This window comes from Mobula hypostoma, chromosome 24, assembly GCF_963921235.1.
Source record: "Mobula hypostoma chromosome 24, sMobHyp1.1, whole genome shotgun sequence".
NCBI classification, from domain to species: domain Eukaryota; kingdom Metazoa; phylum Chordata; class Chondrichthyes; order Myliobatiformes; family Myliobatidae; genus Mobula; species Mobula hypostoma.
Genome location: NC_086120.1, coordinates 43,465,066 through 43,753,423, shown reverse-complemented (window position 1 = coordinate 43,753,423; position 288,358 = coordinate 43,465,066). Strand labels below are relative to the sequence as shown.

At 41.7% G+C, this 288,358-nt stretch overlaps 3 protein-coding genes and 1 long non-coding RNA gene across 12 annotated transcripts in view; 1 reads left to right on the top strand and 3 right to left on the bottom strand.

The window, feature by feature from the left end:
• The window catches only part of mfsd12a (major facilitator superfamily domain containing 12a), a 55,752-nt gene extending 29,975 nt beyond the window's left edge, over positions 1 to 25,777 (bottom strand). Inside the window, exon 1 of one of the 3 annotated variants that reach the window (XM_063032128.1) lies at positions 24,827 to 25,777. In XM_063032128.1, coding sequence (XP_062888198.1) covers positions 24,827 to 25,085 — 259 coding nt within the window. In that variant the 5' untranslated portion in view covers positions 25,086 to 25,777. The remainder of the gene's footprint in view (positions 1 to 24,826) is intronic. The other 2 variants (XM_063032126.1, XM_063032127.1) reach the window with 2 other exon arrangements.
• Positions 25,778 to 45,544: 19,767 nt separating this feature from the next.
• Positions 45,545 to 202,745, bottom strand: LOC134337478 (casein kinase I). 4 transcript variants are annotated; one of them, XM_063032526.1, is made up of 13 exons: positions 202,604 to 202,699; positions 181,340 to 181,390; positions 118,404 to 118,829; positions 110,602 to 110,642; positions 102,627 to 102,696; positions 89,475 to 89,623; positions 87,479 to 87,713; positions 76,225 to 76,310; positions 70,533 to 70,617; positions 66,994 to 67,142; positions 64,300 to 64,380; positions 54,776 to 54,882; positions 45,545 to 48,709 (listed from the first exon to the last, which is right to left on the bottom strand). In XM_063032526.1, exons 3-13 carry the CDS (start codon positions 118,585 to 118,587, stop codon positions 48,655 to 48,657), a joined length of 1,242 nt encoding a protein of 413 aa, XP_062888596.1. In that variant the 5' UTR covers positions 118,588 to 118,829; positions 181,340 to 181,390; positions 202,604 to 202,699; the 3' UTR covers positions 45,545 to 48,654. The 4 variants fall into 4 exon arrangements, with proteins under 4 accessions (XP_062888596.1, XP_062888597.1, XP_062888595.1 ...); XM_063032527.1 differs by lacking the exon at positions 181,340 to 181,390 and adding an exon at positions 189,549 to 189,598 and having other exon boundaries at positions 202,604 to 202,673; XM_063032525.1 differs by lacking the exon at positions 181,340 to 181,390 and having other exon boundaries at positions 202,604 to 202,745.
• A 1,165-nt stretch (positions 202,746 to 203,910) lies between these two features.
• LOC134337479 (uncharacterized) lies at positions 203,911 to 208,602 on the top strand. Its single transcript, XR_010016008.1, has 3 exons — positions 203,911 to 204,112; positions 206,993 to 207,104; positions 207,909 to 208,602. It is a non-coding gene; the product is annotated as an uncharacterized LOC134337479 (long non-coding RNA).
• Positions 208,603 to 221,241: 12,639 nt separating this feature from the next.
• scamp4 (secretory carrier membrane protein 4) lies at positions 221,242 to 269,917 on the bottom strand. Of its 4 annotated transcripts, none has more exons than XM_063032635.1 (7): positions 269,814 to 269,917; positions 255,814 to 255,888; positions 253,284 to 253,412; positions 234,193 to 234,349; positions 233,998 to 234,099; positions 232,178 to 232,295; positions 221,242 to 224,444 (listed from the first exon to the last, which is right to left on the bottom strand). In XM_063032635.1, the coding sequence occupies exons 2-7, from the start codon at positions 255,818 to 255,820 to the stop codon at positions 224,268 to 224,270; spliced, it is 690 nt and encodes a 229-aa protein (XP_062888705.1). In that variant the 5' UTR covers positions 255,821 to 255,888; positions 269,814 to 269,917; the 3' UTR covers positions 221,242 to 224,267. The 4 variants fall into 4 exon arrangements, with proteins under 4 accessions (XP_062888705.1, XP_062888706.1, XP_062888707.1 ...); XM_063032636.1 differs by having other exon boundaries at positions 269,808 to 269,881; XM_063032637.1 differs by lacking the exon at positions 255,814 to 255,888 and having other exon boundaries at positions 269,814 to 269,898.
• Positions 269,918 to 288,358: the final 18,441 nt, after the last annotated feature.

The following is a 288,358-nucleotide window of genomic DNA, read 5'->3' as shown; positions in this document are numbered from 1 at the left end:
GACAAAACCAAAGAGCTATTATTGTGTTTACTTGTAGATACCATTTTATAAATATTGGCAGTCTGCTTTTCTTTATTTTCACTAATTTGTTGGTAAGTTGATTTCTGATGCATCTAATAAACACCTGTGCACTAAAGTGCTAAAGCAACTCCAGCCAATTTTTTTCCCCTTTGATCATAAACCCACGTATCTAACAACTAGGACTGGAGGAACCCAATATTCAGCTTGATATTGTTGAAGATTTGAGACATAAAGTAATACCTTCATGACACACACACTCCAACACCTGGACAGCTATTTATTCACTTAGAGTTAGGGCCTGATCACAGGCCCTTCCAACACAACGAGCCCTGTCACACTATTCCACCCATGCGGCCAATTACCCTACTAACCCGTATGTCTTTCGAATGTGGGAGGAAACTGGAGTGCCCGGAGGCAACTCACACGGGCACAGTGTGAACATACAAGCACCTTACAGTGGCAGAACTGAACCTGGGTCTCTGGCACTGTAACAGTGTTACCCCAACCGCTGTGGGATATTGCAATGGTAACGTTGCTGGGTGTAGGTGAGAAATTCTGTCCATCCATGTATCCATGAACAGCAAACCTTGTCTCCAGAGAATTTTTCATCACCTGCAGAGACCCCAGGGAATTTTGGACCTGGGAACGTTGAGACACGAAATACTGGAAATCTTGAGTAACACCTACAAAATACTCAGCAAGTCAGGCAGCATCTATGGAGGGACGTTTTAGGCTGAAACAGCATCGAGGATGCCTCCCCAGCATCAAGGACACCTTCAAAAGGCAATGCCTCCTAAAGGCTGCATCTATCATGAAGGACCTCTATCACCCAGGACATGACCTCTTCTCATTGCTACCATCAGGGAGGAGGTACAGGAGCCTGAAGGTACACACCCAACGATTCAGGAACAGCTACTTCCCCTCCGCCATCAGATTTCTGAATGGACCCGTAAGCACTACCTCACTACACCCAGCGTCTGGGTGTCAACATCTCTGAAGATGTATCCCGGGCCCAACAAGTTGATACAATTATACCAAGGAGACACACCAGTGGCTATATGTTATTAGGAGTTTCAGAAGATTTGGTAAATCATGAAAGACTCCAGCAAATTGCTACAGATGTCCGAGGAGAGTATTCTGACTGGCTGCATCACCGTCTGGTATTTAGGCGCCAATGTGCAGGACTGGGAAAATCTGCAGAGGGTTGCAAACTCAGCCAGCTGCGTCGTGAGCACTTCCCTACCCGCTACCAAGGGCATCTTCAACACGTGGTGCCTCAGGACGACGGCATCCGCCATGAATGGCCCGCAGCATCCAGCACGTGCCCTCTTCTCATCACTACCATCAATGAGTGGAACAGGAGCCCGAAGACACACTTCCAGCACTGTCAGATTTCTGTACAGTCCATGATAGTAATTTTTATGTATTACACCCTCATGCTGTAGCAGAGCAAGTTTCACAACATATGTCAGTGCTAATAAACCTGAATCCAGTAGCCAATTTGCCTGCATTGCAGTAGGTTGTATCACAATAGATATTTCTGTGAAAACCCCATGTTTGGCACTGTGTGGCCAAACCCATCACTCTGTTGGCAAATGCAAAGCATACGAAGGAGCTCTGCTGTGCTGACAAGGGGACTCAGTTTTAGTCGAGAATTGATGCCAAGTTCTACAATTTACATAAAATACAATAAAATACTATCAAGATTCAAAATTGCTTAATGACATTTCCAGTACACAAGTGTAAAGGAAAACGAAATAATTGTTACTCCAGATCTGATGCAGCACAAAAGTCGCCAAGATAAAGAATAAAGAATACAATAGACATAGACATAGATTGTATATCCACAGCAGGAGAGTCTGTACAGAAAGGTGTCTGTACAGCAAATGATAAAGTAGTGCTGGTTGGGGGTGTGGAGGGGTGGGTTCGTGGGTGGAGGTGTTGATCAGCCTTACTGCTTGTTGAGAGTAACTGAGTCAAGTGGTCCTGGTGTGGATGCTACATAGTCTCCTCCCCAATGGCAGTGGGACGAACAGTCCACGAGCAGGGTGGGTGGGATCCTTCATGATGTTACTGGCCCTTTTCCAGCACCTTGGTGGCAGGTAGGCTAGAGCTGGTGATATGTTGGGCAGTTTTGACGACCCGTTGTAGAGTCCTCGTCAGAGCCTTTGAATAGCCATTATCGTTGTACAAATAGCAATAGGTACAAACAGCAATATGACATCTTCTGTACAGAATACAGCAAGTAGAATTTGCAAGAACATAGCTGACACGATAATGTTGAGAAACTAACAACAGGAAGAGATGTGAATGTCCACACAAATAGAGATGGGATTGAAAGAATAGAAAAAGTTCGCACTGCGATGGAGATGACAGAAGTGTGGCGAGACACAAGTCTCTGGTGAGATCAGCAGCACCAAGTTAGAGTTTTGTTCTACCAAAGGAGAACAGCAGGAAATGTGAGGAGTGAACACTGAAAAGCGTATTACCTGCCTGATGCAATATTTGACATGTGGTTAGGAAATTTAAGAAAATGGGGAACGCATCATTCTTCAAGGCCCTCCAAAAGAGGAAGCTTCTACAGCAACCAACACTACTACGTCTGTGACTCAATCAACTTTAAACAGTTTGGAGAACAGCTTTTCTTTTCCAAAGTACACTAATATAATACACTTCTGCTGTCAAAGGCTAAAGCAAGTGAAAACAAGAGAAACTTTTAAGATGCTTCCGTTTTAGCAAATGGGGTAGTGGGTTGGAGACACTTCACTACCAAAGGAGGCGTAAGACACTCCTTCCCTCCGCTAGCCTGCAGGTCACCCTTCGGAAAGGTGAGATACCTGCTTAGCCCCCCGATCGTGCTCACATGAAGCCATCGGAACAGGTGGTGGATGGTCGTACGAGCAGCCGGTGCAGACAGAATCTGAATAGTACTAGTAACGGCCGGGGTCACCCAATACATAAAGACACTGCCCAGAAGGCAATGGCAAACCACCTCTGCAGAAAAATCTTCCAAGAGCAATCATGGTTATGGAAAGACGGTGATCGACCACCTACGTCATACCATGTGGCACATAAACATTACACTTGAGAAGGTGTGTTTTTACAATACTATTGGCAGATAACACTAAATACCCATTCTCAATTTTTAAGAGAAACAGCTGGTCCACAATAAAACACAGAACACCATAGCACAGTACAGACCCTTCAGCTCATGATGCTGTGTCGATCTTTTAAGCCACTTCAAGACCAACCTAACTCTTTCTTACTACATAGTTCTCCATTTTCTACCATCCATCTGCCTAAGAATCTCTTAAAATGTCCCTAATGTATCTGCCCCTACCATCACCCTGGCACTGCAGGTACCCAGCACTGTGTAAATAAATCTATCTCTGACATCAATGATTTCAGTAATCATAGCCAACGCTATAAACATCAAAGTTGCTGGTGAACGCAGCAGGCCAGGCAGCATCTTTAGGAAGAGGTACAGTCGACGTTTCGGGCCGAGACCCTTCGTCAGGACTAACTGAAGGAAGCGCTAGTAAAAGATTTGGAAGTGGGAGGGGGAGGAGGAGATCCAAAATGATAGGACAAGACAGGAGCGGGAGGGATGGAGCCAAGAGCTGGACAGGTGATTGGCAAAAGGGATACGTGAGGATCATGGGACAGGAGGCCCAGGGAGAAGGAAAAGGGGGGGGGGAAAACCCAGAGGATGGGCAAGGGGTATAGTCAGAGAGACAGAGGGAGAAAAAGGAGAGAGAGAGAAAGAATGTGTGTATATAAATAAATAACGGATGGGGTACGAGGGGGAGGTGGGGCATTAGCGGAAGTTAGAGAAGTCAATGTTCGTGCCACCAGGTTGGAGGCTACCCAGACGGAATATAAGGTGTTGTTCCTCCAACCTGAGTGTGGTTTCATCTTTACAGTAGAGGAGGCTGTGGATAGACATATCAGAATGGGAATGGGATGTGGAATTAAAATGTGTGGCCACTGGGAGATCCTGCTTTCTCTGGCGGACAACGCTATAAACTAGCAGGTTTCAGAGAGCGAGGGTGTTGGAGAGGGTCACCTCACCTTTGGTTTGTTGAGAGGAATCAGGATCAGGTTTTACGTCGGAGGCATATGTCCTGAAATTTGTCTTAATCGCCGTTGTACGTTGCAACATATAATTATAGAGAAAAATGATGAATTAAAGTATATCAGTTAAATAGTTTAATAAGTAATGCAAAAATAGAAATAAAAAAGTAGAGAGGTAGTGTTCATGGGTTGATTGTCTGTTCAGAAAAGGAGGGGAAGAAGCTGTTCCAGAATTGTGGCGTGTGTACCATCAGGCTCCTGTACTGCTTCCCTGAGGGTAGCGGTGAGAAGCGGCAAGGTCCTGGGTGGTGGGGTCCTTGATGATGGATGCCACCTTTTTGATGCATCATTTTTGAGGTTTAGTTCTTCTCTACAGACAAGGTCAGAGGGGAATTTCCTGCTGCAGCAGAGGGTAGGAGTCACATTGTAAAGGCTGAGGTAGCGAACGCTGAGATTAGACAGAGGGTTGATATGTGTCCTCGTCCTGGCAGCGAAGAGTTTTTTTTAAAATTATTAATTAGTGATACGGTGCAGAGTAGGCCCTTCAAGCCACATTGCCGTAGCAACCCCACAACCCCGATTTTACCCTAACATAACCAATGACCGATTGAGCTACCCGGTACCCCTTTGGGCTGTGGGAGGAAAGCAGAGCACCTAGAGAAAACCCACACATTCCCTGGGAAGGACATAAAGGGACTCCTTACAGAGGCCACTGTAACCGAACTCCGAAACCCAGAATGCCCCAAGCTGTAACAGAATGATCCTAACCACTACACTGCTGAGCCCCCACCTCCCCGTGGACTGTGGAACCAGGAAATGACCCCTAACGATGCCAAGGCCACAAGTTATCACGTGCTCCGTCAAATGACGTTGGCAATCATGGTCCCGTGACGGCGACTGTTCTTGGAAAAATTTTTTTCTACAGAAGTGGTTTGCCATTGCCTTCTTATGGGAAGTCTGCCTAACAGACAGCAAGCAGCAGGAAAATGCATTACCGCAAGGTTCCTGTTTAACACATTAACAATAGTCCTGCAATAAACTGTAAGACCCAGACAGAATGATAATCAGATTGATTATTACTGGCAAATGCCATGAAATTTGTTAATTTTATGGCAGCAGTTCAAATAAAATACGTGATAAATAAATAGAGAAAAAAACTGAGTTACATCAAGTATATATATGTCTATTAAATAGTTATGATAAAATGAATAGTGCAAGATAACAAATAAGTGGTGAGGTAGTGTTCACGGGTTCAATGTCCATTTAGAAATCGGATGGAAAAGGGGAAGAATCATGAGTTTCTGAGTGCATATCTTCAGGCTTCTGTACCTCCTCCCCAGCAGTGACTTGGTGAAGACAGCACGTCCTGCATGGTGGGGAGCCTGAATGATGGACGCCACCTTCCGAAGGAATCACTCCTTGAAGATGTCTTGGATACTTATGGAGACTGCTACCCATGATCGAGCTGACTCATTTTACAAGTTTCTGCAACTTATTTCGATCTTGTGCAGATAGAGGGTGCCTGGAGAGGACCTTTCTAACAGGGGAAGAGTCTAGGATCAGAGGGCAGAGCCTGAGAAAAGGACATCCCTTTAGAACAGAGAGGAAGAGGAATTTCTTTAGCCAGAGGGTAGTGAATCTGTGGAATTCTGTTCTACAGGCAGCTGTGGAGACCAGGTGTAATTAAGGCAGAGGTTTATAGGTCCTTGATTAGAAGGTTACTGAAAGAAGAAGAGAAAGAGGTTGGGAGGGCAAATAGCTATGATCTAATTGTATATCAGACTCGATGGGCTGAATGGTCTAACTCTGCCCCTATGCCTTACGGTTCATGGGATGTCAGGGAGGGGTAGCACCTGTGGTGGGGGAACATGTTGCGTCCTTTTCAGGGCCGTTAGTCCACCTTTGGTCCCCACCTGGCACTCAGCTCTCACCTGTGGCTCCCCGTAGCTGTTTGCATGCGACAGCGGCCACACCCCGGGCAACGGCTTCGACAAGCCGGCTAAACCAGGTGAGGGTAGCCGACGGGTCTCAAACCCTCGGTGAGATAGGGAGTTGTCTATCCCAGCATGTGAAGACAGACTCCGGCGGATTGAGCAGACGAGACCAATGGAAGGTCCAACGGTCAAGAAGGCGGTCTCTGCAAGCGTCGTGGAACGTGTAGAGCAGGACAAGACACAGAAGACGTCCTGGTCATCCACTGCGCCTAGTCCCATCTCCAGCCGTCTAGACTCTGTCTTGCCACTGGACCCAGATGGGAATTGGGAAGAGAGAGTGAGGCTGACGCTGCGCAACTCTCCCTCACTTAAATCCAAATCACGCACTAGTCTCGACACCATCATAATGGTGTCGAGGCCCTCATCGACGTCAATGATGGACGAACAACAAATGGTTCAATATGGGGGCATAAACTTAAGGTGATTGGAGGACAGTACAGGGGGTAATATCAGAGGCATCTCTTTTTTTTAAAAAAAAGAGTGGTGGGTGCGTAGAACAAGCTGCCAGAGATGAAGGCCAAGGCTGACATATGAGGAGATTTAAGAGACTCTTAGACAGGCATATGGTTGGAAGGAAAACGGAGGACTATGTAGGTTAAAGGTCAGTAGAATATTGGCGTGTAGTCTGCTGTAGCGTTCTATATTCAAAACTGCCTTAAAAATTTGTGAAGGCAAGAGAGTCTGCAGATGCTGGAAACTCAGAGTGACACACACACACACGAAATGCTGGAGGAACTCAGCAGGTCGGGCAGCATCTATGAAATGGAGTAAACAGTCAACGTTTTAGGCCGAGGCCCTTCATCAAGATAAAAGTTTGTGACATTCACATTTTCACAAGAGGACCCATTTCAAGTGATGTTTGTACAATGCCACTTAGGTCCTAATTTTGGACTGGTTGTAATAGGGAGCAATAATTTATCAGCCAGACTGGGAGAAAACCTTCCACAACAATCCACGAACATCAACTGGATGTAAAGCACCGTGGCCAACTCTCCCCAGTCTCTACCCACGAAGTTCCAGAGGCGCACAAATTCAACTGGGTATCAGTGAAAGTCAAGCCACTAGCAAACACGTGGCATGCAAGAGAATTCCTAGTAGCATGGTTTTCCACGAACAAGCACATAAGATCCTATTTATGAGCCGACTTGAACAAAATTCCAGACCACGACGCACAAAGTTCACCACACAGCCAATCAGCAATGAGATTTCCTCCCCACGTCACAACTGAGTGTCTGAAATAACGTCCAATCAGGTGACTTAAAAGCATCTAGAGGCCAAGTATTTGGACACACTGCAATCAACAGAGCACTGACAATGGCTCCTCGTATGGTGACAAAACATTTGAAACTAAATTGTCAAGATCGGAGAAAAACTCAACCCAAGCAGAAAACAATTTCTGTTTCATGTAAAGGATCCAAGTTATGAAGTTGAGACAAAAGGACAATATGGTTTGGTGTAGGGAAATGATGACATCTCTGATGACAAAGTAAACGGTTCATGGAGCTGATTAACACTCCATTAGAACTGATAACAAAGCTCTCACTGAAATTTTCTGCCCAGGGTCATCGTTCTTGGTGTAGGGGAAAGAACAATGAGAGCTAATGATTAATAACACACATAAGAATTGCTGGTGAACGCAGCAGGCCAAGCAGCATCTATAGGAAGAGGTACAGACGATGTTTAGGGCCGAGACCCTTCCGCAGGACAAACTGAAAGAAGAGCTAGTAAGAGATTTGAAAGTGGGAGGGGGAAGGGGAGGGATGGAGCTAAGATCTAGAAAGTTGATTGGCAAAAGGGATATGAAAGGATCATTGGACGGGAGGCCTAGGAAGAAAGAAAGGGGGAGGGGGGAATCCCAGAGGATGGGCAAGGAGTATAGTGGGAGGGACACAGGGAGAAAATGATTAGTAAATAGGGACGTGGATTGTGCCAACGTGGTGACGGCAAACTGCAAAGCCTACGAGTAGAGACGTGGAATACAGCAGCGACGACACCCAACTTTAAGGAACTTGATTAATTGTGTGTACCCATTGTAACAGAAAACTAGGTTTGCTGTTAGACCTGGAGATAATCATTTCGTTCTGTTGTCAGGACGTGGACTGCTACTTAATTAAATCTTCCTGTAGCCAACATTCTGTTATCAAAATGTAGCTTTACTTATAATCTCATCAACTGAAAATGAAGCAGCTATACCAAATTCACGCCCAGGTAGATCAGCTTTGATTGGTCTCCCAGTGCGCACCATTTTTCAATAAAGCTTCCAGGAGACCAATCAAAGGTGATCTACTTCAAACAACAATTCCATGTGGCTTTCAGTTTCCTCGCCCAGCTCATGAACATGAGATTCTGCGGGTGCTCGAGATTCAGAGGAACACACACACAATGTTGGGGGGGGTGGGGTAGGGGGGAGGAATGCTGGAGCATTGATGGAAGAGAATAAAGGGTCAACGTTTCGGGCCAAGACTCTTTATCAGGACTCATGAGGGGGTCCTTCATTAGCACTCATGATAGTCTGATGAAGGGTCTCAGCCTGAAACATCGACCCTTTCTTCCTTTCCACAGACTCTGCCTGACCTGCTAAGTTCCTCCAACACTCTGCGTGTGCTGCTCTCTTGCCGATGGATGCCCCCAAGCGAGGGAAGAGTGAGATCACATCCAAACTCCTCCAGAACCACTCAAGATACAATTCAAAGCTTTGTCTCCACTTGCTTCCTTGTAATGGACAATTACTTGAGATGTGGAAAAACCTGGTTGCATATGTCAGAGAACTATAATCGAAAAAAAAAACCTGCACTTGTTATACCAAGCAGAATGAGGCTATTCAGCCCATTAAGCTGGATCTGTCATTCCATCATGGCTGATTTATTATCCCTTTCAATAACATTCCTCTGCCTTCTCCCTGTGCCTTTTGAGATCCTGATTAATCAAGAACCCATCAACCTCTGCCTTAAATATACCCATTGACTGGACCTCCATAGTCATCTGAGGTAATGAATTCCACAGATTCACCACCCTCTGGCTTAAGAAATTCCACATCTCCGATCTAAATGGATGTCCCTCAATTCTGAGATGTGTCCTCTGATCCTATACTCCCTCACCACATGAAACATCCACTCTATCCAGATCTTTCAACATTCGACAGTTTCAATGAGATTCCACCCCCCCCCCCACCCAATTCTTCTAAACTCCAGCAAGCACAGGCCCAGAGCCATCAAATACTCCTCACAGGTTAACCCTTCGGTCCTTGTTAGTACTGCCAGGATACTGCATTGATCACAGTGTACTACACAAGGGTGAGGCTGAGCAAACACAGACTATTTTCTCTGCAGCACTGGACCTTATACAAGAATATAAAAACAGAGGGGCAGAGAAAGGGTAGATAAAAGCCCTCCCCCCACCTCCCAAAGTGGAAATGAAAAGCAGTACAAAGGTAAAACTTTAAGGAGAGAGAGGGAAAGCTTCAAGAAGATTTAGCTGGCAATTTTTAAGCTATTATATACAGGGAGTGTATAGGTGTTAGGAATGGAGGTGATAGCAACATTTAAGAGAGTTAAGACAGGAACAATAGAAGGCAGTGATTTGAGAAATTATTTTTATGCCTCACAGATAACCCCTCTGTTATATTGGTGTAATAGGGAATATAAGGCTAGATGGAAGGAAATAGAATTTGGATTAGTTGACGGTTTTCCTCTTCAGGCCTCAATAGCTGACAAAGGATTGATGGCCCAGTTGGAAAAATTTAATAACGCTTGGATAAATCTTACATTAAAAGTATGGCAGAAGGTGGTTAATTCATGTGGAATTAATAACATGTTGAAACTCTTTAGATGGTGTGCATATGATACCGAATTCCTTCCCAACAGAGGAGATAAAAGATTTGAGCTATGGATAAAGAAAGGTCTTACAACCTACCTCTCATTTATAGATAAAAGAGTATTACAAAGTTTCCAAATCCTGCAGGACAAACATGGCCTAGAACATGATGACTTTTTTAGGTACCTTCAAATACGAAACTATGTTAACCAGAGTTGTAGATATACAGACCTATCAACAGTAGAATTAGAATTTTTCAAGATTCTGAATTCGGCTTGCAGTTCAATACCTAGTAAATCAGTTTCTCGCCTATATAATGCACTCTCCCATGCTAAAAATGTAAATACACTGTATATTAAAGAGAAGTGGGAGAAAGAAGCGGGGTTGGTACTTTCAGAGGAGGCTTGGGGGAAAATCTGCAGCTTTCAATGGTCCTCGACTAATTCTTTGACTTGGAGAGAACATTGTTGGAAAAACATTATAAGATACTTCAAGACCCCATATCAGGAAAAATATAAAGATACAAATGTGATGTGTTGGAGAAGGTGCGGCTCCAAGGAGGCAAATCATTTTCATATTTTCTGGGATTGCCCTAAATTAAGTCTATTTTGGGAAGGTATTCATAGAACATTAGTTAAGGTACTTAGGTCCCAGATACCTCTGAACTTTGAGACGCTCTATTTGGGGCATGTATTGTTCCCTGAACAGAAGGAAGAAGTTGCTGCAGGCCCTCTTAGCGGCAAGTAAGAAATCAATCACTAGAAAATGGCTAAATCCAATACCACCTACATTAGAAGATTGGTACGAAATTATCTTGGAAATATTTAAAATGGAAAAGTTGACTTACTCCCTGAGAACTCAAAAAGAAAAATTTTATCAAATCTGGAATAAATGGATTGAATATATAACCCCAATGCGAGCAGACTTTAGATGACTCTCCTAATGATTTATATTGCTCTTCTCAACAACACAGTAATATTGCTAACGTAAGCACCCCTAGTCTAAATGTTTGTTTTTTTTTGTTTTTTTTTGGAAAATAGAGAATTAACACAAGTAAAGGGAAAGATTTGGGAAAGGGATAAAAAAAATGAAAAAATTAAGTAAATAAGTACATAGGGATTGGATAATTATGTCTGCGGGCAGGAACAAGCACGAACAAATTGGGATATAAACACCTACAATGGTTGGTATATAGGCTTGTATGCAACATTTTGGACCAGTGGAAATGGTCCAGAAGGGTTGTATGGAAACTATTATTACCATTTTTCTTAACAACTAATTTCATTACTTAGCCTAATAGGTTAGATTTACCACAGTACATAATTATCTATTTAAATGTTTATTTTCCTTTTATATCATCTCAATGTGTACTTAAGAATGTATAAATAATTGTAGTTTTATACATATAAAAAAATGGAAAAGGTTATATGTGTGAAAAAAGTACATGATATTTGTGAATTCCTTATCCAAATAAAAATAAAATTAAAAAAAAAAGAAGGCAGCGATTTGAGGGCAGCCAGAGGTGCAGTTTATACTGGCGCCGTGTCAGCACAAATATTGTGGACTGAAAGGCGTATTCCTGTACGTATGTACGCACGCGCACACACACACAATACTGAAGGAAAACTTCAGGCAGAGATCCTTCATCGAGAAGGAAAGATTGACTGTTTATTCATTTACATAGATGCTGCCTGACCTGCTGAGTGTGCGTGTCTGTCTGTCTCCGCATTTCCAACATCTGCAGAATCTCATGTGTTTTTGTTTCTGTGTGGTCCTGTTCCATGTTCTATGTGTTTATATACTGGAGATCTCAAGCTTCTGCCCTTAACATTAAAGTCAACAAAAGAAACAAAAAAAAATCAAAAAAAGTTACAAGTGCTGGAAATCCAATGTATAAATAGAAATTGTTAGAAGCACTCAACAAATCAGATAGAAAATGAAACAGAGTTAACACTAACCCTTCCACTTTCCATTGATGCTGTCTGACTTCCTAAACATTTCATGTAATTTGCTTCAAACACAAGGTACTTTTAAACTTCTAATTGACCAGTGCAAACCCCATGACAGTGAGATTCTGTGGGATTCCAATCAATATTCTCAAAGTATTGAACAAAAGCAAGTCTTGATATAGGTGACTGCCTAATTATATTATCTAGTAATCTGCCACATTCCTCTCAAGATTATTGCTTTTCCTGTTAGGAAAGATTTTACAATGCCAGACCTTTGTGAAATTTCAGTTTCGTTTTACACAGAAATCTTGGCAAGAGCATCAGCACTCCTGCCCTCTAGAGAGGATTGAATTGTCAAAGAGTGGGAGCAGGAGCTCTGGCTGTTTTTCTTTCACTTGTCTCAAGCCAAGTCCGATCGACATACTCCCATCATATTGTGAGCAATCAATCGCCTTTCAACTCAAGGCCAACACCAAGTATTGCCACCAACAGCCAGACTCTCCTAATGACTAATATCCCAAGCAAGCAACAAGACCAACCAACAAAGCACAGCAGAATCTGCTGCCTTAGCAGCAACAAAGTTTCACAACTCTTCATAATAAAAAAAAGAGAAGCGGCAAATGCTGGCAGGATCCTCTTTCGACTGAACATCTGCCCCATCTTCACTTTCTACAAGACACACAGATGTTTCTAGAAGTTTTTATACCAAGAAAACCAAAACAAAAAACCCCCACAGGAGATAGATTATATCTCCAGATCATCTATGCCATAAGCTTCTTGTCAGAAATCTGTATGTGTGTGAACTGAAACCAGTTTATTAACCATAGTGACAACAGGTTTTGGCCCGAAATGTCATATGTTATTCCCCTCCATGGAGTGAGTAAGTGTGTATGTCTCTCTCTCTCTCTCGCTCTCAACAGACTCTGATCTGCAGTCCATCATAATTGAATTTCAGTCAATATTTTTCAGCTCCTTGATTGGTATTGGGTCATATTCTGGAGTTGCAGTTCATGGCAAATACTAACTTCAACAGCAGCCAGTCTTCAGACCCAAATATGGATGGTAGATCAAATTTAAAATGCAACTCTGAACAATGGTCACCCTGAAGCTGCATTTTGGGGTTGATTACAAAGAAACACTTCATTTAAACCACAGATGCTTGCATACGCATGAATGTGACCCAGAGTCAGGGGATTGACATTCATTTTGGGTGTCTGGAGTGCGGGTGTGAAGATGGAGGTATTTGAAAACTACATGTAACTCAAAGGAAGCACTGTAGATACATTGTAACTATAGAGTTACCCTGCTATAATCCCTGCTTTGATCTTTAGCATATAAAAATGTTAGGTAGTATTAGGTCAAGCAGGCCGCTTCTTCCAAGAACGTCTCGAATATGATGCCTGTTGCTCGCTTTGCCGAATAAAGACTTTGATACCCACCAGCTTCAGCGTCTCTCTGGTGACTTCGCTCAGTCACAATAGTTACTATTCTTCCGTCTCGAAAGACAGCCAGTAGCACACCAAGAAAAGCCAGCTCGTGGTGGTGCACTTCCTCGAGAGACTGAGGAGTCCCACTCTGGAGTGACAATCTCCTCCACACTGGCTACAGGCTGGAGCGGCCCTCTCCCTCCATCGAACTCCCTCAGCAGCCAGCTCGTTGATGCAGGCTCTTTCTGCTGACTGCACGCCCTTTCGATCTGCCAGACTCCAGGCGGCCCAGTCATCTGCCACGTCTACACAGTCGTTCAGGTCGTCATTGGCCGGCTTCAGATCATCCCAACGGGTGTTAAAAGAGCGAGCGAGGTAAATTACCGCTCAGCTTAATTGCTCCGCCCCAGTCACCCCCATCTTGGTCTCAATGCCTCATTCCTGAGGACGGTTAAACATTGAGGCCTTTTGCTCAGAGCTGACTACACCTTGAACTGGAGCACAGTGATTTCCCCACAGGAGAGAGATTATATATTATATCATCTATGCCATAAGCTTCTTTTCAGAAACCTGTATGTGCATGAACTGAAACCAGTTTATTAACCATAGCGACGACAGGTTTTGGTTACACTCCTCTTTTCGTCTTTTGAGGGAAAAAGTAGAGAAGCGGCCACCACGTCCACCGTGATCCGCATGCTGGGACCTAGGCCGTGCGATTACTGTACAGAAACAGACCTTTTGCCACAACACATTCAACCGGCTCTTCAGACACCACCCAAAACCTCCTGTCAACCTCCACCAGCATCGTCTTCCAGTCAATGTTCCGTCCTCGTATCTTCCTTTGCCTCTACAACTATTGCTTATTGCTAAATCGAGGAGGCACAATTTTAAGATGTGTGGAGGAAAATACAAGTGGGGAGGGTGTGAGAGGGAAGTTTGTTTCTAATACACACAGCAAGTGGTGGGTGCATGGAACGTGCTACCAGGGATGGTGATAGAAGCAGATACATTAAGGACTTCTAAGAGACTGAGAAAGGCATATGGATGAAAGAAATGTGGAGGGCTAAGTAGAGGGGAAAGGTTAGATTTATTTTAGAGAAGGTTAAAAGGTTGGCACAACATTATGAGCCAAAGGATCAGCACTGTTCTATGTTGATAGGTTGAACAAACTGGGGCTTTTCTCTTTGAAGCAAAGGAGGATCAGAGGTGACGATAAAGGTGTACAAGATTAAAAAAGGCGTAGATCAAGTGTCCAGTTTGAGACTTGCCCCCCACCACCGCCCCCCCCGGGTGGAAATGTCTAATATGAGGGCGCATAATGTGATTGGAGGAAAATATGGGGGAGAATGTCAGAGGTAAGTTTTTTTTTAAAACTCTATATTCTTACAGGGTGGTGGTTGTCCATCATGTCCGACAATGACGGTAAACCTCTGTGAGAAAGTTTTTAAAGTGGAAAAGCCACCGCACTGGGGCATTTCCACTCCCCCAACCCCAGAAGTCCGGGTCCAGTGGTTGTAGTGGATGACCATGACGTCTTCTGTGCCTTGCCATGCCCTTCACTCTCCACGGAGCGTTGCAGCAGTGCCCTACTGCCCAGTCCGCCAGAGTTGACTTCACATGCTGGAACAGACGTGTCCCCATCTCACCAGTTATGAGGCCCCCCGGCTACTCTCATCTGGTTTGACCTGCTTGTTGAAGTGGTGTACCAGGGTATGGCCGCTGTCACATGCAAACAGCTAAATTCATAAAAATAAAATTTATCTCACAGTAACTCCCAGTGGACATCCAACAAAGCAGCCCCATTTATAGAAAGCAGAACTGAGAGTACACATTGCCTTTCCACAAATCAATATCTGAAAAAAAATGTTACAGAGATCTGCTGCTTCACATCCAGCCACCAGACAACTGATCTTGTTCAGTATTTTCTCTGTCCATAATTGTTCAGCAAGTAGCCACAGAAAACCTAGAAATACTCAGAAGGCCAAGCAGCGCTCATGGAACAAGAAACTGGTTCAGTTCACTGTTTCTTTTCTACTTGCTTAGTGTTCCCATGTTTGTTTCAGATTTCCAGCAGCAAAGTAAATAATGGGCAGGGGTCAAGTCTGGCACACAATTCTCCAAAACTTTCGCCACCTCCAACGGGATCCCACCACCAAGCACATCTTTCTCTCCTCCCCACTTTCCGCTATCTGCAGGGATCACTCCCTACGCGACTCCCTTGTCCATTCATCCCTCCCCACTGATCTCCCTTCCAGCACTTATCCTTGCAAGTGGAGCAAGTGCTACACCACTCCCTCATCACCATTCAGGGCCCCAACCAGTCCTTCATCTGTGAGTCTACTGGGGCCATTTACAATGTTTGGTGCTCCCAGTGTGGCTTCCTGTATATTGGTGAGACCCAACATAGATTGGGAGACCACTTCACCAAGCATCTACACTCCATTGGTCAGAACATGCAGGATCTCCCAGTGGCCACCTATTTTAATTCCACTTCCCATTACCATTCCAATATGTCCATTCATGGCCTCCTCCACTGTTGTGATGAGGCCACACTAAGGTTGGAGGAACAACACCTCATTTTCCGTTTGGGTAGCCTCCAACCTGATGGCATGAACATTGATTTCTCAAACTTCCAGTAATTCCCCCCCCCACACCATTTTCCATCCCCCTTTCCCTCCCTAGAACCACAGAACACTACAGCACAGAAAACAGGCCATTCAGCCCTTCTAGTCTGTGTCAAAACATTATTCCACTAGTCCCATTGATCTGCACCCAGTCCATAACCCTCCAGACCTCTCCCATCCATATATCTATCCAATTTATTCTTAAGACTTAAGAATGAGCCTGCATTTACCAGGTCAGATGGCAGCTCGTTCCACACTCCCACCACTCTCTGAGTGAAGAAGTTCCCCCTAATGTTCCCCCTAAAACTTTCCCTTTTCACCCTAAAGCCATGTCCTCTCGTATTTATCTCTCCTAATCTAAGTGGAAAGAGCCTACTCGCAGTTACTCTGTCTATACCCGTCATAATTTTGTAAACCTCTATCAAATCTCCCCTCATTCTTCTACGCTCCAAGGAATAAGGTCCTAACCTGTTCAATCTTTCCCTGTAACTCAACTCCTGAAGACCCGGCAACGTCCTAGTAAATCTTCTCTGCACTCTTTCAATCTTACTGATATCCTTCCTATAGTTAGGTGACCAGAACTGCACACAATATCCCTCACCTTATTTCCTTGCCTGCCCATTGCCTCCCTCTGGTGCTCCTTCCCCCCTTTTTCCTTTCTTCCATGGCCTTCTGTCTCTTTCATCCGAGCTCTTTACTTCATCCCTGCCCCTCCCATTTTCACCCATCACCTAGTGTTTCTCTCTCCCCTCCCCCACCTTTTAAATCTACTCCTTAGCTTTTTTTCTCCAGTCCTGCTGAAGGGTTTCAGCCTGAAACATCCACTGTACCGTTCCCCCCCCCCCCGCCCCAACAGATGCTTCCTGGCCTGCTGAGTTCCTCCAGGTGTGTGTGTGTGTGTGTGTGTGTGTTACAGCAGTCAAAGAGGTTTAGTCAGAATGAACTATGCCAATTGAATCCGCCCAGCAGAGAAACACGAGATTCACACTCCAGTCATTAAAGAGTTTGTGCTGGTGTCAGTGGTGCATGCTGATGCCTAAATAACAATATCACTAAAAACACGGATTTCAATGACCTCAGGGATCCTGCAGATACTGGAAATCCAGACCAACACTAACACAAAATGCTGAAGGAATGTAGGAGGCCAGGTAACACCTACGGAAAGAATCGAGGTTTACGGCTAAAGCTCTTCATTGGGACTCCTTAATTCAATAATCAAGGTTAACCAAGTGATGAAGCTTACCACTGGAAACAGTGGAAAATAAACAAGAGTAGGTTGCAAAAGTATCAAAACCAGAAACAGACAAACATCCCTGATGAAGATGGCAGAGTTTGTCATCGAAACATCGGTTATAATCGATACTTGTACCCAGCTGGAAGCCCAGAAAGAGTTTATTAGACAAATACATAACCCAGCCTCCGAGAGGACCACAATTTTGTTGTGGTTTGGAGGCTTTCATGCCAAAATGACCTGGAGAGCTGTATTGGCTGGAGTCCAGGACTTTATACTTTGGCTCTTTGTACTGTTAGCCATGCCAAACAGGTCAAAGGGTAGAGGACAGACTAAGAGTGATCCACCGATCCCCCGGGTTCAGCTCAGAGCTAACAACCCTGACTGGTAGAACAAAACTGTTATGGAAACAGCAATGAAGAATCCTCCTACATCTGAGTGTGACTGTATTCCTGAGTCTCCACCTACAGCTTGCATGGCTGACAGTAGCGAAAACCAAAAGGAAGCTACTGAAACGATGAAGGAAGCCCTGAACACTGCCAGAAATGGAGGAGCTTCATCAGGACATCAGGATGGAGGGTCAGTATTGGGACCGCTACTTTTCACTTTGTTCGTCAATGATTTGGATAATGAAATTGATAGCTTTGTGGCAAAGTTTGCGGATGATACGAAGATAGGTGGAGGGGTAGGTTACGCTAAGGAAGCAATGCGATTGCAGCAGGACAAGACAAATTGGAAGAATGGGCAAAAATGTGGGAAATGGAATGCAGTATAGGGAAATGTATGATATTGGTAAAAGGAACAATAGTGCGGACCATTATCTAAATGGAGAGAAGGTTCAAACATTAGAGCTGCAAAGGGACTTGGAAGTCCTCGTACAAGAGTCCCAGAAGGTTAATTTTCACTGTGACTTTATGGTAAAGGCGGTAAATTGAATGTTGGCATTTATTTCTAGGGGAATAGAATATAAAAGATCGCTGGGTAATAAAATGGATGAGTTGACGGCGCTAGCCAGGAGTCAGAGAACATTTCGGGAGAGCAGTGTTATATGTGTTTTACTGAAACGTGGCTGCACGTGGACATATCCGATCAAAGTGTTTCCATGGAGGGCTTCCAGACCATTTGGGCTGACCGGAAGTGCACTGAGAGCGGTAAGCGTAAAGGAGGGGGGCTTGCTATTCTGGTTAGATGGTGCAATCCTGCTCATATCACGATCAAGGAACGTGTTTGTAGCCCAGATATTGAACTTTTTGCTGTTGGACTCTGGCCATATTCCACCGAGATGCAACACTGGGCATCATGGGAGGATGTTCCTGCCCGTGGCCATCGAACTTCGCAGCTCCTCCCGTGGAGGGTCAGACACCCTGAGCCAATAGGCTGTTCCTGGACTGTTTTCCATCTGGCATAGTTTGCATATTGTTGTTTGATTGTTTGTGGTTCTGTATTGCTATATTTATGCTCTATTCTTGGTTGGTGCAGCTGTAACAAAACCCAGTTTCCCTCAGGATCAATAAAGTATGTCTAAAAGCAAGGAGATAATACTGAGGCTTTATAAGACACTAGCTAGGTTGCACTTAGAGTATTCTCAACTGTTTTGGGCCCCATTTCTCAGAAGGGATGTGTTGTCTTTGGAGAAAGTCCAGGGGAGGTTCACGGGGATGATGCCGGGAATGAGGGGTTAACATATGAGGCGCGCTTGGCAGCTTTAGGCCTGTACTCACTGGAATTTTAGAAGAATGCGTGGGGGGAATCTCATTGAAATCTACCGAATGTTGAAAGGACTAGATAGGATGGATGTGGAAAGGATATTTCTTAAGGTGGAGGTATCCAGAACTAGCAGGCACAGCCTCAAGATTGACAGAGGTAGGGAGCAATTTTTTTTAAAACCAGAGTGGTGAATCTGTGGAACGCTCTGCCACAGACTGTGGTGGAGACCAAGTCTGTGGGTATAGTTAAGGCGGAAGTTGACAGCTTCATGATTGGTCAGGGCATAAAAAGATACGGCGTGAAGGCAGGTACATGAGGTTGAGTGGAATCTGGGATCAGCCATGATGGAATGGTGGAGCAGACTCAATGGGCTGAATGGCCCAATTCTGCTCTCACGGACCTTCTTTGCTGCCTTAAACACCAGTGGCATTATGGGCAGTGAACTAATATAGCCCGAGTTTCAGATATCAGTATGAAAACTACCAGAAGCAGGCAACATCTGCGTTTGTAGAAAGTGGGCTGTATCGCAATTTTCCATTAACTAAAACGCCATATGCATGTGCAGCAACAAAATGACACTGGGGAAATAACATTGTGGGTTGATTTATTTACTTTATTCTTCCACATCCACTTCAAAGTTTAGTCCTGATGAAGGGCCTGGGCCCGAAACGGTGACTCTTTATTCTTCTCCACAGATGCTGCCTGACCTACTCAGCTCCCCCAGCATTTTGCGCGTGTTACTCAAAATTCTGGGTGGTGATATGAATTTGGTAAGGGCGAATTTCCTTAACCTGAACAGCTGTAACACAGGGATATCATTTAAAATGGGAATGAAGACTGTTACTTAAAAAAAAATTAAGGTATATGAAATTATACAAGTTGCAGTGTCACTTCCAGTTCCAGGTGAACCGCCCACATTGCAGCCTGGGAACTGAAGTTCTTTTAATGTACACACACAACAACAGTGACCACTGTCCAAGCCCAGCTTTGCTGTTTTCCAAAAACATTTGGGCGACACGCTAACTTAGCGATTTAGTCTCTGAGATACAGCTCAGAACAGGCCCTTCGAGCCACACTGCCCAAAGCCACCTATTTAACCCTGGCCTAATGACAGTCCACCTCCCCAACCACTGAGCACATCTACACGGAGCACCGTCGCTGGAAAGCAGCATCCAAAGACCCCATCATCCAGACCACGCTCTCTTCTCGCTGCAGGCATCAGGGAGGAGGTACAGGAGCCTCAGGACCCGCACCATCAGGTTCAGGAACAATTATTACCCCCCGACCATCAGGCTCTTGAATCAGATGAGATAACTGCGTTCGGTGTCACTCAACCCAACAATGAACTGATTCCACAACCAATGGACTCCCTTTCAAGGACTCTACAATTCATGTTCTCAATATTTATTGCTTATTTATTATTATTACTATTTTTGTCTTTTTCTATTTGCACAGTTCGTTGTCTCTTGCACACTGGTTGTCTGTCTGTCTTCATGTGCAGCTTTCCTTTCATTCTATTGTGAATCTACTGCAAATTCCCTCAAGAAAGTAAATCTCAGAGCACATATGATATATGTACGCTGGTTATAAATACATTAACTTTGAATGCTTTGAACTTTGAAAGTGAGTACAGAAGTGAGTGCGCGAGGGCAGTGCGCGCGGCCTCTCCAGTGATGAATATCTGTTACCTGTCAAGTAGGGGACCGTGCACAATCCTGATTTGATAGAGACAGACGTGAGAGTACAGAGGAACATCTGGAGAAACTTCTGAAATGCCCACTTCGCTGCCGCTGCTACTGTGTGGTAACCGGAATCTCCGGAGCAGAAGGTGCCGAAATCCTCGGCTTTGCGTGTTTCAGCGGCCGGGGAGAGGTCGAAGGCGCTCGGGAGGCTGTATCGGAGTGGCTGGTCAGAAGCTCGGAGTTTTCAGATGGACGGACTCAGTGACGGCTGTGGTCGGCTGCTTCCAAGGCATCGGCAAGTTGACGGTGCCTGGAGGTTTATGGCAGGGAGTTTCTCCCTTTTGCCGCCTGCTATCAGGGACTCGGGAGTCGATCAACTCGGGGACTTTGAGACTTTTTTTTTTACTGTGCCCATGGTCAGTTCTTCATCAAATTATGGTCTTGCTTTGCACTGCTGTAACTATATGTTATAATTATGTGGTTCTGTCAGTGTTAGTCTTTGGTCTGTACTGTTTTCTGTGATATCACTCTGGAGAAACATTGTATCATTTCTTAATGCATGTATGCATTTCTAAATGACAATAAAAGAGGACTGAGTGCTCTCATAATCTAAAAAAAAGTTGTGTTCAGTGATGTGATGAGTTATGTTATCCCCGCTGATTGAGGGTTACTAACTGTTCCTGAACCTGCTGGTGTGGGACCCGAGACTCCTGTATCTCCTTCCTGATGGCACAGGGAGCATGGCCTAGATGCTGCTTTCTTGTGGCAGGGCTCTCCCTAGATGTGCCCAACGGTGGGGAGGGCTTTTCCTGTGATGGACCGGGCCATACCCACTACTTATTGTCGGCTTTTCCGCTCTCCGGCATTGGCGTTTCAGTACAAGGCTGTGATGCAACCAGCCAGGATACTCTCCACTGTAGCACCCATAGAAGTTTGTCAAAGCTTTAGATGACATGCCAAATCCGGGCAAACTTCTAAGAAAGCAGAGGCACTGCCGTGCTTTCTTTGAAATGGCATTAATGCACTGGACCCAGCGTGCTGCTGCCAACACCCCACCAGGCACCTACCAATCTAAAATAAAGGGCGCCTTGCACATCTCCTTTAAACTTTAAAGCCGGGGTTCCCAAACTGGGGTCCACAGCCGCCTTGCCCAGTGGGATCGGTCCATTGTGTTTCCGCCTGCGGCGTTGTAGGAGATGGAGCGGCAGGATCTCGCAGCGGCGGATATAGGGATGGAGGTCCCTGTGGTCAAGCAATCGCACTCTCTCAGTGGTGGAGAGTGTTTGCTGCCAATTCTCCAGTCGCGGATTCTCCAAATAAAAAGCGACACGGCAGACCGTATCACCGCACCAGCGACTGCCCTTTCGCTGTGAAACCGGTGACATCGCTATCTTTTGTTAGTGAGAGAGACAGCCTGTGACATATCAAACTGTCAGGTAAACAACAGTCTTTGTTGACTGCAGATCATGGTCTCTCGTTGGGTGATTTGCTGTTGCTTGCTGGGTGGTGGGCACTGATGCTTTTTGCTGAAATGAGTGGGGGGGGATGGTCTGCTGCTGCTTGCATGACGGAGGGGGGCTTTATGGTTCTAACTTTTTTCTGTCATTCACTCTTTTGGGATTCTTCTGTTTTTTGTGGACGCCTGAGAAGACAAGAACTTCAGGTTGCCTACTGTATACATTCCGATAATACAAACGTTTGTAAATGGAACCATTTGAAAAAAGGTTGGGAACCTCTGCCTAAAAGCTAAACCTCTAGCATTTGCACATTTACACCGGGAAAAAGGCTACCTATCCTATCGCCATCTTTAATAATTTAATATTTTTCTGTCAGATCTCATCAACTTACAGTTACAACAATGCAAGTTAATCCACTCTCTCCTTATAAGTAATGCTCTCAAATCCAGGCAAAACCCTGTCAAATAAGATTGGCTTACTCTTAAATGACTCTTCACCTAATACCTCAACTTAAAACCATACAAGCAACACATTTTACAAAGTGAACAACTCCACCCACTAGTTCAGGGGACCCCAACCCTTTTTTTATGGCATGGACCAATACATTTAAGCAAGGGGTCTGTGGAACCCCTGCTATTTGAAAGACTCACTGAGACACTTTATCAACTCAGTCATTCCCTGTACATGCTGAGGACTTTGGGCCTTCAAAGGGTAGGATGTCATGTGAGTTTGTTTTGTTCCCAGTTCAAGCACTGGTCAGTAAGTAACACAGCTCAGAAGCAGGCCATTCAACCCATCTCATCCGTGCCCACCTCATTAGGCCCATTTGCCTATGTTTGTCCCATATGCTTCCAAACAATTTCCATCATCTCTTCTAACACATGTATTTAAGGTGGGAGGGGGTCATTTCAAAGAAGATGGGAAGGGCAAGCTTTTTTTTATATATATATATATACACACACACACAATGATGGGTGTCTGGAATGTGCTGCCTGGTGGTGGTGGTAGAGGCAGATACACTAGAGACTTCGAACAGACAATTAGATAGGTACATGAATGAAAGGAAAATGGAAGGATATAGATATTGTGCAGGTAGAAGGAATTAGTTTAATTGGCCATTTGATTACTAATTTAATTGGGCAGCATGGTAGTGTAGTCGTTAGCACAATGCTTTACAGTACAAGCGACCTGGGTTCAATTCCCACCGCTGCCTTTAAAGAGTTAGTACGCTCTCCTCGTGACTGCGTGGGTTTCCTCCCACAGTCCAAAGATTAATTGGTTATTGGTTATTGTAAATTGCCCCGTGATTAGGCTAGGATTAAATCAGGGGATTGCTGGGCGGTGTGACTCAAAGGGCTAGAAGAGGTTATTCTGCGCTGTATCTCAATAATAAATAAATTGTGGGCTTGTTCCTGTGCAGTACCATCCTACGTTCTCTATGCACTCATCCCGATGTCTTTAAATATCGTTATTGTACCCGCCTCATCTACTTTCTCTGCCTTCCGGTTCCGTAGGGATACCAGCCCTGCATGAAAAAGTTCACATGGAGGGCGGTGGTCCATGGAACCAGAAGAGAGCACCATAGCATAGTGTAAAGCACAGTACTGGCAACCAGGTCCAACTCCCCTGCTGTCTGTAAGGAGTTTGTACGCTCTCCCTGTGAACACGTGGGTTTCCTCCCACAGTCCAAAGACCTACCAGTTGGTAAATTAATCGGTCATTGTAAATTGGCCAGTGATTAGGTTAAGGTTGCCGGGTGCCACCACTTGGAGTGCCTATTCAGCCTGTATCTCATTTCAGGAAGAATTTTTCAATAAATAAAATTGCCCCACAGGCCTTTTTGTAATAAATCATTACCCTCTTCTCACTTTCAATCATTGCCCTCTACTTCCTGATTCAAGGATCAAGTTTATTCGACATACATCATAAATATTGGGAATGTGCTATGGTGTGCTGGCACAACATACCCGTCAACACAAGAGATTCTGCAAATATCAATGTAGTTACAAAGAAGGCAAGACAGCAGCTATACTTCATTAGGAGTTTGAAGAGATTTGGCATGTCAACAAATACACTCAAAAACTTCTACAGATGCGCCATGGAGAGCATTCTGATGGGCTGCATCACTGTCTGATATGGGGGGGGGGGGCTACTGCACAGGACCAAAAGAAGCTGCAGAAGGTTGTAAATTTAGTCAGCTCCATCTTGGGCACTAGCCTACAAAGTACCCAGCACATCTTCAGGGAGCGGTCTCTCAGAAAGGCAGCGTCCATTATTAAGGACCTCCAGCACCCAGGGCATGCCCTTTTCGCACTGTTACCATCAGGCAGGAGGTACAGAAGCCTGAAAGCTCACACTCAGTGATTCAGGAACAGCTTCTTCCCCTCTGCCATCCGATTCCTAAATGGACTTTGAAACCTTGGACACTACCTCACTTCTTTTAAATACACAGTATTTCTGGGGTTTTTTTTGCACGTTTTTATATCTATTCAATATACGTATACTGTAACTGATTTATTTTTTTTTCTCTGCTAGATTATGTATTGCATTGGACTGCTGCTGCTGCTAAATCAACAAATTTCACGTCACATGCCGGTGATAATTCTGATTCTGATTCCACAGTAACACACAGAAAATACTGGAGGAACTCATCAGATCGGGTAACATCTATGGGGAGGAATAAAGAGCCAACAATTCGGATTTCTATATTTCTATGAGTTTACACATCTCCAGAAGGTCACCCCACACGCTCCAACGAATAAGTTCTACTATGCCCAACCTCTCCGTTAACCTCTCGAGTCCCGGTATCCAGGTTAATCATTCACCCCCCTTTTCCAACTTACTCACCCACAAGATGCCACGTCTTCCTCTTGCCGTAGTGCCCGCAGCCCCGAGTGCGGTCGGACTCGTAGCCGATGAGCGGGGTACAGAAGCCGTCCGCTATCTGCCCGATCAGCAGGAGGATGCCCGCGTTGTAGTTGTTGATGGCCAGCACCGAGTGGTAGAACACCAGCAGGTAGGTGAACCACATGGACGCGCACAGGTCATTGAGAAAGTGCCCGACCGCGTAGGACAGGCGGGCGCAGAGGGGTAACGATTCGGCCATGGTACTACCGTACAGCGCTCCGGCAAATACAGTCAGCCCCGCAGCGCCGAAGCCGGGGATCCGCCGCCCTTCACTGCCCCACCGACCGGCTCACAAAGAGTCCCGAAGCCGACCAGCCCCGGACCTGTCACACGCCGCCACGCCGAGACATTCCCCGTGGGCAGCCGCACGCCCCGTGGCATCAACCCGCAATGGGCCGCGTCCCTCTTTTCCTCTTCGCACGGACCGGCCGGCTGGATTATGTGAGTCGCTGAGGCACTGGAGAGGAACACGGGGGTGGGTTCCTCCTTTCCCGCAGCCCAATGGGTGAGAAACCGGGGCGGAGCCTCCGCCGGCTTCCCGGCTTTCGGGCCGACGGGGGCAGGAGCTGCTGCAGTCTGCCTTACCCAGACCGTAGGAGAGAGAGAGGGCCCGCTACTGATGAATGAAATTGTCCATCTCACACGTTCACTCTTTATTCCCCTCCATAGGTGCTGCCCGACTTGCTGAGTTTCTGCAGCATATTGTTCTGGATTTCCGGCGTCTGCAGATTCCCTTGTGTAGGAGAGGGTGTGGGGTGGTTGAAACCTGGTTGCCCGTCACCAAACCACACCGTTCCACCTCAGGAGAGATCCAGGAAGTAGATTCATAGTATTTTCACTTGCATTTTACATTTTGACACAATTTTGCAAAACGCGGTCATACAGGCTGTTCCCGGGTAACGCCTCTGACCAGAAAAAAAACACAAGAAAAATCACTTCATGTGGGCAAAAGTAGAATCCTGGTCCACTACTGACGCTTCCCTCACCCGCATCTCCCTCCATTTCCTAGACATCCACCCTCACGCCATTTTCCCACTCTCTTAATTCCTCTTGTCCTTCTATTGACTGCCTGTGGTAGCCACGCTTCCACAGTGTTGCAATTATTGGCATCAAGGCTGATAAGAAAGTAATTGTAATAACAATGTGTTAACGGGCCACACGCAGCTGAGAAGCTGGCGACCAGGGGTGGATTTATGTGGGGCACATGATTCCAGAAATGGTGCAAGGGCAAGCAGGTAGCCTTCTATAAGTATCTCTGGCAGAGACCCTCATCCTTGACGATACCTTCAGAAGGTGGTGCAAAGGAAGGCGGCAACCATTGCCAAGGACTCTCACCATCCGAGACAAACCCACCTCGGGGAGGAGGTACAGAAGCCTGAAGTCCCAAACTCAATGATTTGGACCAGCTTCTTCCCCTCTGCCATCAAATTTCTGAATACTATCTCATTACTCTATTTTTACACTATTTTAGAACCATAGAAAATAGGTGCAGGAGTAGGCCATTCGGCCCTTCAAGCCTGCACCGCCATTCAGTATGATCATGGCTGATCATCCAACTCAGAACCCTGTACCAGCCTTCCCTCCATACCCCCTGATCCCTTTAGCCACAAGGGCCATATCTAACTCCCTCTTAAATATAGCTAATGAACTGGCCTCAACTCTTTCCTGTGGCAGAGAATTCCACAGATTCACCACTCTCTGTGTGAAGAAGTTTTTCCTAATCTCGGTCCTAAAAGGCTTCCCTTTTATCCTCAAACTGTGACCCCTCGTTCTGGACTTCCCCAACATCGGGAACAATCTTCCTGCATCTAGCCTGTCCAATCCCTTTAGGATTTTATACATTTCAATAAGATCCCCCCTCAATCTTTTAAATTCCAATGAGTATAAGTCTAGTCGATCCAGTCTTTAATCATATGAAAGTCCTGCCATCCCAGGAATCAATCTGGTGAACCTTCTTTGTACTCCCTCTATGGCAAGAATGTCTTTCCTCAGATTAGGGGACCAAAACTGCACACAATTTTGTAATTTATAGTAATTTTATGTCTTTATGCGGCAACGCCACAAATTTCATGTCATATAAATCAGTAATAAACCTATTTCTGGGGATGTTCCAGAAGAAATTGCGTGGAATGATACATCACAATTGTAATGTAGACTCACAGTTTGCTTACAATGAACCCCTACGAACACTGCTGTCAAAACAATCAATTAATCAGCAATCTTAATTAGTGCTGAATATTGGCCGGGAGTTTATTGATTAGCCCTATCAGTCACATGTACATCGAAATGCGCTTTTTGCGTTAATGACCAACACGGTCGGCAAATGGGTTGGGCACCCACAAGCCAAGTCTTTGGGTATCTTTAAAGCGGAGGTTGATACGTTCTTGATTAGTATGGACATCAAAGGTTACGAGGAGAAGGCAGGAGAATGGGGTTGAGAGGGATAATAAATCAGCCATGATGGAATGGTGAAGGAGACTTGACAGGGCAAATGGCCTAATTTTGCTCCTATGTCTTATGGTCTATGTGTTGCCACTCTTCCAGCGCCAACAATACATGCCCACTACTAACTGTAACTTGTACATCTTTGGAATGTGGGAGGACACCGGAGTACCAGGAGGAAACCCATACAGTCAAGGGGTGAATGTACAAACTCCTTACAAACTGGGGGCAGGGTGGGGGGAGTTTAATCCCAATCACCGGCGCTCTACCGATATCTTCAACTTTTCGCTCTGGCAGTGCGGTACCCACCTGCTTCAAGCAGGCTTCACTCGTACCAGAGCCCAAGAAGAGCATGGTAACCTGCCCCAATGACTATCGCCCAGTGGCACTTCCATCCACAGTGATGAAGTGTTTTGAGAGGCTGGTGTTGAAGCATATCAGCTCCTGTCTGAATGGCGACTTGGATCCGCTCCAGTTTGCCAACCGAAGCAACAGGTTCACAGCGGACGCCATCTCATTGGCTCTTCACACAACCCTGGATTACAGCTCAGCTTTTAATACAATCATCCTCTCAAAACTGATCAGTAAACTCCAGGACCTGGGCCTCAATACCCTCCTATGCAATTGGATCCTGGATTTCCATACTTGCAGACCCCAGTCAGTCTGGATTGGCAAAAACATCTCCTCCACGATCTCCATCAGCTCAGGAGCCCCACAGGGATGTGCTTAGCCCCTGCTCTACCCACTTTACACCTATGACTGTGTGGTTAAGTGCAGTGCCAACATCATATACAAGTTTGCTGATAACACCACTGTTGTGGGTGTGATGAATCAGCATACAGGAGGGAGATTGAAAATTGGTCTGTGTGGTGTAATAACAACAGCTTCTCACTCAATGACAATAAACAAGGAACTGATTGTAGACTTCAGGAGAAGGAAACTAGAGATCCATGAGCCAGTAATCATCGGAGGGTCTGAGGTGTTGAGGATCAGTAACTTTAAATCCTTGGAGGGTCACTATCTCAGAGGACCTGTCTTTGACCTATCATATAAATATAATTCTGAAGAAACCACGACAGTGCCTCTATTTCCTCAGGAGTATGCGGAGGTTCGGCATGTCATCACAAACCTCGGCAAAGTTCTATAGATGTGTGGTGGAAAGACTGCTGACTGGCTGCATTTTGGCCTGGAATGGGAACACCAATACCTTTTAGCAGAAAGTCCTACAAAAAGTAGTGGACAAATCACAAACAAGAGAAAATCTGCAGGTGCCGGAAATCCGAGCAACACACACAAAGAGCTGGAGGAACTCAGCAGGCCAGGCAGCATCTATGGAAAAAAGTGCAGTTGGCGTTTTGGGCTGAAACCCCGCAGCAGGACTGGAGAAAAAATGCTGAGGAGTAGATTTGAAAGATGGGGGGAGGGCAGAGAGAAACACCAGGTGATAGGTGAAACTTGGAGGGGGACGGAGGAAACAAAGAGCTGGGAAGATGATCGATGAAAGTGACATAAGGGCATGGAGGAAAGTAAAAAAGAGGGGAGGGGAGGAGCACACCAGTGGGAGGTGATGGGCAGGCATGAAAACTAACAGGCCCTCTGCTCACTTCATCTGTCCTGACCATCAAGTACCCACATGTTCTAATCCTATGGGCCAAAACCAGCTTAGTCTCTTCCTATTCCTGGGTTGAAGAGCTTCTCCAGATACTTTCTAAATGCTAGTTCACTGCAAGGGTCACTGATCAGAAACATTAACTGGTTTCTCTCTCCACGAATGCTGGTTGACTGATTGTGTCAGATTCCAGCATCTGCAATTCTATTACTAGATATTGTTGGCTTTGTGGCAAAGACGCTGCCTGGGTAAATTGTCCTTTGAGCATGGTGTGATTTTATGTTGGTCACCCAGTCACCACACACCTACATAACTTTTATCAGCAGTTCCTTTGCAAGCTGCTAACCATATCAGGATGGTGCACAATCAACCCCGAATCCAACCAAGAAATGGTTATGCCGAGGATGAGTTTTGCTTAAGCGTTTAAGCATTTTGCTTTATGTACGTGTGATAAATAAACTAGAAGCTTGTCATCCTTCTCTCCCCCCACCCCTGCACTGGCCTTCTTATTCTAGCATCTTCTTGCTTTCCTTTCCAGTCCTGGTGAAGGGTAATGGACTGAAATGTTGGTTGTTTATTTCCCTAGATGCTGTCTGATCTGCTCAGTCCCTCCAGCATTTTGTGTGCTTCTCTTAAAGTCACAGAATCACAGAAAAGTACAGCACAGAAACAGGCCATTCGGACCATCTAGTGCATGGTAACCATTCAAACTGCACAGGGACCATAGCTCTCCATACCCCCACCATCCATGTACCTATCCAAACTTCTCTTCAACGTTGAAATTGAGTTCACATGCACCACTTGTGCTGGCAGCTCGTTCCACACCCTCACGATCCTCAGAGTGAAGATGTTCCCCCACCCCCATGTTCCCCTTGAACTTTTCACCTTTCACCCTTGACCCATGATCTCTGGTTGTAGTCCCACACAACCTCAGTGGAAAAAGCCTATTTGCATCTACCCTATCTATACCCCTCATAATTTTGTATACCTCATTCAAATCTCTCAATCTTCTACGTTCTAAAGAATACAGTCCTAACCAATTCAATCTTTCCTTATAACTCAGGTCCTCCAGACCCGGCAACATCCTTGTAAATTTTCTCTGCACTCTTTCAACCTTATTTACATCTTTCATGTAGGTAGGCGACCAAAACTGCACAGAATACTCCAAATTAGGCCTCACCAACTCTTATACAACTTCAACATACCATCCCATCTCCGGTACTCAATACATTGATTTATGAAATGGAATGCTTGAAATCAGAAATGAATGCACGTCAAATGGGAAGAAAATTTAAAAAGTTATGTAAGCAACTTAATTGAAAAAGGCTTCACGTGAATTTTCTTTGAACTGCATATTTATGGGTCAAGGGGTTCTGCTGTTGGAATTGTTACACAAGTAAATTCCACAATGGCAAAGTTACGTTGTCCAGGTTCCTTATTCTTAAAATAAGCACCCAACAACAATAAAATGCTTGAGAATCTCAGCAGGTCAGGCTACAGCTGTTTAGATGTTCACACCGAGTTAAGTTTGATTATTAACATTCGTGCATGTGACCTTTCCGCTAATTGTTGATTGCTCATGGCTGTTGGCATTATTACACTCTAAATGATTACTTCAATCTAACTTTCCTTCGAAGATATTGCATGACACTGGCTCCATCAGCTTGAGGGGTCTGTTATCAGTATCAGCCACTTTACTCCACTGTCAAAGTTGAATCTCTATCCCAAAAGATCTCTAGATTTCCTCTGGAAAACTCAAGAGATGCTGGAAATCCAGAACAAAGCACACAAGATGCTGGAGGAACTCAGCATATCAGGCAGCGTCTATGAAGAGGAATAAACAGTCAACATTTTGGACCAAGAAACTTCATCAGGACCGGAAAGGAAGGGGGAGGAGAGGGAGGACAAGCTAGAAGGTGATAGGTGAAGCCAGGTGGGTGGGGGGAGTAGGGGACAAAGTAAGAAGCTGGGAGGTGATAGGTGGGAAAGGTGAAGGGCTGGAAAAGAAGGACTCAGATAGGAGAGGAGAGTGGACCATGGGAGAAAGGGAAGGAGGATGGGCACCAGGGGAGGTGATACACATGTGAGGAGAAGAGGTAGGAGACCAGAGTGGGGAATAGAAGAAGAGGGAAGGGAAAGGGGAAAAATTACCGGAAGGAGACGGATGTTCATGGCCTCAGGTTGAAGGCTACCTAAACAGAAAGTGAGGTCTAACTCCTCCAGCCTGAGAGTGGCTTCATCATGGTAGAAGAATCTGCATTACCCTCTATGAAGGAAAACAATCTGGGGCATTTAATTGTGGTATAAATTGACAGAAATCCACAACAAACTAGTTAGAACTGACAAGTATATTGTTCAAGGAGGGAGTTTAATGCCAAAGAGGACAGCCACCATGTGCAGTATTTATCACCACTGGCTCAGAGCTCTGAAGAAATGGATTCAGTCCTGACCTCTAATGCTGTCTGTGTGGGGTTTGCACGTTCTCTTTCTGACTGTGCGGATTTCCCCCGTGTGATTTCTTCCACATACCGAAGACATGCTGTTTGGTTCGTTTCTATATCAGGTCACGATCTGACCAAGGTTCAAAGGAAATTTATTATCAAAGCACATGTATGTCACCATATACATCCCTGAGATTCATTTTATTGTGGGCATACTCAATAAATCTGTAGAATAATAACCATAACAGAATCAGTGAAAGACCACCCCAACTTGGGCATTCAATCAGTGTACAAAAAACAACAAATTGTCCAATACCAAAAGAAAGAAATAATAATAGTAAATAAATACGCAATAAATACTGAGAATATGAGATGAAGAGTCCTTGAGAGCGAGTCCACAGGTTATGGGAACATTTCAGTGAAGGGGTAAGTGAAGTTATTCCCTCTGGTTCAGGAGCCTGATGATTGAGGGGTAATAACTATTCCTGAACCTGGTGGTGTGGGTCCTGAGGCTCCTGTACCACCTTCCTGATGGCAGCAGTGAGAAGAGAGCATGTCCTGGGTAGTGGGGGTCCTTGATGATGGAGGCTGCTTTCCTGTGACAGCGCTCCATGTAGATGTGCTCAATGGTGGGGAGGCCTTTACCTGTGATGGACTGGGTCGTATCCACTACTTTTTGTAGGCTTTTCTGTACAAGGGCCTTTGTGTTTCCATACCAGGTTGTGATGCAACAGGTCAATATACTCTCCACCACACATCTACAGAAGCTTGTTAAAGTTTTAGATGTCATGTCGAATCTTCACAAATTTCTAAGGAAGTAGAGGTGCTGCCATGCTTTCTTATGTGCTGGGCCCAGGGCAGATCCTCTGAAATGAATACATCGAGGAATTTAAATTTGCTGACCCTCTCCACCTCTGATCCCCCAGTGAGGACTGGCTCCTGGACTTCCGGTTTCCTTCTCCTGAAGTCAATAATCATCTTGGTCTTGCTGATATTGAGTGAGAGGTTGTTATTGTGGCTCCACTCAGTCAGATTTTCAATCTCTCTCCTGTATATTGATTCATCACCACCTTTAATTTGGCAAACGGCAATGGTGTCATCGGCCAATGTAAACATGGTATTGGAGCCTTGCTTAGCCTCACAGTCATCAGTATAAAGTGGTATACTTGACACCAGGACCTACTGATCATGGGTTCGACCCTTGGGCCTAATTCCCAAGACCTGCTGATCATGGGCTCGACCTTTGGGCCTAATTCCCAGGACCTGCTGATCCTTGGTTTGATCTTTGGACCTTGTTCCCAGGACTCGCTGGTGATTCCCGGTGCCAATTCCATCAATAACCACAGGCACAGTCTAAAACCAGCAGCACGGTTTCTGAGTTCTGTCACAGGATGTGGTGCTCAGCTCTGCAGTTCCCTTCCGCAGTATACCCTGTCCCACAGCTCATGAGGTGACCGCAGCTTTCACTGCTAGTTAATCCTAGGAAGCCACAGAAGCCTCTTGACAAATGAATTTACTTAGATAGTGCACCAGAGCAGGTTATTAGGATATAGAACACAGAATGATACAGCACAGGAGTAGGCCCATTGACCCACAACATTGTGCTGAATTTATCACATGAGTAATCAAGTGCTCAACTAATTATAAACACAAAAGAATTCTGCAGATGCTTGAAATCCAGAGCAACACACACACACACACACACACACACACACACACACACACAAAATGTTGGAGCAACTCAACTGGTCCGGCAGCATCTATGGGGAGGAATTAAGTTGACATTATTCAAAAAGTATTTTAAAAAGTTCTAAAGTAAAGTTATTATCATAGTACATATATGTCACCATATGCAACCCTGAGATTCATTTCCTTGTGGGCATACTCAATAAGTCTTCCATGGTCTTCTGTCCTCTCCTATCAGCTACCCCCTTCTCCAGTACTTTACCTCCTTCACCAACTACCCAGCTCCTTACTTCACCTCCTGCACCCAGTGTCACCCATCACGTGCCACCTTCTACCTCTTCCTGCCCTCCCCCACCTTCTTCCCTTCCTCCCCAGTCCGGATGAAGGGTCTGAAACATCGACCGTTCACTTTCCGCAGATGCTACCTGGCCTGCTCAGTTCCACCAGCATTTTGTGAATGTTGACTCCCCTCTCCCTTCCCCTTTTCCCCAGATGACTCCCCTCTCCCTGCCCCCTTCCCACTCTCAGTCCACAATAGAGACCCAGATCAGAATCAGGTTTATCATCACTCACATATGTCATGAAATTTGTTTTTTTGCAGCATGAGTGCCATGTAATACATAAAATTACTACAGTAACTGTGCAAAAGTCTTAAGCACCCGTGCTATCTATCTATATATATGTGTAGATCATGAAATTTCTTTTTGAGTGGCAACAGTACAGTGCAAGGCATCAAAAATACCAAATTACAATTAAAAAAAAGCAAATAAATAATGCAAAAGAGAAATAGTGAGATAGTGGTCATAGGTTCATAGACCTTTCAGAAATGTGGTGGCAGAGGAGAAGATGCTGTTCCTAACCTCCTCCCTAATGGCAGCAATGAGAACAGGGCATCTCCTGGATGGTGAGGGTCCTTAATAATGGATACCACCTTTTTGAGCCAAGCCTTTTCAAGTCGTCCTCAATGGTGGTGAGGCTTGTGCCTTGATGGAGCTGACTGAGCCTGCAGTGACTACAGACTCTTTACAATGCAGCCAGTCAGAATGCCCTCCATGGTGCATCTGTAGAAACTTGCCAGAGTCTCCTCAAACTCCTGATGAAGTTTAGCCACTGGAGTGCCTTCTTCGTGATTGCAAAGGATCATAAGATATAGGAGCAGAATTAGGCCATTTGGCCCATTGAGTCTGCTCCACCATTTCATCATGGATGATCCAATTTTCCTCTCAGCCCCAGTCTCCTGCCTTCTCCCCGTATCCCTTCATGCCCTGACCAGTCAAGAATCTATCAACCTCTGCCTTACATGTACGTAAAGACTTGGCCTCTGCAGCTGCCTGTGGCAAAGAATTCCACAGATTCACCACTCTCTACCCAAGGGAATTCTAACTCATCTCCATTCTAAGAGGACGTCCCTCTATTCTGAGACTCTGTCCTCCGGTCTTAAGCTCTCCCACAACAGGAAACATCCTCTCCACATCCACTCTATCAAAACCTTTCATCATTCGATAAATTTCAATGAGGTCACCCCTCATTCTGAATTCTAGTGAATACAGGCCCAGAGCCATCAAATGCTTTTCATACGACAAACCATTCATTTTTGTGAACCTCATTTGAACCCTCTCCAATGTCAACACATCCTTTCTAAGGGGCCCAAAACTGCTCACAATAGTCCAAGTGAAGCCTCACCAGTGCTTTATAAAGTCTCAACATTATATCCTTGCTTTTATATTCTAGTCACCTTGAAATGAATGCTAATATAGCATTTAACTTCCTCACCACAGACTCTACCGGCTAATTAACCTTTAGGGAATCCTGCACAAGGATACCCAAGTCCCTTTATGCCTCAGTTTTTTTTTGTATTTTCTCTCCATTTAGGAAGTAGTCAACCTTTTCATTTATTCTACTAGAGTGCATGACCATACACCTCCCGACACTGTATTCCATCTGCTATTTCTTTGTCCATTCTCCGAATCTAAGCCCTTCTGTGGCCTCTATACTTCCTCAAAACTACCTGCCCCTCCACCTATCCTCATATCATCTGCAAACTTTGCAACAAAGCCATCAATTCCATCATTCAAATCATTGACATATACAGACCCCCGTGGAACATCACTAGTCACTGGCAGCCAACCAGAAAAGGCTCCCTTTATTCCCACTCTTTGCCTCCTGCCAATCAGCTACTGTTTTATCCATGCTAGAATCTTTTCTGCAATACCATGGGCTTGTAGTTTGTTAAACAGCCTCATGCATGTCATCTTGTCAAAGGCCTTGTGCAAATTCAAGTACACAACATCAACCAATTCTCCCTTGTCTATCCCGCTTGTTATTTCTTCTAAGAATTCCAACAGAAATGTTAGGCAAGATTTTCTTTGAGGAAATCATGCTGACTATGGCCTATTTTATCATGTGCCTCCAATTACCCTGAGACCTCCTCCTTAATAATTGACTCCAACATCTTGCCATCCATTGAGGTCTGACTACCTGGCCTACAGTTTCCTTTCTTCTGCTCTCTCCCTTCTTGTAATTTTCCACACTTCCAGAACCATTCCAGAATCTAGTGATTCTTGAAAGATCACTACTAATGCTTCCACAATCTCTTCAACCACCTCTTTCAGAACCTTGGGGTGTGCACCATCTTGTCCAGGTGACTTATTCTGCTTCAGACCTTTCAGTTTCCCAAGAACCTTCTCTCTATTTATGGTAACTTCACACACTTCATGACCCCGACACTTGAAACTTCTACCATACTGCTAGAGTCTTCCACAGTGATGACTGATGCAAAATACTTACTCGGTTCATCTACCATTTCATTATCCCCCATTACTACCCCTCCAGCATTGTTTTTCAGTGGTCCAATATCCACTCTCGCCTCTCTTTACACTTTTCGTATCTGAAGAAACTTTTAATATCTTTTTTAATATTATTGGCTAGCTTACTTTCATATTCCATCTTTATCTTCTTAGTGACTTTTTCAGTTGCCTTCTGTTGGCTTTTAGAGGTTTCCCAATCCTCTAACTTCCCATTAATTACTGCTCTATTATATGCTCTCTCTTTGACTTTTATGTTGGCTTTGACTTACCTTGTTAGCCACGGTTGTGTCATCTTTCCTTTAGAATGCTTCTTCCTCTTTGGGATGTATATATCCTGTGCCTTCTGAATTGCTTCCAGAAATTCCAGTCATTGCTGCTGTGCCGTCAGCCCTGCCAGTGGTCACTTCCAATCAATTCTGGCCAACTCCTCTGTCATGCCCCTGTAATACCCTTTACTCCACTATAATACTGATACATCTGACTTTAGCTTCTCAAATTTCAGTGTGAACTTAATCACATTATGATCACTTTCCTTGCTCTAGGGGTTTACACCTTGAGCTTTTCTTTCCTTTGCTTTCTCTGAGTCAAACCTCTCTTTGCAGAAGCCTCAAAGAGCTAAAGGCTTGAGATCACCATCCTGACTGTCCACTCAGACGACGGCTGCTACGACAATTACCTCTGCCTTCCTTTAATTTGCTCTTACTAATCAATCCCAACCGCCGAGTGTTTGCTGGTTAAAGTTAACGTACCGGCAGCAAGAGATGACAAATTGAGTCGGGTTTTCTTTCTTTTTCTTTTTCCAGTATTTCTTTTATTGATTTCTATATCATTATGAAGACACGTAGTCCTCTCTTATTGTCATTTAGTAATGCATGCATTAAGAAATGATACAATATTTCCTCCGGTGTGATATCACAAAACACAGGACAATCCAAGACTGAAAAAAACTGACAAAACCACAGAATTATAACATATAGTTACAACAGTGCAACAATACCATAACTTGATGAAGAAGTCCGTGAGCACAGTAAAGTTCAAAGTTTCTCAAATGTCCCACATCTCACGCAGACGGGAGAGGGAAGAAAAACTCTCCCTGCCATACCGACCACAATCCGACTCTGAGTCATCTGAAAACTTCGAGCCTCTGATCAGCTCTCTGACACCGAGTACTGAGCGCCATCTCTGTCCGAATGATTCGACCTCCTTCTCGGTCGCCAAAAGCAGGCAAGGCCGGGGATTTTGAGGCCTACCCTCCGAAAGATTCACGACCCACACAGTAACGACAGCAGCGAACGGGCGTTTCAGAAATTTCTCCAGATGTTCCTCTGTGCTTTCACGTCCATTCTCCATCAAATCAGAATTATATAGAAGAATACAGAGTTCAAGAGAATACATATTATAAAACAAAAGGAAAAAGTAACAATACCAGATATAGTATATTGAATCACATTAACAAACTCCTTACTCTATATTCATATGGATTAGAAATTATTCTTATATTAGAATATAAATAATTTTTAAAAAAAGGATCTACACCCACTACCAAAGTCGAAGCTGTTTGGGGAGAAAAAAGAAAAAAAAACTTAACAGATAATAAAATATACTATTAATCAACTTCTGTACTTTAACAAGAAGTCAAAGATTATGAAAATAATTTTAAAATGGCCTCCACAAATTTTGAAAATCTTGGTTAGGTTCAGAAATTGAACAACGAATCTTTTCTAAATTAAGGCATGCCATAACATCCCATAACCACTGAGCATTATTAGGCGGAACAGCATCCTTCCATTTAAACAAAAACGTCCTTCTAGCCGTAAGAGAGATAAAAGCCAGGATGTGCAGATCAGATGTCTTCAAAATGATATCTTTCCTTTCAACAATACCAGATAGGGCAGTCAAAGGATTAGGCTTAACATTTACTTTAAAGGGTACAGAAAAAGTTTGGAATACTTCCTTCCAATATTTTCCAAGACTTGGGCACGTCCAAAACATATGAATAAGTATAAATAAATATCCGGACCTGCCTCTTGGTTTTTTTGTACTGCCTTACTTTCCCTTTTCTATTGTCTATTTATGATTTATAATTTAAATTTTTAATACTTACTATAGATTTGTACTCCAGGGAGCACGAAGAGCAGAATCAAATATCGCTGTGATGCCTGTACGCTCCAGTATCAATTGTTTGGCGACAATAAAGTATAAAGTATAAGTGAAGCTTCTCCATTGATACACCTATCACAGTAGGGAGATGTATCCCTATAAAAACGAGATAACTTATCCTTGGTCACATAAGCCCTATGAACCACTTTAAATTGTAGGAGGGAATGACGAGCACATAGCAATGAAGTATTAACCAATTTAAAAATCTCATTCCAAGTTTCTGCTGAAATTGAGGTCTGTAGATCTTGTTCCCAAAGATTTTTAATCTTGTCTAAAGAATCATTTCTCATTCCCAACAACATATCTTAAATATTAGATATTGAACCATTATAGAATGGTTTCATATTAAGAATTTCATCTAATATGTTCTTATCAGGTCTATTAGGAAATGTATATAATTGAGATCGCAGAAAATCTAATTTGTAAGTACCAAAAAAAAATGGGTTTTTGGTAAACTATATTTAGTTGACAATTGTTCAAACAAAGAAAGTCTTTACTATTAAAATTAATATTTATTTACATCTACTCAAAAATATAGAAAATTAAACTACTTTCTTAAACAGAAGTTAACAGTGTTATGCGTCTATAGCTCCCTTACAGTCAGACTTAAAACCTGTTCTTAACAGATCTTACTCAAGCACAGTCTTAACGTGGCAGTGCAGAGCATCCCAGTAATTCACAAAATAGGTGAGAGGAGAGACTTGTGGATTCACAATGCAGTGACAAGGCAATCACGACAAATTCCAAAGATTCCACTGCTTGCGAAGAAACGGTTACCAAAGATCCCAGCCGAGAAATACTGTTCCGAAGTCCACGAAGAGTTTTTTCACAAAGTGACCGTCACAAAATCCACACCCATGGATCATATGAAGGACAGACACATCTCCACAATGCACGGTGTGCCACTGATTACGCCAATCCTCTGGGTATAGGTAAGCATTAGACTTTACCCTTCTCGATCGTGAGCTGTTCCCGGATAGCTCGAAGTCTGCAATCTTCACTCTCTCTCTCTTTCCTTCGACTCCTCAGCAAGTATGTCCACATTTCTTTTACACGTCAGCATACGTCATAAGGTAATGCTCCCAGTAAAACGAAACTGTGGACACATAACATGCCATAGTGACCTGCTGCTGTCTTTTATACTCTGGCAGAGGACCTGACTGAAGTCCCCTCCTCTCAAAACTTCTGATGTCCGGGATGGCCGCTGGAAAAAGCCCTTTTTTGTTGGGCCCAGCATAGATCCTTTGAGATGCTGATACCCAGGAACTTACAGCTGCTCACCCTTTCCACAGCTGACCCCTCGACCAGGACTGGTGTGTGCTTACCCGACCTTCTCTTAAACGGCCCTATTGTAATTGCCTCTATCATCACCCCAGGCAGCGCATTCCAAGCATACTCACCACTCTGGGAGACAAAAACCTGCCCTGCAAATCTCTACAACACACACAAGATACTGGAGGAACTCAGCAGGCCAGGCAGCACCCATGGAAAAGAGTACAGTCCACATTTTGGGCCAAGACCTCTTGGCAGGACTACACTGCAAATCTCTTTTGAACTTATCCCCTCTCAACATAAATCCCATGATTGTGATGATCACCAGTGGCAGCAACTTTACAAAGGCTCTCTCGGTTAGTGATCACATTATTGTACAACTCAAATTCCCCCAAACCATTTCAATCCACACAGAGCCACAGGCCATGCTTCAGACACCCTGGCTCAATTCTGACCTTTAGTGCCAACTGTGTGCAGTTTGTTCATTCTTCCTGTAACCAGACGAGTTTCTGAGGTTTCCTCACACATGCCAAAGATGTGCTGGTTGGGAGGTTTAACTGACGACTGCCACTGCTTGGGGAGCAGGGTGAAGTCAATGGGTATGCAAGAAAAATTGGTGGGAAAGAAGCATGTGGGTGGGTTTGTTCTGAGGGCTGGCATAGACCGAGTGAAACGTGAAGTCTTTGGGGTAACTGCAAGTCTGTGTCTTCTCTGAAGGAAACCATGCTGACTTTGGCTTATTTTACCATGTGTCTCTAAATACCATGAAACCTCATTATTAGCAATCGACTCTAGCATCTTCCCAACCACTGAGGTCAGACTAACTGGCCTATAACTTCCTTTCTTCTGCTTCCCTCCCTTCTTGAATTGTGGAGTGACATTTGCAAATTGTCGGTACTCCAGAACCATGCCGGAATCAATTGATTCTTGAAAGATCATTGTTAATGCCTTTACAATCTCTTCAGCCACCTCTTTCAGAACCCTGGAGTGTAGTCCACCTGGTCTAGGTGACTGATCCACCTTCAGCTTCCCAAGCACCTTCTCCCTAGTAATAGAAACTACATTCTGAAACACTCCAACACTCTCAAACTTCCGGTATACTGCTCGCATTTTCCACAATGAAGACTGACGCAAAATGCTTGTTCTGCTCATCTGCCATTTCCTTGTCCACCATTACTACCTCTCCAGCATTATTTTCCAGGGGTCTTATATCTACACTCGTCTCTCTTACTCTTTATATATCTGAAAAAAATCTTTTGGTATCCTCCTTGATATTATTGGCTAGCTTACCTCCATATTTCATCTTTTCCCTCTTTGTAGCTTTTTTAATTGTCTTCTGTTAGTTATTATAAGTTCCCCAATCCTGTAACTTCCTACTAATCTTCCCTTATTTCATGCCCTCTCTTCAGCTTTTATATTGGCTTTGACTTCTCTTGTCAGCCACGGTTCTGTCATGCTGCTTTTAGACTACCACTTCTTTGGATGTATCTATCTTACATCTTCTAAGTTGCTCCCAGAAACTCCAGCCATTGCTGCTCTGTCATCATTCCTGCTACTTCCCTTCTTGTCAACTTTGGCCAGCTCCTCTCTTATGCCTCTGTAATCCCCTTTACTCCACTGTAATACTGATACATTTGTCTTTAGCTTCTCCCTCTCAAATTGCAGGGTGAATTCTATCATATAATGATCACTGCCTCCTGAGGATTCCTTTACCTTAAGCTCCCTAATCACTTCTGGTTCATTGCACAGCACCTAATCCAGAATAGTTGATCTCCTAGTTGGCTTAACCACAACCTGCTCTAAAAAGCCATCTCATAGGCATTCTACAAATTTTCTGTTTTGTAATCCAAAGTCAGCACCAACCCGATTTTCCCAACCTACTTGCATATTGAAATCCCCCATAACTATTGTAACATTGCCTTTTGATATGCATTTTCTATTTCCACATCTAGGCTACTGTTCTTTGGCTGTACACAACTCCCATCAGGGTCCTTTTACCCTTGCAGTTTCTCAACTCTACCCACAATGATTCTACATCTTCCAATCCTATGATTTCCATCTGCCACTTCTTTGCCCGTTCTCCTCACCTGTCTAAGCCCCACTTCAGACTCCCTGCTACTTCACTTATCTTTGCATCATCTGCAAACTCGACCACAAAGCCATCAATTCTGCCATCCAGTTCATTAACATAAAATGCAGAAAAAAAGCGGTCCTTGCACTGACCCCTGCAGAACACCACTTGTCAACAGGCCCACTCTTTGCCTTCTGCTAGTCAGTCCATGCTGGTGGTTTTCCTGTAATACCATGGGCTCTTATCTTGGTTGGCAGCCTTATGTGCGATATCAATTGTCTTCAATTTCCCAATTTTAGCCTAGACTGAGGAACAGAGTCAGAGCACGATAGCACTGAAGCAGGCACTTCAGTCATGTAGTTCATACTGACCCTGATCTTCTTGCCTGGTCCCATCTTTCTGTGACCAGTCTATAGCTCTCCATACCCTTTTCATCCTTGTATCTATCCAAACTTTTCATAAATGTTACTATTGAACTGCATCTACCACTCACGCTGGCAGGTTGTTCCACACTCACTCAGGTACCCCTTACATATTTCACTTTTCACCCTAAACCTTTGACCTCTAGTTCTAGTCTCACTCAACCGGAGTCAAAAGCATGCTTGCATATCTAGAACTCTGATAATTTTATATATCGCTACAAGATGTCTCCTCATTTTCCTGTACTTTAGGTAATGATGTCCTAACCTATTCAAACTGTCCCTCTAACTCTGGTCCACTTCTTTGCCCATTAAAGGAGGGAGACAGAAAGAAGGAAATTTTAGGCCAGTTAGTCTGACCTCAGTGGTTGGGAAGATGTTGGGGTCCATTATCAAGGATAAGGTTTCAGGGTGCTTGCAGATGTATGATAAAGTAGGCCAAAATCAGCATAGTTTCCTTAAGGAGAAATCTTGCCTGATAAATCTGTTGGGATTCTTTGAGGAATTAACAGACAGGATTGACAAAGGAGAGTCAGTAGATGTTGTTTATTTGGATTTTCAGAACACCTTTAACAAGGTGCCACACATGAAACTGCTTAACGAGAGCCCGTGGTGTTACAGGAAAGATATTCGCATGGATAGAAGACTGGCTGATTAGCAGGAGGCCAAGAGTGGGAATAAATGGGACGTCTTCTGGTTGGCTGCCAGTGACTAGTGGTGTTCTGCAGGGGTTGGTGTTGACCCTAGCTTTTAATGTTATACGTCAATGATTTGGATGATGGAATTGATGGCTTTACAGCCAGGCTTGTGGACGATATGAAGATGGGTGGATGAGCAGGTAGTGTTGTGGAAGCAACAAGTCTGCAGAAGGACTTTGACAGATTGGGGGAATGGGCAATGAAGTGGCAGATGGAATATAGTGTAGTGAAGTGTATGGTCATGCACTTTGCTAGAAATAAAGGTATAGACTATTTTCTAAATGGCAAGAAAACTCAAAAGTTTTCTTGGGAGCCCTCATGCAGGATTCCCTAAAGGCTAACTTGCAGGTTATGTAGTGGTAAGGCACATAAATGCAATGAAGCACCCATTTCAAGAGGACTAGACTATAAAAGCAAGGATGTAATGCTTAGGCTTAATAAGGCACTGGTCAGACCACTCTTAGAATATTGAGAGCCATTTTGGGCCCTTTATTCAAAAAAGATGTGCTAGCATTGGAAAAAGTCCAGAGCAGGTTCATGAGAATGATTCCGGGAACAAAAGGGTTAATGTACGAGGAGTGTTTGACGGCTCTGGGCCTGTACTCGCTGCAGTTTAGCAGAATAAATATGGTGGGGGGGGGGGATCTCATTGAAACCTATTAGATATTGAAAGACCTAGATAGAGTGAATGTGGAAAGGATGTTTCATACAGTGGAGGAGGTTAGGACCAGAGGGCACAGCATCAGAATAGAGGGACATTCATTTAGATCAGAGATGACAAGGAATTTCTTTAACCAGAGGATGGTGAATCTGTGGAATTAATTGCCACCAACAGCCGTGGAAGCCAAGTCACTTGGTACACTTAAAGCAGAGGCTGATAGGTTATGGGGAGAAGGCAGGAGAACAGAGTTGATAGGGATAATAAATCAGCCATGAGAGAATGGCAGAGCAGACTTAATGGCCCAAACGGCCCAATTCTGTTCTTATGTCTTGTGGTCCTCTTGTCCTGGCAACATCCTTGCAAATTTTCTCAGTACTCTTTCAACCTTACTGATACCCTTCCTGTAGATACAATACTGTGCAAGTCTTAGGCAGATATATATACGCAAACATGAGGAAATCTGCAGATGCTGGAATTTCAAGCAACACACATAATTCGTCAGGATTAGTCCTGACAAAGAGCCTCGGCCCGAAACATCGACTGTACCTCTTCCTAGAGATGCTGCCTGGCCTGCTGCATTCACCAGCAACTTTTATGTGTGTTGGCAGATATATATAGCTAGGGTGCCGTGCCCAAGACTTTTGCACAGTACTGCAGTGATTTTATGTATTGCACTGTACTCCTGCCGCATAAAAAACTAATTTCATGACATAGGAGAGTGATGATAAAGCTGATTCTGATATGGGTCTCTATTGTGGACTGAGAGTGGGAAAAGGGCAGGGTGAGGGGAATTATGGTTGGAAAAAGGGGAGGGGAGAGGGTGGGGAGTGGAAAGCACCAGAGAGACATTCTGTAATGATCAACAAACCTATTGTTTGGAATGAAATTACCCTGCCTGGTGTCTCAGAGCTGGGTGTGTCTGCACCCGCACATGCCACCCCCCCCCCATCCTGGCACACTTTCTCTGCCATGTCCCAGGCCCCTCCTGTGGCACTCCACCCTTGTCATTCCCAGCATTCTTTGCTCCCGCCAGATTTTCAAACTTGCTCTCCACTTCACGTTGATAAATACAGTACTGTTTAAAAGTCTTAGGCATCCTAGCTATATGTGCCTAAGACTTTTGCACAGTAGTGTTGGTGACCAGAACTGCACATAATACTCTTAAACTTGGCCTCACCAATGTTTTTTGTAACTTTAACATGACACCCCAACTCCTGATTTCTTCCTCAAGGATTTCCTGCCTTTTACAGATGTAAGGCCTTTATCTTTAGTTACAAACTCTAGCAACTTATGCAGTTACTGGAGTTCAGAATAACTGAAGACAATTCCTTCCTCCCCCCTACCCCATCTCATTGCCAGTTTGGATATTCAATACACTCCTGGTTCATTTTGTCCCTCATCCCCTCAGTCCCACTAGCCTCCAACTCCTACAATGCTCAGAAACCTATTAATCTCGGCCTTGGGTTCAGCATTTAACTGCCATTGCAGCGCCTCTAATTTCTTAGAAATTTGTGCAGACTCGGCATGTCATCTATAACTTTGACAACTTTTTATAGATGCACAGTGGAGAGTGTACTGACCGGTTGCATCACAGCCTGGTATAGAAACACCAATGCCTTTGATTGGAAGATTGTACAAAAAGTATTGGAGTCAGCCCAGTCTATCATGGGTAAAGTCCTCACCACCACTGAGCACACTAAGAAATACTATTACAGGAAAACAGCATCCATCAGCAAGGACTCCCACCATCCAGGCAGCGCTCTCTTCTCACTGCTGCCATCAGGGAGGTGGTACGGGAGCCTCAAGTCCCACACCAGCAGGTTGAGGAATAGTTATTACTCCTTAATCATCAAGCTCTTCAACCAGATGGAATAACTTCACTCACTCCAACACTGAACTGATTCCACAACCTATGGATTCACCTTTAACGACTCTACAACTCGTGTTCTTGATATTTAATGTTTATTTCTTATTGATTTCTTTTCTTTTCCTATTTGCATAGTTTGTCTTTTGCACATAAAGGTATCTGTCCATCTCTATCGCGTGTGGTTTTTCATTGATTCTATCTTTCTACTTACTATGAATGCCCACAAGAAAATGACTCCCAGGTTAGTGTATGGTGACACACATGTACTTTGATAATAAATTTATTTGAACTTTGAATACAGTCAGTGCTGTTATCCATAGCCTTTCACTGGAAGGAGCTACAACCGTTTACCTACTGAGGCATTCCCTTCTTCTCCATCCCTGAGGCCGGACTCTGGTTCAGGCCGTCCAGCTGCTGCTTCTGTCCTTCTCCTAAGTTTGCTTCAATGAGATCACCCCTCATTTTTCTAGACTCCAGGGGATCCAGGTGACGTCAGAAGGAATTTAAAAACAATAATAATAAAACTGCAAGGAGAGAAAAAAATGAATTGCTTGTACTCCCTTTATTTGGTTCTTTTCACTTATTACAGTCACCAAAATTAATGACAGCAAAATAAAATTGCTCATGTGCTTGTTGTGGATAGGGGCCATTTTGTGTCAAGTGTTAAGTTGCTGGGCAGGTTACAGAATGCATAGTTCAACATTTTCATTTACAGTGTCATTCTTAGTGAACATTTAGCACAGAACGGTAATAAAAATCAGAACCTAAACATCAATATACATTTTAATCATCTCATTTCTCATGATCATTGCTTTCCAGCCAAGGACAGACCCATCCTATCAGAAAAGGCAGCAGACGAAGTTTGCAAAGCGTTGCTCAGCATGTTGGTATTTTACCGTTACGCTACTGTGACAACTCATTCCATGATTCACAGTCAAACTATCAGTCATTTCCAGCAGTTTAATCTGCTCGCATAATTTTCTGAAAGTCTATTTACAGCAATAAGTATTAAAATAAGGTATGACTGTCAACAGCCCACCAAACATTAGGGTTTTTCTAAAGATAGTTTCGATTCAGCACTTGACTCTGTTCTCTGCTTAAGGGAAATTAAAACTTTGGCCATGCTGAACCACAATCACCAATATGAAAAGTGCATGTTTCAGGCAGTTGCAAAATCAGTTCTACCTTCTCTCAGGACAGGTCTAAAAATCCATCTGTGAAATTAGTTTTTTTTTTAAACAATTCAGGAGTGATAACTTATCGAAAGTACAAATGTGCAATACTAACCTCACCTTGGGCATTCCCACATTCGCTGATGTGTTGAATTTGCAATTCTCAGGAAACAAAAAACGTCACAGTCCACAAGATTTGTGAACAAAAGCCTAACATTTAAAGTACAATAACCATGATTTACACACAAATGCCTTTGTGTTATTATACATGTAAAAGATTACACACTCCTATAAAATAAGCTTCAGGAGTGCTGTAACCACATTGGCCAAATTAATCCTCTGAAGTCAAAAGATACCTCAAAAATTTTTAATGTGAAAAAAAATCACTTTAGTCTTTTAATCCATACATAAACCATAACAAACAGTACTGACATTCCCAATTAATATATATTGAAGCATGTGTATCAAAACGTTACCTTAGAGATCTGGTAACTAAGGCTCAGGGGAAACGTTTTCATCTTTCTTTTCTCATGTTCCCCTCCTGCTAGCTCATAGGCAAATGGACACTATCCACAGCAACACTTAAGCATTCAAAAAAATTATTAAACAACTAATAATTGAAGGCTACACAAAGAAAATGTTGAACATGGTTGTGGATCAGTGGTTCTCTGCATCAGAAGTGGACCTCTTGCTAGGTACTGCACCAACAGAAACAGCATCTATAAAAACAACTCACAGTAAAGGACGTAACCTATAAGCTTAGTTACGTGCAGGGTACAAGTGTTTTGCTCTAGGTAGAAGTTTATAATCCAAGCTTTCCTTACGGTTGCCAAGAATCTATTGAGATGGATAATTGGTAACAACTCAATCTTATCAGGGGTCCAATTTAAGTTCCCTAATTTCCTGAGAAAAACCTGCAGCCAGAAAATAAAATGAGAGAAATAGGCTTCTAAAATGATGAAAGATTTAAATGAAATGTACTTCCAAGTAAAAACAATTGATTTTCTAAATAAAATTGTGCATAAAATCATTGTGGTTCAAAACCAACAAAAAAATTGTAGCTACATGAATAGCTTAGAGCACAATAGAAGCAATTGATAAAGCTAGGAGATTCCTCCAAAATCAAAACTTACTTCTAATTAAATTCCGTTCCAAATGAGCTGTGCCTTCTAATCCAGAAATTGAGGTACTTTCTCATTGATAATAGCATTGGCTTTCTAACACACGCTATGAAATCTTGAGGATTCTCCTTTGTGTCCAAACAGCCTGATTGAATAATGGCTCCCAGAAAACTTCTCTTCTGCATTGCTGCTGTCCCAAGTTCACTGTTTAAAACCAATTCTCAGCAGCTTTTCCCTATTGCTTGCTTAATAGTCTGAACTAGCTTGACATTTTGTCAAGAAGCCTATGTTAGCGAAGACTTGTAAATGCCAAATAATTTGAAATGAGAGATTTTTCCAAAACTTCACTAAATAATGAAACATTTTTATGACAGGAAATGAAAAGCCTTTAATTGTATAAAAATTGCCCAAACCCAACATAGATGATGCCTTTTCAACAATGTCTGCTCATTCACAAGCCTTGTGTGGCATTTCCTCCCATGTTTTTTTAAGATAGTTTGGCTGCTGAAATTCAACCACTGACCACCTCATGTTCATTAACAGCTCTCCTGCTACCTGGATCATAAACTAACCAGATCTGAATCTGAACAACATTTTGCTTCCGTGAATTACTAGGTCCTATTTTTACCCAGTTTTCTAATGTAATTGCCTCATTTACATTTTGCAAACATTATACTGTCATTACTATAATTAAAAACATGCTACGTTTCCTACTGGTTTTGTATTCCCTTAAAAAAAGGTATGTAGAAACAGTTTTTGCACAATCAGACCCAAAAGCTCTTACATACTGATATCGAAAGTGCAATTAAGGATGTGGGAAGCTCTGTGCATTTCCTCATCCCAACAGTACCCAACAACAGTGACTACACCACGCATTCACGCTGAACAAAAAAAAGAGGAAAGTAAAGGGAAAAAAACTGTATGACTTGCAATTATATAACACTGGAGATGAATAGTGGATGTCTTGAGCCAAGTTTCAGAGTATATCAACAGACTCACAAGACTAGAAGTAACCGCTATCATTTTTTTCTGAAACTTTAAAACTTCAACTGATTTGCCTTGTTCCCACAGAGAAATAATCCTACTTAATGCAGATTTGTTTCAAAGACAACATTTTTGTGGATTTCCACAGAAAAGGAAGTTAAAAACTCTGCATGGTGCATTTGTAAGTCCACCAGTATGAATTTCACAGCAGAAGAGTGCCAATGTCAGAAGCCCAAAATGCTGGACAGAAAATGTCAAGATCTTCGAGAACAGCCTGCCACGAAAGGATGGAATTCTGAATCTATCGTGATTGGAAGGTTGCAGAGCACATGTGTAAATATCACAGCAGTTTCCACAGTCACTTATGGCGTTGAATGGTTTTCCTCTTCCGTCTCTTGAAGAAACAACAGCACCTTTATATAAAAAAAAGCAAGTATTACAGATTTGAAAAAAATCTGCTCTCTTTTTGTAACAGTCTTGAATGAAGATGAAATGAAGATAATTGGGCAATTACAAAGGAAGAGAAAATATTCACAAAATAGTTTTTTTCCAACAAGCAAAAATATCGTCAGGTGGTTAAATATTTATGGATGATAAATGTAGTGCCACACAAGTAAAGGGAAAGTTTATGAATCTAAAATATATTCAATTTATTTTGTATTTGCGTATGTGCTATATAAGAGATGGAACATATCTCTTCTTGGAACCTGAATATGAACATCAAATGGCCTTAATCTGAATTCCCAACCTTTGTTATGCCATGGACCAATACTATTAAGCAAGCAGTCCATGGATCCATAGTTGGGAATCTCTTAATGATTATCTCTCAGATTGATAGAGGTCACAATTATTCAAGTTTAATCATCATTCATCCATAAACAGGAATAACAGTCCCCAGGGCCAAGATGCAAAGCACAGTCCCAACCATCACACACAGCACATAAAATTAAAATAGCAGAAAAACAAAGTTACAAAAAAAATTAGTAACATGTCCTGTCCCTGAGTGCCATGGCCTGTAAATTGATGGTGCATGGATCTTGTCCTGCAGTCACGTTTCTACAAAACAAGTCCGCAGCGATTCCTCATCTCATGCAAGTGCAGCCACAGATTTAAGCAATCCAGCTTTTTGAGAAGGCATATGGTGTGTTGGCCTCTGATAGTCAGGGAATTGAGTTCAAGAGCTGTGAAGAAATTCAGCAGCTCTGTAAAGCCCTAGTTAAGACTATACTTGGAACATAGTGTTCAGTTCTGGTCACCTCATTGTATTAAGGATGTGGAAGCTTTAGAAACAGTGCAGAAATTTACCAGGAGGCTGCCTGGATTAGCATGGATGTGAAAGTCTTAATAAAGGTGTACAAGATGATAAAAGGCATAGATTAAGTGGATAGCAACAGACTTTATAGAATAGATTAAAAGGTTGGTACAATATCCTCGTGGGCTGAAGGGCCTGTACTGTGCTGTAATGTTCTATTATCTATGAAACTCTTTTTTAATAGTAGTAGGTGTCTGGAATGAGCCATCTTTGTGGTGATGAACGCTGATACCAGAGGGACATTTAAGAGGCTTTTAGGCAACTGGATGTGCAGAGAATTGAGGGATATGGACGTTGTGTAGGCAGAAAGGATTAGTTCAGTTAGGTATCTAATTATCAGTTTAGCTTGGCATAAGGTCGTATGCTGTTCTATGTTCTACAAGTCAGATGCAACGCAACTTCTCTGCTGTTAAAATGTGCATTCATTATGACCTCAATATCACTCACTGCCTGTAACGATGTGACAGCAATTCGTAGGTGATATTAATTTGGCAAGAGATTTTATCATGAATACCTTCTGCCTGTATTTACAGTGGAGAAAGTCATGGAAGCCAAGGAAAATAATAATGCCTGGAAACATACTGATATCAAGAGGAGATGTAGCCTATCATGAGACATGTTAATCCCAGGACCTGACCATGGGTATCCAAGGACACTGGGGGAATAAGACAAGAAACTGCTGGGATCCAGGCAGAGATACTTGAATCCCAGCCAAGGGTGGGGTACAGGAAAGAATACAGGGTGACTATTGTGCCTTTATTTAAGAAGGGCTGCAAGAACAAGTCAGTGAGCCTAACATCAGTGGTGGGAAATTACTGGAGGGGATTCTGATAGATGGGATTGATTTGCAATTGGAAAGGACTGATTAGGTATGGTCAGCATGGTTCTGCACATAGGAAATGGTGTCTCACAAATTTGACTAAGATTGCTATTGAAGAAGTGACCAAGAGGAATAACAAGGATGGTACACCTTGTCTACAAAGACATTAGCAAGGATTTTCATAAAGTCTTGCATGTCAGTCTGGTCCAGAAAAATAGAAACCATGGGACCCAGGTGAACACATCCTACACAGACTTTCTGAGGAGGCTGAGAGGAGTCAGACTTTGCACACATCATTCTACAGAGTATCCTGACAAGCTGCCTCACCGCCCGATATGGAAACAGCACTGTGGTGAACAGGAAGGCTCTTCAACATGTGGCCAGGACTGCCCAATGCATCACCGGCACCAGCCTACCCACTATCAAGGGCAGAAAGGTGCCGGGAAAGGGCCAGTAACATCATGAAGGATCCCACCCACCGTGCTCATGGACTGTTTGTCCCACTCCCATCAGGGAGGAGGCTACGTAGCATCCATGCCAGGATCACCAGACCCAAAAACAGTTGCTTTCCCCAAGCAGCAAGGTTGATCAACACCTCCACCACTAATTTAATATTTTCTATCAGTCACTTTACGTACAGTTTAGTGTCACTTTATGGACATATGTATACCAGCTATCTTATATACTCTAAACACAAAATAATCTGCAGATGCTGGGGTCAAAGCAACACGAGCACCTCCGCTCTGTCCGCCACAACAGACAGGATCTCCCAGTTGCCACCCACTTCAACTCTGCTTCCCATTCCCATTCAGATATGTCCATACATGGCCTCCTCTACTGCCATGATGAAGCTAAACTCAGGTTGGAGGAGCAACACCTCATATACCGTCTGGGTAGTCTCCAGCCCCTTGGTATGAACATTGAATTCTCCAGCTTCCAGTAATTCCCTCCCCCTCCTTTGCCCTATCCCTATTTCACTCTGCCCCCTCCCCCAGCTGCCTACTACCTCCCTCATGGTTCCATCTCCTTCTTCTACTACCCAATGTTTTCCTGCCTATGACATCCTTGCTTCCCCTCCCCCACTCCTTTATCTTTCCCCTTACTGGTTTTTCACCTGGAACCTACCAGCCTTCTCCTTCCCACCCTCCCCCCACCTTCTTTATAGGGCCTCTGCCCCTTCCCTCTACAGTCCTGATGAAGGGTTCCAGCCCAAAACGTCGACCCATCTTTTCTACGGATGCTGCCCGACCTGCTGAGTTCCTCCAGCGTGTTGTGAATCTTATGTATTTATTAGGGTGACGGGGTGGAGATAAGTCTCTCCCAAAGGAGGAGCTAGCCTGAAGGTCACCCTTGGGTAAGTTATAGCACCTGCTTAGCCCCCTGATCAGGGTCATGTGAAGCCATGGGAGCAGGTGGTGGATGGTCATACGAGCAGCTGATGCATATCACCAGTCCTGGTTATGTGACCACTGACACCAGCCAGACAATCTCTGTGGAGTATTGATAATGACTGGGGTCACCCATCTTGTAAAGACACTGCCCAGAAGAAGACAATGGCAAACCACTTCTGTAAAAAGATTAGCCAAGAACAATCATGGTCACGGAAAGACCATGATCACCCACGTCATACGACACATCACATAATGAATGAACGATGTATTTGTATTTATTGTGTTTTTTTAGTGCTGCGTCAATCGGGAATAACAATTATTTTGTTTTCCTTACACTTGTGTACAGGAAATGAGATTAAACAATCTTGAACCTTGAACCAGACAGGTGATACACACTGGAGCAATGGAAATAGCCAACTGGATCAGCATTGTGCTGCACTGATCAGTGATGGGTCCACTAGCATTTGTCATCGATATTAATAATTTGCAGGACATTGCAGGCAGCGTAGTTAGTAAATTTGTGGATGAGACTAAGGTGTCAAGAGGATCTGGATCAACTGGAAAAAGTGGTGAAAGGAAAGACACGTGGAATTTAACTCAAACCAGTGTGCAGAGATAGATCTTGGTAAGTTAAACCAGGATAGGAAATAGACAGTGAATGACAGGGCTCTGGGGCTTGTTTTAGAACAAGGAGGCAGAGGTGTACAAGTATATAAATTCCTGTAAGTAGTGACACAGGTAGACAAGGGTGATGAAGCTGGAACTATGACATGCTGATCTTCATTGGATAGGGTAATGTCTACAGGAATTAAATTGCCGCGTTACATTGCATGCACCAGGAGTATTTTATCAGATATGTTTGCCGTACGACGGGCAAGGTATGATTAAGCTCAAGGGGATGCAGAACAGATTCACAACCATATTGCCGGGATTGGAAGGCTCAAGTTATGAGGGAAGATTGGATCGTCTTGGACTGTTTTCCCTGCAGACGCAGTGACTGAGGGTTGACAGGTTTAAAAAAATCATCAGTATTGATCAGATGGATGATCATAAAGTGCAGCAGAAAGATGGACTGAACTTTGCTCCTTTGTCTTATGGCCTTTTTACAAGGTAGGAGACCCTTAAAACTGCCAGAAGTAATAGAAGCAGCTACAATCACAATGTTTAAAAGAGTAGGCAGGTACACGGATAAAAAAAAAGTTCTTTTTTTTGGGTGGGGGTGGGGGGAGGAATATGAGCCTAGATCTGGAAAGCAGCTCGGTAACTGGACCAGTTGGGCCTGATGTACAACTGTAGATCTCGAAATAAGACCAATGGCTATGCTTAAAAACTCACTGTTCAATTTACACAGGATTCACACAACACTGGAAAGTGTCAACATTTTAGTGGTTAAAAAAAGAATGTACTACCTAGATGGAGTTACAAAACTGTTCTGCACCAGCGGTAATAATAACAACAAATACACTCAGTAGCCACTTTTAGGTACAAAAAAAAAATACCCAGTGAAGTGGCCAGAGTGTATTTCTGTATGGTGCTGTAACCTTTCCACTTCAAGCATGCAGACATGGTCAAGAGGTTCAGTTATTGTTCAGATCAAACATGAGAATGAGGAAAAAATGTGATCCAAGTGATTTACTATTTGCATGATTTGATTGGGGCACTTCAGCACTAAATTAATCCTGCAGCTATGCCCATCAGCACAGCGTTGAGGACTCACTTTTGGGGACTCTGCAGTTTGCTGTCTTTTTTTCGTACATTCGGTGTTTGCCAGTCTTGTTGCATGGGTTTTTCTTTGAACGGGTTCTATTGTGGTTCTTTGGTTGTGGCTGCCTGCAGAAGATGAATCCCAAGGTTTTATACGTATTCTAATAATAAATGTACTTTGAGCTTTAACCACAGAGTGATTGTTGGTGCCAGACAGGGGGGTCTGAGTATCTCAGAAACTGCTGCGAGAACTGAAAACATCCAGTGAATGGTGGTTCTGTGGGTGAAATTGCTTTGTTAATGACAGGGGTCAGGAGAATGGCCAGACCGGTTCAAGCTGACAGGAAAAGGCGACAGTAACTCAAATAACAGTGGTGTGCAGAAAAGCACCTTTGAACGCACAACACGTTGAACCTTGAAGTGGCAGGGCTACAGCAGCAGGAGTCCATGAACATTCAATCAGTAGCCACTACAGGAGGTACCTAATAGAGTGGCCACTGAGTGCAGAATTGTAATTTTACATTTCCAATATCACTTGACTAGCAAAATGCAGAATGACAAGATACTTTGCTTTTAAGCTACTTATAGCATAACATTCTGGAAAAATGCACATCTTTTGGTTTTCCCCATCCTCTCCCACCACCATCCCTCCTTGAATTCACCAAATCTGAACGCAACAAATCACTTGCAAAACACCATCTTACACTATGTTCTTGTGCAGACTATCAAGTGACGTTATACTATATCACACTTTATGTCAGCCTGTCAATCTTCAAGCTATGACACTCAGGGACTTGTGCTACTATTATTTTGTGACTGTATGTGCTGGTTCGTAACGGTATGTGCAGTGTGTGACTGTGTCTGCTGTGTTTTGCATCTTGGTCCCACAGGAACAGTATTTTGTTAAGCAGTATACACGTATGGTTGAATGACAATTAAACTTGAACTCGAACAGAATAATTGTTAGTAGAGTACTCACAAAACAAATAAATTAAAGGCCATGAAATGTACACTGCAGCATTCAAGTCCTACCTGTTGTAATCTTCTATTTAAAGATAATCACTTTATCATTCAATATTATAACCAAGTAGTCACTGGTGCATTAATCAACCCACAAAATTTGCATTAGATTACGATCTTTAGCTAATATTGCACTTGCGTTATTGAAAAGTAACTTGTTATTTATGACTTATAAATTTTTAATTCCACACTATGCAAAGGTGCTATATTCAGATTTAAGATAAGTTCCTACTTGGTATCATCTGCCACTTCAATCTCTGCTGGAGCTGTGATGGGTGCATTGGAGTGTCCTGCTGTGGGGTCGTCCGTGTTCAGCTCTCCATTTGTTGAACTCACAACCTTTAAAAACAAATCCAGAAAATGAGTAGGTTTCTTGTTGGACAACTAAGAAAAATAATTGCAAATAACAATTTTATAAAAGTCTGTTTCTTCCAAGAAACCAGGACAAAGAAAAACAAAAGGATTTTAATTCTAATGGTTAAACACAAGAGATTCTGCACATGCTGGTAATTCAGGGCAATATACACAAAACGCTGGAGGAACTCTGTGGATCGGGCAGCATCTATGATAGGAATAAAGAGTTGATGTTTTGGGCCAAAGGTTTCAGATGAAAATGCCGACTCTCTATTCCTTTCCATAGACACTGCCTTTCACACACGCCTGTCATCATCCCATCAGGGATAGGGATCCTTTAGCCCTCACCTACCACCCAACAGCCTCCACGTCCAGTACATAATTCCGCGTAACTTCTGCCATCTCCAACAGGATCCCACCACCAAGCACATCATTCCCTCCCCACAACTTTCTGCAGGGATCGCTCCCTATCCATTCATCCCTCCCCACTGATCTCCCTCCTTACACTTACCCTTGCAAGTGGAACAAGGGCTACACCTCCTCCCTCACTACCATTCAGGGCCTCAAATAGTCCTTCCAGGTGAAGTGGCACTTCACCTGTAAGTCTGTTAGGGTCATATACTGCATCCAGTGCTCCTGGTGTGGCTTCCTGTATTTCAGTGAAACTTGTCATAGATTGGGAGACCGCTTCGCCAAGCACCCATGCTCCGCGAAAAAGCCGGATCTCCCAGTGGCCACCCATTTTAATTCTACTTCCCATTCCCAGTCTGACACATCAGCCCATGGCCTCCTCTACTGCCACAATGAGGCCACACTCAGATTGGAGGAGCAACACCTTGTATTCTGCTGGGTAGCCTCTAGCCTGATGGTATGAATATAGATTTCTCAGACTCAGGTAATGCCCCCACCCCTCTCCTTCACCATTCCCAATTCCCATTTCCCCCTCTCACTGTATCTCCTCACCTGCCCATCACCTCCCCCTGGTACTCCTCCCCCTTCCTTTCCTTCATGGCCTTCTGTCCTCTCCTATCAGATTCCCCCTTCCTCAGCCCTTTATCTTTCACCAATCGACTTGCCTGGTCTTTACTTTTGTGGCTGGGGTGACTTGGGTCCCCAAAGATCCTTTTGGCCCTTTTTATGCACCTGTCTCTGTAAGTGTCCTGAATAGTGGGAAGTTCACATCTACAGATGCGCTGGTCTGTCCGCACCACTCTCTGCAGAGTCCTGCGATGGAGGGAAGTACGGGTTTTACTAGAATCTGGTCACTTTTGGTCACCCATCATTTCAAAGATTGATTGTCATTTCTCTTTCCAAATTTGGGACTGTTAATCAAATTAAAATTTCAGATGGTCACAGAAGTACCTCACCTAGGTTGAGACTCCATGCCAGAACTAAAACATTGCCTCACTGCTGATAAGTTTACTTCCACATGTTATGTGTGCATAGAGCAAAAACAACAGAGTAGTATAATTAAGTGTTTTTATTGAGTCATGTTAGTAATGATACACTCTGGGCAACTTAGTGTGGGAGTGACAAACCGGGCCGGCCGAAACAAAAACGTGCAGTTGAAAGAAAGAGACAGGCAGAGAGACAGAGAGAGACTTTTGCACATGAGGCCCAATCAATTTACCATGCGATCGATCAGCCACATATGCTCTCACCCCACTTTTGCAATCGATTAGATACGGTACACCACAGATAAAATTTAATTCTTATATTTGGATAAATGCAGAAAATCCTCCCTATGACTGACTCAATCAATATCACCTAAAGGTAATTTAACTCCCTGTTTATCTACTTACAAATCATTGATTTCACTTTTCTTTTGTGGATGTTTTTCTTCCTCCAAATACCTTACAAATTGCTTACAATATGAGAATAGACCTACCCTAAAATATTTCTTGGTCAATCTTAAACTGATAAAATTCTGTGCTAGATTGGAGAAATGCAGCACAATGTTTCCTGGGTTTTTTTTTAGCCCTGCTGTGAAAAAAAGAGCACGTGATTCACAAATAAAAATTCTCAGTTAAATTGATCAAAATCCCTGGTTGTAATACTCATATAAGAGAACAAAGGGTTGGGGGCTGAATACTTTTACAAGGCACTGTACATAAACTATCTTATGCATTTATATTTATTGTGTTCTTTATTTTATTGTATTTACTGTTTTTCTTTAGTATTTGTACAGTTTGCTGCCTTTTGCACATTGGTTGGTTGTCCGTCCTGTTGGGTGTGATCTTATATTGATTCTATTGTTCCTTGTATTTATTGCGATTGCCCACAAGAAAATGAATTTCACTGTTGTATATGATGACATATGCAAATGATAATAAATTTACTTTGAACTTTTTCTGTGCGGCATGGGATCTGGAGGAACAATTATTTTGTTCTCCTTTACACCTGCATATTGAAAATAACATTAATTAATCTTGAATGTTGAAAATTGTTGCTGTTGCTCCTCTCCTCACCTTGCGGTGCACTGGGTGGCAACCTTGTCATTTCTTCAGCACTTGTCTGTTTTTTTTAACCATGCTGAGTAGCTAGCTCGACGCTCAACCCAGCATGGATGGAAAGCGTGGAAGTAGCCGGTTGGGTTTGAATCTGGGAGCGCTCACCTCAAAGACCGGTGCAGGTGCCACTACACCACAGGCTAGCGGATTGAACATTTTGGAAGTCTATAAATTGGTAATAGTTAAGCACCAATTTCTGGTTGCACTTAGCATTAGAGTAATTACCATCTACGAGTACCACAAGAAAATTTCTCATTAACTGTGTACGTGGGCTTGTTTTGCTGTTGTTGGTTTGTCATTTGTTGTGTTCTGTATTGTTCTGCTGAGCATGGGCCAGCATGCTATGTTTGCACTGAAATGGTGTGGCGACACTTGCGGCTTGCACTCAGTGCATCCTGAGGTGCGTTGGCTGTTAATGCAAGACACATTTCACTGTATGTTTCCATATACACGTGACAAGTAAATCTGAATCTGAACTGAACTGTATCATGAACATCACTTGAAATCCAGTTACAGTGTTAAAAAAACAAGGTTGAGAACATAGGTGTTAATTACTGGAGATATTAGCTTGTGGAAATGGCATGTCAGCTTTGTAAGGGATGCAGGAAGGTACCTGAACAGAACCAGCAAGCCTGTCTGATGCTAGATGTGTTCCCAAATGATGAGCACTGGGCTGGCAGCGGGTATGTGGTTCCCATGCTCCATTGCGATCTGCCAACTGCCAACATTTACGGTGGGTTGGGGGCCGGGGGTGGGGGGTGGGGGGGGAGGAAGAGAAACAAAAGAAAAAAACCAAAAAACAGAAAAAGTGAGGGAAAAGTCATGCTAAAAGCAAGCAGATACAGCAATTACAAACAGAGCAAATTAGTAAATCAGCCAAATTAAAATCACAGAATGCATTAAAAACAAATGGCAATGAAGAGGTAATTTCTATAAGCAAGCAGAAACAAAACAGTAAAGGTGCAAGAGCATTCGATGAAAAAATGGCTGCTTCCAAAAAGCAATGCATACTTTTATTTGTAATCCATTTTAGGATTTTGAAGTTTCCAATTTTAATTTTTAAAAAGTATTTCAAATTATGTTTGTGTGATTATTCTTTATACAAATCGGTAAATAAGTCCATCAGAGCAGGCAGCTAAGCAAGACAGGTGAAGATTGTGAAGGTGCAGGGTACAAACTGGAGAGCTGTCATTTGATTAGTACTCATTCTTACAGGGCAATGGAGAAATAAACTTTGATAGTAATAGTCACTTAGGGTTGACAGCAACAGAAGCGGTTCAGCAGGAATTGGCAATTCTTTATATCAAGTTGTACGTCTGCAGAATGCGTTTTTATCTGTTAATATTATTGTGCTATTACTTTGTGTGTTGTATGTTGGTCCTTGAGGAACATTATTTTGTTGAGCCGTACACTTGTGGAGGCTTGAATGACAGTAAGTTTGAACTTGAACATGGCGTTTTTGAATGAATTCAGAAAAGTTAAGACAGTACATAGACAGTACAGCACAGGCCTTTCAGCCCACGATGTTGTACCGGCTCAAAACACCGACTGTTTCTTTCTCTCCATAGATGTTGCCTGACGTGTGTATTGTTCTGGTTTTCCAGCATCTGCAGAACCTCTTCTGTATATGACGCAGTGACAACACTAATTCTCTTGGAAAACAGATGGTTAGAAACTTTGCAATTAGGAGCTGGTGTAGGTCATTCAGCCCTTCAAACCTGCTCTGCTATTCAATACAAGAACGGCTGATCCTGTCTCATTATCATATTTCCACCCACTCCATTTCCATTGGTGCCTTTTGTATATAGTGCGTTATCCATCTCTCCTGTAAACATAGTTAGTCATTTCGCCTCCAATGCATTGGTTTGAAAGTAAGCAAGGTTCATAACAGAGTGAAGAAACATCTCCCCATCTTAGTCTTAAGTGTCTTAATTCCACAACTGAGATTGTGACACCTCATCTAGACCCCAACATCTTTCTGTATTCCAGTCTGTCCATCATGTCAGAATTCTGTAGGCTTCAACAAACCATGCAGCACAGGGCGCCCAGCCCACTGAGTTGTCACTGCCCTTCAAACACCTATCATATTTTATTCTCCCAAAGTTCCCATGGGCTCCACCTAAATACTCAGCTACACACTAGGGGCAACTGACTTGCGTGTTGTGAGGTGCAAAGAACCACAGCACCCAGAGGAAACTTGTGTGATCACAGGCAAAACATGTAAGCTCCAAGAGAGAGCAGGAGACCGGACAGAACCTGGGTGTCTGGCAGTGTGAGGAAGCAGCTCCACCCTACTCCTGCATTGTAGGGTAGAACTACTTTCTCATCTGGGATTGAAGGGCTTATCATTACAGGAGTGTTTGATGGCTCTGGGCCTATACTCACTGGAGAATGAGGGTGGATTTCATTGAAACCTATTGAATGTTGAAAGGCAACGATAGAGTGGATGTGACGAGTGTGTTTCCTATGGAAGGGGAGTCTAAGACCAGAGGACACAGCCTCAGAATAGAGGACGTCCATTTAGAATGATGAGCCAATGAGTGGTGTGTCTGTGGAATTTGTTGCCAAGGCAGCTGCAGAGGCCAAGTCATTGGGTATAATTAAGGCAGAGGTTGATACATTCTTGGTTACTCAGGGCATGAAGAGATATGGAGAGAAGGGAGGTAATTGGGGTTGAGAGGGAAATAGATCAGCCATGATGAAATGGTGGAGCAGACTTGAGCCAAATCCTTCTGAGCTCTCGTGTGGCATCTCACCACCTCAGGATTCATTCAGCAAGCATGGAGCTGAACTCCTTGAGAAAATTTGTATTTGCGGACTAAAAGACTGGAAAGGAGATGCTTGTGTTGAAATATTTAAAAGAAAAAAGTATTTTCAATTATTTTGCACCATTATTGTTCCTTCCAAGACATCACAAAGCACGGAGTTTGATGTTATCCCCATGACCACGTGGGTTTCCCCTAGATGCTCTGGTTTCCTCTCACATTTCAAAGACACACAGGTTACGGTTGGCAAGTTGTGAGCATGCTATGTTGGTCACGGAAGCGTGTCGACACTTGTGGGCTTCCCAGTATAATCCTTGCTGATTTGAGTTGATGTAAATCAAATGTATATTTTGATGAATGTGACAAATGAAGCTAATTTTTATCTTTAAATATATTCATTGTTTATATTACAGTAACCAAGATTAATGTTGGAGTTGTGTACAAGCCATTATTTTTGCTCATCTCTATCTACAATTAGAAGTAGTTTTAGTTCAGGGTGCAGCTTATTTTCTCATCCTGATGCGTTCTGCAATAAAGTTCACACAGAGTAACTCAGTATCAACAAGGTAAAATGAGGCTTTTGTCCTGATGCTGTCATTTGATTTTAAAATCACTTTGAATTAAGTTAAAACCACAGCAACGCTCAAATTCAAACACTATGCACGGAATTGCTCATGAATGAGTGAAGCATTATCGGACGCATGTCACAGACCTGTGTAATAATTAAGTGATCCAATGAAAACTTTAACAAATGCAAAGCTCATTTTAATATTCCATTACATGTTCAATAGTTTCTCTTCACAAACTTTTCATCATCTAAACCAAACATACAGATACACTAAGAGAGAAAGAAGGTTGCAGCAAATACCACTGTTCAAAACAAAGCAGCCTGCAAACATTATGAACTAGTATTAAAAGAAAAAGATGATGTCATGGTCATGCAATAACCAATTCTTCTTTTCCTTCCTGAATTTCAACTTCTCTATTTCAGAGGATGCGATAACTACCAACATTAATCTAAACCCTCCAATGATGAGTTACCATAAAATTACCTTTCTCTTTGATTTCAACAGACAACCTGACCATTGTGCCACCCTGGTTTATTCATCAGCCATTCTAAAACTGCTTTATACACAACTTCCCAGGAACAGGCTCTGATTCCGGTCTCTGTGGCACCATTTTTCCCTCATAGCTTTGATGACCATCAACACTATTTTCTGTTCCTGCACAGAATATAAAGTTTTCAGCTCTGCATTTTCACCTGGTGGAACTCGGAATCTTTCTCTCCCTTTTTCAAATCCTGCAACGTGATACAGATTAGTGACAAGTATTCAATAAAACTAATGACTCCAACAATCGTTGGGATGGCACCTCCTGTTACTTTGATTCCTGTACAAACTGTACTCTATTCTCTATTTCTTCAGCTCTATTATATTTGTTCTGATGACATCAGTATTACCAAGATATTTTTGTTTTTCCTTCATCGTGGTCTTCCCTCCATCATGATCAACAGAGCCCTGAGTTCTCCCTTTTGTTGATAATATACAAATATTTAATCTCTCTTGCCTTCCACCCTATCAGAAATTCCTTTATACCACTTTCTTCCCTTTCATAGTCCCTGCATCTGTACTTGACAAAACTTGTCTCACAAGTGATTCTGCAGATACTGGAAATTTAGAGAAACACACACAAAAAGGTAGAGGAACTCAGCAGGTCAGGCAGCATCTATTGGGGGGGGGGGGATTAAGTACTTAACATTATGGGCCAAGATGTCAACTGTTTATTCCTCTCTATAGATGCTGCCCGACCTGCTGATTTCTTCCAGCATTTTGTGTGTTATCTCACACATTTTCCAGTTCCAATACAAGATTTTCAACTTGAAACACTAGTGTTTCTCTCTCCACAGATGTCACCAGACCCCATTATTTCAAGTGCTTTTGCACTTCTGATTTTCAGTATCAACAAATATTTTAATTTGCTCCTTGTGTAGGCAACACTGCTTTAATATTACCCACTACACTATGGCAGAGTCTCACTACAGCTGTGAGGATTCAAGTTATCTCATTTCTACATCTTTTAACAAAGATAATTTCATGCACATAAGTTTTCTATTAACGTACTAGTATTTTGCCAGAAATCTAGATCACCTTGGTCGGCTCACTGCTAGAACACAGTAGAGAATTGTACTTCTTGCATTGTACTGCACATGTAATGGAACAAAAGGAGATTCAAGAGAATGTTCGCAAAGCTAGAAAGGGTTGGCTAAAATGAGGTGGTGTTTCCTTTAAAACTTAACTGATTTTTATAAAATTAAAAAAAAATTATGACAGGTTTCCTTTACCAGACTTGTTAATATCTACAGGTGATAGATTTAAGTTAAAGAAACAGAGGGAAAACTGAAGATGGTTTTCCTCCACCCTAATGACAATAGGGATCTGGAACTCTGTCTGATCAAACCATTTACAGCAAGGGATTGCAGCCTTTCTTTGTGCCACGTACCTCTACTATTAACAGAGGGTCCATGGAGCCCAGGCTGGGAACCTCCAATTTAGAGGAGCCTTGATATGCAATAACAAGGACAGGAAAGGAATAGCTTTGGGGGATGAAGTTCACACAAAGTGGGCCGGATGGCTTCCTTCTGCTTTTAAAAGTATTGTGATTCTGTACCATTAAGCTACAATTATAACAGAGTAACATATAGCACTGTGCAAAAAGTCTTAGGCACACTTGCACAGTACAGCAGTAATTTTATGCATCGCACTGTACCGCTGCAATAAAAAGAAAAATAATAAATTCATGTCACACACACAAACTGCTGGAAGAACTCGGAGCGGGCCAGGCAGCATCTATGCAAAAGAGCAAACAGTCAAGGTTTCATGCCGAGTCCAAGTTGCTTTGAATTCCAGCATCTGTAGATCTTGCTTGAAACTTCATGTCAATTGTGAGTGATGATAAACCTGATTCTGATCTGGGTCTCTATTGTGGACTGAGAGTGGGAAGGGGGGCAGGGAGAGGGAATCATGGTTGCAAAAAGGGGAAGAGAGAAGGGAGGGAGTGGGAAGCACCAGAGAGACATCCTATACATAAGAACATAAGAAATAGAAGCAGGAGTAAGCCATCAGGCCCGTTGAGCCTGCTCTGTCATTCAATAAGATCATGGCTGATCTGACCATGGACTCATTTGTAATGACCAATAAACCAATTGTCTGGAATCAAGTGACCTTGCCTGGTGTTTCAAGGTTGTGTGTGCTCCCACCCATGCCACCCCGCCCAGCCCTGGCACTTCTTCTCTGCCACCTGACCCACACCCTTCCCATGACACTCCATCCTCAGCATACACATCACTGAGGATCTCACGTGGTCTGTACATAGCGGCTATGTGATGAAAAAAGCACAACAGTGCCTCTTTCACCTCAGACAGTTGAAGTAGTTTGGTATGGGCCCCCAAATCCCAAGAACTTTCTACAGGGGCACAATTGAGAGCATCCTGACTGGCTGCATCACTGCCTGGTATGGGAACTGTACTCCCCTCGATCGCAAGACTCTGCAGGGAGTGGTGCGGACAGACCAGAACATCTGTAGATGTGAACTTCCCACTATTCAGGACACTTACAGAGACAGGTGTATAAAAAGGGCCTGAAGGATCGGGAACCAGTCGCCCCAACCACAAACTGTTCCAGCTGCTCCCATCTGGAAAACAGCACCGTTGCATTAAAGCCAGGACCAACCAGCTTCAGGACAGCTTCTTCCACTAGGCCATCAAACTGATTAATTCACGCTGATACAATTGTATTTCTGGGTTATATTGACTGCCTCGTTGTGCATACTACCTATTACAAATTATTATAAATTGCACATTTAGACGGAGATGTAACGTAAAGATTTTTACTCCTCACGTTTGTGATGGATGTAAGAAATAAAGTCAATTCAATTATTTTAGACGTATTTTATTTTATTGTGCACAAGGTTGTCAAAGGGTGCAGATTTTAAACTGCTGTCTTGAGATTATACCAAAACATTTGCTGGCAGTTATTTGAATAATACCTACTTGGTCATTTTCACATTTCCTAAACATTACAGTTATTTCACAGAATTCCCGTTTCTGATTAAATCATTCAAGTGCGTACCTGTTTGGTTAGTTGTGGTGCTTTGTCTCGGTTGGGTGGTGACAGTGGTATGTCAGCGTGGATTGAACCGATTGGAGTTGGCTGAAGTCAATGGGGTTGGGGGTAGGGAAAACAAAAAGTCACATTACAAAACGTTTCTGTTGTTTCCTTGAGCCGCATTGAAACAGCTTTTTCTCATTAGAGTATATTAAACAACTGGAGATCCAGCTAGCTTGTATTAATCAGCATCATGCCTGGGGTGAAAACACCCTTGAAACAGGAAAATGAAAGAATAAATTAATAGACACACAAAATATGAAGCACAGAAAGAACAATATAATAGTACCAAACTAAGACAGAGAATGCCAATAACACCTAGTAAGGAATAAAAGTACATTCTAGACTGCTTATGCCCACTCACTGCAGGACAACAGCACTGAGCTACACTAGTCTATAACACAATAGATGCTGGAAATCCAGAGTAACACACACAAAATGCTGGAGGAACTCAGCAGGTCAGACAGTATCTATGGAAATGAATAAACAGTCGACGTTTTAAGCTGCGATCGTTTGTCAGGTCATCAAGTCCAGCTTCCATGCCAAAGAGTAGATCGCTGATGGGATAGACCTGCTGTACTTGAAGTTCTTAATGTCCAGCATTGTCTTGTGAGCGTAAAAAAGACATTAAAAAAAAAAGACAAGAACACCTTTGGTTGGCTTCTGAGAGGTGGCTGCATCTGAACGTGTCGTCATCTTACCAGAAATTTACAAAATATGCCTGTGATATTAAGCCTGTCTCTGGTCAGGCCACACCAAGAATACTACACTGACCCCCACGACCAAAGCATGAACAGTAGATCCCAAGAATCTCACAGGAAGCAAGATTTAGAGGCCATGAGGAAGGTCTAAAAAACCTTGGATGAAGCCTTCAAAGGGATGGTGCAGGACTGGATCCAGAAAGAGAATACATTGAACTAGGTTGAATAATGGTTTAAATTCACTTCAGGTTACAGTAAAGTATGTTTATAAATACATGCAGAAATGCTATGCAGGAACTTGAGAGGAAGGCAGTAATCTTGCCAAAGATTCAAAGAAAAGTTACATGAATGGATTGCAGCTTGAAAGAACCTCAGGGGAACTGAATGACCTCAGTTTATGTACTCAAGTAATCTACAAGAGGTAGACAGAATTCTGATTAAAATATGAAATGGGGGGAGGGGCGGGGTGTAATCAGCAACAATTACAGACATGCTGCTGGAATGACCTGCAGTGCATTTTGCAGGTAGTGCTCACTGCAACCACCAACACACTGGTGAAAAAAAATAATTGTTTTGGGTGATTCTTCCACTGACACGGGCGGCTCTGGGCTGCATGGTAGCAAAGTGGTTAGTGCATTGCTTCACAATGCTAGCGAGCTTGGTTCAATTCCTGCCGCTGTCTGTAAGGAGTTTGTACGCTCTCCCTGTGACCACATGGGTTTCCTCCAACTGCTCTGGTTTCCTCACCCATTCCAATGACATACAGGTTAGTAGGTTAATTGGTCACATGATTGTGACTGGATGATACAGGCTCACTGGACCAAAAGGGCCTCTTACCATGCTGTGTCTCTAAGTAAAATTAACAGGCAATACTGTTAGGGCTGTAATTCCTGCCTCTCAGGAAACCTACAGGTCAACTGTTAATCTGGATTGACAACACCAATCTAGTTTTCACTTTGTTCAGGGGGGTGGTGTACATCAGACTTAACATCCCTTATGTGGTAGGCCGGGGTACAGCATCCATATTTGTTAAAATCCTTGAATGCACCAACCTTCCAACCGTTCCTTGATGGCATTCCCATGTACATCGATTCTTCTCTGTACATTGCCAAAGTAGCAATAATACGTGAATCTTGACAACAGGATGATGCATTATTCAACTACAAACATGAAACTCAATTTAAACTTCATGTGGACAATCTCATTAGCAATGAGGGTTGTTCCACAAGGATCGAAGACTGGTGTTTAATCATCAAGTAATCAATTCAGAACAAACTTCAGAAGGAGGAAGAAATGTGATCTAAGTGACTTCAATGGTGGAATGATCGTTGGTGCCAGGCGGGGTGGTTTGAGTATCTCAGAAACTGCAAATCTCCTGGGGTTCTCACACACAAGTCTCTAGAGTTTACAGACAATAGTGCGAGAAACAAAAAAACATCCAGTGAGTGATAGTTCTGTGGATGAAAACACCTCGTTAATGAGAGACATCAAAAGAGAATGGCCAGACTGGTTCAAGCCGACAGGAAGGTAACAGTGAGTCAAATAACCACGTGTTACAGGTGGTGTACAGAACAGCATAACAAGTCGCACTTTGAAGTGGACGGGCTGCAGTAGCAGAAAACAACAAACATTCGGGAGGTACCTATTAGTGAGGTCACCGTGTACATTCAAATGCAAATCCATTCGCATGCTAAAATTCATCATCTCAACAAATAACAGGTGTTATTTTTGGTGACTTCCTACTCTGTACATCTTGGTTTCTTCCCATTTAATTAGTTGAGCCCCAAGTATACAGCTCAAATCAATTAAGGATTGAAACTCGTGGTCATGATTTTCTTCTCCCCAAGGAACACCAACATTAAATGACTGGATTTTTCTTTGCTGCTTTTAAAAGATTCAGAGCACAAGAGATGGTTTAAAAATTTGATAGGCCATTCAAAATTTGTAATATACTTACTAATGGTTTGCCAACCCAATCATATTCATAATCAAACACAAAGCCATTCCTATCGAACAAGTCTGTGAAGAGTTTTCTCAGATATTCATAGTCTGGTTTTTCAAAAAAATCAAGTCTTCGTACATAGCGGAGGTACGTTGCCATTTCTTCTGTAAAAAAAGGGAAATAAAATCAAATTTTGTACTTCAAAATATTTACAAATAACCTTAGTAATATGTACAAGTATTTGTTATGTATGCACAGAGCAAGAATGAAAACAGAGTAGGAAAATTAAATGTCCCCCCCACCCCCGAGTTACAGATGCAGGAAGTAGTTTGTGAACCTTTTGCAGTTACCTGGTTTTCTGCATTAATTACTCAAAATATAGTCTGATCTTCATCTAAGTCACAATAACAAATACAATCTGCTTAAACTAATAACACACAAACTATTGGACTTTTGGAAAAGTATGTGAACCCTTGTCTTTAATAACCGGTAGAACCACCTTTAGCAGCAATAATCACCATCAAACATTTCCTGTAGCTGCTGATCAGACTTGCACAATGGCTAGAAGGAATTTTAGATCATTCCTCCATACAAAAATGTTTCAGTTCATCAATATTTCTGGGATACCTTGCATGCACAGCACTCTTCAGGTCATGCCACAGCATCTCAATTGGGTTAATGTTCAGACTCTGACTTGGCCATTCCAAAACATAAATTTTCTTCCTTTTAAACCATTCTGTTGTTGATTTACTCTTGTGTTTCGGATCATTGTTTTATTGCGTCATCCAACTTCTATTACGCTTCAGGTGACGGACCTCTACCCTGACATTCTCCTGTAAAATGTCTCGATACAATTTTGAATTTATCGTTCTCTCAATGAGTGCAAACTGTCCAGGCCCTGAGGCAGCAAACAGCCCCAAACCATGATGCTCCTTCCACCGTGCTTCACAGTTGGGATGAGGTTTTGGTGTTGGTGTGCAGTGCCCTTTTTCCTCTTAACATAGTGGTGGGCAGTTCTGTCAAAAAGTTCAACTTTTGTCTCATCTGTCCACGGAACATTGTCCCCGAAGTGTTGTGCAACATCCAGCTGGTCGTTGCAAACTTGAGATGTACAGCAAGGTTTTTCTTGGAGAGCAGTGGTTTCCTCTGTGGTGTCCTTCCATGAACGTCATTCTTGTTCAGTGTTTTTCTTATAGTGGACACATGAACAGAGACTTTAGCAAGTTCTAGAGATTTCTGCAGGTATTTTGCTGTTACCCTTGGGTTCTTTCTCACCTCCCTCAGCATGCACACTACGTGTGATTTTTGCAGGACTTCCTTTCCTAGGGAGAGCTGTTCTGGTGTTATTAATTTAGGCAGATTGTGTGTCTAGTATTGTGACTTAGATGAAGAGCAGACCAGATTTTAAGAGTAATTAATGCAGAAAACCAGATAATTGCAAAGGGATCACAAACCTTTTCTTGCAACCGTACTCTATTATCAGTGCACGCTGGGTAACTTACAGTGTGGAGCGACAATCCGAGCCTGCTGAGATGAAAACATGCACATTCAAAAGCTCGCCCCAGAAGAGAGTGCCACCTGCACATAACAGCCCCACTCGATTCAACTGCGATCAATCAGCTGCATGCACACTTGCCAATTCTCACAATCGATCCAATATCATTTAAGTATATGCAACAAATAGATCATACTGGCTCATGATGCATCTTAGATGCTTTTTATTTGTCCCTATGCATAATTATTTTAATACGTTAATTGTGAAGAAGATGCATATGGATCCCTTTCGGTGCATGTCCTAATTCAGGAGTTAATATAACCGAGCCTTCCTGGATATAATTGCAACCCATTGTTTTCTTTTCAGATTCTTCAAAGCAGGTATTCAATTTGCATCTTAAGTTATACCCAACAGGATTTATGTTTCATGTTTAGTTAGAACTGAAACTGTAATGGGGAAAAAATATTTCTTAAGAAAATCAAATGAACAGACCTGACAAAATCTGATCTTTACAATGTCGCATTGGTTCACAGTAATTACCTTCTGCTGACAGTCTGAACTTAACTGCCTAACCTTTGACCAATACCATTACTCTTTGCTGGTGGCGCAGTGGCATCCTCACCCAGAGGGTGCCAGAGGTTCTGGGCTCGAGTCTGGCTGGCTCCTTGCACGACTTTCACCTGGGCTGTGTTGAGCGTCAAGCTAGCAACTCGGTCTTGTAAAACAGACAAAACACTAAAGAAACGGCAAGGTTGCCACCTGATGTGCCAAAAAGGCAGGGGGAGGAACTTTACCTTTACCTTTTACCAATATCACTAAGCAAGAGGTCCACAGACCACAGGTTGGGAACCGCTGTTCTAGACAGACCACTCAGACATGTACAATTTGCTCACAGAGAGAGAACGTGGATTTGTAATGGACAAAGCCAGTTTTAACCAACTTAGCTGGACCTCATTTTTGAGAATGTACCTTAGATAGTAGGAAATGGCATTTTTACATGAACTGTCTTTTAGGCTTTCAACATAATTCAAAATGAGAAATTGTTAGCAAAAATCAAAATATGCAATTGGAAACAATATACTGACTGAATTGGGAAATTTATTAGAAGGTGGATGTTAGAAAAAAGGGATAATAAATAAATACCCTATTTGGCAGGACGGTACCAATTGAGATATCTGGAGACTTTTCACTGCATAATAAACAGACAAGGGATTGCCCTGGCAAGTTATGTAGTTGGGAACATAATCCAGAGAGGGACACAAGACAGACTTCAAAACTGTTTAATGTAATTTCCAAGTCACAAGTGTAAAGGAAAATTAAATAATAGTTAATTCAGATCTGATGCAGCACAAAAAAACTCTAAGACAATGAATACAATAATAAAAAACAATAAATAATATATAAATACATAAGGAGGTTATATACATAGATTGATTGTAGATTATGTACATAAAGTGATGTTAGACACAAGAATGTTGTACATACATAAAGTGACTCTGACAGGAAATGATAAAGATGGTGGGGGGTGTGGAGGGGTGGGTTAGTGGGTAGAAGGGTTGATCAGCTTTACTGCTTGGGAAATTAAACAAACAAAGCTGTAACTGGTCATTCACTTTGTGACAATATCTTCCTGAAATGCCTCTGAGACCAAATCAAAACACAGAGGCTTACAAAAGTAAAGTAGATGCAGATGAAGTACAAATCATTTGTGATTTAACCGGAGTGGGCTATAAAGTTCCAGTGACCCCTGCAATTGAATTATAAACATTTGAAAGATAAGAAACTGAAAATGTACTGTATCTACCATTGGGTGGATTGTAAAGTTGCCGTGGGACTATATAAAGAACTTTCTCATATAATCTCTTAGCCAAAATAAAATGAATTAAGCAGTCTTTATCTAATCATGTCTGTCAGATTTTACTTTGCACAATATAACAACATCAGGACTCTAAAGTAGCTAATTGTCTGTGAATCACTGGGAGAGACACAGTAAAAAGTGCCATGTTAACATAAAGCTGCCTTCTGGTCAAATTAGATTCAAAGAAGAAAGGTTTCATACCTGGGAAATTGTCACACAAGACTTCAATTGGGGTAGCTCGTTTGGTGTCACCTATTTTCTGATATCTTTCTTTTAATGTGTCAGCCTATAACAGAGAAAAAATAGGAGCACTAAATTAAAAACAAAAACAATATGACACTTGACAAATACGTTATAATACACACGATTATATAAGGTTTCCTACGGCATGTTCCACAGAAATGTGCTAAAAGATTACCTGGGCTTTGTGATGGCTAAAGTGTAACTGAAACGAAAATGGAACTCATCGTTAAACAAGACTTTACTCATTGCAGATATGCAGAATATTAGATGCATCTTTATTTTCTTGTGTAATAGAAACATAGAAAACCTACAGCACAATACAGGCCTTTCGGCCCACAAAGCTGTGCCGAACATGTCCTAGGCTTACCCATGGCCCTCTGTTTTTCTAAGCTCCATGTACCTATCCAGGAGTCTCTTAAAAGACCCTATCATTTCCGCCTCCACCACCATTGCCGGCAGCTCATTCCACACACTCTTCACTCTCTGCGTAAAAAACTTACCCTTGACATCTCCTCTGTACCTACTTCCAAGCACCTTAAAACTGTGCCCTCATGCTAGCCACTTTAGCTCCGGGGAAAGGCCTCTGACTATCTACACGATCAATGCCCCTCATTATCTTGTACACCTCTATCTGGTCACCTCTCATCCTCTATTGCTCCAAGGAGAAAAGACTGTGTTCACTCAACCTATTCTCATAAGGCTGCTCCCCAATCCAGGCAACATCCTTGTAAATCTCCCTTCCTATGGTTTCCATGTCCTTCCTGTAGTGAGGTGACCAGAATGGAGCACAGTACTCCAAGCAGGGTCTGACCAGGGTCCTATGTAGCTGCAACATTACCTCTCGGCTCTTAAATTCAATTCCATGATTGATGAAGGCCAATGCACCGTATGCCTTCTTAACCACAGAGTCAACCTGCGTAGCAGCTTTGAGTGTCCTATGGACTCGGACCCCAAGATCCCTCTGATCCTCCACACTGCCAAGAGTCTTACCATTAATACTATATTCTGCCATCATATTTGACCTACCAAAATGAACCACCTCACACTTACCTGGGTTGAACTCCATCTGCCACTTCTCAGCCCAGTTTTGCATCTTATAAATGTCCCACTATAACCTCTGACAGCCCTCCACACTATCCACAACACCCCAAACCTTTGTGTCATCAGCAAATTTACTAACCCATCCCTCCACTTTCTCATCCAGGTCATTTATAAAAATCACAAAGAGTAGGGGTCCCAGAACAGAACCCTGAGGCACACCACTGATCACCGATCTCCATGCAGAATAAGATCAGAGATTATTTTTGGTATTAAAGGAGGGGGGGAGGAATATTACATATTTGCGAAGGTGAGCACTAACTTGTGTAATATAAATGCATTAGCTCTAAGGAGAGAGAATGAAATGAGGAGATTCACTCAATTCACTTCAGAAACCTGTGAGAAATGATAATTGGTCAGTGCCCAAAAAACAAAAGTGAAATTATTTTGGGCATAATTGCAGGTGCAGTAGGGAAAACAAACTCCTACTCACTCAACACAACTGCAGAGAATGTCAAATTATCTTGTCTTTTAAGTACTGCTAAGGCTGAAATAATTTTCGACTGGGTTTTCTTGAAGAGTTTGATGGATAGTACGCTTGAAAGTCCCTATAGCACAGGGTGATAATACAGCCACGGACAGTAGGGAATACCAAGATCAAGCACAAGTTTAATGTCATCTGACTGTATATTTTTACAACCGAATGAATCCCAATCCAGTCACTTGAACACACAAATGATGAGATCGAATCTCCAGTGCTACATTATTGAAGATGTCATTTTAAAGGACATTTTAAGCTAAAACTCCATCTGTCGCAGACCTGCAGAGAGTTGACAACTCAGCCAACTCCATCACAGGCACAACCCTCTCCATCAGAGGGTGACTGAAGGCGGTACCCATCATTAAAGACCCTCATCATCGAAAAGGTGCCATCTTCTCATTACTACCACCAGGGAGGAGGAATAGGAACTGAAAATGCACACTCAACATTTCAGGAACACCTTCCCCTCTGCCGTCAGATTCCTGAACTGACTATGAACACTACCCCTTTACTTCGCTCTCTTTTTGCATTGAGTTTTAAAAAATATTTCTTACTGTAACTTACAGCATATTTTAGGTATTACAGTGCACTGTTGCTGTACAAATTTCACAGTACATGCCAGTAATAATAAACCTGATCCTGTTTTTTTTTTACAAATGGAAAAGAATATTTCCATTTTGAGCAGTTTGTAGAAAACATATCTCTGTCCTGACCAATATATTTTTCATTTAAACCTCATCACTAATGACAAGTTGTGGTTATTCTGATCTTGGTAACTGCAGTTTGTGTTTAACCTAGTGGCTGCAATTCCAACAATGTATAAATGAATAAAAAGTAATTCAGTTCCATAAAGTGCTTTGGGATACTCTGAAATGAAGGTGAAAGAGCTGCACAAATATGAGTACTGGATTCATTGAGTAAAAACGAGGAAGAAAGAGCAAGGAAGGGGTGTAATCAGGATAAACATACAACCTCTACACAATCATACTACAGTAACAGTTGCCTTATTAAATTAATGAATACAGCTCTTTTCCTTTCCTGTAGCTGAGATTTCAGAACTAGAGGGCAAATTACTGTAATGACTCCCAAGTGGCTATAATAACAATTTTAAACTCAATTGACAAACAAGAGAAAATGTGCAGATGCTGGAAATCCAAGCCACACACACAAAATGCTGGAGGAACTTGGCAGGCCAGGAGAAAAAAAGCTGAGGAGTGGATTTAAAAGATGGAGGAGGAGAGAGAGAAACACTGGGTGACAGGTAGAACCTGAAGGGGGAGGGGTGGAGTAAAGAGCTGGGAAGTTGATTGGTGAAAGAAACACAGGGCTGGAGAAGGAGGCTCCTGCTGAGTTCCTCCAGCATTTTGTGTGTGTTGCTTGGACTGAATAGATAATGGAACAAGTGGATTGCCAGTTAAATTGGCCGCAATCTCACACCCACCTTACTTCATCCTGCCTTTCCCAACCAGGTGGCTTCATCTATCACTTTCTAACTTGTACTCCTTACCCTCTTTATCCCCACTCCCATCTCCTTTTCCTGGCTTCTTCCACCTTTCCTTCCAGTCCTGATGAAGGGTCTGATTGTTTATTCATTTCCATGGATGGGGCCTGATCTGCTGAGCTCCTCCAGCATTTTGCATGTGTTGCTTCCTGATACTGATGATTTACCGTATTTAGAAGTACTAAAGATTAAACACCCAGACTACGCAAGCATTCTACTGCAATCTTTGAAAATTCAGAGCATCAGCTGTAAGCAGCTTCAAAGCTTTTCTCATAGCTACAGCATTTGTGTGGTTGGTCCAGTTAAACTACTGGCAAACAGAAACCCCTCAGAACCTTCACGAGAGACCGGTAATGCTTGGAATTTAGAATCTCAGGTAGGTATGCTCTTTTATACAGGAGAATGCCTTACAACTATGCTGCAGAAATGTTACTTGCCACTTGGGGCCAAATTGCACAAAGGCTTTGTCACATGGTATTGAATGAGTAGGACAGGGGACCTTAATTGATAGGAGCAGGAATTACTCATGTACAAAGACGACATGGGCAATCTCATGAGGCAGAAAATGTGATAATAATAATTAAGCACAGCTGCAATAATTATATATAACAAAATTAACAAATTCATTATAGACTGTACCTTCAAAAATAGTTAAATTCAAAAACACAAAACTGACAACGTAGGTGCCATCAATTATTCAAGTAGTTCCAGGATATTATTCATACTTTGAAAATAAATTGTTCACTAGCCTGCTCGGTAGAATCTTATAAATAGCGATTTAGCAATATGTAAATCGGATTAAAGGATTTATAACTCATTTTGGCAGAATCAATCATTCAATACAAAAAAGACAATAATTTAATGCAAAGGCTAATAGGATCAGAGAAAAACAGAACTGACGTTAGCTTACCCAGTGAAATAATAGCTGCACTCAGTGGCCACTTTATTAAGCACACCTGTTCACTGGCTCGTTAATGCAAATATCTAATCAGCCAAACATGCAACAGCACCTCAATACATCAAAGCATGCAGACATGGTCAGGAGGTTCAGTTGTTCAGAAAAAAAACATCAGAATGGGGAAGAAATATGATCTAAGTGTCTTTGACCATGGAATGATTGTTGGTGATAAATGGGATGGTTTGGGTATCTTAGAGACTGCTGATCTCCTGGTATTTTCACACACAACAGTCTCTAGAGTTTACAAAGAATGATGTGAAAAACAAAAACATCCAATGAGTGGCAATTCTGTGGGTCCAAACACCTTGTTAAAGAGAGAGATTAGAGTATGGCCAGACTGGTTCAAGCTGACAGGAAGGTAACAGCAGCTGAAGTAATCATGCATTACATTGGGGGTGTGCAGAAGTGCAATTCTGAATGCACAGCACATCAAACCTTGAAATGGATGGGCTCCAGCAGCAGAAGAGTTATTTATTTATTTAGAAATGCAGTGTGGAACAGGCCCTCCCAGCCCAATGAGCCATGGGCTGAGACTCCGCCCGAGGCGTCAACTGTACTCTTTTCCATAGGTGCTGCCTGGCCTGCTGAGTTCCTCCAGCATTTAGGTGTGTTACTTGGATTTCCAGCATCTGCAGATTTCCTTGTGTTTGTGAATGAACTGCGCTACTCAGCAATTCACCATCTTTAAGCACAGGATAATTTATAATGACCAATTAATCTACTAAACAGGGTTCTACTCTTGTACCTAACAAAATGGCCAGTGAGTATATATTTAATGCTAGATTTTAAAGTTCAAAATTACAAAGTCTAATTCACACAATAAAACAAATGAACTGTGATAAAAAAGCAAGATAATACAATTTTATTAGAGTAAATAGAATCCAGTTTTATTCTTGGAACTGCCCCAGAGTGAGGCTTCATTCTAGATTGCTACTGCTAGGGGATACCAGGAAGTGAAAGTAATGTGATGGCAATTTAAAAAGATCATGGGATGAAAAGAAATGTGAAAAATTGAGTATTCTTTAAAACTTCTCATCACTATTTAATTTTTTCCAATGGAGGTTGAAAGCCTGATAGCTTACTGATATTTCAAATGTCCCCTTTATTATTCTATTACAATGATTGGGTGGCAGGGTGAAGGCAGGGCTCCATCATATGAGGTGTACGATGCTCCTTCCCTCTGCTAGCCGGCAGGTCACCCTTGGGCAAGATGTAGCACGTACTTCAACCCCTGATCATGGTCACATGAAGCCACCGGAGCTGGTGGTAGATTGTCGTATGAGCAGCTGGTGTATATCACAAGTCCTGGTTATGCAATCCACTGATGTCAGGCACACAATCTTTGAAGTGTAATGATAATGACTGAGGACACGCATCTTTGTAGACACTGCCTAGAAGGCGGTAACGAAAAACCACTTCTGTAGAAAAATTTTGCTAGAACAATCATGATCATGAGACCATGATCTCCTACATCATATGATATGGCACAAAATGATGATGATTACAACGATATCATAAAGAAAGTGGGTTTAACAAAATCCAGTATAGAAATAATGCAAAGATGATCAAGAATCATGGAAGCCACAATCTGCTATGATGGAGTATTGCTCACCTTTAGACCTTGCCAAGGTAAACTACCACGCAGGAAGTACATAAACATGTGACCTAGTGCTTCAAGGTCATCTCTTCGACTTTGTTCTGTAAAGAAAATAGTACATTTACTTAATTTGATATAATTCAATTACTTCAATAAAGTTTGCTTCTGTATTGGCAAATTATTGAATTGTTGGAACTTGGTCACTTTAGCAGTTGTTGCATTTTTTGCACATTACCTAATTTTTTTTTGGATGGGATTAGGAGAAAATAAAGAGGGTAACCAGGTACAAGTTTTCAGCAAAGTTTCACTTATTGAAATATAAGGAATTTGAGCATAAAAATGCTCAATCTGTTGTGTGTAAAGGACAGTTTGCTCATTTGTCTTTTCCAACCAATAGTTTCCTTAAAGTTGTTATAGGTGGGGTGGTAATGTGGATAAACTCCCATTCCCTCCTAAATGCTCTCAATGTCGTGTGTCTCAAATAGCCTCTGACAACCATGTCCAGCTCCTGGCCTTCATGTGTGACTTAGCTACTGAGCCCTACAGAACCATTTCTGCTGACAGAAGAGGCAAAAGCCAGTTACTGGTGCCTTAAAAACCAGTCGCATCATGCAGATGGGGCTTATCAGCCATGGCTGGCAGCTCATCTTAGGAGAAGAAACAATCTCAAGTCAAGTCAAGACACTTTTTATTGTCATTTCAACCATAACTGCTGGTACAGAACATAGAAAAATGAGACAATGTTTTCCAGGACCATGGTGCTACATGAAACAATACAAAAACTACACTGAACTACGTAAGAAAAAACACAAAAACGACACTAGACTACAGACCTATCCAGGGCTGCATAAAGTGCACAAAACAGTGCAGGCACTACAATAAACAATAATAAATAAACAAGCAACATACATCAAATTTGCTGGTGAACGCAGCAGGCCAGGCAGCATCTATAGGAAGAAGCGCAGTCAACGTTTCAGGCCGAGACCCTTCGTCAGGACTAACTGAAGGAAGAGTGAGTAAGGGATTTGAAAGCTGGAGGGGGAGGGGGAGATGCAAAATGATAGGAGAAGACAGGAGGGGGAGGGATGGAGCCGAGAGCTGGACAGGTGATAGGCAGAAGGGATACGAGAGGATCATGGGACAGGAGGTCCGGGAAGAAAGACGGGGGGGGGGGTGACCCAGAGGATGGGCAAGAGGTATATTCAGAGGGACAGAGGGAGAAAAAGGAGAGTGAGAGAAAGAATGTGTGCATTAAAAAGAGTAACAGATGGGGTACGAGGGGGAGGTGGGGCCTAGCGGAAGTTAGAGAAGTCAATGTTCATGCCATCAGGTTGGAGGCTACCCAGACGGAATATAAGGTGTTGTTCCTCCAACCTGAGTGTGGCTTCATCTTTACAGTAGAGGAGGCCGTGGATAGACATGTCAGAATGGGAATGGGATGTGGAATTAAAATGTGTGGCCACTGGGAGATCCTGCTTTCTCTGGCGGACAGAGCGTAGATGTTCAGCAAAGCGGTCTCCCAGTCTGCATCGGGTCTCACCAATATATAAAAGGCCACATCGGGAGCACCGGACGCAGTATATCACCCCAGTCGACTCACAGGTGAAGTGATGCCTCACCTGGAAGGACTGTTTGGGGCCCTGAATGGTGGTAAGGGAGGAAGTGTAAGGGCATGTGTAACACTTGTTCCGCTTACACGGATAAGTGCCAGGAGGGAGATCAGTGGGGAGGGATGGGGGGGACGAATGGACAAGGGAGTTGTGTAGGGAGCGATCCCTGCGGAATGCAGAGAGAGGGGGGGAGGGAAAGATATGCTTAGTGGTGGGATCCCGTTGGAGGTGGCGGAAGTTATAGAGAATAATATGTTGGACCCGGAGGCTGGTGGGGTGGTAGGTGAGGACCAGGGGAACCCTATTCCTAGTGGGGTGGTGGGAGGATGGAGTGAGAGCAGATGTACGTGAAATTGGGGAGATGCGTGTAAGAGCAGAGTTGATAGTGGAGGAAGGGAAGCCCCTTTCTTTAAAAAATGAAGACATCTCCCTCGTCCTAGAATGAAAAGCCTCATCCTGAGAGCAGATGCGGCGGAGACGGAGGAATTGCGAGAAGGGGATGGCGTTTTTGCAAGAGACAGGGTGAGAAGAGGAATAGTCCAGATAGTTGTGAGAGTCAGTAGGCTTATAGTAGACATCAGTGGATAAGCTGTCTCCAGAGACAGAGACAGAAAGATCTAGAAAGGGGAGGGAGGTGTCAGAAATGGACCAGGTAAACTTGAGGGCAGGGTAAAAGTTGGAGGCAAAGTTAATAAAGTCAACGAGTTCTGCATGCGTGCAGGAAGCAGCGCCAATGCAGTCGTCGATGTAGCGAAGGAAAAGTGGGGGACAGATACCAGAATAGGCACGGAACATAGATTGTTCCACAAACCCAACAAAAAGGCAGGCATAGCTAGGACCCATACGGGTGCCCATAGCTACACCTTTAGTTTGGAGGAAATGGGAGGAGCAAAAGGAGAAATTATTAAGAGTAAGGACTAATTCTGCTAGACGGAGCAGAGTGGTGGTAGAGGGGAACTGATTAGGTCTGGAATCCAAAAAGAAGCGTAGAGCTTTGAGACCTTCCTGATGGGGGATGGAAGTATATAGGGACTGGACATCCAAGGTGAAAATAAAGCGGTGGGGGCCAGGGAACTTAAAATCATCGAAAAGTTTAAGAGCGTGAGAAGTGTCACAAACATAGGTCGGAAGGGATTGAACAAGGGGTGATAAAACAGTGTCGAGCTATGCAGAAACGAGTTCGGTGGGGCAGGAGCAAGCTGAGACAATAGGTCGGCCAGGACAGGCAGGTTTGTGGATCTTGGGTAGGAGGTAGAAACGGGAAGTGCGGGGTGTGGGAACTATAAGGTTGGTAGCAGTGGATGGGAGATCCCCTGAGCGGATAAAGTCGTTGATAGTGTGGGAGACAATGGCCTGGTGCTCCTTAGTGGGGTCACGATCGAGGGGTAAATAAATAAACAAGACAGTAGGCACAGTAGAGGGCAGTAGGTTGGGTGTCAAGCCAGGCTCTGGGTATTGAGGAGTCTGATGGCTTGGGGGAAGAAACTGTTTCATAGTCTGGTCGTGAGAGCCCGAATGCTTCGGTGCCTTTTTCCAGATGGCAGGAGGGAGAAGTGTTTATATGAGGAGTGCGTGGGGTCCTTCATAATGCTGTTTGCTTTACAGATGCAGTGTGTGGTGTAAATGTCTGTAATGGTGGGAAGAGAGACCCCGATGATCTTCTCAGCTGACCTCACTATCCACTGCAGGGTCTTGCGATCCGAGATGGTGCAATTTCCAAACCAGGCCATGATGCAGCTGCTCAGGATGCTCTCAATACAACCTCTGTAGAATGTGGTGAGGATGGGTCTGATCTCAAACCCAAAGAAAAATTGCAGAGTTGCAGTCCCTAAGGCAGTCTGTCTGACTGACAACTCCTGCGATGCCTTTTGTGCTAAACTCTATTGGTCTCTGCCATTCCTTTGGATTCATCAGCTGTGTGGAGAGGAGGAACCTGCTACATTGGCAACAGCTTTCTTTCCAAGTTTGCAACATTTCAGAGAAATTTGAATAAGTGCACGGAGGGCTGTGGGAGTAGGTACAGTAACAGTTAATCAATGACTAAATGGGCCAAAGGGCCTGTTTCTATACTGTAGGCACCTTGGACTGTAACCATACGGGTCTCTTTGGACATCAACAATTTAGTCTTACACCAAAAAAATACAGCTTTTCTATTTTCTCATCCAGAAAGGATGACCTTTCAAATTTCCACATTCCATTCCTCATACCATATCTTTATCCATTCAGTTCATATCAAAGTTTCTGTGCATTCCCAGCCAGGCTTGACTGCCAATCAGCTTTCTCATCACTAGCTTGAATATATTAAATATGATCCTCTCATCTATATCATTGATCTAGATTGTGAGTAGCCAAAGCCCCGTCACCAACCTTTACCACAACTGACTTTTCACAACCTCCCAAAGCAAAAATGACCCATTTGGTCCTATTCAACATTTTCTGTACATTAACCAATGCACAGTCCATAACAACCCATATATTAACCAACACCCATGCACAGATTTTGTTTCATCATCTTTTGTTTAAAATCTTGCTTAACAATCTCTTGTTATGGAAAGAAGCTACAAAAATTGAGAGTTCAAGATTCAACCACTTCTGTACCAGTTGTGAAACTTCTGCTAAAATGTAAACAGAAGGTACAGTTGCCAATGGCCAAACTTGTTTATAGAACTAAACATACTTTAAATTATAATTCTACAATAAACATTTATTTCAACTGACTCAAGGCCACAAATCAGTTATGATGATCAATTAAATCAAAGTTAGTTGAGATTACTTCTGCATCATAGGTTGCCATTCTAGAAGCCACACCCTGCCCAATTTATGCTAATTACCTTTCTAAAGATTAAGAAAACATAATGACGACGAAATAATTTTGTAGACTTTCATTCCTAGAAAGCTACAAAGTATTCAAATCAACTAATACTACACTTTGAGGGAATCTGCTAAAATATTTTCTCACAATTTTCACAGGTGATTATGGACTAACATGTCACACTATGCAAAATGTTCTAGAGGATGCAAGAATAAATTATTGACATCAGTGTGGGCACTGACAGTAAAACCCTCTCTTAAAAACTCCTATCTAGACTCCAAAGATGTAATATCTAAACTGAAGAGGGTGTTTAGCTCTGTGCTTTAGCTTAAGTGCATATTATTGGGTTGTGGGGTATCGTAAGAGGTGTTAGGTGTTCCTTTCCTCTGCTAGTCTGTGTGTCACCCTTGCAAGGTGTAGCACCTGCTTAGCCCCCCGATCAGGGTCACATGAATCCATAGGAGTAGGTTGTGGATGATCATATGAGCAGCTAGTGCATATCATAAGTCCTGGTTATCCGACCGCTGATGCCAGGCAGACAATCTCTGAAAAGTATTGATGATGGGTGGGGTCATCCATCTTGTAAAGACACTGCCTAGAAGACGACAATGGCAAACCACTTCTATAGAAAAATTTGTCAAGAACAATTATGGTCATGGAAAGACCACGATCGCCCATGTCATATGACATGGCACATAACAAATGAATGAACGAGCATATTATTGCAACTGGATTGATATATCAGTAGAACAAAAGATTTTACAGCGGCATTTTGTACCATTATCACCCAATCTCTATGATTGTGAATCATGGCTAGACGGCAAAGAAAGCAGGGCAAGTCATCCAGTTTCTGCCGCCCATCTTTTCTGGAACATTTTGTTTCTTTTTCCTGTTTGCACTTCAAATCTAACTATAGAACAAATCATAAATAATCCAATTAAGTCTGGTAGTAACTTTAACTGTTTGTATGGCAGACGTGTACCGATTGTCACTAAAAAGTGGGAAAATATGGAGACAAAAATTTTTGAGCTCTATTTAAAAAAATCGATTTATTGGTGAGGAAATTGTATCCCAAGTGCATTTAGGATTTAGTATTTAGGGTCAAGTGAAAGGTTTGACAGTCTTTTATTGTCTGGAGGTCTTGTAAGCATATCTTTTTTTAAATGTTCTCAAAGTTCAGCTAACTGAATTTTCAGCTCAAGACCTTTAGTTCATGGTGAAGGGAGATGATGATAACAACAACAACATACCAGTCATAATAAAATTAAACTCATTGCCAGGAGTGGAAATACTATAGAAGGGCTTTCAAAAACAATGTTAAAACAAACAATGGAGAACTGAGAATATAGTATTGATCCTGCAGAACACAGACCAGCAAACAGTCAATTCAAAAATATGAGGTGCAAAGGGACTTAGCAGTCCTTGTGCAGGATTCCCTACAGGTTAATTTGCAGGTTGAGTTTGTGATGAGGAAGTCAAATGCGATGTAAGCATTCACTTCAAGAGGACCAGAAAGCAAGGATGTAATGTTGAGGCTTTATGAAGCACAGGTGAGGCCTCACTTGGCGTATTTTGAGCAGTTTTGGGCCCTCATCTCAGAAAGGATACGTTGACACTGGAGAGGGTTCAAAGGAGGACCACGAAAATGATTCCAGGATTGAATGGCTTGTCTTATGAAGAGCATTTGATGTTTCCTATGGTGGGAGAGTCGAAGATCAGAGGACACATATAAGATTATTAAGGGATTGGACACGCTAGAGGCAGGAAACATGTTCCCAATGTTGGGGGAGTCCAGAACCAGACGCTACAGTTTAAGAATAAGGGGTAGACTATTTAGAACTGAGTTGAGGAAAAACTTTTTCACACAGAGGGTCGTGGATCTGTGGAATGCTCTGCCTCAGAAGGCAGTGGAGGCCAATTCTCTGGATTCTTTCAAGGAAGAGTTAGATAGAGCTCTTAAAGATAGCGGAGTCAAGGGATATGGGGAGAAGGCAGGAACAGGGTACTGACTGTGGATGATCAGCCATGATCACAGTGAATGGCGGTGCTGGCTCAAAGGGTCGAATGGCCTACTCCTGCACCTATTGTCTATTGACACAGCCTCAGAATAGAGGGGCATCCTTTTAGAATGGAGATGAGGAGGAATTTCTTTAGCCAGAGATGGTGAATCTGCAGAATTCTTTGTCACAGGCAGTTGTGGAGGCCAAGACTTTATGTATATTTAAGGCAGAGATTGATAGATTCTTGATTGGTCAGGACATGAAGGGATATGGGAAAAAGGCAGGAGATTGGGGCTGAGAATAAAAATGGATCAGCCATGATGAAATGGCAGAGCAGAATTGATGGGCCAAATGGCCTAATTCTCCATCTATATCTTGTGTTTTTTTTGTTAGAACAGTACAGCACAGGCCATTCAGTCCATAATGTTGTGCCAATCCTTTAAATTACTTCGAGATCAATCTAACAGTTCCCTCCCACATTGCCCTCAATCTTTCCTTCCTCCAAAAGCCTATCTAAGGGTTCCTTAAATGTTCCTAATGTATCTGCCTCTACTACCATCCCTGGCAGCGCATTCCACACAACTACAACTCTGCAAAAATCATGCCTGACACCCTCCTGATACTTTCCTTCCAACAGCTTAAAGTTGTAACTCTTTGTATTAGCCATTTCCACTTGGAAAAATCTCTGGCTGTACAATATCACACATCTCACCATCTTCTACATCTCTATCAAGTCACCTCTCATCATCCTCCTCTCCAAAGAGAAAAGCAAGCCCTCGTTTGCTCAACCTATCTTCATAGTACATGCTCTCGAATCTAGGTAGCATCCTGGTACATTGCCTCTGCACCCTCTCTAAAGCTTCTACATTCTTCCTGCAATGAGGTATCCAGAAATGAACAGACTGAACAACAAGTTATAACTTCTTATGCTATCTGATCAAGATGAGATGGAAGTATAGTAGCTGGGTCTCTGAACTGAAACAAATGATGATGAAAGCTGCTTTTAAGATCAAGGTGACTTTTACCTGTTTAGCTTGCATAAATTAAACCGGGGTAACTTGGGGAATCAAAATCTGAAAATGACATGGGCAATCAGACAAGGGCCATTCACAGAGTCAGTGCTAAACTTAACATGATATTTCCGCAGTATTACTTCATTCTTTGAAAATTTCCAATGAACTGTTTCTGGACTGGATAAAAACTTGTGTGGAAAATACAAATGTTTCTTCCAGTGAAAATGGGTGAACGCGACTTAATTGATGTTGTTAAAAAGGTATGAGGTAGGTGCTGGCATGGTGCGGAGGGGTGGGGGAAGAAAGGAAGGCCAAAAGAGAAGATGATTTCAATTATAGTTAGCACGTTTCACAGTACAGGCGACCAGGGTTCAATTCCCGCCGCTGCATGTAAGGAGTTTGTACGTTCTCCTGTGACCGTGTGGGTTTCTTCCGGATGCTCCGGTTTCCTCCCACAGTCCAAAGGTGCACTGGTTGATAGGTTAACTGGTCGTTGTAAATTGTCCTGTGATTAGTCTGGGATTAAACTGGGGTATTGCTGGATGGCACGGCTTAAAGGGCCAGAAGGGTCTGTTCCACATTGTATCTCAATTGATAAATAATTAGAATTAAGTCTCTAAATACAACGTAGCATAATCAACCAGATCAAGTGAGTGAACAAGGCAAAGTTATAGGGGTAGTGTTCATTACCCCATTATACTATTCCATTCATGAAACAATGAATTGGAATACTCTGCTTGCAAGAAAACACATGATGATCAATTGACCTTTTCTTCCCTGGTAATGCAAGTAAATGCTAGTTAGGGATAAACACTATATGCCTGTCCAAAGAAAGATTTTAGTACAAATCAAACAATAAAATATACAAACACAAGAGAGTTCCTCCAGCATTTTGTGAGTGCTGAACAAAAATATGCAAACTAGGTGCCATTGTGGTCCATCACAACAAAAAATGTGCGGTAGTTATTTTCATTCCCAAGGTCCAATTACCTTCTGTCTTTAAGATGTTACCAGAATATGTCTTGATGTCTCTATTCCAAGTGTAGCCGGCCACAACCAGGATAATAAAACATTGAGAGAATGTTAACAAGCTTGATCTGGCTATCATTTAACCTTCAACACAATAATGAGAGTAATAAGATAGAAATCCATTATGTTCCTTCACAGGAAAAGCCCTCCCCACCACATCTACAAGGAGTGTTGCCATTAGAAAGCAGTGCCCATCATCAGGAACACAAGAGATTCTACAGATCCGCAGGAAATCAAGTGCAACACACACAAAATGCTGGCGGAACTCAACAGGTCAGACAGCATCCAACAGTCAACATTACGGACCAAAACCTTTCATCAGGGTCTCTACCATTCAGGTCACCCTCTCTTCTCACTGCTGCCGTCGTGAAGGAGGTACAAGAGCCTTAGGACAGTAAAGAAGGTCCTCTATTTCCGGCGGTGTTCAGGGCTTCCTTCACTGTGTCAGTAAATTCCTTTCGGTTTTCACTACTGTCAGTCATGCAAGTTCCAGATGGAGACTCAGGATATCACCGTACTCAGATGTCGAAGGATTCTTCATTGCTGTTTCTGTAATAATTCTGTTTGACCAGTCAGGGTGTTAGCCCTGAGCTGAACCCCTGAACCTGGGTGACAGATGGACCACTCTTAGTCCGGTCTCTATCCTTTGACCTGTTTGCCATGGGTCACCCCACCAAGAGCCAAAGCATAAAGCTTGCACTTCAGCCAACAAAGCTCTCTAGGTCATTGAGGCACACACAAACTTCCAAACCACAAGGTTATGGTCCTCTTGGAGCACCACCAGGTTCAGGAACATTTACTACCCTTCATCCATTAGCATTCTGAACCAGCATGGATAACTTCATTCACCTCAACACTGAACTGATTCCACAACCTACAGAATCACTTTCAAGGACTCATGTTCTCAATTTTATTTACTTATTATTATTATTATTATTATTATTATTACTAGTTTTTCTTATTTGCAGTTTGTCTTCTTTTGAACGCTAGTTGTTTCTCAGTCTTTGTAGGGATAGAACATAGAATAGTACAGCACAGTACAGGCCCTTCGGCCCACAATGTTGTGCCGACCCTCAAACTCTGCATCCCATATAAGCCCCCACCTTAGATTCCTCCATATACCTGTCCAGTAGTCTCTTAAACTTCACTAGTGTATCTGCCTCCACCACTGACTCAGGCAGTGCATTCCACGCACCAACCACTCTGAGTAAAAAGCCTTCCTCTAATATGCCCCTTGAACTTCCCACCCCTTACCTTAAAGCCATGTCCTCTTGTATTGAGCAGTGGTGCCCTGGGGAAGAGGCGCTGGCTATCCACTCTATCTATTCCTCTTATTATCTTGTACACCTCTATCATGTCTCCTCTCATTCTCCTTCTCTCCAAAGAGTAAAGCCCTAGCTCCCTTAATCTCTGATCATAATCCATACTTTCTAAACCAGGCAGCATCCTGGTAAATCTCCTCTGTACCCTTTCCAATGCTTCCACATCCTTCCTATAGTGAGGTGACCAGAACGGGACACAGTACTCCAAGTGTGGCCTAACCAGAGTTTTATAGAGCTGCATCATTACATCGCGACTCTTAAAACTCTATCCCTCGATTTATGAAAGCTAACAACCCATAAGCTTTCTTAACTACCCTATCCACCTGTGAGGCAACTTTCAGGGATCTGTGGACACATACCCCGAGATCCCTCTGCTCCTCCACACTACCAAGTATTCTGCCATTTACTTTGTACTCTGCCTTGGAGTTTGTCCTTCCAAAGTGTACCACCTCACACTTCTCCGGGTTGAACTCCATCTGCCACTTCTCAGCCCACTTCTGCATCCTATCAATGTCTCTCTGCAATCTTTGACAATCCTCTACACTATCTACAACACTACCAACCTTTGTGTCGTCTGCAAACTTGTTTACTTTTTCTTTGATTCTACTGCATTTCTTTGTTGTACTGTGAATACCCACAAGAAAATGAATCTTAGGTGACATATGGTAATAAATTTACTTTGAACTTTGAAATTAACAGCTGGAATCTGAGATGAGTTTCCGAACCAGAGACTGAGCTGGGGTAACTGGACCTGTTCAACAGCATACGAAAGAAAATAAATTTGATTTCAGGTCTGTGTTTCACCACAAGCTGCAAAAAGGAACTTTACCAAGGATTTGATTCTCAGTTCCTTTTTAAAAATTATTTTCATCTTCTATTTTTCTAGTACTAAATTTTAAGAGTCTGGTGCAACCCTTTGTTACCATCAGACAAGTTAGCTGCAAACATTAATGTAGAATTAGCAAGAGTTCCGATGTAAGAGGGTGCGATAATAGCTAACAGATTTTGATTCTGAATTTACTTAAAAATATTTGAATCCATTAAACACACTTTAATTAGAATGCAACTGCCAAGTTGCTTAAAATAATCACCAGAACATACAAGAGAAGCACAGAAACAACTAATGATGTGAGTAATTTAAGTTCTGACAGTGTTAAGTAGGGCCTTCAGGACAAAATGTTGTTTCACTTGTAAACTTCATCACTTAAGCAGGCACACAGAACAAAGCTCCTTCAAAAGAAAATATACAAAATGGTGGAGGAACTCAGCGATCAGATAGCATTTATGGAAAGGAATAAAGAGTTAATGTTTTGGGCCGAGACATTTATTCCGGATCTGAAGAGGCTTAGTCCGAAAAAGTGACTCTTTATTCCTTTCTGTAGATGCTGCCTGACCTGCTGAGTTCCTCCAGCATTCCAGCATCCACAGAATCTCACAATCAAAAATACACATCATCCTTCCAATCCCACCAGTAAGAAATTACCTTTGCCTAGATGTGTGTTAATGCTCATATATCGTGCTGTCCCAGTTAAACTCTTGTGCTCTCGATAAGGGATGTGCTTTTTGGTCTCTGGGTCTATGTATTCTTTGGCGAGGCCAAAGTCTATAATGTGAATGGTATGTTGTCGCTTGCTCCCTGGTCGGCCCACTAAGAAATTCTCTGGTTTAACATCTCTGTATATCAAACTTTTGCTGTGTACAAATTCCATTCGTGTAATCTGAAAAGAGAAAATAACGATCTAGATTAATGTTGTTTCAAAATTACAGGTTTATTCAAAACTATCAATTTCAATTCCAACTATTCCATCATGACCTTAATCAGAATAGCATAGCAAATAAAAAATCCTCATCTTTTACTTTCTCACCACTCTCTTTTGAGAATTGGGACGTTTGTATTAACCTCGAATTCCTTCCCATTCTCAAGATTTCATTTCAGATGCAGAATAAACCTCCCACTAGCAGGTCCAACATTAAAGAACCATTCACTGAAACTTGATTAAGATTGTCCAATCTATTTTAGATTAGATCTTTCAACATAACAGATGGATTATTTTACTCGCTGAGTTAGACTGGAATATTGGCCTTCTAAGGTTAAACCCAATGTCTGAGCAACTTTGTTGCCCCATTTCCCACAATACATGTCAGAGTCACAGAGAGATACAACATGATAACAGGCCCTTTGGTTCATGGCGTCTGCATTAACCACTTCTTTAAGGAGAATGCCTTCTGAGCATAGGTTGAGCAAGCCAGGCCTTTTCTACTTGAAGCAAAGTAGGATTAGGGATGACTTCACAGAGGTGTACAAGACAATAAGTGGCATAGATCAAATGAACAGCCAAAGATTATTTCCCAGGGTAGAAATAGCTAATAAAAAGGGGTATAATTTTATGGGTGACTGGAAGAAAGTATTGGGGGGGGGGGGGAATGTCAGAAGTAAGGTTTTTATTTTTAAAAAGTGATGGGTGCATGGTACCCTGCTAGGGGTGGTGATAAACTCTTAGAGAGGCAAATGGATTTTTAAAAAAATGGAGAGCTATGTAGAAGGGAGAGTTAGATTGATCTTAGAGTAGAATAGAGGAATGTCTCTTTAGAACAGAGATAAGGAGAAATTTCTTTAGCCAGAAGGTGGTAAATATGTGGAATTCATTGCCACAGATAGCTGTGGAGGCCGTCTTTGGGAATATTTAAAGCATAGGTTAATTGGCTCTTGATTCCTCAGGGCATCAAAGGTTACAGGTAGAAGGCAGGGAATAATGGCATAGAGAGGGATAATACGTCACTATTCTGCTCTTATGTCTTATGGTCTAATGATCCAAAGAGTTGGCACAACATTGTAGGCTAGAGTGCTGTGCTACAGTGTTCTATGAAACCTGAGTATTTGAGGCAAACAAACGCAGTCAGAGACAGAGTGTGCAAGTTCCACTCAGGTCAGGATCCAAGCCATGTCTCTGGTGCTGTGAAGCAGCAGTACCTCAAGCTGCACCACTGCGCCACCCAAGTTTAAACATGTCCCCACAGGCTACAGACTGGAGCCTGAAGTTGTTGGTCACATGCTCTCAGATGACACCACAGAGCAGCTTTGCCTAATTTATAGCTGTATCTGAAATAACATCAGATAATAAGCTTCCTTCCAAAAGCTACCTTGTTTAAAATCACATTAGCTGCTAGAATTCCATCACCCAAGTCATAGCTACTTCTCATTGCTACCATCAGGAAGGAGGTACCGGAGCCTGAAGGCACACACACAATTCTATATGGAGATTGAACCCATTGACACTAGCTCACTACTTTTTTTTTCCTCTTGTTGTACTACTTATTTAATTTTTTAAAATAGTCATTACAATTTATAGTTATTTATTATGTATTGCTATGTACTGCTGCTGCAAAACTACAAATTTTATACATATGCTAGTGATGTTAAACCTGATTCTGGTTTTAGATTCCATGCAACCAATGCCCATTTGGTTCACTCCACTTACCAACTGTATAGCTATCATTAATACAGTTTTAATGGAAAACGTTCGATCACAAAGATCAAATAAATCCTCCAAGCTAGGTCCCAGCAACTCTAGTACCATGGCATTGTACTTTCCACAAGGCCCAAAGTAGTAAACCTGAGGTATTCCCTCTGTAAAAAGGAAAAAAAAACATGCTTTAATGAACAATTTAAAAATAAATCTACTAGGCATTATTAGAATCTGTGATCTCATTACAGTAGCAGACAGGAAACAATTGACCAAGAACTTGAATGATTTGAGAAGTACAGTGCCTATAAAAAGTACTCCCCCCCCCACAAATTTTCAAGTTTTATTGTTTTACAACATTGAATCACAGTGGATTTATTTTAGCTTTTTTTAAAACACTAATCAACAGAAAAGACTCTTTTGTGTTAAATTTGAAAACATTTCTACAAATTGGTCTAAATTTATTACAATTATTAAACACAAAATAATTAATTGTATTAGTATTCACCCCTATCAAGTCAGTATTTAGTTGTTGCACCTTTGGCAGCAAGTACAGCCTTGAGTGTGTGGATAGGTGTCTATCAGCTTTGCACATCTGGACACTGCAACTTTTCCCCATTTTTCTTTACAGAACTGCTCAAGCTCCGTCGGATTACATGGGGATCATGAGTGAACAGCCCTTTAAGTCCAGCCACAAATTCTCAATTGGATTGAGGTCCAGTCCCTGACTTGGACACTCCAAGGCATTAAATTTATTGTTTTTAAGTTATTCCTGTGTATCTTTGGCTTTAAGCTGGAAAACAAATTTCTCCAAGTCACAGTTCCCTTGCAGATTGCATCAGGTTTTCCTCCAAGATTTCCCTTTATTTTGCTGCATTCATTTTACCCTCTACCTTCACAAACCTTCCAGGGCCTGGTGCAGTGAAGCATCCCTACAGTATGATGCAGCCAACATCATCCTTCATGGCAGCAGATGATGGTGTGTTTTTGGTGATATGCGATGTTTGGTTTACACTGAACAAAGTATTTAGTCTGATGGCCAAAAAGCTCAATTTTGGTTTCATCAGGTCACAGAACCTTCTTCCAGCTGACTTCAGTCTCCCACATGCCTTCTGGCATACTCTAGCCGAGATTTCATGTGAGTGTTTCAACAGTGGCTTTCTCTTTGTCACTCTCCAATAAAGCTGCAATTGAAACAATTGTATGCATAGTCTCCCAATCTCAGCCACTGAAGCTTGTAACTCTTCTAGAGTCATCTTAGGTCTCTTAGTGGCTATCCTCACTAGTCCCCTTCTTGCATGGTCGCTCAGTTTTTGAGGACGGCCTGCTCTAGGCAGTTTTACAGCTGTGCCATATTCTTTCCATTTCTTAATGATTAACTTAGCTTTACTCCAAGTGATATTCAGTGACTTGACAATTTTCTTGTATCCATCTCCTGACTTAGGCTTTCCAAAACCCTTTCACGGAGGGAGTTGCTTGGAGTGTTCTTTTGTCTTCATGGTATAGTTTTTGTCAGGAGACTGACTCACTAGCAGTTGAACTTTCCAGATACAGGGCGTATTTTTACTACAATCAATTGAAACACCTTGACTGCACACAGGTGATCCCCGTTTAACTAATTATGTGACTTCTAAAACCAACTGGCTGCACCAGAGATGATTTGGTGTGTCATATTAAAGCAGATGATTACTTATGCAAAGAATTATTGTGTGTTTTATATTTGTAACTAATTTAGATCATTTTGTGGAGATCCGCTTTCACTTTGACATGAACACATCTTTTTCTGTTGATCAGTGTCAAAAAAAAAGCCAAATTCAATCATTGTGATTCTACGTTGTAAAACAATAAAACATGAAAACTTTTTTGGGGGGGGGTGGTGAAAACATTTCATGGGCACTGTATACTACATTCTGTGCGGATGGTGGGGTCTCTGCCAAAGGAAGTGCAAGGGGCTCCTTCCCTCCGCTAGCCTGTAGGTCATCCTAGGGCGAGGTGTAGCACTTGATCAAACCCAGAATCAGGGTCATATGAAGCCTTGAGAACAGCTGGTTCACATCACAAATCCTGGTTATGCGACCACTTACGCCAGGCAGACAATTTCTGAAGAGTATTGATAGTGGCTGAGGTCACCCAAGTTGTAGAGACACTGCCCAGAAGGCAGCAATGGCAAACCACTTCTGTAGAAAAATTTGCCAAGAACAAATCATGGTCAAGGAAAGACCACAATCACCCACTTCATATGACACAACACATGATGATGATGATGACAACAATGACTATATTCAGTATTAAGAAAGTAAGCATCAACTTCTGGGAAACTTTTTAAAATAAAAATTTCCTTTTGATCTCACTGCAAACGTAACACAATAAAATGCAGATTATTTCCAGTTCATTTTACTAGATTTATTAACACTCAGCTAGGCACAGAATCATAAAGCGTAGTTAAAAATGGGTTGCAACTCAATTTCAGTCAAATTTTAAATCTTACAATTTGATTTTTTTTTAAAACAGAGGTCTGTGGGTATGTGTGTATGCACAGGTTCAACAGACATTTTCCATACTCTTTATCCCTTTGGAAAAGAGAGGGTGTTGGGACAGGCAAGAGTAGATTTTGCTTGTTCTCTGCGGTGGTCATTTCCCTCTCCATGGCCGTGAGGCTATGAAGACTGCCGGCTGCTGTACTCTGTGCCCGCTAATCAGTTGAACCAATAAGTGAACTTTTGGACCTACTTCGGGGTACACCAGGGTTTAGATCTGAGGACTCACTTTTGGTTCAGATTGTTGTTGTTACATTGTTGCATGACTTGTGTTTTTACCCCTCTTTCTCTTACATATCAGGTGTTGGTCTTTTATTTTTATTCTTTAAGAGAGTTCTTTCAGGTTTCTTACATTGTGGCTACCCAAGAGCAAACAGATCTGAAGATTGTATAATTTATACATTCTTTGATAATAAATGTACTTTGAATCTCTGAAATATGAAGCAATATTTAAGAGAAGTTGGGACAGGTATATGGATGAGAGCGATGTGGAAAGCTATGGTCCAGAACGTGTAGGTGAGGCTGGGCAGAAAAGCAGGTTGGCACAGACTAGATGGGCCAAAGGGCACAACAGCACAGAAACAGGCCCTATAACTAAGACAGGACAAGATTCTTTTGAAAGCCTGGCAAATTAAACTTTTGAGGGAAAAGAAACCAATGATGTGCCCGATAAGGTTCACTTGTTATACTGGGAGAAATAATGAAAAGGTCAAATCACCATTCATCAGAATAGATTTTCCGAACACCACAGTGACATGATACTGCTCTAACAATGCATTGCAGCTTGGGGATTTACTACTGATGCAGCCTCACAGCACGAGTGGGTTGCTTGGTGAGTGTCGCAGGAAAGCAACATCTATCAAGAACCTCCATCATCTAGGCCGTTGCTGCCATCAGGAAGAAGATTAGGGAGTCTCTGATTCTACATCACCAGGTTCAGGTACAGTTATTACCCCTCAGCCATTAGGCTCCTGAATGAGAGGATAACTTCACACACCTCAACAGTGTATTGATTGCACAACCTATGGGCTCACTTTCAAGGTCTCCACCACTCATGTTCTCAATATTTATTTATTGTATTTGCAGAATTTGTCTTTTGCACATTGGATGTTTGTCCATCTTGTTGTGTGCGGTTTTTCATTAATTCTATTGTGATTTACTGTGAATGCCCGCAAGAAAATGAATCTCAAGGTACTCCATGGTGACATATATAGTTTACTTTGAAATTTGAACCCTGCAGTTCAGAAAGTTGTCACTATTCTGGCACACCACATTGAAGGATCAGAATCCATAAAGCCCTTGTTTGAAGTTTCCATATGCTTAGAATGCTTTCATGATGATTAGAGTAATAAAAGAATGAATTTGGCACAAATAATCCTTCTAAGTGCCAGCCGGTGTAGTGGCTTCAGCAAGTGGTCACGCGTTCAAATCCAGCTGGCTCCTTGCACTCTTTCTGTCCGTGCAGGGCTGAACGTCAAGCTAGCAACTCAGCATTGTTAAAAAAAACTGTCAAATGCTATGGAAACAGCAAAAATACTACTCGATGTGCCACAAAGGGCAAAAATGAACATCAACAATCCTTCTAAGATAAAGATTTGAAAGATCATCTTTATTTGTCACATATACAACAGAACACCAAAAAAATGCAAGTTCTATGTCAAATCCTCAAGGATTGTACTGGGCAGCCAGCAAGTGTTGCAGCACTTCCAGTGCCAACATAACATGCCTCTAACTTACTAACCCTAACCCGCATATCTTTGGCATGTGGGAGGAAAGTGGCACACCCTGAGGGAAAAAGGAATTGAATCCTAACTGGTGATTGTTGGCGCTAACCACTACATTACCATGATATCCAAAAACTAATGTAAGCAAAAACTCATGGGCATCGCAGAATTTCCTACCTTGGAGTATCAGTGAGGCATGCTGCCTTTCTTTCATTGTCACATTTAAGAACCAAATTATCAACCTAGCTGTTCAAACTCTAACAGACCAGAAACAAAAAAAAAATAATCACAGTCAGTTCTCAGGAGAAGCGAACTTTTCAACAAAACAGAATTTCTTTACTCAGTGAGCAAAGAAGCACTCATTTGAGAAGTATCTCCTTATTAGGCAGTTCACGACAGCCAAGGATGACTTACTTCCAGTTGAATTCTGTGGAAGGAGTGAGTGAGATCAGTGTGGTGGGAGTGGATGGTATGGGAGATGGTAGAGGTACAGGATAGACTATAAATGCATATTGTGCTTGAACTATGTATTGCATAAAGAAAATGGACATGAAGATGAAGTGAGATCAGTGTGATAGGAGAGTGAATGATACAGGAAATGATATTGGAGGTACAGGTAAATACATGCTGTGGCACATGGTATTAAAAAAATGTATATGAAGTTTCACTATGAGTGTGGTTTGCAGGATCAACCTAGAGCAATTTTCCTGACCCACTTTGAATGTAATTATATTCCTCCTTTAATGAGGGACAACTTAATTCCAGATGTGGCCTCACCAAAGCTTCATAACTTTGGAAACAAGGCTTGCCTGCTTTCATGCTCCACCTCACTTGCAAAAGAAAAAGGCCTAATCGAAGACACAGGCAACCTCCGGACCACACCACTAGGTTCAGGAACAGTTACTACCCTCAACCATCAGGCTCTTGAACCAGAGGGGTAACTTCACCCGCCCCATCAATGAAATGTTCCCACAACCAATGGACTGACTCTCTTTCAAGGACTCTTCATCTCATATTCTCATTATTTATTATTTTTTATTTCTAAGTTGTATTTGCACATTGGCAGTCCATCCTTTTGGTGCAATTTTTCATAGATTCAATTATGGTTATTGGATTTATTGAGTATGCCCTCAAGAAAATGAATCTTTGGGTGACATATATGAACTTTGATTAAGAACTTTGAACTTTAATTATTTGCCTTATTTTGATGTTAGCCCTGTGCTTCATGGATAAGGACACCCAAATCCCACTGTACTATAGTCTCAAAAAAAATACTTTTCTATTCTTTCAACTGAAGTGGATAACTTCACTTTTCCCCATGATAGTCCAACAAACATATTTGCCCGTCTTACAACTTGCTTTCCTATCCATCTTTCTGGATTCCTAGACAAATATAAACAGGGAAGATAAAATCAGTGTACTAGATTCCACGCACCATCACTCAAATCCAACCTCCTCAGCAGCCATTTGACTTCCAGCATCTCTTGTGTTTACGGCCAGCTGCCATAGCCATTGTTATATGTAAGAAATATTTTTATCTCACCCCAGTGGGTGACATGGTAGCATAGTGGTACATGACAGCTGTTAGAAAGGGGATCAATTTCTGCCACTTTCTGTAAGGAGTTTGCACATTCTCTCCATGACTGCGCAAGTGCTCTGGCTTCCTCTCACATTCCAAAAAGATGTATGGGTAGGATTAGGAAATTATGCGCAAGATACATTGGTGACACCTGCAAGCTGCCCAGCACAATTTTTGCTGATTTGATATGTTGCAAACAAAGCATTTCACTATGTTTTGGTATAATCTGACAAGCTAACCTTAATCTTCTTATATAAATGCTCTGCACAACAGAATTTATGTCTCTAATAACAGATCAATATTTTTTTAAAAAATAGACTATGCTGAGAGCTTTACTGACAAACCAATGACCAGATGAAGGTCTTTAAAATTCTGAAGGTACAACAGCAGAACAGAGAAGATGCTTTCACCATAGGAGGTGACTAGAAATGGCATAAATGCCAGACTGTCACTTACAGGTGACTCCTTAAGGTTGCTATAGCTGGGGGTGGTGGTGGGGACAAGCTCCCTCTACCTATTAAATGCTCCCAATGGTGTGCATCTTAAATAGCTTCTCCTGACCCTCATGTATGGCTTAGCTGGAACTGTTTCTACTGACAGGAGAAGGAGCAAAGGCAGGTTACTAGTGCCTTAAAACGAGTCATTTCAGGCGACGGGGCTCATCAGCTCTGGTTAGCAGCCCATGCAGAAGGAAAACTCTGATCTCAAACCTCTGTGGCCTTGCAGCTATACCTACTCATGGGAAAGGCTTTGGGAGTAAACCCCAAGAAAAAGTCGGAGCTGGAGTCCCTGAGGCAGTCCTACTTTGAGTTCAATGTGACTGGCAACCCTTGCAACACTACCCGTGCCAATCTGTATCAGCCTCTGCCTCTCCTTTGGATTCATCAGCTGCGTGGAGAGAGGGAGCCTTCTAGCTCTCCAATTCATACTGCCCTGGCTTGTGTATCACGTAGACAGCAAAATCCACGGTCGACCCTGACCAACCGAGGGCCTCACTAACAGACCCAATTGAGCCAAAAGTTATCAAAACGTGGAAGACACACCACAAAGCACAGCAGAGGTGTCTAAAGGAGAAGCTAGGTGAACAATAAGGAATGGAATAATATAACATTAGGGTTAGATGAAATATGGGTGAAGGCACATGTAGAGCATATACACATATGTGGACTTTTTGGGCCAAAAGACAATCTTTATTGCTGCAAATGTTTGATAAAAAAAGAAATTTAGTTCGGAAGGTATCAAATGTTTTGATTTAACTATATAAATAAACAAGTTAAAAACATCTGAAACATTCAAAAGGATTATCTTTGATTAAATCTAATTGCCCAAAGTACATAGCAACACACATCAAAGTTGCTGGTGAACGCAGCAGGCCAAGCAGCATCTATAGGAAGAGGTGCAGTCGACGTTTCAGGCCGAGACCCTTCGTCAGGACTAACTGAAGGAAGAGTGAGTAAGGGATTTGAAAGCTGGAGGGGGAGGGGGAGATGCAAAATGATAGGAGAAGACAGGAGGGGGAGGGATAGAGCCGAGAGCTGGACAGGTGATAGGCAAAAGGGGATACGAGAGGATCATGGGACAGGAGGTCCGGGAAGAAAGACGGGGGGGGGGGGACCCAGAGGATGGGCAAGAGGTATATTCAGAGGGACAGAGGGAGAAAAAGGAGAGTGAGAGAAAGAATGTGTGCATAAAAATGAGTAACAGATGGGGTACGAGGGGGAGGTGGGGCCTAGCGGAAGTTAGAGAAGTCAATGTTCATGCCATCAGGTTGGAGGCTACCCAGACGGAATATAAGGTGTTGTTCCTCCAACCTGAGTGTGGCTTCATCTTTACAGTAGAGGAGGCCGTGGATAGACATGTCAGAATGGGAATGGGATGTGGAATTAAAATGTGTGGCCACTGGGAGATCCTGCTTTCTCTGGCGGACAGAGCGTAGATGTTCAGCAAAGCGGTCTCCCAGTCTGCGTCGGGTCTCACCAATATATAAAAGGCCACATCGGGAGCACCGGACGCAGTATATCACCCCAGTCGACTCACAGGTGAAGTGATGCCTCACCTGGAAGGACTGTTTGGGGCCCTGAATGGTGGTAAGGGAGGAAGTGTAAGGGCATGTGTAGCACTTGTTCTGCTTACACGGATAAGTGCCAGGGTCCAGTCCTTATATACTTCCATCCCCCATCAGGAAGGTCTCAAAGCTCTACGCTTCTTTTTGGATTCCAGACCTAATCAGTTCCCCTCTACCACCACTCTGCTCCGTCTAGCGGAATTAGTCCTTACTCTTAATAATTTCTCCTTTTGCTCCTCCCATTTCCTCCAAACTAAAGGTGTAGCTATGGGCACCCGTATGGGTCCTAGCTATGCCTGCCTTTTTGTTGGGTTTGTGGAACAATCTATGTTCCGTGCCTATTCTGGTATCTGTCCCCCACTTTTCCTTCGCTACATCGACGACTGCATTGGCGCTGCTTCCTGCACGCATGCAGAACTCGTTGACTTTATTAACTTTGCCTCCAACTTTCACCCTGCCCTCAAGTTTACCTGGTCAATTTCCAACACTTCCCTCCCCTTTCTAGATCTTTCTGTCTCTGTCTCTGGAGACAGCTTATCCACTGATGTCTACTATAAGCCTACTGACTCTCACAGCTATCTGGACTATTCCTCTTCTCACCCTGTCTCTTGCAAAAACGCCATCCCCTTCTCGCAATTCCTCCGTCTCCGCCGCATCTGCTCTCAGGATGAGGCTTTTCATTCTAGGACGAGGGAGATGTCTTCATTTTTTAAAGAAAGGGGCTTCCCTTCCTCCACTATCAACTCTGCTCTTAAACGCATCTCCCCCATTTCACGTACATCTGCTCTCACTCCATCCTCCCACCACCCCACTAGGAATAGGGTTCCCCTGGTCCTCACCTACCACCCCACCAGCCTCCGGGTCCAACATATTATTCTCCGTAACTTCCGCCACCTCCAACGGGATCCCACCACTAAGCACATCTTTCCCTCCCCCCCTCTCTCTGCATTCCGCAGGGATCGCTCCCTGCACAACTCCCTTGTCCATTCGTCCCCCACATCCCTCCCCACTGATCTCCCTCCTGGCACTTATCCGTGTAAGCGGAACAAGTGCTACACATGCCCTTACACTTCCTCCCTTACCACCATTCAGGGCCCCAAACAGTCCTTCCAGGTGAGGCATCACTTCACCTGTGAGTCGACTGGGGTGATATACTGCGTCCGGTGCTCCCGATGTGGCCTTTTATATATTGGTGAGACCCGACGCAGACTGGGAGACCGCTTTGCTGAACATCTACGCTCTGTCCGCCAGAGAAAGCAGGATCTCCCAGTGGCCACACATTTTAATTCCACATCCCATTCCCATTCTGACATGTCTATCCACGGCCTCCTCTACTGTAAAGATGAAGCCACACTCAGGTTGGAGGAACAACACCTTATATTCCGTCTGGGTAGCCTCCAACCTGATGGCATGAACATTGACTTCTCTAACTTCCGCTAGGCCCCACCTCCCCCTCGTACCCCATCTGTTACTCATTTTTATGCACACATTCTTTCTCTCACTCTCCTTTTTCTCCCTCTGTCCCTCTGAATATACCTCTTGCCCATCCTCTGGGTCACCCCCCCCCCGTCTTTCTTCCCGGACCTCCTGTCCCATGATCCTCTCGTATCCCCTTTTGCCTATCACCTGTCCAGCTCTCGGCTCTATCCCTCCCCCTCCTGTCTTCTCCTATCATTTTGCATCTCCCCCTCCCCCTCCAGCTTTCAAATCCCTTACTCACTCTTCCTTCAGTTAGTCCTGACGAAGGGTCTCGGCCTGAAACGTCGACTGCACCTCTTCCTATAGATGCTGCTTGGCCTGCTGCGTTCACCAGCAACTTTGATGTGTGTTGCTTGAATTTCCAGCATCTGCAGAATTCCTGTTGTTTGCCCAAAGTACATAAATAGCTTTCCAACCACAGAATCATCAGGATGCAACTTCAAAACATTTCAACATATCAAGCTGATTAGTAATGTAGAGACTCAATTCTTAAAGTGTGAAAATTAATGATTCATACATTTTTATACTCAATCTTCTAACCCATGTGACAAGTGATTAAGTAAAGCTCCATATGGGGAGACCGAGGCTTCCTGTGGGTTACCAGCAATGAAACATTTGTCATAAGCTCATGCTTATATCTTTGGAGCATGTGGAACCATATTTCACCAGAAGCAATGGTGTCTACATCAAAAGGAAGAAAAGGGTAGCTTCTAATGAAACAAATTTCCACTGATGTTCCAATGAAGTTTTGCACATGTCAAACAAGTGTTTGATGTTTATCTGCTTCATCAAAATATAATGCAACAGAAGGGCTTTTATCCTTAGCTCATGATGTTGTGCCCACTTTTTAACCCACTCTGAGATCAATCCAACTATTCTCTCCCACACTGCCCTCCATTTTTTTTTTAATCATCCATGTACCTATCTAAGAGTTTCTTAAATATCCCTAGTGCATCTGCCTCCAAGACCACCCCTGGCAGTACATTCTATGCATTCCCCCTCCAGTGTTTGCATGGGAGAAAACGAGATGTGTTCATGGACTCAAGGATTTGGACTACATTGTTTTGTATGATTGTATTTTACAGCTGTCTTATATGTGCTAGGTACAACTGTTGGTACTATGATTTGCACTTTGGTCCCAGAGTAACACTGTTTCATTCCGCTGTATTCATGCATGTTCATATCTTGTTGAATCACAATCAAACTTGAACTTAAAGTCCTGAACTTCAAAGTATATAAATGTCACTATATACAACCGATTCATTTTCTTGTGGGAATACTCAATATATCTATAGAATAATAACCATAACAGAATCAATGTACTGCACCAACTTGGGCATTCAACTTGTGTGCAAGAGACAATAAACCATGCAAATATTAAAAGAAAGACACAATAAAAATAAATAAACAAACAAACAATGCATATCAAGAGCATGAGATGAAGTCCTTGAAAGTGAGTCCATTGGTTGTGGGAACAGTTCAATGATGGGGCAAGTGAAGTTAAGTACAGTTATCCCCTTTGGTTCAAGAGCCTGATGGTTGAGGGGTATTAACTGTTCTTGAACCTGGTGGCTGGAGTGCTGAAGAAGAGCAGGAAGACAGCACATCCTGGCTGGTGAGGGTCTCTGATAATGGATGCTGCTTTCCTGTGATAACACTTTGTGTAGATGTGCTCAATGGTGGGGAAGGTTTTACCTGTGATGGACTGAGCCGTCTCCACTTTTTACAGTATTTCCCAATCAAGGGCATTGGTGTTTCCATACCAGATGGTGATGCAGTCAGTCAATATACTCCCCAACACACATCCATAGAAGTTTGTCAAAGTTTTAGACATGATGCCGAATCTTCTTGAACTCGTAAGTATAGCGTTGCTGTGCTTTCTTCATAATTGCACTTATGAGCTGGGGCCCAGTTCAGGCCCTCTGAAATAATAACACTTGAGGAACTTAAAGCTGCTGTGCCTCTCCACCTCTCATGAGGACTGGTTCAAGGACCTCTGGTCTCCCCCTGAAGTTAAGAATTAGCTCCACGGTTTTGCTGACATTAAGTAAGACGTTGTTGCTGTGGCACCACTCAGCCAAATTACCAATCTCCATCCTATTTGCTGATTCTTCACCACCTTTGATTTGGCCTGCAAAAGTGGTGTGGTCAGCAAGCTTGTATATGGCATTGGAGATGTGCTTAGCCAGACAGTCATAAGTGTAAAGTGAGTAGAGCAGGGGGTAATCACACAGCCTTGTGGTGCACCTATGCTGACAGAGATCGTGGAGGAGAATCTGAACTGACTGGGGTCTGAAGTGTGCAAATCGAGGATCCAATTGCACAAGGTGGTTTTGAGGCCAATGTCTTGAGACTTATTGATTAGTTTTGAGGGTATTATGGTACTGAATGCTCAGCTTTCCACCTTTCATTACTGTGCTTTCTGGCTTCAACAAGTATCCTAGTTGGATAACAATTTTCACGTTTTCCAATATGTGCTTAGCTCTGCCCTTACCCATCTCCATAACGTCCTCTAACCCCATAATCCTACAAAGTTTCAGGATCTGGTTCCTGAGAAGCCCCCATATTCATTCATCACTCCTTCTAGAGCTTCAGCTGCAAGTCCCAAGATCTGGAATTTTAATACTAAGCCTCTCAGTCACCAAATGCCTTTCAGGAGTCAAAAAAACAAAGTCAGAACTGGAATTCTATGAAACAGGAAGCCTGTTTATTCCTGAATATTCAGTTTTCAAACTCTTAGTATAGATATTAAAAATCATTTTTAAATTTAAAAATTAAAGCCAATTTTAATAATCCTTAATAAAACCCTTACATCACAAAAGCATTGCCATCTAAGCCCTAGATAATGAATTCTGTCAAATCACACTTTCACTAAACTGTGGGAACATTTCACAACACCAAGAAGACAGCTTAAAATTACAAAAAAAAATCATGCCAGGCAATATGAGATAGCACAAATAAGAGAGTATTAACAATGGAGATAAACTTGTGAAGTACTTTTATTTTCAAATCATTGCGGCTTGCCTGTAGGTAATGTCTTAACCTTATTTTACATTAATAACCAAAGAGAATGAATGAAAATTCCAAGGATAGAAAAGACTGTTCTGCAATTATTTCAAATTAATTGGAAGACTCTTAAAACATTAAAGCGTGCCACAGAGCTGATCAATAATATCTGAGTGAATAATAATTTAGGTTGAAGAAAGGCAACATTAAGATTCAGTAAACTTGTTAATTTTAATGTTAAAACATGGTATAAACAGTTATGAACTTAAGATTTCTGGAAATAGGTTTGTAGGAAAGGCAAAATGAGATCACGATTAAAATGGAAAGAAGGAGAGGCAATAGATGAGCACTGAACAGATTTCCACCCTCCTTCCCCCACAGTGCTGACAGAGTATCATAAAATAATCAAATGAAAACTCCGATGCAAACAGAAAATAGAGTACACAGGTCCACAAACTTTTGATGCAAAGCAGGATTACAACAGGAATTACCATGAGATGGTGTGTTTTCTACTCAAAGAATGAAACTAACCTCTTGAATTAAACAAATTTTCACAATGAACATCTTCTAACAGATAAAAATATTTAATTTTACAAACCAATCATCAAAACACTCCCAAGCAACCTCTGTGTTAGGCAATGTAATTATACCAAATTTTACAATTATTTAGTTTTTTCTGTTTTTAAAGGGCAGTGAGAACATGCAGAGAGAGGCAACTAGTGAAGACATTGCATCTGATTTTAATTATTAAACAAATATTTTTATATTATTTCCTACCTGCATTGCCCAGTTGTTTGTAGAATCTGTACTCCAAATGAAGCTGTGGAGCCCTGGATTTTACAGGTTCCTACGACAAGTACAGAATGATATTAGTACTACCAACATTTTTTAAATAAACCATGAACATAAAAATAAGTGATGACAAGAAATTCTTCTGGTAGTCAAGTTTGGCTTGATAACACAACTCATTCAACGGCAACTTGTACAAGCTTCATATTTAGTCTTTTCCAGTAAGATAAGAGTTGCAGTTCTCCACCAAAGTGCTGGAACTCATTGATTCTGGGGAATAGACCAAGTTGACAGATTCGAGAATCAGGATACAATACTGCTGTTCTTCATGCCAATTAAAAATACAAACAGCCAAACTATTAGCTGTAAGAGAACCTGAATTAAAATTGAATGCAAAATCCCCCATCAATTTGTTTTTCAGAAAGCAGGGCACCAGAGAGTTCTGTTCTTCGGTCAGAACCAACATTGAGTTTGAACATTAAAAAAAACTGCAGATGCTGGAAATTGGGAACAACCACAAAATGCTGGAAACACTCTATAGACATGCAACACCTGGAAAATACGGAGTTAATCTTTCAGGTAGAAGATCAGTTCTAACCTGAAATAGTAATTATTTCTCTTGCCAAATATGCTAGGCTGAATGTCAAATAATTATGGATCGGAATGGCTGAGAAGCACTTGAAGATTTCCTTTGCCATCCTGAGTCTCCATTTATCTATCACCTCTGTCACTGCACTGCAAATACTTTAAATCACTTCTTTATAATGTTGATTACATTGGAAATACATACTGGTATTTATGTACATTTTATTCCATATCTGTAGACAGGCAGCATCTATGGAGAGGAAGAGAGAGTCAACATTTTGGGCCAAGACCCTTCATCAGGTTCCTTCATAGCCTTGAAGGGGTCAGCCCGAAATGTCAGCTGCCCATTCCTCTCCATCAGTGCTGCCTGACCTACTGAGTTCCTCTGGCATTTTGCATGTACTACTGTGGATTTCCAGCATCTGCAAAACCTCCTGATTATTCTATATCTGTAATTTAATCTATAACTATTTTTAAATAATTCTTTATTTTTAAACTTTTTTCAATCCTTTATGTAACACCCTGGGAAAGGTTTCGCTGTTAATGTAATGGTTTTTCTGTAGCTGCAGTGTTTGGGTTATGGCTAGGGATAACGGGGGCTTTGGAATGTGCACTGTCCAATGAAGAGAGTGTTTTTTTTTTCTTGTGTGCCTGAGAACGAGGTGATCTGGGTCTTTTGTATGGCGTGTGATGAAGACAGAAGGTGCCGGAAAGAAGAGGTCGGGGACAGCAGGATAGAGTGGACTTGGAGTGGGGCCGGGAGTCGACAAAGCCAGGGGAAATCGATGGAGGACCAACAGAAGGGAAATCATGAGCTCCCACTTGTGCACATTGGACTGTTTCATTGAAATGGGCCCTTTTCTTTTTTGTTTTACTTTACTAACCCTTTAGTCAAATTAAGAATTATAAAGCTAAATCGTTTAATTGCATATGGTGTACTGTTTGTTATTTCGTGGTACTGGTTTGTAACAAAGGTACAGATCACACAGCATCCACACAAACAAGAGGTTTTGAGGCTCAGACTCCACACGTTTGGCAGGGCCACAGACGGTCTTCCCTAGACTAACGGCACCAGCCAAACCTGAGGGTTACATCTATAATTGTTAAATGTCTCTTATTCCACACTGTGCCCTGAACCAACACACAACACCAAATGTAAATGTAGATGGTGAATAAAGATTGTGACTTTATTCTTGATCCTTGACATCAGGCCTCTACAGTCTTCTAATGACATCTTTCCAATCTCACAATTTGAGTTGCTTCATCCCTAACTCACTAAGATTCAGTCTTCTTTTGACCGCAGCTTATTCCAGTTCTTTTGAAGTGATATCATCCTGAAATTTTTAATCATAAATTTCTCACTATTGACGTCTCATGAATTACCGAAACATTTTACGGATGGTAGCTTGATGGAATGGTGTGGGCGGAAAAATAGAAGGCATGATAGCTGTTGGCCAACAATTAACTCAACAGCTGAAGTCACAGACTATTGTTAACCAAATACACGCTAATATGGATTTTACATGTGATCATAACTAATGTGATAGGTCCTCCTTTTACAGTAAATTTAACAAAGTAATGCAGGAAGGACTGAAAAAAAAGTAATTCAAAAGCAATTCTACATAGCATCGACATCAGGACCACAAGACTCAAAAACAGTAACTTTCCCCAAACAGTAAGGCTGATCAACACCCCCACCCACTAAACACCCCTCCACCACTACTTTATCATTCCTGCCAGTCACCTTTATGTACAGACACTCCTGTGCCAGGCATCACTTTCTGGATATACACAAGATAGTTTATATACATTTACAGTATTAATATTTATTTTATTATTGTGTTATCTTTTGTGTTTTTCTTTGTGCTGCATTAGTTCCAAAATAACAATAATATCAGTTTCTTTTACACTTGTGTACTAGAAATGACATTAAACAATCTTGAACCTTGAATGAATTAAGTGAACTCAGCAATAAATGAACTGCTGTTTTTATACCCAGTATAGCCATGGTTACCACACACTTGAAATTACACAGGAATCTGCAATTTTACTCGTCCTACAGCTTTTAACTTTACTGTTTGTATTTTCAAAAGTGAATCCAAATTGGGATCATACCGCTAACTCTCAGGCTACCTACATTTGATTAGGCAGCTGAGAAAATCAGAGCTCTCAGTTGTTTTCACAGATCATTGTTATCGGAATCAAAGGTCTATTCAGCCATTTAGGCTATAATAATCTGCCATCAGCATTCATTTTAAAACAGCAAAAGCACTTTTCCTTAGCCATCTACTGAACAATTTCTAAAATGAGCCAATTTCTAAAATGATTCAGCACTTATATTACTTGTAACAAAACTGCAAGTAAACACGTAATATATTTTTTTCTATATTTATGTAGGGACAATGTTATAGTTATGCTTACCAAAGATCAAAGTAACCATTTTGTAATCCATAACCAACATTTACAATGTTAAACCAGAACTATTAAAGTTTTGCAGTCAGTTATGCAAGTCTCCAGAATCAGGACATTCAGTTTATAAAGTCACAAATGGACAAAACTTTAGACCAGATGGCTCTCAATCCAGCCCGCCACCTGGGCTCATTTCTCAGGCTGACACCACAACCACACCAACCATTCACAAGGGGAATCCATTGAAACATACATACTGGCACTAGGTTAGGAACTGGATATGAAATACACCCAACTTCTCGGCCCACCGAATACAGGAGGATCTTTGTACTCCATGGTGGATTCAGGTGCTGAGTAAGAAGTCATACAACGTTGATTGACCATTAGCAGGGTCCACTCAATAGTACTTAATCAACACGAGCTCATCTAATGTACAGGTCCTGTGCAATTATGAACACCTCCGATCTACAGATATCCTGTACATATGAATGAGTGTTTGGAAGACCAGGGAGGTGAATTTACCAGCTGCTGTGGGGGCTGCAGGCATTTTCTGCTGGGTGGGGATATGGCATTTCTGCTTGCCTTTCTCTTTACTGTAACCACTCCCTCCAGCAGCAATCGGGAGGTGGTTTGGGGGGGTGGGGGGAGAGACAGGAGGTGAGACAGGCAGAGCTGGGGGAGCACTGAGCAAACACTCTCGATCACTGATTCAGTGAGGTTGGCTGGCGGCTGCTCTTGCATCACTACAATTTCTACGAATATTTCCCACACACTGTTCTCCATTTACGAATAGTCTGGATTACAGATGGCTCTCAGGAATTGTCGTAACCTGGTGACAGCTTGCTAGGAAGCCAGATCTAAGAGACTGCAGGTGCTGGAATCTGGAGACGATTGCACTTGGAGAGCTATGAGCAGTTTTGGACCCCTTATCTAAGAAAGGATGTGCTGGCATTGGAGAGGGTCTAGAGGAGGTTCATGACAATGATCCCTGGAATAATCAGGTTAACCTACGAGTGCTTGATGCCTCCGGGCCTAAAATCACTGGGGTTTAGAAGAATGAGAGGAGATCCTTTTGAAACCTATTGAAAATTGAAAGGCCTAGATAGAATCAGTGTGGAGAGGATGTTTCCTATAGTGGGGGAGTCTAGGGCCAGAGGGTATAGCTTCAGAATAGAAGGGCGTGATGAGGATGAATTTCTTTAGCCAGACGGTGACGAAACTGTAGAATTCATCGCGACAGATGGTTATGGAGGCCAAGTCATTAAGTATTTTTAATCAGGGGTTAATAGGCTCTTGATTAGCAAGGGTATCAAAAGTTAAGAGGAGAAGGCAAAAGAATGGGGTTGAGGGAGATAAATCAGCCATAATGGAATGGTGGAGGAGACTCGATGGGCCAGATAGCCTAATTTTACTCCTACATTTTATGGTCTAAGAAAATCTGATGGAGGAAGTGTCGAGCAACATCTGTGGGTGGGATTTTGAACCAAAATGTTAACTGATCCTTCTCAGTCAGTCAATACCCTAGCACATCCTTAGGTTGTGTTGGCTGTTAACACAAACAATGCATTTCACCAACACAAGAGATGCTGCGAATGCTGGAAATCTGGAGTGACACACACAAAATACATCTCTTGTATGTTTTGACATGCATGTGCAGACATCCCACCCTGCAAAAACTCATTTCAGGGAGGTAGCACCATCAATTTGTGGGAGACTCTGGGACAGGTGGGATGTCTGCAATAGAGTAGCTCCTTAGCAGCTAGCCAGCTAGTTTAAATAATGTTAACTATGCTAATGAACGAATGAAACCTGTTAAACTTACCTCAACATGGCTTTGACAGTCTTAACCCACCATGGGCAATAGAAAAGTCACTGTTGCGAGCAACACTGTCATTATTTTGACCCCTATTAGGTAGGGGTACACTTTAGTGTAGTCTGGGGTGACATATGTTTTATATTTTCATTTTTTGGAATACTCTGCCATGGTGTTTTTTCTCTCTCTCTCTCTCGGTCGCTCTTGTGCTCTCTCTCTTGCCTTCTCTCGCTCGCTCTCAAAAAAATTGATTTCCATGATATTGTATATAATTTGCGGGCATCAGGGAGCCACTATTAATATGCAGGAGACTCCTGGAACTTCCAGGAGAGGTGGGATGTCTGCATGTGCGAAGTAAATAAATAAAATAGTGAATCTCAATAGATTGTTGTTCGAAAGACAGTTGTCACTGGCCTGTAACATGGATCGTTCATTCCTCTCCACAGATGTTCTGACTTGCTGAATTCCTCTAGCACTTTGTATGCGTTGCTCTAGATTTCCAGCATCTGCAGAATCTCTGGTGTTTGCAATCGCAAAAAGTGGGTTCCCCAAAGTCTATACAGCTTCCTAACCAGTTTTGCTGAACTATCAATTCAAGCAAGGTCTGAAACTTAGATCCCAGGATCTGTTCTTAAAAAGGTCAACAATTTACCTTCAAAAGTTAAAAACCAATTTTAAAATTAGATGGAAATTGCATCTATTGACCACCAGGAGGCAACATTCAAACTCAAATATTTTTTGTCCCATCAAGGAGGCAAAACACCCAGTCTCCAGACTTCTATATAGTATTTCACTCCAGTGTTGAGCACTTAACTTTAAATAATGTGCAGTCTACTGCACAAATCAATACAATGTTTTAATGACTCAGTAAAAGAACACAATCATTAAATGCATTTTGATGTTTTGTGGAAGTTGCTGAGAGAGTGAAAAAGAAGTCTTGGGCAGTGGGTAGACAGGACAAATGCTGCAGGTGGAAGAGTATCCTTGAAAGTCCCACAGAGAGCTTGCATAGCAGTTTTTATTTTATCTTATTGAGATACACAGTGTGGTACCTTCAAGCCTCACTGCCCAGCAATCCTGATTTAATCCTAGCCTAAACACAGGACAATTTACAATGACCAACTAACCTACCAACTGGAAAGTCTTTGGACTGTGGGAGAAAATTGGAACACTGAGAGGAAACCCGCATGGTCACAGGAGAAACATACAAAACCCTTACAGGCAGCGACAGAATTGAACCTGAGTCATCTGTACTGTAAAGTGTTGCTCTGTCCACTACACTACTCTGCCGCCTGAAACAGTCCAAACATTGTGCTGAGGCAGCTCACAAGTGCCAACAGTATGCCCACAGTTCATTAATCCTAACCGGTACATCTTTGGAATGTGGATGGAAACAAAAACACTTGGAGGAAACCCACATGGTGATGGGGAGAATGTGCAGACTTCTTACAGACAGTGGTGGGAATTGAGCTTGGGTTGCTGGCACCGTAAAGCATTACGCTAGGCTCCCATGTCACCTGAGGGAGTAAGGGATTAGAATAATAACTGATGAACAAAATCAGTGCTAGATTTCTTTCCCTGAAGTAGTCAGGCTTTTCAATTATGACCACTTTTATGATTGATTGTTTTTCCTTTGTCACTAACAAATTACCACATTTATTGAATTCATATTGACTAGACAAACTGGCGACACGGGTAGATTTTAATTTTTATGCTTTGGATAATTTATTACTGAACAAATCACAATTTTGAAAATTGTAAGTGCATCATCTCCTAAAATTAAAACTGGGCATATCCACAATTTTAAAAAAAACTTCAATTTTATTACTTTGCAGAATACATTTTCCCAGTGGGTAGAATTTCTTGGCTGCATTTCAACCTAGTGATTAAAAAAGTTGGCAGAAATATAACTTTGGCATTAAAACACTGTTTTTCCAAACAAAGAGTAATACTGAAGTTAAAGTGTGATATAATACATTCAGGTAATAAAGTTCACCCTAAACCTATACCCTCCATGGTTTTGGATTCCCACGACCTGGGAGGAAAGAGTTGTTATACAGCATGTTGCTATACTAAATTATATTTTGTTGAAGAGGCCGGTCAGTATTGTCCTAAAGATGAGAGACAGTGGCATAATAAAAGGCTAAGATATAAAAGCAAGGATGTAATGTTGAAGCTTTAAGGCACTGGTCAAACCACATTTGGAGTATCGTGAGCAGCTTTGGGCCTCATTTCGAAGAAAGAATACAGCAACATTGGAGAAGGTTCAGAGGTTTGGAAGAATGATCCTGGGAATAAAAGGATTAATGTAGGAGGAGCATTTGATGGTTTAGGGCCTGTACTCACTGAAGTTCAGAAGAATACTGAAAGACCTAGATAGGCGTGGAGAGGATGTTTCCAGTAGTGGGTGGTGGGGGTCAAGGAACAGAGGGCGCAGCCTCAGAATATTCTAAGGACGTCCTTTAGAACAGAGGTGTGTAGGAATTTCTTTAGCCAGATGGTAGTGAATCAGTGTGGAATTCATTGCCAGATGACTTGGAGGCCAAGTCATTGGGTACTTTTAAAGCTGTGGTTGATAGGTTCCTGATTAGTAACAGTGTCAAAGGTCACAGGGAGAAGGCAGGTGAATGGGGTTGAGTGGGATAATAAATCAGTCAAGATAGGATAGCAGAGCACACGTGATGGACCAAATAGCCTAATTTTGCATCTAGGTCTTATGGTTCAAGGTTAGCAATGTAAAGATTAACAAGTGTAATTTTGGTAATTAACAGATCCAAATTTGGGAGTGCTAGGCTTAAGATATTCTCACCAAAAGTGCTTCTTTTAAACAAGCAAAACCTATGAGAATGTTTAATTTGTTTTTGGAAATAGCAGAAGCAAACAATCAATTTGTGCATTTTAACATAATCACGGATAGTACTTTGTTTGATGACATTAACTGCTCAGAACGCTTGGCTTTGCTTCTAAATGTCAGCACATTTTAACTTCTTCCTTGGTGCCTTACGCTGGTGAACAATTTTCCAGGTACAGTGGTATACTGCATATATTTACGTATGAAATTGCTGGAGGAGATTCAGGATTATTTCTACTACATGTAAACAGCAAGCTAGCTATATCTGTACTACATCTATTTATGGAAAAATAAATATAACTTACCAGTTTGATGGCCACATATTCATTCGTGTACAAATTCTTTCCTGCATGCAAAAGAAAGTACAAGCTCTTAAAAAGACCAAATAACGCAGCACTAAGGCATTACTATTGTAAACTCACATGGATGTATGCTCTCTCAAATTAAACCACAAGTTGCAGAAAAGTCAGGAATTAATCAAATAAGGATAAGGATTCTTACCACAGTTCCTGCATAACTCAGAAATTGGCCAAATAGTGATTTTTTTTAATGCAATGTGGTTCAGTACAAAATAGAGTTTCTATACTTGTTTGTGTTAGTTTAAAAGTATTGCACTGGAAGATGACATTAGCACAGAACTAGTCACACCCTCAAATTAAATTCACTGCTGTTGTAAGTTAGAGTCAATTGCTCTAGTTTGCAGAGTTTTATAGAGCAGCTCAAAATTCCTTCACATTCACAAGAAAAATAATTAAATTGAATAATAATTGTGTATAACTGAGGCGTTTTTATCTTTGCTCAATGAAGGGGTGTAAAGGTTGTCTGGTTACCACATGCTACAGTTTTTGATTTATTAAAATGAATTAGAGTTTGAACATTTTGAAAGCTCTGATATAGAATTCTTTACTCCACTCAGAAACTTCAAGCAAAATATTATGCCCCTTTGGTTTAAAAGATTTTAATTTATTTAAAATTGTTATTCAAATATTGCAGACTAGGTTTGCAGTCCATTGGCCCATAGTTGATTCCCCCATGGGTGACATGCAAATAGTTTCGTCAAGTCATGTAGAAACAAATGTCACTATTAAAAGGGCATGGGAATTCCTTTAGTGCCTAGGTTAACACATCAGCAGTTCTGACTTGCAAAATGAACTTCGTTGCAGTACCTGCAAAATCTATATCGTAGATCTAATCATTCAGAAAGCTAACAATGTTAGAACATAAACATGAGAAATTCTGCAGAAGCTGAAAATCCAAAGCAACACATACTGTACACACACAAAATGCTGGAGCAACTCAGCAGGTCAGACACATCCATGGAAATGAATAAATAGTCAACGTTTTGGACTACACTATTCTTCAGGACAGTTGTTACGCATGTCAGAGGTGCACAGATATGGTATGCAAAGGAGTAAAATGTTACCACAATTAAGGATTTAGATGTTAATGAGGTAAAAGGACCAGATTACCTGATTGTAATCTCAACTCTATGGTACCTTGCAATCTTCAACTTCAGAATCAGGTTTAATAACATTGGCATCTGCCAAGAAATTTGTTGTTTTGTGGCAGCAATATATTGCAATACATAATAAAAAAATATAAATTACAATAATGTACAGTTTATAAAATTTAGTGCAAAAAGAGCAAAAATATTGTTTATTGTCCATTCAGAAATCTGATGGGAGAGAAGGATTGATCTAAAAGGTTGGTCTGTGTAGGCTCCTGTACCTCCTTCTTGAATGTAGCAATGAGAAGAGGGCACATTCTGAGTGACGGGGGTCTTCTTGAGGCATCACCTTTTGAAGGTGTCCTAGATGCTGGGGAGGCTGGTGCCCATGATGGAGCTGGCTGAGTTTACAGCTTCTGTAGCCTTTTCTGATCCTGTGATGAGGCTCCTCCATGCATTACAGATGGACCAGACAGTGATGCAATTAGTTAGAATGCATTTCACTGTACATCTATAGAAATTTGCGAGAGTCTTTGGTGACATACAAAGTCCCTTCAAACTCCTCATGAAATATAGCTGCTGTTGTGCCTTCTTAGTAATTGCATCAATATCCATGATAGATCTTCAGAGATGTTGACACCCAGGAACTTGAAACTGCTCACCCTTTCCACTGCTGATACCTTGACGAGGATTAGTGTGTTTCCTCAACTCCTCCCTCAAGTCCACAGTCAATTCCTTGGTCTTGCTGACTTTCAGGACAAGATTGTTATTGCGACACCACTCAACCAGCTGATCTACCTCGCTCCTGTACGCCTCCTCACCACCATGTGAAGATCTGCCAATAGCTGTGTAGTTGGCAAATTAATAGATGGCGTTTGAACTGTGCCCAACAGGGTTAGGGTTAGAGAGTAAAGCAGTGGGCTAAGTAGGCATCCTTGAGTCAGATCAGCCATGATAATGAAATGGCACAGCAGGTATCAACAGATGGTCTGCTGCTGCTCCTGACTTCACCTTAACATTAGCACATCATCAGTTCACAATTACATGTAACCTTTCAGTGAAAGGTTCAAGAGGCTTACAGTTTCCAACTAATTAGTATACAGTGGTGGAAAAGCAATGAATACTTACACCCAATGTTGAAATTCTGTATTTGAGTTCGAGTCCAAATAATTCTTTTTTTTAAAACATTCAAAAAGTTAATTACCAACTGAAACTTTAATTGGTTTATCACAACTGATGAAAGATAGAATATTTGAATACTGGCACTGTGCTTCCATTCAGTTGTGGATAAAACCTCTTCAGATGGTGCAAGACATTCTCAGGGGTTGTACTTGGCATAGATGGGGCCTGTACTCACAACTGAGCTCTAACAATTATCCAAGATCTTTTCTATTTCACCTGAAGCTCAAAGAGCTTGCACAACCTTCACAGTCACAGAACACTACAGTACAGAAACAGGCCCTTCGGCCAATCTAGTCCATACCAGACTGTTTTTCTGCAAAGAGCCATCAGTCCGCACCTGAACATAACCCTCCATACCTGGCCCATCCATGTGCTTGTCCAAGCTTCTTTTAAATGTTGCAATTGGACCCGCATCCACTGGCAGCTCGTTCCACACTTTATACCACCCTGAGTGAAGTTCTTCCTAGGTTCCCCTTAAATATTTCACCCTTCAACCTAAACCCAAGTCCTGTAGTTCTAGTCCCCACAAACCTCAGGGGAAAAAGTCTGCATGTATTTACCCTATCTACTAATTTTCTATACTCTATAAGATCTCCTCTCATTCTTCTACAGACCAGAGAATAATTCCTGTTCATTCTTTCCCTATAACTCAGGCCACTAACATTTTTGCAAATTTTCTCTATGTATAAGCCTCTAGAAATGGGTGGAAAAATAAACTATATTCGGCCATGGCTACAAGTTGTATCCCGCCCCCGAGTATATAGTGTCCATCCAACTCCAGTATAGTAATGGATGGGACTGGTCTGTATGCTTTGTTCCCAGCTCCAGAGGAACACCCTTCACTGGTCTGAACAAACTGTCAGAGCCCTGCTTGAAAGTGATATGGCACATTTTATTATTGTCAAAGTTATTTGGCCGAATTCCTCATCAACAAAGCCTTCAAGATATACCAAGACCTTGTTGGCTAGTGGCAAGGAAAATAATCCCTGCCAGATCTTTAAAGCAAGGCTGGAGTAATGGGTCTTGCCACATGCCGCCCTTGTGACAGATGTACTCTAACTGAGACCACTGCCCAACTCCTTTGCTAGGAAAGTCTAATACAAGATACTTGTTGAGCCTTATCATGAACAAATGCATAACACAGGATGCACTATGTGGGCAGTTTCAATGCCACCCAACAAGTATCAACTGGTGCTAGAAAGCCAATAATGTCCACATCAAGGACCTTCACCATCCAGGCCATGTTCTCTTCTCGCTACTACCTTTGAGCAGAGGGTACAGGAGTCTTAGGTCCCACACCTCCAGGTTCAGGCACAGTTATTACCCTACAGTCAGGCTCCTGAAGCAGGGTGGAGAAATTTTACTGATTCCACAACCTACAGACTCACTTTCAAGGTCTCTAAAACTCATGTTCTCAGTGTTATATTTTTTACTTGTACAATTTGTCTTCTTTTGTACATTGGTGGTTTATCAGACTTTGTGTATAGTCTTCATAAATTCTATTCTATCACTTTATTTTCCTGTAAAAACACAAATCTCAAGGTAGTATATTGCAACATATACATACTTTGTTAATAAATTTATTTTTAACTTTAAAAGACATTCAGTTCTGTTCCCAAATTTAACTGGCATTCTAGAACAAGGAATTCTAGGGAAGATATTGATGCAAACTGGCAGCTTCTTGAGGTCCAGGAGTGTGTTGAGGAAGCACACCAAAACTTTGTACAGCCACTCAATTTGCTCAGGAGCTGTACAGAAATAGTAACTGACAACATGTTAATGTTTGCAATGGGAACAATACTTAATGAAAATGACAACTTGAATGCTCTGTGCTAGACACACATTTACTATTCAGTACTGTGCAAATATCTTTGGCACATACAGTGGCATGCAAAAGTTTGAGCACCCCTGGTCAAAATTTCTGTTACTGTGAATAGCTAAGCGAGTAAAAAATGAACTGATTTCCAAAAGACAAAGTTAAAGATGACACATTTCTTTCATATTTTAAGCAAGAAAACCTTTTTATTTCCACCTTTTACAGTTTCAAAATAACAGAAAAGGAAAAGGGCCCAAAGCAAAAGTTTGGGCATCCTGCATGGCAGTACTTAGTAACACCTTCTTTGGCAAGTATCAAGCTTGTAAACGCTTTTTGTAGCCAACTAAGAGTCTTTCAATTATTGTTTGGGGGATCTCCACCCATTCTTCCTTGCAAAAGCTTCTAGTTCTGAGAGATTCTTGGGCCGTCTTGCACGCACTGCTCTTTTGAGGTCTATCCACAGATGACGTTTAGGTCAGGGCCATGTTAGGTGAGGGCCATGGCAAAACTTTCAGCTTGTGCCTCTTGAGGTAGTCCATTGTGGATTTTGAGGTGTGTTTCGTTAGGTTCATTATCCTGTTGTAGAAGCCATCCTCTTTTCATCTTCGGCTTTTTTACAGATGGTGTGATGTCTGCTTCCAGAATTTGCTGGTATTTAATTGAATTCATTCTTCCCTCTACCAGTAAATGTTCCCTGTGCCACTGGCTGCAACACAAGCCCAAAGCATGATCGATCCATCCCCATGCTTAACAGTTGGAGAGGGGTTCTTTTCATGAAATTCTGCACCCTTTTTTCTCCAAACATACCTTTGCTCATTGCAGCCAAAAAGTCCTATTCAAAAGGTTCAAAGGAACATCGAAATAAGCCTGATGCATTTTGGAAACAAGTCCTGTGGACTGATGAAGTTAAAATAGAATTTTTAAATAGAACAAGAAGCCTTTTATAAGGAAGAATGGGCGAAAATCCCCCAAACAGCCACAAAAAGCGTTTACAAGCTGTGATATTTGCCAAAGGGGGTGTTACCAAGTACTGACCATGCAGGGTGCCCAACTTTTTGCTTCAGGCCCTTTTCTTTTTTTGTTATTTTGAAATGGTAAATGATGGAAATAGAAAAGTTTTCTTGCTTAAAATATGAAAGAAATGTGTCATCTTTAACTTTGTGCCTAAGACTTTTGCACAGTACAGAATTTGTCAATGTGGAATGAAGAGAGGTTTGCAAAATTTGGCAGGAACAAAGGATGCTGGGAAGAGCGAGGGTGTAGCATTGCACGAGGGGGTGAGACAGGTGGCAGAGGAGCGCCAGGAGTGGGGGGTGGGGGTGGCTCAGGTGCAGACACACTCAGCCTGAGACAACAGGCAATATCAATAAACCAACTGTTTGGAATCAAATGACCTTGCCTGATGTCTCAGGGCTGGATGTGTCCGCACCTGCACCACCCAACCTCCGCCCTGACACTCATTCTTTGCCCCCGTCCTACAACCCTCCTGTGGCACTCCACTCTTGCCATTTCCAAGATCCTTTGCTCCTGCCAGATTTACAAACTCGCTCTCTACTCCATGTTGACAAATACAGCACTGTGCAAAGGTCTTAAAGACGCCCTAGCTATGTACATGTGCCTAAGATTTTTGCACAGTACTGTATAGTTTCAGGGGACAAAATGGGGTGGCTGCAAGAGGACAGCATTTCCAATCACCCACAATTGCCAACAATTTTGGGGAAAGCAGGGTCCGGGTCTTTATAAGGAGCTGAGGCAGCATCTTTCACACAGGATCAAAGACTTGGTGAGTAAATGTTTTTTTAAGTAAACGGAATTTAAAACACCAACAACATAGATCAAGTCAGATATTTAACCAAAGTGTGCACTGAAGTTCATTTCAGAGTCTGGCTTTGAACATGCCTATTTAGTGCCGGGCAATCTTCCTTTTCCTAAACACTTAACCTTGGATATTAAGATTATTTGGGATAAGGTGTACCAGAATGTTTAAAAACTTTAGGAAGCGACTACAAGCTACCCCAATATCAGAAAACCACCAACTACATGTTATATCGAACGAGTGAATGCAGAAGGATGAATAGAGGTCCAAAGATCACGGTTAATTTGGTAAGCATGGCATTCGATGAAGATTGTTTCAACACTAACAATGGAACACACCTGCAGCAGCTTTAACAGTCTTTATGTTAGTGCTATTCGTTTAAAAACAAAATGCACATTAACTAAGAGTTTTCCCACATCAATACCATTCAAGCAATCATTCTTCACATAATCCTCACTGAAGACACTTGGTCATTTCTGTACTCAGTGAGCGTAGAACAATGCTTACATGACTGCACGTTACATGAGCATTAGATGTTAACACAGAATCCAACAAATATCCAAATGTATATCTGGACAGCAGCCTATTTAATTGTTCATTATTCCTTTTTTTGTTAAATCTGTTATATACTTCTATTTCACTGACAGGTTAATCAATTGTTTCATTTCAATTATTTTTTTTATTAGAAGATGAACCATAGCATTTAAGTAATTAGGAATCACTCTATCCATGTACAGGAAAGCTAACTCCCTTTTCCTCAAACGTACTCCTAGAAATACCAAACATATTGTCTACAGAGCAAATTGTTCAAATGTTATATATTTCAGTTAAAATATATTTTAAAAACTTAAGCCTCAAATTAAATCTTTGCCTTAATCTAGTTCATTTTCCGTAAGAGCAATGGTTTGCTTATTTTACTTCAGTAAGAAGTTAGTTCTGTAGTAACTAGGGCAAGAAACCTTAGCTTCAGTTGACAAGTTCCCTTTTATACATTTTAAAAGACACAAGCAATAAGGAGAGACCTGTGCAATAAGTAGGAATATCAGAGGCATTTTATACCTTTCTCCAAGCTGCATACTTAAAAGGAGGAACTCAGCAGTTTGTTTTTCAGTCCTCATTCCATCAACTGCAGTCCTTTGTGTCTGTATATTTAATAAGTGTTTGCAAAGAGGAACCAAATTCATACCTTCAATGAAGTCAAAAGACTGCTTACCAAAGCTTTCTTGGAAAAAAAAATGTTAGGTAAACTGCATAGAGGTTAGAAATGTGCTGAATGGGTTTCAATTTGCTGAAGAGATTTGACATGATAACTAAAGTCCCTCATCAACAGTATATTATGAGGAAAGATTAGAGAATGAGGTTCTTTAGAAAAGTGGTTAGAGGAATTATTATTACCCAATAGGTTTGAAAAAACATTTCAAGGAAATTTGAAGGATTTAATGTCAATACGGATCTGATTAGGACAAGTGAATGGTTTCCCTGGTTATAATAGTCAACTATAAAGATAACTTCACTAAATTGATGCAAGATATAGCACAAGCATTGTGTTCGACAAATGCCAAGATATAACAGGTGGGCCAGAGAGAAGATAAACATAAGGAACCGAAGAACATGTTATATGATGCATGATGTGTTCAGCCAGAAAATCAATGAAGTTAATAGGGATAAAACACTGCAGAGAGTGAATTTATATCCTGTATACCATGTTTTCCTTAATCATCTAAATGACAGATGTTTGTAAGCCTACAGCTAGGCAGACAGCTTGTAAAAGTTAACCATGTCATTTAAATTCACTTGATTACAAATATAAAAAAATGGTAAATAGAGCAATTCTTACAACTCTCACCTAAACGAAGCTCTCCAAAATTTCCACATCCAATCTTCTTTCCCACTCGGAAGTTGGGACCCACCATTAAGACTCCAGAGCTGCTCCCTGTACTCCGGCCACAGTTGGTTCCCCGTCCACCAGACTTTGACATTCTCTTTGTTTCTTCCACCTCCCCCCTCCCCCCTCTCTTATCAAAATCCATAAGTTTGTGATAGCCTGGCTTCTCCACGGTTACTTTGCCATGCAAACCCACAATGCCAAAACTTGCAATTTTAGTATATCATCACGGTTAAAACAATGGGCTACTGCACGTTCAGCACCACCAAAGGTCTCGACAAATCTTCCATTTCTGTCTTCTCTTGTACATTTTTTAAGAGACAAAGCATCCTCAGGTCAAATCGGAGTTAGTGATGGAACAATCACCTTCCTTTCTCTGGTGTAGACCTACAAAATAAAACAAATTAATGACTTGATATTTGTTTCCAGTAGCACAGAATTAAGAATAAATTGCAGCATTACTAAGCGAAAAGACCAGTCTTTCCTGCTCCTTGCTGTACAGGAAAGTTAAATGTTACAGGAGATTTTGATAATAGAAGGGTGAATGAAATTATTTAAATCAATACCAAGCCTACAATTTACTACATATTCTGGTACTTGAGAAGAGGGATTATTTAAATCCTGCAAATTCCTGCAATACGAAACCTTAAAAGCCTCATTATCATTTTTCAATGTTTCTTATAAGTCTGCGAAGACTACTGTAAATTTAGGCAGAAATGACCAATAGTTCCTTCTGCGGAAACACAGCCTTTAAGAATTATTGGGTCCTATCATGAACAATTTACGTTTTTTTAACTATTTCCTCTCTGGGGAGACATGGGTACTCCTGATGTCTTTTTTCTTGGCATGTACAAGACAGAAAATGGGATTAGCTCTATTTGTACTACATATCTCTAAGTATTACTATTGCGATGCTTATAAGATACAATATGCTTCTTGTAATCCAAAGCTGCTCTATTCTCCAATTTATTTTTGGCAAGAAATTCCCATTTTCATGGGTGATTTATGTTGATTCATTTAATTTACTGGATATATATTTTTTTCCCAGCACAAAGGGATTTGAATTATCAGCAGAATGAATCCACAAGGGCTGTGTAACATTACCTTCCCCAGTTTTTACCTTATATTGATGTCAGAGCTGGATTGCCGGGTAAACCCATAATTGAAAATGACAAACAGCAGAAAGCTTTGCATTAAGATGGATACCGCACATCACCGGAGTCGAAATTCAGTGCAAGGCAGATTGGTTAAATGACACTGCTGGCAGTGAGGAAAATGTTCAGGCATACAGAAAAGATATTTCAGTAACTTGCTCGGAAAGAGTATTTCATAAGCAGAGTCAGAGTCAATTAAAGATCCCCTAAAGAACAAGGCTGCACACAACAGATTGAAATTTAGAGTGTTAGAGGCTGTTAACATTCTTCACACTAGCCCTATTAATTCCCAGCAAATCCTGTTTAGGAAGTTCTTAAGTCAAGTCTATGACTCAAACCGGTTTTTCTGTTTTTAGAGTAGATTTTAATGAAATCTTCATGGGTTAGAATTCTTTTTGTCACTAGGTAACGTTAGTGAACATGGCCGTTCCATAAATCTGCTTTAATGGATTCACAAGAGAAAAATTCAGTGGAGTTTATGGAGGGTATCTTCGAAAGGCAACACCTCAAAAAGGCAGCATTCATCATCATGGACCCTCACCATCCAAGGGCATGCCCTCTTCTCATTACTACTACAGGACACACGCTCAATGTCTTAGGAAGAGCTTCCCCTCTGCTATCGCATTTCCGAATGGTCCATGAAACCATGAACACCACCTCACTATCTTTGCTCTCTTGTTGCACTTTTTTAAAAAATATTTTTATGTAAAATAAGTTTTTTTGGTATTATTGCAAAACAAACGAAACATGACAATACAGTATGTCAGTGACAATAAACCTGATTCTGATTCTAATGCTTGGAGCAGGATTCACAACAGCAATAAAAAAGTTAAAGGAATGCAGATTTTGGAAATCAGCAAAACAACTGAAAATGATGGAGAAATACAGAAGGTCAGGCACCTGGTGACAGAAACAGAGTTAATAGTTCATGTTAATGACCTTTCCTAATGACAGGCAGTGCAAATAAATTACTGTGGGAAGAGACTGAACACTTGACACTGATAAAGAACCATCCTTTACCTTGTCTTATCAGAATTAAATGTGCATTATAGCTCACATAATTGAGCATGTTGCACTTGCCACTGATGAGCTAGATGAACTTGGGATTTAAATGAAAATTTTACAGAACTTTTAAAAGTTTAACATTTCAACAGGACTCATCCAGTGCTTTTTACAAATTAATTAAGGTTTCTTGTAAGAGAAAATATAAAGTTTCATATATTGTGCAGATTGTTTTCCCGTCTGTGTGCATGCCATGTGCAAGTCTGGGACAAGCAGACTGAAAAAAAATCAGTGTGCAGAGTGGAGAAGGAATGGTCAAACTGGTAGTTCAGTGATGTGGTAGAACCACTTTATAGTGAGAATCCTTTGAGAATATTGCCAAGATAAAAGGGTATGCTTTAACATGATTGAATAATGTGTACAATTCTAAAATCATACACATTTAAATTGGGCGAAACAAGATTCTGTGACTGATGCTGAGATACATCATCAGGGATGTAACCTGGGGTCATTGGATGTTTCGGGTCTTTCAACATCAGATACTGTCACCCAAACGACCCCAGCCAGGGTTGATCAGGCCTTGGCTTGTGTCCCAGCAGCATTGGTCCACGGGCCATACCTTTTGATCCATAGCCATGTGGAGGTTCACTCAGCTGGCTCTATTCTTTGCAGCCCCCATAATGCCAAGGAGAGAGAAGGGTCTGCACAGCGCATGGCCAGAAAAATCTCTACACCACAACTCAGCTCAAAAGTACTCTACTCAGAAGTATTTTCTCACAAAGTAAACTGCTGACATAAGATAGCTGGGCATGCTGGCTATCCTATATCAGCACTCAACTTGCCCATCCATTGAGATGTTCCCACAGCCAATGATCTCACTTTAAGGACTCTATCTTGCTATCTCATGTTCTCCTTATTTATTACTATTTACTTATATTTGCATTTGCATAGTTTGTTGTCTTCTGCAGTCTGGTTGATCTTTCATTGATCAAATTATATTTACTATTTTATAGATTTGATGAGTACTACAGTAAAGCCCACAATCGGGTGATGTATATGCACTTTGATAATAAAATTACTTTGAACTTTGAATCTTGATTAAGCTATTAAGTGACACTTCAGAACAGTGAAAAGGTTTACACTCAGTGGCCACCTGATTATGTACAGAAGTGGAATCTGCCATGGTCTTCTGCTGCTGCAGCCCACTCACTTCAAGCTTCAACATGTTGTACATTCAGAGATGCTCTTCTGCACACCACTGTTGTAATGCATGGTTACTTGAGTTACTCTTGCCTTCCTGTCGGCTTGAACCAGTCTGGCCATTCTCCTCTGACCACTCTCATTATTAACAAAATGCTTTTGCCCACAGAACTGCCACCAACTGGATGATTTTGTTTTTTTGCACCATTCTCCATAAACTCCAAAGACTGTTGTGTGAAAATCCCAGGAGATCAGCAGTTTTTGAGATACTCAAACCACTCCGCCCAGCACCAAATTGTTTCATGGTCAAAGTAACATTTTTTTCTCCCAATTCTGATGACTGGTCTGAACTGAACCTCTTGACCATGCCTGCATGCTTTTATGCATTGAGTTGCCATCAAATGATTGACTGCTTAGATATTTGCAGTAATGAGGTGTACAGGCGTGCCTAACAAAGTGGCTACTGAATGTAATAATGAAAAATACATCACCTAACAGTAAATCTGGATTGATAAATTAAACCACTGGACCTGAGTGCATCTAAGATTATAGGTACGGCATTAAAGATTCTGTAGCATCATCAGAACAGATTAAAACTTGCACAATCCCTCTTCAATACTTATCCTTCCAATCGTAGCTGCTAGTTTAAGAGGTTCGTGAATCATCCCTGATTGAGTATTCAAGATCAATTCTTGATTAAAATTACCATGATCAGAAGTAGTGCAATTCTAAACTAAAATTTTCCAGACTGACAACAAAATTGGGCATTTTAATTCCAAGGATTGTCCTGCGTGAGCAATACAGCACTACTGTGAGCATCAGAAGATAGGGTCAGACTGTCAAAGAGTTCTAGCTACTGTAATTGCTACTCACGGTATGGTCTGCTCTGTGGGAGGGATGCCAAATGAGGATGGTTTGGCTGTTTGGCAGAGATCTCCATTTAACCCATGAGTGTGGTCTGGGGTTTCGGTCACCTGTCATTTCATTCTTTGTTCTGCTCTCACTGATCTTGGTCCTTAGCTCCCCGCACTGTGGCAATAAGCCACAATAGCACTGCGGTAAGCGTGAAACTATTATAGCTCGGAGCATTGGAGTTCAGAGTTCCTTCCAGATGTCATCTGCAAGAAGTTTGTATATCCTCCAGGTGCTCCAGTTTCCTTCCACAATCCAAAGATGTGTCAGTTAGCAGGTGACTAGATAATTTTAAACTGTCCTGTGATTAGGCTAGGGTTAAATTGGATTGCTGGGCATTGCGGATCAAAGGGCCGAAAGGGCCTATTCCGCTGTATCTCTAAATAAATAAACACCCGAGTCTCCAAACCAATAACCTTACCACCTCCGGAACTGACACTTCAATTTTAGATCATAACAACCAATCCCAAGTCTTCCAGCAGGAAAATACAGATAAGGATTCATTTGTACTCAGTTGCACCTATTGTGCTTGTGAGTTATGCATCATTCAATTTTTTTCCCCTTGTGTCAATGCATCTGGCTCTTGAAACTCTCATTTCTCTCAACCCCACCAAATAAACTGACCCTGAATCACATGGCATGCCTCTCAACTTACTTGAAAACTGTTACAAGACTAACTGATGAAAATTTACTGACTCAAGCATGAACTCAGCTTCTCTGTCCACTCCTGAAGTCCAACCTGCTAAGGTGCCCTACCATTTTCATTTCCCATAATGACAGATCCTGTGATCAATAGTCGGTCAAGATGGGGAATGAAAGTTGTTTCCAAAAAGGAAAAGACCTCTCTTCTAGAGTTTCATAATTTATTTTACTACCAAATAATTTGAACCAGGACTTAACATTTCTTACAAATGCCACTATCTTTATTTTTATTTATAAAGTGATACTTCCTGAGAAAACTAAAGAAATCTGGCCTGTCCCCTAAAACCCTCACTAATTTTTATAAATTCACCGTAGAAAGCATTCTTCTAGGGTGCATCACAACCTGGTATGGAAGTTGTCCTGTCCAAGATCGAAAGAAGCTGCAGAAGATCGTGAACACAGCGCAGCACATCACACAAACCAATCTTCTGTCCTTGGACTCACTTTACACTGCACGCTGTCAGAGCAGTGCTGCCAGGATAATCAAGGACATGACCCATCCAGCCAACACACCTTTCGTCCCTCTTCCCTCCGGGAGAAGACTCAGGAGCTCGAAGACTCGTACGGCCAGATTTGGGAACAGCTTTTTTCCGACTGTGATAAGACTGCTGAACGGATCCTGACCTGGATCTGGGCCGTACCCTCCAAATATAAGGACCTGCCTCTCGGTTTTTTTGCACTATCTTACTTCCCATTTTTCTATTTTCTATTTATGATTTATAATTTAAATTTTTAATATTTACTAATGTTTACTATTTTTAATATTTAATATTTGTAATCCAGGGAGCGGGAAGCATAGAATCAAATATCGCTGTGATGATTGTACGTTCTAGTATCAATTGTTTGGCCACAATAAAGTATAAAGTACAATGTGGAGTAGGTCCTTTTGGCCCTTTGAGTCACGTCACCCATAGCAACCCTGACAAACCTGATTAACTCTACTCTAATCGTGGGACAATTTACAATGACCCTACCTAGTACATCTTTGAACTGAGGGAAGAAACCAGAGCACCCGCAGAAAAAAAAACACGCTCCATGGGGAGAATGTACAGAGACTCCTGTACAGAACTGAACTCCAAGCTCTGGAACGCCCTGAGCTGTAACAGTATCATACGAACCACTGTGGGCAGAATTTAATCAAATCAATACTAATTCTCAAAACCAGGAAATGGTAATGGGATTGGTGTTGGTGAATGGATCAGTTTATCTTCAATCTCTGTTTGTGAGGTTAATATCAGGTCACTGCCATTTTTTTTTATTGCTGATGTAATAGGCATAATTGGTTGTACGCTCACTTGGAATATTGTGAGCAGTTTTAGGTCCCTTATGTTGAAAAAAAGGACATGCTGACTTTGAAGAAGGTCTGGAGGAGGTCACAAGAATGATTCTGGGAACTAAAAGGTTACTGTATTGGGAGCTCTGGGCTTGGACTCACTGGAGTTTAGAAGAATGAAGGGGAATTTCATTGAAACCAACAGAATATTTTAAGGCCTAGGTAGAGTGGGTGTGGAGAATATGTTTCCTATAATGGGTGAATCCATGACCAGAGGGCACAGCCTCAGAATAGAGGGATGTCCATTTAGAAAAGAGATGAGGAGGAATTGCTTTAGCCAGAGGGTAGTGAGTCTGTGGAATTTATTTCCAGACTACTGTGGAGGCCAAGTTCAATGGGTATATTCAAAGTGGAGTTGATAGGCTCTTGATTAGTAAGGGTGTCCAAAGGTAATGGGGAGAAGGCAGGAGCATGGGGTTCAGAGGAATAATAAATCAGCCACGATGGAATGGTGGAGCAGTCTCGATAGGCTGAATGGCCTGATTCTGCTATGTCTTATGGTCTAAATGTCAGAGGCCAAGCAAGAAGACTACTTCAAGTCCTTAGTAAGCTCTGTAGCTTGTAAACCCTGGAATATGTACTAATTCCATGGTCAGTACTACAGGATTTTATTGCCCGTCCACAAGAATAAGAACCCAGATCTGTGGCAAGCCTTTTAACTCAGTGCTTAACCTCGCAGGATCCTAGGGGACCCTCACAGGACACAACGCATTGCAGTTTGGAGGCAAGAGTAGATTGAAACCATGCTCTTGGGAAAAACAATCTAAGCTACACAAAATAGTAGAGGAACTCAGCAAGCAAGACAGCACCTATGGAGGGAACTAACGATTTGGGCCAAGACCCTTCATCAGGACTGGAAAGAAAAGGGGCAGAAGCCAGAATAAGGTGCTGTGGGGAGGGGAAGGAATACAAGCTGGCAGGTGAAAGGTGTGGGGGGTAGTGGGTAGGTTGGGGGGGGGAATCAATAAGACGCTGGGAAGCAATAGGAGGAAGAGAAGAAGAGTTAGAAAAAAAAAATCTGATTTCTAATCTAAAGGTAAAGGATCCAGGTTTTTTGACCCAAGTAAAATTAGATTAGATTAGATTCAACTTTATTGTCATTGTGCCAAGTACAGATACAAAGCTAATGAAATGCATTTAGCATCTGACCAGAACTACAAAGAATAGTGTTATTTACAAAATAACCGCGAATTAAAAAAGTGCTACAGCACACAAATATAAAAGTACTGAGACAGTACAATACTGATGCAATACTGCTTAGCGCTGTGATGAGAGGTTCAGCAGTGTCACAGCCTCAGGGAAGAAGCTCTTCCTGTGCCTGTTGGTGAGGGAGCAGAGGCTCCTGTAGCGCCTACCGGATGGGAGGAGAGTAAAAAGTCCATGGTTAGGGCGAGATGCATCCCTGATAATGCTTTTCGCCCTGCCCAGGCAGCATTTCTGGTAGATGTTCTCAATGGTGGGCAATTGGGTGCCGATAATCCGCTGGGCAGTTTTCACCACACGCTGGAGTACTTTGCGGTCCGATACGGGACAATCGCCATACAACACTGAGATGCAGTTGGTGAGTATGCTCTCAATGGTACAGCATTAAGAGCAGCCCCAAATTTGATTTGAACTGTGATGAGAATACACATAGATTAAGATGCTAGCTGGCCTGTGCTGGCACCAGTGGGATCAGCAGTTGGTCTGCCACCTGTCTTCAGGAGAAAGAGAGATAAGGAAAACAATGAAGCAGCATTTGGAGATGTTAATGAAGGGACGGGAGAGAGTAACAGAAGGAGAGCTGTCAAGATCGGCTCCCCCTTTGAACCCTGAACTGGTTGAAGTGATGGACAGGCGATACCCCAGCAGGGGGATAAAAAGGGACAGGTTTGCTAAGGCGACACACACGACACCCCGAAGTAACGAGACCCTGGAAGCGGTGCGTCTCCCACCAGTCGGTGGGAAGTTTTGGACGGCTGTTCGCGGGATCAAGCCATAGACGCACAGGGTGGAAAGGCACGATCGGCGGGAACCTGGTGTGTGTCCACCCTTGCCTGGGTGCCAGGTTCACCGCAGAGAAATGATCGTATCTGGAAACGGAGGGGTCACGGTCGGTGACCTCAGGTGACATCACAAAGGACTGGCCCGAAAGCTGACTACGAAGGTCTGTGTGGAAGCCGTTTGAATATTCATTCGTTTTGCTCTCTCTCTCCTTCCCCCCCACACTGTCCATCTCCCACGGCAGCGATTACTGCGAACTGAACTGAACTAAATTGAACTGAACTTTGCGTCACTTTGAAACTGGTCATTTACCCCTAGACAACGATAGAGCTTGATTGATCCTGTTATCTTAATTCTGTGTACATGTGTGTTTATCATTGCTGAACTGTTGCATTTATTATCCTTTTGATTAGAGTACTGTGTTGCTTGTTTCTTTAATAAAACTTTCTTAGTTCTAGTAACCCAGACTCCAACTGAGTGATCCATTTCTGCTGGTTTGGCAACCCAGTTACGGGGTACGTAACAGAATTCAATGGTAATTACTCGAATCACATGCTGTATTTTACGAGTTCTACAGAATGTGACCATGCCAATCCTGATAACACTGGACAGTGCCCTTTCCTTCTCACAAAAAATTGATAGTGCCATTAAAGGCGTACTTGCTAATCTTATAAAGTGGATTAGTTAATCAACTTTGAACTGGATTTATAATTGCAGATATACCAACCACACAAAAGTTTACTTTTTAAACTAGAAGATGGCATTAGGTGCCAAAGAAATGACATGGTGTTATGGCAATTAATGTTGCTGCCAGCTCACAGTTCTAGAAGGCCAAGTTCAATTCTGACCTCTGATCATTCTGGAATTTATACATTCTTCTGTGACTCACATGGGTTTCCTCCCCCATTGTAAAGATGTAGGGTTGGCAGATTAATTGGTTGCTATAAACTAATCCTCGCATAGGTGGGTGGAAATGAAATCAGAGGAACGTTAATAAGACAACAGATTCTATGGGGAAATGGAATTGCTCTGAAAGCTAACATGAACTCAATGGGCCAAATGGTCTCTTTCAAGGTCATAAAGACACGGAAACATCACATTGTTTTCACACACTGGAGGATCTGTCATGCCCTGACCAACACGCTACAGCTAATTCCTACTGCTTGTAAATATTTATGGTGAAAGAAGTTGATCCTTGATTAACAGTCCCCAAAGGACACATCACCAGCACCAGCCTCCCCGCCATCAAGGATGTATATATAGAAAAGTGCCGGAAAAGAGCCAGCAATATCATGAAGGATCCCAACCACCCTGCTCAAGGACTGTTTGTCTCACACTCATCAGGGTGGTAGCTATGTAGCACCCACACCAGACTCAAAAACAGTTATTTTCCCCAAGCAGTAAGTAAGGTGCAGCACCATGGGAGGCGTATGGGACAGGATTGCACAAGAGGAGTGCCAGGCACAGGAAGAGGTTTGGGGGCAGATTACGCCCAGTCCTGAGACACCAGGGAAGGTCATTTGATTCCAAACAATTGGTCTACTGATCATTTCAGAATGTCTCTGGTGCTTCCTGCTCCCTCCCCTCTTCCTGCCCCCTTTTCCCATCCATGATTCCCCTCTCCCATCGCCCCAAGAAGCAGATTCCAGGCACCCGCCACTCTCCATGTAGAAAATTTTCCCCTCTCATCTTCTTTGCAATGATCCCCTCTCACTTTAGAAGCATGCCCTCTGACATTAGACATTTCAGCTCTGGGAAAAGGATACTCCATCTATGCCTCTCAATCTTACAATCTTCCCTCAGGCTCTGCTGCTCCAGAGAAAACAACCCAAGTTTGTCCACCTCTTGTTCTAACACATGCTCTCTAATCCAGGCAGCAACCTGGTAAACCTCTTCTGCAGCCTCTCCAAAGACTTGAATTCCTTCCCATAATGGGGCAACCAGAACTGCTTGCAATACTCCAGATACGGCCTAACTGGAATTTTATAAAGTTGCAACATAACTTTCTGACTTTTGAACTCACTGCTTCAACTAATAGATGCAAGCATGCCATATGCCTTCTTAACCACCCTATCAACCTGTGTAGTCAGTATCAGTGATTGTAGTGCAATGGTCACCTTTGGAATATGGTCACTGGAGTGAACCATAAATATCAAACCAAATGCTGAGTCACGCTTTTTCTTTACACGAGTAGTTCTGCTAGACAACGGTGGTTATGTTCCTAAGAGAACTCATTATAGCACAACTGACTGCAGTTGCTTTTAAACCTCAGATTGAAATAGGTTTTCCCCACTCAGAATATAACCACTGAGGTTTGGGTAATGCAAATGTCGTTTCCTTATCTATTAATCACTTTTGAACCCAAGTGCACTGATGGAAGCACATGTACAGCTATTTGTATGGGAAGTTCTTGATTGTGGAATATGTCTAAGAGGAAGAAACGAGTTTAGAGGAAATCATCAGAACTGCTCATTCTTCTTTGTGGCAGATCTTCGACATTTTTTGCTGCTGGTAAGTGCTGCTGAAAGGGTAGATGACAATGTCACCAATCATCACAATCTGATAACAATGAAGGAACACTGTCAGTGATCTAAGGAAGTTTAGAAAGAAAATACAAAGAACAGGTTTTAAAGATAAACCAGAAAATACTGGAAACACTCAAGGCCTGACATAAGAACATAAGACCATAAGACAAAGGAGCAGAAGTCGGCCATTCGGCCCTTCGAGTCTGCTCCGCCATTTTATCATGAGCTGATCCATTCTCCCATTAGTCCCACTCCCCTGCCTTCTCACCATAACCTTTGATGCCCTGGCTACTCAGATACCTATCAATCTCTGCCTTAAATACACCCAATGACTTGGCCTCCACTGCTGCCCATGGCAACAAATTCCATAGATTCACCACCCTCTGGCTGAAAAAATTTCTTTGCATCTCTGTTCTGAATGGGCGCCCTTCAATCCTTAAGTCATGCCCTCTCGTACTAGACTGCCCCATCATGGGAAACAACTTTGCCACATCCACTCTGTCCATGCTTTTCAACATTTAAAATGTTTCTATGAGGTCCCCCCTCATTCTTCCAAACTCCAGGGAATACAGTCCAAGAGCGGACAAACGTTCCTCATATGTTAACCCTCTCATTCCCGGAATCATTCTAGTAAACCTTCTCTGAACCCTCTCCAGCGACAGCACATCCTTTCTTAAATAAGGAGACCAAAACTGCACACAGTACTCTAAGTGAGGACTTAGCAGTGCCTTATAGAGCCTCAACATCACATCCCTGCTCCTATACTCTATTCTTCTAGAAATGAATGCCAACATTGCATTCGCCTTCTTCACCACCGACTCAACCTGGAGGTTAACCTTAAGGGCATCCTGCACGAGGACTCCCAAGTCCCGTTGCATCTCAGAACTTCGAATTCTCTCCCCATTTAAATAATAGTCTGCCCGTTTATTTCTTCTGCCAAAGTGCATAACCATACAGTTTCCAACATTGTATTTCATTTGCCACTTCTTTGCCCATTTGCCCATTCTTCCAATCTATCCAAGTCTCTCTGCAGACTCTCTGTTTCCTCAGCACTACTAGCCCCTCCACCTATCTTTGTATCATCAGCAAACTTAGCCACAAAGCCATCTCTTCCATAATCCAAATCGTTGATGTACAAAGTAAAAAGAAGCAGCCCCAACACAGACCCCTGTGGAACACCACTGGTAACCGGCGGCCAACCAGAACGGGATCCCTTTATTTCCACTCTCTGTTTCCTGCCAATCAGCCAACACTCTATCCACCTATGTAACTTTCCCGTAATTCCATGGGCTCTTATCATGTTTACCTACCTCATGTGTGGCACCTCGTCAAAGGCCTTCTGAAAATCCAAATACACAACATCCACTGCATCTCCCTTGTCTAGCCTACGTGTAATTTCCTCAAAAAATTGCAATAGGTTTGGCAGGCAGGATGTTCCTTTAAGGAAATCATGCTGAGTTCTGCCTATCTTGTCATATGCCTCCAGGTACTCCGTAACCTCATCCTTGACAATCGACTCCAACAACTTCCTAACCACCAATGTCAAGCTTACAGGTCTATAATTTCCTTTTTGCTTCCTTGCCCCCTTCTTAAATAGCGGAGTGACATTTGCAATCTTCCAGTCCTCCGGAACCATGCCAGGATCTATTGACTTTTGAAAGATCATTGTTAATGCCTCTGCAATCTCCACAGCTGCTTCCTTCAGAACACAAGGGTGCATTCCATCTGGTCCGGGAGATTTACTTACCCTCAAGACTATTCAGCTTCTTGAGTACTTTCTCTGTTGTAATTGTGACTGTGCACACTTCTCTTCCCTGACACCCTTGAGTGTCCGGTATACTACAGATGTCTTCCTCAGAGAAGAATGATGTAAAATACTCGTTCAGTTCCTCCGCCATCTCCTTATCTCCCATTACAATTTCTCCAGCATCATTTTCTATTGGTCCTATATCTACTCTGAGCTGTTTTTTTTACTCTTTATATACTTGAAAAAGCTTTCAGTATCCTCTTTGATATTATTTGCTAGCTTCCTTTCATAGTTCATCTTTTCCCTCTTAATGACATTCTTAGTTTCATTTTGCAAGCTTTTAAAAACTTCCCAATCCTCTGTCTTCTTGATAAAGTTTGAAGGAATGGGGGATTCTCAAGATTCCTGTAAACAATGGATTCAGTACTGACTATGTCTGTGACTGCAGTGTGTTTGAATAATGTCTCACAGCTGCTTTCTTTGGAGCAAGATAAGGGTTAAAGTTCGCCAGATCTACATAGGTGTCTCTGGGCTTTTCACATCTTTTGATTTTGACAAAAAGCAGTACCTGATGGAAATTAGACAGAACATTCCTTCCTTAATTAAAGCATAAATTTGACGGATGTTCTTATCTTTGTAATTAAGTTGTGGCTCCAGCAAACCAGGTAGGACATTCTTTTCTTTAATTAAGGTGGCTGGAGTGTAACAAATTGATTGTACTTTTGTATCAATAGTCTATTAACTTGACTGGAATAGTTATCAAACTGATTGTTTTCTGTATCAATAGTCCATTGACTTGACCGGAATGGCTATCAAACTGATTATACTTCCGTATCGGTGGCCTTATAACTTCTGACAATTCTAACATCGGGCAGTGAACTTGTAGAACCGCCGGGGAGATGAGAAAGGGTCTCTCCCTGATGTCGGGTCCAAGTTCACTCGCCGGCCGAGCTCGAAGAAATAAATGGGTGAAAGGATAAGTAACGATCCTTTTGTGCTGTCGTTATTTGATCTAGCACAGTTACATTTACATTCCCACTAATTTTTGCTTCCTTGTATGCCCTCTCCTTTGCTTTAACTTTGGCTTTGACTTCTCTTGTCAGCCACGGTTGTATCCTTTTTCCATTAGAAAATGTCTTCTTTTTTGGAATACATCTGTCTTGCACCTGCTTCACATCTCGCATAAACTCCAGCCACTGCTGCTCTGCCGTCCTTTCCGCTAGTGTCCCTTTCCAGTCAACTTTGGCCAGTTCCTCTCTCATGCCAGTGTAATTTCCTTCACTCTACAGAAATACCGACACATCGGATTTCGGCTTCTTATTTTCAAATTTCACAGTGAACTCAATCACGTTATGATCACTGCCTCCTAAGGGTTCCTTCACCTCAATCTCTCTAATCATCTCTGGTTCATTACACAATACCCAATCCAGTACAGCCAATCCCCTAGAGGGCTCAAAAACAAGCTGTTCTAAAAAGCCATCTCGTAGGCATTCTACAAATTCTCTCTCCTGAGATCCAGTGCTGACCTGATTTTCCCAATCCACTCGCATGTTAAAATCCCCCACAATTATCATAACACTGCCCTTCTGACAAGCCTTTTCTATTTCCTGTTGTAATTTGTAGTCTACATCACGGCAGTTGTTAGGAGGCCTGTATATAACTGCCATCAGGGTCCTTTTACCCCTGCGATTTCTTAGCTCAACCCATAAAGATTCTGCATCTTCCGATCCTATGTCATCTCTTTCTAATGATTTGATATCATTTCTTACCAATAAAACCACGCCACCCGCTCTGCCTACCTGCCTATCCTTCCAATACACCGTGTATCCTGGGACGTTCAGCTCCCAGAGACGTGCATCCTTTAGCCACGTCTCAGTGATGGCCACAATATCATACCTGCCAATCTGTAGCTGTACGACAAGATCATCCACCTTATTCCTTATGCTGCATGCATTTAAGTATAACACCTGAAGACCAGTATTTGGTACTTTTCACTTTGATTGCACTGCAACTCGTCCCAATGGCTGCAAATTTGCCTCATCCCCTGCCTGTCCTTCCTGACATCTCTACTGCTCATTATCTGAGATTTATCTCTGTTTACCCCCTCCTCCGCTTATCATTTCAGTTCTCATCCCCCTGCCAAATTAGTTTAAACCCTCCCTAACAGCTCTGTTAAACCTTCCCACCAGGATATTGGTCCCCTTCAGGTTCAGGTGTAACCCGTCCTTTTTGAACAAGTCATACTTCCCCCTAAAGAATCCCAATGATCCAAGAATCTGAAACCCTGCCCCCTGCACCAGTCTCTCAGCCACGCATTCATCTGCCTGATCCTACTATTCTTGCCCTCGCTAGCACGTGGCACAGGTAGCAATCCCGAGATTACTACCCTGGAGATCCTGCTTCTCAGCTTCCTTTCTAACTCCTGGAAATCTCTCTTCAGGACCTCCTCCCTTTTCCTATCTATGTCATTGGTACCAACATGTACCAAGATAGCTGGCTGCTCGCCCTCTCCCTTCAGAATATTCTGGACCCGATCTGAGACATCCCGTACCCTGGCACCTGGGAGGCAACACACCATGCGGGTATCTCCGTCAGGCTCACAGAATCTCCCGTCTGTTTCCCTGACTATGGAATCCCCTCTGACTACTGCATTCCTCTTCTCCCTCCTTCCCTCCTGCACAACAGTGCCAGGCTCAGTGCCAGAGACTCGGTGACTGTGGCCGTCCCCTGTCAGGTCATCCTCCTCAACAGCAACGAAAACGAGATACTTGTTGCTGAGGGGGGCAGCCACAGGGGTGCTCTCCACTATCCGGGCATTTTCCTTCCCTCTCGTGACAGTCACCCAGTTTTCTGACCCCTGTAGCCTCGGGATGACTACCTCCCTGTAACTCCTGTCTATCACCTCTTCACTTTCCCTAATAAGCAGTAGGTCATCAAGCTGCAGCTCCAGATCCCTAACACGGTCTCTGAGGAGCTGCATCTCAGTGTACCTGGGGCAGATGTGGCCATCGGGGAAGTTGGAGGTCTCCCAGGATTCCCACATCTGATACCCTGAACAAAGCACCAACCCTGCAGACATGCTACCTAATTCTACAGGAATGAAACAAGGAAAAATAAGTCTACTCACTCACTTACCTCGCCAAACACACAAACTTTTTAAACCGTTAGCTCGTACCATTAGCTGTGTGAGCCCTGCTGTTCCTCTGTCTGTCTAGGCCGATTCGCCAAGGGGAGGAAAAAAAGAGTTGGGCCTCGCTCTTCCCTCTTCCTGTTACCGCCTAAGCCCGTTGAGCCAAAGTCCTACACTCTGCTGCCCGCTGTATAGGGTGGTCTCCCTTTTAAACTCTCCGCACTGTCCTGTCTACGTCACGTGCCTGCGCAGTCTCGTCCATCTTGTACTCGAAGAAGTTTTTTAAAAAACTGCCTTCCTTCCGAATTTAGCTCTAATACCACTCTTCTTATCCCGATCCAAAAAAAAATCACCGATAACCAAAACTTATTAATTAATTTTGAGATATAGCACGGTAACAGGCCCTTCCGGCATAATGAGTCTACACTGCGAGATTCCATCATGTGACTAATTAACCTATTAATCACAAACACAAGTAAATCTGCAGATGTTGGAAATCCAAGACAACACACAGGAGATGCTGGAGGAACTCAGCAGGCCAAGCAGCATCATTGGAGATGAAAAAACAGTCGTAGTTTCAGGCCAAAGTCCTTCATAAGGACTGATAAAGGGTCTGGGCCCAAAATTTCAACTGCTCATTCATTTCCACAGCTGCTGCCTGACCTGCTGAGCTCCTGCAGCATTTTGTGTGTTTGAATGTGGGAAGAAACTGGAGCAAACCTACTCGGTCACGGGGAGAACATACAAACTTGTTACGGACAGTGGCTGGAATTGAACCCGGGTCGGTGGCGCTGTAAAGCAATACACTAGTCACTAAGCTACCGTGCTGTTGCCCTTGACTAAACCAACTATATCTAGTATCTTTTAACTTACTTCAAAATTACATCATCTTTCTAAAAGACAATCAGCAAAATAGCAATCTGCTATTTATAATCCCCAAAACTTAGGTAGTAAGCCAATGTATGCAATGAAGTTTATAGAACAATGACAAATCACTACAGAATATTGCTAAAAGCGTTGCACTACAATATTTTTAAGGCGGTGTCGACCATTTTTGTTCCAATCTACATTTTACAAACATTGGGTTAGTTGATTTTACAGAAAACTAACTTGATATTTGTATATTTTCTCCTCCAATAAATTCAAAAGATGGTATGAACATAAAACAACAAATCATTTCATCAGGAATGTATTGAAGTTGCTTGTTGCTTGGTTTTGCTTTTCTTAAATGCACAATGCCTGCAGTTTCTCAAGTAATTCCACTCCACTTTCCACAACTACAGTATTCACATTAAATCCTGCCTTTAAGAAAACAATTTAACAAATTCCAATGATCAAGAATCACAAACTTTTGTTTTTACAAAAAAGGTACCAGCAGAGATAAATAATCCTCAAACAGCAAATTTAAGGAAACTCCCACTTCTCTGGCTAACCGGTTGTACCAGTTTTTAAGTTTGTAATCCTGACTTCAATTATTTAAGATTCAAACTACATTTATTACCTAAGTATACAATACACAACCCTCAGATTCGTCCTCCCACAGACAGCCATAAAACAAAGTAACACCATGGAACCTGTTCCAAGACAACAAACACCCAATGCATGAAAAAAAAGCAAATTGATCAAATATATTTAAAAAATGAGCAAAGAATACTCAAACTGCAGAGTTCTCGAAATGGTCTAGTTTAGTTCAGTTCAGTCCAGTGCTGTTGGTCGATGATCGCAGGCCGCAGAGCTAGTCCGTGCCAAAGCACCCCAATCAAATCATTCAAAATAGCAAAAAAAAGTAACCAGAAACACATATAACACAAACCACAAAGTCCTCCAAAAGCAGTCCATAGACATGCTGATCAAACCTTGCAGCATGGGACCCAAGTCTTCCGCACCTTTCTCCAGCAGCAAGCGAGAGAGGGTAGGAGACTGGTCAAGTGCAGGCAGGCAGCGCTGAACACTTGTTCACCTCCCGCTCTTGTCAATTGTCCAAACTGACTATCCATTGTAGAGTCTTCCTGTTGGCCACAGTGCAGTTTCCATACCAAGCTGTGATGCAGATTGTCAAGATGCTCTCTATTGCACATCTCTAGAAAGGCGTGAGCATGGATGTGTAAAGTTCTGCTCTCTTTAGCCTCAAAGTAGAGGAGCTGATGAGTTTTCTTGACTATGTAGCACGTGCTCTAAGTTCACGACAGGTTGTGTTTGGTGTGCACTCCTGGGAGTTTGAAACTACTTGCAGTTTTCACTGCTATACTGCCAATGTAAAGGGGAGGGAGTTGTGAGTGGTGCGAATTCTCCTGAAGTCAATAACCATCTCCTTTGTCTTGTTGACATTAAGACACCAGGCCTCAAGCTCTTCCATCTCCTCTCTGTGGGCAGTCTCATTGTTATTGATGAGTCCCACCACAGTTGTGTCATTGGTGAACTTGACAATGGGATTACTCAGGTATATGGCCATGCAGTCATGTGCAAGTAGAGTTTGCAGCATTGGGCTCAGCACACAGCCTGGGGGGGGGGGGGGGGAATCTGTGTTGAGAATGATAGGGAGGGAGGAAAAGTTGTGCAGAAAGGTAACACCCAGTTGCAGAGTGATGTATTTTGACCAAGTAGGAATTTGTTCACCAAGGTCTGTAGGACAATAGTGTTGAATGCCGAACTGAAATCCAGAAACAGCAATCTAATGTATGTGCCCTTGTTTTCTAGGTGTGTCAGGGAGAGATGCATGACAGATGATATGGCATTTGTCGTAGAGCAGTTCTGTCAGTAAGCATATTGGTGAGTGTTCAAGGTGAATTTAAATGCCTATCTAAATAAAATGCTTGAAACTGGCAGACATTTATGGACAAAGTAAAATTAAAATGCACAGTGTTTGTTATGGGAATAAGGGTGGCAGCACAGCAGCTGGCACAACGCTGTTACAGTGACAGTGATCATAAGATACTGGTTCAATTTCTGCTGCTGTGTCAAAGGAGCTTCTACAGTCTCCCTGTGACCATGTGGGTTTCCTCAAGATGCTCTGGATTCCTCCCACATTCCCAAGACATTGGGTAGGGTTTGTAAGTAGTGGACATGCTACGTTGTGGCACTGGAAGCATGGTGACACTTGCAGGCTGCGCCCAGCACATCCTTGAACTGTGTTAGTTGCTGATGCAAACAAAGCATTTCACTATATGTTAAGATGTACATGTGACAAATAAAGATTATCTACTCTCTAGAAACTCCTGGTCTGGATATAATAGTTATATCCAAAGTAATGCCTTACCTTCTTTCTAAATCACCTCTACGATATCAATGTGATGTTTCAAAATCTCAAACCATTTCATTTCTAATAGTAGAATCCTGGTAAGATCATTAATGTGAATTAGAGAGGTGGGAATTCACTGAGGTTTCCAAAAGTCTTTACTTTAAGGAGGATCATAATTCCTCAGCAACCAGATAATTTCAATCCAGATCCTGTTTTCAAAAAAAAAATAATGCTAGAAAAACTCAATTCAGCCAGCACTGGTGGTATAACATTTCAAATCCAGCACTGTATGTGCTGATGAAGGGTCCGGAACCTGGTACATTAAGTGTTTCTCTTTCCAGATGTGCTTTCATCTGCCAAGCATTTCCAGCATTGTTATTTAAAAAATATTAGATTTCTAGTGTCTGTAGCTTATGATTTCAAATTCAGTTTTGGTCATTTCTAAACTCTGAATTCTAGATTTCCAATATGCACTGTGCAAATGGAAGCATCACTTTGAAAATGCATTTCACTGAATTAAAAGTTGTTTTAAAGTGTGTATTCTCCAATCGGGGGGCTAATTTTAGCAATTCAAACTAGTTGACTGGAGTCAACCTTTAAGAAAAATGGAGATAAAATAGCAAATAGACCATAACTGTTGGTACAAATACATTTTTAAAAAATCAGCATCCGTTTTTCTTAAATGTACATTCTGAATAATCAACATCCTGGTTCTCAGATACATCAGAATCGGAATCAGATTTAATATCACTGGCAGATGTAAAATTTGTTGTTCTGCTGCAGCAGATTATCACAATACATAGTAAAATTTATTAAATAAACTATAAATCACAATAAGGAATATATATTAAAAATTAAATAAGCAGTGAAAAAGAGCAATAAAAAACTAAATTGTGAAGCAGCGTTTAAGGGTTCATTGTCCATTCAGAATCGTGATGGCAGAGGGGAAGAAGCTGTTCCTGAAACATTGAGTGTGTGCCTTGATGCTCCTGTACCTCCTCTCTGATAGTAGCAATAAGAATAGGGCACACCTTAGGTGCTGGAGGTTCCTTAATGATGGTTGCTGCCTTTTTAAGATATCGTCTTTTCAAGATGTCCTCGATACTGGGGAGGCTAGTGCTCAGGGAGTCAGATGTTATTTCATCATATTAGAGAGGGAGAGTAATCTTCTGTCAAGTAGACCCGAAAGACTTCATAGCAAAATTTCAAAGACGACAGCAGGAGAGCTGGGCAATATTTCTTCCCTCAATTAACACTAAATTTTAACTGTCATTTCATGATTAATTGTGGAATTATGTGTCATGTAAATGGGGAGTACTTCAATGAGTGCAAGAGCCTTTCAGTTAGGTACTATGTACATTAAAATCTTTTCTATTTTAGGATCTACAATCATTCAGACAGACAACATGACAAGTCCTAAGCATAAGGGTCATTTTAGGAATTTGCAACATGGTTCTATAACTGCCTTAGAAAAACTATAGTATTTTATTAACATTAAAACAAACCTACAAACATGACCAAAACCCAGTATTGCAAATTTCTACCTGTAAAGTTTTTTTTTGTTAAAAACTATAAAATAGTATTTCCTGCTGGTGGACAAAATAAAAAAAGGATGTCAACCAGGTGAGGACTAAACTGCCAAAGTACCCACATAGGAACTAATCGCTCTGGTACAGGAAATAAGAGAAAGTGTCAAAATATTTCTTATGCTACAACTTTCAGTCACCTGCATGTAGAAGTATTGATAGACAGAATCAGGATTCTTCAATTTCATTTTGGAGAAGAAATATCTTACAAAAATATCAATACACTACATTTCTTGAAGTACTTAAAAGTGCCAACAGACTTCCAACTTTAACATGACGGTGGACTCCTACCACCCAGGACATGCCTCTTGTTACTACCATCAGAAAGGAGGTACAGGAGTGGGAAGACACACAGTCATTGTTTTAGGAACAGCTTTATCCTTTTGCCATCAGATTTCTAAAAGGTCAGTGGTCGCATAACCAGGACTTACGATGTGCACCAGCTGCTCGTACGACCATCCACCGCCTTCTCCAATGGATTCACGTCACCCTGATCGGGTGCTAAGCAGGCGCTACACCTTGCCCAAGGATGACCTGCAGGCCAGCAGAAGGAAGGAACACCCCACACCTCCTTTGGTAGAGATGCATCTCCACCCTGTCACCCAAACTACTTGATTATTCCTTTTATAAATATTCCTTTTTGTAGTTTATAGTATATTTTACATTCTGTGCTGTACTGCTGTTGCATTTCAGGACATATGCCCGTGATAATAAATGTGATTCTGATGAATTGCCCCAGTACAGTACGCAGTGGACAGAACAACACAGCCACAAGAGCTATTTTTGTGTAGAAGTTATTAATACAGTTTGCATAAAGCTTAAACCTAACTGAATCATTTACTTGTTTGAGAACTTGTGATGAACTGAAAATGACCAGAGTCCACCAAGTCAAGCACCCATTGTCAATGCACCTCCAGAGCAAGTGATTTTTCAAATAAAGTCTCAAACTGCAAAGCTGAGTGACATTCTAACAAAAATTGATGGATCATACAATGAACTTTAAAAAGGAGAAGCATTACAACTAAAAGCCACAACAAATTAAAAGCCATTGAATTTTACAAGTGTGTGCCAGTTTTGAGACAGGAGCAAAACAAACTGGACAAAAAACAGCAGTATGCTAAATGCTAATAGATTTCATTTGCCAAGCCACATGCGTCAAACAAAATATCAAAAGTTGAACAATGGTTCCTTCAAAACTTCTGCAAGCTTTAGCCCTAGCTGGAGAAGTACACTCAGTGGCCACTCTATTAGGTACAACTGTTTGTTAATGCAAATATCTAATCAGCCAATCATGTGGCAGCACTCAATGTACAAAAGCATGTAGACATGGACAAGAAGTTCAGTCGTTGTTCAGGCCAATGTCAGAATGGGAAGAAATGTGATCTAAGTGAATTTGACCATGAAATGATTGCTGGTGCCATATAGGGAGGTTTGATTACCTCAGAAACTACTGATCTCCTGGGATTTTCATGCATAGGCTATTAAAAGGCCTGAACAAATTAGATATGGCAAAGTTATTTCCTGTTGTAGGGGAGTCTAGGACAAGAGGGCACGACTTCAGGATTGAAGGATGACCATTTAGACAGAGATGCAGAGAAATTACTTTAGTCAGAGGGTGGTAAATCTGTGGAATCTGTTGCCACGAGCAGCTGTGGAGGTTGTCATTGGGTGCATTTAAGGCAAAGATACATAGGTTCTTGATTAGCCAGGGCATCAAAGGGTATGGGGAGAAAGCAGAGAAGGGATGACTGGAAGAACTGGATCAGCCCAAGATTGAATGGTGGAGCAGACTTGATGGGCCAAATAGCCTACTTCTGTTCCTATATCTTATGGTCTTATAGTCTCTCGAGCAAGGGTTTTCAACCTGGGGTCCATGGATCCCTTGGTTAATGGTAGGGGTCCATGGCATTAAAAAAAAAAGGCTGGGAACCCTGCTCTAGAGTTTACAGAGAGCGGTGCGATAAACAAAAAAAAAATCCAGTGAGCGGCAGTTCTCTGGGCAAAAATGCTTTGTTAATGAGAGAAGTTAGAGGAAAATGTCCACATTGGTTCAAGCTGACAGGAAAGCAACAACTCAGATAACCATGTGTTACAACAGTGGTGTGCAGAAGAGCATCTCTGAATGCACAAAACATGTCAAACCTTGAAGTGGATGGGCTACAGCAGCAAATGACCACACTGTCTTCCACTTCTGTGCCTATTCAAAGTGAAAACCGAGTCTACATCTGGGAATCACATTTTGAGAATTACTATGGAGAAGGTATTAGAGACGAAAGAGTGACTAGAGAAGGGTTTTCTTAAAGCGCAAAAAGTTAAGAGATTTGAAAATGCATTTAAAATCATGAAGGATTTAATAAAAGAAAATCTGCAGATGCTGGAAATCCGAGCAACCCCCCCACACACAAAATGCTGGAGGAATTCAGCAGGCCAGTCAGCATCTATGGAAAAAAGTAGTCGACTCTACTTTTTTTCCCATTGATACTGCCTGGCCTGTTGAGTTCCTCCAGCATTTTCTGTGCTTTGCAACAATACTCCTATATCTAAAGCATTAATACCTCCAGAGGACATATGGAATAAGTAGGAAATGAACCTGAGGTGTCAACGAAAACTCATAAAAGTTCTGTTTTAAGTGTTCAAAAGGATGGCGAAAATGCATTCATAATTCAGCACACATTTTGGAAGTGGGTGGTGAGAACCTCAAGAAAATAATTTGACAATTTTTTTTATTATCATGGCAGGGGCAGACAGCTTGTTGAAAAGAAAATATTGTGAAATTGGTGTATGGAGTTAAGAAGTATCAATGGACAAGACTGGAGTAGCCACAAGTTTCCCATTAGCACCTACACTGTGAAAACACTAGAAAAAAAAGAGTGGAGTGTGACAAACTAGATTACTCTTCACAAGAAATGCTTTCCAAAATAATGAAAAGTTTCTAAATATCAGAAAAACTACAAACAGCAATAAATAAAAAAAAATAAATCAAATCAATATATGGTGTGACCACCCTTTGTCTTTAAAACTGCACCAGTTCTCTTAGATATGCTGTTGTGTAGTTTCATAAGAGATTGTGATGGTAGGTTGTTCCAAGCATCTTGGAGAACTTGCCACGGGTCTTCTGCAGATTTTGACTGCCTTGCTTGCTTCAGTGTTTCCAGGTTATCCCAGACAGCCTCGAAGATGTTGAGATCAGGACTCTGTGGAAGCTATACCACCTGCTGCAGAACCTCTTGTTTTAAGTTTCGCTGAAGGTAGTTCCTTATGACCTTGGCCATGTGTTTGGGGTCATTGTCCTGCTGCAGAATGAAATTGGGACCGGATCAGATGACTCCCTGATGTTTTTGCATGATAGATAAGAATCTGATTGTACTACTCAGTATTGAGGATTCCATTTATTCTGACCAGATCACCAACTCCATTTGCATAAAGCAGCCTCAAACCTGCAGGGAACCAGCACCGTTGGCTGCCAACACTCACCTAGCACTCTCCAGCTCTTCTACAGGCAAACTACCTCCTGTTTGAGCCAAAAATTTCAAATTTTGACTTTTCATTCCAGAACACTTGCTGCAATTTTTCAGCTCCCCATGTGCGAGTCTTTTGGCTTTGTTTCAAATTCAGAGGAGTGGCTTTTTGGCAGCAGCTCTTCAATGAGGACCACAGTCAGACAAGACTGTAGAAGGGTATACTTGGGTTTCAGTGGCTTTTGTGAGTTGAGAGCTGATAGCAGTACTGGATTTCTTCCTATTTAGTAGGGACGTTAGTTTGACGTTATCTCTTGTCTGCTGCACTTAGTTTCCGTGGTCAACCACTGTGTTTCTGGTCCTCAATCTTGCCTGCTTCTTTCTGCTTCTTCAGAAGAGCTTGGACAGCACATCTTAAGACTCCTGTTTGCTGCAAAATTTCTGCTTGGAAGAGCCCTTGTTGATGCAGGATGACCACCTTGTGTCTTGTTATGCTCACTCTTGCCATGGTGTAAGAATTGGTGATTTGAAGGTTAAACTGCCAAATACTCACCTTTCAATTTGTCTGCCCTCTACCCAGTTTGATTCCTTTTACACCCGTTTCTATTTCAGTTAATCAGTTTAATCATGCACGGGACATTATCTACAAAGCAATCAAGTTTTTATTTAAAAAGTGGTCTGTTACATAATGTTACTTTCTTTAACAAAATATAAAAAATTATTTTTGGAATATATATGTCTGGAAATCTAAAATTTGCTCTTTACTACTGAGACACTAATCCAGAAATTCTAGAGTGCTTCAGACTTAAGCATAGTACTGTAGATATTAAAACATCACAGAAGAGAGCAAACTTAGCGAGCTGATGCTCATGTGTTCAACGTCCTTCCAGAAATCTGATGGCAAATGGGAAGAAGCTGCTCCTAAATCATTGAGTGTGTCCTCAGACTCCTGTACTCTGATGGTAGTAATAAGTACCAGAGAACGGGTGATATAACAAGCAATCTAATGGAGGAAATCTCAATGCCAAGCAGCATCCAGGGGGGTGGGAAAATTGTTGATATGTCAACCCGAAACATCCTTCCGGGCTACAGATCACGCTCAACCCCCTAAGTTCCTCCAGCAGGCTGTCTGTTGCTCCAGACTATAGCATATGCACTTTCCTGTCTACTAACTAGGTGATTGCTTTGTGGAGCAGCTGCACCTTTGTGTGCAGGAGTGAGCCTGAACTTCTGGTTACTTTCCCCTTCTGACACAGTCTGTGGTTTCCTGCACTGTTACAAGGAGAACCAACATATGCTTAAAGAACACCACACCTCTCATCTGGACAAACTGTAGCCTGCAGGATTTGGCACCAATTAGTATCAATTGCCAAAGGAATTAGTTTTACAAAAAAATTCTGTATGAAACTAATTTTCTTTACAGAATCCATTGCATTTATGGAATCTGCTCAAACATTACGCACATGGGAATAAATTAGTAATACTATGGGAGTCAGAAGACATAACAATAAAATCCTTTTCATTTTAGGCTAGAAAGTACTGATTCACAAGAGGTATAGCCAGGTATTGCAACAGTACTATTGTATTTTTAACCAAAGTAATTTTTAACTTTTAAGTGAATGCATTTAACTGTAGTGTTACAAACATCTGCACCTCACCATGATTCAAAAGCTGCCTTCAGTATTATAAATTACATGCGGGTTAATTTTTTGTTCCTTCGTACCCAAAACCCTTGATAATGTAACTCAGTATTTTACTACAGAACTCAATTTTGTAGTTGCCTCTTTTTTAAAAAAAAAGTAGGATAGAACTATCATGACGAGCTTTAGCAAAGTAGAGATTCTGCATACATGCTCCTCCAAGAAACTTTAAACATTTGTTCTCATTATAAAATAGTACTGGATAGGCTATTTGACCCAGGATGTTGTGTTAATATGCATGCCTATTAATATTAAATGTCTTCTTCCTGTATTTCAATCCTTTGCATTCATGTCTCTATCATAAAGACTCTTTGAACTTCATCAAATAGCCTGCTTCCGCGACCATGTCTGGTAACCCATTCCAGGTACCTGCCACTCACTTGCTCCTCACGTTTCCATGTGCCACGGTAGCACAGTGGTTAGCAAGACACTATTACAGCTCTGGGCATTCCAGAATTTGGAGCTCAATTCTAGTACTGTCTATCAGGAGTTTTTATATTCTCCCTGTAAACCATGCGAGTTTCCTCTGGGTGCTCTGGTTTCCTCCCACGGTCCAAAGTAGGTTATTTGTCATTGTATTCTGTTCCATAATTAGGCTAGTGTTAAATAGTTTGGCTGCTGGGCAGTGCGGATCATTGAGCTGGAAGGGCCTACTCTGTGCTGTATCTCTAAATAAATCACCTTTAGCCCTTCCCCCACTAATCTTAAAGACATGTCCTCTGGTTTTTGACATTTCCATCAATGGGGAAAAGATTGTGACTGTCCACCCTAGCTAGGCCTTGCAAATTTTTAAAAAAATACCTCTATCAGATTTACTCTCAACCTCACTCACTCTTGGGAGAGCATTCAAATTTGTCCAGCCTTTTATTAAAGTATTTACCCTGTAATCCAGGCAGCATCCTCTTCTGCATTCTTTCCACAGTCTCCACATCCTTCTTACACTGGGCCAACCACAACTGCACACAACACTCCACGTGCAGTCTGACCAAAAAGTTTTATATACCTGCAAAATGACTTCTTTATTCTTACACTCAAATACCCCTATCACTAAAAGCAGCATGTTATACATGTTTTTTATCAACTTGCATAGCCACCTTCAGTGAACTTTAGTGAATCTTGGACCCCAAGATTTCTCTGTACTTCAATGCTATTAAAGTTCAAATTAAATTTATCAAAGTACATACAGTTGCAAGAAAAAATTTGTGATCCCTATCCAACTACCTGGTTTTCTGCATTAATTGTTCATAAAATGTGTCTGATTTTCACCCAAGTCACAATTATAGACAAAAACAATCTACCAAAACTAACAGCAAACAATTGTAGTTCTCAGCAATACCGAGTACACCATTTAACAATCACCGTCTGGGTTCAAAAAAGTTTGTGAACCTCTGGGGAAATGCCTTCTACAAAAGCTATCTGGAGTCAGGTGTTCCAACCAATGAGATGACATTGGAGGTGTGGGTTGTAGGGGTGCCCGGCCCTATAATAAAAAGACACACGAAGTCAGGTTACTGACAGAGGCTGCTCTTCAAGAAAGATCTATTTATGTGCACCATGCCTCAATGAAAACAACTTTCAGAGGACCTCAGAAGATGGTAGAGATATACATGAAACTGGAAAAGGCTACAAAAGCACTTCTAAAGACCTGAGTGTTCATCAGTGCACAGTAAGGTAAGTTGTCTACAAATGGAGGAAACTCAATACTGTTGCTACTCTCCCTAGGACTGGGTGTCCTGCAAAGGTCACACCAAGAGCATAATGTGCAATGCTGAAGGAGATGAAAAAGAACCCAAGGGTAACAGCAAAAGACCTGTAGAAATCTCTAGAACTTGCAAAAGTCTTTGTTCATGTGTCCACTATCAGAAAAACACTGAACAAGAATGGTGTTCATGGAAGGACACCACGAGGAAACCACTGCTTTCCAAAACAAAAAAACAACAACGCTGCACATCTCAAGTCTGCAAAAGACCACTAGGGTGTTCCACACTTCTGGGACAATATTCTGTGGACAGATAAGTCAAAAATTGAACTTTTCCGCAGAAATACACACTGTTTGGAGGGAAAAGGGCACTGCACACCAACACTAAAACCTTGTCCCAACTGTGAAGCATGGTGGAAGGAGTATTATGGTATAGGCTGCTTTACTACCTCAGGGTCTGGACAGCTCGCAATCGTTGAGGGAACAATTAATTCAAAATAGTATCAAGACATTTTACAAGAGAATGTCAGGCTAGCAGTCCCTCACCTGAAACTTAATAGAAGTTGGATGATGCAACAAGACAATGATCTGAAAGACAAATCAACTACAGAATGATTTAAAAAGAAGAAAATTCATGTTTTGGAACAACCTAGTCAGAGTCCAGACCCTAACCCAATTGAGATACGGTGGCATGACCCGAAGAGGGCTGTTCATGCAAGGTATCAAAGTATTGGTGGAGGAATGGTTGAAAATTCCTCCTTGCTGTTGTGCAAGTCTGATCAGCAGCTACACGAAGTGTTTGGAGGAGGCTATTGCTGCTAAAGAGGTTTATTGAATACAAGGGTTCACATACCTTTTCCAACCTGCACTGTGAATGATTCAACCAAGTGTTCAATAAAGACATGAAAAGTACAATTGTTTGTGTGTTATTAGTTCAAGCAGATTGTGTTTGTCTATCATTGTGACTTAGATGAAGATCAGACAATTTATGAGTAACTAATGCAGGTAATTGCAAAGGGTTCACAAACTTTTTCCTGTAATTGTATGTGTCATCATATACAACCCTGAAACTATTTTTAGAGACATACTCAATAAATCCCTAACAGAACAATAACCATAATAGTATCAATGAAAGACTTGGGTATTCAACTAGTGTGTAAAAGTCACAAACTGTGCAAATACAAAAAGAAATAATAAAATAAGCAATAAATATCAAGAACATAAGATAAAGAATTCTTGAAAGGGAGTCTACAAGTTGTGGAAACATCTCAATGATAGGGCAAATGAAGTTAAGTCTTTGAGCCTGATGATTGAGGGGTAATAACTGTTCCTGAAACTAGTGGTATGAGTCCTGAGGCTCCTATCCCTCTGCCTGTTAGCAGCAATGAAAACAGAACATGACCTGGATGGTAGGGGTCCCTGATGATGGATGCTGCTTTCTTCCAACAGTGTTTCATGTAGATGTGCTCAATGGTGGGGTTTTACGCTTGATGGATTGGGCCGTGTCCACTATTTTTGGTAGGATTTTCCATTCAAGTGCATTGGCGTTTCCATACCACGATGTGATGCAGCCAGTCAATATACTCCCCACTACATATCGACAGAAGTTTGTCAAAGTTTTAGATGTCATGCCTAATCTTCACTAACTCCTAAGGAAAGGGGCCTACACTTTCTTTCTTTTGACCTTCAAAAGTGCAACACCTCATACTTGCCCAAACTAAATTCCATCTATAATTTCTCTGTCCATTCTCTTCTCCAACATTTAATAGATTTAAAAAAAAGCTTTGTTTGTCACATGTACATCAAAACGTAGTGAAATGCGTCATTTGCATCAAATCAAATTATGCTGAGCAGCCGCAAATTCACCTTTCATTTTCATTAAATGTTCACTGTTTGGCTCCGCGGAATGTTCTTTACAGGCGTTGGCTAATGCTAAGTTGATATCATCACTAAAATGTTAACATATCCAAGAAATTTTATGCTTAGATGAAAAATTAGATAAACTGCAGCTTAAAGTTGACTTACAAAATATTCCTTTCCCAAACTTAGAAGTGCTGCTGAAAACCAACTTTACCCACTGTTCATGCATGAGGGTTAAATTCCTGCTGAAAGCAAACTCCTCTGGAAGCAACAACTGTAGAATCTAGAGTTACAACTAAAACAAATCACTTTGCTAAATTTCCATTGGGTTTCATATGCACTACTTGAAAATGCTGATGAAAAGCATTCAGTTTGTTCCTTGGTCTCAAAAGCTCAAGAAATATTCTGACAGATTGCTGCAATGATTTTACTGGTAAAGTAAGATGCATTACCAGCAAATGCCAAGCTACAAAAATTGTATATAACCCACAAATCCCTATAAAAAGGGACAGAGTCAGGAGACTACATGTTCCTAATGGCTCAGAAGCTGATGTACTTGATCGCAGAGAAGGAAAAGGTCACATCAACTTGTACTGCAAATTAAATGTCTGCAAGTGAAGCAACAAAACCTTGCAGATGCCAATAGTCTGAACCATAAACAGGAAGTCTTAGAAATATTTAAATGAGTCATCATCTCTATAAAGAGAGAAACAAAGCCAATGCTACAGGTCCTGAAATGTTAACTCTGTTCCTCTCCCACAGACGATAAGGTTAAGGGGGAAGTTCTAGACAACAAATTCAACTAAGACGTCAACGGTGGAACTGCTGGAAGATGATGACATTAAAACGGCAGTGAAGGTGAAGGAAGTCTGCAGCAGTGAAGGGATCCAAGTTGTCTTGCGTTCCAATCTGTCAAGGACCTTGTGGTGGCTGCCCGTGCACCAGCTTACATTAAGTGAAGTCACGCAAAGCAGTCTCCATTTATGTGGATCCTGGATCAATCTCTACAGCCACTTGAAGATCCATCAATAGACAACCCTTAGGAAAACTTACTTGGACTTGAGTGATCACACTTCTACTACTACTGGTAGAGGTTATGGAACTGGGATTTCTTCTTCAGGAGGGTCTCTAAAACACACTATTCAGAGACTGGGCTTTTACACATAAAACTTCAATACAAATAAGCATTCAAAAGTTACTCAATGATTAAGAGGCTGTTAAGAAGGTATTAGACTTCCCACTCTGATGATGTTAATTTATCCAAGCAAACTGAAATCAAACTGAAACAGTCCATTTTTCTAATGCTTAGCAAAAAGACCATAAAACATAATTGGGTTACTTGACAAAAACTGCATTGTAAGCTAAGCAACGGGTTTAAATATCTGCAAAAACAGCCACATGTACAGTTAACCTATTCAACACCGCAAATTGGGTTTCTTAATGCTAGATACTAACCCCATTGTTGAATTGGTTGAACGTCATTAATTTTCTTTTAAAAAAGAAAAGCAGCTTGCTGTACTCAATAGTATTTAACCAAGGCCTGCTATTACTGCAAATTTACTCTTTATGGAATGCTGTTAAATTTTTTTTTTAGAAAGTACAAACTTTACTGGAGCTAAAACTTTATTGGAACGTTTGTGCTCTAATGATCGCCAGGATAGTTTAATAACAAATTACTTTCATGAATTCAGTTAATAACTCTTAAAATGTTTGCAATACTTACCTATTCCAAAAGTCAGCTGCACTATTTGAATAGCTTAAAACTACCACCTAGAAAATTGCAGCTTTATGAAGAATTATGATCCAGTCCACCTACTCTACTTATGACAAGGCAGAGAGAACTTTATTACAGGCAAAACACTACTAAGAATCAATGACACAAACACGAGGAAATCTGCAGATGCTGGAAATTCAAGCAACACACACAAAATACTGGTGGAACGCAGCAGACCAGGCAGCATCTATAGAAAAAGGTACAGTGGACGTTTTGGGCCGAGACCCTTCGTCAGGACTTTCCGCCCGAAACGTCGACTGTACCTCTTCCTATAGATGCTGCCTGGCCTGCTGCGTTCACCAGCAACTTGTGTGTGTTGTAAGGATCAATGACATCAATTAAGGGAAGTCTAGAGCTGGAGAGAGTTTCTTACCAGTTCCTTCTCAGAACAAGTTTTCTTCTCTCCGGTATTGTAATGTAATCTATCTTTGCATCTGGTGATATATCAATCCTTTTTTAAAAAAAAATCAAAAATGATGTATTTTTATCTGCATGCAGATACAATTGCAGGATGCTTGTAGCCTTTTTACAAAAAAAAGTTTTACATCAGATTAGTATGTCCAAGGTAGACATAAAAAATCTCATGCCTAATTATTCTCTTTCATACTCACACGTTTTACAATACCTTCAATTTACACATTTCTTACAAAAATATTTAAGTAATTTTCCTTACATATTGGATGCTGACCTGTTAGATACTATTATCAGTATGAACCCTTCGATGAAGGGTTCCACTAGAAGAATTTATAATTTACTACTACAATGGGATAAGCGTCCTTTATTTAAGATTAAACAAGATTGGGAAAAGGAACTCAGTTTGACTTTTATGACAGAGGATTGGACGCGGATTCTGAAGTTGGTTATCTCTTCTTCGATCTGTGCTAGTCATTCACTGATTCAATTTAAAATTGTACATCGTTACTATTTGATGAAGGAAAGACTGTCTAAAATATTCTCTAATGTTGATAGTTATTGCGATAGATGTGAAACCGAGACAGCTACACTGACACACATATTTTGGTCTTGTTCTATACAGCAACAGTTCTGGAAGTCAGTTTTTTCAACAATTTCTAAAGCACTTAAAATTAATTTACAACCTAACAAATTAACTGTGCTTTTTGGAATAATTCCTCAAAATATCCGTGGTATTTTTGTGTCTGACCAACATGTTATTGCATTTGTTACATTGATAGCTAGGAGGGCCATTTTGTTGAAGTGGAAGGATACATCAGCTCCCACTTTGTCACAATGGTTCTCTCAAGTGATGCTATGTCTTAGTTTGGAGAAAATTAGAAGTCGAAAGATGGGGTTCATTTGCTCGTTATTATCATTTGAGTTAATTGATAGATTTCCTCCACGATCTAATTGTAAATTTTTGGTACATCTTTTTTTCTTGCTGGTGGTTTGATGTTTATCTTTAGAAGCTTTTTGTATGATGCATGGCTCCGGGGTTGAACACCTAACGGGGTTTTTTCCCCCACTTTTTCTTGCTTAGTAGGAGTTTTTATTTTAAATGACCAAAATTTTTTCAAACTTTAAAATAATGTTTTTTTTTCTTGAGACATTGTAAGTGTTGCTTACTTCGATATACTCGTGTTAATTTTGGATAATAATAATAAAAAGGTTTGAAAAGAAAAGAAAAAAATCTCATGCCACTTGAAGATTCTCCTCAGAAGCTCTGGTTAATATTCACTCAACTGACATAACAAAAACAGATTAGTCACTATGACATGGTTATTCTAGTAACTTGTGTACAAATTAGCTACATAATTCCAATATTACAATAGCATCTACATACCTGAACTACTTCATTGGTTGTGAAGTGTTTTGGAATGTTCTGAAAAAGGAGACAAAGAGCACTACACAAATGCAAAACAATCTAATACTTAGAAGCAAAGACAAGCCATATAAAGCACTAAAGAAGAACCCGGCCACAGCTATAGTTATTTACAGTAATATATTCAGTTATAAGCACTCAATTATAAAGAACACGAGAGGAAAAGCCATAGGGTCTTAGCCCCCGGAAACAGCAACTGTTTATTCCTCTCTATAGATGCTGTCAGACCTGTTGAGTTCCTTCAGCACTGTGTGTGTTGCTTTGGATTTCCACATCAGAAGAATCTCGTGCTTGTCGCTGATATACAAGATGTTATCTGGATAAATGATTATAATTAAGCACACTAGAGATTTAGAGGAGCAGAAAGACTACCAGTTAGACAATGCTTTAAAGTATCAGTATGTCCTTATCTCACTCAATTTCTTCACTAAATGTTTGCCCTAGTATTCACAAAGTCTAGATGCTCTTCCAACAAACAATTGCAAATTTAACTTGAAACCCAAATCAGTGTTTCAAAATAACACACATCAAAGTTGCTGGTGAACGCAGCAGGCCAGGCAGCATCTCTAGGAAGAGGTGCAGTCGACGTTTCAGGCCGAGACCCTTCGTCAGGACTAACTGAAGGAAGAGTGAGTAAGGGATTTGAAAGTTGGAGGGGGAGGGGGAGATCCAAAATGATAGGAGAAGACAGGAGGGGGAGGGATAGAGCCAAGAGCTGGACAGGTGATAGGCAAAAGGGGATACGAGAGGATCATGGAACAGGAGGTCCGGGAAGAAAGACAAGGGGGGGGGGGAACCCAGAGGATGGGCAAGAGGTATATTCAGAGGGACAGAGGGAGAAAAAGGAGAGTGAGAGAAAGAATGAGTGTATAAAAATAAGTAACAGATGGGGTACGAGGGGGAGGTGGGGCCTTAGCGGAAGTTAGAGAAGTCGATGTTCATGCCATTTCAAAAGTTTCAAAAGTTCCTTCAAGGCCTTCTGTAGACACGAAGCCTGTATGCACATCAAGGAAGCTGAGTACACACAGTATTACCAAACCATTTCAGTTGCCCTTAAATTTCAATCAAAAGCCAACGAATGGAATTGGACCATTCAGATGCAACACTTCACTTGAGATTTGAGCCAGCTCCTGTGTTAAAGGAAATGAAGCACAGGAATTTAGGTAGTCAAGGAGATTGATCTACTACCAATCTTGCTTGCACTTCAATCATATTCACAACCCTCAGAGTGAATATCATTCATATCCCAGACACATTTGCAATCAGCAAATTCAATGTGTTCAAAGAGTACCTCACCAGCCCCAATAATCTAAAATGTCCAACATTTGAAATTCCTTTTCCATAGATCAGACAGTTTCCCTTGCAAGAGTATTTGAGTACAAGCTTAAGCACAAATCTCTTAAACACAAGAGATTCCATATATGACAGAAATCCAGAATAATACACACAAAATGTTAGATGAATGCATAGGTCAGGCAGCATCTATGGAAAGATATAAAGAGTCAACATTTTGGGCCAAGACCATTCACCAAGACTGACATTAGGATAAGACATCTTGCTTCATTCATATGGCGCACAAGCAAAACTACATCTTGGAGGTTGTGGACAGGATTGGTCTTTAAGTGGAGGGAGATCTTTGTGATAGAGCAAAGGTTCACCAGATTGATTTGTGGGATGGTTGATTAGGTAGATTAAGCAGTTTAAGCCCCTCCCATCAGGTTTAGAAGACAATTAATTGAAACATACAAAATTGTTACATGATTTGATAGGGTATAAATGGGGTGGAACTTCCTGTTTCACGTATCCAGAAGCAGAGATCGATGCCACTGGGTGGACGGGGAAATCAGAATGGAGTTGGTGGAGAGACACAAAAGAACTGAGGTGCCATGGTTAAGGGTTAGCACAGCACTATTACAGCTCAGGGGATCGGGAGTTCAGAATTCATTTCTGGCATCCTCTATAAGAAAGTCTACACATTTTTTCCGTGAGTGTGTGGGTTTCTTCCGGGTGCTCCAGTTTTCTCCCACAGTCCAAAGTTAGTAGGTCATTCAAAATACAAGACTGTTTAATGTCATTTCCTGAACACAAGTGTAAAGGAGAATGAAATAATTGTTATTCCAGATCCAATGCAGCACAAAAAAAGTAAGATAAACACAATAATAAAAAAAACACAATAAATGTAAATACATAAGATAGCTTACATACATTGATTAGGTTGGGGTTAAATACACAAGTAATCAATAAAAATTAGTTACAGAAAAATTAAGTAGGGGAATGGGACTGACACAATTGCTCTGAGATTCAAAACAGAATCAATAGACCAAATATAGATTCAATCTGCATAATCTTCCTCATGCCAAATGCACCATACCAGCAATCAGTCTGCTGAACCATTGCTCTGTCACAAGGATTTCCTTCAGAATCAGAAGAATTAGGTTTAATATCATTATGCAGGGAAGAAAACCAGATATGGCCTCACCTGTGCCCCATATAACTCAAGAATAAGTCTTAAACTTGTACTCAAGTCCTCATGCATATCATAAGGAAATATGACACTTATCACTCTCATTAAAAATCTAGAAAATGGAAGTCAAGGCACGGATTTGTTACCAGTTTCACAATTCAGCTCCTTTTTCCTCCATTGTTAAATGCAGATTGAGATCTCAGTGACTTAATCGCATTTTCAGCTGCATATTTTAGTCAATCATAACCTTTATTAACTTGATCTTTCTCACAAAGGGTCTGCTTTAGACTCTACAAAAAAAATCTTCCTTTACCTCAGTACCCTACACCAATTTAACCTCAAATTTAATATACTTTGTTTTGTTTTCTATTCTTACATCTATTTCTTTTCTCCCAAGATACAAGTGCAAGTCTCAAGCAATATTTATCAGAACGGATCAAAAAAAGTTGCTCCTAGCCATGTTTATAACTCCTCTGCTCATTTCAGCAACTTTTACTTTTTCCTTGTCTTTCTGGTTGTTGCAAGCATGGTAGTACAGTGGTTAGGGCAACACTATTTCAGCGGTGGTTAGCGCAATGCTATTACAGTTTGGAGCGACAGAGTTCAGAGATGAATTCCAGCACCATCTGTAAGGAGTCTCTGAATGTCCTCCCTGGGGAATGCGTGGGTTTTCCCCAGGTGCTCCGGTTTCCTCCCACAGTCTAAAGACATTCTGGGTAGGCTAATCGGTCTTTTTAAGACCCATGATTAGGTTAGAGTTAATCCGGGTTGTCAGGGGTTTCTGGGGTGGTGTAGTTCGAAGGGCCAAAAGAGTCGACTCTGATCTGTATTGCTAAATACATAAATAAACAGAACGCCAAGGAGAAGAACTAAGGTGTGGAGCCTTCATTTCTCAGCAATAGCAATGAGGAAATTGTGGTTCAGTCTTCCCACAGTTCCTCTTACATCATTTGCATTCATCCTGACCCTCTTATTTCTACATAGTATATTAGAATGCAACGCCTGCTACTTCACCACAACATTCTCAATATGCCTTCTCATTTCTACCATGGTCTTCCATAGCTTAACAAATACACTTAATGGCCATTTAATTAAGTGCAGCAAAGTCAATCAGAATCAGGTTTAATATCACCTACCGTGAAATTTGTTGTCTTTGCAGCAGCAGTACAATGCAATACATAGAACTGATGTTAGAGAAGTCAATGTTCATGTCATCAGGTTGGAGGGTACCCAGACGGAATATAAGGTGTTGTTCCTCCAACCTGAGTGTGGCTTCATCTTTACAGTAGAGGAGGCCGTGGATAGACATATCAGAATAGGAATGGGATGTGGAATTAAAATGTGTGGCCACTGGGAGATCCTGCTTTCTCCGGTGGACAGAGTGTAGGTGTTCAGCAAAACGATCTCCCAGTCTGCGTCTCCTCTACTGTAAAGATGAAGCCACACTCAGGTTGGAGGAACAACACCTTATATTCTGTCTGGGTAGCCTCCAACCTGATGGCATGAACATTGACTTCTCTAACTTCCACTAATGCCCCACCTCCCCTCGTACCCCATCCATTATTTATTTATATACACACATTCTTTCTCTCTCTCTCTCTCTCCTTTTTCTCCCTCTGTCCCTCTGACTATACCCCTTGTCCATCCTCTGGGTTTTTCCCCACCCTCCCCCCTTTCCTTCTCCCTGGGCCTCCCGTCCCATGATCCTCTCATATCTCCTTTTGCCAATCACCTGTCCAGCTCTTGGTTCCATCCCTCCCCCTCCTGTCTTCTCCTATCATTTTGGATCTCCCCCTCCTCCTCCCACTTTCAAATCTCTTACTAGCTCTTCCTTCAGTTAGTCCTGACAAAGGGTCTTGGCCCAAAACGTCAACTGTACCTCTTCCTAGAGATGCTGCCTGGCCTGCTGCATTCACCAGCAACTTTGATGTGTGTTTTAAAAACGCAAACAACAGGAATTCTGCAGATGCTGGAAATTCAAGCAACACACATCAAAGTTGCTGGTGAATGCAGTAGGCCAGGCAGCATCTCTAGGAAGAGGTACAGTTGACGTTTCAGGCCGAGACCCTTCGTCAGGACGTGTGTTGCTTGAATTTCCAGCATCTGCAGAATTCCTCGTGTTTACGAGTAAAACAGTGGGCTAAGTACACATCCCTGACGTGCACCATTGTTGATCGTCAGTGAGGAGTGACGTTGTTTTTGATCTGCACAGATTGTAGTCTCCCGGTTAAGAAGTTGAGGATCCAGTTGCAGAGGGAGGTACAGAGGCCCAGTTTCTCAAGCTTTTAGATCAGAACTGTAGGAATGATTGTGTTAAATGCTGAGCTGTAGTCAATAAACAGCATCCTGACATAGGTATTTGTATTGTCCAGGTGATTCAAGGTCGTGTGAAGAACCAATGAGATGGTATCTGCTGTAGATGTATGGCGGCAATAGGCATATTGCAGTGAGCCCAGGTCCTTGATGAGACAGGAATTAATTACAGCCATAACCACCCTCCCAAAGCACCTCATCACCGCTACTGAATGATAGTCATTAAGGCAGCTCACTCTGCTCTTCTTGAGTACTGGTATAAGTGTTGCCCTTTTGAAGCAGCTGGGAACCTCTGACGTAGCAAGGAGAGACTGAAAATGTATTTGAACACCCCTGCCAGTTGGCTGGCACAGATTTATACTCTTGAAAGACAGCTGGACATCAGTTTCCGAAACAAGAAATCACAGGGGCACTAGGTGTTGCAAAGCTATAGTTTTATTCTCCCTTTCAAAACGAGCATAAAAGGTGTCAACCTCACCTGGGTGTGAAGTATCACAGCCATTCATGGTGTTAGGTTTCACTTTGTAGGAAGTAATGGCCTGCAAACCCTGCCAGAGTTGACATATGCCTGATTTCACCTCCAATCTCGTTCGGAATTGTTCCTCAGCTCTTGAACTAGCCCTCTGCAATTCACACTGAGTTTTCTCATACAGCTCTGGGTCACCAGACTTGAATACCACAGATCTAGCTCTTAGCAGACTATAAACCTTCTGGTTCATCCATGACTTTTGATTTGGGTATGCACTGCAAGTTCTTGTAAACACACACTCATCCACACAGGTTTTAATGAAGTCAGTAATAGCTGTGGCATACTTATTCAGATTCGAAGACGAAGCCTTAAATACAGTCCAGGCCACCAATTCAAAGCAGTCCTGTAAGCAGTCCTTGTCCATACTTTCTTGGTCCTCACGACTAGTGCTGTAGTCTTCAGTCTTTTCCTATACTCAGAGCAGAAGTACAGCCAGGTCAGACTTTCTGAAGTGTGGGCATGGTATAGCACGGTAGGCACTCTGACCTTAGTGTAACAGTGGTCCAGTGTGTTGGTTCCTCTAGTACTACAAGAGATTTGCTGGTAATAATTAGAGATTTTTTCAAGCTGACCTGGTTAAAATGATGAAGACATCAGCATGTGCTGTTTCCTGCCTGGTGACTACATCGCTCAGTTTGTTTAGAGCCTGTCTGACATTGGCCTGAGGTGGGATGTACACCGTAACCAAGATGATGGCTGAAATCTCCCCCTGCAGATAAAATAGACGACACTTGATCGCAAGGTGTTCCAGGAGTGGAACATGGTGTGGCCTTCTGCTGCTGTAGCCCATCTATTCAAAGTTGTGCTTTCAGAAATGCTCTTCTGCACACCGATGTTGTAATGTGTATTTATTTGAGTTACTGTAATTTCCTGTCAACTTGAACCAGTCTGACCATTGTCCTCTGACACGGCATATTTGCCCACAGGACTGCTGCTCACTTGATGTTTGTTTTTCCACACCATTCTCTGTAAACTCTAGAGACTGCTGTGCATGAAAAATCGCAGAAGATCAGCAATTTGAGATATTCAAACCACCCTATCTGGCACAAATAATCATTCTACGGTCAAATGCGCTTAGATCACATTTCTTTCCAATTCTGATGTTTGTTCTAAACAGCAACTGAACCTCTTGACCATGTCTACGTGCCTTTATGCATTGAGTTGCTGCCGCCTGATCCACTGATTAGATATTTACATTAATGAGATGAACCAGTGTATCTAATAAAGTGGCCACTGCGCTTAGTAGTAGAGGTGCGAGCACTCAAGTCGAGTATGATGTTCTCCCAAGGAGTTATTCCCTTAAAGAAGAACAGCTGTACGTGACTTTGTTTTAACGTGAGGAAGCCACCGCACAGTCCTTGACAGATCGTGGTCAGAGTCCAGTGGTACGAAATGCAAGACTGGGGACCCTTCACTGCTGTAGCACTCCTCCTGCTTCACTGCCACTGCAATGTGTCATCAACCTTTGCCAGTTTCACCGTTGAGTTCTCGATTGGGTTGCCCTTTGTCTGGATATATAATTGTGAACAGAGTATGACAGTGCCTCCAGTTCCTCAGGAGTTTGCAGAGATTCAGCATGTCATCGAAAATCTTGGCAAACTTCGATAGGTGTGTGGTGGAAAACTTGTTGACTGGCTGCATTACGGCCTGGTACGGGAACACCAATGTCTTTGAGTGGAAAATTCTACAAAAAGTAGTGGATTCGGTCCAGTACATCACGGGTGAAACCCTCCCAAACCATTCAGCATATCTACATGAAATGATGCCAAAGGAAAGCAACATTCATTATCAATGATCCTCACTACCCGGGCCATGTTCTTTTCTCATTATTGCCATCAGGTAAGAGGTATCTCAGGACTCAACACCAGGTTCAAGAACAGTTACTAGCACTCAACCATCAGACTCTTGAACAAAAAAGGGTAAACTACACTAATTTAAGGACAATTACCTTGTTATTTCATGCTTGTTATTTACACAGTTTGTTGTCCATTGATCCTGTTTTTGGTTACTGTTCTATACATTTGGTAAGTACGCCTGCAGAAAAAGAATCTCAGTGCTGTATGTGGTGACATATATTAATTTTTTATTTAACCTCCCCATTGACCTTACGGTCAAGGATGACCCTATTCTCAGTTTCTCAGAAACTCACAAGCCTCTCCACCACCACAAAGTGATATAGAAGAGAAGATATATTAACTAATATTCCTTTACCTTTAGGTATTCCCATCTTATGTTCACATTGTACTGAATTCACTTGCTATTGAATCCCTGCCTGACAATGTTTTCAGTGCACTTAGATTCACTTCACAGTAATTCTTGTGATATGGTACACACGGGCTTGTAAGAAGACATTTTTTTAAAAATGTACATTAGCAGGCATTTATTTCAATTTTTATTGCTTTAAATTTTCAGGGGCACTCAAAACAGGTGAGTATTTATGACAGGATACCACTAAAAAGGTCTATTCAATAATCTATCAAACGACACTACATCAGCACAAGACTGATAAAAATACTACCTACTTCAAAGTGTTCTTTTATGTAATTATCAATTAAAAAAAACAGGAGGCTGTCTCATTTTAAAAGTCTTCTCTGATGGTTGATTAATGAAAACAATATTTCCATCATTTAATAACTGGTATTCATTAACCTGCAAGATTGAGGTGAAATCCATATGCTAGATCCTGCCTAGCCCAGCTACAAATCAAATTCACCAGATACACCCATAACCTACCTTTGCACACATTGCCCTTTGGAGCTCTCTCTCTGTACCCTGCACTACAATTTTGCAAGGACCTACAAGCCTTCTCTGCTCTTTCATTTTACGATATCACGTACTCAGGGTCTGGACTATATATATTTTACTTCAGTGGTTGCATTTTACTGATATCTTATGATGAGCTTGTTACCTTGTATATGTAAGGACTAGGCCTTAAGCCTCGGTGTACAGCCAGCAGGAAAGAAGCATTGGAGCCAGTGTGGTGTTGTGTCCAGTTGGAGCTGTTGCCGTCTCTCCCCCCAACCCTACAGTGTTCGATTGGCGGAAGACAAGCTATGTTATAATTGACTGCAGGTATCTGCAGCATTCATAGCTCGGGTCTGGCCTATTTTTTTGGTTGGCTGTATCTTGATAATATCTTTATGTGCTTGCTATCTTGTATGTGCTATGTGTGCTGTGTGATTGTGGGTACTGATTTTTGCACTTTGGCCCCAGAGCAATGTTGTCTCATTTGATTGTATTCATCGGTATTTATGTATGGTTGAATGACAATTAAACTTGAATTGAATTGAATTTTGCTCATCTTCCTTTGAATTTTGAGTTACACATCTCTAAGTATCTTCAAACTCTTATTTTTGATACACTTTGCCAAAACAAGCACTGTTTTATCAAGCAAGAAAGGCATAAAGCATCAATGAGGCCTGAAGCAGGAAAAACACTGATGCTGTAAAGGATTCAGTTCAGAGAAAACAACATCAGGCTCATGGAACCGGGAATGGAGGGACCCCAAGGAACAATCCTTAAGATGATCAGCAGGCTTTAAGAATACTGCAGGAACGCAGAATGGTATGAAGAACTATTCTATTAGGCAATTGGCCTAACAGAACTAGATAATCAAGACTGCACTCCTACTTACAAGAAGCCTGTGATTACCATGTGAACAAAACGTGAATGATACTAAAATAAACAGACAAAATGCACGTCACATAGTAATAATGGAGAGATCAAGCAAGATCGCATTTCAGGTATAAAGCTTTCACTAAGCTGTTGTGATGAAAGGTTGGCATTTTAAATGTCAACTCTTCTCTGAAATAACAGAAAACCATTTTTCTACTTGCAGTCTAATCTTTTCAAGTGTTACTCAAAAACATTAGCAAGGGAGTATGTCCACAAGCAATCCATTTTAGTACATTACAGACAGATGTATACAGAAGTTTGAGCCATTAACTCTTTTGTTTCAGTCTGTACTGTGAAATGGCTCGTTTCAAAAATGTTCTAGCTTTGGTGATTTTCTTTTGCAATTGGAAGTCAAGAGTTGAAAGAGAATGATAAATCCAAGCTCTGTTAACAGGCACACAGTTTTTCCCTACTGCAGGAGGCTAAAGAAATATGGCATGTCCCCGTCAACCCTAACCAATGTTTACTGATACATGTGATATAATAAATCAATTCCAATTACATGACACGATTCTACCCTCCAATGGGATTTTATCTGCATTCATGACAGGAATAAATTTGTTCACAATAAATAACTGACAACCTTCTCGAATTTCTTTACTGCTAACCAGCATTTGTACTGTGCTTCAAGAATGTTACTAAAATAGTTAATCATTTTCAAATGAGAAGATTTTCTTTACAAGGGATTATAAAGGACACATTCTACAGTAACATGCCAATTAGTGAAACCATGACACGTCTAAGCTTCACTCTGGAACCTTAATTTCCACACGTATACCTACCCATATAGCCATCTATTTACTTAACCACCACCACCAACCCATAATGCTTATCCATCCTCCTCTTAAATGCATCTTTGCTAGTCACCTCAAATACTCTGCAGTAGAAAATTATACTTTCTCGCCGTTTTTAGTGTAAAGGAACTTCTTTGGAATTCCCAATTGGATTTTTTGGGTAACTACATTGCCTTCTGGTTATGCTCATCCTCAAGTGAAAACAGGCTATTACAGCTCTGGGTGGAAGAGTCTGGAGTTCAATTCTGTCACCGACTGTAAAGAGTTTGCACTTTCGTCCCGGTTTCCTCCGCCCCCCCCGTCCAAACACTTACTTCTAGGAGGTCAATTGGTCATTGGTCACTGTGATTAGGCTACGGTTAAATAGGTGGGTTGCTGGGTGATACAGCTCACTGAGCAGGAAGTGCCTGTTTGCGTTGTATCTCTAAATAAAAATAAGTAAAATAAATTTCCTCTGTATTCACTATCAAAATCTTTCCTCATTAACAGATCACTATTTAGTCAGCCCTCAATTAAAAACAAAACCAGTATGTTCATGTTTTCCTCTCATATCCTTGAAAATGTTCTTTGCAATCTTATCGGTGTCTTTACATCCTTTCTACCATATAGCAACTGAAACTATGCAGTTTTAACCATGGTCGACTAATGTTCAACACAGGTTTAATACAACTTTCTAATTTTTCAGTTCTGTCCCCTGGAATTTAAATTAATCCTCAGCTTGGGTTTGCTTTTTTTCGTCTTGCTAACCTGTGGTGCACCTGTCAGTGACCAGTGTACTTGCACTCCAGGTTCCCTTTATTCCTCTTCTCCATCAAGTCTCACACCTTCCAATTCTTCCTACCAACAAGTACCTCCCTTGTATTTATTTACCAGTGCCGAATTTCATCTAATTTACTTGCATTAGTGGTCTTTTGTAACTTGCTGTAGTGTTCCTCAATATTCTGACTGTACTCCTAACCCTAAACTAAACCACAAGACCATTCGCCCCATCGAGTCAGCTCCACCAATTCATCATGGTCGATCCATTTCCCTCTGAATCCCATTCTCCTGCCTTCTCCCTGCAACCTTTCACGCCCTAATTAAAAACCTATCAACCCCTGTTTAAAATATACCCAATGATGGCCTCCACAGCTGCCTGTTGCAACAAATTTCACAGATTCACCAACCTCTGGCTAAAGAAATTCCATCTCATCTCTATTTGATGATAATCTAGTTTTTTTTATTCTCAGGACCAAGTAAGAAATTGACTCATCACTATAGTTTCTTCCACTGTCAATAGAAAACTTTATTCCCATTCTTTGCTTTTTGTCTTGAAGCTGATCGTCAATAGTTCCTAGGAGTGAACATCACCAAGTAGGTCCTACCCCAACCAAGTAGAGGCCATGGCAAAGAAAGCCCACTAATGCCTCTAGTTCCTCAGGAGGCTAAAGAAATTTGGCATGTCCCTGTCAATCCTTACCAATATTTATTGATACATGTGTGAATAACCAATTCCATGTCTTGATTCAACTTTCCAATATTACTCAAGATTCAAGATATTATTTCCAGTAAACAAATGTAAAGGAGAATGAAATAATTGTTACTCTGGATCTGATGCAGCACCAAATAAAAACATAAGATTAAGGAACACAATAAATATAAATACATAAGCTAGCTTATATACAATGATTGATGGTAATTTCATAGAGTGATGCTTGTTACAGAAGTGTGACTAATAGGAGTCTATTATGGGGGAGCACATTTAAAGACTTTATTAAAATATAGAAACACTGGGACATATTAGGGCCTGTATATTTTGGTCCAATTAAATGGCTGTCCTAATTATCTGAAGTTTTGCTGGAAATAGTTAAAAAGGTATAAAAAACAAACTACCACTTAACTGCATAACAAATATGTATTTAAATGAAACAAACACTACAAAGACTACTACAGTACTATAAAACTGTAAATGAACAAAATCAGCGCAGAGACTGAATGCAGATAACGACGGACTGCCTTCATGCTAAGGGGATGCAGGGTGACTTGGATAGGTTAGGTGAGTGGGCAAATTCATGGCAGATGCAATTTAATGTGGATAAATGTGAGGTTATCCACTTAGGTGGCAAGAACAGGAAAACAGATTATCTGAATGGTGGCCGATTAGGAAAAGGGGAGGTGCAACGAGACCTGGGTGTCATTGTACACCAGTCATTGAAAGTGGGCATGCAGGTACAGCAGGCAGTGAAAAAGGCGAATGGTATGCTGGCATTCATAGCAAGAGGATTCGAGTACAGGAGCAGGGAGGTACTACTGCAGTTGTACAACGCCTTAGTGAGACCACACCTGGAGTACTGTGTGCAGTTTTGGTCCCCTAATCTGAGGAAAGACATTCTTGCCATAGAGGGAGTACAAAGAAGGTTCACCAGATTGATTCCTGGGATGGCAGGACTTTCATATGATGAAAGACTGGATCGACTAGGCTTATACTCGCTGGAATTTAGAAGATTGAGGGGGGATCTTATTGAAATGTATACAGTTCTAAAGGGATTGGACAGACTAGATGTAGGAAGATTGTTCCCAATGTTGGGGAAGTCCAGAACGAGGGGTCACAGTTTGAGGATAAAGGGGAAGTCTTTTAAGACCGAGATGAGGAAAAACTTCTTCACACAGAGAGTGGTGAATTTGTGGAATTCTCTGCCACAGGAAACAGTTGAGGCCAGTTCATTGGCTATATTTAAGAGGGAGTTAGATATAGCCCTTGTGGCTACAGGGATCAGGGGGTATGGAGAGAAGGCAGGTACAGGGTTCTGAGTTGGATGATCAGCCGTGATCATACTGAATGGCGGTGCAGGCTCGAAGCGCCGAATGGCCTACTCCTGCACCTATTTTCTATGTTTCTATGTTTCTACACAGGTCTGACACTAGTTAGAAACTGTTCGGCAACAGTTCTCTGCCCCAATTAAGCGAAGAGAATCCCGGCTATTATCTAGATTAGTTTTTGTTCTTAAGAGTTGTCCTAAATAAGTGGCTGCCTCGATTAACTGGAATCATACACAATACATTACAAATATCTATTCTTTTTGTTCTCTCCTTAAAATATTAATAAATACATGATACAATACCCTGACTGAGAAATATATTACTTTTCCTTCACTGCTGCTGAGTGGAACTCCTTCCAACAGCTTTGTGGGTACACCCACACCTCAGTGTGTTCTTGTAGTAGTTCAAGAGGCTGATTTTCAATGGCAATAATGGATGGGAAATTCACTGTGAGAACAACTTCCAAAGCTCACCTGCCTTGAATCAATAATAAAACACAAATACAAGAAAAACACTTGTTAAGATAAAGAACTCTGGCATTACCACAAAGCAGAAAATTTGGGTAATGCTGTGCACTGACATCAGTGTTGGTAATAACAACATGCATTAAAACACCAATCAATGCAATTATGGCAGAACTCAACAAGTAATAAAAATACACTCGGAAAGTCTGGAGAATAAAACCAAAAATGAAACACACTGCAAAAGAAAAGGAAACAAGTTTAAAATAAAAAATATTTTTGAAGTAGTTGGAACTGCACTCTGCTGAGTTATTGCAATGCAGAGAGTTGGCTTCTGCTTTTACATTTACCCCACAGCACAGGAATTTTAGAAGTAATTTCTGCAATTTCAAATCATTAGCTGAATGAATTCTTTTGCGTAGTATTTCCCATTGTGGCTCACATTCCAGACAGAATGAGTAGATTCATTTCAAAGATGGCCTAAAGGCTCACCTACCCCAGACATTTTCCAACATCCCTTAAAACTTCAGTACCCTATGAAATATTCACTGCTGACCATTGAAGCTTAATCACTGACCTCTTTGGGACATTATGAATATCTGGATATAAATACTCCTGACTGCCATTCTCTACTTTCTTATTCCTTGTTCGATAGATGAGAAGTAGACTGATTATATGCCAATAGATTCAATGCACACAAAGCAAATGATTAGATTCCAAACCTTCAATATAAAATATAATTAATCTCCAAAATACACTGCACAAATGCAATGCAGATATGCAGCAAGACTCTCCAAGCTTTAAATCTTCAAAGGCTTCAGAATCAAATTTGAATTTTTATTATATCAAGTTCTGAACACTTCACCTTAGGAGAGGTGCAAGCAAGGTTTGAAGAATAAACTGACGATATTAACCAAAGTTATCCTAGACTTTAATTATGCAGATAGAATGGAAAGACTGGGATTGTTCTCCTGGAATCATATTTCTTTAAACCACTGACAGATGTCATGAATTTGTGGTTTTGCAGATTAGCAGAGCTGAACTGAAAGAAGTTTAATTAGGGAAAAGATAAACGGATTTTTACCTTTTGATTCACAACTTAGACAGTAAGAAAGTTCTTCAAACCTGAACCAAATAGAACTTAATGTACAACAGAATTGAAGAGTCAGGGAAATTCCCAGGACATGTCAGGAACAGCTTCTTCCCCTCCGCCCTCACATTTCTGAATGGACCATGAACCCGTGAACACTTCTTCGCTATATTTCCATGCTTTTTGCACTACTTTTTAAAATACACACTCACTGTAATTTATAATTTTATTATGTATTGCAATGTACTTCTGCCGCAAAACAATACATTTCATGACATATCCCAGTGAGATTAAACTGGATTCTGATTCTGAGGAATGTCAGAATCAGGTTTAATATCACAGGCATTTGCTGTGCAATTTGTTGTTTTGCAGCAGTACACTGAAATATATAAAAAACTGGAAATTACAGTAAGAATTATTAATTAATTAATGGCTCTAAGTAGAGAATGGATGTGCCCGGTTTAGGACTCAACTGGGTGTGGAACAGCGTCGGCTGTGGCTGAATGAGCTGATTCTTGAGCGGCAGTCCTCGGCACAGCTGCTGCACACGGGGGCCGATGGCTGCGGCTGGGTAGTCACTGCCGCAGCTTTCCTTCGCTCTCTTCTGTCCGACCACAGTCAAGTTCATTTTTCGTCTGCACTGGTAATGCCTGTACGTACAGCCTGTCGCCAGGTGCAGTGATTTGCAGCTGTCTCTTCCCAATTGTCCACCCTGATATCAGTAGACTTCAGGTCACGTTTACAAACGTCCCTGTAACGCAGCAGTGGGCGCCCGATGGGCTGGGATCCTGCAGCGAGTTCTCCGTATAGGATGTCCTTGGGGATGCGGCCATCCTGCATGCGGCGGACGTGGCCAAGCCAGCGCATTCGTCGCTGTGTGAGAAGGACATACATGCTTGGCATGCTGGCCTGTTCCAGGACGTCCTTGTTTGGCACGTGGTCTTTCCAGGAAATGCCCAGGATCCGACACAAGCACCACAGGTGGAAGCTGTTGAGGCAGTGCTCTTGGCGCGCACAGGTTGTCTAACTCTCGCTGCCGTAGAGAAAAGTACTCAGTACGCGGGCTCTGTACGCTGCAATCTTGGTGGCTGTGGTGAGTTTGTTGTTTTTCCACACTCTCTTTGACAGCTTGGCCATAGCAGCGGTGGCTTTCCCTATTCGCCTGTTGAGCTCTTGATCGAGGGACAGATGGCTGGAGACTGTCGATCCTAGGTAGGTGAATTCATCTACCGCTTGCAGGGTATGGTCGCCGATGCTGATGCTGGGGGCTTCGCTGACATCCTGGCCCATGACCTCTGTCTTCTTCAGACTGATGGTGAGGCCAAACTCTTGGCAAGCATGTGTCAGGGAACTGACTCACCTCTGGAGACCAGACTGTGTGTGTGACGTCAGGGCAGCATTATCAGTGAAGAGTATCTCCTGGATCAGGACCTGACGCACTTTAGTCTTTGCTCTGAGGCGTGCAAGATTGAAGAGCTTGCTGTCGGACCTGGTGTGTAGGTACACTCCATCATCAGATGTCCTGAAAGCGTACAACAGTACAAGGGAGAAGAAGATCCCGAAGTGCGTCAGGGCAAGGACGCAACCCTGCTTCACTCCGCTTTGGATGGGGAAGGGCTCTGAGGATGATCTATTGAATTGTACTGTCCCCTGCATGCCGTCACGGAAAGAGGCGATGAGATTCAGCAGCTTTGAAGGGCATCTGATATACATATACAAATTAAATACGTAGTGCAAAAAGAGAGCAAGAAAAGAGAAAAACAATAATGAGGTAGAATACATGGGCTCACTGTCCATTCAGAAATCTGATGGTGGTGGAAAAGATTCTGTTCCTAAAGTGTTGAGTGTGTGCCTTCAGACTCCTGTATTTCCTCCTTGATGAAAACAGTGTATGCTCTGGGTGATAGGGGTCCTTACTGACAAGTGCTGCCTTTTTGAAGCATTGCCTTTTGAAGGTGTCCTCAATGCTGGGGAGGCTAGCGCCCATGACGGAGCTGGCTAAATTTACAACTTTTTGCAGTTTTCTCGATCCTGTGCAGTGGCCCAAGCATAAAGCATTACTTTAAGAGAATACTCTGACACAGATTTACACAACAATTGTAAACACAGATAATCAGCAAAGGATGCAATTTTGCTGCAAGACCGAGGATAAGATCTAATGCAAGTGGTTAGACAGAGTCCAATAGTTTAAGAATGGTTAACAGCCAGACTATTACTCCAATACTTTTGGCCACTAAAAAGTTATGCAAATCCTGTTAAATTCTCCGGAACGGCCAGAGAATATCGTCAAGCAGTTCACACACTGTGTGAACAAGAGGCTTTTTGGACCATATGAACCCAAGTTAAAGCACGTGTACCATCAAATTAACTCAGTGTCTTGTCCTAGGCAAACACCTATCAAATTAAAAGATTCTGGTTACACTTAGTCAGCTACATGGGGCATGCCACATTATTTGCATACCCAACAGACTGATGAAACAGATACTCTTTCCAGGCTCTCTAATGGAAAGGGTTTACAGAGCAAATAGATTTGAGGATGAATTTAAAGTTTCCTTGTACCTATTTCCTGGAAACCTCTAGTACATGACAGTCCAAAGTGGCAAAAAAGCCTTAGGGCTGGTATTCAGAGCTTCAAGGCCTGTGTTCCAAATGCAAGAAGCTCTACATACCAGCGGAAGGAGCACCTCAGACGAGTTGCTCATTGATCCTGTCACCCAACTCTTCCACAGTTCCCACAAAATTAGAATGGAAGCAAGTCACCCTCAATCATGACGAGCTGAGAAAGAATACCTGATAAATACACAGAAGCTATAGCTACATAAAAAACAGTATTCAATAAACAATCATGACAGACAGATTAAATTGAACACAATGTAGAAATACTTTAATGGTGAACCAATTACTCCCAAAACTATTTTTTTTTAAATCACACTTTCCTCACTTAGAGTACTACAATCTGATTTTAAAAACTTCTAAAACTATTTTAAATTTTTGAAAATAAAGTCAAAATAAACAAGTAATAGGATGTCAAATCATTCCTTCAAATACTCTATTACAATACACATTCAAAGTAAATTTATTATCAGAGTACATGCACGTATGTCACCGTATACTACCATGAGATTTATTGCAGGCATTCACAGTGGAAGAGAAATACAACAGAATCAATGAAAAACTACACACAAAGACTGGCAAACAACCAATGTGCAGAAGACAAACTCTGCAAATAAAAAAAAAATGTAAATAAATAATATTGTGAACATGAATTGCAGAATCCTTGAAAATTAGTCTGTAGGTTGTGGAGTCAGTTCAGTGTTGAGGTGAGTGAAGTTGTGCTGGTTCAGGAGCCTGATAGTTGAAGGGTATAACTGACAAGCTCTGTTGTGGTCATTTGCAGATTTCAGCAGCATTGGATGGCTTAAGTTTTGTCTCTTATTAAGTGGCTGCATCTTTATCTTATATGTGCTATGTGTGCTTTGTGCCGTGTATGACTGTCGGTACTGTGTTCAGCACCTTGACCCCGGAATAATGCTGTCTCATTTGGCTGTATTCATGAGTATTCATGTCTGGTTGAATGACAATTAAACTTGAATTGAACTGAACTGAACCTGTTGGTGTGGAACCCAAGGCTTCTGTACCTCCTTCCCAATGTCTAAATGCATTAATTCATTTCAAAAATTATAATAATTGCCACAACTTAATTGACCTTAACATAAAAATGTGTTGTGTAATATCAAAGGAATTCAATTTGAGAATTTAAGCCCATTTGAAAAATGTAACACCACCCTTTCTTAATTTGAGGTTTAACTTGCCTGTTATTTTTGGGAAATTAGACCACTCTGCATCCAGCTAAGACACGCGTTTCATTCAGAAAGACAAAACTCAACCAAAATAAGAAGCCAGCACCCACTCTCTTCTTGCTGCTGCCACCAGGGAGGTACAGGAGGTTCAAGACCCACACCACCGGGTTCATGAACAGTTATTATCCCTCACTTGTGGAGCATGGCCAAGTGGTTAAGGCATCGGTCTAGTGATCTGAAGGTCGCTAGTTCGAACCTCAACTGAGGCAGCGTGTTGTGTCCTTGAGCGCACATTGCTCTGCGACGACACCGGTGCCAAGCTGTATGGGTCCTAGTGCTCTTCCCTTGGACAACATCGGTGACATGGAGAGGGGAGATTTACAGCATGGGCAACTGCCAGTCTTCCATACAACCTTGCCCAGGCCTCAGTCAACATCGAAAATCGATGGACAGCCAAAGGAGAAGAAGATTACCCCTCAAACATCAGGTTCTCGAACCAGAGGGGATAACTTCACTCATCCCTACACTGAACTGTTCCCACAACTTATGGACTCACTCTCAGGGACTCTTCATCTCACGTTCTCGATATTTATTGCATACTGATTATTTCCTTTTAAAATTTCTTTTCTCTCTTTTTGTACTTGCAGTTTGTCATCTTTTGCACACTGGTTGGTGAGGTCTTTCATTAATTCTGTTATGTTTATTGGATTTATTAAGTATGCCCAGAAGAAAATGAATCTGAGGGTTGTAAATGATGACATACAGGTACTTTGATAATGAATTTACTTTGAACTTTGGACATTCTGCAATCACAGATAGACGGAGAAGCAGTCAGATATCCTTCTGGTTCATAAATGGTGATCAGTGGAATCAAGGAGAGGATTAGATTCATTTGCGCTTCCAAATACAGTACAGGAGGCAACAAGAATCTTTTAAATTGTATTCCAAAATATAATTCTGTGCCATCTGAGGATTACAGAAAACAAGGTCAGAGCTACATAATGAATCCTTCAATCACAAACTGCTAAGTTTTAAAAATATTTTTATTCTTCTTGCCCAAGGTACTTGAAAAACGTACACTTGGATTTTGTAAAACTAAATTCTTTAAAAAAATGCAGGTGTTGAAAATCTGAAATAAAAACAGGAAATTCTATAAAAACTCCAACTCAAGCTGCAACTGTGGAAAGAGAAACAATGTCATGGTTCCCGGTCTGATAGACACTTCATCTGAACTGGGAAAAGGAGAAAACCACTCTGAATCAGTGAAGGGGACGGAGACAGCTAGAACAGAGGAAATATCTCCAATAGAAAGAGTCCAAATTTGTTAACGTGGTAGTCAGAAGCACATTATAATTCATTGTCCGTGCTATATGTTGCTAATAGCGGGACTGTGGGATATGCCTAGAAGACCATGCGTAAGTATAAAAGAAAATGAGCCAAAATTCACATACCAGAAATACTAATTCCTGTTTCTCCTTTCACATATAGTGCCTGTCTTGTTGAGTATTTTCAGCATTTCCTATTTAACATTTGATTTAACGGTTCCTGTAGTTTATTTGAAAGATGGTCGCTAATTTGGCTCGTGGCCAAGTGGTTAAGGCGTTCGTCTAGTGATTTAAAGGTCGATAGGTCGAGCCTTGGCTGAGGCAGCGTGTGTGTCCTTGAGCAAGGCACTTAACCACACATTGCTCTGCGACAACACCGGTGCCAAGCTGTATGGGTCCTAATGCCCTTCCCTTGAACAACATCAGTGGCGTGGAGAGGGGAGACTTGCAGCATGGGCAACTGCCGGTCTTCCATACAACCTTGCCCAGGCCTGCCCCCTGGAAACCTTCCAAGGCGCAAATCCATGGTCTCATGAGACTAACGGATGCCTATAAGTAAGCAGCCCATACAAAGTGAGGTTGAATTTATTGTGTATTGCTCAGGTTACTGCTGTTAGGCACACAGCCACATCAGGAACAGAAAATGTTGCATTGTGTGAAAGGTTTCTTCAGTATCTGAAGTTGTACTTCTTAAGGCATAGAGGGGTAAATTTCAGTGAAAAGGACTTTATTCAACCCCACCCACCCCAGCCTCTATCCAAACAAAACATGTCACTTCATTACATGTTATTCACACATTAGTAAAATCTCTGATGTTCATTAATGGAATATCTTCTGCAGAGTCTGGAGTCAAAAACAAGATGAAGCACAAGGAGTTCTTTAAAGTGTTTCTTCCTGTCCCTTTGCACCATTAAGGGACTCAATCAATATGCCATATTTAATATATGATTGTACTGTGACTTTTTTTTTCCTTGATATAGTACATTTTGTTGTGAAGCAGTATCATGCAGGGGCCTGGTCTAACTCCTGAGCACATCCTAGTGCAAGACACCCACCCAGAAAAGACATCAAACATGTTTCAATTTAGGCCGTGGGCTCAGTCCACTATCAGTGCACTAACTACAGTTGAAGTCAGAAGTTTACATACACCTTAGCCAAATACATTTAAGCTCAGTTTTTCACAATTCCTGACATTTAATCCTAGAAAACATTCCGTCTTAGGTCAGTTAGCATCACTACTTTATTTTAAGAATGTGAAATGTCAGAATAATAGTAGAGAGAATGATTTATTGTATTTCAGCTTTTATTTCTTTCATCACTTTCCCAGTGGGTCAGAATTTTACATACACTTTGTTAGTATTTGGGAGCATTGCCTTTAAATTGTTTAACTTGGGTCAAACGTTTTGGGTAGCCTTCCACAAGCTTCTCACAGTAAGTTGCTGGAATTGTTCCATTCCTCCAGACAGAACTGGTGTAACTGAGTCAGGTTTGTAGGCCTCCTTGCTTGCACACGCTTTTTCAGTTCTGCCCACAAATTTTGAATCAGATTGAGGTCAGGGCTTTGTGATGGCCACTCCAATACCTTGACTTTGTCGTCCTTAAGCAACTTTGCCACAACTTTGGAAGTATGCTTGAGGTCATTGTCCATTTGGAAGACCCATTTGCGACCGAGCTTTAACTTCCTGGCTGATGTCTTGAGATGTTGCTTCAATATATCCACATAATTTTCCTTCCTCATGATGCCATCTATTTTGTGAAGTGCACCAGACCCTCCTGCAGCAAAGCACCCCCACAACATGATGCTGCCACCCCCCATGCTTCACGGTTGGGATGGTGTTCTTCAGCTTGCAAGCCTTACCCTTTTTCCTCCAAACATAATGATGGTCATTATGGCCAAACAGTTCAATTTTTGTTTCATCAGACCAGAGGACATTTCTCCAAAAAGTAAGATCTTTGTCCCCATGTGCACTTGCAAGCTGTAGTCTTGCTTTCTTATGGCGGTTTTGGAGCAGTGGCCTCTTCCTTGCTGAGCAGCCTTTCAGGTTATGTCGATATAGGACTCATTTTACTGTGGATATAGATACTTGTCTACCTGTTTCCTCCAGCATCATCACAAGGTCCTTTGCTGTTGTTCTGGGATTGATTTGCACTTTTCGCGCCAAAGTACGTTCATCTCTCGGAGACCGAACGCATCTCCTTCCTGAGCAGTATGACAGCTGCGTGGTCCCATGGTGTTTATACTTGCATACTGTTATTTGTACAGATGTACCTTCCAGCATTTGGAAATTGCTCCCAAGGATGAACCAGACTTGACATCATTTTCTGACCTCAATCCGACAGAAAATTTGTGGGCAGAACTGAAAAAGCGTGTGCGAGCAAGGAGGCCTACAAACCTGACTCAGTTACACCAGTTCTGTCTGGAAGAATGGAGCAAAATTCCAGCAACTTACTGTGAGAAGCTTGTGGAAGGCTACCCAAAATGTTTGACCCAAGTTAAACAATTTAAAGGCAATGCTCCCAAATACTAACAAAGTGTATGTAAATTTCTGACCCACTGGGAAAGTGATGAAAGAAATAAAAGCTGAAATACAGTAAATCATTCTCTCTACTATTATTCTGACATTTCACATTCTTAAAATAAAGTAGTGATCCTAACTGACTTAAGACAGGGAACGTTTTCTCGGATTAAATGTCAGGAATTGTGAAAAACTGAGTTTAAATGTATTTGACTAAGTGTATGTAAACTTCTGACTTCAACTGTACCTATCAGATCCCATGGGAAACCTGGGAATTTACTTTCCAAAGTTTTAACATTGGGGTGGTGGGGTGGAGATACGCCTTTATCAAACTAAGTGTAAGGTGCTTCTTGCACCCGCTAGCCTGTAGGTCACCCTTGGGTGAGGTGTGGCACCTGCTTCGCTCCACCTCCTGATCAGGGTCACGTGAAACCATGGGAGAAAGTGCTGGATGGTCGTATGAGCAGCTGGTGCATAACACAAGTCCTGGTTATACAACCACTGACACCACTGCCCAGAAGGATGCAATGGCAAACCACTCCTGTACAAAATTTTGCCAAGAACAATCATGGTCATGGAAAGACCATAATCACCCATGTCATACGACACAGCACATTACGAACGAATACTTGGGGCTGGGGGGGGGGTGCGGAATGAATACTGGAGATAAATACAGGTCCTCCACAGGGTACAAATGCCTAATTTATGTTCAACCTGTACAAACAAGCATTAGGGAGACCAGTAGCATGGTGTTTCTGGCTGCTACAAGGCTGCAGGCATCTTCTGTTGTGCTGTAACTATTATGCAGCAGTTTCTGAAGAGTTGAGTTAATTGCCTGGGATTGACTGCATTTACTTTATTTAGAGAACAAGCCTTTCCAGCCCAGCAATCCACCAATTTAACCCTAGCCTAATCACAGGACAAATTACAATAAACCATTAGTCTACTAATCAGAGAAAACTCAACAAGCACACAGGAAGGAACTTACAAGCTTAGTTACAGAGGACATCAGAAATGAATTCTGAACTCCAATGCCATGAACTTGTGCTAACTGCTAAGCCACTGTGGCACCCTTGGTTGGCCTATTTTAATATATTACCAGGCAGCCACATTTCCAGCTTGTGAACTGTTCTGTGTAATGAAGAGATCTCAGGAACGGGACTCTGTGGTGACCTGGGGAGGACCTAGACACAAACAATATGCAACAGGCAAACTGTGCAAATACAAAGAGAAAAAAAACACAAAATAATAAACAAATAATAAATATTGAGAACATGAGATGAAGAGTCCTTGAAAGTGAGTCAAGGACAAATTGGTTGTGGGAACAGAAGTTGATCATAGTTATCCCCTTTGGTTCAAGAGGCTGAAGGTTGAGGGGTAATAACCATTCCTTAACAGTAATAACTGAGATGCAAAAGAACGTTTTTCTTGCAGCTGATGGTGAATCATGGAGTGCTGTGAAGGCTGGTTAATTGGGGGAATGGGGGGGGGGAATCGATAAACTTTTGAAAGATTTTGGAATTAAGAAATGTGAGCACCTATCACAGAAGAGGCAAAGAGCCCGGGTCAGAGCGGCCACGGTCACCTTGAATGATACTGCAACCTTGAAAGACTAAACACCATTAACTTACTAAGATGAGTCTGATTTACAAAATGATCTTCCACTATAATCAAGTGACCTACTTGAAATACATGGTACCAAATACTAACAATGAATTTCCATTCACAAATTTACACACAGTGAAAGGATCTGAAGTCCTGATGAAGGAATCTTGGCCTTAAATGTTGAAAGTTTATTCCTCTCCACAGATGCTGCCTGACCTGATGAGTTCCATCAGCACTTTGTGTGCTTACATAATGGAATACTTTACACCAATGCACTCTTTCATATACAGGAATGATTGTACCAATTTTTAATAGTTTTTGATATAAAAAACGATTTTGTATGTTGTGGAAATTTCAAAGCATTCACAAACTTTGCTGGTTTGATAACCATCTTAACATGTTGTTGAAGGTTTCTTCAACTTCATGGGTGAGGCTTTACCTGCCCCAAGCTAGCATTATATATGACAAAGTCCAACCACTAGGTGCAGCGTTATTTTTAGCAATGTGGCAGTTTGGGCCAGCAAGTCAACCCTGAGGAAACCTGGAAAATGCAAAACTGTATTTACCTTTGAGCAAGTGGAAGCTCAAACAACTTGCAACTGACAGCAAATTCTGGCCCATTAATGTAAGAGACATGGTCCTCCAATGCATTCTTCTTAAACACAATTCAACAGCATGTCCATAGTGTTGTAGGGTACAAAGACACTTCTCCATAATATGTTTACCAAATGAAATCACAAAAGCAGTAATTTCGTTCTGCATGTACTCTACATAAATAATACTCAACACCATAGATTGTGCAATGGAAAGAACAAGGTTTTCACCATCGATTACTAATCAATTGAGACATTACAGTCACTTGTTATATTTGCATGAAGGGATGGAATACATTGATTCAACTGCTAATTTTGACAAACCGATAGATGTGCAGTGGAGAGTATATTGACTGGCTGCTTACAGCCTGTGATGGAAAATCAGGCAAAAGAACTAGTGGGTTCGGCCCAATACATCATGGATAAAGCTCTCCCAAACATTGAGCACATCTACATGAAACTCTGTCATAGGAAAGCATCATCATCAGAGTTCCCCATAACTCAGGCCATGCTCTCTTCTTGCTGGTACCATCAGGTGGAGGTACAAGAGCCTCAGGAGCACCACTGGGTTCAAGAACAGTACTAACCCTTAACCATCAGGCTCTTGAATAAATAGGGATAAATACACTCAACTTCACTTGCCCCATCATTGAAGTGCTCCCACAACCAATAATCTCACTTTCAAGGACTCTATCTCACGTTCTCGTTATTTATTGCTATTTATTTATATTTGCTTTTGCAGTTTTCTGCACCATGGTTGATCCTTCATTGATCCCATTATAGTTACTATTCTATGGATTTGCTGAGTATGCCCACAAGAAAATGAACCAGGGTTGTATATGGTGACACATTTGTACTTCGAAAATAAAATTTACTTTGAACCTCAGCTTTACAAACAGATTGAGAATAATCAAACTATCACTGAGATTTTATCAGGATGAATTTTAAACCCTGTCTAGCTTATTTTCTATGATTTCTCAATCATTCAATTGTAATCTTGACTCCATTCTTCTACTAATAATTACCAGTTCTTTTGTCAAAGAATTTCACTGTGAACCAAAACTTACTTAGAGCTTCAGTGGGGTTGAACAAGTTGATGCATTCTATGCCAAATGTGTCCAGACCCAGGGGACAGCATTACAGAATAAAGACAGACATTCAGGGTAGATAAATCTGTTTGCCCACTGGATGATGCTGTGGAGATTTGCCATGTTCAAGACAGATTTATAGATGTTTAGATATCGGGAGGGGGGAAGAGGGGTGCAGTGAAAGATTTGCTTTTAATGTCGGAAGGTGGTGCCAAGTTTATAGGATCAGTCATAAACACAAATAATTCTGCAGATGTCAGAAATCCAAAATAACAAAGCGGGCAGTTTTAAGGTGCTTGGAAGTAGGTACACAAGAGATGTCAGGGGCGAGTTTTTAAAAAATATAATGCAGAGAGTGGTGAGTGCGTGGAATGGGTTGCCAGTGACGGTGGTGGAGGTGGATACAATAGGGCCTTTTAAGAGACTCCTGGATAGGTATATAGAGCTTAGAAAAATAGAAAGCCATGGGTAACACTAGGTAATTTCTAAAGTAAGTACATGTTCGGCACAGCATTGTGGGCTGAAGGTATTGTACCGTAGGTTTCCTATGTTTCTAAAATGCTGGAGGAACTCAGCAGGTCAGGCAGCATCTATAGAGAGGTATAAAGTGCTGAATGAAGGGTCTCGGCCCGAAAAATCAACCGTTCATTCCTCTCCACAGATGCTGTCTGACTTGCTGAATTCCTCCAGCATGTTGTTTGTGTTACTAAAGGATCAGTCATGATCTTATTAATTGGTATAGCAGGCCCAAGGGCCTAAATGATTACAGGTACATTGTTTTTTTTGCTTCTCTACCAAAAGTACTGCTATCGTCAAGAAACACATCCACAGCATTATAAACAGAAACCGGCAGGAAAAGAACCCCAGCAACTATGCTGTTATTACCACTTATGCATATAGCTCTTGAACCAGCAGGGATAATAACTTCCCTCACCTTAACAATGAACTGTTTCCACAATCTATGGACTCACTTTCAAGGGCTCGTCATCTCATTCTGAATACCTATTGTTGTTTTGGTCTAGCAACACACATCAAAGTTGCTGATGAACGCAGCAGGCCAGGCAGCATCTCTAGGAAGAAGTACAGTCGACGTTTCAGGCCGAGACCCTTCGTCAGGACTAACTGAAGGAAGAGTTAGTAAGAGATTTGAAAGTGGGAGGGGAGGGGGGAGATCCAAAATGATAGGAGAAGACAGGAGGGGGAGGGATGGAGCCAAGAGCTGGACAGGTGATAGGCAAAGGGGATATGAGAGGATCATGGGACAGGAGGTCTGGGGAGAAAGACAAAGGGGTGGGGGGAATCCAGAAGATGGGCAAGGGGTATAGTCAGAGGGACAGAGGGAGAAAAAGGAGAGTGAGAGAAAGAATGTGTGTATAAAAATAAATAACGGATAGGGTACAAGGGGGAGGTGGGGCCTAGCGGAAGTTAAAGAAGTCGATGTTCATGCCATCAGGTTGGAGGCTACCCAGACGGAATATTGGTGTTGTTCCTCCAACTTGAGTGTGGCTTCATCTTTACAGTAGAGGAGGCCGTGGATAGACATGTCAGAATGGGAATGGGATGTGGAATTAAAATGTGTGGCCACTGGGAGATCCTGCTTTCTCTGGCGGACAGAGCGTAGGCGTTCAGCAAAGCAGTCTCCCAGTCTGCGTCGGGTCTCGCCAATATATAGAAGGCCACATCGGGAGCACCGGACGCAGTATATCACCCCAGCCGACTCACAGGTGAAGTGTCGCCTCACCTGGAAGGACTGTCTGAGGCCCTGAATGGTGGTAAGGGAGGAAGTGTAAGGGCATGTGTAGCACTTGTTCCGCTTACAAGGATAAGTGCCGGGAGGGAGATCAGTGGGGAGGGATGGGGGGACGAATGGACAACGGAGTCGCGTAGGGAGCGATCCCTGCGGAAAGCAGAGAGAAGGGGAGAGGGAAAGGGTGGGATCCCGTTGGAGGTGGCGGAAGTTACGGAGAATAATATGTTGGACCCGGAGGCTGGTGGGGTGGTAGGTGAGGACCAGGGGAACCCTATTCCTAGTGGGGTGGCGGGAGGATGGAGTGAGTCTTGTATTTTTGTATTTATGTGAATTCCCCAAGGAAAAAGAATCTCAGGGTTGTCTGTGGTGACATACATGTACTTTAATAGATTACTTTGAACTGTTTGAAATTTGAAGATTTACTGAGAGGGAAGATACTATTTTCTTTCCATTGATGCTGCCTGACCTGCTGAGTGCTTTTTTTTCCCGTATTTTCTGTTTTTACTTCAGATTTTCAGCATCTGCATTTTTAAATTTTCATATCCACAGCATTAACCAGTCCTCTAATTCTTTATCCAGGTTATTATTTATGCACAAGTATTGGCATGAACCCTGAAACTGGGGATAATATGTCCTTCGGGCAGGTGGGGCTCATCAGCCTTGGAGACAGCGTGCCTAGGAGAAGGAAAACTCTGATTCTAAACCTCCACTGCCTTGCGGCCATACCCACCCACGGGAGAGGCTTCGGGAGTAAACCCCAAGGAAGAAATCAGGAGTCGGGTTCCCTAAGGCAGATTGATGTCGTTTACAACTTTACTCTGGCAACCTCTGCGATGACACTGATGCCAAGATGTATCGGCGCTTGTCCTTCCCTTGGACTACATCAGTGACGTGGAGAGGGCGAGCCCACTGCATGGGCAACAGCCGGTTCTTCAAATCTTCCTGCCCAAGCTTGCATCCTGGAGAGGACACAGTCCACCAGAGGTGCAAACCTATGATCCCCTGGGATCAACGGCTGCCTACTAATGCCCTCATCAACAATCCAGACTTGCCACCCCAGCAGCTTTTACTTACATACTGAATAATATACCCCTGATCCAACAAAGATCAGAAAGCTTGCTTTAGCAAATTAAATTCTACCAAAATCAGATTAAGTAATCTGGCACTGATCATGAACTGGATGCGTATGGTACGTAGCTTGGGGTGTTCAGGAGTTCAATTCCACAGCAGTCTGTAAGCAGAGTGTACATTCCCCTCCATGAACTGCAAGATTTCCTCTTTCCACTTTCCTCCCACAGTCCAACGACATAACGGTTAGAATGTTAATTGCTCATTGTAAACTGTCCTGTGATTAGGCTAGGGTTAAATAGGTGGGCTGCTGGGCGGCGCGACTCATTGGGTTGGAAGGGCCTGTTCTGTGCTGTATCTCTAAATAAATAAATATTCTGCATTCTGTTATGGTTTTTCTCTCGTACTACCTTGACGCACTAATGCAATGAAATGATCTGTATTGAAAACAAAGCTTCTCACTGAACCTCCGTACATGTTATAATATAAACCAGTAGTAATAAATGGAACCATGCACAAAGATGTTACAGACCCAGAGTTCAGATATTTAACTGTTCACTGAAAGAGAAATGAGACACCTTCAGCTATCCTTATTGCACTACAGTGCAATGTATCAACTTTAAAGCAATTCTGTCACCAATTTATTTTATAAAAATCTACAGCAACTTAATTTCTTCCCATTGCCAAAGAGAAGTTTTATTAAAGGTAGGTTTGAGCCAAGACTCATCTATATTTATGAATAATTCAGGAATAAAAGCTGTACTTGCTAATGAGAATATCACTGATCACATAACCACACAATCTGAAAAGTGGACAATGCTGCAGAGTTCAGCCAAAGTTGAATATTTATAAGAGTAACACACATATATACACAGACAAAAATGTTGGAGCAACTCAGCAGGTCAGGCAGCATCTATGGAAAAGAATAGAGTCGACATTTCAGGCAGAGATTATTCAGAAAATTTGTAATTCAAGTCACACAAAGAAAGGGACTTAAAGTGCACGGCTTTCTTTTCTGGCCGTTATGAAAATCAAAAGGACAGTAATGAGCTTTACTTCTACCCACTATGATGAGTACGTTCAAAGCTAAACAAAACTGTCCATTATCTCTAAATTAGAATGATATTCTTTGACTTTACCTGCCCAATTAAAAATTTTCTCTTTAAATCTATAGCAATGAAAAGACACAAGGCCTATCAATACAATTTTAAATGGAGTGCCTTCAGCACCAAATGAGAATCAAATATTTCGTAAACATTGATTGACGACTGCAGTATACTTTCACTTGCTAAACAAGCATCCACAGAACTTTATAAGAAATATGGCACATACAGTCCAATGCTGGATATAAATAAACTTGAAAGGGTGCAGAGAAATTTATAAGAATGTTGCTGGTACTTGAGGACCTGAGTTTTAGGGGAAGGTTAAAATAGTTATTCCCTGGAGCACAGGAGAATGATGGGAGGTTTGATAGAAGTATTCAAAATTATGAGGGCTACAGATAGGGTAAACGCAAGGCTTTTCCCACTGAGGTTAGATGAGACAAAAACTAGAAGGACATAGGTTAAGGGTGAAAGGTAAAATATTTAAAGGGAACATCTTTACTCAGAGTATGGAATGAGCTGCCAGTGGATGTGGGTTCCACTGCAACATTTGAGAGAAGTTTGGATAAGTACATGGATGGTATGAAGGGCTATGGTCCAGATGCCGGCCGATGGGACTAGGCAAAATAACAGTTTATCATGGACTAGGTGGGCCAAAGGGCTTGCTTCTGTGCTGTAGTGCCCATGGCAGGCAATTGAAACATTAGTGAAATCATCTTTAATGACCATACTGCCAAAAGACTACCACCTCAATAGTAAACTTAATACAAGTACAATATTGCAAATGAAATTGCGATTCAACTTGGTACCATCTCAATATACCAAGCTGAATCTCAGTTTGACCCATAAATTTGTAAGATTACAGTAACCAGTCTCAATACCAACAATTGTCAGGATACAGTTGACAACCATAAGAAAATAAGTATAATTTTCTAATGAACTTCTTTAACCTTGCAGATTGAATGGAGATTTAATATGTCAATTGGTCCTTTTCTCTATATGCAGGTCACTGCAAAAGATGTGGCAATTCCAATTCATACTGAAAATTCAACTTAAAAAAAACAGGGAACAATAGTGTACTCACTTATTCCAATACTTCTATCTCAGATGAGTCATCACAGCAGGAAATTGAGCACTGGGGTGGGGGTGGCGGGGTGGGGGGGAGAGAAAAGGTAGGGAAAGAGGAAAAGTGCAGCAAAAATGAAGTTAGCTGCTTTGGCAAAGAAGGGAATTAAATAAATACATGATGCAAATATTTAAAAGTGTATGTATTTACATCAAAACTAAAGCTTAGTTTCAGCAGCATCCTGACATGGAGAAAATCAAAACCTTATGTGCAAATCCATTATTTTTTTATATAACCAAAGACAAATGACATTATACAGATAGTATAACCCATCCTTTCCAAGTCAAGTTTATTGTCATTTAACTATATACATGTATACCATCAAATGAGACATTTCTCTGAACCACAGTGTAAAACACTGTAGAACACATGATGCTTAACTTATGAAAGTAAGAATAAAACCTACAGATGGATTACACACAAATAAAGTGCATAAATTAAATATTGTAAGGTACAGAACAGTGACACTTCAAGTGCAATGCACCAGGGAGTTCAGAAGCCTAACGGCCTGGGGGAAGAAACTAATTCTCATCCTGACCATTCTTGTTTCTATGCATCAGTCTCCTGTCTGATGACAGAAAGTCAGAAAGGATGCTGTATGGATGTGTGGGATCCTTAATAATATTAAGGGCCCTGCATACACAGCACTCCTGATAAATGTCTCCGATGGATGGTAGGGAGGCCCTCATGATCCTCTCGGCTGTTCTCACAGTCCTTTCCAGTCCCATGCTCTGGTCCAACATAGTCTTCTCAAATCAAATCTAAACTGTTGATAAAACCTTTACAACTGCTTTATTCTCTTTGGGAATCAGTTAATATTAACTTTAAAATGTCACATTCTAATAGCCTTTCACTCCACATAATTGGAAAATAATTTAACTTCCAAAATATATATCGTTTCACATGCATCCCAAGTTTGATATTGTCAGAAATTAGATATTTATTATTAATTGCAGGGATTCATAAAGTTATAATTTTCAAAATAATCAAAAATGTTAGATTTTGAATAGGATTTACGAGAGCTCCAAATTTCAGAGCAAACCAAATATTGTATACAGTTTGAGACATCATCATTCCCATTATCAAAAATGAAGACCCAAGATTAAATTTTATGTCAGCAAAACTGGGAACATTCTTTCATTCTAAGCCATCACATTGTCAGATATTATTCAGCCTAAACAATCGCCTGGAAAATTCTAACATAGCAACTGGGAAAAATAGTTTTGAAGAGGATAAAGCTTCATCAGGAAAGCTTTGAACATGGCCAAACTGCTTTACACATTGACGCATTCAAAAAGTACTAAATATTAAATTCCTTGCTCTTTTGCATTGAATGGTATTTTTACTTTCTTTCTTTTTAAATCTTTTTATTGAGTAAGTATACAAAAAAGGTAAGCCATATAAACATTAATACAATGTTAAAGTATAATAAAATTCCAAAAGATAACAATACCAAAAAGAAAATACTACAAACAATGTAATTTAAGCATAAGAAACCAAGATAACATAATAATACACTAAATTTTATATATATCAATGGAAAAAAAAAGAAAAAAAAACCCCCCCAAAAAAACCCACCGTGCAGCTAACTAAAAGCAAGGCAAAGCAATGGGCTAACTTGAAACCAAACAGAGTTAAACTTAAAATCACGTCCTCAATCCCGACCTCCATTAAAACAGTGAAAAAAAAACAAGAAGGGTAAATATTACATTAAATGAAAATATCGAATAAAAGGTCCCCAAATCTGTTCAAATTTAAATGAAGAATCATAAAGGTTACTTCTAATTTTCTCCAAATTCAAACATAAAATCGTCTGAGAAAACAAAAAAAAGGTAGTTGGAGCATTAAGCTCTTTCCAATGTTGTAAAATACATCTTTTCGCCATTAAAGTAAGAAATGCAATCATTCTACGGGCTGAAGGGGAAAGATTACTAGAAATTTTAGGTAGTCCAAAGATAGCAGTAATAGGGTGAGGAGAGATATCTATATTTAATACCTTAGAAATAATATTGAAAATATCTCTCCAAAAAGTTTCCAAAGTAGGGCAAGACCAAAACATATGAGTTAAAGAGGCTATCTGCCCCGAACATCTATCACAGAAAGGATTAATATGCGAGTAAAAACGCGCTAACTTATCTTTGGACATATGTGCTCTATGAACCACTTTAAATTGAATTAGGGAATGTTTAGCACAAATAGAGGAAGTATTAACTAATTGTAAAATCTGCCCCCAATCATCCACAGAAATGGTAAGCCCCAATTCCTGTTCCCAATCTACCCTAATCTTATCAAATGGAGCTTTCCTAAGTTTCATAATAATATTATAAATCATAGCCGATGCACCTTTCTGACATGGATTAAGGTTAATTATCGAATCTAAAATATATATAGGAGGAAGCATTGGAAAGGAAGAAAGTATAGTACTTAGGAAATTTCTAACTTGTAAATATCTAAAAAAATGTATTCTTGATAAGTTATATTTATTAGATAATTGTTCAAAAGACATAAGGGAACCATCTAAAAATAAATCCAAAAACCGTAAAATACCCTTAGTCTTCCAAGTTTGAAAAGCGCGATCCGTAAAAGAGGGAGGAAAAAATATGTTACCTAAAATAGGAATCGCTAACCCGAATTGATTAAGATCAAAAAATTTTCTGAATTGAAACCAAATGCGCAAAGCATATTTAACTATCGGGTTAGAGACCTGCTTAAGGCGTTTCGAATCAAAAGGAAGAGAGGAACCTAAAATAGAACCAAGTGTATAACCCTGAACAGATTGTAATTCCAATGCTACCCATTTAGGAATAGATAGTATGTCCCGGTCAAGTAACCAAAATTTCATATGTCGAATATTAATAGCCCAATAATAAAATCTAAAGTTAGGTAATGCTAAACCTCCATCTCTCTTAGCTTTCTGTAAATGTATTTTACCCAGTCTCGGATTCTTATTCTGCCAAATAAATGAAGAAATTTTAGAGTCAACTTTATCAAAAAAAGATTTAGGAACGAAAATTGGTAATGCCTGAAACACATATAAAAATTTTGGCAAAAAAAACATTTTAACTGCATTAATACGACCAATCAAAGTTAAATATAAGGGAAACCATTTAGATGAAAGTTGAGTAATATGGTCTATTAATGGTAAAAAGTTAGTCTTAAATAAATCTTTATGTTTACAAGTAATTTTAATCCCAAGATATGAAAAGTAATTATTAATCAATTTAAATGGAAATTTATAATATAAGGGAAGATGTTTATTAATCGGAAAAAGTTCACTCTTACTAAGATTTAATTTATAACCTGAGAAAAGACCAAATTGTGCTAATAACTCTAAAACAGCAGGAATGGATCTCTCAGGATTAGAAATATATAAAAGTAAATCATCAGCATAGAGTGATAATTTATGGGACTTTAATCCCCGAGTTATCCCAGTAATATTTGAAGATTCTCGAATAGCAATTGCAAGAGGTTCTAATGCAATATCAAATAATAGGGGACTAAGAGGACAGCCTTGTCGAGTACCACGAAAGAGAGGAAAAAAAGGTGAGTTTAAGGAGTTAGTACGAACCGAGGCTACAGGGGAGTGATATAACAGTTTAATCCAGGATATAAATTTCAAGCTAAAATTAAACATTTCAAGCACCTTAAATAAATAAGGCCATTCTACTCTATCAAAAGCTTTCTCGGCATCTAAAGAAATAACACACTCAGGAACATTTTGTGAGGGAGTATAAACGATATTTAACAATGTACGAATATTATAAAAAGAGTAACGACCTTTAATAAAACCCGTTTGGTCTTCCGAAATAATAGAAGGAAGTACTTTTTCTAGTCTATTTGCTAATAACTTAGAAAAAACTTTAGAATCAACATTTAATAAAGATATTGGTCTATAAGATGCACATTGAGCAGGGTCTTTATCCTTCTTTAGTATTAAAGAAATTGATGCTCTATTAAAAGATTCCGGAAGTTTACCAAGTTTCAAAGAAGCCTCAAAAACCTTGTAGAGCCAAGGAATCAATAAAGAAGCAAAACATTTATAAAATTCAACGGTAAACCCATCAGGGCCAGGAGCTTTCCCCAGATTCATAGAAAAAATAACATTCTTAATCTCATCCATTGTAATGGAAGTATCTAATAAAGAAGACATATCCTGTGAAATCTGAGGGAAGTCTAACTTATCTAAAAAATCATTCATATATTTAGAATCTCGAGGAGACTCTGATTGATATAAAGAAGAATAAAAATCACAAAAGGTTTGATTAATCCCCACATGATCCAATATCAATCGATCATTTTGGTTATAAATCTGATTGATTTGAGATTTAACATAATTAGATTTCAATTGATTAGCCAGCAGCTTGCCAATTTTATCACTGTGAACATAAAAATCACTTCTTGTTTTCTTTAATTGGTTTACAATCGAGGACGAGAGTAGTAAACTGTGTTCCATTTGAAGTTCAGTTCTTTGTTTGTATAGCTCCTCAGAAGGAGCCATAACATATTTCTTATCAATTTCTTTAATCTTGTCCACAATTGCCATCTCCTCCTGCTTCTGTTTCTTCCTCAAAGCAACGGAATACGAAATAATCTGACCCCGAATATAGGCTTTAAAAGTGTCCCAAAGAGTGTTAACCGAAATATCTTCTGTATGGTTAATTGTAAAAAAAAGCTCAATCTGTTCATTCATAAAATTAACAAAGTCCGAGTCCTGAAGCAACAGCGAATTAAAACGCCATTGTCTATTGTTTGGTATATTGGCCATAATTTTAATAGAAAGCTTAAGTGGAGCATGATCCGAAATGGTTATAGAATCATAATCACATTTAATCACTGAAGGAATGAGACGAGAATCAATGAAAAAATAATCAATTCTTGAATAGGAATGATGAACATGTGAAAAGAAGGAAAAATCTTTTTCCTGAGGATGCAGAAAACGCCAAATGTCCGTCGACCCAGAATCAGAAAGGAAAAAATTAATCAAATTTGCAGATTTATTAGGTAAAGTCCGTAAAGGAGCCGAACGGTCCAAAGCTGGAGATAAACAGGTATTAAGATCTCCGCCCCAAATCAATGAAAACTCGTTCAAATTCGGAAACTGATCAAACAATGATTTATAAAATTCCGGACAATCCATATTAGGAGCATAAACATTAACCAAAACTACTTTTTTATTAAATAGTAAACCACTAACCAATAAAAATCTACCATTCGGATCAGAGATAATATCCTGTTGTATAAAAGTAACTGAGGAGTCTATAAAAATAGAGACACCTCGAATCTTAGCATTGGAGTTCGAATGAAATTGTTGTCCCTTCCAGAATTTGAAAAAACGTAGTCTGTCCCCCCTCCGTACATGGGTCTCTTGTAAAAATAAAATTTGTGCTTTAAGTCTCCGGAACACTTTAAAAACTTTTTTCCTTTTAATAGGATGATTAAGACCATTAGTATTCCAGGAGACAAAATTAATAATAGACTCCATAAATCCTAAAGTCAACCCACAACAAGGAGGATTGACAATAGGCGCGACCCACAAACCTGGAGAGGAAACAGAACATACAAAAGATACCGGGGAAAAGGACGCAACCAATACTTCAATAATGTATATAGCCCAAAGAGAAACAAACTAAAACGTGAAGCCCCTCCCACCACCCCCCACCCCAAGACCCCAAGGCGAAATCTAAAGCAGACCCGCCAGAAAGAAGCAAGCGCTAAAACTACCCCCATGACTTCCGGTATACGCTCCCTAAAAAAAAGGTATAAATATGAAAAGGATCAGCTAATTGTAAAACAGTAAAAAAATAAGTAAAAAAAAGTTAGCTCAATTAAAATACACACAGAACAGAACAAAAGCCGGAAAGTATATATTAAAAAAAAACCACAATAAACCTCAAACTCATGAATAGACACAGCAACAAAAAAAATAGGATTATTAACATAAAATGATTATAAAAAGCAAAACAGAATAAAATTTTAAAAAAAACTACAAAATTTAAGGCCGCACAGGAAATACGTAAGATGACAAAAGGGAAGTAACCACCCAGAATCCCCTGGGAAAAGAAAGAAATGACGCAGTTAAAAAGAAAGTTTAGCAGCCATATTAAGAAATCAAAAGTAAACTTTTCTGCCCAAATAGGGCACAGAAAAGTTAAAACCAACCAATTCACAGCCTCCGATCAACGGAGATAATTAAAAAAAGGCAATTAAGATGTTGAAGATGAAAGTTGATCCAGATAACTCTGGGCATCCGATGGAGAATCAAAAAAACGAAGGGCTCCATCTAACATGCGAATCCTTAGACGTGCAGGGTACAGCAGCGCTGGTCTTAAATCCATCTTATAGAATTCCGACATCACGGATCTGTAACGGACCCGTTGGTCCCAGATTGGTTTACTGAAATCTTCCACGAATCGGAACTTAAGATCCGAAAAATCAATGAAACCTTTAGATCGAGCGAATCGAAACAGTCTCTCCTTGTCTTGAAAATAATGAAAACGTAAAATAACATGCCTAGGTCTATCTGACCTAGACGAGTATGATGGGATTCTGTGAACACGATCCAGTAGCGGTGGTTGGTCAGGAAATACAGTAGGGAATGCATCTTTTAAAAGTTGAGAGAAATATTTCATGGGGTTGTTGGCTTCAACAGCTTCCCTCACGCCAATCATTCGTAAATTCTGCCGTCGCATTCTAGATTCCAAGTCAGAGTTTTTAAAAGTCAAAAAGTCAAGTTTCTTCTTCATTACATTAATTGTTTCTTCGATTTTCCCCATCTTAAGCTCACTTTGTTGCGCGAATTTTTGAAGATCAGATATAGCCGACTGATGTTCCGCAATACATGTTTGCATCTTATCAATTAAATCGGCAATTTTCTGGAAATTAGTTGAGATTTCCGTATGAATCAGGTCTTTAACAGAGCCTGCAATTTCCGTACGAATCATCTCCCTAACAGAAGTTGAAATTTCCCTCTGAATTAACTCCGATATCGCTTTCAAAGTCACCGGTGATTCAGTCGGGGGGAGATCCGTAGCTTTTGGTTTAACCGGAGGTTTACCATCCTTGCCGTTTTTCCCGTTCTTAGACATAGCAGATCTAAGTATCATCCAATTGTCAGAGAATTCAGTTTAATTCAAAGTATTGTAAAAATTGATGCCTTAATGGTTAATTAAAGTATAGCTGACCATAGAGAAGAATGGTATTTTTAACTGGAACACCATGTCTGGTGACTGAGGAAGACTAGCCATTTTTATGGTTTCTGCCACTTTATTTTGTAATATAAACTTTCAAACAATAAAGTAGTTACAAAGTGAGATATAATTAGCAAACTGAATTATAAAAATTCTAAGGACTTGTGGTTAATTTTACTAAATGACTCAGATGTTCATTCTGCTTGCAACCATAGGAGAAGTAGTACATGGGATAGTAACACAAAATTCTGGAGGAACTCAGCAGGTCAAGCAGCATCTATGGATGAGACTGATGAGGGGTATCGGTTCAAAGTCAACTGTTCATTCCCCAGAATTTTCTGTGTATTACTCTGGATTTCCAACATCTGTAAAATATTTTGTGCACTTGATCGTATTAGATTTTAAGTCTGAATGGTTTTTTTATGAACTTGTTAAATTTCCTTTTACTGTAATTATCAAAATATCTCATGCACTATTAACTTGATCTGGTCCATACTGAATGGGCCACAAGTGGTGACAGAAAATGAAATAACGCAGGCAGTCTTGGCAAGTTGGAAGAGTCTGGCAGAACGCTATGGGGCTGCAAACATGATGTCACTTTTCAAGAAAGAGGAGGGGTAAACCAGGAAACTGCAGGCCATTTCCAGTCAGCCTCACACTGACGGCGAGGTAGACAATGAAAACCATTATTGTGATTAAATATAACTTCATTCCGGTTAATCATGGAAAGAACGCAAGGAAAAAGGCAAATAATGCGTGAGAGTTAATTGTTGCTTTGTATCGGCTGAATGCCTTCTGAAAGGCCAAAGTGCTATACAGGAAGCTGTGCTAGAGGATGGAAGCCCCCAAAAATGTGGTTATTGTTGATGTGAAAGGGATCAGAGCACAGTGGAGGAAAGATGCTTTTTTAGCCTGGGTGGTTTGCTTGGGATCAGTGATTGGTTCTTTATTAACATAGAACACACAAGTGCGTAACTTACACCCCAGGTGTAGGGACCAGCGTATTTAAGTTTGCCAAATGTTGGATAACCTGCAAAGGAATAGACAATAATGAGAATTCATCCTGTTTCAAAACTGGATTGTGAAAAGGATAGAGGCACAGCAATTAGGTGAAGTAACGTACTTCCGGGAGGTCTGCACTATTAATAGTACTACAAACTTACTTGATTTATTTAGTTTCTGGTCAGGAGTCAGTTGGAGTGGAGGAAAATGTTCGTCACAGTACTTCTGAATAGATAGAATGCTCCTAGAAGAGGTAAGCGTATGCTCAGGATGACAGGCTTCAGCTGGAAAAAACCAACAGCCGGATGGAAATAACACTACCCTCTCTGATGAGTTACTGATGACCAGAGATCATATTCATAATCACTGGCTAAAGATTTAGAAGGGAGGTGAGAATTTTTCTCTCTCCAGAGCATTATCACAATCTAAACATTCCTAATTGTAAAGGGTCTGCATCAAAATTGGAAGCTGAAATTTTAAAGATTACAATATTAAGGACAAAAAAAAAGCAAGGACAAACTGAAGCATGAGTCATAAGCACAAGAAATTCTGCAGATGCTGGAAATCCACAGCAACATACATAAAATACTGGAACAAGAACGTTTCAGGCTGAGGAATGAAAATGGGTCCCAGAGTGAAGCTTTGACTGTTTGTTCATTTCCTTGGATGCTGCCTGACCTTCCAGCATTTTGCGTAGGCAGCAAGAGTCACACAGTATGGTGGGCCCAATGATCGGTGTTTGTTTCCATATATAAACTGCAGTGAAAATCAGCCTTTAGATTGAAAAATTAAATTGCTTCCAAATGTTTTTCTCAGAATTATAAACAATAAAAATGCATGTTTTGTTAAACAACAGCTAAGTTCAAAGTAAATTTATTATCCATGTATATGTCACCATATACTACCTTGAGATTCATTTTCTTGCAGGCAGTCACATTAAATATTAAAAAAACACAACAGAATCAATGAACAAGTAATGCGGGCCTACCTTTTAACTTCATATTTCCAACTTAGAGGTCCTTGATTAGCAAGGACATCTAAGGTTACAAGGAGAAGGCAGGAGAAATGGGTCGAAAGAGGGCAACTTCTTCAGAGTAGGGGAGCTCCCAACATTTATGCCATGGACAATAACATTAAGCAAAGGGCCTTTGGACCCCAGGTTAGGAACCCCTGACTCAGAAGGTGATAAGAGTGCGGAATGAGCTACCAGTGCAAGTGGTCTTCGTGGGTTCAATTTCAACATACAAGAGAAGTTTGGACAAGTACATGGATGGGAAAGGTATGGAGTGGGTGTAGGTTCACGGGACTAGGTAGAATAATAGTTTGCCATGGACTAGATGAGCTGATTCTGTGCTATAGTGTTCTATAACTCTATGACAGGGACGGAGCAGACTCAATGGGCCAAATGGCTTAACTTTGCTCTCATGTCTTAAGAATTTAGGACATCTTGAACTTTTAAACCAAAGACCAACAAAAAAATGTTAATGTCTAGTAAAGGTATTTATTTATTTATTTATTAAGTGCAATCGTGAACAATAGCCAGATCAGAAATGCTGATCAAGTCAACTAGTTCCCAAAGAGAACTCTGATAGGCCAATCAGATGGTTCACCGCTGCTCAGTGATAGAACACCAAAAAAAATCATATGTACAATTAAGAAACATTAAAAAATAGTAGAAAATAGTAGAATATGAAGATAAAAATAGCTCAAAGATCCTGATTAATAATTCATATTTCATGTTCAAATAGTTAAGAGCTAAAATGCCAAAATTCTCTTCACAATTATAAAGGAACCAGTAATGTTTATATACATAAGAAAATTATTCAGCTTTACCTTCAAAGGGCTTAGCTAGACAAACAACTAAGTCTGCTGAAAATGTCTACCAAATAATTTAAAAGGAATATTTTTTGAACAAAGGATAAATTTCATACAATCTCTCTCAGCACAGGTGCACTACAGGGCTGTGTGCTCAGCCCCCTGCTCTACTCGTATTATACTCATGACTGTGAGGCTAAGCATAGCTCCAATACCATATCAAGCGATGACACCACTGTCACTGGCCAAATCAAGGGTGGGTGACGAATAAGTATATAGGAGGGAGATTGAAAATCTAGCTGACTGGTGCCACAACAACAACCTTTTACTCTATGTTAACAAGACCAAAGAGATGATTATTGACTACAGGATGAGGAAACCAGTGTCCAGGAGCCAGTCCTCATTGGGGAATCAGAGGTGGAGAAGATCATCAAATTTAAATTCCTCGGGGTTATCATTTCAGAGGATCTGTCGTGGTTCTAGCATGCAAGTACCATTATGAAGAAAACACAGCAGCATCTCTACTTTCATAGAAGTTTGCGAAGATTCAGTATGTCATCTAAAACCTTGATAAACTTCTATAGATGTGCAGTAGAGAGCATATTGACTGGCTGTGAAACACCAATGAGCTCCTATGGAACAGCCTACTAAAAGTAGTGGATATGGTCCGAAAAGGTTCAGGAACACCAGCTGACTCATGGAAGAGACCAGAGACAAGGCACATGGTTATGAATGACTCCATCTCGAAGCAGCAGGGAAGATTGAAGCATTGAGGTGAATGCGGAAGGGGTCAGCAGCTGAATTGGCGTGTTCAGTCCCAGATTAGCGGTCACTCTTTACGGAAGGTCCGAGTTTGTGCAGCTGCTCTCTTCATATGCAGACGAAAAGCAATTTCCCATATTCTGAGATTTATGTGATTATTACACAAGACTTTATTTCGGTTTCCTTCAGCTTTTTGGCGTTTTCTTTCTTGTGGACGTACGGCTGGTGGGTGATGTTAATTTTTTGTGTAAAGAGGGGATTGGGGGTTTGGTGCTACTGTTGCTGTTCTTTTCTGCGAGCAGGGGGGTCACTGATTGTTAATACGGCTGTTTTTTCTGTGGGCGAGAGGGAGACTTTGGGGTCTATAAGATTTATTTATTTTCTTTTTCGTGTTGGTTGGGGGGGGTAATTGATGTCTTTTCTTTCATCAACACCCATAGTCTTTCTATATTTAATGGCTATCTGGTGGAGACAAATAGCGGAGTTGTATTATATTGCATACTTGTAATGAGATTAACCTTTGAAGGACCCCCACCATCCAGACCATGCTCTCTTTTCATTGCTGCCATCCAGTAAGAGGTACAGGAGCCTCAGGACCCGCACCACCAGGTTCAGGAACAGTTATTACCCCTCAACCATCAGGCTCTTGAACCAGAGGGGATCTCTTCACCCAACCCATCACTGAACTGGTCCCACAACCTATGGACTCACATTCAAGTATTCATCATCTCATGTTCAATATTTATTGCTTATTTATTATTACCTTTCTTTTTTTTATTTGCACAGTTTGTTGTTTGTTTTGCACAATGGTTGTTGTCTGTCCTGTTGGGTGTAGTCTTCGATTGATTCTATTGTGTTTCTTGTATTTACTGTGATTGCCCGCAAGAAAATGAATTTCAGGGTTATGTATGGTGACATATGTACTTTGATAATAAATTTACTTTGTATTTTGAGTAAGCCACACATGAAAAATTGAATTTATTGAACATTCAAGACTGATACAGGATTTCACCTCTACTTTGACAGATGTAACCTCTATTTTCTCCAGTTACCCAATTGCTTAGCTAATGCCTCACAATTTCAGCAAACATAATCTCACCATCAAGTACCTACACAGTTTTAGCTTGCAAACTGGTGTAAAATACATTGCAGTTTCAAGGATGTGTACACGTCAAGTGAAATTGTAATTTTCACTGGAGACAATTAAAATGTCCTTCATTAACCAAGACCAAAAAAACACTATTGATTTTCTTGAGTCTATTTTTGTACGTTGGAGGCAAAAATCCATAGCATTTCTTTTGCACAGATACTAAACCACAGCAGCAGAGAAAAATATTCACAGGGAGTTCTTGCACTCGGTACAGAAGAAAATTGTTTTGTTTAGGAAATCTTTTTCCTGCAGGACCTTGGGCAACTGAATTATAAAAAGACAAGGCGTTCATTCTTCCAACAATTACGGGTGCAGAGGCAATTTTTGACAAGTATTGATTCTTATATAAAATTTCATCAAGATCTCAAATTTCTAAAGTTGTTTTCACTCCAGTAAAACATAGCCTCAAAGCCCAGAAATCTTAGTACTATCCTGGATACCATCTTAGATTTTCTGCTGAGGCTTCACCTTAACACATCTATTTGTTTTCACAAGCACACAAAAGATACCTTTGCATTATATGAAAGATGAACACTCAAATTATCCATGCTTACCTGGCTAATAAGGCATCCCTTAATCAAACTATCTTGATCATTAGAACTGGGCCACCAGTTCTATCTTGCCACAGTGGCTAAATCTGATTGGCTGTGAAGTAACAGAATGGGCACAGACTAGGACTTTATCCCCTGGAATGTAGGAGACTGAGGGGTGACTTGACTGAGATGGGCATATTGAAGGTGAAAGCACAATCTTTTATCTCCAGAGAAGGGGTGCTAAATACAACTCTTCCCTCTTCTAATCCTGAGTCTGGCCTCTTGTTTCTTCATCCCACCTGCCTACTAGCTTCCCCTGGTTCCCCTCCTCCTTCCCTTTCTCCCAGGGTCCACTCACCTCTACTATCAGATTCCTTCTTTTCCAATTATCACATCCCAGCTTCTTTCTTCACCTCTTTTCTCCCACCCACCTGGCTTCACCCATCACATTCTAGATTGTCCTCCTTCCCCTCCCTGCTCCTTTATTCCGGCACCTTCCCCCTTCCTTTCCATTCCTGAAGACGAGTCTCAGCCCAAAACGTCAACTGTTTACTCACTTCCATGGATGCTGTCTGACTTGCTGACTTCCTCCAACATCTTGTGCATGTTGCTGTGGATTTCCAGCATCTGCAGAACCCCGTGTTTCACATTTATCTATGCTGCCACCATTAAGGATATGTGCTCACTATGCAAAGTTGCCCCTATCCACTATCTCAAATCACAAGTATACCAGGGCACCCTGTAGGTTACTGGGTTGACTGCTCGTTGTGAATCATTCCTTTTCATAGAATCTGGGAGAAGTGCATTCATTATTTATTTAGAGCAGGGGTTCCCAACCTTTACCATTAACCCAGGGGTATGTGGACCCCAGGTTGGGAACCCCTGATTTAGAGATACTGCACAGAACAGGCCCTTCCAGTCCACCAAGCCACACCGCCCAGCAACCCACTTGAATCACAATGACCAAGTAACCCGCTAACTGGCATGTCTTTGGACTGTGGGAGGAAACCGGAGCACCCAAGGGACACACACACACGCACATGGGGAAAATGTACAAACTTTCTTACAGAGGATGCCGGATTTGAACTCTGAACTCCAACACCCCAAGCTGTAATAGTGTTGCGCTAACCACTACGTTACTGTGGTGCCCTTGAGGGAACATGGGAAAAACAAAGCGGAAGTAATGTAGAATTACGGTAAGTAGGTGGCTGATGGTCAGCATGGACTTGATGGTCTAAATGCCCCGTTTGTGTTGCACGACTGTTTACTTCTTTGCTCTGTTGCACCTCCTCAAATGTAATACCTTGTATTTCTCTGTGTAACTTCTAAGTATTGCTTTTCTACCCAACTGACCAGGACATTTGTATCTAAAGTGTTCCAGCTGCATTCCAGCAAACTTCTTTATTGTGCTCCGTACATTTACATTATACATGCAGATACACACATATACATTAAAATATAAATAAATGGGTCACGGGATGGAGATACGTCTCTACCAAAGGAGGTGTAGGTTCTCCTTCCCCCTACTAGCCTGCAGGTCACCCTTGGGCAAGATGTAGCACCTGCTAAGCCCCCTGATCAGGGTCACGTGAAGCCATGAGAGCAGGTGGTGGATGGTTGTATGAGCAGTTGGTGCATGTCACAAGCCTTGGTTATGTGACCACTGGCGCCAGGCAACCCCTGAAGAATATCGATAATGGCTGGGGTCACCTCTCATTAACAACACGGCCCAGAAGGCAGCAATGACAAACCACTTTTGATAGAAAATTTTGGCAAGAATAATCATGGTCAGGAGACCATAATCACCCATGTCATACGACACAGCACATAAACAAAATACAAACGTTTGTAGATAAAAATCACGGAACTGAGCAAGGTAACAGCTTTTAGAGCACAAATACTCTTGAAGATGAGATTAGCTTTGTCACATCAAAACACTGAAACAGTGAAAAATATGTCAAATCATATCAATGAGAATTGTATTGGGGCAGCCTACAAATGCAAAGGGTCCTTGTCCTAATATTATTTTGTGACTGTATTATATTGTATTGTAACTGTGTGCTGTTTTGCACCTTGGCTCAGAAGATCATTTTTTTTTGTTTAGCTGTATGGTGGAATTACAATATACTTCAAATTGAAGTGTTGTCACACTACCAGCACCAAACAGCATGCTCATAACTTACTAACCTTAACTGTACATCTCTGGAATGTGGGAGCAAACTATTACACCTGAAAGACATGGTTACAGGGAGAATGTAGAAACTCCTTATAGACAGCCGCAGGAATCAAACCCCAATCACTTGACTGTTGGCACTGCAAAGTGAGTGCTCTAGCACAGGAGTTCCCAACCTCTTTATGGCATGGACCAATGCTATTAAACAAGGGGTCGTGGACCCCAGGCTGGGAACCTCTGCTTCTAGTGGCTACACTATCGTGCCACACCTTTAGCTTCATGCCACTGAACTAACTCGGGATTCAAAGAAATGCCACTTTCCCCAATGAATCTCATGTACCTTTAAGCGGAGGGAAGTGTATGGTCATGCACTAAGGTAGAAGGAAGAAAGGCCAAGACTATTTTATAAACAGGCAGCAAATACAGAAATCAGAGGTGCAAGGAGACTTGGGAAGCTTAGTGCAGGATTCCCTAAAGGTTGACTTGCAGGTTGAGTCAGTAAGGAAGGCAAATGCAGTGCTAACAATTATTTTGAGGGGACAAGAATTTTTTAAAAATATGAAGTCTCAGCATTACAAGGCATTGATCAGACCACATTTGGAGCACTGTGAGTAGTTTTGAAACCCATATCTAAAAAAGGATGTGCTGGCATTAGAGAGGGTCCAGATGAGGTTTACTAGAATGATTCTGGGAATGAAAGGGCATATGAAGAGTGTTTGATGACTTTGCCGGTACTCGTTGGAATTTAGAAGAATGGGAGTGAGGAGGATTTCATTGAAACCTACCAAGTATTGAAAGTCCTAGATACAGTAAAGATATGGAAAGGATGCTTCCGATAGTACAGAATCTAGGACCAAAGGGCACAACCTCCGAAGAGAGAAACATCCATTTAGACCACAGATGAAAGTGTTTCTTTTTAGTCAGAGAGCAGTGAATCTGTGGAATCCACGTCATTGGGTATATTTAAAGCAGAGGCTGATAAGTTCTTCATTAGTGAGGGTATCAAAGGTTATGGGGAGAAGGCAGGAGAATGGGGTTGAGAGAGGTAATAAACCAGCCATGATGGAATGCAGAGTAGACTCAATGAGCCCAATAGCCTAATTCTGTCCCCAAGTCTTATAGTTTTTAACCAGTCTGTCATGCACACGTGAGCACTTACTTGTACTTGTAAATTTGTACTCAATCTTGTTAATATTTTAAAAATGCCGGTAACTTATAAAATAAACAGCTGGCAGGTGAACACAGCTCTACATATCAAAGTACATATAGGTTACCATATACAACCATAAGATTCATTTTCTTGTAGGCATACTCAGTGTGCAAATACAAAAAGATATAATAAAAATAAATAAGCAATAAATATCAACACGAGATGAAGAGTCCTTGAAACTGAGTCCATCAGTTGTGGGAACATTTTAATGATAGGGCAAGTGAAGTTATCCCCTTTTGTTCATGAGCCTAATGGTTGAAGGTTAAAAATTGTTCTTGAACCTGAATGACTGTAGACTCCTGTACCTTCTTACTGATGGCAGCATCAATAAGAGAGCATGGCCTGAGTGGTGCAGGTCCCTGATGATGGATGCTGCTTTCCTGTGACAATGTTTCATGTAGATATGCTTAATGGTGTGGAGGGCTATACCTGGGATGGACTGGGCTGTATTGATTACTTTTTGTAGGAATTTTCCATTCGAGGGCATTGGTGTTTCCATACCAGGCTGTGATGCAGCCAGTCAATATACTCTCCACCACAAATCTACAGAAGTTTGTCAAAGTTTTAGATGTCATGCCGAATCTTTGCGAGCTCCTGAGGTAGAGGCGCTGCTGTGCTTTCTTCGTAATTTCACTTATGTGCCAGGCCCAAGACAAGTACCCCGAAATAATAACAGTGGAATTTAAAGCTGCTGGTTCTTTCCACCTCTGATCCTCCAATGAGCACTGAGGTGGTGTTTGGTTACATACACAAATAACCAAATACTTGCAACAAATTGTAACAAATAACATCAATTTTCCTTGATGCAACTTGGTTACTTGTCTCAGATTTGTAGTGTAACCACTGAATCCATGATGAAATTTAAATATTGTGAGACTTTAACAGATAAGACCGATAATGAAATTGCCATAATAGAAACACCCAAGCGATCTATCAAGAATTACTGTGTTGAATCCAATGTAGGTAAATAAGTGAACAGTCTAACCAAGATTTCTTAAAGAAGGGTTTTGGCCCGAAATATCAACTGTTCATTCCTCTCCACAGATGCTGCTTAACCTGCTGAGTTCCTCCAGCATTTCACATTACTCTGGATTACCAACACCTGCAGCATCTCTTGTGCAAATATAACAAGGCAAGCAACAAGTTCTTCAGATTCACAACACTGAAGTTTGCACTTGCTGAACTAATTAAACGCTCTATTTCTACACGTTTATCTCTTCACTGCCATTCCCAGTAATTCAATTCTGCTCTGCTGTTTTATCACATCAGTCTCATATTTTGCACTTCACTGCATTTTGCACCTTTCAGCAAACTAAGTCAGTCAATTAGGATCATTTATAGTCCTCTTTATTGCATAGTCCAAGAAACCTTCAATTCCTTTGTGCACAAAACACGGTAGTGTAGCCGTAAACGCGATGCTTAGGGCGTCCAATTCAACACTGGTGTTGTCTGTAAGGTGCCTCCCCATGGAATATGTGGATTTCCCCCAGATGCTCTGGTTTCCTCTTCCAGTGCCAGGTCTTTGTAAATTGGCCTGAGATTAGGTTTAGAGTTAATTGGGCTTGTCGGGGGTTGCTATGCAGCACGGCTCATGCTGGAAGATCCTACTCTGCGCTGTATCACTGAATAAATATATAATCAGTTTATCATTATTGGATTTTATCTCCCTTTATAATTAGTTCTATCTATAAAAGATTATCAAAGGATAGTAATGGGAAATTAGTCTTTTCAGAATCTTTTTTCCTCATCTATATTTGTATTAAGTATTTCCTGCATAAAGAAGTTTGAATCGTGGAGATTTGAGGATTGCAAGTTCCTTCATACTAAGTTGATTATCGTTATGAATGCTGACATCTTTGACAGAACCTTTGTTTCCTAGAGCTTCTTTGTTTAAAATAACTGACATAACTTTAGAGGCAAGCAGAGCCAATAATGCATGCAAGAGCCATTTTATTGTGAGTACAAAATTGTGTTCTTCAGAAGGTGACATCTGAGGCAGCCAAAGTGAATTAATTAACTTGAACAATGTCTTCCTGCTTCAAAATTATTTAATCCAATATGTTACATGAAAAAGCAGAATCTAGCCAGGATGGATTCTGCTACCCATGCACAGTCAGAACATCTCACCCTCTGCTTTTAAATACATATGTTCTTGGCCTACACAGCCACCTGCAGCAATGAATTCCATAGACTCACTACCATCAACTCCATATAAATAGGTCCAACAACAGAATGACAAATCATATCAACTGTCACAAATTTCTATCTGCTCTACATATTGCCATTGTGAGCTTTGACATTAGTATTGAAATAAGACCACCATGTGGAATGAAACACCCAAATGAAGTGTACAATTACATAATGAGTAGACGGCAGGCAGAGCAGGCCTTGGGGTGGAAGGGATCCGTAGGAAAAAATTGTTAGGTTTTGATGTGAATGAGGAAAGCAATCCATCATTAAAATTTTCAAGAAACCTGGTTAAATACAAGAACATGGAAGATGGTCTTAATTTGCCATTCAATTGACATAAATACATAAAAAGGGAGAGCTCACTTTAGAACAGAAAAGCAAGGATGTAATGCTGAGGCTTTATAAGGCATTGCTCAGACCACATTTGCAGTTTTGGGCCCCTTATCAAAGAAAGAATGTGCTGGCATTGGAAAATATCCAGAGGATCACAGGAATGATTTTGGAATGAAATGTTAATGTATAAGGAACGTTTGATAGCTCTGGGTCTGTGCTCACTGGAGTTCAGAAGAATGAAGGGGGATCTCATTGAAATTTATGAAATACTGAAACGTCTAGACAGAGTGGATGCAGAGAGGATGTTTCCTATAGTGTCTAGGACCAGAGTGCACAACTGGAGGAATCAAAAGGCATTCCTACAGAACAAAGATGAGCTGGAATTTTCTCTTAGCCAGAGGGTGGTGAATCTGGGGAATTAATTGCCACAGGCAGCAGTGTCAGCCAAGTCACCGGGTAAAGCGAAAGTTGATAGATTCTTAATTAGTCAGGACATCAAAGATTAAGGGGAGAAGGCAGAAGAAGAAGGTTGAGAGGAATAGTAAAGCAGCCATGATGAAATGGCAGAGATTTTATGGACAGAATGGCTGAATCTTCATTTATATCTTATGCTCTTAAAAAATACCTTCAAAATTCTGGAAGTGATTTATTCAGAGCAGTTCCCAGAGTTAAAGCATACATATAAGATGCCAAGCCATAGCTACACCAGTATATGAATAGTCTAGGATCATGTAGAAGAATTAAACATTTAACAATATAACTATTATCAAGCTAGTGCTGAATTGAAAATGAGATAGTGCAGGTCCAGAGGGCAGAATTACAAATAATGTTTCATATGGTAATTAATAAAACCCACAAAAGCAAAACATGGTGACACAATAGTATCACTTCAAATTCATCAACTGGCTGTTTTCTGAAAACTAGTGTGAAATGCAACTGTAGATTTTCATGGCAAATCTGCAAAAATACTTCCAAGGGATAGGCTGTACCATTCATTAGGAGACCAGATATAGGAGGAGAATCAGGCCATTCTGCCCATTGAATCTGCTCCACCATTCCAAAAGGGCTGATTTATCATCTCTCAACCTAACCCTAATGCCTTCTCCACATAGCCTTTGACACTCTTACTAATCAAATACTGGTTAACTTCTGCTTTAAATATAACCCAATGACTAGGTCTCCGCCGTCTGTTGCAATGAACGCAGATTCATCACCCTCTGATAAAGAATTTCCTCATCTCTGTTCTATTCTGAGCCTGTGTCCTCTGGCCCTGGACTTCCCCACTGTAGGAATCATCCTCTCCACATCCATTCTAACTAGGCCTTTCAATAGGTTTCAATGAGATCCTGTCAAATATTGAAAGAGGATTTAAAAGGATATACATGCATCTGGCATCTGCTCTAACATATATAGCATTAGAAAATCTGCAGCATTACATCTGCTTATGATATATTTTTATATATCACCAGGTATTCTAATTCAAATTGAATTCCAAAAAATTGTATCAATATTATCTAACCTGAGTATTTAAATAAAGTTGCATGCTAAAGAATGAAGAATGTAACTATTTTGCAACAAACATGTAACCTGTTACTTCGTTTGTTTCATTCAAAATGTTCCATAACACATCACTGAACATAGCTGGACAGCTTCCAAATGACTACCCAAACAGCTCTCTTCCACTAACTGCTGCCTCACACACAATTTTCCACCTTGTAGACATATTTAAAATTAACAAAAATTTTCTACAAAATATTCTGGTAGGTGATCCAAAATTTGTTTTTCCAAATATATAATGTCAAAAGCTCCAATATGACTTTAGAAACTTTCCAAACAAGGACCACTTCTTTTGAGTTTGAAAATAACCACTAGAATTAAATAAATTTGAAAAGCAGAGATGCCACCCAATAAAAAACAGGGTAAAATGCTCCCCTTTAGATTGTTCACCCACTGTTGAAGAGGGACCCCAGTATAAATAAAATTATATTATTCATTACTTCCTTCCAACAATGCCCCCAAACAATGTTAAAGCTATTTGTGTGTCTATCTGAAAGACCCCACCTTTCATAAAATTATTTGAACATAAAATTATCAACTGAAAGGCTTCAATAACATATTGTTTCCAGCAGTTCTACATGTTTAGTATTTTGACTGGAAAGTTGTTGGAGGTGGAAATGGGGAAGAGAAGACAAATTAAAATAATTGCAGACGTTCAGGTATTGAGAGGTCCTAATATGCTGAACATCTATTGCATAATACATTCCTGATTCGTTTTTATGGTGTTAGATTCACAAATACCCATCATTTCAACAAAGACCATCAAGACAACAGTCTCATATTCCCCAAACATTCGTCTCTTTAGTTGAACGGTCAATTCATTCATCTATTTTTTTTTGCCAAGGATCCACCACCAGAAGTTATGATCACCACCACCTCTGGAATAACGTAGTCAAACCTGGTATCCTCACTGCTGATAAATACTGGAATCCCTGGACTTTAAAGAACTTGTAATACAACTAAAAATTTAGTTTCGAAATGAAAAACACAAAAAAAAGTCCCTCCAACTAGTGTCTGTGGAGTGTTACAAGTAAGAATTCACGCAAAAGCTCGTCGTTCTAAAGAAAGCAGGAAGCCAGCAGCCCCTGGAAGGAGAGGGAAGGGCAGTGAAGGCAGGAGGAAGAGCATTTGGTTCATTTACAGGCGCTGAAGTCGAGGCAGGCCTAGCCACAGAGAGCCGAGCCGAGCCTAACCCTAAGTGCTTCTGAGCAGCACAACACACCAGCCGAGAGTCTCAGACTAAAACCGGCCTCTCCTTTAGCACCCTCTGCTCCCAAGCCACAGCTGAGAGGTAAAGAACAACTCAGTACCTTCTTCTAGATCAGGTTTGCAGAAGACTCTCCCCTCATTTCCCTCTCTTGCTGTATTTTTTTTCGCTGCTGGGATTTTTTTTAAACCTATTTCCAACCCAGCACCAGGGCAACTCCTTGGCGCATGCGCCTTCCCCCGCCCGCCGGCCTCCAACCAAACTTGCTGGCTGCGGTGCCTCGAGCCTCCGGAGCTCCACGATTGGACGGGCCCTCCGCGGCCGCCCCCCTCACTTGGAATGTTGCTCTGGGTGACGGCGTCTGTCATTGGCTGCAGCGACCCGTCACTCAAACCCGCAGTCCACTCGCGGCTGAACGAAGGTTGGTCCGGAGATGGCGCCTACCATTGGTTGCGGCGACCCGTCACTCAAGTCCGAGTGTCAACTCGCCGCTGAAGTTGGCTTGTTTCGTAGCCGTCAGGCAGACGAAAGTTGAGGACGTTGTTGGGGGTGGTGGAGGCTTGTCAGTGCAAGAAGAGCCGGGGGCGGGTTCACTGACGATCTCACAGAAAGGTGGAGCCGACAGTAAAATAATCAATAGGCGGAGGAGGCAGCCGCTGACGTCAGATCTTCTCATGCAGTCAGCCAGCCCAGTTTAACATCCTGCTAACTTTCCAAGGGAATCTCAATGGGTTTCTGTTTTGCAAAGAGGATGAGAGCTGAGGTGTGATGGCGTGGGTCGCTACAAAGTAATAGGTTCACTTGTATACCTTGCTTTGGCTGTTTATCTCGCAACTGGATTATTCTCCCCACCAGCAGTCAAGTTCTTCTGAAAGACTGCAGGCTTGCTGATGAGTTTACAGCGGAGCAATTCCTCAGAGAGCAGCAAGAGACGCGGATTGGAACTGCTTAGTTCCCAGTGTGGCACCAAACGATAAATTAATAATCAAATACCCATCAAAACTAAGACGCAAGAGGTTCCGCAGATATTGTAAAACTTCAGCAATACTCGAAAAATGCTGGAGGAACTCAACAGGACAAGCAATATCCTGTAGGAAATGAACAGTCAACGTTTCGGGCCGAGACCTGCTTAAGGGTGAAGGGTCCGGATGAAGCGTTCATTACTCCCATAAATGCTGCCTGCCCGGCTGGGTTTCTCCAACAATGTGTACGTTGTCCAACTATTTTAAACCCTTCTGGTTACACAATATGCATATCCCTCCATTTCATGTGCTTCTATCTTAAGAGCTTTTGAATGCCCCTATCGTGTTTGCCTCACCCATCATCCCAGGTAGCGCATTCCGAGCATCCACTACTCTCACCTGAAAAGCATGCCGTCAGGTATTAGATACTTCAATCTTGAAAGAAAGATAGTGGCTCTCCACTCTACCCATGCCTAGCATGATCTTATATTCAGTCGTGATGAAGGGTCTCGGCCTGTAATGTCGACTCTCCATAATTCTTCTCCGTAAATGCTTCCTAGAGATGCTGCCTGGCCTACTGCGTTCACCAGTAACTTTGATGTGTGTTGCCTGAGATTCAGAAACAGTTCTTCAAAGTTTAAAAGTTCAAAGTAAGTTTATTATCAAAGTATATGTTTTTTTCTTGCGGGCATACTTAATAAATCCGTAATAGAATAATAACCATAATAGAATCAATGAAAGACCGCACCAACTGGACATTCAGCCGATATACAAAAGACAACAAGCCAGGCAAATACAGAATGAAAGAATAATAAATACACACATACATACATACATAAATAAGCAATACATATTGAGACCATGTATTAGTTGAGAGGTAATGACTGTTCCTGAACCTGGAGGTGTGGGTCTTGAGGTTCCTGTATCTTCTTCCTGACGGCAGCAGAAAGGAGAGAGCTTGGCCTGGGTGGTGGGGCTCCCTGATGATGAATGCTGCTTTCCTGCAAACTTCAGGCTCTTGAACCACTGTGGATAACATCACTCATGTCAACTCTGAACTGCTTCCACAACCTGCAGACTCACTTTCTGGGACTTTACAACTCATGTTGTCAGTATTATTTTATTTGCACAGGTTTTCTTCTTTTGCACATTCATTGCTTTGTTTATGTATAGTTTTCATAAATTCTATTGTATTTCTTTCATTCCCGTAAATGCCTGCAAGATAATGAATCCCTGGGTACTATATGGGAACATACACATTCTTTAATAATAAATTTACTTTGACTTTGACATGAAATACTAACACTATCAAGCACAAGGATCAAAGCTGGAAAGAAGACACCATCAACATCTAATGAAAAGCATTATTCAGCCTAAAAATACAGTCAAGTCAAGTTCAAGTTTATTCTCATTCAACCATTTACATCTATACCGCTAAACGAGACATGTTCCTCTGCACAGTACAGTACATATAACTCATACACATATACGTAACATAATATTACTAGAAATAAATTAACAAATAATAAGTTGCATTTACGACACAAGTTTAAAAGTGAGCAGTATAATGCTACCAGCACTTCATAAGTAATGACATGTGGGTGGTGGCAGGGAGCTCAGTAGTCTCCTGGTCTGGGAGAAGAAGCTGCTTCCCAGCCTAACAGTCCTTGCTGTCAGGAAATGTAGAGGAGGCTTGACCCAAAAGCAGAGCAGCAGAGATAATTCAGCAGTCAATGATAACTTTAATGATAGACTGCAAAATAATAACCCATGAGGTGCCACAAAACAAAACAGAATTTAAACACAACAGGCACCTGGGAAACTCTAGGCAGGGAGGGTGAAAGCTCAGAGCAACTGGTTGAGATCGCCTGGTTCAATGAGTGAACAAGGACAGTGGATGAGAACTGGGGTTAAATAGGCTGCAGGTGACAAGTCTGGAATGAGGGATATGTGAATCTGATTAGCTAGGTGGAGACTGGGAGATGTCAGCGTAGCAGGCCTGACACTTGTCCTATTGCTATGGGACCTCCTGCCTGACGGTGGGGGGGCAAAGAGATTGCTGGATGGATGGGAGGGATCACTGACAGTGCTAGGAGCCCTGCATACACAGTGCTCCTGATAAATATCTCTGATGGGTGCCTTGATAACCAATAAGTTAGTTTTACCCTGGTCTATACCATGCTATGCCATCAGCTTACTGCATTTGTTTTCAACATTTTTTTTTTACAAATATCTATCTCTGGGCACTCTTTTGTCACAGCTTAAGTCCATTCTTTTAACTCAATCATTTTATTTGTCACGATTTCATTTGTACCCCCTCTGCAGTTTGTTGAACCAGTAATTTGACATCCAGTTCACTTATTTGCTGCTACAGTATCTGGAAAACTATTGCTCATTTTATAAACTCTAGCAGCTTATAACATTAATCAGAAGATACTCAACATCACAGATCCGATACTAGTATTTGAAAACTAATATTCGAAAAGGCACATTGGCCTCTTGATGGCAAACTGCACAGTCTGCATACTCCTCAGTTGCCACACAAGTTGAAGGGATGGTAGGAGGAAGACACCTGGTGCGATGACCTTCATTAATCATGGGACTGATTTCAAGAGCCACTAGGTTATGTAGCAATTTTATAAAACTTTGATTAAACCACACTTAGAGTATTGTATTTGGTTTTGGTCGCCTCATTATAGGAAAGATGTGGAAGCTTTAGAGAGTGTGCAGAGGGGCCTCACCTGGATGTTGCCCAGATTAGAGAATATGTTTTACGAGGATAGCTTGAGTGAGCTAAGGCTTTTCTCTCTGGAATCAGAATCAGGTTTAATATCACTGGCATAGGCCATGAAATTTGTTGCTTTGCAGCAGCAGTACATTGCAATATATAATAAAAACTATAAATTACATTATACTTTATTGTCGCCAAACAATTAATACTAGAGCGAACAAACATCACAGCGATATTTGATTCTGCTCTTCGTGCTCCCTGGAGTACAAATCGATAGTAAATAGTAAAAATTTAAATTATAAATCATAAATAAAAAATAGAAAAGGGAAAGTAAGGTAGTGCAAAAAAACCGAGAGGCAGGTCCGGATATTTGGAAGGTATGGCCCAGATCCGGGTCAGGATCTGATCAGCAGTCTTATCACAGTTGGAAAGAAGCTGTTCCCAAATATACAAACGTTTGTATATAAAACATAAAGTAAGTAGTGCAAAAAGAGAGGGAAAAATAGTGAGGTAGCGTTCATAGGTTAATTGCCCATTCAGAAACCTGATGATGCAGGGGAAGAAACTGTTCCTGAAATGTTGTGTGTGTATCTTCAGGCTCCTGTACCTCCCTCTTGATGAGAAGAAGCTATGTCCTGGGTGATGGTCATTAATGACTAATGCCACCTTTTTGAGGCATCGCCTTTTGAAGGTGTTCTCAATGCTGGGAAGGCTAGTGCCCATGATGGAGCTGGCTGAGTTTACAACTTTCTTTTTTTTGTAATTTTTTTATTGAGTTTGAGTTTACAACTTTCTGCAGCTTTACCTGATCCTGAGCACTGGCCCCTCCGTGCTGGACAGTGATGCAACCACCAAAGGAGCGAAGGAAGATGAGAGGCAACTTGTACAAGAGATTAAGAGGCATAGATCAAGTAAGTAGCCAGAGTCTTTTTCCTAGGATGGAAATGACTAATACAAATGGACGTAATTTTAAGGTGATTAGGGGAAAGCATAGGAGAGATATCAGAGGTAGTTGTTTTTTTTAACACAGAGAGTGGTGAGTGTGTGGAATGCCCTGTCAGGGACGGAGGTAAAGGCAGATATATTAAGGACATTTAAGAAACTCTTAAGATAGGCACATGGATGACAGAAGAATGGAAGGTTATGTAGAAGGGAAGAGTTAGATTGACCTTAGAGTAGGCTATAAGGTCAGCTTAACAGTGTGGGCAAAAGGGCCTGTACTGTGCTAGAATGTTCTGTGTTCTTTGTGCTTGTTTAAAATAAAGTAGGAATTCTACTTCATGACCTTGAGTTTGCACATAAAACCTGGGCTAACATTTACAATGTTACACTGAGGGAACACATTTCTTTATCGAAACACACATGGTGACCATTCTGTTGATGGTCTTGAATTTATTTTTAAAAAATTTATTTAGAGATACAGCACAGAACAGGCATTTCCGGCCCAACGAGCCGCACCATCGAGTGACTCTCCTTTCAAACCCAGCCTAATCACGGAATGTAGGAGGAAACCGGAGCACCTGGAGGAAACCTACGTGCTCATAAGAAGAACATACAATCTTTCTTACACAGGACATCAGAATCGAACTCTGATGCCCTAGGTTCCAACAGTGTTACACTAACCACTATGCTACCTTATCATCTTGTAATGTTCTATGTCCTTCATGGTGTTGTTTCAAAGAAATGTGACAAGTTTACTATTTTTCCCTCCACAGATATTTGCTGTAAACCGGATGACCATCTCCACAAATCAAATCTTTCTTTTGCATTACCACTGAACTCTAATTACTACTTTAGTTGACATCTGGTCAACATGGTACCCTGCTGCAATGTTCATGGAGGATGTGGCTCAGATTTAGCTGTATTTTTTTGGTTCATAGGGATGGTTTTGGTGGCAGTACAAGGAGTCGGGGACAGGGATAAGGAGTTGGGAACAGGGATAAGGAGTTAGAGGTCAGAGAGGAAAGGAGCCAGAGCTCAAGTCAGAGTGCTTCACCGTCCAAGGCCAATGATCCCCGTGGTCATTAACTGAGGTCAGTGGGTCCCATGGACGAGGGCTGGTGCCGCCCACCCCCCGGGTTGGCAAGTTTCCCTAGGTCGGTGAGACTCGGAATCAGAGATCATCTGAGTGGAAGGCACAAAGCCCAGTGAACCCCCAGGTCAGTGAGTTCAGGAGTCAGAGATCTGTGTGTGTCTAGAGTTCAGAGTTCCATGATTGGCAGGTCCTGTGGAAAAGACTGAAGCTCAAGGACAGAAGTTGGCAAGGTTGGAAGTTGGGGTACAATGGTTGAAGTGGAAGTCAGAAGCTCGATGTCCAAGAGGCCTGACCAGATACTGGAGGTTGGAGACCTGGCAACGGTCTGTCTTAGAGTTGAAGGGGAGAGTGAGAGAGCGTGTGAATGTGTGTGTGTAAAGGGCCTGTTTTGCTATTGTTTTGTTTTTGTTTCTTGTGTTGTTCTGCTGAACATGGTGGGCAGACGATGATGGCACTGGAATGTGTGTTAATATTTGTTGGCTGCCCCAAGCACATCCATAAGTTGTGTTGGTTAACACAAATGACAAATTTCACTGTATCTTCAGTGTACATTGATAAATAAATGAATCCAAAGCTGAATCTTGTGGTCCTCCTAAGCCTAGACTTTAATAGAATCAAAGTTACAATACAGGAGGCTATTCAGCCTTATGCATTTTTTTTACTTTATTTTATTTCATTTTTTTTTATCATGAGATACATCAAACAGGCACTTCAGGCCAACAAGTCCATAAGACACAGGATAAGAATTAAGCTATTTGGCCCGTCCGTCATTCAACATTCAATCATGGCGGATCCTTTTTTTCTCCTCCTCAACCCCATTTCCTCGGCCTTCTCCTTGTAACTTTTGATATCATGTCCAATCAAGAACCTATCAATCTCTGCCTTGGCCTCCACAGCTGCTTGCAGTAACAAATTCACCACCTTCTGGCTAAAGAAATTTCTCCACATCTCTGTTTTAAATGGATGCCCCTCTATCCTGAGGCTGTACCCTCTTGTCCATGGGAAACATCATTTCCACATCTACTCTCTCTTGGCCTTACAACTTTCAAAAGGTTTCAACGAGATCCTCCCTATCGTTCTAAATTCCAGCAAGTACAGACCCAGAGCTGTCAAACGTTCTTTGCATGATAACCCTCTCATTCCTGGAATCATCCTTGTGAACCAGCTCTGGACTCTCTCCAATGCCAGCATATCTTTTCTTTGATGAGGAGCCCAACACTGTTCACAATACTCAAGGTGAGGCCTCACCAGTGCTTTATAAAGCCTCAGCATCACATCCCTGCTCCTGTATTCTAGACCTCTTGCAATGAATGCTAACATTGCATTTACTTTCCTCACCACCAACTCAACCTAAGTCAACCTTTAGGATATTTTGCACAAGGACTCCCAAGTCCCTTTGCATCTTGGATTTTTGGATTTTCCCCCCCGTTTAGAAAATAGTCCTCACATTTATTTCTACTACCAAAGTGCATGACCATGCATCTTCCAACATTGTATTTCATTTGCCACTTTCTTGCCCATTCTCCTAGTCTGTCTAAGTCCTTCTGCAGCCTTCCTGTTTCCTCAACACTACCTGCCCCTCCACCAATCTTCATATCATCTACAAACTTGGCAACAAAGCTATCTATATCATCTAAATCATTGCTATACAGCATAAAAAGAAGCGGTCCTAACACCAATCCCTGCAGAACACCACTAGTCACTGGCAGCCGAACAGACAAATATCCTTTTATTCCCACTTGCTGCCTCCTACCAATCAGCCAATGTTCTAACCATGCCAGTAACTTTTCTGTATTATCATGGGCTCTTAACATGGTAAGCAGCCTCGTGTGGCACCTTGTCAGAAGCCTTCTGAAAGTCCAAGTATACAACATCCACTGTATCCCCTTTATCTATCCTACTTGTAATCTCAAAGAGTTCCAACAGGTTCGTCAGGCAAGATTTTCCCTTAAGGAAACAATGCTGACATTGTCCTATCTTGTCCTGTATCACCAAGTACTCAATAACCTCATCCTTAACAATTGATTCTAACATCTTCCCAACCACTGAGGTCAGGCTAACTGGTCTATAATTTCCTTTCTGCTGCCTTCTTCCTTTCCTAAAGAGTGGAATGACATTTGCAATTTTCCAGTCCTCTGGCATCATGCCAGATTTTGGAGTCATGCCGCCCAGCAACACAAGTATTTAACTCTTGCCCAATTAAGACCAGTTTATACTTCTGCGTTGAATCTATGCCATAGGTACAGTGTAGCCACGTACCCTACGCCTTAGTCTGATGCACACCTCCCCAAAAATGTAACTACGCGTCGCGGCGACGCAGACTGCAACAACTGTGATTGGTCCGCTTGGTAGCATCGCTTGGAGACGATGAAAATATTTGAAATGCATTTCCTCATCCATGTCTCTCAGTGGCCGGACATGCACAGAAAATTCACCCTCCTTCTGCCTCAATCCGTTCAATGGTCATACACAACATCACCTCCGAAGTCTTCTCTCTTTTCTGCATTGCAGTAATTTCAATAAAAGTAACTCTTGTTCAATATTTATTAGCTCCAACTCCAACATGATGTGCTCAGTTTCAGTCGCCATTGTTTGAAGTACACAAAGAAACTCAACACAGTGGCATAGAAACCCCACGCCAACTAGCATTTTGGCGGTGAATTGCAGAGCGATGCAGACACACCAACGCACAAGTATAAACGCTCACAACGGCGTAGGCCACTTGCGTAGGCTATGGCGTAGAGTCTACGCAGAAGTATATATCAGCCTTCACAGGACAATTTACAATGACCAGTTAACCTAATAACCAGGACATGTTTGGACTGTGAGAGGAAACCGACGCATCCTGAGAAAGTCAGTGCAGTTCACACAGAGAATGTACCAACAACTTACAGATGGATCTGGAATTAAACTCCAAACTCTGGCACCAAGCTGTAATAGCGTTGCACTAACCATTGCACTACCACGGAGGCTGTCTTGTCAATTGTCAGCTGAAAAAGACTAAACCAGCTTTAACCTATCTTCCAACATTTGTAGCCTTGGAGGTCGGATTCTTTTCTGTTCACGTTTTGTGTACCTCCCTCCTCGAGTGCTAGAACCTACAAAAGTGGAACATTGAAGCAGGTTCACGGGTTTGGTGAGTGATTCAGAAAATACTAACTACGAATATGTATATTAATCATTTATTTAAAGAGTAAAAAAATTCGATCGAACATTTAAGTTGCCTCAAGTTACACAAACTACAAAACTAAAAATTGAACAAACAGATACTTATTTAAAAAGTGCGCGCAGAGCATACCTTCCCGACAGTTCCAGGGACAAAGCGAAAGAGAGAGAACCTTTCGCACATGTAACTCTTTATGCCTCTGAGGTGTTTGAAATTGGACAGTAGGTGCTGTGGCACACAAGCCAACCAATGGAAAGAGCAGCTGCAGTTTTTAAACTGACTCATCATGATCGACACAATGGAGGCGGCTTTTGACAGCAAGTAAGCCATACCCTCCCCCTCCACCCCTCCCAGGACAAAAAGCCACAGGGTATTCAACTCTTGTGTATTCTAGATGTCTTTTATCCACAGTTAGAAGCAACTGCTTCAGGCATTTGGGTCCTCACCTCTGGAGCACTGTTCCCTCTAAGCTGTTCAGGTACACAGCCATGCAGCAACTGAAATGCTCCCACGCACATAGCCTTTGTTGCTTCACAGTTGGTATTTTCTTGTATATAATGTTAATATAAAATTGAAATTATGCTAATTCAATTTTGCAATCTATGCTCATATAATTGTGAAATACCATAAGACACAGGAGCAGAATTAGGCCGTTTGGCTGATCGAGTCTGCTCCAATATTTCATCATGGCTGATCCATTTTTCCGCTCAGCCCCAATGTCCTGCTTTCTTCCCATATCTCTTCGTGCCCTGACCAATCAAGAATCTATCAAGTTCTGCCTTAAATATACATACAGACTTGACTTCCACAGCTGCCTGTGGCAACAAATTCCACAGATTCACCACGCTCTGGCTAAAGAAATTCCTCCTCATCTCTGTTCTAAAAGGATGCCTCTCTAATCTGAGGTTGTGTCCTCCGGTTTTAGACTCTCCCACCATAGGAAACACCCTGTAATCAATGTGTTAATGAAAATAATCCTTAAATTTTCTAAACAATAAACATTCCACAACCTTTGCTTTGAAACATTTTAGAGCTTCAACACATTTACATTGTCAGTGTTTCAAGTTACAACACTGTTACAAATTGTAACAATACACACAGAAGTCAGTAGCTAATTATTAATAAACCGCTGGCCATTGAATACTGATGTGGCCTAAATTTACAAAATGGTAAAGATTTCTTTTGTTGTGCCATATTTCATTATACCCTCCAATTAATAAATAAATTTAAAAGTATGTGATTTTTCAATTTTTATTCTAAATATTCACAGTATGCATTTTACAAAAAAACCATCAAAAGTACCACGCAGTTTTCAAGCAGTATAAAATTTTTCTGCTTAGTGCAATGGTTGGTTCACTCAGATGTGGAAAAACAATAGGGGAAACATTGCAGGCTGGATTTACTTTCCTAAGGTTAAATCAATGCTTAGAGATAACATTAGATGCATTTCACTGTGTATGTTTCCACGTACATATGATAAATAAAGCTGAAACCAAAACATTCTACCAATGAGTTTGTATTCCCACAATCACTCTCCTGTAACCTAGCGAATTTCCTAAACAAATATTTAGCTTTCATTTCCAAGGACTTCAATGTTTAGCTAAACATGCTTTCTGGATGGGGAAGGGCATAACATTCCCCATGTGTTCATCAGGAATAGGCAACATTTGAGAAATTTACAGTGGTTTAATGTTTTGCATTACTGCTAATTTCAGACTTTGACACCTCCATATGGAAGTACTTATGGACTCAGTTTCAAGGACTCTACAATTGATAGTCCTCAGATCAATCGATCTCTCTCAAAGCAACACATGCAAAATGCTGGAGGAACTCAACAGGTCAGGCAGCATCTATGGAAAAGAGTAAACAGTCGATGTTTCAGGCCGAGAGCCTTCTTCGGGACTGAGAAGGAAGGGGGAAGATGACAGAATAAAAAGCTGGGGAGAGGGGGAGAGGAAGGAGGCTAGCTGGAAGGTGGTAGGTGAAGCAAGGGCTGGAGAAGAAAAAAATCTGATAGGTGAGGAGAGTGGATGGTAGGAGAAAGGGGAAGCAGAGGGGAACCTGGGGAAACCTATCAGCTTTCAGCTAGCCTCTTTCCCCGCCTTCCACCTTTTTATTCTGGCATCTTCCCCTTCCTTCTCAGTCCTCTCGGCATGAAACGTCAACTGTTTACTCTTTCCATGGATGCTGCCTGACCTGTTGAGTTCCTCCAGCATTTTGTGTGTTGCTTTGGATTTCTAGCATCAACAGATTTTCTCATGATTGTGCTTATTTATTGTATTTCACAATTTGTCTTTGTACATTGTTTTTATATTTTCAGTCTTTGTAGTTTTCATTTATTTAGAGATGCAGCACGGAGTTGGCCCTTTGAGCCACACTGCCCAGCAACCCGACAACCCTGATTTAACACGAACCTAATCACGACCAATCAAACAACCCGGTACATCTTTGGACTGTGGGAGGAAACCCGAGGAGATGGAGAAAACCAACACATCCCATGAGGAGGACATACAAACTCCTTACAGAGGATGTCGAGATTGAACCCTGAACTCTGATGCCGCAAGCTGTAATAGTGTTGGGCTAACCATGATGCTACCATGGCACTGCGATTCTATTATATTTCTTTGCTCTGTGAATGCCCGCAAGAAAGTGAATCTCAGGGTAGTGTATGGTGTAAAGTATAAATTTACTTTGAATCTCATCTTCTCCAGCAATGCAGTCTCTGTTCTACTGCTTATATTTGTTTTACTTAGAGATACAGCAAGGTAATAAGCCCTTCTGGCCCAATTACACCCATGTGATCAGTTAGCCTATTAACCCGTATGTCTCTGGACAGTGGGAGGAAAATGGAGCACCCAGATGAAACCTGTACAGACACAAGAATATACTGTATGAGCTTCTTACAATGCTGGGAATTGAACCCAGATCACTGGCACTGTAATGACTTTTGCACATTGGTTGTTAGTCCATCCTAGTTTGTGTGCAGTTTTTCATAGATTCTGTTTTGTTTCTTTATACCAAATGTGAATGCTCTCAAGAAAACTAATCTCAGGGTAGTATATGGTGACATGTGTACCTTGATAATAAATTTACTTTGAATTTTGAACCGATATTTAGGCAAATTGGTTTACATATTCCTTAGATTTGACATTTCTTGAAATATATGGGTGGAGTGGGATGTTTAATTTTACAAGGGAGTGCTTCTCTAATCAAGAAAACTTTAATATATTATTATGGCATTTTTAACATCTAGTTTGTTTAAAACACTGGATTTGAAAACCTAGTCCAAAAGGTTATGTTATTTCTGATTGTTATACATTGCTTATACATTTAAAAATCCTTATCCCTTATACATTTCCAACTTCTTTGAGATGAACAGCCTGTTAATTCCCCTCTTTAATTAAAAAAATGTCAAATTATTCAACATTATTTTCTTACACTCTTTTACAATATCACTGTTACCAGTTTTCAAGAGGTAAATGTTTCTCCTGATCAATTTCTTTTTCTTCATTGTAAGTTGTGCTAAGTTTGAGGTCCCTTGTGGGCTCCTCTCCTACTAGCAGTAAATAAGGTGGATTGAATTAATAAATCTGTGAAAATTCTTGGCTATTTAAGATTGAGGGAAACTGTTTGTATGAGAAGTGGGCACAGATTTCGAAAGTTAGCTGTGAATGGTTCAATGACAAATGGGCAAAGATTTACAATTCTGGGCAAAATATAAAAAGGTGGATACAACAAAATTAGTCTAGTTCAACAGATTTTGTATCATACTGATGCAGAAACTCCTTGTTGTACAGGTTGAAACTTTCTACCAGCTGGCACTGTGTGAAAAGCAAATTGTTATAAACGGAATTCAGTGGTTCATTATCAGTTAGTATAGGCAGTTTATTAGCATTGCAAGGTTATATCTTTACAATAAAATATTCTTTCCACAAAGTCCTTTGTTCTGTTATTACCATTTTACATGAATAAAGCAATACATTTTACTTATATGAGAAGCAATATATTTTACTTTTAACATTTCCTACACAGATATAAATTTCAAGACATGCACAACCCATAAGAGGAATCTTCAAATATATTTAAACCAGTAAAACTGTCAGTTCAGACAAATAGCACACAAGGAAGTTTTAGTAACTTAATTTCAGCTTCAATGATTAGATTACATTGTATAGAACAAAGTTTTCAAAAAAAAAGGCCACATTGCTTCCAAGATTAACAAGCAACTAATTTTAGTAGAGTAATATGAATCAATTATCTGCCAATAGAATTATACACCCCACACATTAGAGATATTCACAAAATACCTTGAAAATTAATCTGATTCAAAACTGACAGAATGTCGTGTTCAGGAAGTTTTTGCCACATGTCTGTTTGTCTCCACCAAGTGTTAAACAGATTATAAATGGATAGTAGGTAGAATCATATTATCAGTACACATACCACACAACTAGAGAAACACTCCCTGAAGGTCAACTCATCAACCAGTTATTGTTCTGGCAGATTTTTAAAATTAGTAATTAACACATTACTGCATTTTAAACATAACTAGTTTAAAAATCTTTTAACAAAAAGTAATTATAAACATTGTGAAATTCATAAAATTTTTCAATCCCAACATAAATCTAATTTTTGTAATGACAATCAGCTAATCAATGGCAACTGCAGGATTATCAATATGTTAATACCGAGGAAATTAGAGTCTAACACTTAATTTTGCACAGAGTAAGTAAAACGTACTGTAAAAAAAACACTAAAAAGCTACTCAAACTGACACGGTTTCAAAGGGAAGCAATGTGGTAAGTTTTTGAAAGTACTGATGATGTTTCTTATCAATGTAAGTAAATGGTAAACTTTCAAATGTTAATACAAGTTTTTAGTTAGCTTTTCTATACATTATAGATTTTCTATCAATACCCAAGTCAGACTAACTAAAATACTGCAGGAATGTCTGATGCATTAAAAATATTCAGAAACTTTTCAGAATGATGTCATCCATTAAAGGAATGACAAAAGTTATTACAGCAGACAAGAAATTCCATAAACACATAACATATGTCACCTTAGGTTCAAAAATCTACCCGCAAAATTCTGCAATCTCCCATTCTCATGAAAAGCATACAAGCTGAAACATTCTTAAACACAAGAGATGCTGCAGATGCTGGAAATCCAGAGCAAGACACACAAAATGCTGGAGGAACTCAGCAAGTATCTATGGAAATGTATAAAGTCGATGCTTTGGGCCGAAATCCTAAATTAGGACTGGAAAGGAAGGGACAAGAAGCCCCCTTCATCCCCCTCCTACACCACCTGGCTTGTACTTCTTCCCACTCTCCACCTTTTTTTGGCTTTTTCCCCACTTCTTTCCAATTCTGATGAAGGGTCTCAGCCTGAAATGTCAATTGTCCATTCATTTCCATAGATGTTGCCTGATCTGCTGAGTTCCTCCAGCATTTTGTTTTTGTGCATAGTGTTCTGACTACCAAATACAAATCATTTCAAGTTTCTGAATTTCAAGTTTTATATATAAAACCGTTTGGCGTGGGCGATCATGTCTCTCCATCCATCACGGTCCCTGACCCTCCAAATTGTAGTTGTTACCTCCCCTGTTTCTGACCATGATATTATTCCATATATCATTTTCATTCTCTGTCTGCCTCTGCTTCTTTTTCCTTCCAGCTTTCCAGTTGTAACTAAATGTTCTATTGTCTCTCTTTGCATGATGGGTCCAAAGAATTTTGATTGCTGTTTTCTGATTTTAAGTAATGTATGTTTTGTTTTCATTCTCTGTAGAACTTCTTCGTTGGTTATTCTGTCCGTATATGATATGCATAGCATTCTTCTGAGGAACCACATCTCTGCTATATTGATTCTTTTTTCCATTGCATTTGTGATGGTCCATAACTCGCAGCCATACATCAATATAGGAAGAATGTAGCAGCTGAGAGTTCTAAGGCGGATGTCAATTGCTATCTTCTTGTTCATTAGAATGTTTCTCATTTCTGCAAACGCTGTTCTTGCCATTGCTATTCTTGCTTTTATGTCTGTTTCGCATTTGCCATCAGATGTTACCCATGATCCAAGGTACTTGAAGTTGTGAACTCATTTCAGGATTTCATTTCCCAATACGATCCTACAGTTTGGGATAGCAGGTTTCTTTGATAACACTATTACTTCAGTTTTCTTTTTGTTTAAGGTTAGGCCAAGTCTTTCACTCTCTGTGTTGACGGTAGGTACTAGTTTCTGTAAATTTACTTCACTGTTTGCTATCAGTACTGTATCACCCACATAGCGGAGGTTGTTGATATTGTATCCTCCTATACTTATTCCAGGTAGGTCTTGTATGGATCTCATGATGTTTTCACTGTACAGGGAGAACAGGTCTGGAGAACACAAACCTGTCTGACTCCTCACTTTATTGGCAGATATTCACCAATCTCATCTATCTGTATGGCTGCACTTTGTTGCCAGTAGAGATTCCTGATTATTCTTAGATCTTTTCTGTTGATATTAATATCTTTAAGCATTTTCATGATGACTTGGTGTTTCACTGTGTCAAAGGCTTTTGTGTAGTCAATGAAACAGAAGTATAGGTCTTGTTGTACTTCTATTGACCTTTCGATAATATTCCTGAGATTATCAGTGGCGTTTGATGTTCCCTTGCCTTCGACAAAGCTGCACTGTTCTTCACTGATCTCTGGTTTAATTTTGTTTCTTATTCTGAGCATGATGATTCTAAATAGAATTTTTGTGAGGTAGCTCATTAAACTAATTGTTCTGTGTTGTCCACACACTGTTGCACCTGGTTTCTTTGGCAGTGCAATGAATACAGTCTTTAAAAGATCTTCTGGTACTTTGCCATTGTTGTATATTCTATTCAATTAAGATTGTTAATTTCTCTACACCAAAATCTTCTAGCACTTTATAAAGTTCAACCCGAATGTTATCTGGTCCTGATGATCTCCCCTTTTGCATTTTCTTCACAGCATGTTCCACTTCTTCTTTCAGTATAGCTGGGCCCTCGTTGTTGTTGCCAATATAAAAGCTGTCCTCTCAGTCTTTGTCATCATATAGGTCTTTGATGTATTCTGACCATCTTTGCATTATTTTTCCTTTTTCCATAATTGTAGAGCCGTCTTTTGCTTATATACATCCTGTTGCTGCCGTACTTTTCTTCCGATTTGTGACCTCTTTGATCTCGTCGTGCATACGTTTGCTGTTGTTGGTCTTCTGCAATTGTTCTATTAACTCACATTTGTCCTTAAGCCATTTTTCTTTTGCTTCCTTGCACTTGGTTGTTATCTGTGCATGCAAGGATACGCAGGCTTTTTCGTTTTCCTTACACTTTCTTCTTTGTTCCATAAGATTCAGAATTTCTTCTGTCGTCCATTTCTTTTTAGCTTTTTTCTGTTGCTTGGGAATCACTTCTTGTGCTGCTTGTATTATGCTGTCTCTGAAGTTTGCTGTTCTATAATAGTGATGTTTTGTAGAGCCTCGAATTTGTTCTTCACTGTTATTTGGAATTCATTTTTGATGTCACTGTTTTTTCTCAAAAGTCCCAAATTCAGCTTTGGCTCTACTCTTGGTCTTTTAAGCTTCCTGAGTCTCAGGTACATCACGCTGATTATTGGTACATGATCACTGTAGCAGTCTGCACCCGGATATGTTTTGCATGATTTCAGAACATTTCTATACCTTCTCCTTATAAGCACGTAATCAGTCAGGTTTCTGGTGTTATCCCCAGGCTCTTACATGTCCATAGTTTTCTCGGGTGTTGCTTGAAGATGGCATTACCAATTATATAATCTTTTTCTGTGACCCATGTAGCTAGTCGTTCATCTCTCTCATTTCTCTCACCTCTCTCACCTCTCTCACCTATAACTCTCAAGTTATACAAGGCCTAAAGAAACTACATTAGATCTATTGAAAAATCATAACTGCAGCAGTGCTCTCAATTAAAGTGAAATTTAAGGTTTAACGAATGGAATAACCACCAAGTGCATCTGTTTAATCTAAGCTGAGCTATAATACGGAATGGTAGAAGGCTTACCTTAAAAAACAGTGAAATTAGATCACTATTACAAACTTGGAGTTCTGTTATCTAACTAAAACTCTTACTTCTATGAGAAAGCAGTTACTGAAAATTGCAATAACATGACAATTTATAAAAAAAAGAATCCCCCTTCAATTTACGTTTAACAGAGGGCATCATTAATAAAGACAAGATTAGTCAGAAATTGATTCAAGTTCAAAGCTCTTAATGTGTGATAACCTACTTCAAAACAATTCTAATTTCACTTTATTTCACAACTACGTTTTGGCTCGTCTATACACTCCTGTCAAAGAATTTACCGTTTTACTGTAAGAGAATTTACCCCGTTATCAAACGGAAAAAAGACAGACCTCGGTATAAGGTTAACTCTTTAATACCTGACCACAGGAAGTCGTTGCCTTACGACTCTGCCAATGTCAGATTACATCTTGAATTTATACAGTAAATTTTGGGTAATAGCCAACAGCCAAATATACTTAGTCAGCAATTTTAAGCAGCATTTGTCAGGTATCAGCCAGTTTACAAATGATCCCGCGCGATACACAAAATTAGAACTGCGAATCCACATATAGTTCCTCTATTAGCTAGAAAGTCTCAGACAAAGGTTAACAATACCTCATTACTGGCATGATCCATTTCTAGCTATTGTTAGCTAGCACAAGCAAGGAAGAATCTACGTCTTGTCACCCTCATGACCCAAATCTTGAGCAATACCTAGCTGGTCAAGCTTGATAACAAATTTTAATTCAAAATTTAATTTTCCTTTTAATTTTTCTTCCACAATTCCCAATAGATTTCAAAAGATTAGCTCACAGACTTCAATTTTAACTAGTAGGTTTGTGCAAGTAATATACATTTACTTTTGTACAAATAAAGGTTTTCATGAGAAGCAAGGAATGCTTTCAAAATATGTGTATTCTCTTCATTATTTGATATCAACTTAATTTTCATTATACACACAAAAATTGTTGGTGAATGCAGCAGGCCAGGCAGCATCTATAGGAAGAGGTACAGTCAACGTTTCGTGCCGAGACCCTTCGTCAGGACTAACTGAAAGAAGAGATAGTAAGAGATTTGAAAGTGGGAGGGGGAGATCTGAAATGATAGGAGAAGACAGGAGGGGGAGGGATGGAGCTAAGAGCTGGAAAGTTGATTGGCAAAAGGGATACGAGGCTGGAGAAGGGTGAGGATCATGGAACGGAAGGCCCAGGGAGAAAGAAAGGGGGCTGAATACCTATGCTCTGTCCGCCAGAGAAAGCAGGATCTCCCAGTGGCCACACATTTTAACTCCACATCCCATTCCCATTCTGATATGTCTATCCATGGCCTCCTCTACTGCCAAGATGAAGCCACATTCAGGTTGGAGGAACAACACCTTAAATTCCATCTGGGTAGCCTCCAACCTGATGGCATGAACACTGACTTCTCTAACTCCCGTTAATGCCCCACCTCCCCTTCGTACTCCATCGTTATTTATTTATTATTATTAATTTTTTTCTTTCTCTCCCTCTCTCCCCCTCTGTCCCTCTCTCTATACTCCTTACCCATCCTCTGGGCTTCTCCCCCCCCCACACCTTTCTTTCTCCCTAGGCCTCCCGTCCCATGCTCCTCTCCCTTCTCCAGCCTCGTATCCCTTTTGCCAATCAACTTTCCAGCTCTTAGCTCCATCCCTCCCCCTCCTGTCTTCTCCTATCATTTCCGATCTCCCCCCCGCTACCTTTTAAATCTCTATCTCTTCTTTCAGTTAGTCCTGATGAAGGGTCTCGACCCAAAACATTGACTGTACCTCTTCCTATAGATGCTGCCTGGCCTGCTGCGTTCACCAGCATTTTTTGTGTGTGTTGCTTGAAATTCCAGCATCTGCAGAGTTCCTCGTGTTTGCATTAACTTTCATTATATATAGTTGAAAATCACACCAATACAAAATGTTACTTAGGTTTGTGTTCCTACAGCTTATCCTAAATTAAACTACATCCTCCAGAAAAATCTCTATCTTCAAAAAAAGTCCTGAATTCTCCATAAAATAGTTCTGTTTTCAGATTTAAAATCTGTCCCAAAGCAGCTTGGAATGTGGACTATTTTTAATTACATCCCTTCTCTGTGGAATTATTAAAAATTCACAGGCCTTTTCTCAAGTCCTTACCCCCTCACCTGTCATCTCCAAACTGCTGAGCATCTCTGCTTATAAGATTGAACACAAAATAATGGGACAACTCTGGAAAGCAGCTTTGAATGGCCAGACCAAGCAAAATGAAATGGCCTAATTCTGCTCCTCTGTCTTATGAACTTATGCAGACATTGTATAGCCAATTCTCGTTATAGCACAAAGCTCATACAGCAATTAGCAAACTATACTTCATTTTATTTCCACATTGGTTCTATCAAACATCCGAGCAAAATCATTAACATAAAAAGGATCTTGTAATTAATTTACAGTAACTAACATCTAAAAAGGAAATTAGTATAACTTAAGCTTCTAAATGCTGGTTACTGAATTCTCAATTTAATAGGATATGGGGCGGAGTCGGCCCTTCCAGCTACGCAGTCCAACAATCCTCATATTGAATCCTAATCTAATCAAGGACAATTTACAATGACCAAATAACCTACTAACCAGTACGCCTTTGGACTGTGGGATGAAACACACGTGGTCATGGGGAGGATATACAAACTGCTCATGGCGGGAATGAAGAGTTCCCATTCTCGCAGTGGCGGGAATGCATCCTAGGTGTATAACACTTACAATATTCATATCATATATTTAGCTCAAATTCCGCTTCAAAATCTGTTCAAAAATCTGTCAAAATACCTCAAGTTCTGTTCAAATGCGTTACTAAGTATAAAGCTCATAACCATCTCTTCAAATTTACACTAATGTATCAAAGGAGTAAAAATACATTTCTGTTCACTAAGTATATATATCTAATACCTTGAAAATTTATCACATGATATAATGTAAATATTTCAGTTTTAAACCTTATCCCTTCACAAAAGAAAATTTTGGAAAACTATCCAAAGGCAAGTAAGTACTGCCGTAATTTTCCAAATGATTCACTGACATTAGAATGTTAGCAACCTCATGATTAATAGAAAGAAATTTTGTTATTTTGTACTGTGAAGCTTTACCATGAAATTGTTTAATAGCAGCCATTTTCTGACCACTACACCGTTTCCAGTGTTAAATTGTATTCATTCGACAGCACAATTTCAGTTAGAAACACCATTATAAGGCACTTCCATCCATTAGACTTTGGCAGCTATAACATAATGACAGTACTGGTAAGTGCACTTAGGAAAATAGGCACATCCAAAACACACACAGGGTTGCTGCTGAGCATTTTGTCAGAATCCTAATTGTTTTCTACCTACAAGGAATGCAAAATGTACTATATCATCCATTCCTTTGCAATGTCAGAAAGAAGTATCATAAAAATGTAATACAGCATGGATGCAATGCTGCTTTCATATTAGTTATTCATTTCCAGAGGCTGCCTGTCCTGCTGAGTTTCTCCTGCATTTTGTGCGTGTTATTCATGTTAGTCTATGTTTCCTATCCCCACCTCTATATATCATCATAGAAAGGATTAATTAGTACAGACAATCTTCCTCTGTTAAAAGCATCCATTCAGCTGTATTCACTGCTGTCAACATCATGAAGACAATTTGCCCTTACAGCTTGCTGTTAAGTGTCTAATAGATACCCTGAAAAAAAAACTGCACTTATTTCAAGGTCAATGAGAGATAGGACTGAAATAAAATGGAAGTGTTCACAAAATTCTAACTATTTTCTGAAAATTAGTAAGACTATTTGTCATTTGAAATTTAAAGCATTTTCATAGTTACATGTGGAAAATTACATTCTCTTCCAATTATGCAGTTATTTGGAATATCAAAAGTATGTAATTGCCTTATGGCAATTTAGTTTTAACATTGATCAAATCTGAACTTTGTATTATTCTGAGTCAAACTTTATTAGTTCTGAACTATTAACAACTAATTCCATTCTAATAAATGTACTTCAGCTACAGTGCAATATGGATACATCTTGCAGGCTTTGTGCCCTGCGTAACGATACTTTGTGACACATATCCGGTCACTTTCCTGTGGTCAAGTCATCATACATTAAGAGGCATAATCATATCAACAACAGCAGGATAATTAGTCAGTTTTTAAAGGAACCCAAGTTAGTCACTGGATTGCAGTGGCTGAATCTCCTATGTTATTTTAGAAGGGGCCAAGTTACAGCAATTATAGATGTTACAGTGAGACTCAAAGATAACCATGGTTCCTTGGTAAATTAAATACAGAAAAGGCACAGAAATAAAGCGCAGGGGTTCCCAACCTCTTTTATGCCATGGACCCCTACCATTAACCGAGGGGTCCGAGAACCACAGGTTGGGGGCCCCTGATTTAGTGGAACATATCAAGATCCTGTTGTTAGGCCAGATTTTACTGATGAGAATGATAAAGTAGTTCATCTCTAAACATGATCAGATTAAAGTAAGAGAATCAACATTTAAAAGCCAGACTAATTTTGGAACTAATTTCAATCTAATGCACTTTTAAAGTATGACATAATGGCAGTTAGCACTGATCAAGAAACCTCAGCCCAAAAGCATAAAAATGTAGTAACTTTCCAATTCTAATGTTCATGAGTTTGACGCTTTTGCAGTGCAACAAGTTCCAGTCAGCAATACCTTAACATCTACAATATGTAGTATTATACAAGGCATTTACAATGGGGAATGTTAATTTGCAACAAAAATGTGAAATTACATCATAAAAATAGCAAATAAACTTTGAAATGAAGGTTCACATTTTTAGGACCAGTCATTTTCACCAGGGTACCTTGGCACTGTGGGATACTGTGGCAAAGTACTACCAGTAACTGTTTGAAATGTTGACTGATTGGATGGGGCACTTTGCCACGTGCCTGCATTCCATTCCGCCTGGGCCTTCTGGAAGCTTCCACCACTACCCCGGTAGATCTTGTGCACCTGATAGAATAAATCATAGTAATAAAAACTTCTAAAATTAATTTGACATTCCTTTTCTCCTTTTCCTATTTTGTAACATACGAAAAACTTTGGATATTATTCAAGTATTCCATACACTATGACTACTGCTGCAGCAACTGTCACCTTCCAAACAAAGTCAAATATTCATCCAAATTAGTGTCCCTTGCAATTATTGCCTGTCAATCGGTCCCTTCAGTAACCATGCAGTGGATTAAGGCCCGAGACCCACTTTCAATCAATCCACATATTCTGAGCCCAGTATTTTATACTGGTCAACTGTCCAGTTTACTTAGCATTACTGTCCACTTAGCACTTACCAAAAACGGCACAACATTTAATTCACCAAAAAAATAGATGCATCTGGGCAAGTGCAAGAAAATTATATACATTTTTTTTTAAAAAGGATAGCAATAAATGGCAGAACACAGTAGGGCACAACTATTTACATTTGCATAAACTCAAACATTATTAAATGTTTTTTATTTTAGAGATACAGTGCAGAACAGGCCTTACCGACCAGCAACCCATTGACTTAAAGCTAATTTACAATGACCAATTAACCTACTAACCGGTATGTCTTTGGACTGTGGGAGAAAACCAGAGCACCAGGAGAAAATCCACACGGTCATGGGGAGGAATGTATATACTTCTTACTGTCCGTGCTGGAATTGAACTCTGACACCCCTTCCCTCCCCACCTCCAAGCTGTAATAGTGTTGTGCTAACCACGACACTGACATATCTCAAGGCACCTTAAAGGAATTAAATCAGACAGAAGTTGATATTGTGGAAAAGTCAGCATTAAGAGGTGATCAAATGCTTTGTCAAAGGCAGAGGATTTAATGCAGAGAGAAATTGACCCTATACAGGTCAGGGTGCACATGGCAGTAATTAAAAAGGAAAGATGTAAGCAAGGGCAGATTTCAGAGTGTACTTCAAAACTCTGAAAAACACTGCCCGCTAGATGGGCCCTGGTATATATTCAACTTGAGAGGAAATAAAATCATGATAGTGTTTCATCAGGTAGGGTAGAGAAACAATTACAAGAATAGTGAGGAGGAAAGAAGTGGGATGAACAAAGGAAGTAAGGCAGAATGAGGTGGGTGGAAAACAGAAAACAGCAGACGGGGAAAGCAGGAAGCAAGAAAGGAAGGAATGATAACAGCTGTGAACTAAATATCAGGATTAAAAGCCTCATGATATAAAAGTTTCCTAATGATTAGTTTCAGAGCTCCAAATCAAAGCAGCTTATAATGTCTTTTTGTTTAAGTGGCAACAGCGTCGGACTTCAGGACGAAAGGCTGGCTCCCCTGCATGCTTTCCATCCGTGCTGGGTTACGAGCTGGTGATTTCTTTGGAAACTCACCCAGCAGAAGCCAATGGCAAACCACTGCTGTAACTTGCCTCGTACTTGATTCCCCACTACATCAGAGAGGCGTGGAGGGAAATCGTCCGCTAACCCAGCAGTCCCCAACCACCGGGTCGCAAAGCATTTGGCGATATGAGTCAGCTGCACCTTTCCTCATTCCCTGACACACTCACTGTTGAGCTTGAACGCACGTGAGGTCATTACCCGCGTGTCATCCACGTCAGCGCGGGAAGGAGATCAACTCCTCGAGCTTGCAAATGACGGCAGGCTGAAAAGTACGTTTGACATAACATCTCTGTCGGCATTCTGGATCAAAGTCAAGGCTAAATATCCTGAGACAGCCACGAAAGCACTGAAAACGTTGCTTCCATTTCTAACATATCTCTGCAATGAATGCAACGAAAACTAAATTGCAGAATAGACTGGACATAAGGAACCCCCTTCGAGTATCACTGTCTCCCATCACCCCTCGATGGCACCGTCTTATTGCAGGGAAACAAGTATTCAGCCCAGGGCTCCCACTGATTCAGCGATATTGGTGTGTTGCAATGATTTTATATGTTCATATGGGGAAAAGATGTGCTGTGTGTTTAATATCCAAATGTTACTTAAAATGTTATGATGCTATTGACTTATAAGTGACTTATATAACCATATAACAATTACAGCACGGAAACAGGCCATCTTGGCCCTTCTAGTCCATGCCGAACGCTTCTCTCACCTAGTCCCACTGACCTGCACTCAGCCCATAACCCTCCATTCCTTTCCTGTCCATATACCTATCCAATTTTTCTTTAAATGATAATATCAAACCTACCTCTACCACTTCTACTGGAAGTTCGTTCAACACTTACTTCAAGCTCCCCTCTCCTCCCCTGATAATTGACTTATCACTATATTCATGCAAGGAAAATATGCACTGTGTGTTTAATATTAAAATCGTTAGATAAATCCTTTTAGAAGGGAAATTGAGTGTATTAGCCACTTATCACCTATATTCCGGTCGTGATTAACACCCCCCCACCCCCTGAAATGAACCGCCAACAACGATTTGTAGAAAAAAAATCGGCAAGTCACGCATGCGCACACAGGTGCCCGCGCAAGGCTTCATGGTCATGCTAGTCTTTCTCGGGGTAAACGCAATGTATTTGACCGCCACTCTTGTCCATTGGCAACCCTACCCTACCCCCTCCCCTGACCCCCGGGTCAGCAGGTCCGCAAGAATATTGTCAATAATAAACCGGTCCGCAGTGCAAAAAGGGTTGGGGACCCCTGCGCTAACTGGAGAAACTCCGGATGCGATGTACCTTTCCTTAATTATATTGCAACTTTCATTTCTCCTTGTTTCCTGATACATTTTATAGCTCCCTTTGTGATGTTGAGTTAAAAACAGAAATAAAAAAAAAGAAACAAAAAGAACAGAACAGAAACAGAAACATTCTAACACTGAACTGGAACAATTTAAATGACTCCCTACACAGGAGATAACCAGTTATTAATTTAATTTTCTCTATGATTGTGCCAAAAAATACAAAACTCCACTCTACGGACCGCAGCACCTTCATACTATTCCAGAGTATGGGTCAATTTTGCCACTAAACTGAGCAATGACCAACAACTTCCTATTTAGTACAAGCCTAAAAACAAAACTTTTCATAATAATGGAAATTGACAACAAATTCTGAAGGCTATACGAAAAGCGAAAGAAAACCACATTCCCCTGAGGCCAGGCAATCTAAGCAAAGAAGAAAAGGACTTTAGTTCAAAAAAGTATCTAGTGCTTTCCCAGTGTATATTACGAATAAACTCTTCTTGGGCTTCCAGCCAGTACAGGTATTGAATTTAACCCATGTTTTGATGACAAACGCTGCCTCCTTCAGGGATGATGCTTGGGCATGTCTAGTCTGGTGGTATTTATACCCCCATAGTCTGTCCCTCCTGATTGGTTAGTCCTCATCCAATCTGGTTTCTGCTCTCCCACCTTGTTTACAATCGAATTCCAGTTCTTACTTAGAGTGAGATCTTTGTCTTTGTTACTTTTTCCCCTCTAGTTTTATTTCAATGTCTTCCTTTATCATGCGGTCCCAAAAGACATTGGCACAGCACAGTAGTTTTGTGCTGTCAAAGTCAATCCTATGGCCATTGCGAATGCAGTGTTCTGCTACCGATTACTCTGGGAAACCCAAATGAGTACACATCCTGTGCTCCTTGATGAGAGTTTCTACTGTACATCCCATCTGGCCGATATACGCTGCTCCGCATTTATAGGAAATCCTGTAAATGCCAACCCACCTGAGACTCAGGTCACTTTTGACCCGCATAAGCTGTGACTTGAGCTTCTTTATGGGTCTATGTTTGGTATTAATCCAGTATTTCTTCAGGATCTTGGTGATCTTTCCAGAAACCGTGGAAATATAGGGTACTTGTTGCTACTGCCCGTCTTCTCTATATTTCCACGGATTCTGGAAGGATCGCCAGGAAACCACCACACTAGACATGCCCAGGCATCATCCCTGAAGAAAATGGCAGAGTTTGTTATTGGAACGTCAGTTATAATTTATACCTGTACCCGGCTGGAAGCCCAAGAAAACTTTATTTGGCTTTAGTTCAAGCTTATTCAACTGTATAGATGTACACCGCTAAACTAAACAAGGTGTGTTAAGCCACCCTGAACCAGCTTGTTGATATATGAAATCTGCAAGATTCCCAATTAAAAGTGACAACTTCACAAGAATAAAACAAGCAGAACAAAATTTTTATTTGGCCTTCAACACATAGGATTAAATGTTTTACATTAGAACATTAAAAGCTTTGACAAGAACAAGCCATTCGCCCAACAAAGCTTGCTAAGTTTCTATTCACATACTGTATTGAAATAACTATCGAATTTAGATTTGAAAGCCTCTAAAGTATTACTCTCAACTATGTAGTTTGTTCCATGTGTCCACAACTCGCTCTGGAAAGAAAAGCTTCCTGATGTTAGTCTGAAATCTTGCTTTAACCAGTCTCCCCCATGGCCCTGTGTCCTTGATGATGGATTAATTTTGAAGCAACCGCTGGCATCCACCTTACTTATACTCTTATGATTTTGAACACTTCTATCATGTCTCCTGTCATTCTACGTCTACTTAGTCGAAAAAAATTTAATTCTTTCAATCTTTCTTCATAGCTGATACCCTGCAGACCTGAAATGAGTCTTGTCACCCTTCTCTGAACAGTCTCCGGTGCCTTCATATCCCTCACACAATATGGAGACCAAAACTGTACACAATGCTCAAGGTGTGGCCTCACAAGCACATAGCTTAAGGAGAATGCCTCTAGACTTGAACGCATATAGCCCAACATTCTATTAGCCTTCCTAATCGCTTCTGTGCATTGTCTAGATGTCGATAGTGATGAGTCTAATAGGACGCCCAAATCCTTCTCATACAGTGCACTTTCTAAATCAAGACCCCTATTGTATATTTATATCTAATATTTCTACTTCCTATATGTATGATTTTACATTTACTTATATTAAATTTCATCTGCCATTTATCTGGCCACATTTGGATTTTGTTTAGTTCTAACTGCATTGATCCTGCTGCCTGAATGTTATCAGCCCATCCCCCTAATTTTGCGGCATCGGCAAATTTTACTAGTTATTTGTTACGTACTTATCCAAATCATTAATGTAAATTAAAAACAGCGGCAGCCCCAAAACTGATCCCTGTGGATTCCCACTTTTAACATCTTCTCAGTGTGAAAATGATCCTCTTACCATAACTTGTTGTTTTCTGTTTTTGAGCCCATTCACACAGCTTACCCTGAATTCCTACCGCCTGTAATTTGATTATCAACCTCTCATGGGATACTTTGTTAAAAGCCTTCCAAAACTCCAAGTAAATGATGCCAGCTGCTCTATCATTATCATAAATTTAAGTTGCCTCTTCATAGAACTCCAGCATATTAGTAAAACATAATTTCCCCTTTCTGAACCCATGCTGGTTTTCTGTTAACATGCCTGTTCTTATCAGCTGCTTTTCCACCTCATTCTTTATTACTGTCTTCATTATCTTACCTACGATGCACTTTCAGTTTACTGGTCTATAGTTACCAGGGTCAATGCGGTCACCCTTCTTCCATACTGGGACAACGTTAGCCCATTACCAGTCCTTAGGGATTTCACCAGTCTTCAATGACTTTTGAAAAATACATATTAGGGGTTTGTATATATAATCACAGACTTCTTTAAATACCCTTGGTATTTAACTTTCAGCGTTTTCAGCTGAAGCAAGATCTCTAAATCACTAAAGACTTTCAGAGACTAGATACAAGATACATCATAATTTAGTTATAACTGCACCATAATGAACTGATTCTGCAAAGAACTTGAGTGCCTCCTACAGCTGCAAGAAGTTTGTGAATACTTTGCAATTACCTGGTTTCCTGCACTAGTTAGTTATAAAATGTGGTCTGATCTTCATCTAAGTCACCATAATAGACAAACACAATCTACCTGAACGAATAACATGCTAACAATTGTAAATCGTCTTGTCAATACTGAGTACACCATTAAAACAATCTCAGTCTAGGTTCAAAAAAGTACGTGAACCTCTGGGGTAATGCCTTCTACGAGTTATTTGGAGTCAGGTGTTCCAATCAATAAGATGAGATTGGGGGTGTGGGTTGTAGAGGTGCCCTGCCCTATAAAAAAGACACACAAAGTTAAGTCACTGACAGACCCTGCTCTTCTCAAGAAAGATCTGCTTATTGATCAAAGCGACTTTCAGAGGACCTTAGAATAAGAATTGTAGGGATGCACAAAGCTGAAAAAGGCTGCAAAAGCTTTTCTAAAGACCTGAGTGTTCATCAGTCCACAGTAAGAGAAATAGTCTACAAATGGAGGAAATTCAGTACTGTTGCTACTCTCCCTAGGAGTGGGCGTCCTGCTAAGATCACACCAAGAGCACAACATGCATTGCTGAAGGAGATGAAAAAGACCCGAGTAACAGGAAAAGACCTGTAGAAATCCCTAGAACTTGCTAAAGTCTCTGTTCCTGTATCCACTGTAAGAAAAACACTGAACAAGAATGGTGTTCATGGAACTGCACCAGCGGAAACCACTGCTCTCCAAAAAAAATAGTTGCACATCTCAAGTTTGCAAAAGACCACCTGGATGTCCTGCAACACTTCTAGGACAATGTTCTGTGGATAGATGAGACAAAAGTTGAACTTTCTGGCAGAAATGAACACTGTTATGTTTGGAGGGAAAAGGGCACCAACACTAAAACCTCATCCTAACGGTGAAGCATGCTGGAAGGAGCAGGGCCTGGACAGCTTGCAATCGTTGGGGGAACAATTAATTCAAAATTATGTCAAGACATTTTAAAGGAGAATGTTAGGGTAGCGGTCCATCATCTGAAGCTTAATGGAAGTTGGATAATGCAACAAGACAATGATCCGAAAAACAAGAGTAAATCAACAACAGAATGGTTTAAAAAGAAGAAAATTCATGTTTTGGAATGGCCAAGTCAGAGTCCAGACCTTAACCCAAATGAGATGCTGTGACATGACCTGAAAAATGTTGTTCATGCAAGGTATCCCAGAAATATTGATGAACTGAAACAGTTTTGAATGAAGAAATAGTCTAAAATTCCTTCTTGTCATTGTGCAAGTCTAATCAGCAGCTACAGGAAACATTTGGTGGAGGATATTACTGCTAAAGGAGGTTCTACCAGTTATTAAATACAAGGGTTCACATACTTCTATCTGTCTGGACTGTGAATGATTAAACCAAATGTTCAATAAAGACATGAAAAGTACAACTTCTTGTGTGTTATTAGTTTAGGCAAGTTGTGTTTGTCTATTATTGTGACTTGGATGAAGATCAGACCATATTTTATGAGTAATTCATGCAGAAAACCAGGTATTGCAAAAGGTTCATAAACTTTTTCTTGCAACTGTAGATAAGGACAAGTATTTTTAATAGCATACAAGGAATAACATGCACATAGAGAAAAACACTCAGAGGACCATATTATTTCTGCAAATAGTTTTCTTGAAAGAAAAAGAACCTGAACAATGGAATTTAGTTATTATCTTGGATGAGCTCTATTCTACTTGGAATGGTATTCAAGTTCCTAATCAGCATCAATCATTTCTTTTAGGTGGTAAATTTGTAATTGAATTAAGATCCACCATTATAACTGGGATTTTGTTGCAGCATCAACAAGCATTATGCTGTGCATTTTTGCCTGTTAACTGGGAAGTATTGTTCTGAATTCTTATTGAAGGCTGCAATTATAATTTCTGAAAAACATGAAAAGAACATATTCTGATAAGCAGAGAGGGAAAATACTTACACGGAGAATTACAAGGACACTCAGGATTGCTACTGCTGTGAACATAATTGCAGGAAAGAGCATGACCACTCCAGCACCAACATTATACGAGAACATCCAAATGGCAACCATCCATCCACTGAAATTAGAAAACAGCGGTTTCATTATAATCGATCACCTTTATCATTGGCCCTTAATGCAGACATAAAAACACATGCTTTTTTTGGCATTTTCTATTACTATTATTATTATTATTATTAAACAAACCAGAAAAGAAATCCATTCATCTGGCTAAAGGACAAATACTGACGAAGTCCAGAAGTATACACCACCTGCTCTACTCTATACCTGCCTTGTGACTATATCAATTCCAAAGATGGTGCTTTTTTCATGCAGAAGATAGCATCAGCAGCATTAGTTATTGGTCACACTACTGGAGGCAGCAACATCCCAGTAATTTAGTTAATTTAACATAATGACTGATGACTGCTGGTGATTATTTTACTGATCAGTCTGCACTTGTTGGTACCATTGCCCATTTCTTCAGAGAAGTAAGGAGAAAACAGCTCAGTTAACCACAAGTCAAATAATACCCTTCACAACAGACTGAAAGTTTAAAATGCAAGCTACTTTATCTCTGGGATAAAGAAAGACTTTCGTGAGTCCTGATGAAGGGTCTTGGCCCAAAATGTTGACTGTTTGTTCATTTCCATAGTTGCTGCCTGATCTGCTGAGTTCCTCCAGCATTTTGTGTGTGTTGCTTTTGTGCATTGTGTTGGAGTATTGTCTTGTAAGATTTTGCCACCTTGTGACAGGTAGGAAGTATTACATGAATTCAATGCAGATCTACCCTCAGTGGCCACTTTATTAGGAATATCTATATACCGCTTGTTAATGCAAAGATGTAATCACCCAATCATATGGCGGCAACTCAATGCATCGAAGCATGCTACATGGTCTAGTTGTTCAAACCAAACATCAGAATGGGGATGAAATGTGATCTAAGTGACTTTGACTGTGGAATGATTGTTGGTGCCATACAGGGTGGTTTGAGTATCTCAGAAACTGCTAATTCCCTGGGGTCTTCACGCACAGCAATCTCTAGAGTGGGGGTTCCCAACCTGGGGTCCGCAGATTCTCAGTTAATGGTAGGGGTCCATGGCATTAAAAAGTGTTTTTTAGTTTTATTATGATACAATGCAGAGTGAGCGTTCTGGCCCTTCACGCCATGCCACCCAGCAATCATCCTAACTTAAGTCTTGCCTAATTACAGGACAATTTACATTGACCAATTAACCTACCAACCGGTACATCTTTGTACCATGGGAGGAAACTGAAACACCCGGAGGAAATCTACGTAGTCACAGGGAGAATGTACAAACCCCTTACAGGCAGCGGCAGGAATTGAACCCGGTCGCATGTACTGCAAAGTATTGTGCTAATCACTACACTGCCACGATTAAGGTTGGGAATCCCTGCTCTAGAATTTAAAAAATCCAGTGAGAGGCAGTTCTGTGGGTGAAAATGCCTTGATATGGAGAGAGGTCAGAGGAGAATGGCCAGACTGGTTTAAGCCAACAGGAAGGCAACAGTAAGTCAAATAACCAAGCGTTACAACAGCGGTGTGCAGAAGAGCATTTCTGAACGCACAACATGTCGAACTTTGAAGTAGATGGGGTAAAGCAACAGAAGACCACACTGAGTTCTACTCCTGTACCTCATAAAGTGGCCACCGAGTGTATGTATACAACATATCACAATGAACAAAGATAAACTAAAACATTATATAAGACGTGGAAAATAGTTTCTAAGGTTGCCCTCTCCCTTGTTGTTATACTCACCAGGCACCCCACCCTCTGAAGCCAATCGCTTGCAAAGTTACGAATATAATCTGAGCAGCAAAAATGAAGAAGAAGGCCATGAAGTTAAAGGAACTATCAGATCTGTTGGGAAAAAAAAATTACAAGCTTTAAGTATAAATCTGGGGAACCACATCAATCCACTAAAATTATTTTCATCTTTATGCAAGTACTTACCTAAATGCCTTATAAACTGGACGAAACCAGCAGACGTACGAACTGGGGCTGAAAAGAACGAGCCAGAGTATGGCCAGGCCAAAATTGATAGCACTATCTCCAGCTATCAACCAAGCCAAGCAACCAACCAAGTTCACTGCCAGGGTCACGCTGTAAACTGAAAACAAAGAAAAGTTTAGTTAGGACTGTGATCAATAAGTACAATGGATTTTCTGCAAAGCAAAAACTCTTTTAATGGAAAGAGGATGTCACTATCCAAATGTCTTTTTTGCAAAACCTGTAGCTACTGCCCAGGGAGAAAACAGCACTATGTTAAATGCATTTTCTCTTGTGCTCTGCCATTTGAATGCAAATTACTGTTCTCTCTCATGCCCTCTTGTTGTGGTGTCGCCTGCGGCAGATGCCCAAGAGAGGAGACGCTGGAGGCTGTGTGAGAGAGAGCAGAGGCTTCTGTGGGCGTGCTGGAATCTGTCCTGGGTTGGGGGCTGCTCTCCAGTGTTCGCTTGGTGGAAAACAAGCCGTATTGCATTCATCTGGGGATTCACTAGCACTTATATACTATAAGCGTTATGTATTATATGTGTTATGTGCCATGTACTGTGACTGTTGGTACAGTGTTTTGCACCTTGGCCCCAGAGGAATACTGTTTTGTTGGGCTGTATTACGTATATGGTTGAATGACAATTAAACTTGAACTAATGTTTGTTCACTGCAAATATTATCGTATATCTATTATTCGTATATTGTATATTTTGGGTCAGCCACATTGTGTTCCATTAAACCCACCACACTTCCTGTTTGAATGGGGCAGGGACAAATCATCCCAGATCTTCAGCAATGAGGGACTTACGCAACAGTTATCATATTGATTAAATACAATCTATGTTTTTTCTAACTTGTGCCATGAACTACCCAGCTTGTGAGCCAGTGGTAATAAAGGTTTTTAAATATCTGGAAGTACGGTGTATACAGGTCTACACATTATATAATAATCACGATAGCACTCATCAGCAATTGGATCTAATTCATTTGCTATACCAAATCAATTTAAATGCCTAAAGACAAGAACAGACCATTAATAATTAACTTGCTTAATATACACAATTTTTAGATTCAAATATATATAAATATAAAACTATTAAAGTCAAGTTAAAATAAGTAGTGCAAAAAAAAAAGTAAAACAGTAGTGAAGTAGTGTTCATGGGTTCAACATCCGTTTAGAAATTGGATGGTGGGGGGACGGGGGAGGAACTGAAGAAGCTGTTCCTGAATCACTGAGTGCATGCCTTCAGGCTTTTGCACCTCCTTCCCAATGATAACAGTGTGAAGAGGGCATGTCTGGCGCAGCAGGGGATTCTTAATGATGGATGCCACCTTCCTAAGGCACCGCTGCTTAAAGATGTCTTGGATACTACAGAGGCTAGTACCCATGATGGAGCTGACTAATTTTACAAGTTTCTGCAATTTATTTCCATATTGCGCAGATGTCCCCACCCCTGTACCATAACTATAACTCCACCACAGATGGTGCCAAAGGTGGAGGGTTGAGCATAGGGCTAGCAACCCATCCCATAAAAACCCAGAGCTACAGAAACACTAACAGAGGCTCGGAGGACCTCATTCCTGGGAGAGGTGCAATCTTCACATAGACGACGTACGATAGCTATACCCGGGAACAGCTTGAAAGACTGGCCCAGGACAGAGGACTCTGACAAGCTGAAGAAGAACAAACTCTAGTTTTGAAAACTAGTTAGCAAAACTGATTTTTATTTTAGTAGATTTTGTTTATTGGCAAGCTACTTTAGTGATCCTTAGGGCAGGACAGTGAGCAAAGTTATGCATCAATGGTCATATTGAACGGGAAGCAGGAGCACAAATCAGAGTGGTAAATGTGCTCTGAAACCGTTAAATCCCAACACCCTTCCCAACCACAACATCAAGGCAGATGAGGTGTGTTTTGTGTTTGATAGAGCTACACAAAATTATGAGGGGTAGAGTAACTGAGGGTGGGTGACACTAGGACTAGAAGTCATGGATGAAGGGTGAAATATTTAAGGGAAACCTCTTCAGTCAGAGGTTGGTGTGAGTGTGGAAGGAGCTGCTAGTGGAAATGGTGGATGCAGGTCTGATGGCAATATTTAAGAGAAGTGTGGATAAATATGTGGATCGGAGAGGTATGAAAGGTTATGGTCCTGGTCTAGATCAATGGGACTAGATAGAATAACAGTAAGCATGGACTAGATGGGCTGAAGGACCTGTTTCTAGCCCGTCTAGTCCATGCTGAACTAAAGTGCTATATAACTCTGTGAAATTGTGCAGCAAATAGAGTTCTACGTTTCCAATACTGCTAATGACAAGGTGTGGTGGGGTTGATTTCTATCAACCACATTACTAAAGTAGGGTGGAATCTCTTCTCCAGCAGTTCAACATAGGAGCCCTAAATAATGCTGTTAATCAATAAATTTGAATGTGACTAATCAACAAAATATACAGAGAGCAAGCAGACAGTTCAACCAACCAACATCCATCCTGATCCTACTGAATCATTTGGGTTCCTCCTAACTTTCCTTATCCAAATCTATCAGCATAACCATTGACTCTTCTATATTCTAATCTAACTACCCCTGAAATGCACTGACACGACCTGCTTCAACCACTCTGTGACTGCTAGTTTCACACTTCCAGCTTTCTTGCAATGGTTTCTTGTTAATCCCTACTTAATTTTTGCAGCAGTTCTCTATTTTTTTGGCTTTAGTTTTGCTGTTCCTTACAACTGAAAACACACTTCCCAAAGTCTTTCACAGTCTTATAGTATTAACTTCCTTTCATCTGACTGGTTAGGAGTGTTTTCAACAGAAGAAATATACAAAAAAAGAGGAAAGATTGCTTTTTTAAGAGGTTTCTACCCAAAATACAGTAAATTACCACAGATAAACATTTAAACCTCATTCAATTTTTTTTCCTGCAATATCACAAGTATTAACAAAAGTGCTGGTTCTCACAAGATTTACTTTGCAGACTTAACTGACTGGTTTTGCTATCTCTTTATCAAAACCTAGGTGGGATTTCCAAAGCACTCCAAATTTGACATTGATAGATTGGTATCTTATGTTTAATAGGCTTAAAATTAACAAGTCTGTGTCATAATTAAAAATACTATCCTTATTTTCCCAAATATCTCTGTAGCCTTGGTTCCTCCCTTTCTTTGTAAACTTCTCTATTCAGACCAGTCTCAGAGATTTCACTTGTTCTGCAATCTATTAGTCTTGCGAGACCATGGATCTGCACCTGGAAAGTCTTCACTCTCCAGGGTGCAGGCCTGGGCAAGGTTGTATGGAAGACCAGCAGTTGCCCATGCTGCAAGTTTCCCCTCTCCACCACACTAATGTTGTCCAAGGGAAGGGCATTAGGACCCATACAGCTTGGCACCAGTGTCGTCGCAGAGCAATGTGTGATTAAGTGCCTTGCTCAAGGACACAACACGCTGCCTCGGCTGGGGCTCAAACTCACGACCTTCAGGTTGCTAGTCCAATGCCTTAACCACTTGGCCACGTGCCCAGATATTGACCTGCTAAATATTTTGTTTTAATAGCTTCACCAATAACGTTTGTTTCTTTCCTTCTGCCACCTTGGCCCTAAACTCTGGACCACATTGATCCAAAGTCTCTAGACTTCTCTTCTTTTTCTCTCCTAAAAAAAAAGTTATTCTTAAAACCCAGTACTTCGTTCAGAAGACTCTGTCAGCTCCAAGTAGACTCAACAAAGATTCAAAGTACATTTATTAACAAAGTACGTATCCAGTATACAACCTGGAGATTCACCTTCCCACAGACACTCATGAAACAGACACCACAGAACCCGTACAAAGAAAACAGCAAACGCCCAGCACACAAAAAGAAATCGTACAAACAGCAAAAAATTAGCAAATAACACAAGGAATATTAAATATCAAACCACAGAGTCCTTGAAACAGTCTAGGAATATTCAGTTTAGTTCAGCTCAACTTAGTGTAATCATCCCTACCATTGAGGAATTTACAAGAAGCAGTGCTCAAGAAGCTGGCAACCATCACTAAAGACCATCAGCAACTGGGATGTGCCCTCTTCTCATTACACCATTTGAAGGGAGGTACAGGAGTCTGATGATGCACACTCAACTGCTCAGAAATAAATTTGATCCCTCCACCATCGTATTTATGAATGATTCCAAAGACCATAAGGTTGAGGAGCAGAATTAGGTCATTTGGTCCATCAAGTCTGCTCCGCCATTCCATCATGGCTGATTTGTTAATTCTTTCAACTCTAAACCCTTGCCTTCTCCCCGTAACCTTTCATATCTTTACTAATCAGGAACCTATCAACCTCCGCTTTAAATATATCCAATAACTTTGACAGATTCACACACTTTGACTAAATAAACTTCTCCTCATCTCTGTAAGAGATGTATGCTCTCTGTATGTTCAACAATACTACCTCAGTATCCTTTTCCCCCCACTATTAATTTTGAAATTTATAATAATTTTATGTCTACATTGTACAGCCGTCGCAAAATAACAAATTTCACATAATATAAGATGGTGATAGTAAACCTGATTCTGAAAATTTTGGTCACCTGTCTTATCTGGCGTCCAATTTTGTTTCGTAACATTTCTATCAAGAATAGTTACATTTATAACATTACATTTACTGTATAAAATTTTGGTTATTTTCAATAATGTTTAAAGTAAATTTATTATCAAAGTACACATATGGTCACCATATACAACCCTGAGATTCATTTTCTTGCAGGCATACTTGATAAGCTCATAACAGAATCAATGAAAGACTATACCAACTTCAACCAGTGCGCAAAAGACAACAAACTGTGCAAATACAAACAGAAAGAAATAATAATAATAAATAAATAAATAAACAATAAATATCAAGAACTTGAGAATGAAGAGTCCTTGAAAGTGAGTCCATAGGTTGTGGGAACATTTCAATGATAGGGTAAATGAAGTTCAGTGAAGTTATTCCTTTTGGTTCAAGAGCCTGATTGTATGAGCCCTGAGTGGTGGGGGTCCCTGATGATGGATGCTGCTTTCCTGTGACAATGCTTCAAGTCGATATTCTCAAAGGTGAGGACTGCTTTACCCGTGATGAACTGGGCCGTATCCACTACTTTTTGTAGGATTTTCTGTTCAAGGGCATTGGTGATTTCATACCATTCTGTGAAGCTCTCCACCATACATCTATAGAAGTTTTTCAAAGTATTATATGTCATGCCGAATTTTCACAAACTTTTATGGAAGTAGATGCGCTGCAATGCTTCCTTCGTTATTGCACTTACATGCTGGGCCCAAGTCAGGTCCTCTGAAATGATAACACTGAGTAATTTAAAGTTTCTGACCCCCTCCAACTCTCATCCCTGTTAAGGACTGCTCATGGACTTCTGGCTTTCTCCTTCTGAAGTCAATAATCAGCTCCTTGATCTTGCTGACTTTGACTAAGAGGTTGTTGTTGTGGTAATCTCTGTGATTTTAATAAATGACCTGGATGTGGAAGTGGAGGGATGGGTTAGTAAATTTGCTGATGACACAAAGGTTGGAGGTGTTGTGCATAGCGTGGAGGGCTGTCAGAGGTTACAGCGGGACATTAATTGGATGCAAAACTTGGCTGAGAAGTGGCAGATGGAGTTCAACCCAGACAGTGTGAGGTGGTTCATTTTGGTAGGTCAAATATGATGGCAGGAATATAGCATTAATGGTAAGACTCTTGGCAGTGTGGAGGATCGGAGGGATCTTGGGGTCTGAGTCCATAGAACACTCAAAGCTGCTACGCAGGTTGACTCTGTGGTTAAGAAGGCATATGGTGTATTGGCCTTCATCAACCGTGGTGTTGAGTTTAAGAGCCGACAGGTAATATTACAGCTATATAGGACTCTGGTCAGACCCCACTTGGAGTACTGTGCTCAATTCTGGTCTCCTCACTACAGGAAGGGTGTGGAAACCATAGAAAGGGTGCAGAAGAGATTTACAAGGATGTTGCCTGGATCGGGGAGCATGCCTTATGAGAATAGGTTGAGTGAACTCGGCCTTTTCTCCTTGGAGTGACGAAGGATGAGAGGTGACCTGACAGAGGTGTACAAGATAATGAGAGGCATTGATTGTGTGGATAGTCACTGGCTTTTTTGCCAGGGCTGAAATGGCTAGCACGAGAGGGCATAGTTTTAAGGTGCTTGGAAGTAGATACAGAGGAGATGTCAGGGGTAAGTTTTTGTTTTTTTTTAAAACACAGAGAATGGTGAGTGCATGGAATGGGCTGCCAGCAGCGTTGGTGGAGGCAGAAATGATAGGGTCTTTTAAGAGACTCCTGGATAAGCACATGGAGCTTAGAAAAATAGAGAGCTATGGGTAAGCCTAGGTAGTTCTAGGGTAAGGACATGTTCGGCACAGCTTTGTGGGCCGAAGGGCCTGTATTGTGCTGTAGGTTTTCTATGTTACCACTCAGCCAGATTTTCAATCTCATTCCTATATCCTGATTTGGCCAACAGCAGAGGTGTCGTTGGCAAACTTAAATTTGGCACTGGAGCTGTGCTTAGCCACACAATTGTAAGTGGAAAGCTAGTAGAGCAGAGGGTTACGCACACAGCCTATACTGATGGAGATAGTGAAGGAGATGTTGTTGCCAATCTGAACTTACCTGGGGTCTGCAAGTGAGAAAAATCAAGTTGCAAAAAGAGGTATTGAGGCCAAGGTCTTAAAGCGTATTCATTTGTTTTGAGGGGATGATAGTATTGAGTGCCAGGCTGAAGTCAATGAAAAGCAACCTGATGTATGTATCTTCACTATCCAGGTGTTATAGGGTGGAGTGAAGAGCCAATGATATGGGATCTGCTGTGACAGCAGGCAAATTGGAGTGGATCCACATAGTTTCTCAGGCAGGAGTTGATGTTTCATCACCAACCTCTCAAAACACTTCATCACTGTGGATGTAAGTGGGGCAGATTAAAACGTTCCTCATTGGCACCAGTTTAGGTAAAATCTGCTTGAAATAGATGAGTACCTCAAACTGCTGAAGTGAAAGGTGAAAGATCTCAGTGAACATTCTTGCCAGTTGATCAGCACAGGTCTTTAGCATTGTCTGGGCTGGATGCTTTGAGGGTTCACCCTCCTGTAAGCTGCTCACACGTCGGCCTCAGAGATTGAAATCAGAGTATCATCGGGGGTTGTGGGAGTTCATGATGGTTCCTCCATGTTTTGATGGTTACAGCAAGCATAAACATTGAGTTCATCTGGAAGTGAAGCCTTCTTGTCACCTATGTTGCTTAATTTAACTTTTTAAGAGGCGATAGTGTTCAAGCCCTGCCACAACTGTCGAAAATCCTTCCCTGATTCAAGTCTAGTCTGGAATTGCCACTTTGCCCATGAGATGGCTTTCTGGAAACTGGACCTTGTAACTTTCTTGATCTGGCCCTCAGCAGACTGCAGATCTCATGTTTTACTCAGGGCTTCTGGTTGGGGAAGACCCTGAATGATCTTGTGGACACACACTCATCTTCAAATGTTTTAATGAAGTCTGTGACATGGTGTATTGATTCCATTCCACAGATCAGTTCTTGAACATGGCCTCGTCCACCAACTCAAAGCAATCCCGTAACTGCTCCTCTGCTTCCTGCAACCACCTCTTTGTTGTCCTCATCTCTGGAGCTTTGCTCTTTAGCCTTTGCCTGTATGCAGGTAGAAGGGCAGCCGAGTGATCAGATTTACCAAAATGCAGACTGGGCATGGAGCAGTAGGCATTCCTTAACTTAGTATAACAGTGGTCTAGTGTGTTAGGACCTCTGGTGCTACAGGTTATATGCTTATGGTAATTGAGCAGGGTTTTCTTCAAACAAGCCTGGCTGAAGTTCCCAACAATGATTTGAAATGCACCAGGATGGACTGTTTCTTGTTTGGAGACAGTATCATGGAGTATCTCAAGCACTTGATTATAGTCAGTAGCTGGTGTTATGTGAGAATCACAGATGAGAACTCCTCAGAAGATATTTGACCATTTGGTGTTCAAAGTTGGGGGGAACATGAGTTTGACAAAATCACCATATCGAAGCACTAGTGAATTTATCATGAAACACATACCTTCACCTTTTGCCATTCCCGAATCAGTATTTTGGTCCATCCTGTGAATTGAGAAGCTTTTGGTCTGATCGCCGTAACTGACATGCTGGGGAAAAGCCATGTCCTGATTATACATAGAACACAATAATCTCTCATTTCCCTCTAATACAGCCATCTTGCTCTCAAGACCTCAATTTTGATCTCCAGTGACTGTACATTTGCTAACAAGATGCTGGACAGAGGATCTCATTTTGCCTGTTTCAGCCTGGCTTGGAATCCCCTCCTCCTCCCTCATTTCTGGCCAGAGTGATGAACCTTCGTCCGCTAAAAGGTAGTGTACCTGCTTGCGTAAAAGTTAAGCCAGCTGAGTCCTTCAGAAGATAGTGAAATTCACTGATTATTAAAGTTGATTTAAAAGTACATTGCTTAAAGGGAAATTACATGCTGCAGATTGCAGTGAGACTAATTCAAAAGTAGTACTGCATGAAGCCAGAGAACATCACCTTGGCTCACCAGCGCCATCTTGCTCTAGTTTTACACTACTGTGCGAAGGGTTTAGGCACAGTAGAGCTACTGGGACTTGATGTTTCAATCCCTATGGTAAGTCGGCACTGTCGATGTTGGCAGTGGGCTTGGAGTGGTGACAAGGAGGGAGGGTAGGTACGTCATCGGGGTCATCAGGTGGGCACCCTCCTTCTTTGATGTTCCATTGATAAGCCCACGACGACTCCAGAGGGCTCAATGGTGCTACCTGGCGTCCCAGATACACCCCCCTCAAACCCTCCTGTCTTCATCTTGCAGCCCAGTTGTCTTTCCTTTTAATCCAAATCCAATTGCTGTTTTCTTCTGCTGCATTTGACAAGGACTTGATTGCTTGTTGGAGGGAGTGACCCCTCACACCTGTCTTCTTCAATAGACTGGTAGACAGTTGCAAGAAGATGTTTGTGAACCATTTGCAATTACCTGTTTTCAATAATTACTCATAATCCTGCCAGATCTTCATCTAAGCTGCAATAATAGACAAACACAATCTGCCTAAACTAACAACACACAAACAATTGTACTTCTTTTTGTCAATACTAAGTACACCATTTAAACAATCTCAGTCTAGTTCAAAAAAAGTATGTGAACCTCTGGGGTAATGCCATCTACAAAAACTATGAGATGAGATTGGAGGTGTGGGTTGTAGGGGTGCCCTGCCCTATAAAAAAGGCACATAAGTCAGGTTACTGACAGAGTCTGCTCTTCTCAAGAAAGCTCTATTTATATGCACCATGCCTCAATGAAAAAACTTTCAAAGGACCTTAGAAAAAGAATTGTAGGGATGCATGAAACTGGAAAAGGCTACAAAAGCATTTCTAAAGACCTGAGTGTTCACCAGTCCACAGTAAGAAAAATTCTCTCCAAATGGAGGAAATTCAGTAACGTTGCTACTCTCCCTAGGAGTGAGCATCCTGCAAAGGTCACACCAAGAGCACAACATGCAATGTTGAAGGAGGTGAAAAAGAACCCAAGGGTAACAGCAAAAGACCTGCAGAATTCTCTAGAACTTGCCAAAATCTCTGTTCATGTGTCCACTAAAAGAAAAACACTGAACAAGAATGGTGTTCATGGAAGGACACCACAGAGGAAGTCACTGCTCTCCAAAAAAACACTGCTGCACGTCTGAAGTTTGTAAAAGACTACCTGGATGTTCCACAATGTTTCTGGGAAAATGTTCTGTGGACAGGTGAGACAAAATTTGAATTTTTTGGAGGAAAAAGGGCACTGCTCACCAACATTAAAACCTCATCTCAACTGTGAAGCATGGTGGAAGGAACATCATGGTTTGGGGCTACTTTGCTGCCTCAGGGCTTGGACAGTTTGCAATCGTTGAGGGAACAATGAATTCAAAATTGTATCAAGACATTTTACAGGAGAATGTCAGGGTAGCAGTCAGTCACCTGAAGCTTAAGAGAAGTTGAATGATACAACAAGACAATAATCTGAAATACAAGAGTAAATCAACAACAGAATGGTTTAAAAAGAAGAAAATTTGTACAGGTTTCCCCCGCCATCCGAAGGTAGAGCGTTCCCATGAAACAGTTCATAAGCCGGAATGTCGTAAAGCGAAGAAGCAATTACCATTTACTTAACTGGGAAAAATTTGTGAGCGTTCGCAGACCCAAAAAATAACCTACCAAATCATGCCAAATAACACACAAAACCTAAAATAATAGTAACATATAGTAAAAAGCAGGAATGATATGATAAATACACAGCCTATATAAAGTAGAAATACTTTTCTACAATCATTGCCGCACTGTCCTCCGTAGCGAAAATCTCACGCAAGTGCTCTCAGCAGAAACACTCTCTCCAGTAACCTTTAGACTTTATTGTCGCCAAACAATTGATACTAGAACGTACAATCATCACAGCGATATTTGATGCTGCGCTTCCCGCTCCCTGGAGTACAAATCGATAGTAAATATTAAAAATTTAAATTATAAATCATAAATAGAAAATAGAAAATGGAAAGTAAGGTAGTGCAAAAAAACCGAGAGGCAGGTCCAGATATTTGGAGGGTACAGCCCAGATCCGGATCAGGATCCGTTCAGCAGTCTTATCACAGTTGGAAAGAAGCTGTTCCCAAATCTGGCCGTACGAGTCTTCAAACTCCCGAGCCTTCTCCCGGAGGGAAGAGGGACGAAAAGTGTGTTGGCTGGGTGGGTCGTGTCCTTGATTATCCTGGCAGCACTGCTCTGACAGCGTGTGGTGTAAAGTGAGTCCAAGGACGGAAGATTGGTTTGTGTGATGTGCTGCGCCGTGTTCACGATCTTCTGCAGCTTCTTCCAGTCTTGGACAGGACAACTTCCATACCAGGTTGTGATGCACTCCAGAAGAATGCTTTCTACGGTGCATCTATAAAAATTAGTGAGGGTTTTAGGGGACAGGCCAAATTTCTTTAGTTTTCTCAGGAAGTAAAGGCACTGGTGGGCCTTCTTAGCAGTGGACTCTGCTTGGTTGGACCAAGTCAGGTCATTTGCGATATTGACCCCGAGGAACTTAAAGCTTTTGACCTGTTCCACTTGCGCACCACCGATGTAAATTGGGTTGTGCGGTCCACTACTCCTTCTGAAGTCAACAACCAATTCCTTCGTCTTGCTGACGTTGAGGGATAGATTATTCTCTTTGCACCATGCCACCAGGTTCTTAATTTCCTCTCTGTACTCAAACTCATTATTACCCAAGATATGGCCTACAACTGTTGTGTCATCAGCAAACTTATATATTGAGTTCGATGGAAACTTGGCTACACAATCATGGCTGTACAGTGAGTACAGCAGAGGGCTGAGTACACAGCCTTGTGGGGCACCAGTGCTCAGAGTGATTGTAGAGGAGAGCTTGTCCCCTATTTTTACAGCCTGGGTCCTGTCTGTGCGGAAGCTGAAGATCCAGCTGCAGTCAAGTTAAGCTATGAAGCTGCCAAATCATACCAAATAATGCATAAAAATACACAGCCTATATAAAGTAGAAATAATGTATGTACAGTGTAGTATCACTTACTAGAATTGGGAAGACAGTGCCGAGCACACTGATGATGGTGTGTTAGGCTGAGTCGTCAGAGGTTGGGGTGGTGCAGTGGTTCCCAACCGCCGGCCAGCGAACCGATACCGATCCGCAGAGAACGCAGCGATACAGTGGTAGTCGGGACGTACCCAGCAAATCTTTAAGAAAAAAGCCAAAATAAACAAGCTAATTAATTAGGTGCCGCCCGGCACGTAAATGTTGGCCCAGATCAGAGGCGACGCAATCGGCAATTGCCTCTGATCTGGGCCAACCGGCGACACCCAATTAATTAGCTTGTTTATTTCAGCTTTTTTCTTAAAGATGTGCTGGGAGCATCCCGGCTACCGCAGCATTCTCCGTGGCTCGGGGGTTGGGGTGGTGGGACACTGAGGTGTCATCTCATCATCGTCTGTTTCCATCAGGGCAGGCAGGTCATCTTCTTCTGTGTCTGCCTGCCTCGATGTCGAAGGTCGAGGTTCGTCGTCTGCTGTGGAAGCTTGAAAAACGACAGTATGCTTGACTACTTAGCCTCGCGCATTCTTCTATCATCTCATTCAGTTGCTTCACGTTCAGTTCCTGGACGACTTCACTTTCGGTCCGTTCGCTACTGCATTCAATTGTTATCCTTTCCTCTTCCAATTGCAACAGCTCTTCATCTATCAGTTCTTGGTCATGGGATGCCAAAACCTCTTCGCTGTAGACATAGAATAGTACAGCACAGTACAGGCCCTTTGGCCCACAATATTGTGCTGACCCTCAAACCCTGCCTCCCATATAAGCCCCCACCTTAAATTCCTCCATATACCTGTCTAGTAGTCTCTTAAATTTCACTAGTGTATCTGCCTCCACCACTGACTCAGGCAGTGCATTCCACGCACCAACCACTCTCTGAGTAAAAAAACCTTCCTCTAATATCCCCCTTGAACTACCCACCCCTTACCTTAAAGCCATGTCCTCTTGTATTGAGCAGTGGTGCCCTGGGGAAGAGGCGCTGGCTATCCACTCTATCTATTCCTCTTATTATCTTGTACACCTCTATCATGTCTCCTCTCATCCTCCTTCTCTCCAAAGAGTAAAGCCCAAGCTCCCTTAATCTCTGATCGTAATGCATACTCTCTAAACCAGGCAGCATTCTGGTAAATCTCCTCTGTATCCTTTCCAATAATTCCACATCCTTCCTATAGAGAGGCGACCAGAACTGGATACAGTACTCCAAGTGTGGCCTAACCAGAGTTTTATAGAGCTGCATCATTACATCGCAACTCTTAACCTCTATCCCTCGACTTATGAAAGCTAACACCTCATAAGCTTTCTTAACTACCCTATCCACCTGTGAGGCAACTTTCAGGGATCTGTGGACATGTACCCCCAGATCCCTCTGCTCCGCCACACTACCAAGTATCCTGCCATGTACTTTGTACTCTGCCTTGGAGTTTGTCCTTTCAAAGTGTACCACCTCACACTTCTCTGGATTGAACTGCATCTGCCACTTGGCCCACTTCTGCATCCTATCAATGTCTCTCTGCAATCTTTGACAATCCTCTATACTATCTACAACACCACCAACCTTTGTGTTGTCTGCAAACTTGCCAGCCCACCCTTCTACTCCCACATCCAGGTCATTAACAAAAATCACGAAAAGTAGAGGTCCCCAGAACAGATCCTTGTGGGACACCACTAGTCACAATCCTCCAATCTGAATGTACTCCCTCCACCACCACCCTCTGCCTTCTGCAGGCAAGCCAATTCTGAATCCTCCTGGCCAAACTTCCCTGGATCCCATGCCTTCTGACTTTCTGAATAAGCCTACCGTGTGGAACCTTGTCAATTGCCTTACTAAAATCCATATAGATCACATCCACTGCACTACCCTCAGCTATATGCCTGGTCACCTCCTCAAAGAACTCTATCAGGCTTGATAGACACGATCTGCTCTTCACAAAGCCATGCCGACTGTCCCTGATCAGACCATGATTCTCTAAATGCCCAGAGATCCTATCTCTAAGAATCTTTTCCAACAGCTTTCCCACCACAGACGTAAGGCTCACTGGTCTATAATTACCCGGACTATCCCTACTACCTTTTTTGAACAAGGGGACAACATTCGCCTCCCTCCAATCTTCCGGTACCATTCCCGTCGACAATGAGGACATAAAGATCCTAGCCAGAGGCTCAGCAATCTCTTCCCTTGCCTCCTGGAGCAGCCTGGGGAATATTCCGTCAGGCCCCGGGGACTTATCCGTCCTAATGTATTTTAACAACTCCAACACTTCCTCTCCCTTAATATCAACATGCTCCAGAACATCAACCTCACTCATATTGTCCTCAACATCATCAAGTTCCCTCTCATTGGTGAATACCGAAGAGAAGTATTCGTTGAGGACCTCGCTCACTTCCACAGCCTTCAGGAACATCTTCCCACCTTTATCTCTAATTGGTCCTACCTTCACTCCCGTCATCCTTTTTTTCTTCACATAATTGAAGAATGTCTTGGGGTTTTCCTTTACCCTACGCGCCAAGGCCTTCTCATGCCCCCTTCTTGCTCTTCTCAGCCCCTTCTTAAGCTCCTTTCTTGCTTCCCTATATTCCTCAATAGACCCATCTGATCCTTGTTTCCTAAACCTCATGTATGCTGCCTTCTTCCACCTGACTAGATTTTCCACCTCACTTGTCAACCATGGATCCTTCACCCTACTATTCTTTATCTTCCTCACCGGGACAAATTTATCCCTAACATCCTGCAAGAGATCTCTAAACATTGACCACATGTCCATAGTACATTTCCCTGCAAAAACATCATCCCAATTCACACCTGCAAGTTCTACAGCCTCATAATTTGCCCTTCCTGAATTAAAAATTTTCCTGTCCTCACTGATTCTATCCTTTTCCATGATAATGCTAAAGGCCAGGGAGCGGTGATCACTGTCCCCCAGATGCTCACCCACTGAGAGATCTGTGACCTGACACGGTTCATTACCAAGTACTAGATCTAGTATGGCATTCCCCCGAGTCGGCCCGTCCACATACTGTGACAGGAATCCATCCTGAATACACTTAACAAATTCTGCCCCATCTAAACCCTTGAAACTAATCAGGTGCCAATCAATATTACGGAAGTTAAAGTCACCCATGATAACAACCCTGTTATTTTTGTACCTTTCCAAAATCTGCCTCCCAATCTGCTCCTCTGTATCTCTGCTGCTACCAGGGGGCCTATAGAATACCCCCAGTAGAGTAACTGCTCCCTTCCTGTTCCTGACTTTCACCCATATTGACTCAAAAGAGGATCCTGCTACATTACCCACCCTTTCTGTAGCTGTAATAGTATCCCTGACCAATAATGCCACTCCTCCTCCCCTTTTTCCGCCCTCTCTATCCCTTTTAAAGCATTGAAATCCAGGAATATTGAGAATCCATTCCTGCCCTGTTCCTGCCAGCCAAGTCTCTGTAATGGCCACTACATCATAATTCCATGTATGCATCCAAGCTCTCAGTTCATCACCTTTGTTCCTGATGCTTCTTATATTGAGGTACACACACTTCAGCCCTTCTACCTTACTGTCTTTACACCGTTTAATCTGCTTCTCTTTCCTAAAGCCTCTCTATATGTTAGATCTGGCTTTACTCCAGGCACTTCTTTCACTGCTCTATCGCTCTGGGTCCCATCCCCCTTGCAAATTACTTTAAACCCTCCCGAACCATGCTAGCAAACCTACCTGCAAGGATATTGCTCCCCTCGAGTTCAGGTGCAACCCATCCAAACTGTATAGGTCCCACCTTCCCCAGAAGAGATCCCAATGATCTAAAAATCTAAATCCCTGCTCCCTGCACCAACTCCTCAGCCACGCATTCAACTGCCATCTCCTCCAATTCTTACCATCACTGTCACGTAGCACTGGCAGCAATTCTGAGAACGCCACCCTTGAGGTCCTGTTCTTCAGCCTTCTGCCTAGTTCCCGAAACTCACACTTCAGGACCTCATCCCTCTTCCTGCCTATGTCGTTGGTCCCTACATGTATCACGGCTTCTGGTTGCTTTCCCTCTCGTACCAGAATGTCGTGCACACGGTCAGAGACATCCCGGACCCTGGCACCCGGGAGGCAACAAACTATGCGGGTGTCCTTCTCACGTCCACAAAATCTCCTGTCCGCTCCCCTGACTATAGAGTCTCCAATGACGACAGCTCTCCTCTTCTCCGTTCCACGTTTCTGCACTACCGGCTCAGACTCAATGCCGGAGGTCCTGCCACCATGGCTCACACCTGGTCGGTCGTCCCCACCAACAGTATCCAGGACGGTAAACTTATTATTCAGGGGAATGGCTACAGGGGTGCTCTGCACTATCTGTCTGCTCACCTTCGCTTTCTCCCCTCTGACTGTCACCCAGCGACCTGCTTTGAACAGCCTAGGTGTGACGACCTCCCTGTAGCTGTCATCTATGACTGCCTCATTCTCCCTTATGAGTTGAAGGTCATCCAGCTCCTGCTCCAGATTCCTTACACGGTCTTTCAGATCACCCAGCCATATGCACTTCTGGCAGATGTGACTCTGTGGGAGAGGGGCATTCCCCCAAGACTGCCACATCTCACATGAGAGGCACATCACCGTCTCAGGAGGCATTGTAAAGACTAACTGCGAGCAAGCTCGTCCTCCGCCTCTTCTCGTCGAAGCCTCTTGAGTCAAAGCCTCAAAGCTCCACTCCTTCACTGGCCGCTTTCCACATCATCTTCGTCAACTTCCACAAGCCAAACTCACTTTGTCCTTACTTTGTTCACCACGATCGAAACACTTAATTATGTCTAGTTTTACGCTAAGTGTAACACCCTAAGGATCTCTTTTAGTCTTTTCCGATACCTTAGAACTCATCTTGCAAACGGATGCTCAAAATAAATCGACATAAAATACAGATGGTCACAGGCACGTGTTTAAGCAATGCCGGCTTGAATGCAGTTCCGGGGGAGGAGCTTGGCTGCTCGGGGCGCGCACTGCCTTTTTTCGTAACAGTGAAAACACCTTCTGTTAGCAAAAACAGGTAACTAATGTAGGTCTTTTGTAACAGCGAGGTTTCGTAAAGCGAACGTTCAAAAAGCGGGGGACACCTGTATTTTGGAATGGCCAAGTCAAAGTCCAGACTTTAACCCAATTGAGATGCTGTGGCATGACCTGAAGAGGGCTGTTCATGCAAGGTATCCCAGAAATATTGATGAACTAAAATGGTTTTTGTATGTTGGAATGTTGGTTTTGTTTGTATGTCTAAGATACCTCCTTATCGTTGTGCAAGTCTGATCAGCAGCTACAGGAAATGTTTGGTGGAGGTTATTGCTGCTAAAGGAGGTTCTACTAATTATTAAATACAAGGGTTCACTTACTTTTTCCAGGCTAGACTGTGAATGATTAAACAATGTGTTCAATAAAGACAAACACAATCTGCCTAAACTAATAAAATTGTTTGTGTGTTATTAGTTTAGGCAGATTGTGATAATCTATTATGGTGACTTAGATGAAGATAGACCACACTTTATGAGTAATTAATGCAGAAAACCAGGTAACTGCAAAGCGTTCACAAACTGTATACAGCTAGGGAACCTAAGACTTTAGAACAGTATTGTATTTGTCAATATGGAGCCGTGAGCGAGTTTGTAAATCTGGCAGGAGCAAAGAATGTTGGAAATGGTGAGGGTGGAGCGCCACAGGATAGGTGTGGGACAGGTAGCAGAGGAGTGCCGGGGCAGGTGGGGGAATGGCACGGGTGCAGACACACCCAGCCTCGAGACACCAGGCAAGGTCACTTGATTCCAAACAATTAGTTTTTTTATCATTACAGAATGTCTCTCTGGTACTTCCCTCTCCCTTCCCCCTTTCCCAGCCATGACTCCCCTCTCCCTGCCCCTTTCCCACTCTCAGTCCACAATAGAGACGCATTTATCTCATGACCTATGTCATGAAATTTGTTTCTTTTTGCAGCCGTGGTACAGTGCAATACATAAAATTACTATAATAAAATGCAAAAATCTTAGCCTAACTATATAGAAATGCCTATGACTTTTGCACTGTGCTATACAATACACACATAAATGAACAGTTGCCAGTAAAAGTACATGTGGATTCTCAACTTTGCATCAAGTTAATCTCCTGTATTAGGAACCAGTCAGTGAATGTGATTAAAGAATCTAATAGGCATAAACATCAATCAAAAGCTATATTAACAAATTGATAGAAATGTTACTAAAAAAAAATTGGACACCATGTAAAACAGGTGACCAAAATCTTCAGAATTAGATTTACTATCACCATCTTATATGAAACTTATCCTTGCAAGCAGAATAACTGCGACACCTGCCTCTACACCACCTCCCTCACCTCCATTCAGGGCCTCAAACAGTCCTTCCAGGTGAGGCGACACTTTCCAGTGAATCTGTTGGGGTTGTATACTGTGTCCAGTGCTCCCGGTGTGGCCTCCTGTATATTGGTGAGACCCAAAGTAGATTGGGAGACCTTTTCGCTGAGCACTTATGCTCTGTCCGCCAGAAGAAATGGGATCTCCCAGTAGCCATTTTAATTCCACTTCCCATTCCAATATGTCAATCCATGGCCTCCTCAACTGTCACGATGAGGCCGCACTCAGGTTGGAGGAAAACCACCTTGTACTCTGTCTGGGCAGCCTCCAATCTGATGGCATGAACATCGACTTCTTGAACTTCTGGTAATGGACCCCCTGCCCTCTGCTTCACCATTCCCCATCCCCTTTTCCCTCTCTCACATTATCTCCTTGCCTGCCCATCACCCCCCGCTGGTGCTCCTCCCCACCTTTTCTTTCTTCCATGGCCTTCTGTTCTCTCCTGATCCTATTTCCTCCTTCTCCAGTCCTGTATCCCTTTCATCAGACAACTTCTCAGCTCTTTACTTCATTCCTCCCCCTCCCGGTTTCACCTATCACCTTGTGTTTCTCTGTCTGCTCCCCCACATTTTAAATCTACTCCTCATCTTTTTTTCTCCAGTCCTGCTGAAGGGTTTCCACTCGAAACATCGACTGTTCTTTTTTCCATTGATGCTGTCTGGCTTGCTGAGTTCCTCCAGCATTTTGTGTGTGTTAATGTGAAATTTGTTGTTTTGCGACAGGAGAATGCAAAGACTTAAAATTACTATAAGTGATAAAATTAATTGTGCAAGAATAAAGAATAGTAAGGTTCCATTCAAAGCAATAAATGGATTTATTCACATGAATATGCGTGCTACAAAATTGATTCTTCTATCCTTCCCCTCTTTTTTCCACTGGCATATAATTGTCAAGCTAAAAAAGAATGATAAATTCTATTAAAACTGATTCCAGATATGAAAACTATAGGAAAAAGAAACTTGCTAATAAAATTTTGTATTCTTTGCATTGGTTATATAGATTACCCAGGAAGCACAAATATACGACGTAGAAACAAAATAGATCAACTTACGGATCCATAAGTGATAAATTCTCCTGACAAGAAGGCAGTGCTGTGGTGGAATTTCCTCTTCAAAGTTTTGATAGAAGCAAGGCTTCATACGAATAAACTTTGGTAGTGGGGGAAAATTGTTCACTCTTTCTGAAAACAGAAAAGACTTGATAGTATTAAAGGTATCAACCATTCTTTTTTAGTTTCTGCACAGCATTAAATCTTGCTGTGTATTGGAAAGCAGCTATACAGAAGAAAAATGCAAGATCATAAGACATAAGAGCAGAATTTGGCCAATCAAGAGGAAAAAAAACAAATGAGGGTTAAAAATTGATCACTAGAGTGAGGTTGCCCCTACCAATCTAACCAATTTTTACGGGAGCACCACTGAGAGCATCCTGACCAGTTGTATCACCATCTGGTACAGGAATTGCAAGGCATCTGACCGCAAGATCCTGCAAAGATTGCAAGGATTGCTGAGATTTTCATCAGAGTCGGTCCTCCACCCATCTGAGATATTTACCAGGAGCGCTACATATGCAGGGCCCTTAGCACTGTCAATGATCCCTCTCATCAACCCAACAATCTCTTTGACCCCCTACCATCAGGCAGGAAGTACTGTAACATTAGGACAAGAACTAGTAGGATGGGAAATAGCTTCCTTCCCCATGTCATGAGAGTACTGAACTCCCTGCCACCACCCAGGTCTCATCACATATGAAGCGGCAGTAGCGTTATACTATTACTTTTTCAACTTGTGCATCTTATTATTAAGTTATTTGTGGTTATATTACATTACATATTGTGTGTGAATTATATCTACTGTGTTGAGTACTTTGGTCTGGAGGAATGTTTTATTGAAGACAGATGAAATGATAATAAACTTGATCTTTTGAACGCAAGCATGAGGAAATCTGCAGATGCTGGAAATTCAAGCAACACACACAAAATGTTGGTAAAACGCAGCAGGCCAGACAGCATCCATAGGAAGAAGCACAGTCGACATTTCAGGCCGAGACCCTTCATCAGGACTAACTGAAAGAAGAGATAGTAAGAGATTTGAAAGTGGGAGGGGGAGGGGGAGATCCAAAATGATAGGAGAAGACAGGAGGGGGAGGGATAGAGCTAAGAGCTGGAAAGTTGATTGGCAAAAGGGATACAAGGCTGGAGAAGGGAGAGGATCATGGGACAGGAGGCCTCGGGAGAAAGAAAGGGAGAGGGGAGCGCCAGAGGAAGATGGAGAGCAGGCAAGGAGCAATTGTGAGAGGGACAGAGAGAGAAAAAAGAGAGAGAAAAAGTGCTACACATGCCCTTACACTTCCTCCCTCACCACCACTCAAGGCCCCAGACAGTCCTTCCAGGTGAGGCGACGCTTTACCTGTGAGCTGGCTAGTGCGATATACTGCATCCAGTGCTCCCGGTGCGAACTTCTATATATTGGTGAGACCCGATGCAAACTGGGAGACCGTTTCGCTGAATACCTATGCTCTGTCCACCAGAGAAAGCAGGATCTCCCAGTGGCCACACATTTTAATTCCACGTCCCATTCCCATTCCAATACGTCAATCCATGGCCTCCTCTACCATCAAGATGAAGCCACACTCAGGTTGGAGGACACTTTAAATACTGTCTGGGTAGCCTACAACCTGATGGCATGAACACTGACTTCTCTAACTTCCGTTAATGGCCCTCCTCCCGTTCTTACCCCATCCCTTATTTATTTATATATTTATTTCTCTCTCTGTCCCTCTCACAATTACTCCTTGACTGCTCTCCATCTTCCTCGAGCACTCCCTTCCCCCTTTCTTTCTCCCTAGGCCTCCCGTCCCATGATCCTCTCCCTTCTCCAGCCTCGTATCCCTTTTGTCAATCAACTTTCCAGCTCTCTGCTCTACCCCTCCCCCTCCTGTCCTCTCCGATCATTTTGGATCTCCCCTCCCCCTCTCAAATCTCTTACTATCTCTTCTTTCAGTTAGTCCTGTCTGGCCTGTTGCGTTCCACCAGCATTTTGTGTGTGCTGTTTGATCTTTTGAACATGGGCTTTATTAAATTAAAATTTACTTCCATCTCTAAATTTTTTTTTAAAAAAACTCCTTCCAACATTTTTACTTTTCTAAACTGTTGATTTAAATGCCAGGTAAATCTGCTCTTAGCAAAAGTACAAATAATGTTAGAGTAAACTGATTATGCCTTCCATCTACAGAAAGGCCATTACGACTAGGTTAAAGCAGAGTTTGGTATGTTTTTGATTAACAGGGGCATCAAAGGTTATGGGGAGAAGGCAGGAGAATGAGGGGGAAAATAAATCAGCCATGGTAGAGTGGTAGTGAAGACTCAATGGGCCGAATGGCCTAATTCTGCTCCTTTGCCTGATAGTCTGATGGACTACTAGCAAGTTAGGCCTCTCAATCTTAAGAGAGAAATGTTCTGGTCTGAGAACATTTCTGGTCTGGTCTTTGTTTTAGCCCATGCTCTGTAAATGGCTAGGTATTAATACAGTTGACTATTTACATGATAATAGGGAGAACATTTTGGAAAGACTGGAACTTACCAGTCATCTCTTTGGATGTATGTAGTTTTGGTTACTTTATCTGCTGATTCTTGAAAACAATATCTCTGTTAAAAACTGAAAACAGAAACAATTAGAAAGCAAAGGTGAATAACACCCACCTCAGTACTTTTTTTCAAAGTATCTGAATGCACAAATGATTGAAGATCTGGATTTACAAAGATGGTTGTGATTTAAAGCTGAAATTAAATAGCAGCATTTGCTTAAGAGATAGGAAATGAATAAATTTTTGATCTTAGATCAAAGGAAAGAAAGAATCAGAGAACCTTCATTGCTTTCCTGCTACTTCCAACAGCTGGTCAAGTCAACACAGTTGCACTGAAGTCAAAATAGAGTTTATAGTCAGATGCACAGTTCATGTGTGCACTTGCAGCAGCATCATAGTCACAGAGTACTGCAATGCAGAAATAGGTCCTTTGGCCCATCCATTCTGTGCTAACCTATTTTTTTACCCAGTTCTATCTATCTACACCTGGACCAAAGCCCTCCATACCTCTCTAATCCAAGCACCTCTTAAATGTTGGAATTAAACCTGCATCCAACACTTTCACTGGCAGCTCGTTCCACACTCTCACCACCCTGAGTGAAGAAGTTTCGCTTAAATATTTTATGCATTCTCAGATCCCTGTTCTACTGCATTCCTCCGTGCCCCCTACTGTTCACTGTAAATTATACCCTAGTTCATCCTCCCAAAATGCATCACCTCACACTTATCTGCATTAAATTCTATGTGCTATTTTTAAGCCTATTTTTCCAGTTGGTCCAGATCCTGCTGCACACTTTGATAGCCTTCCTTGCTGTCCACTATGCTCCTGATCTTGGTGTCACCTGCAATTCTGTTACTCCAATTAGCCTTATTATCATTTAAATCATTAATATACATGATAATGACAACAGACTCAGCACTCACTGATCTCTGTGGCACACCACTAGTCATAGGCCACCAGTCAGACATAACCATCCAACATTCCTTCTTAGTTCTTTTTCCCATATAGCTGCATGGACCAACCATTGCTCCCAGCAGGATTTTTTTTTGAAAAAAGCACAGCCTGAAAGCTGCACGGCAACAAAGGCTACTTGCGCAGGAGTACTTCAGTTACTGTGTGGCTACGCACCCTACAGGGAACAGCGCGACCATCTACTATCACTCTCTGGCTTCTCCAGCTAAGCCAGGAATTCCCAACCCTTTTCTTTACACCATGGAGCCTTATCATTATCCAAGGTGTCTGTGGACCCCAGGTTGGAAACCACTGCACTAAGCCAATGCCCAATCCACTTTACTAATTCATCCTGCATGTGAAGCGACTTAACCTTCTGCGCCAACCTCCCTTGTGGGACTTTTTCCAAAGGTCTTGCTAAAGTCCATGTAGACAAACTCCATCTCCTTTCCTTTATCAACCTTCCTCACAACCTCAAGAAATTCTAAATTATTGGTTAAACAAGGGCTACCTGGCAAAAACAAGCCATGTTAACTATCCCTAATTAGGCCCTGTCTACTTAGTTATAATCCTTACCCTTAGAAAACCTTCTAATAATTTACCCATGACTCAAGTCATTGCAAATACTACCATTTCACATGATTTCTGTTATTTCCTAATTAAGATGAAACAACGGAAACATTTGTTTGGATACGTAAAAACTTCAATAACTGCCAATTTTAATTATACATAGCAAACGGTTCTCTATTTATATTCAAGTATCTGCCACACATTGAAAACATTCCAAATCTCAAAAGGAATTTGTCTCACTTTTACATTTTGACTCAAGATGCTTCTGTTATTATAACTAAAAATTTTCCACAGCTCTACAACACAAAAAGCAGTTCAAAAGTAAATGGACAAGCAATATTCATACAAATAAATAAATTCCTGATAATTTTCTCAAATTTCTGGTATAGTCAGCTCTCATACAGGAATTCAAATGAGACAGTTATATATCGGCTTCAAAAGGCTTTATCTTCATCATCAAATGACAATTGGTGATCATGGTCTTCCATCTGTCTTTAAGACCATGATTACTTTTGGCAAATTTTCTATCATTGCCTTCTTCTGGGCAGTGTCTTTGCAAGATGGGAGACCCCAGCCATCATCAATAATCTTCACAGATCATCTGCCTGGAGTTACTAGTCGCAAAACCAGGACTTGTGATATGCACCGGCTGCTCATACGACCACCCACTACCTGCTCCCATGGCTTCATGTGACCCTGACCGGAGGATTAAGCTGGTGCTACACTTTGCCAAAGGTGACCTGCAGACTGGTAGAGGGAAGGAGTGCCTTACACCTCCTTTGGTAGGGATGTATCTCCACCCTACTTTATTTAAGCAACCTTTTTTTCCACTAACCACAAAATTAATACAATTTTAAGATATCTGCTTCTCGCAATCTGCTGTGATCAGAGTGGCGCCTGCAGAATGTGGCTCATCAGTCAGATAAACCATCTGTTCATCTATCATGCTATATTTCAAACAGAATAAATAAGAGACTGCATTCACATACATCCTTAATTTAGATGTACAAATCACAACCCACAAAGCCTTCTAATCCACATTAGTTAAATTCAATCTTTTAAATAGCATACTAAGCAGTCTACTTCAAGGAATTCCACAGATTCACCTTCTCTGGCTTAAGAAATTCCTCATCTCCATTCTAAATGGACGCCCCTCTATTCTGAGGCTGTGTCTTCTGGTCCTAGACTCTCTCACCACGGGAAACATCTTTTCCACATCCACTCTACTGATCCATTGAGGTCTTTCAACGATCAATAGGTTTGAGATTCTGATCAGAAAAAAGGAAGCATACTGTATGTCAGATAAAGGACTACACTTAAGGATGAAATCAGAAGGGCGAAAAGAGGCCATGACATTCTCTTGACTGTTAAGATAAAGAAAAATCTGTAAAAATTCTATAACTATACTAAGAGTAAACACATATTTAGGGACATAGTAAACCCTCTTAAAGACCTACTCTAATTAACTTCAACAGGGCCCTGATGAAGGGTCTCAGCCCAAAACTTCAACTGCTTATACCTTTCCATGGATGCTACTTGACCTGTTGAGTTCTTCCAGTATTTTGTGTTACTTCGAAAGTCTATTGATTTGCCATTTGTGCTCGAATCCCTTTATGGCTTTTCCCACACAACTTCAATAACTTCAGAGCCCTATCCAAATTCTATATCTATATTCTTTCCTCAAAAAGACACCACTTTGACTAAGATTTTAGTCACCATCAAAACTTATTTGATTTTTGTCATTGTTATATGCCTAGAAATGTTTTTTTAAAACTTAAAAGTATGATAGAAATGTTGTTTGCTGATGCCTCCACTTATTTTGTATGTTCAGATTTCTAAAAAAATGTTGAAATTGACAAAGACCACCAATTATTGTTCTGTGGTTAGAGTGATAATGAATCTGTGACTCGCTGTAAAGCTAATGCACATTATCTACACTCCAGCATCACATTGCAGCCACGTAGTCAGACTTTTGCAAATTGCTTCCACTTACCATTTGTGCGTCAGGTTATCAGATCAATTCCTTTTTTTTATATATATAAGATGACATTAAATAAACCCACAGATATTTTAATCAAGTAGAACTTTGGGTTTAATCCTAAAATTCATACCTTTGTATTAAAAGCTTAAAATTGCATTCCTTGTTAAATCAGCCCCAACCAGTACAAATTTTATGAAGCTAAAGCATAATAGGACAATTTTCAAATCTTGTTATAAATAGAACATGGACCAGTACAGCACAGAAACAAGCCATTCGGATCCACAATGTTATGCCGAACCAGCCAAAATGCAAATCAAAAACACCCAAACACTGATCCCTCCTACCTACACCATGTCCGTATCCCTCTACCTGCCTTACATCCATGTGCCTATTCAAGTGTCTCTTAAAAGCCTCTAATGTATTCGCCCCATCACCATACCAGGCAGTGCATTCCAGGCATCCACCACTCGGAGTGAAAAAACTTACCCCTCACATCTCCTTTTAACCTATCCCCTCTCACCTTCAATGCATGCTCTCTGGTATTAGACATTTCAACCCTGGGAAACAAATATTTCCTGTCTACTCTATCTAGGCTTATCATAATCTTATAAAAGTTATCAGATCTCCCCACAGTCTCTGCCGCTCCAGAGAAGACAACCCAAGTTTATCCAGCCTCACATGATAGCACATGCTCTCTAAACCAGGCAGCATCCTGGTGAACCTCTTCTGCACCCTCTCCCAAGCCTTAATATCATTCTATAGTGGGGAGACCTGAACTCCAGATGTGACCTAACCAGAGCTTTATAAAGTTGCAACATAACCTCTTGACTTTTGAACTCAACACCTCAACTAATAAAAGCAAGCATTCCATGAGCCTTCTTAGCCACCCTATCAAACTGTGTAGCCACTTTCAAGGAACTATGTACTTGGATCTCAAGATCTTTCTGCTCAGCAACACTGTAAACAGCTTGCCCTTAACAGTGTACCGTCTCCTTGCATTTTCCCTACCAAGGTCCAAATGGTATAATGTTTCACTGATACAGTAAAAATTTGTGTACACAGGATCACAAGAGGCTGCAGAAAGTTGTAAACTTAACCAGCTCCATCACAGGCACAACCTTCCTTGCAATGGAGGACATCTTCAAGAGGAGATGCCTCAAGAAGGCAACATTCATTGTTAAGGACCCTCACCATCTGGGACATGGCCTTTTCTCGTTACTATCATCAGGGAGCAGGTACAGGAACCTGAAGACCCACACTCCGTGGTTCTTCCCCTTTGGCATCAGACTTCAGAACGGTCCATGAATGCTGACTTGTTTTTTCTTTTATTTTGCACTATTTTGTAATTTATAGTAATTTTGTCTTTGCATGCACTGCTGCCAAACAAGGTCATACAACAGTGACAATAATTCTGATTCTGATCCATACATTTCCGTCCAGTGGTACACTAAGAGAATGCAGATAAATGAAAGGACCAAGAGGGCAAAAAAACAACGCAGAAGTAAGAGATTTATCTATCACTCAGGGATGTCAGTTCAGATCTACAGCCAAGCCAATTTTAAATTATATAATGCACAAAAAAAAGCACTGAACAACTAATTTTTGGAACTGCAATATTTTATAATATAACAGATATTTCTGAAGAATATTTATTGTGTATAACTAGAATCAAGAATGAAAGAAAGTTGTTAAATTTAAAAAGAGATTTAAATAGACTGCAAATTTTAAAGGATTTATAATTGAAAACTTGCTTTCTTTGCTGGTTGTCATTTAAGGTAATGTCCCTTATTTGTAAGTTTCGGATTGTAACAATCAGAACAGAGAAGTTAACAAAATTCAATAGCTGAAATGCTTCAACAACCAAACAACAGTGTTTGGAGAAGACTTGAACATCAAAAATAGTGAGCATCAGCTGATCAGGAAGAATACTGTCCACACCTTTTATACTTAAAACAGAAAATACAAGTTCTGATAGAAGCTCATCATTGTAAATCACTGCAAAAGCAATGTCAAGTTCTTTGTCAAATGCTCTATCTGATATTCTATTCCATATACCATTGGGTCTCATTAAGCAAAGATTACAAGGCAGGCTCCTGGGTGAAACAGGAACTAGATAATGAAAGTGGTGCACCGTCCTGGTTGTTGGAAAGAACCTGTCATCGTCATATTGCTACATGTTGGCTGTGGCCCAGATCCCAACTCTTACACTGCTGCTGTCACCCATTTCACCTCAAGAAGAAATAATGGACTGTTTTACAGAACTGTGTTTTGAAAGTCATTCTTTAAGTATGTAGAAGATAGGAAACTGTATTCAATGTGTGAGGGCAGTCTTGGTGAGCAGCCGTATCAAGCTATGCATAGAATCTAGCCATGCAGCAATAAGCCAAAATTAACTAAAAAACACTGCAGGAACAACATATAGCATCTGAAACACAAAGAAACCGGAAGGCCTCAATTTTGCAACTCATTGAATTAGCTTTACAACAGCTAGCCAAGGTATCATAATACTGCCTGGGAAGGTCAAGTATTGGTAGACCATATTGGTTCAAACTTTCCATTCAGAAGAGTGATGATGAACCTCTGTTTGCTTGTCACTTCAACTTTCCATTCCTAACCCACTATGATTTCTGTCCTGGGACATCCAAACTGTTCCAATGAACTTGAAGACCATCAAAGTTCAAAGTAAATTTATTATCAAGGTATGTGTGTGTGTGTGTGTGTGTGTGTGTGTGTGTGTGTGTGTGTGTGTGTGTGTGTGTGTATATATCAGCATATACTATCTTGAGATTCTTTTCCCTGTGGCTATTCACAGTAAGTAAGTACAAAGAAACACAATAGAATCAATGAAAAACCACACAAAACAAGACTGACAATCAGTGTTCAAAAGACAACAAACTGTGCAAATACAAAAAATAATAAATAAATAAGCAATAAATATCAAGAACATGAGATGAAAAGTCCTTGAAAATCAGTCTATAGGTTCTGGGAACAGTTCAATTTTGGGATGAGAATGAAGCTGAGTGAAGTGTCCTCACTGGTTCATGAGCCTAATGGTTGAGGGGTAATAACTGCTCCTGGACCTGGTGGTGTGAGTCCTGAGGCTCCTGTGCCTTCTTCCCGATAGCAGCAGTGAGCAGACAGCGTTACCAAGATGGTGGGGATCCTTGATGATAGACACTGCGTCCTGCAACAGCACTCCGTATAGATGTGTTCAAAGGTGGGGAAGAGTTTACCTGTGATGAACTGGACCATATCCACTATTCAAAGTTGTGCTCCTCCCATTTACACTTTTTCTAGACCCATCCTTATTTTTGTTCATTTTACCTTGATTACCTGATCTCTCCTGCTTTCCACCCAATCATGCTCCCACCTTAATACTCTCCAGCTCAATGCCCCACCACCCCACTTCAATACTTTCCAAATCTTAAAATTGATGTATCTTCAGCATCTTCCAGTAGTTGTAGCAGAAGTGAACAACCTGAAATATTAACTCTCTTTACTACTGCTGTGTAACTTGTTGAATACTTCTAATGGCTGCCTTTTTTTGGATTTCTAGCTTATGCAGTATTTTTTTTAGAAACACAAACTTGCTCTAATTGTTTCATACTGGAAACCAGAGCCTGCTGCTTTGGGGAGTTCCATGAGCGAGCGATTCCCACTCTCTTATTTAGCTCCTACAGTGAGCTAAAGTCTTAGGTACACACACACACAGCTGGGGTGCACAGTACTGTATTTGTCAACGTGGAGCAGGGAGCGAGTTTGTAAATCTGGTGGGAACAAAGGATGTTGGGAATGGTGAGGGTGGAGCCCTGTGGGAGGGGTGTGGGACAGGTGGCAGAGAAGGAGTGCCTGGGGTGGGGACTGGTACGGGTGCAGACACACCCAGCTCTGAGACACCAGGCAACGTTATTTGATTCCAAACAATTGGTTGACTGATTATTTCAAAATGTCTCTCTGATACTTTCCACTCTCTCCTCTCTTACTTCCCCCTTCCCACTCTCAGTCCACAACAGAGACACATATCAGAATCAGGTTTTTCATTCACACACCATGATTTTTTTTGCAGCAATACAGTACAATACATAAAATTACTGCAGTACTGTGCAAAATTCTTAGGCTTCCTAGCTATATATACTGTATATGCCCAAGACTTTTGCACAGTACTGTATATGTAAATAGTATTCAAATTAATCCTCCAACCCGTTTGCCAACTTGTCTTATCTTTCTCAGCAGCACCAGAACAACCCTATTTTACTTCAAGTTGGAAAATCTGGATTTTGCTGCTGAATCACCACACCCAGCTATCTGGTCAAATTAATCCTTCACCTGGCTTCACCTATCACCTTCCAGCCTTCCACTCCACCTACCTTCTTATTCTGGCTTCTTCCCCCTTCTTTTCTAGTCCAGAAGGGTCCCAGCCCAAATTGTCAACTATTTATTCCCCTCCATAGACACTACCTGATCTGTCGAGTTCCTCCACCAGCACCCCCTACCAACTGTCCCACAATCTCTTTGACTCACTGCCATCAGGAAGGAGGTACAGGAGCATCAGGACTAGGACTGCCAGAATGGGTAACAGTTTCTTCCCTCAGGCTGTGAGACTAATGAATACCTGCCACCACCAAGGTCTCATCATTAGGACAGCGAGATGTTTACTGTGGTGTTTGCCTGTGCTGCACTTTACAACATGCATTTTGAGTTATATTTTATTATTATAATATTTTAGTTAATGTGCTGTGTGTGGTTTATATTGTATGGGTGCACCATGGTCCAGAGGAATGCTGTTTAATTTGGTTGTACATATTAGGGTATATTCTGGACTGAGGGTGTATAGCAAAATGTTAACTTCAGCAACCAATCATTAAGTTAAATTTGAAATGCAACTCTAGACAATAGGTTCCAAGAGCTTTGAACAGCAGTTAATCAAAAAAACTAGACAATGCCGATTAACATTCATTTTGAGTGTCTGAAGTATGGCTGGATAACATCAAGGATTGGACCAAGCTGGACAAGACTAGGGATATTGTGGACAAGTGTCAGGACAGAGCGGTGTGGAGGGAAATCGTCCGCCAACTGGAAATTCCAGATGCGGCCTAACGACAACAACGTGTGGGTGCGAAGAAGGAGGTGTGAAAGTTATATGTAATTCAAAGGAAGCATTGTAGATACATTGTAAATATAGAATTGTCCTTTGATCTTTAGCATAGAAAATGTCATGTGATATTGGGTCAATCAGGCTGCTTCCTTCGACAGGATCTTAACATGATGCATGTGCGTCTCATTTCATCGAATAAAAAACTACTTCACAACTACCAGCTGCGTCTCTCCAGTGACTTTGTTCATATTACAAAAGTATACATGTACAGTCCAACGGCAATAAACAAACTTGAACTTGGAATTCCCCCTAGCATTCTGTGTATGTTCCTCTGGATTTCCAGTATCTGCAGAATATCATGTGTTTATGGTCAAATTAACACCTACCCAACAATAGTACTATCGAATCCTGAAATGAGTTTTAAAAGTCACATCAAGATTGTTTTTATTCCATATCACTTGCATCTGGATCATTTCCATTCCATAACTCAGACTTGTATTACTTAATATCACATGATCTATACAGGTTATGATAGCATAGTGTACAAAACGCAAATTATTAACTACCATCACTATTCAAACTAGATTAGACCACTGCAAAACTATTAAAATCAGCAAGACCCAACAAGCACTTGAGCACTATGTGAATGCAATTCTCCACACACACACAGAAAATAAGTTTTTTCTTGACCAAAAATATTGTGAATTATAAACTAAGAGGGTGGCAGGGTGGAGACACATTTCTACTAAAGGAGACGCAAGACACTCCTTCCCTCAGTTAGCCTGGACAAGGTGTAGCATCTGTTTTTGCCCTTCTCCTTCCCCCAGCAGATCAGGGTCACGTGAAGCCATTGGAGCAGGTGGTGGACGGTCGTATGAGCAGCTGGTGCACATCACAAGTCCTGGTTATATGCCCACTAATGCCGGGCAGTCTCTAAAGAGTACTGCTAATGACTGGGGTAACCCATCTTGTAAAGACGCTGCCCAGAAGGCAACGGCAAACTACTTCTGCAGAAAAAAATTGCGAAGAACAATCATGGTCATAGACCATGATTGCATACGTTATACGCCACGGCACAGAATGACAATGATGGTAAACCAAACTGAAAAACAATTCCTTTCTCCTTTATTTTACTTGCTAGCATGTGGTAATGAAATGAATGAGAAAAATCATTGCCCATGTACGTAAACATTAATATTTTGTGTAACTGTTTTTATAAAGCAGGATGTACTAAAGCAGGATGTACTAGGCATTCTTTCATAAACATCAATGGAAATGTAAACAACTCTCACACTGTATCTATGGAGATCCAATCAATTAGAAACTGCTTAACTGGAAACATTCTTGCATGAGTCAGATGGTTCAGTCCCTCCTCCAGAGATCTGAGCACAGAAATCTGGGTTGAGACTCTGCTGAAAATATCACTGGTCTGCAATGCAATTTGCAGGAGAGATTTTAAAACAGGGACACTGTCTTTTTATAGTCAAAGAGTCATACAGCAATGAAATAGGTCCTCTGGCCCAACTCATCCATGTTGACCATATTGCTCAGTGAGCAAGTCCCATCTACCTGCATTTAGTCCATAGCCCTCAACATCTCTCCTAACTGTGTATTTATTTAGATGGTTTTTAAACATTGTTGATATGCGTGCCTCCACCATTATTTTTGGCAGCTCATTCTGTAATACTTAAATATAATCTTAACTGGCAACAGATGAGTTAAAACAAAAATTGGCTTCAAAGGCATTCAAAACCGACATTGGTAGATCTTCTAATTGGAGCAACAGACACACCATGGCTAGAGCAGAAGGTGGGACGGGTTCGAGGAACAGAGCGTGCTCCTGGACCTCACGTGTACTGGGATCGCTTATTACACTGAACCCAGGGCCTCGCAGAGTAAGGGGCGCCGACAGAGTGAAGTTAGGAGCAAACAGGAGCCTTAGACGCTTCCTCACAGTCCTCTTAAAAACTGGCCTGGTGATTGGTGGCAAAGGGACAAGTAGAAGGTTGTTTTTCTCATTGACCAGTGCTGAGAACTTTGTTGTTTATGTAGTGCAATCAGTTGAGTCAAATATGATGTTCTCGTAAACTCAGGGCAGGGGTTCCTAACCAGGGGTCTACGGACCCCTCGGCTAATGGTAAGGCTCCATGGCATAAACAAAGGTTGGGGCCCCTGACCTAGGGGTTGTCTGTTGGTAGGGCTTCAGGTGGCTGTAGAGGCCAATGCAAGATCCACCTATGAGGGGTGATTGATACGTTTGTGGCCTAAGGTAGACAGCGTCAATTTCAGAAAACCTAGCACATTTATTTTTCAACATAGTCCCCTTCTACATGTATACACTTAGTCCAGCGGACGTGGAGCATACGGATCCCTTCTTTGTAGAAGTGGTCTACAGCGGGGGTGATTGATAAATTCGTGACCTAAGGTAGAAGGAGATGAGTTATAAACTTCAAACTTTCTGCATTTTCACTCAAAGAGTTGAACTGCACGTGCATGTAATGAGAGTGTCTTGGACCTCCAGGTGGTCCACAGCAGGGGTGATTGATAATTTCATGGCCTTAGGTAGAAGGAGATGAGTTATACAGCTCTCATTACGTGTACGTGCAGTTCAACACTGAGTGAAAATGCAGAAAGTCTGAAGTTAATAACTCATCTCCTTCCACCTTAGGCCACAAACTTATCAATCACCCCCGCTGTGGACCACTTCTGGAGGTCCAAGACCCCGACTTCTACAAAGAAGGACTAAGTGTATAAATGTAGAAAAGATAAATGTGCTAGGTTTTCTAAAATTGACTCCTTCTACCTTAGGCCACAAACTTATCAATCACCCTGATCTTAGAAAGGATATGCTGAAGCTGGAGAGGGTTCAAAGGAGGTTCACGAAAATGATTCCAGGATTCTTTCGGTATTTAAAAGTTTCCCAATCCCCTAACTCCCTGCTAATTTTTGCTCTACTATATGCCCTCTCTTTGGCTTTTATGTTGACTTTGACTTCCTTTGTTAGTCATGTTTGTGTTATCTTTCCTTTAGAATACGTTGTCCTCTTTGGAATGTATACATCCGTGCCTTCCAGAAATTCCAGCAGCTGCTGCTTTGCCGCCATCCCTGCCAGTGTTCTTTTCTAATCAATTCTGGCAACCCTTCTCTCATGCCTTCGTAATTTCCTTTACTCCACTGTAATACTGATACATCTGACTTTAGCTTCTGTTTCACAAATTTCAGGGTGAATTTGATCACATTATGATCACTTTCTCCTAAGGGTTCTTTTACTTTAATCTCTCTAATCAATTCTGGTTCATTGGACAACACCCAATCCAAAATAGCTGATCCCCTAGCAGGCTCAACTTTGAGCTGCTCTAAAAAGCCATTTCATAGGCATTCTAGAATTTACCCCCTTGGAATCCCACACCAACCTGATTTTTCCAGTCTACCTGCATATTGAAGTCCCCCATGACTATTGTAACATTGTCCTTTTGGCATGCATTTTCTATATCCCATTGTAATCTGTAGACCACATCCTTACTACTGTTTGGGTGAGTCTGTATAGAACTTCCATCAGGGTCTTTTTACCCTTGCAGTTCCTTAGCTCTATCCACAACAAATCAATACCTTCCGACCCTAAGTCACCTCTTTCTAATGATTTAATTTTTTAAATCAACAGAGACAAGCCACCCCCTTTGCCTTCCTGCCTATCCATTCGATAAATGTGTATCCTTGGACAGTGAACTCCCAGCTATAATCTGCCTTCAGCCATGATTCAGTGATGCCTACATCATATTTGCCAATCTATAACTGTACTACAAGTTCATCCACCTTATTCCATATACTGTGCATATTCAAATATAACACCTTCAGTCTTGTTCGATTTTGTCCACCTTTTACATTGCAACTCATCCTGTTGACTGCAATTTTGCCCTATCACCTAGCTAGGAGTCTCAGTACACATTGCTTCTGTTTGTAAACCAACTACCTCATCTTCAGCACTATCACTTCGGTTTCCGACCCCCTGCTAAATTAGTTTAAACCCACCCGAACGACTCTAGCCAGCCTGCCCAGAAGGAGATTGGACCCCCTCGGCCTTGGGCTCAGAAGTAACCTGTCGCTTTTGTACAGGTCATCCCATTCCCAGAAGAGATCCCAACGATCCCTAAATCTGAACCCCTGCCCCCTGCACCAGCTCCTCAGCCACATATTCACCTGCCAAATCATCCTATCTTATGGTTATATGATCATGGTCCAGTAAATACAAGACGATTGGAGACTCTTCACTGCAGCAGCCTTCCTCTGCCTTCACTATGGAGGTCTCGGTGGATCGCTTTTAATATTACCCCCATGGGTGACTCTGTCAGGAGCTAAGCACAAGACAGCTAAGCTCCAGATGGCATCATTCTTGGTATCTCAGGATCTCACAAGCCTTTCCACCACAACAAGGTACATTGACATGGATGGGAATGATTAGTAAGCTTGCATATGACACCCAAGTTGGTGGTGTTGTGGATAGCAAGGTCACCTAAGGCTACAGCAGGCAGACATCCCACCTCTCCCGGAAGTTCCGGGAGTCTCCCTCCCACATATTGATAGCGGCTCCCTGATGCCTGCAAATTACATCCAATATCCCGGAAATCAATTTTTTTGACAGCGAGCGAGAGAGCAACAGCACGCGCGCAAGATGGAGAGTGAGAGCCATGGCAGAGTGTTCCAAAAAAAATATAAAACGTACTTCACCCCAGACTACATTAAAGTGTACCCCTGCCTAACAGGGGCCAAAAATAATGACAGTGTTGCTCGCTGCACTGTTTGCAACAGTGACTTTTCTATTGCCCATGGTGGGTTAAGACTGTAAAAGACATGTTGAGGTGAGTTTAACAGGTGTCATTCGTTCATTAGCATAGCTAACGTTATTTAAGCTAGCTGGCTAACGGCTAAGGAGCTACGCTAATGCAGACATCCCACCTCTCCCGGAAAATGATGGTACTACCTCCCTGAAATGAGTTTTTGCAGGGTAGGATGTCTGAGCAGGTAACATAAAATACTCAACAAGTCAGACAGCATCAACGGTGCAAACTGCCCTTTTAAAGATCCCGTATCATAGTTTTTAGTAAGAGTGGGGAAATAATTGCCCTTCCCACAGCTGCGACGACGGCATAGACGTACTAGCACCGAGTTAGCGTTCAAAGTACCTCACTAGCTACAATTTGCTTTGGGGGCTGGTAAAGGAAGTCTATGAATGCATTAAAAAAAACCACTTCGGACAGTGTCCCGCTGCCAATGGCCATGGGGCAGCTCGCTGTGTTCGGTCGAGTCGGGATTGTCAGCGCCGCAGTACGTGAAGCATTTGAACAGAGGTTCCTGTCCCTGGGGGTGAGGGGCGGGGGGAGGTTTGCTCACTCACTTTTACCTCAAGCACGGAGAATTATCCACCGATTCAGTCCCCTCAGACCGTTAGCCGCTCAAAATGGGCAGAGCGTGCTCCACTATTCTTCCGGCGCACGGGGACAGGACGCGCAGGCCTGCGGCGCAAAGTACCATGGGAAATGTAGTCGCATGCAAACTACAACTTCCACAGAGGCTCAGTGGAAGGGTATGGGTATTCCAGTGTAAAGAGCTGGGGAACTTTCACCCCTCTGGATTAGGATCGTTTAAAGTTAATGAGAAGACCAGATATTTCAAATTAGTGTTAATTTTTCATTCATGGGTATCTTAAGACATATTTAGCAGAAGAAGGCAAAAAGAAATGTTTAATACAAGAGCTTCTGCAAATGCTGGCACTCTTAAGCAAAATACACAAAATGTTGGAGGAGCCCAGCAGGTCATGCAGCAATTGTGGAGCGGAATGAAGAATTGTCGTTTTGGGCCAACACTCTTCACCAGGACACTCCTAATGAAGTTGTGGTGGAAGGCATCAGCCTGAAATGTCAACTGTTTGCTCCCCTCCATTGATACTTCCTGAATTGCTGAGTTCATCCACTACTTTGCGTGTGTTGCAAAAGGAAATGTTTTTTTTCTTTCTTTCTGTACACCCTCTGCCAAAACTACAGAGAGGAAGGAAACAAAGTGGGAAGGGAAGTTTGGAAAAGCAGTATGCAGAATAAATAGATGGCAACAAAAAATAAGGGGAAATGTTTAAAAAGACAAAATGAAAGACTAGATCTGAAGAACTGCAGCATCTGAAACCATGCATATGAAAAGAAAAAATGGAAGTAAGCAAATATGAATTTATTGTCATTATAGGAAGCCTCCATGTTGTAGCAGGATTCTTTAAAGATTAAGGATCAACTTTATTTGCTCTATACTTGTATTAGCAACTTGCTGTGGTGTGTTGGTGTGACATTCAACAATCACAGGGGCTATGGTAGTGTAGCTGTTAGCGCGTGCTGTTGTATTTTGGGGCATCAGAGTTCACTACTTGCACCATCTGTAGGGAGTTTCTTTGTTCTCCCTGTGCGTTTCTTTCAGGTGCTCTGGTTTCCCCCGCGTGCTCCAATTTCCTCCCACGCTCCAAAGATGTACTGTTAGTAGATTAATTGATCACTGTAAATTGTCGAGCGATCAGGCTAGGGTTAAATAGGTGGGTTGTTGGGCCAGAAGGGCTTGTTCCATGCGGATTGTCAAAATAAAAATAAATACTTAGACAATAGGTGCAGGAGTAGGCCATTCGGTCCTTTGAGCCAGCACCGCCATTCACTGTGATCATGGCTGATCATCCACAATCAGTACCCCGTTCCTGCCTTTTCCCCATATCCCTTGACTCCACTATCTTTAAGAGCTCTATCTAATTCTTTCTTGAAAATATCCAGAGAATTGGCCTCCACTGCCTTCTGAGGCAGAGCATTCCACAGATCCACAACTCTCTGGGTGAAAAAGTTTTTCCTCAACTCCGCTCTAAATGGTCTACCCCTTATTCTTAAACTGTGGCCTCTGGTTCTGGACTCCCCCAACATCAGGAACATGTTTCCTGCCTCCAGCGTGTCCAATCCCTTAATATTCTTATATGTTTCAATCCGATCCCCTCTCATCCTTCTAAACTCCAGTGTATACAAGCGCAGTTGCTCCAATCTTTCAATATATGACAGTCCCGCCATCCAGGGGATTAACCTCGTGAACCTACGCTGCACTACCTCAATAACAAGAATGTCCTTCCTCAAATTTGGAGACCAAAACTGCACACAATACTCCAGGTGTGGTCTCACCAGGGCCCTGTACAGCTGCAGAAGGACCTCTTTGCTCCTATACTCAACTCCCCTTGTTATGAAGGCCAACATGCCATTAGCTTTCTTCACTGCCTGCTGTACCTGCATGCTTACTTTCAGTGACTGATGAACAAGGACACCTAGATCTCGTTGTACCTCCCTTTTACCTAACTTGATACCATTCAGGTAGTAATCTGCCTTCCTGTTCTTGCCACCAAAGAGGATAACCTCACATTTATCCACATTAAACTGCATCTGCCCACTCACCCAACCTGTCCAAGTCACCCTGCATTCTCATAACATCCTCCTCACATTTCACACTGCCACCCAACTTTGTGTCATCTGCAAATTTGCTAATGTTACTTTTAATCCCTTCATCTAAATCATTAATGTATATTGTAAATAGCTGTGGTCCCAGCACCGAGCCTTGTGGTACCCCACTAGTCACTTCCTGCCATTCTGAAAGGAACCCGTTAATCCCTACTCTTTGTTTCCTGTCTGCAAACCAATTTTCTATCCATGTCATAAAGAATTCTATAAAAATAAGCTGGAGGTTAAAGTATGGATACAGATGCATAAATAACAGCATGCATTTAAATGTATACAGCAAAATAGTTTTAAAGATGTTGGTGCTAACAATGCATTGTAGAGGAGGGGCTAACTAGAATGATTGATCTCTCTGCGTGTAATTAGTACGAATGGTGGACGCAGGCAAGTTCAACGTACACACAATGTCTTTATTTCGTTCACCACGATCGAAACGCTTAATTACGTCCAGTTTTACGCTAAGCGTAACACCCTTACGAAATCTCTTAGGCTTTTCTGATACCTTGGGACACACCTTGCTAACGGATACACAAAATAAATCGAGACCCCTGTTTCATCCAGGGGGTCAGTGTGGACATGGTGGAGGATTACAAATACCTGGGGATACGAATGGACAATAAACTGGACTGGTCTAAGAACACTGAGGCTGTCTGCAAGAAGGGTCAGAGCCGTCTCTATTTCCCGAGGAGACTGAGGTCCTTTAACATCTGCCGGAAGATGCTGAGGATGTTCTACGAGTCTGTGGTGGCCATTGCTATTATGTTTGCTGTTGTGTGCTGGGGCAGCAGGCTGAGGGTAGCAAACACCAACAGAATCAACAAACTCATTCGTAAGGCCAGTGATGTTGTGGGGATGGAACTGGACTCTCTCACGGTGGTGTCTGAAAAGAGGATGCTGTCTAAGTTGTATGCCATCTTGGTCAACGTCTCCCATCCACTACATAATGTACTGGTTGGGCACAGGAGTACATTCAGCCAGAGACTCATTTCTCCGAGATGCAGCACAGAGCGTCATAGGAAGTCATTCCTGGCTGTGGCCATCAAACTTTACAACTCCTCCTTTGGAGGTCAGACACCCTGAGCCGATAGGCTGGTCCTGGACTTATTTCATAATTTACTGGCATAATTTACATATTACTATTTAACTATTTATCACTATTTTCTATTACTATTCTATTACTATTTATTATTTCTATGACTATTACTATTTACTATTTACTAATAGTAATATTACTATTACTATTTATTATTTATGGTGCAACTAACGAAAACCGATTTCCCCCGGGATCAATATAGTATGACTATGACTATGACTATAACTATAAAGCACAGATGCTCACAGACACAATTCAAAGCTATGGCGGCTTGATGCTGAGTAGTTCCCGGGGAGGGAGCTTGGCGGTGCGTGCTGCCTCTATAACGGCTCGCTGCAAAACAAACACTGAATGCTATTTTCGCTTTTCACCTTTTGTAAAAGCAAAATCCTCTTCGGTTTTCTTTTGGTTAGCGAAAACAGGTACTAATGTAGGTCTTTCGTAAAAGCAAAGTGGCGTAAAGGGAACTTTTGAAAAGCAGGGGATACCTGTATATGGGCTTTGTTCTTGTGTTTCTTTGTTTCATGGCTGCCTGTTAGTAGACGAATCTCAAGTTTGTATAACGTATTCATACTTTGATAACTTTGAAGTTAGATTGTGGTTGAACAGGAACAACCTTTTAGAGCAGAAGTAAGGAGGAATTATTTTAGCCAAAGAGTGGTGAATCTGTGGAATGTTCTGCCAGAGACTACAGTGGAAGCCAATTCCGTGGATGTATTCAAAGCGGAAGTTGACAGATTCCTGATTGTTCGGGGCACCAAGGGATATGGTGATGGGCAGGCGTATGGGGTTGAATGGGGTCCAGGATCAGCCATGATGAAATGGCAGAATGGACTTGATGGGCTGAATGGCCTAATTCTGCTCCTATGTCTTATGGATGCTGCGCCCCAGCTGTCTATGTGGTACACAAGCCAGGGTGGTACGATATGGAGAGCAAGCTTTTGCCCATGCACAGACTCCCCCTCTCCACACAGCTGATGAACCCAAAGGAATGGCACAGACTGATAGTTTGGCCCCAGCAGCATCACAGGAGTTGCCAGTCAGCATGGAACTCAATGCAGGACTGCTTTAGGGACTCCAGTTCTGGACTTCCCTTGGAATCTACTCCCCAAGCCTTCCCTGTGATTGGTATAGCTGCAGGGCAGCAGAGGTTTGAGATCAGAGTTTTCCTTCCCGCTAGATGAGCTGCCAGCCACGGATGGCAAACCCCAAGCTGTCCGAAGTACCTGGTTTTAAGGCGCTAGGAACCCACCTTTGCCCCTTCTCCTGTCAATAGATTGTTCTGCCGGGTTCAGTTGCTTAGCCACACGTGAAGGCCAGTAGCAGGACTTGCTTGTCAGAGGCTATTTCAGACACACACTAATGAGAGCATTTAATAGGTAATGGGAGCTTATCCCCAATACCGCCACCTGACTATGATAACCTTAAGGATTCATTTAAATAAATAATGCATAATTTCAAAAACATATTTCCAGGCACCGAAAAAAATAATACCTGCCCACCTGGCTTCACCCATCACCTTCTAGCTTGTACCCCACCGCCTTATTCTGGCATTTTAGTTTGTCCTTTCCAGTCCTGAAGAAGGGTCTCAGCTCCAAAAGTGAGCTGTTTATTCATTTCCACAGATGATGCCTGACCTGCTGAGATCCTCCAGCATTTTGCATGTGTTGCTTTGAAAAAGTGATTTGTCTGCAGCTGTTTTGAGAAATTAAAGAAAACATTAAATCATAGGAAGAAGTTTATAAAGTTGCCAGGAATTCTGGTAGGTGTGAAGATTGAATGCATTTTAGAACTCAGCAAAGGAGGAACAAGAAATGGATGAAGAAAGACTGGATAGTATTCAAAGTTGAGTAGTGAGAAATATATAAACAGGTTATGAACAGTGTTATAGATATGTGGGTGGAAATAGATCATTGAGGAAAATTATGGACCTGATAAAGATAGAGGCAAGAGAAATTATAATGGGGAATAAAGAATTGAGGGGATCTAAACAATCACTTTGCCTCTGCAGTCACCAGACAGAAACACACAACATCTGCCAGACACGATAGAGAATCAAGGAGTGAAAATGAGAAATCAAAGGGACCAAGTATTAATCACAAAAATCATACTCAAAAAGTGACCAAAGATCTACAGTTTTTCTTTTCATCGATGCTACCTGACCTGATGCACATCTCCATCATTTTTTAGGACTTTTTTTCCCAGATTTTAGCATTCTCATGAAAAAAAAATTCATATATTGGTATAGATCAGGGGATAGAAACATAGAAACATAGAAAATAGGTGCAGGAGTAGGCCATTCGGCCCTTCGAGCCTGCACCGCCATTTATTATGATCATGGCTGATCATCCAACTCAGAACCCAGCCTTCCCTCCATACCCCCTGACCCCTGTAGCCACAAGGGCCATATCTAACTTCCTTTTAAACATAGCTAATGAACTGGCCTCAACAGTTTGCTGTGGCAGAGAATTCCACAGATTCACCACTCTCTGTGTGAAGAAGTTTTTCCTAACCTCGGTCCTAAAAGGCTTCCCCTCTATCCTCAAACTGTGACCCCTCGTTCTAGACCTCCCCAACATCGGGAACAATCTTCCTGCATCTAGCCTGTCCAATCCCTTTAGGATCTTATACGTTTCAATCAGATCCCCCCTCAATCTTCTAAATTCCAACGAGTACAAGCCCAGTTCATCCAGTCTTTCTTCATATGAAAGACCTGCCATCCCAGGAATCAATCTGGTGAACCTTCTTTGTACTCCCTCTATGGCAAAGATGTCTTTCCTCAGATTAGGGGACCAAAACTGCACACAATACTCCAGGTGTGGTCTCACCAAGGCCTTGTACAACTGCAGTAGTACCTCCCTGCTCCTGTACTCGAATCCTCTCGCTATAAATGCCAGCATACCGTTCGCCTTTTTCACCGCCTGCTGTACCTGCATGCCCACTTTCAATGACTGGTGTATAATGACACCCAGGTCTCGTTGCACCTCCCCTTTTCCTAATCGGCCACCATTCAGATAATAATCTGTTTTCCTATTTTTGCCACCAAAGTGGATAACTTCACATTTATCCACATTAAATTGCATCTGCCATGAGTTTGCCCACTCACCCAACCTATCCAAGTCACCCTGCATCCTCTTAGCATCCTCCTCACTGCTAACACTGCCACCCAGCTTCGTGTCATCCGCAAACTTGGAGATGCTGCATTTAATTCCCTCATCCAAGTCATTAATATATATTGTAAACAACTGGGGTCCCAGCACTGAGCCTTGCGGTACCCCACTAGTCACCGCCTGCCATTCTGAAAAGGTCCCGTTTATTCCCACTCTTTGCTTCCTGTCTGCTAACCAATTCTCCACCCACACCAATACCTTACCCCCAATACCGTGTGCTTTAAGTTTGCACACTAATCTCCTATGTGGGACCTTGTCAAAAGCCTTTTGAAAATCCAAATATACCACATCCACTGGTTCTCCCCTATCCACTCTACTAGTTACATCCTCAAAAAATTCTATGAGATTCGTCAGACATGATTTTCCTTTCACAAATCCATGCTGACTTTGTCCGATCATTTCACCGCTTTCCAAATGTGCTGTTATCACATCCTTGATAACTGACTCCAGCAGTTTCCCCACCACCGACGTTAGGCTAACCGGCCTATAATTCCCCGGTTTCTCTCTCCCTCCTTTTTTAAAAAGTGGGGTTACATTAGCCACCCTCCAATCCTCAGGAACTAGTCCAGAATCTAACGAGTTTTGAAAAATTATCACTAATGCATCCACTATTTCTTGGGCCACTTCCTTAAGCACTCTGGGATGCAGACCATCTGGCCCTGGGGATTTATCTGCCTTCAATCCCTTCAATTTACCTAACACCACTTCCCTACTAACATGTATTTCGCTCAGTTCCTCCATCTCACTGGACCCTCTGTCCCTTACTATTTCTGGAAGATTATTTATGTCCTCCTTAGTGAAGACAGAACCAAAGTAATTATTCAATTGGTCTGCCATGTCCTTGCTCCCCATAATCAATTCACCTGTTTCTGTTTGCAGGGGACCTACATTTGTCTTTATCAGTCTTTTCCTTTTTACATATCTATAAAAGCTTTTACAGTCCGTTTTTATGTTCTCTGCCAGTTTTCTCTCATAATCTTTTTTCCCCTTCCTAATTAAGCCCTTTGTCCTCCTCTGCTGAACTCTGAATTTCTCCCAGTCCTCAGGTGAGCCACTTTCTCTGGCTAATTTGTATGCTACTTCTTTGGAATTGATACTATCCCTAATTTCTCTTGTCAGCCACGGGTGCACTACCTTCCTTGATTTATTCTTTTGCCAAACTGGGATGAACAATTGTTGTAGTTCATCCATGCAACCTTTAAATGCCTGCCATTGCATATCCACCGTCAATCCTTGAAGTGTCATTTGCCAGTCTATCTTAGCTAATTCACGTCTCATACCTTCAAAGTTACCCCTCTTTAAGTTCAGAACCTTTGTTTCTGAATTAACTACGTCACTCTCCATATTAATGAAGAATTCCACCATATTATGGTCACTCTTACCCAAGGGGCCTCTCACGACAAGATCGCTAATTAACCCTTCCTCATTGCTCAAAACCCAGTCCAGAATAGCCTGCTCTCTAGTCGGTTCCTCGACATGTTGGTTCAAAAAACCATCCCGCATACATTCCAAGAAATCCTCTTCCTCAGCACCTTTACCAATTTGGTTCACCCAGTCTACATGTAGATTGAAGTCACCCATTATAACTGCTGTTCCTTTATTGCACACATTTCTAATTTCCTGTTTAATACCATCTCCGACCTCACTACTACTGTTAGGTGGCCTGTACACAACTCCCACCAGCGTCTTCTGCCCCTTAGTGTTACGCAGCTCTACCCATATCGATTCCACATCTTCCCGGCTTATGTCCTTCCTTTCTATTGCGTTAATCTCTTTTTTAACCAGCAACGCCACCCCACCTCCCCTTCCTTCGTGTCTATCCCTCCTGAATATTGAATATCCCTGAACGTTGAGCTCCCATCCCTGGTCACCCTGGAGCCATGTCTCTGTGATCCCAACTATATCATAATCATTAATAACAATCTGCACTTTCAATTCATCCACCTTATTACGAATGCTCCTTGCATTGACACATAAAGCCTTCAGGCACTCTTTTACAACTCTCTTAGCCCTTTTTAATGCTTGCCCTGGATTTGTCGGCCTGCCACTTTTACTTTTCCCCTTTGTACTTTTTGCTTCTACGCTCACTTTACACCCCTCTGTCTCTCTGCACTGGTTCCCATCCCTCTGTTGTGAACTAACCTCCTCACACCTAGCCGCTTTAATTTGATTCCCACCCCCCAACCATTCTAGTTTAAAGTCACCTCAGTAGCCCCCGCTAATCTCCCTGCCAGGATATTGGTCCCCCGAGGATTTAAGTGTAACCCGTCCTTTTTGTACAGGTCACACCTGCGCCAAAAGAGGTCCCAATGATCCAAAAACTTGAATCCCTGCCCCCTGCTCCAATCCCTCAGCCACGCATTTATCCTCCACCTCATCGCATTCCTACTCTCACTGTCGCGTGGCACAGGCAGTAATCCCGAGATTACTACCTTTGCGGTCCTTTTTCTCAACTCCCTTCCTAGCTCCCTATATTCTTCTTTCAGGACCTCATCCCTTTTCCTACCTATGTCATTGGTACCTATATGTACCAGGACCTCTGGCTCTTCACCCTCCCACTTCAGGATATCTTGGACACGATCAGAAATATCCCGGACCCTGGCACCAGGGAGGCAAACTACCATCCGAGTCTCTGGGCTGCGTCCACAGAATCGCCTATCTGACCCCCTTACTATCGAGTCCCCTATCACAACTGCCCTCCTCTTCCTTGCCCTACCCTTCTGAGCTACAGGGCCAGACTCTGTGCCGGAGGCAGGGCCACTGTCGCTTCCCCCGGGTAAGCTGTCCCCCCCAACAGTACTCAAACAGGAGTACCTGTTGTTAAGGGGCACAGCCGCCGGGGTACTCCCCATCACCTTCCTTTTCCCCTTCCCCCTCCTAACCGTGACCCACTTGTCTGCCTCCCGTGGCCCCGGCGTGACCACCTGCCTTCCACTCCTCTCTATCACCTCCTCACTCTCCCTGACCAGACGAAGGTCATCGAGCTGCAGCTCCAGTTCCGTAACGCGGTCCCTTAGGAGCTGCATCTCGATGCACTTGGCGCAGATGTAGACGTCCGGGAGGCTTGGAGACTCCAGGGCCTCCCACATCCGACACCGAGAACAGCAAACTGCCCTCACAGTCATAATGCCCCTCTCCTCAAATAGCAACAGAAAATGAATGTCAAACCTTCCTCGCCTCGCCCGCTTCCGCCTAAGCCCGTTGAGCCGAAGCCCTTAAGTCTTCACTCTGCTCCCGGCTCACTCCGCCGCCCGCAAACTACGCTGCCCGCTCTCTGAGGCTATCAGACCTTTTTATGCAATGGACCCGTTCTGAGGGGTCCATGGACCTCAGGTTGGGAACCCCTGGTATAGGTAAGCCTGAATGTGATGTGACCTTAAGGTTTTGAAACAGGTCCCTTAGACAGATGCATTGCTTTTCTTCTACCAGAGTTCTCTGGATTCTGGAAATGTTCCTGTGGATTTGAGAGGAGCAAATATGACCCTATTATTCAGATTCATTTCTCACATGTACATGGAATCATACAGTGAAATGTGTCACTTGCAATAACAACCAACACAACCTAAAGATGTGCTGGATCCTGAAGTGTCGCCACACATTCCGGTGCCTACACAGCATGCTCACAATGCTCACAGAATTTAACAAAACAAGCCCTTTTCCTCCTCCCCACCCACCCACATGGACAAATCTCTCGCTCCAGTACAGGCCTCCAGACTTCAAGCTTCACCACTGGGTTTTAACTTCTGGACTTCTGATCAACCTTTGGGCTCTGATCTTCCATATTGACCCTGGACTACCTGATAATGGGACCCAAATTCCAGGTTCGTACACCGGGTGCACTGACTAACCAGCCCTCTCACCTCATGCCTCCTGCTCACATGGACACAGGTCTCAGGGACCTGGGACAGCCCGACATCCAGAGGTGTTCTTTGTCACCCATCCACGTCACTGGACTTCAAGCACAGAGCAGAGGCCTGACCTCTACCTCCTCCACATCACTGTCCCTGGACCCTAACCTGACCCCGAACTGCTCTCTGTCTCCCAAATCATCCGTACGGACTTAAGAAAGGAGACAGCCAGAAAGCAGGCAACTACCAACCTGTTAGGCTAATGTTGTAGGAAACTGCTGGAACCCATAATGAAGGATATAACAAGAGCCTTGAAACTATTCCTCTTCTCACCCTGTCTCTTGCAAAAACACCATCCCCTTCTCGCAATTCCTCCGTCTCCGCTGCATCTGCTCTCAGGATGAGGCTTTTCATTCCAGGACGAGGGACATGTCTTCTTTTTTTAAAGAAAGGGGCTTCCCTTCCTCCACTATCAACTCTGCTCTTAAACGCATCTCCCCCATTTCACGTACATCTGCTCTCACTCCATCCTCCCGCCACCCCACTAGGAATAGGGTTCCCCTGGTCCTCACCTACCACCCCACCAGCCTCCGGGTCCAACATATTATTCTCTGTAACTTCCGCCACCTCCAACGGGATCCCACCACTAAGCACATCTTTCCCTCCCCCCCTCTCTCTGCATTCCGCAGGGATCGCTCCCTACACAACTCCCTTGTCCATTCGTCCCCCCCATCCCTCCCCACTGATCTCCCTCCTGGCATTTATCCGTGTAAGCGGAACAAGTGCTACACATGCCCTTACACTTCCTCCCTTACCACCATTCAGGGCCCCAAACAGTCCTTCCAGGTGAGGCAACACTTCACCTGTGAGTCGGCTGGGGTGATATACTGCGTCCAGTGCTCCCGATGTGGCCTTTTATATATTGGCGAGACCCGACACAGACTGGGAGACCGCTTTGCTGAACACCTACGCTCCGTCCGCCAGAGAAAGCAGGATCTCCCAGTGGCCACACATTTTAATTCCACATCCCATTCCCATTCTGACATGTCTATCCATGGCCTCCTCTACTGTAAAGATGAAGCTACACTCAGGTTGTAGGAACAGCACCTTATATTCCGTCTGGGTAGCCTCCAACCTGATGGCATGAACATCGACTTCTCTGACTTCCGCTAATGCCCCACCTCCCCCTCGTACTCCATCTGTTACTTATTTTTATACACACATTCTTTCTCTCACTCTCCTTTTTCTCCCTCTGTCCCTCTGAATATGCCCCTTGCCCATCCTCTGGGTCCCCCCCGCCGTCTTTCTTCCCGGACCTCCTGTCCCATGATCCTCTCGTATCCCTTTTGCCCATCACCTGTCCAGCTCTTGGCTCCATCCCTCCCCCCCTGTCTTCTCCTATCATTTTGGATCTCCCCCTCCCCCTCCAACTTTCAAATCCCTTACTCACTCTTCCTTCAGTTAGTCCTGATGAAGGGTCTCGGCCTGAAACGTCGACTGCACCTCTTCCTAGAGATGCTGCCTGGCCTGCTGCGTTCACCAGCAACTTTGATGTGTGTTCCTTGAAACAGATAATAGGATTGAGCAGAGACAACATGGATTTGACTAATCTCATGAATTTCTTTGAAGATGTAACCACTAGAATAATTAAGAGGGAAACCAATGATCCTGGTATATTTGGGCTTTTCAGAAAATTTTCAATGACATCCTAAACAGGGTGTTGGTCAATGAGATTAGAGCATTATATATGGCATTGGATTTTGTATACAGAGGTGGATTGATAATTGGTTTCTGGAAGAAGGCTAAAATATCATAAGAATATAAGATACAGGAGCAGGAGTAGGCCATTCAGCCCACTGAGTCTGCTATCCCATCCCATCATGGCTGATCTATTATCCCTCTCAATCCCATTCTTCCGCCTTCTCCCCATCACCTTTGATGCCCTTACCAATCAAGAAGAAAACAACCTCCACTTTAAATATATCCAATGACTTGCCCTCCACAGCAGTCTGTGGCAATTCAGTCCGTAGATTCACCACCCTCTGGCTAAAGAAATTTCACTTGTTCTAAAGGGACGTCACTCTATTCTGAGGTTGTGCCCTCTGGGCTTAGACTCCCCTACTATAGGGAACATTCTCTCCACATCCGCTCTATCTAGGTCTGTCTATATTCGATAGGTTTCAATAAGATCCCCACCCCTCATTATTCTAAACTCCAGCAACTATAGGCCTAGAGACACCATACACTAACCTTTTCATTCACAGGATCATTGTTGTGAAACTTCTCTGGATCCTCTCCAATGTCAGCACATCCTTTCTTAGATAAAGGACTCAAAACTGCTCCCAATAATCCAAGCGGAGGGCTCACCAGTGCCTTATGTAACATTCAGTTATATTGGCTCCTATATGTCTAGGGGGAATCCCACCCAGCACCTGCCTCAACGCTTCCCACGGAGTCGGTTGCCGCCCAAATCAATCCCAAACATCAATCATCAGCCAGCACACCCAGTACGTTTTACCAAGTACACTTTATAGATATTACTAATTCTATGACATTAATATAAATTCAATACAGAAAAGGAAGTAATGAAAAAAAGGTGCCAAGACTTATCAAACTCCAAGTTCTTCGCGCGCAACCGTTGGAGCTCAATCAATTCCTGACGACCACCCGGACCCTGTCGACTCACGGCTCGAGACCACCCGGGGTGATCGACCGGAGCCTTTCGCACATCCGCCGTCCTCCCCGTCTCTCCTCCGACTCCCCGTCTCTCCACCGTCCTCCCCGTTTCTCCTCCGACTCCCCGTCTCTCCACCGTCCTCCCCGTTTCTCCTCCGACTCCCCATCTCTCCTTCGACTCCTCGTCTCTCCACTGACTCCCCGTCTCTCCTCCGACTCCCCGTTTCTCCTCCGACTCCCCGTCTCTCCACCGTCCTCCCCGTCTCTCCTACTCTCCTCCGACTCCCCATCAAAAACCCCGTCCACCGTCCTCCCCGTCTCTCCTCCGACTCCCCGTCTCTCCGCCGTACTCCCCGTCTCTCTTCTGACTCCCCGCCAAAACCCCGTCCACCGTCCTCCCCGTCTCACCTCCGACTCCCTGTCTCTCCACTGACTCTCCGTCTCTCCGCCGTCCTCCCCGTCTCTCCTCCGACTCCCCATCTCTCCTCCGACTTCCCGTCTCTCCGTCGTCCTCCCCGTCTCTCCTCCGACTCCCCATCTCTCCTCTGACTCCTCGTCTCTCCTCCGACTCCCCGTCTCTCCGTTGTCCTCCCCGTCTCTCCTCTGACTCCCTGTCTCTCCCCTGACTCCCCCCAAAACCCCGTTCCCAGTCGTATGATACAGCATTATTATCCGAAAACAAAACGATACATGGACACCCACTGGCTAATAGCACCCTGCTGTCTGTATTAACCCAAGCAAATGTCCAGCTAGAGACTCTCTCAGCATTTAACATAACAAGAAGCATTCCCCAGTATAACATAACAAAGAAGCCATTTAAAATTTAACATACAAAAAGAAAGACCCCGTACATTTATAAAGCTAAGAATTCCACCCTTGCATTTATATTATAGTCCTCATGAAATGAATGCTAACATAGCATTTGCCTTTCTTAACCTGTAAGTTAAAAGTGGGAATTAAGAGATCTAGGTATCATGATTGTGTAGCCAAGTTTCCATCGAACTCAATATATAAGTTTGCTGATGACACCACAATTATAGGCCGTATCTCGGGTAATGATGAGTTTGAGTACAGAGAGGAAATTAAGAACCTGGTGGCATGGTGCGAAGACAATAACCTATCCCTCAACGTCAGCAAGACAAAGTAATTGGTTGTTGACCTCAGAAGGAGTAGCGGACCGCACGACCCAATTTACATTGGTGGTGCGCAAGTGGAACAGGTCAAAAGCTTTAAGTTTCTCGGGGTCAATATCACAAATGACCTGACTTGGTCCAACCAAGCAGAGTTCACTGCCAAGAAGGCCCACCAGCGCCTTTACTTCCTGAGAAAACTAAAGGAATTTGGCCTGTCCCCTAAAACCCTCACTAATTTTTATAGATGCACCGTAGAAAGCATTCTTCTCGGGTGCATCACAACCTGGTATGGAAGTTGTCCTGTCCAAGACTAAAAGAAGCTGCAGAAGATCATGAACACGGCGCAGCACATCACACGAACCAATCTTCCGTCCTTGGACTCACTTTACACCACACGCTGTCAGAGCAGTGCTGCCAGGATAATCAAGGATGCAACCCATCCAGCCAACACATTTTTCATCCCTCTTCCCTCCGGGAGAAGGCTCAGGAGCTTGAAGACTCGTACTGCCAGATTTGGGAACAGCTTCTTTCCAACTGTGATAAGACTGCTGAACGGATCCTGACCCGGATCTGGGCTGTACCCTCCAAATATCCAGACCTGCCTCTCGGTTTTTTTGCACTACCTTACTTTCCCTTTTCTATTTTCTATTTATGATTTATAATTTAAATTTTTACTGTATTTACTATCGATTTGTACTCCAGGGAGCGCAAAGCGCAGAATCAAATATCGCTGTGATGATTGTACGTTCTGGTATCAATTGTTTGGCGACAATAAAGTATAAAGTATCAAGTTACTGAATAAAATATTGGGATTCAAGAAGAGTATAAAGTACTGGAGTTCAGTGTTTACAAAGCACAATGGTTGTCTGTTGTGTCTAACAATGACAAGCAACCTCTGCAGGAGAATTTTTAAAGTGGAAAAGCCATTGAGCTGAGGCAGTTCCACTCTCTTGACCTCAGAAGTCAAAGTCCAGTAGTACGCAAAAGTATCACAAACTGTCTTTGGTTGCAGAGGACGACCATGACGTCTTCTGTGCCTTATCATGCCCTTTGCTCTCCACGGAGCGTTTCAGTGCCACCTTCCTGGCCATTGGATCTCACTGTAGATCTCATCCACCCATTTTGCTGGAGCTGATATCACATGCTGGTATGAGGCCCCCAGCTACTCTCATCTGGTTTAGCCTGCCTGTCAAAGCAGTGTACTGGGGTGTGGTCGCTGTCACATGCAATACAGCTGATTGGAGCCACCGGCGACAGGTGGGAACCAAAGGTGAGTGAGCAGCCCCAGAATGGACATGAGTCTGGCAAGTGAGGCAGAATACACTAACTGCGAATAAGTATATTAATCACTTATTTACAAACAGTAAAAATTCAACCAAACATTCAGGTTGCCCAAGTTACAGAAACTACAAAGCTGAATATTCAGCAGACATACATTCAACAAACATACTTAGTTAAAAGCACGCGCAGAACATACCTTCCCAATGGTCCTGTGCATCACTTGCCTTAAACTAAGGAAGAGACAGCAAGTCCCTTCCACGTGCTATTTTATACCCGGGATATTTGGAACTGGACACCAGCTGGCTAACCAATGGAAAAGCAGCTGCAGTTTCTAAACTAACCAATCAGGATAAACCAACTTTTGATGGCAGGACACATGACACTCTGCCCCTTGAAAGTTGTGAAAGTGATGATGCAGCCCTCAGACTAGTATGACCCTCGTGAATTCCCAGCTAAGCTACATATACAACACAATTACTGTAAACCAAATAATCACCTCCCAGTATTCTACAGTAGTCCACCAGCCCCACGCCAGAGTAAGCTGGCCCCCCACTTGATCTGATACACTGATTCTCAGGTATGATCAACCAGGTGAGTGATGTTACCTGACCCATCAGGAACGTAGGTAATCTAAGGTAATCAAAGTGAGTTCCCGGGACAGTATGGCTGCACCTTCCTTTGTAATAGCCCTCTTAACAACCAGCAGGGGTCAAGAGCACTGGGGTGCCATACACACAGCACCACATATCAACCACACCACCCTGTGGGAACCACAGGTAGGCCTAGGAACTGTATATCCAGTAAATGCCATTCAGTGTCCACCAAATGCCCACCTTTGCAACACCATTTAGCATAGACACAGCCATCCCAGGACACTGTTCCTGCTCACACTTGTCACCTACATTACACCTTGTACCTGTCTCAACATACCACCTACACCAACACACTGTCAGGTGGCGAAATCACTTCAAGAGTCAGTACCTTCCAATCAAACAAGTGGTACATAGGGAAATACCAGCTCTTAAAGTACTTACTCCACAGGGACTCCCCCAAAAACAGAATGCCAAAACCCGAGAAGCCAGATAATTTCCCCCAACAGTCTCTTTCTTTATCATAGGGACCAATATCAGTGACATCACTTCCACAATGTAGTAAGGAGTCCTCGTATAAATTCAGCAATCTGACCTGCTGATCTAGTGTGCAAATTTAAACACCACCCCCAGGAATGCATCACAGGATCTCTCACCACAAAGCAGCATCCACCACGTTGCCATTTTGTAATGCAGGGAGGTACAAATGCACTTGGCTCCTGATTAGTTATTGAATACTTAGAAATCACAAGACAACTGAACGACTAGAATTGCTCCCCAAATGTTTATGTTCCCCTGAAATGTGGGCATCTAATATCACGAATAGAGTTGCCTAAATATTTACCCCATCAACTCAAATTTCATATGGCCAGTGTGAAATATGAGTCACCCCTCAAAACAATTGCATAGGAAAACAAGTAAAACAGAACAACGTAACAAATTAAGACATGATAAACATGTAACAGCTTTTTAAAAAACAAGAGATAAATTAACTGATTGAAAAAACACAAGTAATAGATTAGAATAAACATTGACAATGAACTGGACTGGTCAAAGAACACTGAGGCTGTCTGCAAGAAAGGTCAGAGCCGTCTCTATTTCCTGAGGAGACTGAGGTCCTTTAACATCTGCCGGATGATGCTGAGGATGTTCTATGAGTCTGTGGTGGCCAGTGCTATCATGTTTGCTGTTATGTGCTGGGGCAGCAGGCTGAGGGTAGCAGACACCAACAGAATCAACTTATTCGTAAGGCCAGTGATGTTGTGGGGATGGAACTGGACTCTCTCACGGTGGTGTCTGAAAAGAGGATGCTGTCCAAGTTGCATGCCATCTTGGACAATGTCTCCCATCCACTACATAATGTACTGGTTGGGCACAGGAGTACATTCAGCCAGAAACTCATTCCTCCGAGATGCAGCACAGAGCGTCATAGGAAATCATTCCTGCCTTTGGCCATCAAACTTTACAACTCTTCCCTTGGAGGGTCAGACACCCTGAGCTGATAGGCCAGTTCTGGACTTATTTCATAATTTACTGGCATAATTTATATATTACTATTTAACTATTTATGGCTCTATTACTATTTCTATTACTATTTATTATTTATGGTGCAACTGTAACAAAAACCAATTTCCCCCGGGATCAATAAAGTATGACTATGACTATGAGAACACAAAACACAAAACGCAGGCTGTACTCCTCTTCCTTAAAGCTTCATATGGAACTGCAAAAACCTAAAGCAGACAGTCAATTTCTCGTAGAGAAATAGCACACTTATCAGAGAACAGTTGAGAAGGAGAAAGCAACTGGGCTGGGCCCAACAGACCCAACACATTCGCAGTCTCTTAAAGGCAAAGTACACACACACACACACAAGCAAACTGACGCGGGTGGCCACGCCTCACATATTTCTCCGCATTCAAATTATTCACACTATTTACAGGAAAAAGGGATGGCAGGTCAAATGATCCCTTCCCTACAACAATGATGCACAAATATACTAGCCACCGTCTGATTCCCACTGCTGCCAAACGTTAGCCTCTGCAGGGAATCCTGAATGGAAAGCAAGGAATCTGGCTGAGGACAAAAAGAACCCTTATTGGAAGAGGGCTTGAAGAATGACCCTTCCCTCTCAACAGTCTCCCTTTCTTGCTTCCCCGTACAGTACTTCCTCCACATTACATATAGGGTGGGGTGGGAACTCTATTTACCTGCTCCTCTGGGATTCCTGCATTGAGCAACACTAAAAAGGTTTCTTTATGGGTGTGGTAAACCATATATATATATGTTGTAACTGGGTTAACTGTCTGGACACGCCTCTCTGCTGACTGCTCCTGTGGCTCCTCCCACAGACCCTTGAATAAAGGTGATTTCGCCTTGCCCCTCCTCCTCAGTCCGGGGGCAGACACTCACTGTGGAGGTCGTGGAGGTCGTGTTGTACAGCGAATAAAAGCCATTCAGTATTTTACCAAATCTCAGTCTTTTGGAGTTATTGAAGGTGCTTCAATGGGACATGCAGGATCCCCCACTTCCTGTCTGCTTATTTAACTTCCATACCTGGCTACGTACACCCTCGTCTACATACTCTAAACCAACCTTTCTCAACCTTTTTGACCTTAAGGAACCCTTGAAATAA

What these genes read in the sequence shown, in the direction of transcription:
- scamp4 (XM_063032635.1), bottom strand. An exon ending in AATTTATCACTTATGGATCC is followed by an intron (nt 234,350 to 253,283) that starts GTAAGTTGATCT and finishes CTTTGTTTTCAG; the next exon opens with TTTACAGCGTGACCCTGGCA. An exon ending in CCAGTTTATAAGGCATTTAG is followed by an intron (nt 234,100 to 234,192) that starts GTAAGTACTTGC and finishes TTTTCCCAACAG; the next exon opens with ATCTGATAGTTCCTTTAACT.
- LOC134337478 (XM_063032525.1), bottom strand. Translation starts at nt 118,587, where the DNA reads ATGGATTTTGATAAGAGAGGGGGGAGGGGGGAGGTGGAAGAAACAAAG. An exon ending in TTTTGGAGAGCTTCGTTTAG is followed by an intron (nt 110,643 to 118,403) that starts GTGAGAGTTGTA and finishes TTTTGCATGCAG; the next exon opens with GAAAGAATTTGTACACGAAT. An exon ending in TAATGATAGCTATACAGTTG is followed by an intron (nt 87,714 to 89,474) that starts GTAAGTGGAGTG and finishes TTCTCTTTTCAG; the next exon opens with ATTACACGAATGGAATTTGT.